The sequence below is a fragment of the Bufo bufo genome, chromosome 7, assembly GCF_905171765.1.
Source record: "Bufo bufo chromosome 7, aBufBuf1.1, whole genome shotgun sequence".
Classification (NCBI taxonomy): Eukaryota; Metazoa; Chordata; class Amphibia; order Anura; family Bufonidae; genus Bufo; species Bufo bufo.
Window position 1 is genome coordinate 186,929,934 of NC_053395.1, and position 288,358 is coordinate 187,218,291.

At 44.1% G+C, this 288,358-nt stretch overlaps 3 protein-coding genes and 1 long non-coding RNA gene across 9 annotated transcripts; 1 reads left to right on the plus strand and 3 right to left on the minus strand.

The window, feature by feature from the left end:
• Positions 1-647: 647 nt before the first annotated feature.
• DYNC1I2 (dynein cytoplasmic 1 intermediate chain 2) lies at positions 648-136,712 on the minus strand. Of its 4 annotated transcripts, XM_040441762.1 has the most exons (19): positions 136,558-136,712; positions 130,715-130,758; positions 126,735-126,852; positions 109,981-110,095; positions 101,271-101,361; positions 96,998-97,021; positions 89,948-90,007; positions 84,732-84,847; positions 42,011-42,100; positions 40,328-40,490; positions 40,126-40,225; positions 37,109-37,234; positions 33,505-33,651; positions 30,295-30,408; positions 21,803-21,936; positions 18,831-18,975; positions 13,190-13,330; positions 2,267-2,392; positions 648-1,241 (listed from the first exon to the last, which is right to left on the minus strand). In XM_040441762.1, exons 3-19 carry the CDS (start codon positions 126,840-126,842, stop codon positions 1,128-1,130), a joined length of 1,914 nt encoding a protein of 637 aa, XP_040297696.1. In that variant the 5' UTR covers positions 126,843-126,852; positions 130,715-130,758; positions 136,558-136,712; the 3' UTR covers positions 648-1,127. The 4 variants fall into 4 exon arrangements, with proteins under 4 accessions (XP_040297696.1, XP_040297695.1, XP_040297693.1 ...); XM_040441761.1 differs by lacking the exons at positions 89,948-90,007; positions 96,998-97,021; XM_040441759.1 differs by lacking the exons at positions 89,948-90,007; positions 96,998-97,021 and having other exon boundaries at positions 101,271-101,415.
• A 31,755-nt stretch (positions 136,713-168,467) lies between these two features.
• LOC121008157 (cytochrome b reductase 1) lies at positions 168,468-207,544 on the minus strand. Its single transcript, XM_040440530.1, has 4 exons — positions 207,264-207,544; positions 173,244-173,452; positions 171,472-171,626; positions 168,468-170,019 (listed from the first exon to the last, which is right to left on the minus strand). Exons 1-4 carry the CDS (start codon positions 207,448-207,450, stop codon positions 169,740-169,742), a joined length of 831 nt encoding a protein of 276 aa, XP_040296464.1. The 5' UTR covers positions 207,451-207,544; the 3' UTR covers positions 168,468-169,739.
• On the plus strand, positions 190,423-194,286 carry LOC121008158. Its single transcript, XR_005780522.1, has 3 exons — positions 190,423-190,437; positions 193,951-193,952; positions 194,160-194,286. It is a non-coding gene; the product is annotated as an uncharacterized LOC121008158 (long non-coding RNA).
• A 13,818-nt stretch (positions 207,545-221,362) lies between the features above and the next one.
• On the minus strand, positions 221,363-271,453 carry DCAF17 (DDB1 and CUL4 associated factor 17). 3 transcript variants are annotated; one of them, XM_040440733.1, is made up of 15 exons: positions 271,378-271,453; positions 269,754-270,043; positions 259,864-259,967; positions 256,639-256,729; positions 256,081-256,217; positions 243,052-243,127; positions 241,862-241,939; positions 233,105-233,212; positions 231,823-231,928; positions 231,210-231,352; positions 230,113-230,222; positions 227,810-227,900; positions 226,299-226,382; positions 226,015-226,170; positions 221,363-221,572 (listed from the first exon to the last, which is right to left on the minus strand). In XM_040440733.1, exons 2-15 carry the CDS (start codon positions 269,940-269,942, stop codon positions 221,456-221,458), a joined length of 1,590 nt encoding a protein of 529 aa, XP_040296667.1. In that variant the 5' UTR covers positions 269,943-270,043; positions 271,378-271,453; the 3' UTR covers positions 221,363-221,455. The 3 variants fall into 3 exon arrangements, with proteins under 3 accessions (XP_040296667.1, XP_040296668.1, XP_040296669.1); XM_040440734.1 differs by having other exon boundaries at positions 269,754-270,041; positions 271,351-271,435; XM_040440735.1 differs by lacking the exon at positions 271,378-271,453 and having other exon boundaries at positions 259,849-259,967; positions 269,754-269,770.
• Between the last annotated feature and the right edge of the window lie 16,905 nt (positions 271,454-288,358).

Sequence of the window (288,358 nt, forward strand, 5' to 3'; positions counted from 1 at the left end):
CTGAAGCGCTTTCGTGGGCGTTCAGGTCCGTGCCTCCGCTTCACAAAAGATAGGACATGTCCTATCTTTTGCCGTATTTTACAGACTGCGGACCCGTTCAAGTCAATGGGTCCTCATCCGCAGCACAAAGTGCACACAGCCAGTGTCCGTATATTGCGGACCACAGCACGGAGCCCTTATGTTCGTATGCATAAGCCCTAAAGGTGAGCTGGCTATAGATGTTTTATGTTATATAGGCCTCATGCATATAATTGTATCAGTTTTGTGGTCTTAAAAATGCCTATTTTTGTCCACAAAACAGACAGGAGTAGGACCTGTTCTATCCTTTTTAGCAGAGCGGACAGCACACAGTGTCTTTTGTGACCCCATTGAAATGAATGGGTCTGCATCCGATCTGCAAAAAATGTAGGTCAAATGCGGAAAAAAAAAAAAAACGGTTATGTGCATGAGGCCTGATGTCTTCCCTGTACAGTCCTGAATATATGGCTATTCTATGAATTATATCATTGTTTTATACCATGTGTTGTACAGTAAGACTATTGTTACTAAAGGATCACCAGTAAGAAAATACCAATCACATACTTTTACAGAAATCTATTGGTCTTTACTTAATTACCAGACAAAACATGAGACAGTCATTGGAAATATCAAGTTAGAAACATTTTCCTTTAATAAAATGGCAGACTAAGTAATGGTATTAACATAAAAGAGTCCACTGCATGCAGTAGTTTGCCGAGTGCTGGAACCATGGCACACACACAGCCCTAATAATAGTGATATCCTGAGGGGTTAGATTTGCAGTAACAGTTGCATTAGTAAGGTAAATGGATTTTTTTTTTTTTTTTAAAGTGGCGTTATTCTGAGCAGCTGGTCTGACAGTAAAGGTCCACCAGCCACTGGTCAGACAGAGGTGGACTATTACACACAGTGAAGGGACAACAAACGTGAAGGTACAAATAAAAAGGGACACTGCAATTGGTTGCAATGAAGTTTATAAAACATTGTAGTCCACAGATCCTATCCACATAGGGCTTCTTAAATTATCTTTTGAACAGACACATGCTAGAGCTCTGGAGGGTATATCAAGTCAGTGCGGCTCTCTTTACGTCACATGTCCTAAAAAGCATTTAGCCAGGAATGCGGTTAGCTGCCTCCTCTTCTGCGTCAGCCCTGTTGGCATTGATTTCTGCAAGTGTTCTTGCAAAGCGGGTCCATTCATCATTGCGAGGCACGGCAATCTGCTGTGAAGTTAAAGGAAGAATAAAATCAAAATCATAAAACATTCAGCGGGTCACTTAATTATATTATATAATTATATATCAGAGATCGGCACTTTATGCCGGTGTATGATGCCGCCTGCGCTGCTGAAAGATCTGCCTAATTGATGACGAGTCACATCTTCTGCTAGTCCATGCTCCTAGAGTGAAATCTACTCCAGCTTCAGACTTGAGTAGATTTCAATCATCATTTACACCTGGAAACAGGCATACATGTTTGTGAATTTAATGAGGACAACTGCCCCGCCAATGCAACACCCCAGAGGGGAGGACAACGTTAAAACACTGCGTGTGCCTAAATACAGGCACACAGACCTTTAAAAAAAAGAGTCACATAATGGCCCCAAAGCAACTTTTTTGCCAAATAACCCCCATGGTCCGCATTGTGGGTTATATATATAAACTAGCAAAATAGTTGCCACCAGATTCCTCATCAGGACTGAATAACACTCCAGCCACCACTTCTGAAGTAACATGAAATGCACAATGCAGAAGGATCTATGGAAAATGTCTCCAATTTTTATTTTATTTCGTTTAGCAAATCGGCCCAAAGTTCCATCCCTGAAAACTTTTTATCTAAATACACCAAAAAGTTAGCAGTTTCTCAACATAACTTTATAGCAGTTGGAGCTCAATGTTTCTGATCCAAATCCCCTGCCTAAACAGAGTTAAATAATAAAGTTTTGGCTGTCTTCTGCCACCACTAGGGGGAGCTTACTGTATACTGTTTGTAGATGAAAGGATTAATACAACAATATTACAGTTAGTTCCTCCCCAGTGGTGGCTGCAGAAATATTAAAATGAAACTCTGGACATGCAGGATATTTGGAGATCCACAAGAATGGAACATTGACCACTATAAAGAAACATAGTTTTAGATGTCAAGATTGACACAAAGGCTTAAAACTGAAGAATTTTACACAGATTTGTACCAGTACATTTCAAGTCACAGTTTACTCACACCAATAAGATGGAAGAATACAACATACCTCTCCCACATCATAGATGAAGATTTCTCCTTCAGAGTCTCCCACGGCAATCTCTCTACCAGAATGAGTCCACCTGACCCGATTGAGAGCTGGATTTCCCTCAACTGTAATGCTGGCTGTAGGGACCTGTTCACAAGACAGGGCACAAACACATATGAGAATACGGCATCTGAATATTCAGAGTTCCCTAATCTAGCAATATACTGTCAATCCACATTTAAATAATTACTCTGCTTTCTCTGTTTTTCAGATGCAGATAAATTGGAAAAGATCTATGAGATGGAGACTTCTAGGGTTAGAGAACTATTGACGTGTGATCACTACACAAATTCACAAAAAGGCAAATATACCAAATATACAACATAAGGCTCAGAGAACCCCTTCTATAAGGTTTATCCGATCACAGCGTGTTTGGCCACTGCAGCGTGTATTACATGGCGGCCCCTCCGCCGATCAGATGTTTGAGAAGGCACTGGCACTCGCAGCTCTCGGGTCACCAAGCCAGGGCTGTGGAGTCGGTAGATAAATGCTCCAACTCCTCAGTTTTTGGTACTTCCGACTCCGACTCCTCTGTATTTAATATGCAAATGTATTTTATACATTCCTTGAAGGAAAGAAAGGCAACATACAGCTGTTCCACCAAGTTCTTCTAAGCTCTTATAGCAGAGAGGTAGTTGGGCAGAAGCTGCTGCTTTCTCCTTTGTGTGCTGATCTCCTCCTGAAGATAGGGCAGTGGGAGGATCCAGGAAGGGGCATTTATTTTAAAACATGATTTTCCTAGTAGAATCCCATAGTCATGTTTAAAGTTTAAGCTAACAATCTGAGTTTACAAGTTTTTATAGCCTTAGCTGAATGACAGCAGTTTTTCAAATGGTTTACAGCTTCAGTCTTGAACTTTTGACTATCCATTCCCTTCACTTATACAAGTGTCTCTAGTCCTGCAAAAAACATATTTACTTAATCAGTTATCAGTGAGAGGCGAGGTTAACCATGGGCGTTGCGTTCCCGGTAACAGCGGAACACAATGGAAAGTATAAGTATTGCCGCTCCTTAACTGTGCGTTGCATGCCATATAGTGAAGCATATGAAAAGCATGCTTCTTCACGGTCACTTAACGTGTTCGTTTTGCGGTAACGTGACGCACTGCATGCATTGGCCTTTATTCTTACAGTAGAGAAGTAATTAAAGGGAATCTGTCACCTGCTTTTAGCATTTTAAGCTTTCAACATCGCCATGTTCAATAAAGTACCTTATTTCCTGCAGTGGTCTTCTTACTTTATTTCGTTTTGTCATTTTGATTAAAAAAAAGCTCTTTTTCTGATAGGCTAATGAAGCTCCAAGGTGCCCAGAGGTGCGTTTTTTTTCCTCTCTGGAGCCCAGTGACGCCCCCTGCAGTGCCCTGCCCGCCTTAATTTGAAGCCCAAGAACGCCTCCTGATCCTGAAATAACCTTCCACAGCCCCGGCAAACGGTTCCGCCCCCTCGCCACGTCATCTTCTACCTTCAAGAAATCCCCGTTCTTCTTCCTGTCGGCCACCAGAAATCTCGCGCAGGCGCAGTACCGCCTGTGCGATCATCAAGCTCCTGAGGGCAACAGCCTCATAAGTCTCACTGGGCATGCGCCGAGCCCAGTGATGTAATCTGAGCGCTGTTGCCCTCAGGAACTTGATGATCGCACAGGCGGTACTGCACCTCTGGGCACCTTGGAGCTTCATTAGCATATCAGAAAAATATATTTTTTATCAAAATGACAAAACGAAATAAAGTAAGAAGACCACTGCAGGAAATAAGGTACTTTATTGAACATGGCGATGTTGAAAGCTTAAAATGCTAAAAGCAGGTGACAGATTCCCTTTAATTATAACTTTTTGTGAATTGGGACATTTAAACTTGCTTTTTTTATTACAATTTAAATTTAGTAAGAGTCGGTTCATTTTTGCCGACTCAGACTCCAGGTACCCAAAATTGCCGACTCCTCCTCCACAGCCCTGCACCAAGCACAGCGCACTGTACAGCGGCTGTGCTTGGAATCACAGCTCAGCACCAATCACTTCAATGGTGCGCCTAGCCATGTGACCGATGAATGTGACTTTACATGGCCTAGGCTAAATTAGGAGAAGGCCGTGGCACTACTGCGTGCGCCAGTACCTTCTCAAGCAGCTGATCGATCAGCAGGGTACTGGACGCCTACGATCAGATACGGATAACTAGTGTTTTTTTTTTTGTTTTTTTAAGTCTTTATTTTAATTTTCAAAGACAAAAAAGAAAACAGACTAACAAAAGTCTCAAGACCAAAGTCACTGGTATCAGTACATAAACAATGTTAGTGTGCATCATGAAGGGACATGATCTCATACTGTTATTCAGTAATGTCAGTACATGCTGACTCATTCACTACAATCCAGCTCCATTGACTCAAGAAGTGAAACTACCATTCACTCCACATTCACACCCACCACAGCGCTACGGTCACCCTTTTCACCACTAAATAGTACGTTTGGTCATCGACTAGTGACTCTAAATTTCTCCATTCTCTCCGGCCTTTTTTCTTTGCTAATGAATTTAGTTTGTAGATCAGCAGGTAAGGCTACTTTCACACTAGCGTTTTCACTGGATCCGGCAGGGTCCAGTAAAAACGCTTCCGTTACTGATAATACAACCGTCTGCATCCGTTATGAACGGATCCGGTGGTATTATCTTTAAAGAGGACCTGTCACTAGAATAAAAAATCTAAACTAAGCATACAGACATGGAGAGCGGCGCCCAGGGATCTCCCTGCACTTACTATTATCCCTGGGCGCCGCTCTGTTCTCCCGGTATAGGGTCCAGTATCTTCATATGTTCGGCTCAACTGGGTGGAGCCTGTCGGCGTCTCCTTCTCCCAGGCTGGAGTGCTGGCCAATCACAGCGCTCAGCTCATAGCCTGAGAGAAAAAAAAAAACTCTCAGGCTATGAGCTGAGCGCAGTTGAGCCAAACATATGAAGATACCAGAGCCTATACCGGTAAAACGGAGCGGCACCCAGGGATAACAGTAAGTGCAGAGAGATCCCTGGGCGCCGCTCTCCATGTCTGTATGCTTAGTTTAGATTTTTTATTCTAGTGAAAGGTCCTCTTTAACATACCCAAGACAGATCCGTCATGAACTCCATTGAAAGTCAATGGAGGACGGATCCGTTTTCTATTGTGGCAGAGAAAACGGATCCGTCCACATTGACTTGCATTGGGGGTCATGCCGGATCCGTCTTGCTCCGCATCCCGGGACGGAAAGCAAACTACAACATGTTGCGGTTTGCTCTCCAGTATGGGAACACAACTAAACTAAATGGAATGCATTTTGGAGGATTCCGTTCTGTTCAGTTTTGTCCCTATTGACAACGAATGGGGACAAAACTGAAGCATTATTTTCCGGTATTGAGCCCCTATGAAGGATCTCAATACCAGAAAATTAAAAGTGTTGGATGTGTTTAGCTAACAATGACTCCCACACCTATACCCTTCACAGCATCTCATAACCTTTCCTGTTGTTAAATGACCAGTGACCTAGCCATCAGCCAGGGTCCCCAAATTTTCTCAAATCTCACAGGAGTACCCCTCGCCAAGAAAGTCAGTTTGTACATTGGCAGAGCCGCATCTATAATCAGAGTCCAATGTTGGACTGATGGGACTGACGGAGGTTTCCAATTTAATAGGATGGATTTTCTTGCATAAAACAGTCGATAGAGTATCCTAGAAAATGTATTTTAGATTAAATCATTTATCAACCCTAGAAATCTATTTTCTGGGAAGCAAACTGCCGGTAATCCCAGTTTCTCATTGAGAAAACCATGTTACTTTGAGTAGTATTCGGCTATAACTGGACAGGTCCAAATCATGTGAATCAGGGTTCTCCCATCTCTACCACATCTACTGATAACTAGTGTAGAACGAATTGATCTTCAGATCCTAGATCCAAAGTCAATTAGTTCAACATAGAAACATAGAAACATAGAATGTGTCGGCAGATAAGAACCATTTGGCCCATCTAGTCTGCCCAATATACTGAATACTATGGATAGCCCCCGGCCCTATCTTATATGAAGGATGGCCTTATGCCTATCCCATGCATGCTTAAACCCCTTCACTGTATTTGCAGCTACCACTTCTGCAGGAAGGCTATTCCATGCATCCACTACTCTCTCAGTAAAGTAATACTTCCTTATATTACTTTTAAACCTTTGCCCCTCTAATTTAAAACTGTGTCCTCTTGTGGTAGTTTTTCTTCTTTTAAATATGCTCTCTTCCTTTACCGAGTTGATTCCCTTTATGTATTTAAAAGTTTCTATCATATCCCCTCTGTCTCTTCTTTCTTCCAAGCTATACATATTAAGGTCCTTTAACCTTTCCTGGTAAGTTTTATCCTGCAATCCATGTACTAGTTTAGTAGCTCTTCTCTGAACTCTCTCTAGAGTATCTATATCCTTCTGGAGATATGGCCTCCAGTACTGCGCACAATACTCCAAGTGAGGTCTCACCAGTGTTCTGTACAGCGGCATAAGCACTTCACTCTTTCTACTGCTTATACCTCTCCCTATACATCCAAGCATTCTGCTGGCATTTCGTGCTGCTCTATTACATTGTCTTCCCACCTTTAAGTCTTCTGAAATAATTACTCCTAAATCCCTTTCCTCAGATACTGAGGTCAGGACTGTGTCAAATATTCTATATTCTGCCCTTGGGTTTTTACGCCCCAGGTGCATTATCTTGCACTTATCCACATTAAATTTCAGTTTCCAGAGTTCTGACCATTCTTCTAGTTTTCCTAAATCCTTTTCCATTTGGCGTTTCCCTCCAGGAACATCAACCCTGTTACATATCTTTGTGTCATCAGCAAAAAGACAAACCTTACCAGCGAGGCCTTTTGCAATATCACTTATGAAGATATTAAACAAAATCGGTCCCAGTACAGATCCCTGTGGAACCCCACTGGTAACATTACCTTGTTTTGAATGTTCTCCATTGACTACAACCCTCTGTTGTCTGTCACTCAGCCACTGCCTAATCCACTCAACAATATGGGAGTCCATGCTCAATGACTGCAGTTTATTGATAAGTCTTCTATGTGGGACAGTGTCAAAAGCCTTACTAAAATCTAGATATGCGATGTCTACTGCACCTCCACCGTCTATTATTTTATTCACCCAGTCAAAAAAATCTATAAGATTTGTTTGACATGATCTCCCTGAAGTAAACCCATGTTGTTTTTCATCTTGCAATCCATGGGATTTTAGATGTTCCACAATCCTATCCTTTAATAGGGTTTCCATTAATTTGCCTACTATTGATGTCAGACTCACTGGTCTATAGTTGCTCGATTCCTCCCTACTACCTTTCTTGTGAATGGGCACGACATTTGCCAATTTCCAATCTTCCGGGACGACTCCTGTTACTAATGATTGGTTAAATAAATCTGTTAACGGTTTTGCCAGCTCACCACTAAGCTCTTTTAATAATTTTGGGTGTATCTCATCAGGCCCCTGTGACTTATCTGTCTTCACCTTAGACAGCAAACTTAGAACATCTTCCTCTGTAAAGATACATGCATCAAACGATTTAATAGTCATTCTTTCTAGTGGAGGTCCTTCTCCTTTTTCTTTTGTAAAAACTGAACAGAAGTATTCATTAAGGCAGTCGGCTAGCCCTTTATTCTCTTCTACATACCTTCCGTCCTTTGTTTTTAATTTAGTTATTCCTTGTTTTAATTTCCTTTTTTCATTTATATATCTGAAGAATGTCTTATCCCCTTTTTTCATAGACTGAGCTAGTTTTTCTTCTGCCTGCGCTTTAGAAGTTCTTATAACTTGCTTGGCCTCTCTCTGCCTAATCTTGTAGATTTCCTTATCTTCATTGCTCTGGGTTTTTTTATAATTACAAAATGCTAGCTTTTTATTTTTAATGATTTGGGCCACTTCTTCTGAGTACCACATTGGTCTCCTCCTTTTTTTACTTTTACTGACAAGTCTAATGCAATTTTCTGTTGCCTTCAATAATGCACCTTTTAAGGCCTCTTTCACACTTGCGTTGTTGGGATCCGGCATGCACTTCCGTTGCCGGAGGTGCCTGCCGGATCCGTAACAACGCAAGTGTACTGAAAGCATTTGAAGACGGAACCGTCTTCCAAATGCTTTCAGTGTTACTATGGCACCCAGGACGCTATTAAAGTCCTGGTTGCCATAGTAGGAGCGGGGAGCGGGGGAGCGGTATACTTACAGTCCGTGCGGCTCCCCGGGCGCTCCAGAATGACGTCAGAGCGCCCCATGCGCATGGATGACGTGATCCATGTGATCACGTGATCCATGCGCTTGGGGCGCCCTGACGTCACTCTGGAGCGCCCGGGGAGCCGCACGGACGGTAAGTACACTGCTCCCCCGCTCCCCGCTACACTTACCATGGCTGTCAGGACTTTAGCGTCCCGGTAGCCATGGTAACTATTCAGAAAAAGCTAAACGTCGGGTCCGGCAATGCGCCGAAACGACGTTTAGCTTAAGGCCGGATCCGGATCAATGCCTTTCAATGGGCATTGATCCCGGATCCGGCCTTGCGGCAAGTCTTCAGGATTTTTGGCCGGAGCAAAAAGCGCAGCATGCTGCGGTATTTTCTCCGGCCAAAAAACGTTCCGTACCGGAACTGAAGACATCCTGATGCATCCTGAACGGATTGCTCTCCATTCAGAATGCATTAGGATAATCCTGATCAGTATTCTTCCGGCATAGAGTCCCGACGACGGAACTCTATGCCGGAAGACAATAACGCAAGTGTGAAAGAGCCCTAAGTAGTCCCATTTCTCCTGGACTCCATGTAATCCGTTCCAGTCTGATAAGGACTCATTTATGACTAATTTCATTTTTGAAAAGTCTGTTTTTCTAAAATCTAAAACTTTTGTTTTTGTGTGGTGGGACTCTTTCACAGTTCTTATATTAAACCACACTGACTGGTGATCACTAGATCCCAAGGTTTCGCCTACAATGACATCATATACCGAATCCCCGTTTGTGAATACCAAATCCAAAATGGCCTCCCTCCGGGTTGGCTCCTCAACCACTTGTTGTAGAGATAACCCCAGTAGGGAATTTAGAATATCTGTACTCCTGGTAGAACTTGCTATTTTGGTTTTCCAGTTTATATCTGGAAGATTGAAATCTCCCATAATGATAACTTCTCCTTTCATTGTCATTTTAGCTATTTCTTCAACTAGTAGATCATCTAGTTCTTTAACTTGACCAGGTGGTCTATATATCACACCTACACGAGTTACTGCATGGTTAGCAAACTGCAACGTAACCCAAACTGACTCTATGTTGGCCTCACCAACTTGTATTAGGTTAGATTTAATGCTATCTTTCACATACAGGGCCACTCCTCCTCCTTTCTTGCCTTCTCTGTCTCTTCTGTATAAAGAGTACCCTGGTATGGTTATGTCCCAGTCATTTCTTTCATTAAACTTCTTTTGAATTCTGTACGGAGATTCGTCTCCTTACAGCATCCAAATGTATGGGCTCTGGTGAGGCAAATTCGTTATTAGGGATCGACCGATATTGATTTTTTTTTAGGGGCGATACCGATAATTTGGGAACTTTCAGGCCGATAGCTGATAATTTATACCGATATTCTGTGAAATTTCATTTTTGAAAAAAAAAAAAATTCCTACACAAATCTGCTGAAAATGAATATTTTTATTGTTAATGTGTAGTTGTTTTTTTTTTTGTAAATCTTTCTTTTTAAGATATTTTGGTGTTTTTTTTTTTACTAACTTTTAGCCCCCTTAGGGACTAGAACCCTTGTCCTATTCACCCTGATAGATCTCTATCAGGGTGAATAGGAGCTCACACTGTCCCTGCTGCTCTGTGCTTTGTGCACACAGCAGCATGGAGCTTACCATGGCAGCCAGGGCTTCAATAGCGTCCTGGCTGCCATGGTAACTGATCGGAGCCCCAGGATTACACTGCTGGGGCTCCTATCGGAGAAGGAGGGGACCCTGTGGCCACTGCCACCAATGATTAAAACTGGGGGGGCGCACTTCGCCACCAATGATTAATACTGGGGGGCACACTGCGCCACCAATGAACATAAATCTCTAATTTATTCATATACAGCAGGCGGGAGCTGGTTGCAGAATTACATAGCCGGCTCCCGACCTCTATGAGCGGTAACTGTGATCCGCGGTAGTTAACCCCTCAGGTGCCGCGGATTGCAGCTACCACTCAGAGGTCGGGAGCCGGCTATGTGATTCTGCAGCTAGCTCCCGCCTCCTGTTAAATTTGAATGAATGAGTAAGTTAACATCATTGGTGGTGCAGTGGCCAAAGCCCCTCCCCTCCTCTTCCCATCTGTCTCTTCATTAGCGGCAGCAGCATCACAGGGGGAGGGAGACACTGCTTCCTTCTCCCCTGTGCTGCTGAGGGAACACAGAGAGCGCTGACAGCAGCGCGATCTGTGTTCCCCATACGCTATCGGAATATCGGCAAAATAGATACCGATACCGATAACGGTCAAAATCCTGAATATCGGCCGATAATATCGGTAAAACCGATAATCGGTCGATCCCTATTCGTTATTATCGTAGTCTTGCGCTGAATAACTTTGGGATTTGATTGTTCAACTTTAAAAACATTTTAAAACATGGATCCGAAGTTGAAAAATCACTGAAATAAAGTGGCCTAAATGGGAGGAAATGCTCAAGAACCCCAAACATTGTGGCGTGATTATAACTGGGGGAGCAATTCCTCCGCATGCGATCCGTTGCTAACAGCAATCCCCAGCAGAAATGCATACAATGGAGGCTGTCGGCAGCGGACCACATGCACCACAAGAGAATCCTACACAAGATGAAATAATGTGTGGATGAAAATATAAAAATACATAAATCACTGCGAAAGGTGCACCACAATGATATGCAACCGACAACACTGGCTAATCCTTCAAGCTAAAGTTAAAAACTGACACTTTAGCCAGTGTATTCTAGTCAGGAACACATCGGAGCCCTTTTGCACCACCGTCAAGGTAGCTCAGTGTGGCATGGGTTCCTACCACTAGACTACCTATGGTGTGTGAACACGGTCTGAGAGGTGCTAAGATCCAACACACGATAGGTAGTCTAGTGGTAGGAACCCATGCCACACTGAGCTACCTTGACGGTGGTGCAAAAGGGCTCCAATGTGTTCCTGACTGGAATACACTGGCTAAAGTCTCAGTTTTTAACTTTAGCTTGAGGGATTAGCCAGTGTTGTCGGTTGCATATCATTGTGGTGCACCTTTCGCAGTGATTTATGGATCCGAAGTCAGCTTCGGTACAGAGTTCGGATTCATGTTTAAAATAGTTTTAAAGTCTAAAAATTGATGGCCGAAGTCTTCCGGGACTTTGGTGATAACTCTGTTCACCTCGCTGGGGCCCATACATTTCCCATGTTGCACAGAGACCTGTTAAAATGAAATTTTGAGCGAATCTACTTTCAAAGCTCGATTCACTTAACACTACTGATGACCTATACAGACGATAGATAATCTGTATAAAAGTATCGTAAAACACCTTTAATGGCACTGAAAAGGGAAATACGACTAAGATTATATATATTTTTACGACAGTTAGTGTTTTATTCCCCAAGAGCCGCATTTATCCATATGTAATATATACGTTCTGTCACAGGATCGCTCATTCATTTATGACGGTTTTCTAATCTAAATGGACGAATATCAACGCCATGGCAAATGACATACTTTACACCAATATTAATTCTATAATTATTTTTGATTCCATTCATAGCTGTTATATCAGTCAAACACAATTACAAAATTATAAGTGTTAATGAGTCTTTAAGAGTCTCTTAGAAAACCGCTTGTTAACCACTTGAGGTGCAAAAATAAAAGCATGAACAGACCCATCTGCCTATGCAGGTTTAAATGGGCTAATTGCTTAATTTCCCAGCACACAAAGTGGGTTTTATACCAGTTTCTCCAATATAAAGTCTAATTTGGGCAAATACAAGAAATTGAATATACTTTTTACAATTCTCACTTAGCCATGATAATGTAATTTAATTAACATACTGAGGACACTCAATTATGTCAAAATACAGCATGGTCCCAATTATTATTTTTGGATTTGTGGGCTGGACCTCCTATCAATTAAAATGTATAGTATACTAATTCGACCAAAGCCTTTTAAAGAATGTGTTGCCTATATTTTGTTTTACGCATATACGCAGTGATACATATTCTGTTTTCTAATGTTTTTTAGGTTTGGATTATAGATTTTTGTATTCTATTTTCGGTACATTATTATGAGGACAGCCATCTCACCTGAGCAGCTTTTAACAGTATTCCCAGAAATGCTTCACAGCAGCCACAAGGACCAATTTGCACAACGGACAGGAGGTGGCCATTGACCTCTATGGGGGGTTTCCAGGCATGCTCTGTGCATAGGTCATTGTGCTGGGAGGGGGAGTAGACAAGCTGTGACTATCACCAATTGTGAATGGTGGATCTTGTGATAGCTGCTCAGAGGTGTTATCTGTCATTGTAATCCTGCCTATGATAATAAAGAGATGACAGCTGAGAAGTGATCTCTACAGAATAGGAAGTGTCAATCTATTATTAAGATCAGTGACTGATGTGTAAAGCTGCAAGATTTCATTAGTATAGACAATGACATGGAAATTTTATTTCAAGAAATGTAAAAAGTTAAGCTCAACATATAAACATAATTGAAACAGGTCATTAATGACACATACCCTGTAATCTGATTTGTAGATGTACTCGCACTTACATTAATTCTATATGCCCCCTCACAACAGGACGTTGTTGGAGGAGCTGTAAGGTAATTTAGGCAAATTCTTTTAAATTATAAAAGGACTGTCTTCGAGCAACGTTTTTTATGTAGACACCGACTTACCTCTGTATCGTTGTTGAGGTTCCACAAATCCAATTGTCCTACTCCATCCACACAAGCGAATAGGGCTGGATGAGTGGGAGACCACATGACATCATAAACGTAGTCAGAGTTGTCCTCGAATGAATACAAGGGCTTGTTATTCTAGGAGAGAAAAGCAGAATATAATGTGAGAAAGATTCAAAAGGCTGCCTTCAAAACTTTTCATGAAGGCAGTATCTAAAGCATCTTGGGGTGTGTTCACACTGCAGTACGTTAACTGTATCCATAGACCTGATGAAGAGCGTCTAAAGCGTGCTTATCAAATGCCTAAACAAAGGGACAATTATTTTCAAGCAGATTCTATAGGGGGTGAAAGAATTAAAGATCACACAGGGCACAGAGCAGACTTGGATGCATCATCAATAAAATTTAATTTTCTAACAGCTGTGATTAGACTGCTATGGGCTGCCCTTGTTTTCAGCTTTGAAAACTGTTTTTGTCACTTTTACTGGTTGACCAGAAGGTTGAGTTTTTTCATTTACGAACTCCAGAGATCTATATGGCGAGAGGTCTCCTAGCTAGCTCATATCGAAAAAACGGAAACCATTTTTGGGAAAGCTCTTTGTACACAACCTCCTTACACTGCTCCCAATCACTAGTACCAGACCAAAAAGTTGACTGGCAAATATAACTAATTAAGTCGTCCTCTTCTGTCAAGTTATTTGTAATTTTTTTTTTTTTGCCATTACTCGGCGTTCACATCATGCTTTTGGCCTCAGCTTGGTATGTATGCAAGGGAAGAGTTTCTGATGTTCACGCTAAGCAACCATTAAGCTGATTGGAGGCCAAAAGAGCATCCCTTTCACCTCTGTCAGGCTGGTTTACATTGGTATACCACAAAAAAATGGTATGGAATAATGTAAATGTAATTTTTTTTCACATGGTATTCTAAGGGTGGAGGAAGGCTTTATTTAGATCTGTTTTAAAGGGGTTATCCAGGTAAAGATAATGATGGCCTATCCTCAGGATAGATCATCATTATCACATCGGCAGAGGTCCGAGTGTGGACACCCCACCAATCAGCTATATCTGTGAGCACAGCTGACTCCCAGCGCCGTACACTGTATAGTCGCTGTGCTTGGTATTACAGCTCAGCCCTATTCACTTCAATGGGGCTAGGCTGCAAGTAGGTCATGTGACCAATGTATGGTGACTTCAGTTTCAAAGCTAATTGGCAGGGGTTCCAGGTGTCGGACCCCCGCCGATCTGATGTTGATAACCTTTCCTGAGGATAGGTCATCAATGTACAATTACTGGATAACCCCTTTAAGCAACATGACCAACAGCATTTATCCAGCTGTCCCAGAATCCAGAATTGGCAATGTATAATATATAATTAGGCAGGAGTCTGGGTCAACTGGAAATAGGCCTTAGACTGGTAAGAACTACCTCTGCCGGCATAGCTGGACAGGGCTGGAGCACCCCCAGACCCCACTGACTATAACAGGACCCGGCAGGGATCCCGCTTGTTTCCAGCATTAGGCCGGACAAAAACTGTTGCTTGAACTGGTTTTTGTCTGGCCAAAATCTGACACTCATGCCTAACACCAGCCTGATCCCCACCAGGTCCCATTATAGTCAATGGGCTCTAGCGGGAATATGCAGGGTGCAATGAACTCTGCCGGAACTGCCTGCCGGATAGTTTTAACGCTAATGTGAAACTACCCTTCTTATCGGGGCTCTAATGGTGGCCATATTAGATGCAACAAACACAATGGGAAAGGCAATAAGACAACTGAAATGCTTATACTTAACAGGTGTCAACGCTTGTTTTCATTTCAATCATATAATCGGACACAGGAGAACGTGGCAAACATTTGGTTTGTAATTTTGATGGTAATATCGTAAGAAACGCTAGACGCCGCAATGTAACTACCTGCTAATGTTATGATACGTAGAAATGATTCCCTTTTAAAAGTCTGGTAAGAGACCAGGCACAACTATCAGAGAGGTGTTTCATTTTGGTCGTAAAACCTTATTTTGGTGCGCAGGCAATATTTTCTCAAAGCATGATTATTGGTTTCCTATCCGCAGAGTACGGGAATGAGCGGTGTGAGTGCAATGTGTGTGCACTACATAGGTTATTTTACTATCTAAAGCAGCGCTAATACTTACATTTGAAGATTGCTACCTTCCTGTTTTTCTGCCTAATTACCTCCTTCACAAAGTAGTGATATTGCTACACTTACAAACAATTTATTGAAGGAATTGCCGCCATGAGTGACAGGTGAGCATCAGGAAAGCAAGCTGGTGGTATTATTCTGTCTAAAATGCACTTTTTTCATAATGATTGTAGATAAATATCTTTTATGCACACACTAAACATTTTTGAATGTCATCTTTCGGCAAAATTATTTTCTCATGCGCTTGACAGAAAAGCGAGAAGTACAATATGGGGGAAGGGAGTGGGGGGGTCACAATCAGATCCCAGTGAGGGAATATTCAGAGAGACTCATGCCTGCGAATACAACGAGCAATTTACAATTAACAACTCTTACATTTACAAAACCATAATTACGATCATTTGTATTAGCTTGCACTTCACGGATTCTTGCCATTTATTTATACGTTGCATTTAACAACATGAAATCTTTTCCTTCTCTGCCGAATTCTCTTTTTCTCTTCCCCCGGTAAATTGAATTATTTCATTTATAACCACCTACAGTATTCTTAATTAATGAATAAATGGGAACAGCAACCCCCGATGCTACCAACAATCCTGCATTAGGCAAGAACATTATTTTTTTTTTATTTGTGCTGAATAACTTATTCAGTGAAAAAGAAATTCCCTTTAATGAAAAGGAGGCGACCTGACTTCATAGCTTGCTTTTGTATTATGTAGATTTTAATTTATTAAATAGGACAGAAAATTACTGGGACCAAATGTATGGCTATCTGCAATATGTTACCTGCGGAGTCAAGTGGACTGCCATTTGTAAAGGAGATGGTTTCACCACCTACATAAGTACACTGCCTTTCTTAGCTCCTGCTGATCCCGAGGTACAGCTTGCATTACAGATAAAGACGGGGATTGTCAGAATCCATCAGTCCAATGAGCAGCACCAACCCCAGACACTCCCTGCTTTCATCCTCCAAATTTGTATGCTTCTACTGGCTCCTGGATAGGATCCTGGGACGGCGACACTTTGGCAGCAGCTTTTACTACAATGGATTACTTTCAAAGCGCAAGCATGGTTACACGTTGTGTCCGACGTATGTAGCCCTATTACTCAATACTACAGAGTGTATTAAGGACCCTTTACACTGCCCGATGTTCAGGCAGATTATTGCTAATGAGGGTTTGCACGGACGCTCGTTAGCAATAAGATGTCAGTGTAAAGGTACCGCCGATTATCCGATGAACGAGTGAAACGCTCGTTCATCATTGTTTACCAGCAGCAAATCATAGTGTCTAAACTGCACCCTGCTGCCAGCCGTGGGCGGATTGCCCATAGAACCTACAGGGAAATTTCCCGATGCCTCCTCCTGGCCGTCAGCAAGGTACATAAAGATCTGATGCATTAATTAATTAATGCAGGCGCATCAGGCAACTAAGCACTTGGCCAGTGGCCGCAGGGTCCCTCCTGAATTCAATGATATTGTCGTCCTCAGGAAGATGATACAGCTTCATACTGTGGGGTGGGCGGCAGTATTTTGTGCTGCACTGTGGTATCTGGTTCTGCTAGGACAGTATATTGTGCTGCACTGTGGTATCTGGTTCTGCTAGGACAGTATATTGTGCTGCACTGTGGTATCTGGTTCTGCTAGGGCAGTATATTGTGCTGCACTGTGGTATCTGGTTCTGCTAGGACAGTATATTGTGCTGCACTGTGGTATCTGGTTCTGCTAGGACAGTATATTGTGCTGCACTGTGGTATCTGGTTCTGCTAGGACAGTATATTGTGCTGCACTGTGGTATCTGGTCCTGCTAGGACAGTATATTGTGCTGCACTGTGGTATCTGGTTCTGCTAGGACAGTATATTGTGCTGCACTGTGGTATCTGGTTCTGCTAGGACAGTATATTGTGCTGCACTGTGGTATCTGGTTCTGCTAGGGCAGTATATTGTGCTGCACTGTGGTATCTGGTTCTGCTAGGACAGTATATTGTGCTGCACTGTGGTATCTGGTTCTGCTAGGACAGTATATTGTGCTGCACTGTGGTATCTGGTTCTGCTAGGACAGTATATTGTGCTGCACTGTGGTATCTGGTCCTGCTAGGACAGTATATTGTGCTGCACTGTGGTATCTGGTTCTGCTAGGGTGGTATTTTGTGCTGCACTGTGGTATCTGGTTCTGCTAGGACAGTATATTGTGCTGCACTGTGGTATCTGGTTCTGCTAGGACAGTATATTGTGCTGCACTGTGGTATCTGGTTCTGCTAGGACAGTATATTGTGCTGCACTGTGGTATCTGGTTCTGCTAGGACAGTATATTGTGCTGCACTGTGGTATCTGGTTCTGCTAGGACAGTATATTGTGCTGCACTGTGGTATCTGGTTCTGCTAGGACAGTATATTGTGCTGCACTGTGGTATCTGGTCCTGCTAGGGCGGTATTTTGTCCTGCACTGTGGTACTGCTGACCCCACTTACTTCTGCTGTCCCGCCTTCTGTTAATTTGAACCCTCCTACAACATGAGGCCACTTTTAGTTTTTTGTATCAGGGCCACTTTAAGTTCCCAGTCCGCACCCTGCTGCCGGCAAACAATAACTCTGTATGGCGACAAGAGATGGCATTAGCAATCTCTCCTCCTCATATGGTGGAGGAGATCGCTGCATGTAAACGCAGCTTTTTCCTCCACTGATGAGTAAGTGACTGCTACCTCGGGCCATGTAAAGGACCTTTATAGCTCAGAGCTGCTTTTACAATGATATTGGCTTTCGAGCTTATAACAGCAGCACCCCCTGCCTGATCAGTGTCTGTACAAAGCTAGCTTAGGTGAAATTTCAATTTTTTTAAATTGATTTCCTACATTCTGCAGTGCTGTACAGAGCCTGTCAGTCCCAGTCCGCAATGTGGAGCACAAATTTTCCTATCGCAGATACAAACCAATATCATAGATCAATAAACATGTGTGTATTTTTTGGGGTTGTAAGATAAAAGCAAAGTACCTAGAGAAAACCCATACATACAGAAGAACATACAAACCCTATGCAGATATGCATTCTGGAAAGGTTGGCTTCATACTAGGTCAGGGATGCTCCATCTGTGGCCCGCCAGCTGTTGTAAAACTACAACTCCCAGCATGCCCTAATAGCGGTAGGCTATCCAGGCATGCTGGGAGTTGTAGTTTTAAAACAGCTGGAGGGCCGCAGGTTGGGCATGCCTGTACTAGGTAACGTACAGTAGTCAGATATAGGGAATATTTCTTTCAGCACACATTTCATGCTACAGATCTGATAAACTGTTAATGGTGTAATCTGTCAACAATCTGTTCCAATGACAACTTGCAGATCTATGACTGCTGTTAACCAGAATACAGGCTGTAACTGCAGATCAGTACAGGACGAGCACGCTCTCACAACTGGTTCTTAGTGTATATTCATATATAACATGCAGATTTAAGGGGTTTATTCTTTCAAATGAGAGAAGTCCTACATTACCTTTGTTGTCCACAGTTTTACTGTCCAGTCGAAGGAGGAGGTGACAAAGAGGTGGGAGAAGTCCACAGCTCCCACAGCGGAGTGACAATGGATCCCTGTAATTGGTCCTTGATGTCCTTCAAACATTTCACTTATACCGGCTTTACTGCAATGACAACACAATGCACAAAGTATAAAAACTGTGCTAGAAGCTGTAAAGGGAAATGGCTCACTAAATAAAATCTGATGCTGATACAGAATCCTTTTTTTCTAATCTGTTTTTATTTTCGGACTATACATTTTTTAATTCTATTTCCTGAACAGGATTATGGGGTGGCCATCTTGCCTGATTTCCTGTTGACAGCATCTAGGAGGTATGCTTTATAGCAGCCACGTGGACCATACAAACTTATAGTCTGGAGACGACTCATTGACTTGGCATAGTGTTCTGGATGTGCTGTATGATCCGAGGTCATTTTAAAGAGAGGGGGAGGAGAGGAGCTGTGACTGGTGGATCCTGTGTTATATAAGCATAGAGGTGGCACCTGCCTGTGATGATAATGAGATGACTGCTGAAAAGTGATCTATAGACAACAGAATGTGTCAGCCTATTATGAATCTCAGTGGCCAGATTATATATTTTTGCAATACAGCTTAGGTAGGGTACTGGCCCTCCTTAAAGACACCAACCCTGTATAGACACCTATTGGAAGTTCTCCATGGTATACAGACTTAGTGGCAATGCTCCATGGGAAAACAGTATGCAAAGAGGCATCTCCCAATTAAAGAGAACCATTTAGCTAGCACCACTTTGTGAAAGCGTGAGTCAACATCGACTTTTTAACAAGACTTAGGGCATGACCAGGGAAAATAGCTAAACCAAATATGCATCCAAAGACAGTTGTTTTGGGGTGCTTGCCCCACATCAGAACAGAGTAGGATTCTAGCTGGCTGATACTTTGGGGGATGCCACTTTTGCATATTTTTCCCCATGGCATGGATCATTGCCAATAAGTCTACATTCCATGGAGCTCTTCCATTCACTTTGAGGGGCCCGGCATATAGGGGGGCATTTTTTTAGTCTTGGATAACCCTTTTAAGTCTCCACACAGGGCTGGTCTCTTTAAAAAGAGCCAGTACCCTACCTAAGCTGTACCCATGGATTTTGACTCATAGGGAGCACATTCCACAAGGTGGCGCTAGCGAGATGGTTCCTTGGAAGTTACCTCTTTGCATTTTTGCAATATACGTAGTAACATGGGCATTGAAACCACTGAAATTCTTTAAAAATGTTTATAAAAAAAAAACAAAAAAAAAAAAACAAACTTGATTTAAACAATCGGTCATTTTATTTGTGTTGCAGCAGTAAGAGTTTACAAATTTACAATTTAGATGTTCGGGATGCAGCAAATCGTTTCATTTGACCGCACATTCATATACAGCAGTGATGCCTACGGCCCACTGGCCAAATTCGGCCCGCTAAGCTGTGTCATGCGGCCCGTGTGACTCTGGAAAAAGTACTACGCCTTAGACTTTTCCCCCACATTTATCAGCGCAGCAAGCGCTGTGAACGGCACAGGCAGTGCAGCGAAGCTGCCTGTGCCTGAAATAATCAATAGCAAAGCTCCTTATAGCAAGGACCTTTGTTATTGGTTGGTATAGGTGCCGCAGCAATACAGGTCCTGCAGCAGGGGAAGCTGGCGAAGGCTGGAAGGAGGAGGGGCCGGCTCCAGGGGTGGCTGTTGTAAGGAGAGCGAGACGCGCTGCCCGAGGACCTTGGGAAACATGACAGGGCTGCTGGAGAGGTAAGGAGCCGTGGACTCATGTGACTGATCCCCGGTGACCCTGCTCCCCCCTCCCCCTATCACCCCACTAGTGACCCTGCTCCCCCTCCTCCTGTCACCCCACTAGTGACCCTGATCCTCCCCTCCTCCTGTCACCCCACTAGTGACCCTGCTCCCTCCTCCTCCTGTCACCCCACTAGTGACCCTGCTCGCCCTCTCCTCCTGTCACCCCACTAGTGACCCTGCTCCCTCCTCCTCCTGTCACCTCACTAGTGACCCTGCTCCCCCCTCCTCCTGTCACCCCACTAGTGACCCTGCTCCCCCCTCCTCCTGTCACCCCACTAGTGACCCTGCTCCCTCCTCCTCCTGTCACCCCACTAGTGACCCTGCTCCCTCCTCCTCCTGTCACCTCACTAGTGACCCTGCTCCCTCCTCCTCCTGTCACCTCACTAGTGACCCTGCTCCCTCCTCCTCCTGTCACCCCACTAGTGACCCTGCTCCCTCCTCCTCCTGTCACCCCACTAGTGACCCTGCTCCCTCCTCCTCCTGTCACCCCACTAGTGACCCTGCTCCCCCCTCCTCCTGTCACCCCACTAGTGACCCTGCTCCCCCCCCCTCCTCCTGTCACCCCACAGGGAAGAAGCTGAACAGACTCCACCGACTATGATGGGATCCGTTCAGTTTCTGTTCGGGATCCTGTCTTTTTACCGGACACAAGTGCTGCATACAAGACTTTATTGTCTGGTCTTTCGACAGAATCTGCAACAGAGGCTCCAAATGCAGCCTCCAACGCAGATGTATTTTAGTAATGCTCACACATGCCCCCTCACAGTGTTTGCATTTCTTTCTGGCAAAGCTACCTGGTTCTGGCCTGCAAAATTTATGCCATGTCTAGTGCGGCCTCAGACGAAAAATGGTTGGGCACCACTGAGATACAGTATAAAAATGCTTTGTGCTCATCAAGGCCTTTAAAATGATTTTCAAGGTTGGGGACTTTCCACAATATTTTTTTATGTTTGATTTTGACCACTTCTTGGGAAAAAAATAAAAAGCTATACAGAATGAAGCAGAGCTCTTCATGTGGTGCCTTTATTTAACCAGAAATTTCTTCCTGACGATGTGTGTCACTCAGGGAGGCATTATGGAGGCCTCTTCCTTGTCAGCTCTATGCACTGCATGAAAAAAGTGAATTAGAAGTTTTTATTCTACCTTCCATGACGGCATGCTGTGTAGACAGAACCTTCTTCACTTCCCACCACAAAGTTGTTGACATCTCCCACTGGGAAGGACATACAGGTGACAGCTACGGCCTTCGATTGCTTGTGAACTAACTCCATGCTGTCCTGGAAAGAAGTAGGGGGCAAAAAATATATTCTCAGGCTCTGTGTAATGTATTCTCCTTGCCACATGATGACGGCAGCCCACTTAAAGACTTACATTTGAGCTTTACAAACATTACATAAAAGTCATAAAGGCTGATGCTTTCATTGCACCAAAAACACGTCAATATCAAAAATAAATGTGGGGGGAGGGAGGGGAGGGGAATTGGTACTATTTGTATCTGTTTTTCTAATTAAAAAAAATGCCATTAATAAAAATTATCTGATTTAAAAAAAAAAAAATGTCAAAAGTATGAAACACGCAGTAAGGGCAGGAGATTAGAGGGGCATTCCGGTTGTTTGAAGTTATGCCCTATCCTGTGGGTAGGGCATAACTATTAGATCGCTGGAGGTCCTACCGCCGGGACCCTTACCAGTCATGAGAAGGGGGCCCTGGACCCCCTCTGCACCCCCCCTGAAATGAATGGAGCAACTGGTTGGGCAGCGTGCGGCGGCTCCATTCATTTCTATGTGAGTTCCGGAGAGGGCCAATCACTGTACTCAGTGTGGGGATAGGTGATAACTTCAAACAACCGGAAGGCCTTTAAGGCCTGAATTAGCATGAACATAAATCACGTCTCTGTACTACCTGGGTGCGTAACAGACCCATAAAATTAAATAGTGCAATTCACATGTCTGTTTTTCCGCATGGACTGAGGGTCCATGCAGAGAAACTCAGAGCATGCACCATTGTGGTCTGTGTCTCGCAGGACACGGACCTGGACACTATTAGAGACAATGGTCTCCAGGTCAGCAGCTACAATGGGCATTAAAAATTGTATGTTAGTTACAGCCAACATGGATGATCTTTAATACAGACTTGTGAGTCTGGCCTTAAAGGGGTTGTCCAGTATTTAATACTGATGACCTATTCTCAGTATAGGTGATCAGTATCTGATCAGTGGGGGTCCGACTCCCAGCACCCCCACTGATCAGCTGTGCCTCTCTTAGGCCTGTGATGTGATGTTTATTGGTAATATGACCTAGGCACAGTTCAGCCTCATTCAAGTAAATGGGCCTGGGCTGCAATACCAAGCACAGCCACTATCCGGTGCTGGGTACGCTGCCTCTTCAAACAGGTGATCAACAAGGGTGCTAGCCGTCAGATCTCTAGCGATCACATACTGATAACCTAGCCTTAGGACAGGTCATCAGTATTAAACACTCAGACCACCCATTTAAAGTGATTGTCCCTATAAATAACAAGACCCCCTACATTCCCGATATCCTCTAATACGGTATGGCTGCTAACAGAACCTTCCCAGTTATGTAGTAAGATCGTCCCTACTCCAGTACTGCTGGATAACTGGCAATTTTTGTCCATTCAAACATCAGGGGGAGGATATGGTTGGGGGTTGTAACAGAAGATGTACCGGCACACTACCGAACAGCTGATATATTCAAAGCTCTGCCACTTGTCCCCTTTTAAAGGGGACCTGTGACCTCCCTCTCCTGACATGTCTGTTTTAGTAGAGACTTGCATTCCCTGTGTAGTAACAGTCCTGGAGAATTGTTTCTTATGACTATCATGTTCTGTTCTTCTCTTACTCCTGCTAGGAGGTTGTGGATAAAGGTACAGATGGGTATTACCAGTTATAGGTATCCCTGCACAGTCTGCTACTGGCAGCACTGGTTGGACAGGGCTAGACTGTGCAGGGACACCCCACAACTGATAACTCCCATCTGTACCTTTATCCATAAACGTCTAGCAAGAACAGAAGAAGAAAAAGAATGGCAAAATATAGTCATACGAAGAAATATTTCAGAATTGCCATTTCATGTGGAATACAATTATTCACTAAAACAGACATGTCAGGAGAGGGAACAGGTCCTCTAACACATACAGTGGGATGCGAAAGTTTGGGCAACCTTGTTAATCGTCATGATTTTCCTGTATAAATCGTTGGTTGTTACGATAAAAAATGTCAGTGAAATATATCATATAGGAGACGCACACAGTGATATTTGAGAAGTGAAATGAAGTTTATTGGATTTACAGAAAGTGTGCTATAATTGTTTAAACAAAATTAGGCAGGTGCATAAATTTGGGCACCACAAAAAAGAAATGAAATCAATATTTAGTAGATCCTCCTTTTGCAGAAATTACAGCCTCTAAACGCTTCCTGTAGGTTCCAATGAGAGTCTGGATTCTGGTTGAAGGTATTTTGGACCATTCATCTTTACAAAACATCTTTAGTTCATTCAGGTTTGATGGCTTCCGAGCATGGACAGCTCTCTTTAAAGGGTTTCTACCACTTTGTTTTCACCTAATTAGCTTTCAGACACTAGCGATCCGCTAGTGTCTGCTCTACCTAACCATCCTAATATAACAGCTTATTGTCCTGCCGTTTCGCTAAAAAACGAACTTATATAGATATGCTAATGAGCCTCTAGGTGCTATGGGGTCGTCATTAGCACCTAGAGGCTCGGTCTACCTTCACAAACTGCCGCCGCCCAGCGCGTCCCTCCAGCCCGCCCATCTCCTCCGGAATGCGATCCTCCCCGTGTATTCGGCGCATGCGCAGTGAATGTCTGACCGCTTCCCTGCTCAGACATCTCCACTGCGCCTGCGCCGATGACGTCATAGTGCTCCGAGGAACAGGCGCAGTGGAGATTTCTGTGCAGAAAGCGGGCAGACATTCACTGCGCATACGCCGAATACATACGCGCACGGCGCATGCGCGAAATTCGTCCGCTGGCTCACAGGGAGGATCGCATTCCGGAGGAGATGGGCGGGCTGGAGGGACGCGCTGGGCGGCGGCAGTTTGTGAAGGTAGACTGAGCCTCTAGGTGCTAATGACGCCCCCATAGCACCTAGAGGCTCATTAGCATATCTATATAAGTTCTTTTTTTAGCGAAACGGCAGGACAATAAGCTGTTATATTAGGATGGTTTGGTAGAGCAGACACTAGCGGATCGCTAGCGTCTGACAGCTAATTAGGTGAAAACGAAGTGGTAGAAACCCTTTAACCCCTTAGGGACCGGGCTCATTTTCACCTTAAGGACCAGGCCATTTTTTGGAAATCTGACCAGTGTCACTTTAACTGCTAATAACTTTAAAACGCTTTGACTTATCCAGACCATTCTGAGATTGTTTTTTCGTCACATATTGTACTTCATGACACTGGTAAAATGAAGTCAAAAAAATTATTTTTTTTGCACAAAAAAAATACCTAATTTACCAAAAATTTGGAAAAATTTGCAAATTTCAAAGTTTCAGTTTCTCTACTTCCGTAATACATAGTAATACCCCAATAAATTGTGATGACTTTACATTCCCCATATGTCTACTTCATGTTTGAATTATTTTGGGAATGATATTTTATTTTTTAGGGATGTTATAAGGCTTAGAAGTTTAGAAGCAAATCTTGAAATTTTTCTGAAATTTACAAAAACTCCATTTTTAGGGACCAGTTCAGGTCTGAAGTCGATTTGCGAGGCTTACATAATAGAAACCACCCAAAAATGACCCCATCTAAGAAACTACACCCCTCAAGGTATTCAAAACTGATTTTGCATACATTGTTAACCCTTTAGGTGTTGCACAAGAGTTATTGGCAAATGGGGAGGAAATTTGAGAATTTCATTTTTTTGTCTAATTTTTTATTTAACCCATTTTTTCCACTAACAAAGCAAGGGTTAACAGCCAAACAAGACTGTATCTTTATTTCCCTGACTCTGCCGTTTACAGAAACACCCAATATGTGGCCGTAAACTACTGTACGGCCACACAGCGGGGCGTAGAGTGAAAGGTGCGCAGTTTGGTTTTTGGAGGGCTAATTTTGCTGGACTGTTTTTTTGACACAATGTCCCATTTGAAGCCCCCCTGGAGTAGAAACTCCATAAAAGTGACCCCATCTAAGAAACTACACCCTTCAAGGTATTCAAAACTGATTTTACAAACTTTGTTAACCCTTTAGGTGTTGCACAAGATTTAATGGAAAATAGAGACACAATTTAAAAATTTCACATTTTTGGCAGATTTTCCATTTTAATATTTTTTTTCCAGTTACAAAGCAAGGGTTAACAGCCAAACCAAACTCAATATTTATGGCCCTTATTCTGTAGTTTACAGAAACACCCCATATGTGGTTGTAAACTGCTGTACGGGCACACGGCAGGGCGCAGAAGGAAAGGAATGCCATACGGTTTTTGGAAGGCAGATTTTGCTGGACTGGTTTTTTGACACCATGTCCCATTTGAAGCCCCCCTGATGCACCCCTAGAGTAGAAACTCCATAAAAGTGACTCCATTTTAGAAACTATGGGATAGGGTGGCAGTTTTGTTGGTACTAGTTTAGGGTACATATGATTTTTGGTTGCTCTATATTACACTTTTTGTGCAGCAAGGTAACAAGAAATAGCTTTTTTGGCACGTTTTTTTTTTTTTGTTATTTACAACATTCATCTGACAGGTTAGATCATGTGGTAATTTCATAGAGCAGGTTGTCACGGACGCGGCGATACCTAATATGTATACAATTTTTTTTATTTATGTAAGTTTTATACAATAACTTCATTTTTAAAACCAAAAAAATGTTTTAGTGTCGCCATAGTCTAAGAGCCATAGTTTTTTCAGTTTTTGGGCGATTATCTTGAGTAGGGTCTTATTTTTTGCGGGATGAGATGACGGTTTGATTGGTACTATTTTGGGGTGCATATGACTTTTTGATCGCTTGCTATTACACTTTTTGTGACGTAAGATGGCAAAAAATGGCTTTTTTTACACTGTTTTTATTTTTTTATTTTTTACGGTGGTCACCTGAGGGGTTAGGTCATGTGATATTTTTATAGAGCCGGTCGATACGGACGCGGCGATACCTAATATGTATACTTTTTTTTATTTATGTAAGTTTTACACAATGATTTCATTTTTGAAACAAAAAAAAAAAATCATGTTTTAGTGTTTCCATAGTCTAAGAGCCATAGTTTTTTCAGTTTTTGGGCGATTATCTTGAGTAGGGTCTCATTTTTTGCGGGATGAGATGACGGTTTGATTGGTACTATTTTGGCGTACATGCGACTTTTTTGATCACTTTTATTACCTTTTTTGGGAAGTAAGGTGGGCAAAATTTCAATTTTCTCATAGTTTTTATTTTTTTATTTTTATGGCGTTCACTGTGCGGGGAAAGTAACATGACCGTTTTATAGATCAGGTCGTTACGGACGCGGCGATACCTAATATGTGTAGTGTATTTTATTTTTTTAATTTTCATTCAGTGATAAATGTTTTTTTTTTTATCTTAACTTTTTTCACTTTTTAAAAAAAAAAAAATTGACCCAGACCCACTTGGTTCTTGAAGATCCAGTGGGTCTGATGTCTGTATAATACAGTACAGTACAATATATATTGCACTGTACTGTATTTTACTTACACTGAACAGATCTATGCTTTTAGCATAGATCTGTTCAGCACCATGGACAGCAGGACGCCTGAGCAGGCGTCCTGTTGCCATGGGAACCTTCCCCGTCTGCCACAACTTCGCAGACGGGGAAGGGTAAGCACAGGGCTGAGGGGGGCTGTCGGGGGGCTCTCTCCCTCTCCATCGGGGGGCTGCAAAGGCACAGCAGCCCCCCGATGGAGAGGGAGGGAGCTCCCTGACCGATGACCGTTAACTTTTTCCATACAGCGGTCCGTACGGACCGCGGTATGGAAAGGGTTAAACGGCTGACATCTGCACAGATGTCAGCCGTTTATACCAGGGTGCCAGCAATGTGCTGGCACCCTGGTATACCCACTAGAAGCCAACGATCACTCATGGGGAGGCGGGCGGGGGATCGCGATCCCGCCTGCCGCACCGCCCGCCTCCCGCAACGCCCCCGACACCCCCCCCCCCCCCCGCAGGCATCAAATCGTGCAGGGGTGCAGGGGGTGAAAAATATTGATTTTAGCCACTCTAAAGTTTCTGATCCCCGCGGATCAGAAGCTGCAAAAAGCGCAGCAAACCGCAGGTCTGAATTGACCTGCGGTTTGCTGCGATCGCCGACACGGGGGGGTCACATGACCCCCCCTGGCGTTGTGACAGGATGCCGGCTGAATGATTTCAGCCGAAATCCCGTTCCGATTAACCCCTGGGGCGCCGGAATGCCTATTTAAAAGTTAGGACGTACCAGTACGTCCTTGGTCCTTAAGGACTCGGGAAATAGGGCGTACCGGTACGTCCTATGTCCTTAAGGGGTTAAGTCACACCACAGATTTTCAATTATATTCAGGTCTGGGGACTGAGATAGCCATTCCAGAACGCTGTATTTGTTCCTCTGCATAAATGCCTTAAGTGGATTCTGAGCAGTGTTTAGGGTCGTTGTCTTGTTGAAAGAGCCAGCCCCGGCGCAGCTTCAGCTTTGTCACTGATTACTGGACATTGGTCTCCAGAATCTGCTGATACTGAGTGGAATCCATGCGTCCCTCAACTTTGACAAGATTCCCAGTCCCTGCACTGGCCACACAGCCCCACAGCATGATGGAACCACCACTATATTTTACTGTAGGTAGCAGGTGTTTTTCCTGGAATGCTGTGTTCTTTTTCCTCCATGCATAACGCCCCTTATTATGGCCAAATAACTCAATTTTAGAATTATCAGTCCTCAGCACCTTATTCCAAAATGAAGCTGGCTTGTCCAAATGTGCTTTAGCCCACCTCAAGCGGCACTTTTTGTGCTGTGGGCGGAGAAAAGGCTTCCTCTGCATCACTGTCGCATACAGCATCTCCTTGTGTAAAGTGCGCCGAATGGTTGAACGATGCACAGTGACTCCATCTGCAGCAAGATGATGTAGGTCTTTGGTGCTGGTCTGTGGGTTGACTGACTGTTCTCACCATTCGTCGCTTCTGTCTATCCGAGATTTTTCTTGGTCTGCCACTTCGAGCCTTAACTTGAACTGAGCCTGTGGTCTTCCATTTCCTCAATATGTTCCTAACTGTGGAAACAGACGGCTGAAATCTCTGAGACAGCTTTCTGTATCCTTCCCCTAAACCATGATGGTGAACAATCTTTGTCTTCAGGTCATTTGAGAGTTGTTTTGAGACCCCCATGTTGCTACTCTTCAGAGAAAATTAAAAGAGGAGGGAAACTTGCAATTGACCCCCTTAAATACTCTTTCTCATAATTGGATTCACCTGTGTATGTAGGTCAGGGGTCACTGAGCTTACCAAGCCAATTTGAGTTCCAATAATTAGTTCTAAAGGTTTTGGAATCAATAAAATGACAACAGTGCCCAAATTTATGCACCTGCCTAATTTTGTTTAAACAATTATAGCACACTTTCTGTAAATTCAATAAACTTCATTTCACTTCTCAAATATCACTGTGTGTCTCCTATATGATATATTTAACTGACATTTTTTATCGTAACAACTAACGATTTATACAGGAAAATCATGACGATTAACAAGGTTGCCCAAACTTTCGCATCCCACTGTATCTGGACACGCACCTCTTTATGGTCAGACTGTCAGGACGTATGATACTGACTGGCTACCTGTTTTTGCAGCAATTTATTTTTATAAGAGAACGATTCTGTGATCAGTCTTGGACTGGTGAAGGTATGCGCAATAAGACTTGGGATAGTAAACCGATTTACCAGTAAAGAGACACAGATACTTCTAATGGGAAACTGGTCCATAGTACTGTTCTTAATAAAATCAACGGATCCTCCTATTGTGATCAAATAGCTCCAGTGTCCCTCACAAATGGTGCTGTGTTCATCCAAGCTTTAGCAGGAGCTTCATCATCCCAGTGATCTCACGATGAGCTCACGGAGGAGTATCAAGTGTATCAGTAACACGGGGCTGTTCAATCAGCAATCTGATCCCCGGAGGACTGACCGTTATTTATCACAGTAGGGAAAAGTTCACTATTATCTGCAGATGTTACACACAATACACCCTCATAAAACTGGAAAATGTTTTTAAGCTTTCTATCTAGAATGGAGAAATATCAGGGAACTGCCTAAAAGAGTCGGCACATGAAGATAACCCCTGTCCATTTGTGCGTTCCCCCTGCTCAGTCTATGAGCCAGAATGGAAAGAGAGGCATCCGATCTGGAGGACTAGGACTTTCCATACATTAGAAGTCAGGCCACTCTAAAAGCAACGACTCCAGGTAACATGGCCGGATGCAGTTACCTATGGGAATAGCAGGTAATTACTGGGTTAAGAAAAACTGGACCAGTGTCCATGAAGAGAACACCCTATAGAAATAAAAGTGTAAATTAGTCCTTTATTTTAAGTAATTTTTTAGCGAAGGTCGGTGGGGGTGGGGCTAAATTGTGTGATTTACTTGTTTCATTCACATAGTAAAAACATTTTTTTCACTTTTGACTTACCTGTGGCTGAGACAGCATATCGAGGCTCCACGAACAGATCTTGCCATCTGTGGATATACTGATCAGATTGTGGGCATTCTGTGTGCCAACCACATTAACACAGTACACGGGGTGCTAAGAGACGAAACATAGTTCATAGTTAACACTGTGCATATATTGAGTCACCAACCTAAAGGGTCTGTTCCATAGAAACAATTTATCCTGTATCCACAGGACAGGGCATAAGAGGCCCCCGCTGATTGCAAGAATGGAGGCCGGTATGGAGCAGCAGACATACCCGTGTGCCCGCTGCTCTAATCAACTCTATGGGACTGCTGGGGATAACCAACTATAAAGTGCTTGGACATATCTGGCAGCCCCAGAGAGGTGAACAGAGCAGCAACATGCACGTGGGACAGCTGCTCCATTTAAAAATGGGAGATGAAGGGCATGTTCTCGACATCCGTGTGGGCCCCAACGGTTGGGCGCCCGCTGATCAGACACTGATCACCTATCCTGTGGAAATTGTCTTAATTAACAACCCCTTTAACTTCAACTGAAATATATATAGTACTATATAAAAAAATATATCTATCTATCTATGCATCTCTCTCATATACATATGGTATCTATCAGTCTATCTAAGGGTACTTTCACACTAGTGGCAGGACAGATCCAACAGGCTGTTCACTCTGTCTGATCCATCCTGCCGCTATTTCACCGTGCCGCTGGACTGCCGCTCCGTCCCCATTGACTATAATGGGGGCGGAGCTCCGGCGCAGCACGGCAGTGAGAGGCCGCCGGACTAAAAACTTGGACATGCAGTACTTTTAGTCCGGTGGCCTCTCGCTCGTGTACTGCCAGAGCTCCGCCCGTGTCCCCCTTATAGTCAATGGGGACGGAGCGGCAGTCCGGTGTGGCACAGCGAAATAGCGGCAGGACGGACCTGACAGGGTGAACAGCCTGTCGGATCCGTCCTGCCGCTAGTGTGAAAGTAGCCTAATATATAGCGATGTTCGAACATTTGTGAACCCCTTTATTTATTGAGGAAAATGATACAATATCGCATGTCTGTAGGTGTTAAAAGTACGAGAACCTTTGCTTTTAGGATCTAGTGTGACCCCCTAGTGCAGCAATAACTGTAACTAAACGTATCCAGTAACTGTTGATTAGTCCTGCAGATCGGCTTAGAGGAATTTTAGTCCATTTCTCCACACAAAACAGCTTCAACTCTGTTACGTTGGTGGGTTTACTCCTATGAACTGCTCGCTTCAGGTCCTTCTACAACATTTGTAATGAGTAAGGTCAGGACTTTGACTTGGCCATTCCAAAACTTTAGTTTTATACTTCTTTAAACATTCTTTGGAAGAACGACTTGCGTGCTTGAAATTCACCTCATGGATAGTTGCCCTGACATTTTCCTTTAGGCCTGGTTCACACCTGAGCATATTTGATACGCGCGTTTTATGCGCGTTTTTGTCAGAAGTTTTCAGGGGGTATTACAGCACGTTTTTGGAAATAGGAAACGCCCCAAATTAACTCCTGTACTTCTTTGGGCATAGGGCGTTTTACAGCGCGTTCGTACGTGCTGTAAAACGCGCAGGTGAAAACCAGGCCTTAGAATTTGCTAGTATAATTCTGAATTCATTGTTTCAACAAATATGGCAAGCTGCCATGGCCCACGTGCAGCAGACAGCCTCAAACCATGATACTACCATCACCAGATGATATCAGGTTTTTAAGCTGAAATGCAGTGTTTTCCTTTCTCCAAAAATTACGCTTCTTATTTAACCCAAAAAGTTCTATTTTGGTCTCCATCCATAAAACATTTTTCCAGTAGCCATCAGGCTTGTCTGGGTGATCTTCAGCAAACTGAAGACGGGCAGCAATGTTCTTTTAGGAGAGCAGCGGTTTTGACCTTGGTTTTTCAGTGTCCTCCTTAGCCTTATGGTGAATTTATGAACATTAACATTAGCTAATGTGAGAAAAAACTTTAGTTGCTTACAGGTTACCTTGGGTTCCTTTATTACCTCATGGACTATTACACACCTTGCTCTTGGCGTAATTTTTGTTGATCAGCCACTCCTAGGGAGGCAATAACTGTCTTGAATTTCCTCCATTTGTATACAATCTGAATGTAAATTAGTGGTGTCTGAACCTTTTAGAGATGGTTTTGTAATGTGCATTAACAACTCTTCTTCTGAGGTCCTCAGAAATCTCATTTGTTCATGATACACTTCCACAAATGTGTTGTGAAGATCAGACTTTGATAGCTCCCTGTTCCTTACATAAAATGGGTTGCCCACTCACCCCTGTCATCCCATTGATTGAAAACACCCGACTAATTTCACCTTCAAATTATCTAATCCTAATGGTTCACATACTTGTGATATTAGATCATTTTCCACAATAAATCATCAAGCCTAACATTTTTGACTTGTTTGTTTGATCTGGTTATCTTTATCTACTTTTAGAAATTGTGAGAAAATCTGATTTAGTTCAAGTTCAAATTAATGCAGAAATATAAAGAATTCTGAAGTGATCACAAACTTTCAAGAACGACTGTATGTATGAATATCACAGATGCACATATACACCTATCTCTTTTCCAATACTCTTTTCCGTACCTTATGTACGGAAGCAATACAACAACCTACATGGCGGTCATTTTAGGGGTTGACATTTTAAAGGTGTTCTGCAGTTTGTTTAAACTGATGATCTATCCTCTGGATAGATCATCCGCATCTGATCGGCGGGGGTCCAACAGCCGGACAGGGCCGCGGCCTTCTCACCGTTTACCGCAGGCCCAGTGACGTCACGACTAGTATCAACTGGCCTGGGCGCGGCTAAGCTCCATTCAAGTGAACAGAGCTTAGCCGCGCCCAGGCCAGTTGATACTAGTCGTGACGTCACTGGGCCTGCAGTAAACAGTGAGAAGGGCGTGGTGCTCCTGGAGCGCCGCTGCCTTCTCAAATAGCTGATCAGCGGGGGTCCCGGGTGTCTGACCCCGCCGATCAGATGCTGATGATCTATCCAGAGGATAGATCATCAGTTTAAACAAACTGCAGAACCCCTTTAAAGCCCAAAGCAAGTTTGCGCTGTAAACTATTCAGATTCCTATTCATCCAAAGCACTCCATACAAAAGTGAATTAGAATAAAAGTGTTAATTTTATCTCAAATACAAGGCTTCAGCTAAAGGATGGGTGCACCCTTAACGATTTATCCCTCACCGTGTGAGCAGCTGCTGATAGCGGAGTCCTCTGGACTGGTGTCCTCTTGTTACTTCGATTGTCCCATAAGACAATTTGGCCTGAATACGTCCCACCGACTACCAGGTTTGGGTGAAACTTTGCAAAAGCAGCAGACATAACCGCAGACTAATAAAAGAAACACACAAATGCATTAAACACAACAGTAGCTAACGCTCACAGGTTCATATGTAGTACAACCAACATCAGAGGAACAATGGAAGTTGATATTGGCATTGACATCTCAATTATGGCTTTGTGAAGGCCAACGCATGTCTCAACTGTTTCTTATTCACAGGGTGTATAGGACTCCAGCATTTTTATTCAAGATAGGAGTTAGATCTGATGCATCCTGTACTCGATGTGGAGCGAGTCTCCTTGCTACACATGTTCCAGGAATGTGCAGAGCCTAAGAGATTCTGGACTGATGTGTTGGCAGCTATTAAAGATGCGTACAATATCGAGATCTCGGCTAACCCAAAGGACATGTGTACTGGGAATACTGGACATTAAAAACTGTCATTGTCTGGGAGTGCAGCGTCTGCTTTTCCAGGCTAGAAAATTGGTTGCTAAATACTGGCCTAGACCTCAGGCCCCATCGAGGCCAGAATTCATAAACAGAATGACCAATATCATTCGTCTAGAAAAGGGAATATATCTTAAGAGGCAGTGCCTGGAAAAGTTTAACAAAACCTGGGACAAATGGGTGGACTATAGGAATGGTGCAATCATGTAATTAGGCCTCTCAATGTGGAATTGCCTTTATACAAAGGCAGTATAGTGTTATGTGTACATGCCTACAAATGTAAGTCATACATGGAAGGGTTGATTTGATTGGTGATCTGGTATGGTACTCAAGGATTAATGGTTATCCCTATGGATTTCAACTGAACGGTTGATGTCGGGCCCGTCTCATCGCTGGGGGGGGGGGGGGAGGATTGGGGTTGAGGGTTTTAAGAGTGAATAGGTTATGATAGCTAACATTCTTCACTGATAAGAAATCACATTGATATCTTGCACTGTTGTTGGATAATATGCATAATGTGTGTTACTGCTGGGATAATATGTCAATTAACAGAGATTATGTATACCACATACTGCATTATGTACGTGCAATGATATTTTTATTTTATTTCTACCTCTGGAAAAACAAATACAAATTATCTGATTTAAAATAAGCGGCTCTGTCACTAGACTCAACGCTATCTAGCTGAGTAAAACTATACAAGTTTTTCTTTCTGGGTGTCGGCGTTGTGGAGAAATTAAGACTTTTATTCGTATGCAAATAAGTCATTGGAGCACCAAGTGGCGGGCTTATGCGGTTTGAGCACCACTCCAGCGACGCCCCTGGTGCCGAGTACAAACGTCTCCAGTGCTCCAAACATATCCCCCTCAACTTAGACTGACAGCTCTAGACTTCACCTCTAGCACAGAGTTCTCGCAACTCTGCACTTGTTCGTAATAACGGCGCGTGCACACCTGGTCTTCTGCTGCTTGCCAAGCAGCAAAGATGATTAGTGCGAGCGCGCCATTGATATCATTCCACTCCGAAGTGGAGGCAACTGCAGATGAAGCGGACGGCGCCTCCAGTTCCGGGTGGAATGACGTCAAAGGTGCGTGCGCACTAATCATCGCTGCTTGGATAGCAGAAGACGACCAGGTGTGCATACGCAGTGTTTGCAAACGAGTGTGTAGGCGTGAGAACTCAGCGCTAGACATTTTCTCATGGTCTGGAGAGTTTTGTGGTCAGGTACACCGACAATAATGACCATTTAGGCTCTAGGCCAGGGATCAGCAACCTTCGGCACTCCAGCTGTTCTGAAACTACAACTCCCAGAATGCTCCATTCACTTCTATAGGAGTTGCAAGAGCAGCTGAGCCTGTGTGAATGCTGGGAATTGTAGTTTCACAGCAGCTGTAGTGCCGGAGGTTGCTGACCCCTGTTCTAGGCAATGGGAAGATGTATCTTGTGTGGTTCTAAGTGCAATACCGTATGTCGGAGATATTCTCCCCAAAAAGCAGTGCTTCAGTGGAGAAAATACCTTCATAATAAGGCCTCATGCACACGGCCGTTGTTTTGGTCCGCATCCGAGCCGCCGTTTTTGCGGCTTCAGTGCAGACCTATTCACTTCAATGGGGCCGCAAATGATATGGACAGCCCTCCGTGTGCTGTCTGCATCGGTTGCTCCGTTCCGCGGCTCCGCAAAAAAAAAATATAGCATGTCCTATTCTTGTCCGTTTTGCAGACAAGAATAGGCATGTCTACAATGGGCATGTCTACAATGGGACCGCAAAAAACGGAACAGTCGTGTACATGTAGCCTAAGACATATGCCAGATGCATATGAAATCCCACAGAAAAAAAATCTATTTAGCTCTCAATAAAACTGGAGGCATATGGACGTAGAGCTCATCGAAGTCTATGGACCATGGCTCTGTAGAGAGCCGAGTTGCATGCTGATGTAGCAGTATACACTTCTTTGCAGCTATGGACAACAGTATGTGTGAACTCTAAGGCAAAAACGCGGTGCGAAAAGGATTTTGAAATGCAAAAGCAATGTTTCTAGCGTATGCTATGGGTATTTTTGACTGCAATAAGCCTGCTCTATGGCTTTTTTCCCCTCACAGATGCAAATCGAGAAAAAAAAAAAAAAAAAGGTCTGCAGCGCAACGTACAGTTCCGCAACGTCTTTCTCAATAGGAACATCTCTGTGAGCAAAAACTTGGGGGGACATTGGCCCTCTCCATTCTGGTGTTGTCACTCTTGGTTGTGTGGGGCCACGACTATTCAGCTGGGCTATAAGATATTCCTCACCCTCTACTGCTGCTGAGGAATGACTGGAAGATCACATCTTGTAGCAGTTCCTTAACGTTAACAAGTAATGACGCTGGAAGTTTTCAAAAGAGGCACGAAGAAAAAAAATAAAAAGTCACAGAACCCAAAATATAGTTACAAACTCAGACATGTGTAAAGGTTTTCTCATATCAGTTTCGGCAATATTAACATTTGTCAGTCATCTCCAGCGCGCTCTGACAGTAATCTGACAGCTCCGGATTACACGCTACATTTAATCCATCACAATAAACTCAGCAAATTTTGACATCCAGAAAATAGAAGCCGCTCACTTGTTGGCAAACACATTTAAGCTATTCTCTTTGCTTGAAATTTCGATCACATTCTGAGCATGTGTTTCCACTTAAACAAGTCTGTTTCCATCTCCTCAGGCCACGTTCTTCTCATCTAATGGCCCAAAACGTATTGTCTGGCATGAGAAAGCAGCTAGGATCTTTCTTTGGGACCGGGAAGGCTTGAATTAACATAAAATCAGAGGGGATGTAGAATGCAGGGTTTTTTTTGGGCATTCCTAAACCATGTGAATGATGTCAGCACATCCAGAATAAATTTTATTTTTTAAATATATAACGTATATATATATATTTTTTAACTGATGAAGAGTGAGCTCAATCACCACGTTTGCAAATGCATGCGGTTTAGATAGGGGCAATGAAATAATTATGCTAACTAGTACCTGGAGCATAGCAGAGCATGTATCCAAATGATTAGCATAAAATGTCTGGTTTCATACCTGGCAGTGAAACACATACTCCGGGGTTGTCTTCTTATATTTCATGTTCCACACAAGGGCCACGCCATCTGGTTCATGGGGGGCGTCCTCGTTGTTGTTGTATGATGCAACGAGCAGCTCTGGGTACTGTCAGAGAGATCATAACATGCAGTCATCCAGCGAGTTATATACACATACGATATAATTCTGCAGCAGATCTGTCCGTTTTAAGGCTAGGGCTACACGGCGACATGTGTCATTCAATGTCGCGCAACAGTTTTTGCAATGGTGTCAACTGCGACCGTCGCACAAAAGTCCAACTTGGATTTTTTTGTCGCGTCGCAGTATGTCACATGTCGTAGTGCGACACCATTGACTATCATTATAACAACCGTCGCCGTGTAGCCCTAGCCTAAAGGGGCACTCCCACACTGAGCATTTATAACATATCCACAAGATACAACACAAATGTCTGATCGATGTAGGTCACACCTCTGGGACCCGCAGAACAGGGGCAGCTGCTGCATTCACGCGAGGAATGAATGGAAAGGTGGCCTCACATTTACCCGTCTCCTTCTATTGAATTCAATGGGAATTACAGAAATAGTCAAGCATGGCTGCTGGGAAGTGAATGGAGCGAGCCACAGATATGCACGACTGCTTCTCCATTTTTTTCACATCTGGATGCAAGCGCATCTACTGGACATTGATGGACTATACTGTGGATAGATACTCCTTTAAAAGGGCATCTGTCATCAGATTTGTACCTATGACACTGGCTGACCTGTTACATGTGCGCCTGGCGGCTGAAGGCATCTGTGTTAGTCCCATGTTCATATGAGAAAAGTGATGCTTTAATATATGGAAATGAGCCTCTAGGAGCAACGGGGGCGTTGCCGTTACACCTAGCGGGCAGATGTCTCTGCACTTTGACAAGGCCAGGCAATGTACAAGTGATCACACCTGGCCTTGACTTGTAAAGTCTCGCTCCGCGTCGTGCGTTTCAGTATCTGGCACAGCCGCAGTACAGGAAGGATTGATACTGCATCAGATACTGAAGCGCATGGTCTTATCCTTTAGGTGTATTGGCGACGCCTCCATGGATCCTAGAGGCTCATTTCCATATATTAAAACATTTTTTCTCAGCAATTCGGGCACATATGAACATGGGACTAACACAGATGTCTTCAGCTGCCAAGCGGACATGTAACAGGTCAGCCAGTGTCATAGGGACAAATCTGCTGACAGATGCCCTTTAAACGCTCACCCCTCAGGTACATCTCTTGAAGCAAATCCTGTGTCATATAATCTTGTTTCTAACTGAACGACAGAGGCTAAACCATACAGCCGAGCTAAAGAAGAGCTACGTACATCACCTGAGGAGATGAAACAATGCCTAAATAAAACTTCCATAGAGTGCACAATGGTACAGCATGCTGGCATGTACAGATGAGCTCAGACCAAACTTATTGTGGCACACAATGCAATAGCAGGTTTGGTGAATAATAAAAAAATGAGGGACTGGCTACTTCTGGCAGAATTTTGGCCAGCAATTCGAAGCCTTTGATTCAATTTGCCTTTTCTTTTTACCCTTTTTCTAAAAGTTATTTTCACGGTAGAAATATTGGCAAGCTGCTAAGTCAAGTACAACTTTGCAGCAATTAGAAGATGCAGAACCGTTCAGTCACTACACGGCCTAAGGCGATTTCATTAGTAGCTTCGTCGACCTAAAACGCTGGTGTTCTCAGTTTACAAAAAAAAGGGAAAAAGCTCAATATTAATTTGTTGTGATCCATTATTAACTGTGACTGTGATGTAAGAACATGGAGCAATCAGTGTGATTCAAGATAATGGTAATGAAAGGAATCCCCATAACTTGACCCCATAATTGACCCTTAAAATGCTTCTACTACCTTCACAATAACTTAAAGTTACCTAGTAGGTGACTGGAGATGACAGCAGTAAATGGCGGATTACAAAACCAATCTACATGCATGGGCTAGCATTACATCTATGTCCATGTCAGTTACCGTAGACATCATTGGACAGCTGGTAGACAAACATTTCTGCTAATCCAGTATATAGCAAAAAACTTTGGGGAAACTATGTGGTCATAAAAAAGTTCTTTATCCATTGACATCGAATAAACTGCTGATTCGGACAGTGCAATAAAGAAGGCGATTAACAGGGATGGCATGGCTGTGGAAGTGCTGGTGACACTATCAATATCCAGCATGGAAATTCACTTTCATGCCTCATCCGATATGTCAAACTGGACTGTCTACAGATGTCACTGGTGATGCTAATTCTACGGCTTCACGCACATGACCATATTTATTTTGTGGTCTACAAATTGCGGATACGCGCAATACTTATGCCGTCCGTGTAGCATCCAGATTTTTTACATTTCCGGCAAAGTATAGGACATGTTCTATCTTTTTGCATAATGGACATATTGATACAGAAAGCACATGTATCATCCGTGTGCTTTTCGCATTCATATGTCCGTTCCGCAAAAAGGATAGATGTCCACAAAATGCAGACCACGGACCTATTGAAGTCAGTGGGTAAGTGAAAAAAAAATAATGTGGACAGCACACGGACTGCATCCATATTTTGCGAACCACAAAATGGACATGGCTGTGTGCATGAAGCCTAAAACTGTAAAAAAAAAGTAGCACCACTCATTGGAAAACTTGAATAAAAAGTTACTGCCAGGGGTATGTCCTGGACTTTGATGCTGATGGCCTATCCAGGGTGTCCAACTCCTGACACTCATAATCTGCTGACTGGAAGGGTCGTGGCGTGTCAGCGAGCAGTGCATTCCCTTCATTGTCTAGGAAGCAAGGCACTGTACATCTGATCATGGGGGATGTCTAAAGATAGCCCTTCAATATCTAAGTCCTGGAAAACTTTGTGATTTACAGAGCATCCTAGTGCCTAAAATGATCCTACTAAACTGGATATGTCTATACAATGTAAGACTATAAATTATGGTTGATCTTCCCTTTAAGAATACAGTAGCATCTTCTTAGTACCTGAGAAGACCAGTCCAAGCAGCTGACCACACGATGCTTTGACCAACGTTCATCAAAAAACTGTCTATTCAGAGATAACTTTGCGCCGGCTTGTATTTCCCTGTTATATGGGAAAAGCACCAACAACGATTAGGTCAAATTTAAAAAGTGCAGAAACTCTGCATGAGAAGATTATAAATGATGTTCTGTTTTCCATAATTACCCTTCTTTTTCTTCCAAGTCTCGGCCACTGTAATCAAAGAAAACGTTGACTTGCTCAGACAGGGCACGCTCAACAATTCTTGTGCTGTGGTCAAAGAAACATATAAATTCTTCGCTGTGGACAATCTGCTGTTTCTCCTCTTCAGTCAGCTCATGTGGCGGGGCTGTGGAAGTATTGTACAGGATTATTAGTCTCCATATAAAGATCACTTGGTGCCTTCCTTATACATACCAATCAGAGGTCATAATAATCATCATCTGCAATGAAAATAATCAGGAGAATCTGCTGCTTTTCAAAATGGCTATTACCCTGCCTGCTACATGTAGACTGAAGGCGGCCAAACCTACAGGTGAAACTCGAAAAACTTGAATATTGTGCAAAAGTCCATTTATTTCAGTAATGCAAATTAAAAGGAATTGCAGCTTAAAATTAGAATTTTGTGAAAAGGTTCAATATTCTAGGCTCAAAGTGTCACACTCTAGTCAGCTAGCTAATCCATACCCCCTGAGCAAAGGGGACCTCAACATTGAGACTTTGGGGTTTTCATAAGCTGTAAGCCATAATCATCCAAATTATCACAAATAAAGGCTTGAAATAACTCGCTTTGCATGTAATGAGTCTATCTCATATGTCAGTTTCACCTTTTAAGTTGCATTACTGAAATAAATGAACTTTGCACGATATTCTAATTTTTCGAGTGTCACCTGTATTAGATGAATGTCAGCTGAGCCTACCAATATTGGCAGGACTGGGCGACCAATGTGTAAGGGTGTCTCTAAGGGCAGATGTCAGAATTTCAGCATGGCCGATCACTTTGTTCTGCAGGAAGATGAGCGATGTCTGGCAGCAGCCTATTCCACCCTTCCTGCTGAGAAGACATTCACACTTGATTGAGTGTGGATGTGTATGGAGAACAGAAGTAATAGCTGTCGGCCAACAGGGGTTGTCCAACGAAAAACTAATTCTACAGTTTTCAAACCAACACCTGGATCTGAATACTTTTGTAATTGCATGTAATTAAAAATTTAGCATAGCCACTGAGACATTCAATAAAATGCATCTGTATAGCGCCACCTGCTGTGTTTTTTTGTTCCTATTTCTTTAACCAGCTCACTGAGAAGGTCGCACACGCTCAGTTTCATCCTTTAACTGCCTCCTGAGCTGTGATAGGGAGAAAGATGCTGCAGAATGGACACGCACCCTGAGCTGCAGCAGAAAAGATGTTCCCCGTGAACCGTTAGAGTGAAAAATGTAGTAGAGCAATGAATGTGAAGATCTCTGGATCCATGTGAGGTACAGGGCCGGTTCTAGCTTTGTTAGTAAGAGCTATGATGTCTGATTTTCATTCTTTACATTAGTCATGGGATAACCTCATTAAGGTGTATGGCCAACTTTAATGAGACCTGGATGTCCATGTCTGTCCAGGTGGTAGGAGTATTTCCTGAAGAACACATCTCACTGAAGCTCTGACCTGTGCCAATGGACAAGCATACCTAAGCCATAGGATTCTGTTGGAAAAAGTGCTTATCAGATAATCTTTTGGCATCACTCAAATCAATATGTCCCTATGGATATGTTCAGACCCTCCTAGTAGAAATATAATCTTATAAACAGTAAATTAAAGGTTTTAAGATAAAATCTGCCTTGGAAAGCCAAAGACGTACAAGCACAATTAACAATTACCTTCATTCCTCTCTTCTTTCTTTGCAGGCTTTTCCTCTTCAGGTGCAGCTGTTGGCTTTGGAGTTACCGTCTCCTCCTCTTCTTCATCTCCTAGAATGTAAGAAAACAGACATTTATGTTCTCCCCGTGTATCACAACATGGTATTCTTAATGAGAATCAAATGGCATGGCAAACATGGCCAGGTTGCCAAGCATTGTGGGTCTGTACTTAAAAGGGGCATTACAGTAACAAAAAGGTTCTCTCCTATCCACTGGATTGTAGATAGTTTTTAGATTGGTCAGGTTCTGAGTTCTTAGACCCCCACAGGTAGTGGTGTAGGGGTTTCAGGAGTTAGACCCAGCCAATCTAAAAGTTATGCCTTATCCCCTTTACTTTTTATAAGTGGAATATCCCAAAAATTTTCAGTCAAATATATATTTAAAAAACGTCTGTTTTTCAAACCCCCTTTTTGTTAGAAGGTTGTCCAGCTGTAATCAGTGGGGGGAACCCATGTTTATATCCCTTGCAGTGCCATCAAAGGAGAAATTGAAGAGGTTGACCCACTAAAAATAATTCTAAATTTTTCAAACCAGTACCTGGATCTGAATAATTTTGCAATTGCGTGTGATAAAAAATGTAGCATAGCCACTGAGTTGTTTAATAAATTGTATCCGTATAGCACCACCTGCTGTTTGTTGTTTTCCTTATTTCTACATCCACCTAAGGCTACTTTCACACTTGCGGCAGGACGGATCCGACAGGCTGTTCACCCTGTCGGATCCGTCCTTCCGCTATTTAGCCGTGCCGCCGCTCCGTCCCCATTGACTATAATGGGGACAGGCGGAGCTCAAGCGAAGTACGGCACTTCGCGGTGAGGGGCCGCCGGATTAAAAAGTCGGACATGCAGGACTTTTAGTCCGGCGGCCTTTCGCCGTGCACAGCTGTGCTGCGCCGGAGCTCCGCCCCCGTCCCCATTATAGCGGTCCGGCGGCAGGGGGAAATAGCGGAAGGATGGATCCGACAGGATGAACAGCCTGTCGGATCCGTCCTGCCGCAAGTGTGAAAGTAGCCTAAGGTGGTCGCACATGCTCCGTTGAAATCGTCAACTGTTACCAGCCATATTTTCTAGGTAGAAGCTATGACAGTTACAGCAAAGGAACTGCAGCCCCCTGAGAAAGGGCACACCCCGTTAGAAAGGACAGGCCCCCTGAGCTGCCAGCCTGAAATAAATCTAGCAAAACAACAGGAGCAATGGAGGTGGAGATTCCTGGATCCATGTTGGGTACAGGGCTGGGTCTAGCTTGGCTAGTTTCACACTAGCAATTTTAGATCCGGCACGCTGGTCCAGCCTCTCTGCGCATACCGGCATTGCCAGAATCTACCACGCTGCTGTCCGGCCCCTTATATTATATAATAGGCACCAGCAGAGATCCGGCCGCTACCCGGCAAATATGCTGAGAATCGGCCAGAAGGAAAGCGTTGCATGCATCATCATCAGATATGCGGGGGTCCGACTGAAGTGGATGACCTATGCTGAGGGTAGGTTATCAATATTAGAAAAATCGGACAACCCCTTTAACTCTGCAAGGTGAGAGCCGTCATTTGCTTGGTGTTTTACAAACAATTAACCATATGAATCAGTGCTGAAAACCTACGGTGATGTACACTTTTCTAGTTTTAACTTATTTTATGAAACACTTTAACAAGGCAGCAATGTAAACTGACATTTTACATTTAGGATGTCTTCACATGCGGGGGATTTTGTTGCAGAAAATTCTGTATCTGAAAATCCGTTCCATTCACTGGAATGGGGCTTGCAGAAATCCATGTGCTTGCCGTCTTGTTCAAACGAATGGAACTAATTTTCAGTCTCAGAAAACTCTGCAACAAAAACCGCAGCGTGTGAAGGCACCCTTAAGATGATATATTATGGCTGTAAAAGGATCCTTTAATTTTATTCTGCAGGCACGTTCTGTGATAGACGAGCTTCCTATAGATTCCTTAGGAATTAAATTTCACAGTCACGTCTGATTTTCTGTACTAAGGCTGAACTTTGATAACTGGAGCAGAAGGTCAGGATACAACATAAGGCGGCAGTAACACTGCATCTGTCATAAAATACCCCACAAGTGCTGTGATCTCTGCCCAGTCACACATGTATAGGCTTCACCCATTCTGATTCCAGTTTTTGTAGTTTCTTGCTATTCTACTATTAGAATTCTGCTGTTACAGACGAGAACCACGTCCTTCATGGCTCTCAAGAAGCACGGTCATCCCCCAAAATCATCAGATGGGTACGGATTCCAATGGGCCCCATCAAAATGCCAGTAGGTGAGCAATTCCAGTGCAGATTGGAAGGAGTCTCCCCCCAACCCCCCCCCCCAAACCGTGGCAGTTTTCTGTCCGGATGCGATGCGTGTAGATAACGGATAGGGTCCGGACTGAATCCCAATCCATTCTTCTCAATGGATCTGTGCACATGAGTTTTTCACCCATCATCTCTGCTTTCAGGAAAAATCGCAGCATGTTCTACATTGTGCGTTTTTCACACAGCTCTGGCTCCAAAGAAGTGAATGGGGTTTGCGTGAAAACTAGAAGCCATCTGGATCCAGTGCGTTTTTTTTCACTGATGGTTGCTAGAAGATGTAGATTGTTATTCAGTTTTTCTTCAGGCATGTGAAAAACGCATGCAATCCGAATGCAATCCAGATGGGAAAAAAGAACACACTGAACGCAATTGCAGAAAAAAACTGATTGAAATTGCATGCAAAACCATCAGTTTTTCCCTAAACCGATCCTGACCATTCGTATCGCATGTGTAAAAGATGCCTAAAGGGAAAATTGAAATGTTGTAGGATAGTTTCACACAGAGTAATACGCAAGGCTGTTTTCTGCCAGATTCGGCATTGCCGGATACTACAGTCTTCCCGCCGGACCACATGTCTTTAAAGGGGATCTCTCACTTCAGCAAATAACATTTTTTATGCAGAGGAGTTTAATACAAGGCACTTACTAATGTATTGTTATTGTCCATATTGCCTCCTTTGCTGGCTGGATTCATTTTTCCATTACATTAAACACTGCTCGTTTCCATGGTTACAACCATCCTGCAATCCATCAGAGGTGGTCGTGCTTTCACACTATAGGAAAAAGTACCAGCCTATGTGTGCTCCCACGGTCCAGCCCATCAGAAAGGACGACGCTTTTTCCTACAGTGTGCAAGCACGGCCACCGCTGATGGACTGCAAGGTGGTCGTACCTATGGAAACTAGCAGTGTGTAATGTGATGAAAATATGAATTTGATACTAATGCTAATTACCAACATAAGGCTTCCTACACGCATGAAATTTATCTGACTTTTCAACACTAAAAATAAGGCCAAATAAAGCCTTGTTTTGGGGAAATAAAAATAACCAGCAAGACAAAAAATAGCTACTAATTTAAGGGGGTTTTCGGGAGTATGATAGAGATGACTTATACTAAGGATAGGTGTTCAATATCTGATTTGTGGGGGTGGGGGGGCGCTACTCGAAACACTCCCACTGATCAGATGTTTGAAGAGGACGTGGGGCTCTGCTGAGTGCTGCAGCCTCCACCTGGGCCAGACACGTGACACTTATCAGTCACAGAGGCTGCAAAACCAAGCACAGCCGGTACACAATGTATGGTGCAGTGCTTGGTAAACTGTTAGGACGCTGCATCCTCTTCAAACTGATCCGTGGGGATACCAGAAGTTGGACCCCCATTGATTAGATATTGATGACCTATGCAGATTCTCAGAAAAAAAACTTTAGCAAAAGCACCAGAATAAAAAAATTAAAAAAAACTTGTGTGGCCTGAGTTTCTTATTTCCTATAGACCTTAGACCCTCAGCAAAGAAATGCTGCAAAAATAAATAAATAAATCAAACAGGCATAAAAAGAACAAAAAACTATGTGTGACGCCCCCTTACAAAAAGACAATCGGGGAACATTTATTAAAACCTGACGGTGGATCTGCTGGAGTTATGAAGAGGCGCAGGCCGCAGCTTCTACATGTAAGACCGCTTCCTTGCTGTCTTACATTTAGAAAATTTTCTATGCCTTCGGCTACTTTCACACCTGCGTTAGGTGCGGATCCGTCTGGTATCTGCACAGACGGATCCGCACCTATAAATGCAAACGCTGGTATCCGTTCAGAACGGATCCGTCTGCATTATTCTCTCCAAAAAAAAAATCTAAGTCTAAGGCCTCATGCACACGACCGTTGTTGTGTTCCGTTCCGCAAAATGGGGTTCCGTTGTTCCGTGATCCGTTTCAGTTTTTGTTTACGTGTGTCTTCCTTTATTTTTGGAGGATCACCAGAAATGAAGAAAAGTAAAAAAAAAGTCTAAGTCAAGTTTGCCATGCAAATGATAGGAAAAAAACGGACGCGGACGACATTCTTGTGTGCCTCCGCGTTTTTTCACGGTCCCATTGACTCGAATGGGTCCGCGAACAGTTTTCCGTGAAAAAAAATAGGACAGGTAATATTTTTTTGACGGACTGGAACCATGGATCACTGACGACAAACGGTGCATTAGCCGAGTTTTCAACGGACCCATTGAAAGTCAATGGGTTCGCAGAAAATCACGAAAAACGGAACAACGGAATAAAACAACGGTCGTGTGCATGAGGCCTAAGTGCAAGTCAAACGGATCCGTCCTGACTTACATTGAAAGTCAATGGGGGACGGATCCGTTTACAATTGCACCATATTGTGTCAATGTAAACGGATCCGTCCCCATTAAGGCTAGCCTCTAATAGGAAAAAACAAGCACTAGAAGAAATAAAGCGCATACACACACACACACACACACACACTCATTTTCAGGCTATGCAGACAATAACAAGGAACATATAAAAGCCAAAACACTTGATTTAAAGGTGACAACCATAGAGCCCAACCAGTGCAGCGGGCTGAAATATGTAAATACACATGATCGCTGCCAAGCATCCTCGTAACTCTGATGTAAATATATTCAGCAGATTGAAATATTATAAGGAAAAAAAGATGTTTTCCTGCCAGTTCTAATCAGTGAAAACAGCTGCACAAATGTTGCGGCAATCAAAAGACAATGGAGCTACTCAAGAAGTTTTAAATAAGAATGAAGGGCTCGGTAAGGAAACGAGCAGTCATGGGAGGGCCTCCTAATAAGTGTAGCGAATACTTGATCAAAGAAATGATCTCAGCGTTTTTGCACATATGGCATGAATATGAAACATTTGGGTTACAACGCTTGGTAAACACACTGAAATATTCATGACCGAGGAGCAGGGCCGAGCATCTCATAAATATCCACAAATAAAAGCTCAATTGTCGCCTTGGCTCCCAAATCATCTGCACTATGTTTTCCATGTCTGACTTTTCAATTCTTGTTTTATTAAGTAGAGGTTTGTAAAAATATGCAAGAACATAAAAAAATAAAACACGCACAAGCAAAATAATACCTCTATTATCTGCCAGGATAAATATTATTTTCAGTTAGGCAGATGTTATAGTCACGTAAAATAGTGGCAGAGTCTCAAGCATTGATGTGGCTGAGCGCTCGGGACTGTGGAGACTATTGCTTCAAAAGGTAAAGGGACTATCTTCAGAAGAAGTTCTTAATATATGGATATTTCAAAAGTACTTATGTTCACATGACGGATTTTAATAATCTGCCTACAAAATTTCAGGGTGGAATCCATGCGTGTTGTTTTTTCATGCGGTTTTTGATGGTTTTTTTACGCAGTTTTTTTACATGTTGCTTTTTTAAAATAATGGCTGTTTAATTTAGTACAAAACTGAATTTTCAGCTTGTCATTTTTGGACGGGGATCCACATAAAAAAAATATAAAAAAAATTGTGCAGAAAACTGCATGGCCACATACGGATAGTTTTTTTTTGCTTCCCATTCATTTCAATGGGAGATTCAGCACAGGTTCGGCCCCAAGATCGGGAGGGCATGCTGCTTGTTTTTTCCACATGGAAAAAAAAATAAAAATAAAGTGTGGTTTCCCATTGAAATGAATAGGAGGCTGTTTTAAGGCGGAAATGAAGTGTGAACTGGCCCTAACGCTGTATTTGATTTTTAGACATTAAAAAACGGATAGCTTCCGTGTGCATTAGTTTTTTTTTTCTCATTCCAGTTAATAAAAGAAAGATAGTTCTGATCTGCAAAAACGGGCAACAATAGGAACAGCAGTGAGACTCTGGGATTGGGCACCATGGCTCGGGGAAAAAAATAAATAAAAAATGTTTGAATATTCTCACTGACTTGTATATATGGTATGGGTCAGTGTGCTATTCTAAAAACGGAGAACACACTTCTGCGCATTAGGCAAAATGTCGAAGAATTCAGTTAGAGAGGCCAACTTTACTAACAGTTATGGTGCCATCTGCACAACAATGTACATATTCATAGTTACATAGTTGATACGGTTGAAAAAAGACATACGTCCATCAAGTTCAACCAAGGGATAGGTGGGGACGCGAATCGCAAAAATTGAGACTCAGATTTCTACATGTTTTCAAAGGCATTAATATTTTTTACTTTTAAGAATTCGTCTAAACTATATAAAACTGTCCACTGTTCCTGCTGTGACCATGTCCTGATGAAGTCTATTCCACAGATTCACAGTTCTTACATTAAAGAAGCCTTGATGCTTCTGGAGACTGAAATTTTTCTTCTCTAGTCGGAGGCAGTGCCCCCTTGTCTTTTGAGGGCATTTTACATGAAACAGCTTTTCGCCGTATTTTTTTGTATGGCCCATTTATATACAGGGTGGGCCATTTATATGGATACACCTTAATAAAATGGGAATGGTTGGTGATATTAACTTCCTGTTTGTGGCACATTAGTATATGTGAGGGGGGAAACTTCAAGATGGGTGGTGACCATGGCGGCCATTTTGAAGTCGGACATTTTGAATCCAACTTTTGTTTTTTTCAATAGGAAGAGGGTCATGTGACACATCAAACTTATTGGGAATTTCATAAGAAAAACAATGGTGTGCTTGTTTTTAACGGAACTTTATTCTTTCACGAGTTATTTTCAAGTTTCTCTTTGTTTACAGCCATTGACATGTCGCCGAGGTTAACACGTGAGGAGCGGATAGAAATTGTGTTGATGTCTGGTGAATGCAGTAACCGGGTCATTGCAGCAGATTTCAATGCAAGACGCCCTACGAGACCACCCATCTCCCATGCTACAGTTAGCAAACTGCTTGCTAAGTTTCGTGAAACTGGTTCAGTGTTGGATTTGCCAAAATGTGGACGCATTAAATCTGTCTCTAATGAAGAAACATCAGTGACTGTCCTAGCTTCATTCAGCAAGAGCCCACAGCGTAGCACTCGCCGCATGTCACTGGAGAGTGGCATTAGTCGAACATCCCTTCGGCAGAAATTAGCTACTCACAAATGGCACCCTTACAAACTCCAGCTACTGCAGCATCTCAACGAGGATGACCCAGATCGGCGCACTGAATTTGCAGAATGGGCAAAACCAAAATTGGACCCTCCGTTTACGCAGAAGATTTTGTTCAGGGATGAGGCAAACTTGTTTTATGTGAATGGTGAAGTTAACAAACAAAACCACCGCTATTAGTCTGACACTAACCCACATTGGATAGATCCCTCCAAGACTGTTGGAAAAAAAAATTTGATGGTGTGGTATATGGGGTACAAAGATAGTGGGGCCATTCTTCATCAATGGAAACCTCAAGGCCACTGGATATGCGAAATTGCTACATGATGATGTGTTTCCCTCTTTATGCACTGAAGTTGGCACGTTCCCTGAGTTTTTCCAGCAAGATGGTGCACCACCACATTATGGGTGTCAGGTCCGAGCATTCCTAGATGAACAGTTTCCTGGAAAGTGGATTGGTCGTCGTGGGCCAGTTGAATGGCCCCCAAGGTCTCCCGATCTGACCCCCTTAGACTTATCTTTGGGGTCATCTGAAGGCAATTGTCTATGCTGTGAAGATACGAGATGTGCAGCACCTGAAACTACGGATACTGGAAGCCTGTGCTAGCATTTCTCCTGCGGTGTTGCTATCAGTGTGTGAAGAGTGGGAGAAGAGGGTTGCATTGACAATCCAACACAATGGGCAGCACATTGAACACATTTTCAGTGACAGTAAATAACTCATGAAAGAATAAAGTTACGGTAAAACCAAGCACACCATTGTTTTTCGTGTGAAATTGCCAATAAGTTTGATGTGTCACATGACCCTCTTCCTATTGAAAAACAAAAGTTGGATTCAAAATGGCCGACTTCAAAATGGCCGCCATGGTCACCACCCATCTTGAAGTTTCCCCCCTCACATATACTAATGTGCCACAAACAGGAAGTTAATATCACCAACCAGTCCCACTTTATTAAGGTGTATCCATATAAATGGCCCACCCTGTATTTGTATGTAGGTTATTCATGTCCCTTCCTTAGAGGTCTCTTCTCAAGAATAAATAAATTCAATTCTTTTCATCTTTCTTCATAACTAAGACCCTCCATGCCCCTTATCAGTTTAGTCGCTCTCCTTTGTACTTTTTCCAGCTGCAGTGCGTCCTTTCTATGGACTGGTGCCCAGAACTGAACTGCATATTCCAGATGAGGCCGCACCAACGATTTGTAAAGTGGTAATATTACATCCCTGCCCCGCGAGTCCATGCCTCGTTTAATGCATGACAATATCCTGGTGGCCTTAGAAGCAGCTGATTGACATTGTATGCTGTAATTTAATCTACCATCCACAAGGACACCCAAATCCTTCTCTATAAGTGACTCTCCCAGTGCTAGGACATATGAAGCACAGACATTATTACTACCTAGATGCATAACGTTACATTTGTCCACATTAAACCTCATTTGCCAAGTGAGGTTTTTACTTCTCTATGGCAGTAAAGCCCCATGGAGTTCCTACAACCCTGTAGTACCTTGTGCTGTTGTATGGTAGCTCTATACACCACTGTGTAGTGTAGCAAGTCTTCATATGAAGACAGAAGAATAAAGAGGTACTGTATGGCACCTCCCAGAAGTCTACGGGCATAGTAGTATAGTGGTGTACAACAAGAAAGCTGTAGAGAGCTGTAATACACCTGTGTACAAGTGCGATAAGTCTAAACATACACCATTAGAGGTAAGTTTGTCCACTATCTTATGTGTATGAGGGTGTCCTGACGCTGTTCCAATGGTAGATGGAAAAATAAGTATTGGACGTGTTGGTTTTGATATGCCTGATCTTTTTGTTCCTACAGGTGATAAGCTGCCACCGGAGCCATCCTAACCTGGTCCCTGCTGGGACCTAGACTGTCTTTACTGCACTTTGGTCCCCACATGTAAATTTCTGACATAGATGGGGGTCACATACACTGCTGCAGCCAATAGCTGGGCTCAGTGGTGACATGTGCCCAGGTGGCACATAACTGCTGGGTCACATGCCACTTGGCCAGTGATGCACGTGACCCTGTTTGAGCCAGAACAGAAGCTAACATGTGGGGACCAAAGTGCAGTGAAGAGAGCCAAGGACCCACGGAGCCGAAACCAAGCATTGGGGAAATGGTAAGTATGCTTTCCTTCACAGATCTGGCACGGCGGGAATACATTTTACAGGAATGCGTCATTGAAAGTTTTTTCTTTCAGTTAAAACCAGATAGCAACACACATCTTTTTTTGTTTTCATTTTCTGATTGCAGATGTTCTCAATCTAAGTTTAGCACATACTGTAATTATGGGGGACGCCATCTTGCCTGAGCTCTTAACAGAATTTAGAGATCTGATTTACAGTAGCCACCATGGGCCATAGACACAATGGTCAGGAGGGGACCTCATTGACATCTATGGGAGAGTTTTCTAGGCATGCTCTGTGACCTGTGCAGAGATCAATCTACAAGGACAGAATAGATAAGCTTTGACAATCACCTACTGTGAATGGTGGATCCCGTGTTATCACCTAAATATAGATCTGTCATTCTAATTCTGCCTGTAAGGATAAGCAGATCACTGCAGTAAAGTCATCTGTACAGTCCAAGAAGTGGCGCCAATGATTAGGCTTAGTGGCTAGTAGGAAAACTGAAGGGATTTATTTTTAGGACCATAAAAATTGAAAATAACAAATAATTCTTAAACATAAAACAGGATTTAAACAACAGGACATTTTCTAATGACACATTACCTTAAAAAACAAAGTCAATACTGAAATAGCCCTTTAATTCTATAAAAAAATAAAGATTTTAGGGTTTCTGCTCGGTGAAAACAGGTGAGGTGCGATTTGCTGACAACATTTTTGTGAGCTGACCATACCTTAGCCAACCTCTGTAGACGAGGCAGAAATAGTATGTTAATGCATTATCTGATTTCTTTTGCAGAGCTGAGAGTGATCTTGTTTTGGCTTTTCACACATGGCAGAGCCATACACCTGAAGCCTGGTCAGAGGCAACGGATCCGGGGGCGGAGCCTGACCGCGCTAGATGGCGGCTGCTTAGGAAAAGCACTCCCACCACCAAGCTGACGAAAAGCCTTTAAAAGCAAGCTATCCCCTGCGAGATGGTGAAAATTCAGCCTAAAACTCACCCGGGGGAGTCGGCCGGTGCAGATAAACCAGCAAAGTCACACAAGAATATGGATAAATTCCTCTACAAGCAGTCGTCTCAGCAGGCTGCAAGCGCTCGCAAGATGGCGTTGAAAGACCAGGCAGCACTGACGCAGCGCGTGGAGGATCTCAGCGAGGATCCAGATTCAGATGCCGACACTGCCTCCATAGAGTGGTAAGTGAACCAACTCCACTCACTAGTGACTATCTAGACAGGTCCCTACAGAGCTCCCATAGCAGCTGAACTCTCTGCCATTAAAGCAGATGTCCGCCATACTAGTGACAGAGTGGAAGCTCTGGAGCAGTCTCAGGAAACTCTGTTCTCCTTCAACTCAGCAGTTAAAAGCACTTTGGGGTCCTATTACTCTGCCATAAACAACACCCTTATGATGGTAGAGGACCAAGAAAATAGAAGTCGCCGCAAAAACATAAGATTGCGTGGTCTCCCTAAAGCTGCTGACAAAGAGGACCTATTTGCGGCCATGCGAGACTTATTCTCTACTTTACTAGGCCCAGAGAGAGCGTCGTCCATTGTTGTGGAGCGTGTACACAGGGCCCTGCGCTCCAAACCCCCTCCCACGGAGAACCCACATGACATCATCTGTGGCTTGTTGAGCTCTGGAGAAATACTGATGGCGGATTCTAGAGTGCAAGTTTTTCAAGACATCGCGCCTTCTACTCTCCAAAAGAGAAGAATCCTGAGGCCTCTCACAGAGTCACTCCGTGCAGCAAAAATACCATACAGGTGGCTTTTCCCTTTTGGCCTTTTTATATCAGCTGGCAATAGACGTTATACCAGCCGTTCCCCGGAGGACTTACATCAGATATAGGAACCCCTGAACCTTACTCCGGTGGAGGTCCCCTCGTGGTTACCTTTCCCCCGTGGAGATGATTTACCCACCCTTAAAGCACCACCTGCTTGGTAGTCTATCAAAAAACAAAAGGCCTTAGGGAACAAGAGCCCCGAGAGTGGATGCCTTTGACTGACTGTGTCCCTCTTCTTGCGGGTAGTCACCCAGTTGCTTGTTACTTATAACTAACAGCTTGCAAAAACCTTCCCATATTAGGATAGCTTTTTGTTATTTTCACCTAACTTAGCTATAGGCTTATATGTCTAATGCTTGGGCAGATTGGGCCACATGTATGTCCATGTTTACCTACCCCCTATTTGCTCCTTATGGAGTCCTATTGCTCTGTGGCGCATCGCCCATACCTGTTTCATACGTTAGCTATCAGTTTATTGTTCTGTTTCAAAGTTGGATCATGTCATGGGCAATTGGCGCCAACCTCATTTCTCGACACCTGCAAAGATGACTTCCTTAAAACTAAATTTATCCTCCTTCAACGTTCAAGGGCATAATAACCCTGTGAAGAGGAGCCGTATCTTTCAGATGTTGAGAAAGGAAAAGGCAGAGGTGATAATGCTGCAAGAAACTCACTTTAAGCGAGGACACACACCAAATTTGTCGTACTGTGGTTATCATTCCTGGCACCACTCTTGTTATGACCGTCCATCCAGAGGTGTTAATATCTGGTTCCACAAAAATGTATCCTTCTCTATGTCTGAGTTAGCGGACCCCGAGGGGAGAAATGTTCTCTTGAGAGGAAAAATTGGAAATGTCGAGACCACTTTATGCAATCTTTACGCACCCAATGCCGGCACTGCGGAGTGGTTGAGGATAGTACTAGAAACTCTTCATTCGCTTCCGGCTTACTGATAATAGGGGGTGACCTCAATTTGGACTTAAACCCCTCCCTAGACTCTTCCACAGGAAAGTCTGCAGTCGCGCACAGGGCCTTGAAGGGAGTCCATAACAAATTAAGAGCTTAATCTGTTCGATGTGTGGAGGACAAGACATGGTGATAGTACCTTTTACTCTAATCCACATAGGTCTTACCAGAGGCTAGACTACTTCTTTATCCAGGACCGATACATTGACCAGGTGTGAAAAGCAGACATTCACAACATTACAATTTCAGATCACGCCCCCGTTTCTATATCCCTGATTTTTCCCGAGTTAACCGAAATGGAATGGACATGGCAACTCAATCCCACTCTCTTGGACACTTCCTCCCCTATTATTACACTTACTAAAAAAATCCAAAAACTATTTTGAGATTAGCAATACCTCCGAAGCATCTCCGGCCTCCATTTGGGAGGCCCACAAGTCCGTTATACGTGAAGAATTCATCTCCTTAGGTTCCCATCTGAAGAAAAAACGCCAATCACAAAATGACATCCCTTTTATCCCGGATAGCGTCCCTGGAGAGCACTCATAAGAGGTCCCTAGCTCTGAAGGGGCATGAAGCGCTGTTAGAGCTCAGAAATGAGCTTAAAACATTATTAAATGCGAAAGCCGCAAATGCCTCTCTCAAGATTAAACACAAACACTACGCACACGGAGATAAGGGCAATAAGGTCATGTCTGCACTTATTAAAAAACGTGCTGAACGTTCGCACATCAACCAAATGAGATCCCATAATGGCAAACTCCTGACCAATATACCCGACATAGCTAAGATTTTCACTTCCCATTACCAATCCATATATAATATCCGTCCCCAAGAACCTTCTGATGCCCTATCTGCTAGACTGGACAACATTCATACATTCTTGTCGGCCATTAACCTACCCACACTTTCTAAAGAAGAGGGAGAATTGCTATTGGCACTAATCACTGCAGATGAAATCCGTAGGATCCTCAATTCAATACCCAAAGGCAAGATCCCGGGACCTGATGGGTTTCCCATAGCTTACTACAAAAAGTATTTTCCTGTACTAGGCCCCTAACTAGTTACCTACTTTAACACTTTGCTCTCTGGTTCCCCACCGGCGAGGCAGGCGTTAGAAGCCCATATAGCTATACTCCCAAAGCCAGGCAAGGATCCTGAAACCCCATCCAGTTATAGACCCATTTCCCTCCTGAATACGGATATAAAACTCTGGGCAAAATTACTGGCCCATAGGGTTGCTCCCTTGCTCCAGAAATTGATATCCCCTGAACAGTCCAGGTTCGTGGGGGGGCAGAGAGTGCAGGGACAGTACATTCCGAGTTCAACAGGCGATTGAATATGCCTTATCAAACAATACTCAGCTCACTCTGATCAGTACGGACGCGGAGAAAGCTTTCGACAGAATGGACTGGAGTTTTATGAAGGCCACTCTCCATAGGTTCGGTTTTCCATCCCAATTCATAGAAGCTGTTCTGTCACTGTACTCCTCCCCCCATGCCAGGATTAGAGTGAATGGTATCCTATCCCCTTCTTTTCAAATCTCAAACGGCACTCTGCAGGGCTCCCTCACTTTTTATTTTATGCCTAGAGACGCTTATACAGGCAATTAGACAGAACAGAAACATTAAGGGTCTAGTTGTAGGGCCAGTGACCCACACGGTAGCAGCCTTCGCTGACGACATGCTACTGTTCTTGTCTGACCCGGTGGTAGCTTTCCAAGCTATTCTTCAATTGTTTGACGACTTTGGACACCTGCCCAATTTCAAGATAAGCCTGTCCAAATGCACAGCCCTAGGCATTAAGGTACCCACCAAAGTAATCTCCATCCTCTCTAAGAAATTTCCTTTCCAATGGGCCACCTCCCATATCAATTATCTTGGGGTAAAACATCCCCAGTGACCCTGCCATGTCTTTCAAATTAAACTACCCCGAGCTCCTTTCCAGCATCAGACTACAAGTTAAAGACCTCAACATCCCATATATGTCATGGATAGGCAGAAAGAATCTTGTAAAGAAGTATTTACTTCCCAAACTGCTCTACACAACGCAATCACTCCCCATATTCCTTCCAGATTCATATTTGCTGTCTATCCGCAGACTCTTTTCCTCCTTCGTGTGGAAACGGGCCAGACCTTGTCTGACCTACTCCATACTGTCATAGCCCAAACATAAAGATGGATTTGGGCTGCCTGATGTCAAGTCAATTCTAATGAGACTTCACACTGAACTCACAAAACCTCGCATCACAAAATTAGGCTGCCAAATTGCCCGGGTAGTGATTCCCCCTACAGACCTAGCCAACCTATGGAGGGTGCACACTGTGCCGTTGTCAGGCATTGGTTAACACCCCCCCCCCCCCCCCCCTACGCAGGGGCCTCCTCTCTACTTGGTCCAAATTATCCTACCTTTTAAATTTCCCTGAAGGTCCCTCACCATATATGCCCATGAGGCTTCTCCCCTTCTTTTTACAAAAGGGTTCTGTTGATAACTTGGGCATGTGGCCCGCTTTTGGGGATCACAAAGTAGGAGATATGCTAAAGGGCAATGTGATCCCTTCTCAGAGTACCCTTCAGCAATTGCTCAGTATCTCGAAATGGTCTATTCATTACTCTCACTTCTACTCATTTTGCCAGAAATATTTAGCCATTGATCAGAGAAATTTTACACCTTCTTGGTACAATGCTATTCTAGAGTCTCCAAAACCAAGGAAAAAGATTTTCTCGTTTATATACAGTCAGGCTCATAAATATTGGGACATCGACACAATTCTAAAATTTTTGGCTCTATACACCACCACAATGGATTTGAAATGAAACGAACAAGATGTGCTTTAACTGCAGACTGTCAGCTTTAATTTGAGGGTATTTACATCCAAAATCAGGTGAACGGTGTAGGAATTACAACAGCTTGTATATGTGCCTCCCACTTGTTAAGGAACCGAAAGTAATGGGACAATTGGCTTCTCAGCTGTTCCATGGCCAGGTGTGTGTTATTCCCTCATTAACCCAATTACAATGAGCAGATAAAAGGTCCAGAGTTCATTTCAAGTGTGCCATTTGCATTTGGAATCTGTTGCCGTCAACTCTCAAGATGAGATCCAAAGAGCTGTCACCATCAGTGAAGCAAGCCATCATTAGGCTGAAATAAACAAACAAACCCATCAGAGATAGCAAAAACATTAGGTGTGGCCAAAACAACTGTTTGGAACATTCTTAAAAAGAAGAAACGCACCGGTGAGCTCAGCAACACCAAAAGACCCAGAAGACCACGGAAAACAACTGTGGTGGATGACCGAAAAATTCTCTCCCTGGTGAAGAAAACACCCTTTACAACAGTTGGCCAGATCAAGAACACTCTCTAGGAGGTAGGTGTATGTGTGTCAAAGTCAACAATCAAGAGAAGACTTCACCAGAGTGAATACAGAGGGTTCACCACAAGATGTAAACCAATGGTGAGCCTCAAAAACGGGAAGGCCAAACGACATCTAAAAAAGCCTTCACAGTTCTGGAACAACATCCTATGGACAGATGAGACCAAGATCAACTTGTACCAGAGTGATGGGAAGAGAAGAGTATGGAGAAGGAAAGGAACTGCTCATGATCCTAAGCATACCACCTAATCAGTGAAGCATGGTGGTGGTGGTAGTGTCATGGCGTGGGCGTGTATGGCTGCCAATGGAACTGGTTCTCTTGTTTCTATTGATGATGTGACTGCTCTATTATCTGCTCATATTCAGCCAAATGCTTCAGAACTCATTGGACGGCGCTTCACAGTGCAGATGGACAATGACCCAAAGCATACTGCAAAAGCAACCAAAGAGTTTTTTTAAGGGAAAGAAGTGGAATGTTATGCAATGGCCAAGTCAATCACCTGACCTGAATCCGATTGAGCATGCATTTCACTTGCTGAAGACAAGACTGAAGGGAAAATGCCCCAAGAACAAGCAGGAACTGAAGACAGTTGCAGTAGAGGCCTGGCGGAGCATCACCAGGGATGAAACCCAGCGTCTGGTGATGTCTATGCGTTCCAGACTTCAGGCTGTAATTGACTGCAAAGGATTTGCAACCAAGTATTAAAAAGTGAAAGTTTAATGTAGGATTATTATTCTGTCCCATTACTTTTTGCCCCTTAACAAGTGGGAGGCACATATGCAAACTGTTGCAATTCCTACACCGTTCACCTGATTTGTATATAAATACTCTTAAAGCTGACAGTCTGCAGTTAAAGCACATCTTGTTTGTTTCATTTCAAATCCATTGTAATGGTGTACAGAGCCAAAAATGTTAGAATTGTGTTGATGTCCCAATATTTAAGGACCTGACTGTATAACAAAATATTAGAAACCAATGCTCCCACTAAACCGCATTTCATTCAAAAGTGAGAAAAGGAGTTGGGATTGTCATTGTATGAAAGTGACACTTCTAAGATTCTCAAAAATTTGCATGGAGCTCTGAGGTGTGTCCGGTTACAAGAAAATTCATTTAAGCTAATAACACAATGGTACCAAACCCCCTCTCTATTGCATAAGATGAACCCCTCTTTACCTTCAGTCTGCTGGAGATGCCACATCAATCCTGGTACAGCATTCCATATCTGGTGGGCATGCCCAAAAATAACTCAATACTGGGAGGAGGTGTCAAAGGCTGTACAGCATATATGCTCTATTACTACGCACCTATCGCCCTTACTAGTGCTTTTAAACTTACCCTCAGTACATTACCCATTGAGTAGGCACGCACTTCCCTAATAGCTGCAGCAAAACTTCTCATTCCTCTCCATTGGTTATCAGAACGGACCCCCTCTATATCAGACTGGACTTACAAAGTTCAGGAAATATATAGGTTAGAGGAATTGTCCAGTTGGGAAAATTTCTCACATGATAGCCATCTCGACCTCTGGTCCCCCTGGTGTAACAAGAATACCTGCCCTTCTTCCGCTCCTCACTCAATTCTTCTGTTTTGCTTGTCTCCAAGTTCTGTAAAACTCATTCTTTATTCAACCTACCCATTATACTGCCATTTGTAACCACTGACGTGATCCTAGGCTTGTGGCCTTTTGTGTTATGTTTATCAAAATATATCTGTAATCTACACATCATTGTACAATATATACCCCTTGTCTTTATGAAAACCAAAGATTTATTATTATTATTTTTTAACAAAAGAGGCAACGGATCCATACAGAATCCAACAGTAAAAAAAAACTCCATATGATATCAGGGGTGCAGTGTACAATGCCTCTTTATAAGGGCTCCTGCACGCAAACGTGTTTTTCTTACGTTTCCGTACTGTTTTTTTTACAGGTCCGTATAAGGAACCAATAATTTAAATGGGGCTTGAAAAAAAAATACGAAAATGACTCCATGTGCATTTCGTGTCCGTTCCGCCAAAAAATATCCATGTATACATGTCCTATTATTTTCCGTTTTGTGGACAAGGACTGGCATTGTTACAATGGATCCACAAAAAAACAAAAAAAAAAAAACAAATGCAACATGGATGTCACACAGATGTCATCCGTTTTTGTTTTTTTGGGCGGATCCATGTTTTGCAGACCACAAAATACAAATGGTTGTGTGCATGAGCCCTAACTCTGGGGCTGTGCAGAGTCGTAATATGCTTGTGTATACGAGCCCCTACAATGTAAAACAATAGCCAGGATTTCCAACTGGTTTGTGGCTCTTGTGGTATTTGTCTTTAATTACGAGGCCCTGGTAGAAAGCCAATATGGGCGCTCCCTTTGTGGGATATATAATCGTAACCATTATAGGATGCATTAAACATTTGCTTTAAATGAATAGATCTCTGTTGTCCGGGTGCATCCCATGCGATACTTGTGCAGATCACATAACAGTTCTTCATCGTTATTGTACGCTAGAATTTTTGTGCCTTTGTTTGCTTGGGGAGGGTGGAGACGCAGAACCAGAAGGAAAACCTCAAGCTTTTATTTTATCCTGATGTTCATCCCGAAACAGAGAAGCATTCCTGAGCTTTCATCTGCTCTGAGAGGCCCAAGGAAGATTCCTCTCCATTATCATGATTATCTTACAAATTCTAATAAGTCCCATTTAGCTGAATGACAACCAGCAACCTATTGAGTTTCAGGTTTGGTAAAATATCTATTTACAATAAATGACTGATGTACGGTTGTTGGAGGAGGTCTTTAGAGAAGGGGGTATGATAATTAGATGTTCCATCAATTTTTTGCCTCTTCAGCTCTTGTATAATGTACTATATTAAATTTAAGTCTCCATGAGTCATTCCTGTTCCTTCACAAGCCGATCTGTTGACTTACAAGCCACACAACATTTAAAAGATGGACTACACCTAAATCTGATACTGCAGTTTTGGGCAGTCAGTATTCATGACCTCATCCACCTTAATTTAATTTGTCTTGTGGAAATTGTCATTGGACCCACAACAGGCCCTGTTAGGGCCCGACCTCCATTCTACTCCATCCAATCTCAACTGTTGCTACCTTTTGTGGTTACCTTTCAAAATGACCACATTACAGATCATGTATGAAACTACAGATGGTCATGTAGTACATTGGGTCATCACAAACCAAGTTTGGTCTCCGATCAGAACAATAATCTGAATGGTTCCTGCAAACTGATCTGAAATCTGCCAGAATCGGTATTTGCCCTGCTTAAAGGTGTTATCTCATCTCATACATTGATGGCATATCACTATGTCAGAGGTGGGGAAAAAAAATAAAATAAAAATTGCAATAGATTTACTAATTATATAGATGGCATAAACTTAGACTTGCAGTCTCAACCTGCACCGAATTTATTACAGGGGCTCAGGCTGGGTAATAAATGTGGTGCAGGGATAGACACTTTAGTTTAACCGTACACCAACTATTGGTTGGTGTAGCAAGCGAGAGAATTTTACTATAGAATATGGCACAAAACATTCCAAATGCCCCTTTTTCAGAAAGCCACAATACTCTTAACCGAGAAGAGCCAAACGACACCACATTTTGGAGCAATTTACAGCAAAATCTAGGTGCACTCATATTGGCAAATATAGCAGAACATTTTTCACTTTTATATTTTACCCAAAGACCTCTAAAAAAATATATATTTTTTTAACTTTGCATTTTGGAAGTTTTTTTTTTTTTTTTAAATTGTTACATTTCATTATCTTGTTGCCTGCTGAGCGCAGCCGTCCTTGTTGGGTGTGTATACTTGGCCTCATGAATGCTGCATCCATAGTGATTGTGTTTGACTGTCAGACTCATATTAAAAAGGGCTGTCTACAAATGATGGTCAATTTAACAAAAGTTATACAGACAAGTAAAGTCGCAAATTATGGTGCATGCCATAATTGAGACTTTTTGAACTTTTGAAAAGTGAGAAGAAAAGAGTGTGAGGCCTAGCGGTAGGGGTGACGAATTGTGCGGCCTGCCGGATTTATGCCAGTTTCTGTCTGGCACAGACTTCAGTTTATGGCGTAGGGAGTTCCAGAGATGCCTCTAGACACAACTCACTCTGGCGCAGAGGAATCAAGACTGGCATACGTCCCTCAACGTGTCACTTTTGTTAAATCTATTTTAAAAGGCAATGTCTAGGATTAAAGAAACATGGTTGCTCTCTTCCAAAAACAGCACCGGTGTTGAGAGAGAGAGTGAATATGAGCGATGAATAGTTGGGGTTTCCTTTTGTTTATGTAAGCAAAAAGCTAAAGCTAAAAATTTACCTGATAAAAAAAAAAGTATGGGGGAGATTTATAAAGATCGAAACATTTCTGGAGCGAGGGAGATGATAAATCTCCCCGTACGTTTTCATAAGAAGTTATAATTTTAATTTACTTTCAAACATCCAGCAGCAATTAAGGCACTAACAGGGCATTTTAGGGGCCAGACTCTGAGCGTAGGTGTGCTTTATAAAGGCTATGCTGTGTCCATAGAGTTGCTGTAGCCGTTCGGGTGGCTGGTCTCAGACGATCATGGAGGTGAACATGCTGGATGTGGAGTTCCTGGGCTGGTGTGGTTACACGTCGTCTGCGGTTGTGAGGCCGGTTGGATGTACTGCCAAATTCTCTGAAACGCCTTTGGAGACGGCTTATGGTAGAGAAATGAACATTCATTGCACGGGCAACAGCTCTGGTAGACATTCCTGCGGTCAGCATGCCAATTGCACGCTCCCTCGAACATTGCAACATCTGTGGCATTGTGTGTGTGATCAAACTGCACATTTCAGAGTGTCCTTTTATTGTGGGCAGTCTAAGGCACACCTGTGCAATATTCATGCTGTCTAATCAGCACCTTGATATGCCACACCTGTGAGGTGGGATGGATTATCTCGGCAAAGGAGAAGTGCTCACTAACACAGAGTTAGACAGATTTGTGAACGATATTTGAGAGTAATGGGTCTTTTGTGTATGTAGAAAATGTTTTAGATTTTTGAGTTCCGCTAATGCAAAATGGGAACAAAACCGAAAGTGTTGCGTTTATATTTTTGTTCAGTGTATATCACCAAATTTTAAGGCGATCATACATTCTTGCTCAAAAAAGATAATTTATGGATGAAAGATCTTGCTTTAAAAGACGTTCCCAAAAAGATTTGTGTCCGCAGACCGTTTTCATTGAACAACCTTAACGGTCAATATGAACTAAAAGGTGTATGGCCTGCAAAATGATTGTTCACCAGATGATTGATTGTTCAACCATCAACCGATTTCTATCTAATGTGCATGGCCACCTTTAGGCATGAATCAGTTCTCTAGTTATTTAAAAAAAATATATTTGATTTCCTGCACAAAAAAGAAAAAGAAAAAAAACTCACTCTTCCCTGGTATATGCAAACTGAACACATCTGCAAATCATGGACCATTTCTATGACAGGTATTCATAAAATAATATAACACAACCAAAGAAGGAAACACACACAGGCAAATGTCCATCCCATTAGAAGGGTATGATGCATTGCTTCAGATTAAATACAAAAAGGAGAGATTTCATGATAAACAGTGTCATGGAGCCGCGACGAAAATTTATTGGAAACCTCAATGGAAATCGCTTGCAAATCAATGCATTTCAGAGGCAAAGTCAAACAAAACAATGCTTCCTGTATAGCTGTATGCAACACAGTGACATAATAATACCGGCGAATAAAGACCATCTTCCAAAGTGGAGCTTGTGATCATCGGCTTAATGGGCCCTGGGCCTGCTGGCATAAAGATGTCTTTCATTAGCTTTCAGATTGCTGCTGTAGACAAATTCTTACGAAAACATAATAGTCTCCGCTGCATTCCCTTCTCCTGTCATCCCGGATGCAAGACTCATTTGCCACACAGTATCATGTTTGACAATGAGAATTTGAAACCAAAATGTATTTTTCCTAATTTCCATGAATAATGCAGGAGCCTCGTGCGGCATGCGGAGAGGCACTGCCTGGCAGAACTGCTTTGCATAATCACTATATATCCTACTACTGGAAATGGGGGATCAGAAAATAACCTTAACGACTTGGTTAAAAGCAGACGAAGCAGGCATTTCCTATCTGGCGGTGTTTTTTTTGCTGCCTCCCACGATAAACACTACTGGTCAAACAACTATGTCATCTGTCTATGATGAAATGGCAGCAGGGGACTGGGACCTGCTTTATTTCTGGTAATGAGCAGCCATTCAACGGGAGCTCAAACTTGGCCGTCTGTGTAATGCCTCTGACCCATGTTCAAAGTTATCTAAAGCATTGCATAAAACAAAAAAATATATAAAAAATGGTAAAAGGACAGCGAACAGCTGCAGAGCCCAAGTCACAGCCAGCTTAGCCAGCTGACAAGATAGCAGCAACCAGATGGTACTGCCGGGAATTGTCTCTCGCTGCTACGGAGGTGGCGATGGGATGGCACAGCATTTTTCTGCTTGGCTGCTTCCAATCATGGCTTACCCCAATGGCAAGAATGTGCAATTACCAGCACTGCAGGCGGTCCCACAGGAGAGAATGCACCCGTGCAATGCAAAAATAATACAGCTTGCAGGATTCAATGACCAGCTGCCAAACCACACACATAGACGGGAGCTTGGACACAGCGCACAGGTCATTAGCTTTCTGTGGGTTACGCGGAGACGTATACTTACTCCGTTCAGGTGTGTAAACGCCAATGTAATATGGCTACTGACGCGATTAAGTATTTAGCTTTATTCTATAGGCGTCCTCTATTACAGACATGCATAAAAAGAATGAAAAACAAAGATAAGGACACAATACACAGCAATAAAACGTAAATGCATACACACTAATAATCTGTATGTATAGCACCCTACCTAGACGTCTATCCAACCATCCATAACTTATCCACTCTATATCCATTACAGGGAATGTGCCATCAGAAAATTACCTACTGTTTAAATCATATTTTTAGGTTTAACGTTTTGAAAGCATTTATGTTATTTTCCATATCAATACCCATTTTTAAACAAAAAACATAAAATCCTGCAGTTTTCGCACTTGCCACTAAGCCTAATAATAGTCGCAACTTCTTCTGACCAGGCTTCAGGTGTTTGGCTCGGCCATGTGTGAAAAGCTAAAACAAGATCACTCATCTGATTTCTGTTGCAGAGCCAACGCATTTTCATACTAACTTTGACCCTTTTTCAGGTTGGCTAAGGTATGGTCAGCTCGCAAAAATGTTAGATTGTCAGCAAATCGCACCTCACCTGCTTTACCCCGAGCAGAAACCCTAAAAAAAAAAAAAAATTTTTTTAATAGAATTAAAGGGCTATTTCAGGATTGACCTATTGTTTAAATCCGGTTTTATGTTTTTTATGTTTAAACTGTTTTTATGTTTTTTTTAGGATTTTTGATGTTATTTTAAATTTTTTTTATGTTCCTAAACATAGAATCAGTTTTCCCACTGAGCCTAATTTAATGGTGCCACTTCTTGGTCTGTACAGATCACTTTACTGCAGTTATCTGCTTATCTGTCATTTTAATCCTGCCTGTAGTGATATCACCTCTATGTACAGATAAGACAGGATCGACCATTCACAATAGGCGATTGTCAGAGCTTATCTATTCTTTCTTTGCCAATGACCTCTGCACAGGTCACAGAGCATGTCTAGAAAACTCAACAATAGAAGCAATGGCCGCCTCTTTTGACTAGATTACGCCTATAAAAAGAGGGGGAGGGGACAGGGATGTGGAATACATAGGACCGATCGACAAGGAATGGCAGTCATTTCAGTTTCCAGTACATACAAAAACTTTTATTTCTATTTTTTTTCCAATCTAGTATGCGCTTAGGAGTTTTTAAAAAAACTAACAGACCCTGAGGCCGAAAACCCCTAAAAAAAAAAAAAAATATATATATATATATATATATATATATATATATAAAAAAGTGTCAAGGAATAATCCAAAGCCATGACCAGCCTGTGCCAGGATTAATTTGTAAATTGAGAATGCATCATGTTGAAACCATAGCAGAATACATTTTAAAAGTTTTTGTACGATAAAAAAATAAAATAAAAATGCAATTCACAAAAAACAACAACAAAAGGAATGGAGCTATATAACCAAGATAGATTATGACGACACGACATGGCTGGCCAGAATAAGTTTCATCCTGAAAAAATGTCAATGCTGACAGATCCAGAAACACAAAGGTCAAGTTAAAAATCTGAATGCATAAAGCGCGTCAGCACATGCACAAGGGTAGCATTCAAATAAGAGCCCGAATCCATGTTTTAGGTTTAAAAAGATTTTATTTATTTATTTATTTATTTAAAGAAGGATGGGTGCTTTAATCCAAATGGTAATGACACACGCCGGTCCGACATTACTTGAAATTGAGTGATTTGCACGTTCTGACAAGTTTACAGAACTCGGATAAATGGCATGAATGATTTCAATATATGCTCATACTTTTGAACCAAATGGTGAAGGTTAAAATCTTTCCTTTCAAGGGCCTCAATCAGCCACAAAGGAAAACAGTAATCACTGTCTTTTCAGCCGGCCCAACCGCATTTGTCAGCCCTTTCTCCGTCAATGCAGCCCGAGCAATCAACCTGCCAAGCATTCAGAATGGAAAAACAATCTGAAAATACAGGGTATAATGCACCTGCCAGTGAAAATGGCCATTTCAAGAAAAGCTAGTGATCTCAGTGACCCTGCTGAGGAGGCGGTGGTGCAAAGGGGAAAGAGCGCTTCAAAGAAATCTTACTGATCTGCACTCACTAACACACTGACACTTTTTTTTTACAAAGCATGCCAGTTAGGGCTTTTTGTGCTTCTTGGAAAGGAGAGAGAGAGAAAGCTTTTTGGGGGCAAAATAATCACGGAATGGAAAGGAGATGGTGGCGGCGGGGAGGGGTTGGCTGAAATAAGCTGCTCATGAGGAGGTGAATGATAAGGACAAGGGCTAGAATAACCATGTGCAGGGGCCTGCGATGTAGTTAATAGATGCACACCTCTGTAGGCTGTGCAAAATTATATATATATATATATATATATATTTATTATCTCATTGCAGCAGTAGAGTCTCACTTAAATCCTATTAAAACACAACAAACAATTCCCAATATACACCCTATTATTCCCCTTTTGTTTGCCCTGCCTCATCACCTGCCTTAAAAAAAAGTGACCTCCTTTCTTATGGGTCAACCAGTATGTAGGTGTCCACAGAGGAGATATGGAAGGAGGGGGGGTGGTATAAGAAAAATACTGTGGAATTACCATCAACCAGATGACCGATAAGGTGCCAAAGCCACCCATGTTCACCAGAAAAAAAAAAGTAATCACCACATCCTCTAGGCAAGGAAGAACAACCCATCACTGTTAATGACTTTTTACCTGGCCCAAGGATCCTGCGAATTATCAGAAATGAATGTTTTTACAAAAAGCTTGTTTGTTGGGTGATCTGACATTTACGCTGCATATAAAAAAAAAAAAAAAAAATTGTTTATGAGCAGCAGATTACCCTCTGGAAGTCGGGATCTGCTACTGACAAGCACTGAATCTGTCACAGTAGCGATCATTCACTACAATAGAGTTCAGCTGCAATACCAGATACAACCCAAGGACAGGTGTGGCTCGGTTTATACAAGAACTCAGACATCATTTCCTAAGGCTAGTTGCACACTAGAGTCAGAGATCCAGCAGGCTGGACCTCTGCCCACGCAGCAGTTTTTTTCCGTCCGATTCTCAGCATATTTGCCGAATGTGGACGGATCTCTGCCGGTCCATATTCTAGTGAATGGGACAAGACGGATCCCTACAAACCTCTGGCAATGCCGAGTACACAGGCTGATCTCTGACGCTAGTGTGCAACTAGACTAAGGCCCCTTTCACACGAGCAAGTTTTCCGCACGGGTGCAAGGCGTAACGTGAACGCATTGCACCCGCACTGAATCCTGACCCATTGATTTCACATGAGCGTTGTTTTTCACGCATCACTTCTGCGTTGCGTGAAAATCGCAGCATGTTCTGTATTCTGCGTTTAGAAGTGAACGAGGCTGCGTGAAAAACGCATTGCATCCGAAAGCAAATCCGGGTGTGATGCGTTTTTCACTGATGGTTGCTAAGAGATGTTAATAGTAAATCTTCAGTTATTTATCACGCGCGTGAAAAACGCATCCAAATGCATTGCACCCGCGCGGAAAAAACTGAACTGAACGCAATCGCAGACAAAACTGACTTGCCTGCAAAATGGTGCAAGTTTCACTGAACGCACCCTGAACGCATCCGGAGAAAATTTGCCACGCCGTGTGAAAGAGGCCTAAGGCTTGACAACTTTAAAAGGGAATGTATCATAATTTTTTTTACTAGTGTTTAAATCATGTTTTCATGTTAAACTTATCTTTAAAGAATTGTTGGTGGTTATTTTTAATTTCCCATGTCAATATCTATTTTTACACAAAAACCATAATATTTAGCAGTTTTCGCACTGGCCACTAAGCCTAAAAATAGGCACCACTTTTTGCTTTGTACAGATCACATTACTGCAGTTATCTGCTTATCAATACAGACAGGACACCATTATGGCAGATACCACCTACAAAAGATAATACAGGATACATCAGAATCAGCTTTATTCGCCAAACACGACACAATCGATCGTGCCCGGAATTGGGTTAGGCACAAGTACAGGCATAGTACTAGTGGTTGACAAGAGGCGGTGGGGAACACGGGGGAAGGGGGGTAAGGCTCTGCGATGGGCACAGCAGGGGTGAGGGATTATGAGCGGATGATGGGGCATGGTGAGCAGTCTGACGGCCGTTGGGAAGAAAGTGTTCAGCCTCCTCGATGTCCTGATACCTGCGGCCGGACTTTAGACGTCTGAAGAGATGATGGCCCGGATGGGAGTGGTCATTGGATATTTTCAGAGCCCTGGAGCGCAGTCTGTCGGAGAAGATAGAGTCAATGGGTGGTAGTGGCAGTCGGGTAGTTCTCTCCGCCGAGCTGATGACCCTTTGTAGTTTGCGCTTGTCACTGGCTGATGAGACGGCATACCAAACCAGGAGAGACGAGCACAGGACCGACTCGATGGTGCAGGAGTAGAAGAACTTCAGTAGGTCCTGTGCCATGCCGAACTTCTTCAGTTGTCGAAAGAAGAGCCGCTGGCGAGCCTTCTTTATGATAGACGAGATGTTGGGACGCCAGGATAGGTCCTCAGAGATTGTCGTGCCTAGGAGGTGGGCGCTGGGTACCCTTGCGACTTCAGATCCGTCAATGTAGGTCGGAGGCGGATTTGCCTTTCTCTTCCTGAAGTCGATGACCAGCCCGACCGTCTTTGTGGTGTTTAGGACCAGATTGTGCGTGCCACACCAGTTGCTGACCCTGTCGATTTCCTTACGGTAGGCCTGCTTGTCGTTGTCGCTAATCAGGCCCACGAGTGTGGTGTCATCTGCGAACTTGTTGACTTTAACCGAGGCCTCAACCGATCTGCACTCGTTCGTGTACAGAGAGAACAGGAACGGCGATAGTACACATCCCTGAGGGGCGCCAGTGTTGGTGACCCTCGGTTTGGAGGACAGATTGCCTATTCTGAGGACCTGGGGCCTGTTAGTGAGGAAGCCCATGATTCAATGTCGTAGTGTTGGGTGGACATCAAGCGCCGTGGAGGTTCCTCTGCAGGATGCTGGGGGGGATGGTATTAAAAGCCGAGCTGAAGTCTAGAAGGAGGATTCTCGCGTATGTGTTGGGTTTGTCATTCACAATAGGTGATATCACCGTTTATCTATTCTTTCCTTGTACAATGACCTCTGCACAGGTCACAGAGCATGCCTAGAAAACTCTCCCATAGAAGTCAGTGAGGTCTCCTCCAGACCATTGTGGTCCACGGTGGCGTATCTCTAAATGCTGTTAACAGCTCAGGTAAGATGGCCGCCCCATAATCATGTTCAGAAAATAGAATAAAATATTTACAATCAGAAAATAAAAACAGATTAGAAAAAAAGGATGTGTGTTACTATCTGGTGTCAACTGGCAGAAAAGAATTTCGGTCACACAATTCCTTTAACTCCAGGATTTACATATTGATGACCTATCCTCAGGATAGGTCATCAATAAGAGATTTTTGGGGATCAGACTCCTGGCACCCCTGCTGATCAGCTGTTTGAGGAAGCAGAGGTGCTCACCAAAAAGTTTCAGTGAGCGCCACACATTTGATAGCAGATGTCCTTGGTATTGCAGCTCAGCCCCATTCACTTGAATAGGACTGCACCTAGTGACCGATGAACGTGATGTCACATGGTCTAGAAAAACTCCTTTAAAGGCTACTTTCAAACTCACATTTTGGCTTTCCGTTTACGAGATCCGTTCAGGGCTCTCACAAGCGGTCCAAAACGGATCAGTTTTGCCCTAATGCATTCTGAATGGAAAAGGATCCGCTCACAATGCATCAGTTTGCCTCCGTTCCGTCTCTATTTCGCTCTGGAGGCGGACACCAAAACGCTGCCTGCAGCGTTTTGCTGTCCGCCTGACGAAGCGGAGCCAAATGGCACATAATGTAAGTCAATGGGGACGGATCTGTTTTCTCTGACACAATCTGGCACAATCGAAAATGGATCCGTCTCCCATTGACTTCCAATGGTGTTCATGACGGATCCGTCTTGGCTATGTTACAGATAATACAGACAGATCCGCTCATGACGGATGCATGCAGTTGTATTATTGTAACGGATTCGTTTTTGCAGATCCACGACGGATCCGCCCAAAACGCGATTGTAAAAGTAGCCTAGAGCTGTTTGGAGAACACTGTTCCTAAAAGACAGCACTGGCTACTTTAAAAAAATAATAATAATAAACGACTATCTTGATTACAAGCTACAGCCTTTTGTGAGAATAAATGTCCCAGCATACAACCACAGTACATCTAAATGCTCGGGCGACAGCCATCTCTTCCAACCCTCTCATACACATACATGTTCAGCTCGGCTGAACATAAACAGGTATTCTACATAGAGCAAAAAAAGCAGCTTAAAGACACTTCTGGAGACGTCTTATGTGCTGTGAGAACAAAAGGATCTGCCAAACATTTTTTTAATCGCCCGACAGAGTTGGGAGCTCTCCACACACATTAGAGTGTCGGCCAAATCACTGTAAAGGAAAAAAACGTTCTATAACCAACTTTTGACCCTACAGAACTTGGAAGAAAATAAGACCAACAGATCTTCACGAAGACCTCCTCAAACAATTCTCCGTATTTCAGCACCCGGGTCCCTTGTGATGCTTTGGTGGACTAGGGTTAATTGTGGTTTTAAGTGGAATTAGACTAAACAAAGACATTAAATCAATTTGCCATCACAAAACAATACAACTATGACGTGTATTCCATAAGATACAGATAACAGAAACCATGAGAAGTAAATCAAGGTTCCCATTTATGGCTGATCTGGACAATGCATCCACTTAAAGATATTATAAAGTCGATGACCAGATACCTGTTGAAGGTGGTTTTCCTTTGACACTGTATGAGACAAATGCCAAAACACGTACCATATTTTTCACCCTATAAGAGGCACCTGCCCATAAGACATACCTAGGTTTTAGATGAGGGAAAAAATAAAAAAATATATATATCTTTCATTAGAACCCCAATGTTAATCAGACCTCAGCTTAGAGCACCGATAAGACCCCCAGTGTTAATCAGACCTCACCTCAGAGCCCCAATCAGACCTCAGATCACAACCCCAATGTTAATAAGAACCCCTCATTCAGAACCCCAATGTAAATGACCCCAAGCAGACCTCAGATCAAAACCCCAATGTAAATGACCCCCCCCCCCCCAAAGCAGCCCTCAGATCAGAGCCCGATGTGAATGACCCCCAAACAGACCTCAGATCAGACCCCCTAGACTCAGAGAAGACAGTAATAAACTATTAACAATTAACTTACCTGCTCTGGACACCGCAGCCGCTCCTCACATCCACAGCATGAAGTCACAGCACACTGACGTCCTCGCGCTGTACGCAGTCCAGCACAGCAATGGGCTGAGGACGACCAGGAAGCAGCGAGTACAGAGCCTCCTGTACTAAGGAGCGCTTCCATAATGACACACTGACATCCCCCCCCCCCCCCCCCCCCCCCCGCACACACACACAGACACACACACACTTTGGGGGGAAGAAAGTGCATCTTATAGGGTGAAAAATTGTATTTCTTTTCTAAGTCACTGGTATTCCACCAAAATGACCGGCGACCCAGTGGTCTGACGCATGGATGACCAGCCTCAAATCGGATGTTGACACGAGGAGACCTGCATCGCCCAAGGAGGAGCAATGGAGCCAGAAGCCAGCGGCAGGGATCAGGCAAGTAATATCCCCACTGCATGTCCTGCCATGCTGGCCAGTCTGCAGAAAAGCTCCCCTGAGGTGAACAACCCCCTTTAATTTGTAGACTTAATTTTGATGTAAGTTATACCTTCATATAATGCAGCTTGCAGTTCAAGCATTTATCCTAGCCTTGGACTCTAGATATGCAACACATACTGTCTATTATAAACCATCTCAGCCAATCAGGTGCATTGTGAGGGCTGCCTGGTTTATAGACTTATGTGACGTAGGGAATCAAATACATTTATGGGGTATACACAAAGCCCAATGAATGCTCCTGATCAGTAGTGAAGGCTAAGCGGGATGAGTGCATGGCACTGACATATACATTCCTCAACGTAGAATTTTCAACACCAAGAAGGAAAAGTCATGAAATTATGGAAATTCCAAGATCAATAGACATCATAATGATATGCAAATGATTTAAAAAAAATGGAAACAAAATATTCAATACATCGCAATTTATTCATCATCAAGTATGAGCGCCAGGACGGATGTGTAAAGGCCTTTTCACAGCGCTGCTGATGTGGTCTCCAGACCAATCTCCGGGTATCATTGCATCGGAGACAAAAGCGCGACTCCTCTCTGAAGAGGATAGACCTCCAATCCAACCTTGCTGTGCACCTTGATAGCCTTTAAGAGCAGCGGCGCGAGGTCAATAGAACACCCGAGACTGGATGTCTGGCTCATAGTGCAATGTCAAACACCTTCTGATGTTTTGTGCAGATGCCGTCTACTGCCCTAGGCTTGGGATGTGACGTTCAATTTCACATGCAGTACAGAATGGATCACTACACGTCATTCTTCAAATCAGACGATCCGTTCGCGCAGAAGTTTGCTTCTGTGCACCTCTTGCTGTCATTCCAGTTCGTTGTTGTTCTCCCAACCACAGGGACACACAGTGCTGACATCTCGGCCTAGGGATGAAGAGATTGGACTGATAAACCAAGGTCGCTAGGCTCAAGGATTCTGTCCATCTCAGTAGTGACAACTGGCACGTCGATACTTTGTACAATCATCCCACATGACTTGATCTGATTTTTGAGGTTTCATGTGGCTACAAAAAATGATCAATCTGGCTTTTATACTCCTGCCACATGTCACAGTTCGGAGCTAGGTGCTTGAAAATGTAATTATCTGCAGATCTTAGTGACACCTGCTACTTCCTCAATCTGCATAACTTTATCACTTGTCCTTCTTGGTGTTTCAATTTCAATATTGAGGTGTAGTTCTGAATATCACTTACCCTGTAACTTCTACTCTAGGTGGCAAATATACTCAAGCGACCATATCTGCGAGGCCAAGAGAAAGACATGTAATATAAACGTGGTATGCAAACTTAAACGGCTTTAATGGAGCATTTTGCAGTGACAGTTTACCAAATACGCTGGGAAAGCATCCAGTGTATATGTAAAACATATCCTTAGGCCAACACTCACCTGACTCCAGGCCCAAAGTCTCCTTTTGGGTTCCTTCATTATATCTTTTATTCTGGAACAGCACAGTCTAATGCACTATTCTGTACAGGTTATACCATGCAGTCCAGACATTAGTCGGGAGGATTACATGACTTATACCTCCGACAAACTATAAAAAGGCAGTGTGAAAACAGCCTTAGGAAGGCTACATTTTTTTGCCTTCTTTCGATAAACTTATAACCCCATTAAAGTGGTTCTCCGGGCTCAAGATGGGTCATCAATATCAGATGGGCGGGGGTCCGGCACGTGCTGTCTCTCTTCCTCTTCGCTGCTGCTTTGCCATAGACATCAGCGGTGAGCAGTTAGAGAGAAGGGAGAAGACACGTGCACACCGTGTGGAACGGCTCCTTATACAGCTGATCGGCAGGGGTCCCGGGTGTGGGTCTCCCGTCAATCTGATATTGATGATTTTCCAATAAAAAAAAAAAAAAAGTTCATTCTTGGAAAAGCACATTTCTAAATAACTAACTTAAAAGATAACAGCATGGCAACCTGCAGCCACCACTAGAGGGCGCTAACATATACTGTACTACTCAATAATAAGCTGCCCCTAGTGGTTGCTGCTGGCACCCCCTATGTCTGTGCAAGGTACTGTATCTGGACATCCCTATAAAACGGGGAAAAAAAACACAGCTGTGACTGCAAAGAGGTCGCTCAGCTAAAGTAATTTCTAAATATACCGGTATGTTCAGTGCAAGGTTCTCTGTGCCCCCACCCGAAAAAGGAAATCTGGTTGATATGCAAATTAGGTTGCTGTGGAGCCCCACTCCTCCACTTCTCTCCTCCTAGCTGCGGTGGCGTCACCATGCTGCTGTAAAATCTTGCGCATGCTCACCTTCGCTTTATGTGTTCACCTGCATGGTCTGTATTGATCTGACTAACTGAGCTGCGCCCTTTGTGGATACAATCAGACTTGTTTTTCGAATCCTGTGCAGCCCCTTGGGAGATGATTCAGTCTGCACCACCTGAACTATACCATGGCGATCTAGAACCTTATACACATCCATGCCAAATCCTCCGAAGCGCAGAAAAATCTTCTACAGCCAAGAACAAAAAAAAAAAAAAAACTACTCAAACTGGCAAAGTTAGTAATTATTCCATGATCTGTCTCTGATAGTACAAGAATGCATGTCACGGACTGGTAATGCATTTATGCATGACCATTTTGTCCTACCTTTAAAAAAAAAAAATCATGTATTCCCCCTCTAGTTATTTTTCATTCATTTACAGCTGTTAAAGTGCAGCGCCTAACGGAAAACAGAAAAACAAAAGGGAAAAAAAAAAAACAACTTTGCTTGAACTTCCAAAGCTGTTAAGACCATGGATGTCACGTCAACGGATCAATGAATATTCATTGCCGTCTCCTAAGTGGTTAACTCCATGCTTTTCCTGACAGGAGAGCTAAGGTTACGCACGGTATAGTAAAAATGGCAGAAAAGTAGCGGTTGCCTTAAGCGATGACAAACCTCTTGTCAATAGATGCTAAAGCCTGGTTTAATGAGCCGGTGAATTTTTACTTGGGAGGTAACATCAAAATTGTGATGTATTTTGGTGCGACGGAAAGAAAAACAGCTCTGCAAATTAGGCTGCAGCCGGCAATAACACTATAGAGTAAAAATTCCAGTTGTCTGAATAATCTTTTGCCGCGGAGCAGGTTAATCAAAGTTAAATCATCTGTGAAATGGGTGCCTTTTGTTAAGCTCAAGGTGTCTTCATCTCAAAAGATGTTCGAGCAGGATTTCATTTAAGATTTTGGGCATGCCCCGTGAAGGAGGGAAGCGGAAGAAACAGCAAGTGCGCACAAGCCGGGGCATTAAAATATGTATATTTACCTCGTGTCTTGCATGTCAAAAAAAAGAAATCTGCATGCAGGCATCCCCTGCCGTAATCTACTCTTTATGCGTGTCAAGCACCGCCGCTTCGCATGTTCGGAGTCGGAATTTAGATTAATTCCGTAAAACAAAAGCTAAATGGGAAAATTGAGCTCAATTAACAAGAGCCTTCTATTAAAATAAGGAATAAATGACAGGAAAAGGGGGAATACAAAGATAATGTCATTCAGGGGAGCTAATGGGTTATCGCTGGGGTGTCTGCGGCACACGGATCCTTGGGTTATTATCTCAGGAGGAGATAGAAGACTATACTACGAGACAGATCAATGACGACTTGCAAGGTTTCCATCTTAAACTATACATTAAGGGCAGCGTTTTGTAAATTCTTAAAGGGGTAACCTAAAATTGAAACCTAAATTTAAAATAAAAAAATAAAAATCATAAAGATGACGTTCACTTTAGCAATTCCGCACTGCTCCAATTCCAATGCTTTGCGGATCCCCCATTGCTCTCTGTATCTTGGCCTCCAGCATTCCCATCATGCGATGAGTATTGACAGCCCTCTCCTACAACCGGTGATTGTCTGCCGTGGTCATGTCTGTGCCAGGACTTCACTGCAGGATGCCCAGATACGGAGACTGGTGGGAGACCTGGGAAGTGCTGGAACCGGAGCGGCAGGGGAGTGGTAAGGCGAGTAATTACATCCGTTATTAGTTCATGGAATTCTAGTTTAGATGGTTGGACCACACCTTTTTGCTAAAAGTAGCAGGGATTTTAAAAAAAATGTATATATTTTTTTTACGAACCAAACGAACACAGCACAAATAACATTTTAACAGTGGGTTCAGTATGGTTTCAATTTGTCACATAGTGGCATCAATGAAGACCATACCTAAAAAGTAGATGTAGTTGGTCGCGGGTGCAAGTGTGGTCTGAGGGTACAGAAAAAAGCCAAGTTAAGTCTAAGAGCCAAGTTGGGTCTAATGCCACATATGGCTTTCAAAATTTTTACTATTATGAAGGTGGGGAGCAAAGGCCAATCACTTTCCATGAAGGTGAATAATCTGTTGAATGGGTGCAGCAGCAGGTTCTCGGCCTTTGACCAAAACTAGCTGGGCAAATACCGTGTAGCATTATGAGAGATTCAAATCTATTCAAGCATCTACGGTATTTTTACGGCTTTCAATCTTACATAATGTGACCATCTCAAAGCAGGCCTAACAGGTAAACTTCAGGATTGACAGGTATCCAAACTAATCTAAACCTAGTTAAAAGTAATATTTTAAAATAAAAAAAAAACATGAAGAAACTGCATTAGTCTCTCTCTTCACAGTTCACACTGGTATCAAGGTTTCCACTTGTTTCCATGTTTTATTAAGTGGTCACTGTTGTGTTACATAGTACTGGTGACTATAAGGAACTTTGTAATAGATCTTATCAATGAAAAATGCCTTTTTCTCCAGTTATCAGCAGTTCCCCTTTTCATAAACTTTCTCTCTGAATTCTATAATAAAGCTGCTTTGAGAGAACACAGAAGTCCTCTCCTGCGTAACGGAAACCGGACCGGTCCATTATGCTGGCCATAGACTTGTATTAAGACAGAGCAAAGCGAAATGCCTCTAAAAGGCATTACATTATGCATGCCATCCTTGAATTGTGTTATGGTCCGTGGTAACAGGAGCCGTAACGCAATTCTGCGGTAACTGCAACTAATAAACATAAGTTCACTCACCCAGGGATGGACTGGGACAATAAAGTGGCCCTGGACTTCAGCCAGACCGGCCCACTTTATTTTTCCCAAACACACTCAAAAAAGGGGTTATGTCTCTTCAGCAAGTGGCATTTATCTTGTAGAGAAAGTTAATACCAGGCACTTACTAATGTATTGTGATTGTCCATATTGCTTCCTTTGCTGGCGGGAGTCATTTTTCCATCACATTATGCACGGCTCGTTTCCATGGTTTTGACCACCCTGTAATCCAGCAGCGGTGGTCATGCTTGCACACTATAGGAGTAGCCGGGATTGTGGGAGTGCACATAGTTTGGTGCTTTTTTCGACCACCAATGCTGGATTACAGGGAGGTCGTAACCATGATGACGAGCCATGTATAATGTGCTGGGAGACATTTTGTCTCTATGGCACTATCTGCCCTAATAGTGATACAGTGCCCACATAGAGCACGATAGTGCCCTCCTATTCACAGAAAAATAGCGCATTTGTACCCATATAGTACCTACCTAGGTGCATAGAAAGTGCCATACTTTGGCTCTATGTCGGCACTGTATGACTGTGGCCAAAGTACTGTAGGTTTTCACTTTAGGTAGGTACTGTATGGCACCATAAGCAAGAAATACACCATTTATCTGTGCATAACATGGCGCTATCTGAGCACTGTATGACCGTGGGAAGACCTGGGCATACTATGCTCAGATAAGTTGTGTATTTAGTGTCTACAGTGCCCACAAAGTGCCATATCATACCTACCTAGAGCTAAAACGTGGGCAGAAAGTGCCATACTTTGCCTATAATTATACTCTGTCTACACAAGTATGGCGCTTTCCGAGTATGGGTTCTATATGGCACTATGTGGGCACGACAGGCACTAAATGCGCCATTTATCTGTGGATAGTATGGCACCATCTGCCCACAATCATACAGTGCCCACATAGAACCAAATATCGCCGTACCCACACTATTATATGGCAGTGCCCAGAGCGCCATATGTTGACTATGTGGGCAGATAGTGCCCTACTATGCCCAGATAAATAGTGCCCTTAGTGACTGCAGTGCCAAACTGTACCCACCTAGAGCCAATCTGTGCACAGAAAGTGCCATACTTTGTCCACAGTGACAAAGTGCCCTTTCTGTGCACAGTCTGGCTCCAGGTAGGTATTCTACTACACGTGGGGGCACAGCGCTCATCTCTTTAGTAAAGAGTCTTTACTACCTTACATTCAGCTCCCGCCTCCAGCCTCCAGTAACAAGTGCGGGCGGCAGCGCTCACTCACTGACGTCACGCGCCTGCGCCGCCTAGTGGGAGGAGCAGGCGTGTGACGTCAGTGAGTGAGCGCCGCCCCCACACTGCCTGCTGTTACTGGAGCTTTACCCCCCTGATGGCGGCCCTGGCCGGCCCATAATTCGATCGGCCCACCGGGATTCTCCCGGTACTCCCGATGGCCAGTCCATCGCTGCACTCACCCCTAATCAATGCCACTTCTCTGGTGAGATAGCTGTATTAGTTGCTAGTTAGCAGCTACTCTTGACTGTTATAGATAAAAACATCACTTTGTCTGATCTTGGATGACATTTTGGGGCCTTGGAATCGATTACTCAAGTTATAATGGTTTCAACATATAATGGTCGCTTTGGAACCAATTAATATTGTAACTTGAGGGACCACTGTAATACATACCATTTAAAGGGGTTGTCCAAATACAAAATATCTCTCTCTACCTCTCTCTGATATCTATCTAATATTTCTGTATCTCATATATAAATCCATTCTGTCTCATCTGTCATATCCATCTATCTGTCATATCTAGAGAAAAGAAAAAGTAAAACAGCAGCACTCTCCAGGTTGCCAGGTGCAAATCCCACTCAAATTCCCGGACCAGGAACAGCAGAACAAAATCGATGAAATGAGGGCAGCACTCCGGTCTTGTGGTGAAAAAAAGGTGAATTTTATGACACCCAACAGCTGTTGGGTGTAATAAAATTCACCTTTTTTCACCACAAGACCAGAGTGCTGCCCTCATTTCATCGATTTTATCTGTCATATCTATCTAGTAGCATTATACTATTACATGCCCGCTATAGCCAAATGAACAGAGCGGCTCTGAGGGACAGGGGTCCTCAGTATCATATTGGAACAGTATGGGACATGTACAATAATCTGATGGGAGCAGTTACTTTAACACTATCATCTCTGGACAGTTGAACAGTAGCGGTGGTAAAGCAATAGTTATTCTGAATAGGCAGGAGGCTGGCGCTTTCATGGGGTGCAGGTATTATACCGCGGGGTTTCTCTTACATTGCATTGGCTGTAACATACCCATCAGCAGTAGGAGCTAATGCAATGCATCTATTCAGGTGAACAGCAGAGCAAATCACTATCTCTACATGATGTTGTAGTTGCGGGGCCCATGCTGCGTCTCCTCAGGGGCGCTCTGTCAGCATCTATATGGTCACCATTCATTCAAGTTCTTCTCATCAGGTTTGAAAAAGATCAAATACAATAAGCAACTCTACCAAGTGAAGGCTACATAATAAATGTCGTATTTAGTACGGGTCACCTATATTATGTCCTTGCAGCCTTATACTGTACTGTGCCTTTCATTACTTCTTTTTACCGGCATTTAAACAAGGGCACATGATATTTCTACAAATTACAAGATGATCTGTTGGCTACAATAGTATCCTATGGAGCAAGTAAAATACAGATGTAGCTGAGATGAGTTGGTATTTTGGCACAATTCATCATAACATGCTTTCCCATATCAGTGTAAATCTAACTCAGAAGTAATAAGAGGGGTTGTCCAGTATTAGAAAAAAACATGTCTGCTTTCTTCCAAAAAACAGCATCACACCTATCCACAGGTTGTGTGTGGTACTGCTGCTCTGCCCCACTGATGCCAATGGAGCAGACCTGCAATACCAGACAACCCATGGGCAAGGTGGTTCTATTTATGGGAGAAAGCAGCCATGTTTTTCTAATCCTGGGCAACAACATTTGTCTTATCCCATGAATCATTCTCATGGTCCTGAAAGGCTGTCAATAGTTGCAGTGCAGTGTTCTCAGCATAAGGCTCCATTCACACGTCCGCAATTCTGATCCGCATTTTGCGGAACGGAATTGCGGACCCATTCATTTCTATGGGGCCGCACAATGTGCTGCCCGGATCCGGAATTGCGTATCCGCACTTCCGGGTCCGCAATTCCGTTCCCGAAAAAAATAGAACATATCCTATTCTTGTCCGCAATTACGGACAAGATTAGGAATTTTCTATTAAGTGCCGGCGATGTGTGGTCCGCAAAATGCAGAACGCACATTACTGGTGTCAGTGTTTTATGGATCCGCAAAACACACACGGACATGTGAATGGACCCTAAAACTATCATTTTTTGCTTCCATGTGTCCCCTGTGGATGAGGGCAGCCTCAGCGCAGAATCGGTCTCCTTCCCCTTCTGACAGCTAACAGTATAATCCCTTCTCACTTCCCCTGTGGAAGGAGTCTTCTCCACTATACTGCCATGCTACTGCAGAGGCTCTGCTCCTTCTCTGACAAGTAGGGCAGGAAGCCATTTCTACCGGCTGACTGCAGTGAACAGAGGATCGCTATGTGGGACAAGTGCCTGAGCATGAGTGTCCACCAGCCCTCGGCTAATTAGGTGTACATGCACATTGCTATACAATTTGACCACCAGGTGGAGACATACTGTTTAAGGAAAATCTTCACTGGATCATTTTTTAACAGCATGTAAAAGCAAATATGCTTCATTTCTACAATCTATATAATAAATATGATATTCGAGGGTGGAGCAACTCCTTTAATACAACTATTTCAGCTCCGCAACATCTTCCATGCTAAGATTTAGAGCGGTGTAGAAAAGCGTAGCTTTACCTCTGATCTACTACGTTATGGCTTTGCCGCAGGCTGCCCCCACCCTTCCTTCCCAGTCAGACATATCCATGAGTGCAAAAACCTCTCACCGGGTACGTTCACCTCTGGAGCATCCCGGGTTCGGCAGGCCGTTCCGGCAGTGAACAGCCTACGGGAGTTCTAGCGGTGGTGTAAGATAAGAAAAATAGAACCTGAAAACCTGAAGGTTCTCTAGCAACAAAGAAAAGATCAAGAGGGCAAAGCCCTGGACCATAATCGCACGAGTCGCCCCAGCCTGAAATGGCTGATAACAGGGAACTATGGCCTGCATTCTATGCAGAGAAGATGCAGCAGCCCTTCAGCTCCTTGAATGGTTGGCACGCTGAGACTATAATTTAGGTAGGGGGCATTTTTTCCGCCTCACTTCGACCTTTGAAGTTGTATGAAAACACTAACCTGAAACCTCGTAGATGATGAATTTCTTCCGGACGCCACGTGGTGTGCTTTTATCTTCTTGATATTGGCTGCGTTCTTTTTTACAGTACGAGGATTTTACTCAGAACTGTGAATCATTTTATCTTCCCACCGGGAGACGCGCATTATACAAATAAACATTACTATTATTGCGCTCAGACGGTGAATAAATGAGGGATTTTGTGACCGGCTCTATACCGTAGCTCACAGCGGCGGCGTAACCCGCGGCAGATTTACGCATGTAGCATGGAGGATACACATTTGTACAGTGCTTGGACTAATCTCAACATTGGAGCCAATTACGGTGAGGACAATTTCAGGTGTCTATCAATCTGTTATTTACAGATTCGTCCAAGAATAAAGGTACGTACATTTACTTCACCAGAGCCCCATTCCTTCAGCTCCGCTCCTTAAGAGCCATCCCTGAACCCTGGCATCTGATCATTTTATCTTAACAGCTTTTAAAAGCAAATGAATACATACATATATAATGTGTGAATCCTGTCACACGTGACGTTTTTACTTCACAGCCCGATTTCTTATATCCTGCAGAGCGGTGCATAGCTTCTTGAAGTACAGAGATTATGCCATGACTATTTCATGCCCCCCCCACCAATCAACAGCAATACACTTACCAGGAGTATTTCCAGGCATGAGGCTGGTGTATGAATCTTATTGCAAGGAACTCATGTACATATGAAGACTTTACATATACAGACAAATGGACCACACGCCACTATGGTGGTCTACATACAAAATGTCATTTTCCGAAGATACGAAGAATGGTACCCCAGGACTAAGACAGCAGGACTATGTAGCGTAAAAGAAATACATTACAATGTTTGCTAACATTTCTATTGCATTTGCTTAAAATGGTTCTGCAGTTTTTTTAAACTGATGATCTATCCTCTGGATAAATCCTCAGCATCTGATCGGCAGGGGTCCGACACCCGGGACCCCCGCCGATCAGCTGTTTGAGAAGGCAGCGGCCCTGGCAGTAGTGCTGCGGCCTTCTCGCTGTTTACCGCTGGCCCAGTGACGTCAGGACTAGTATCAATGGCCTGTGCGGGGCTAAGCTCCATTTAAATTAACAGAGCTTAGCCCCGCCCAGGCCATTGAAACTAGTCGTGACGTCACTGGGCCTGCGGTAAACAGCGAGAAGGCCGCAGCACTACTGCCAGGGCCGCTGCCTTCTCAAACAGCTGATCGGCGGGGGTCCCCGGGTGTCCGACTCCCGCCGATCAGATGCTGATGATCTATCCAGAGGAAAAAACTGCAGAACACCTTTAAGGGTTAGGCTACTTTCACACTTGCGTTCAGAGCGGATCCGTCTGGTGTCTGCACAGACGGATCCGCTCCTATAATGCAAACGTTTGGATCCGTTCAGAACGGATCCGTCTCCATTATAGTTCAGAAAAAATTCTAAGTGTGAAAGTTAGTCAGACGGATCCGTCCAGACTTTACATTGAAAGTCAATGGGGACGGATCAGTTTGAAAATTGCACCATATTGTGTCAACTTCAAACGGATCCGTCCCCATTGACTTACATTGTAAGTCTGGACGGATCCGTTCGCCTCCGCACGGCCAGGCGGACACCCGAACGCTGCAAGCTGCGTTCGGGTGTCCACCTGCTGAGCGGTACGGAGGCCAAGCGGAGCCAGACTGAGGCATTCTGAGCGGATCCGCATCCACTCAGAATGCATTGGGGCTGTACGGATCCGTTCGGGGCCGCTTGTGAGAGCCTTCAAACGGAGCTCACAAGCGGAACCCTTGCACGCAAGTGTAAAAGTAGCCTTAGAAAACCTTGTTAAGGTTAATTACTACATTTACCTGCAGTCCCATGTAAAACGACATAACACTGCAATATCAGAAGCTGTGCTAAATGACAACCAATGTCCTAAAGGAGGATGCCTGGCAAGTCTACGTGCACGTCTACATTCGTCAGTAGCCTCCATTATAGATTCAGCCATATCGGATGTGAAGAGCAGCGCAGCACACAGCACTATACTTTCTGTCTAAAAGGTAGACACCACCACACACCCCATTTTAAGTCAATAGGGTCTGATGACCACCAATGATGTGTGTGAGGTGACTGGTCTCTACAAAGCATGTGCGATCACAGCCTAATTGGTGAACAGCAGGCCATTTTAAAGGGGATTAAAACTAAGGTGTGGTCAAGTACTGCCATGATATGACCTTGAACCACGTCCTTTTCTTCCATGTCAGAATATAATACAAATGGAAAACCCCTTAAAAAGGGTTGAAACCAGCACCTGGATCTGAATACTTTTGTAATTGCATGTAATTAAACATTTTGAATAGCCACTGAGTTAATCACTAAAATGTATCAGTATAGCGCCACCTGCTCTTTGTCCTTTTTCTTATTTCTTTGTCCGTCTCACTGAGTAGGTCGCACATGCTCAGTTTCATCCTTCATCTGCCTCCTGAGCTGCAGCAGAAAGGACACTCCCCTTCAGCTCTCAGCTTGATATAAATCTAGCAGAGCAATGAATGTGGAGATCTCTGGATCCATGTGAGGTACAGGGCTGGTTCTAGCTTTATTAGCTGAGGTCTGATTTTCATTTTTTACATTAAAGTGTAACGGTCATGTTTTAATGAAAATATATAATATATATAGCATGTTATTTAGTTTCTTCACATATCACTGTATTACTTGAGTGTTTCTCCTTAGTTATGACTGTTTTAACCTCTACAATATGAGGACCAGTGGAAAGGGACATTAATAAAAGCTGTTATTATAAGGCAACTAAAAGATCTGTTGGCAATAATTGATAGACTGACTCAGGTATACGTGCCTAGCTCTAATAAACTAGCAAATAAAAAAATATGACAGTTACACTTTAATCATGTGATAACCCCTTTAAATGCAGCTTTAAGAGTGTTTACAAAATTAAAAGGCCATTTGTGACCAGACAAAGCCTTGCTTGTTATGGCATCTGAGACACCCAGTGTACCCATCATGCCACATCTGACAGTCCAAAGGGGTCCCATCCCCTTAATTAAAATACTGTATGGCAATCCAAACAGAGGTTTGAGAGGCTGTAAGGAGTGTTTAGTTAGTTTTCCATCCACAGTATTGGTAGAGAGGCAGGGTCTTTACTGGTAACAGCTAACACAATGCAACCCATATGATCAAAGGCAGAGCAATCAAAACTAAATAAATAGCATAAATACATCGAATCTACATATTAAATTGTGCATAGGAATATAAGTAAAAAGAGGTTTACCTTCATTTTCCTGGGTGACGGTTGGGGTCTGTGTCTCCTTTGTATACGTGACCGTTTCTTTTGGAGGAAAATCCACTTGGGTAATTTTGGCCATGCCCAACTTCAATGGACCACGTCTATAAAATATGTTCACAATTAGAATAATAAAGTTCAGCAACAGGTGGCGCACCAAGACGTGAGCGTGCCATGATGATATACAATTGTTTGCACAGCCAAAATTCACATTACTTAGGCACTGCAGTGAATGTTTGGTGCATAACGCACCAGAAAAACTCCCGACATATACTGTATGTGAGGACTGAAATGTTGCAATGTCTGGTACACATATATATGTATACACACACACACAAAAGGTTGGCCACTCCTGGTTAAAATTACTGTTACTGTGAATAGTTAAGCAAGTTGAAGATGAAATGACCTCCAAAAGTCATAAAGTTAAAGATTACACATTCCCTTTGTATTTTAAGCAAAAACTTTTTATCTTTTACATTTTCAAAATAACAAAACAGGAAAGCGTCCCGAAGCAAAACTCTGGGAACCCTGCATGGCTAGTACCTAGTATAACCCCCCTTTGGCAAGTATCACAGCTTGTGAACGCTTTTTGTAGCCAGCCAAGAGTCTTTCAATTCTTGTTTGGGGGATTTTTATCCATTCTTCCAGTTCTGTGAGATTCCTAGGCTGTCTTGCATGCACTGCCATTTTGAGGTCTATCCACATATTTTCTATGATGTTCAGATCAGGGGACTGTGAGGGCCATGGTAAAACCTTCAGCTTGCACCTTTTGAGGTAGTCTATTGTGGATGATTTTGAGGTGTTTTTAGGATCATTATCCATTTGTAGAAGCCATCCTCATTTCAACTTCAGCTTTTCTACAGTTTGTGGTATGTTTGCTTCGAGAATTTGTTGTAATTTCATTGAATCAATTCTTCCTTTCTACCCGTAAAATGTTCCCTGTCCTATTGGCTGCAACCCAACCCCAAGGCATGATCGATCCAACCCCATGCTTAATGGTTGGAGAGGTGTTCTTTTCATGAAATTCTGTGCCCTTTTTTTCCTCGAAACATACCTTTGCTCATTGTTATCAAAGAGTTCTATCTTAAAAGGGACACTGTCACCTGGATTTTACTTACTGAACTAATATCACCACGATTTACAAATATGCTAGTATTACTGCCCTGTGTCTTTTATTTGGTCTATAAAATCGGTTTTATTAATATGTAAAGTACCTCAATAAGGAGCCCAACGAGCGCGGCTGGGCTCCAACTGTCAGAGGGACGTCCCCTTGGGCTCCTTATTGAGGCCCTTTACATATTAATAAAACCGATTTTATAGACCAAATAAAAAAGACACAGGGCAGTAATACTAGTATATTTCAAAGTAAATTGTGGAGACTAATGTGGTGAGGTTATTAGCTCAGTAAAGTAAAATCCAGATGACAGTGTCCCTTTAACTTCATCGGTCCACAGGACTAGTTTCCAAAATGCATCAGGCTTGCTTAGATGTTCTATTGTTCTTTTGAAAATTTCTGACTCTGAATTTTGTGGTGAGGATGCAGGAAAGGTTATATTCTGATGACTCTTCCACAAGGGACAGATTTGTGCATGTCGCTGAACAGTATAACAATGTACCACACCTCCAGAGTCTGATAAACCTTCCTGAAGATCTTTTGCAGTCAAGCGGGATTTCCGATTTGCCTATGAGCAGCTGTCTCTGAAATTTTTCTTGGTCTTCCAGGCCTTCTCTTGACCTCCATTGTTCCTGTTAACTGCCATTTCTTAATTATATTTCAAACTCAGGAAATGGCAACCTAAAACGCTCTTTTACCTTCTTATAGCTTTCTCCTGCTTTGTGGGCTTAAACCACTTTCAGAGTGTTGAGCAGCTGCTTAGAAGAACCCATGGCTGCTGTTTTTTGGGAGAAGGTGAGAGACGTCTGGGTATATAAAGTTTTTGAAACTTGCATCACATGGCCTTTCCTAACGATTGCGTACAAGCTGAAACCCTAACAGGCTATTTAAGGTCTCAGACCTCGGTTAAAGTTACCTGAGCACTCAAATCTCTTTGGGTTCCCACACTTTTGCAAGGTACTCCTTTCCCTTTTTTTTTGTGTGCTCTTATCTTTAACTTTATGCCATTTGGAAATCATTATATTTTCAGCTTGCATAACCGTTCACAGTAAATTTTACCAGTTGTGTGTATGTATAAGGTATTCATATGACCCCCGCACACCTGACGGTTGCCAAAAGAGTGTCCTTATGGCCTCTGTTTATCTGGTATACATTTCTACAGAAGAGCATACTCAACTACGCTATCGTAGTATCCTGTAAAATATATATATATATATATATATATATATATATATATATATATATATATATATATACACACACACAAAGTGGGGCAAAAAAGTATTTAGTCAGCCACCAATTGTGTAAGTTTTCCAACTTAAAAAGAGGAGAGAGGCCTGTAATTTTCATCATAGGTATACTTCAACTATGAGAGACAGAATGGGGGGAAAGAATACAGGAAATCACATTGTAGGATTTCTAATGAATGAATTGGTAAATTCCTATGTAAAATAAGTATTTGGTCACCTCACAAACAAGCAAGATTTCTGGCTCTCACAGACCTGTAACTTCTTCTTTAAGAAGTTCCTTTTTCTTTGTCCTCCCCTTGTTACTTGTATTAATGCCACCTGTTTGAAATTGTTATCATTGTAAAAGATACCTGTCAACAACCTCAAACAGTCACACTCCAAACTCCACTATGGCCAAGACCAAAGAGCTGTCGAAGGACACCAGAAACAAAATTGTAGACCTGCACCAAGCTAGGAAGACTGAATCTGCAATAGGCAAGCAGCTTGGTGTGAAGAAAATCAACTGTGGGAGCAATTATTTGAAAATGGAAGACATACAAGACCAGTGATAATCTCCCTCGATCTGGGGCTCCACGCAAGATCTCACCCTGTGGGGTCAAAATGATCACAAGAACGGTGAGCAAAAATCCCAGAACCACACGTGGGGGACCTAGTGAATAACCTACGGAGAGCTGGGACCAAAGGAACAAAAGCTACCATCAGTAACACACTATCCCGCCAGGGACTCAAATCCTGCAGTGCCAGACGTGTCCCCCTGCTTAAGCCAGTACATGTCCGGGCCAGTCTGAAGTTTGCTAGAGAGCATTTTTAAATTATCCAGAAGAGGATTGGAAGAATTTTATATGGTCAGATGAAACCAAAGTAACTTTTTGGTAAAAACTCAACTCGTCGTGTTTGGAGGAGAAAGAATGCAGAGTTGCATCCAAAGAACACCATACCTACTCTGAAGCATGGGGGTGGAAACATCATGCTTTGGGGCTGTTTCTCTGCAAAGGGACCAGGACGACTGATCTGTGTAAAGGAAAGAATGAATGGGGCCATGTATCGTGAGATTGAAGGTGAAACATGGCTGGGTCTTTCAGCATGACAATGATCCCAAACACACCGCCTGGGCAACAAAGAAGTGGCTTCGTAACAAGCATTTCAAAGTCTCCAGATCTCAACCCCATAGAAAACCTTTGGAGGGAGTTGAAAGTCCGTGTTGCCCAGCGACAGCCCCAAAACATCACTGCTCTAGAGGAGATCGGCATGGAGGAATGGGCCAGAATACCAGCATCAGTGTGTGAAAACCTTGTGAAGACTTACAGAAAATCTTTGACCTCTGTCATTGTCAACAAAGGGTATATAAATAAGTTGAGATGAACTTTTGTTATTGACCAAATACTTATTTTCCATCATAATTTGCAAATAAATTTTAAAAAATAATAAAAAAAATCAGGCAATGTGATTTTCTGGATTTTTTTTTTTCTCATTATGTCTCTCATAGTTGAGGTATACCTATGATGAAAATTACAGGCCTCTCTAATCTTTTTAAGTGGGAGAACTTGCACAATTTGTGGCTAACTAAATACTTTTTTGCCCCATTGTATGCATGTGAGTATATATATATATATATATATATATATATATATATATATATATATATATATATAGTACAGACCAAAAGTTTGGACACACCTTCTCATTCAAAGAGTTTTCTTTATTTTCATGACTATGAAGGCATCAAAACTATGAATTAACACATGTGGAATTATATACATAACAAACAAGTGTGAAACAACTGAAAATTTGTCATATTCTAGGTTCTTCAAAGTAGCCACCTTTTGCTTTGATTACTGCTTTGCACACTCTTGGCATTCTCTTGATGAAGAGGTAGTCCCCTGAAATGGTCTTCTAACAGTCTTGAAGGAGTTCCCAGAGATGCTTAGCACTTGTTGGCCCTTTTGCCTTCACTCTGCGGTCCAGCTCACTCCAAACCATCTTAATTGGGTTCAGGTCCGGTGACTGTGGAGGCCAGGTCATCTGGCGCAGCACCCCATCACTCTCCTTCATGGTCAAATAGCCCTTACTTTCAAAGTTTTCCCAATTTTTCGGCTGACTGACTGACCTTCATTTTTTAAAGTAATGATGGCCACTCGTTTTTCTTTACTTAGAATTTGTATTATGGCAAGAAAAAAGCAGCTAACAGTCTATTCAGTAGGACTATTAGCTGTGTATCTACCTGACTTCTCCTCAACACCACTGATGGTCCCAACCCCATTTATAAGGCAAGAAATCCCGCTTATTAAACCTGACAGGGCACACCTGTGAAGTAAAAACCATTTCAGGGGACTACCTCTTGAAGCTCATCAAGAGAATGCCAAGAGTGTGCAAAGCAGTAATCAAAGCAAAAGGTGGCTACTTTGAAGAACCTAGAATATGACATATTTTCAGTTGTTTCACACTTGTTTGTTATGTATATAATTCCACATGTGTTAATTCATAGTTTTGATGCCTTCAGTGTGAATCTACAATTTTCATAGTCATGAAAATAAAGAAAACTCTTTGAATGAGAAGGTGTGTCCAAACTTTTGGTCTGTACTAATATATATATATATATATATATTTTTTTTTTCTTTTAACATATTGGAGACGGATTCCACTGTATGCCTATACAGGAGGTATATATAGGAGGCATCCATCGGATGTATATGTCATGTCGGGGAAAGTGCCCCATTTGCATCTAATGTACATGCACCCTTAAATAACTAGCATCTAATTAATAACCTTAGTAAAATACAGTAAGACTAGTATATAAAGTACACAACACGGCACAACGTAATAATAAATGGTTGCAGTACCCCAGATCAGAGTCAGAGTGGAGCTGAAGAACTGACGGATCTGTGTCCCAGTGCAGAGTCCTGATTGGTTGCCACACAACCACGCAGCGTTAGCAGAAGAGGTCATAGGTTAGTTAAGCAAACACAACAAAGTGGTTAAAAGTACTGAAGACTGGTATTACATAGCAGTTAGTGCAAGTAAGATGAGAACATTCGATCATGCAGCTCATCACGATAAAAATTCACTCTAATAAAAACTTCTAAAACGTATTAATACTAACCACATCCCAGATAAGTATGTACAAGAGTATGAATGCAATTTAACAAATACTACATAAACAACACATCTTGATGTAAGAGAATGTGATCGCTCAACATCCAACACGTCTACTGTGCATTTGTACTAGAAATACTCTTATTGGTTGTCCTGCTAAATGAAGCAGGACAACATTTGTACCAGATACAGGTCGATGAGGTCCTATACCTCCAATGGGGCTGGCTCACCCATGTCCATGTTGTGGTCCCCTGACTTTTTACATCTGGCGGAGTGTGGGCAGGGTCACATGCTCTGCTACTGCCAGTGACATGCCCACAAGTGGCACATTAGCACCGAAGCCAAGTAATGGCTGCAGTGGAGCAAGTGACCATGACTATGCACGACTGGATGTAAACAGTCTGTGGACTGGAACATAAACATGCAGGAGTCATTACAGAGAATCGGAACGGTGGAGAGCAGGTAAGCAAGAATCTTCGATTTACAGAGGCAGGCTGTGAGCATTTTTATAAAAAGTCTTTATTCCCAGAGAATCCCTTTAAGTCAAGTTGCCATGTACATCAGCACTACCATAATTTATTATTACGGCCTAGATTATTTTATTATTACATTTTTTTAATGCAACAGCTTATCCATTAATAGACACCGTGGGACAGGTTGATATACGGTGTCACCACAGAGCAGGGTCTTCTATCTGGTACCACATAGTAGTACCAGTGTCTCCTGAAGCAAAAATCACGGCATCTGTAAAATGTTCACCCTGTTTCAACCACTGATCACCTGCACTATTATTTCTTAAGAGTATTACATATTCTACTAGATCATGACCTTTTCTTTCACAGCCAATTCCCACCAGAGTATAATTAATACACCTCTCGTATAAGTTCAGCCATTTTCATAAAGTCCGAAATGGCATATCTGCTCAGTTATACAGTGATACGCAGGTGGCGGCTGTACACAGACATGCTATTCTGGAATCTGGCAAAGTCGTGTGGCAGCCCCTTGGAGAAGATGTAACGTAATAATGGCCAGCAAAGCTTCACTGAGAACTCATGGGTCGGTGTTTATGCAGTTTTCATTTTACAGGTGAACAGTATTCACAAGTAAATGTACATCTTCACACGTCTGCCGGGTATAAGAAACTACAGCTATATTATAAAGCATTCAGTTTGTTGGGAACATATCTACAGGGTGGGCCATTTATATGGATACACCTTAATAAAATGGGAATGGTTGGTGATATTAACTTCCTGTTTGTGGCACATTAGTATATGTGAGGGGGGAAACTTTTCAAGATGGGTGGTGACCATGGCGGCCATTTTGAAGTCGGACATTTTGAATCCAACTTTTGTTTTTTCAATAGGAAGAGGGTCATGTGACACATCAAACTTATTGGGAATTTCACAAGAAAAACAATGGTGTGCTTGGTTTTAACGTAACTTTATTCTTCCATGAGTTATTTACAAGTTTCTGACCACTTATAAAATGTGTTCAATGTGCTGCCCATTGTGTTGGATTGTCAATGCAACCCTCTTCTCCCGCTCTTCACACACTGATAGCAACACCGCAGGAGAAATGCTAGCACAGGCTTCCAGTATCCGTAGTTTCAGGTGCTGCACATCTTGTATCTTCACAGATAGTGAAGATACAAAGATAGTGGGGCCATTCTTCATCAATGGAAACCTCAAGGCCACTGGATATGCAAAATTGCTACATGATGTTTTTCCCTCTTTATGCACTGAAGCTGGCACGTTCCCTGAGTTTTTCCAGCAAGATGGTGCACCACCACATTATGGGTGTCAGGTCCGAGCATTCCTAGATGAACAGTTTCCTGGAAAGTGGATTGGTCGTCGTGGGCCAGTTGAATGGCCCCCAAGGTCTCCCGATCTGACCCCCTTAGGCTTTTATCTTTGGGGTCATCTGAAGGCAATTGTCTATGCTGTGAAGATACGAGATGTGCAGCACCTGAAACTACGGATACTGGAAGCCTGTGCTAGCATTTCTCCTGCGGTGTTGCTATCAGTGTGTGAAGAGTGGGAGAAGAGGGTTGCATTGACAATCCAACACAATGGGCAGCACATTGAACACATTTTATAAGTGGTCAGAAACTTGTAAATAACTCATGAAAGAATAAAGTTATGTTAAAACCAAGCACACCATTGTTTTTCTTGTGAAATTACCAATAAGTTTGATGTGTCACATGACCCTCTTCCTATTGAAAAAACAAAAGTTGGATTCAAAATGGCCACCATGGTCACCACCCATCTTGAAAAGTTTCCCCCCTCACATATACTAATGTGCCACAAACAGGAAGTTAATATCACCAACCATTCCCATTTTATTAAGGTGTATCCATATAAATGGCCCACCCTGTACAATAACTGCAATATAAGTGAAGGCCGGGATTTTTTTATATTTTTTTTTGTCATATGTTGTCGATTTATATTTCGAACGGACCAACCTTTACTGACGTGCACACAGCAGTTCATGCTAAATTGGATCAGAAGAAGTATAATGTGCGGAAAGGTCCTACAGGTGAAACTCAAAAAATTTGAATATCGTGCAAAAGTTAATTTATTTCAGTAATGCAACTTAAAATTTGAATATTGTGAAAAGGTTCAATATTCTAGGCTCAAAGTGTAACACTCAGTCAGCTAATTAATCCATACCCCCTGAGCATAGGGTACCTGAGATTGTGACTTTGGGGTTTCATAAGCTGTAAGCCATAATCATCCAAATTATAACAAATAAAGGCTTGAAATATCTCGATTTGCATGTAATGAGTCTCATATGTCAGTTTCACCTTTTAGGTTGCATTACTGAAATAAATGAACTTTGCACAATATTAAAATTTTTCGAGTTTCACCTGTATCTGGCAAAACTCTGGATAAACATACAATGGTGAGAGTTATTGAAGGGCATCTGTCAACAGATTTGTGCCTATGACACTGGCTGACCTGTTACATGTGCGCTTGGCAGCTGAAGGCATCTGTGTTGGTCCCATGTTCATATGTGCCCGCATTGCTGAGAAAAATGATACTTTAATATATAAAAATGAGCTTCTAGGAGCAACGGAGGCGTTGCCATTACACCTAGAGGCTCTGCTCTCTCTGCAACTGCTGCAGCCTCTGCACTTTGATTGATGGGGTCAGGCAAAGTGCAGAGGACACAGCAGTTGCAGAGAGAACTGAGCCTCTAAGGCCCCTTTCACACGGGCGAGAATTCCGCGCGGGTGCAATGCGTGAGGTGAACGCATTGCACCCGCACTGAATCCAAACCCATTCATTTCTATGGGGCTGTTCACATGAGCGGTGATTTTCACGCATCACTTGTGCGCTGCGTGAAAATCGCAGCAAGCTCTATTTTGTGCATTTTTCACGCAACGCATGCCCCATAGAAGTGAATGGGGCTGCGTGAAAATCGCAAGCATCCGCAAGCAAGTGTGGATGTGGTGCAATTTTCACGCACGGTTGCTAGGAGACGATCGGGATGGGGACCCGATCTTTATTATTTTCCCTTATAACATGGTTATAAGGGGAAATAATTGCATTCTGAATGCAGAATGCATAGTACAATAGCGCTGGAGGGGGTTAAAAAAAATAAAATAAATTATTTAACTCACCTTAATCCACTTGTTCGCGCAGCCGGCATCTCTTCTGTCTTCTTTGAGGAATAGGACCTTTGATGACGTCACTACGCTCATCACATGGTCCATCACATGATCCATCACCATGGTGATGGATGATGTAATGGACCATGTGATGAGCGCAGTGACGGTCACCACAGGTCCTTTACCCAGGTCCTGAAGAAAGAAGACAGAAGAGATGCCGGCTGCGCAAACAAGTGGATTAAGGCGAGTTAAATAATTTTATTTATTTTTTAACCCCCTCCAGCCCTATTGTACTATGCATTCTGTATTCAGAATGCTATTATTTTCCCTTATAACCATGTTATAAGTGGAAATAATACAATCTACACAACCTTGAACCCAAACCTGAACTTCTGTGAAGAAGTTCGGGTCTGGGTACCACATTCAGTTTTTTATCACGCGCGTGCAAAACACATTGCACCCGCGCGATAAAAACTGAACGGAAAGCAATCGCAGTCAAAACTGACTGCAATTTCGTACCTACTCGCGCGGGTTTGCCGCAACGCATCCGGACCTTATCCGGACACGCTCGTGTGAAAGAGGTGTTAAGGCAACTCCCCCATTGCTCCGAGAGGCTCATTTTCATATATTAAAACATAATTTTTCACAGCAATGTGGGCACATATGACCACAGGACTAGTCAATCAGTGGTCTCAGCAGAGATGACCTGTGCACGGAATGTCACTGCTGAAGTCAAGAAGATGTCATCAGCAGCGGGAGGACCAGAGCGCAGCACTCGAAGAAACAGGAAAGAAATCAGGAGAATATCCATTTGCTATTTTAGGCCAGGGATGCCTACAGCTATCAGAGCATGCTGGGAGTTGTAGGTTTTGCAACAGCTGGAGAGCCGCAGGTTGGGCATCCCTGTTTTAGGCCATTTACAGGGGTTGCTCGAGTTGTTATATAACTCGGACAACTCCGTTAAGGTGCCCATACACATTACATGAATGTCGTCCAAGCCCACTAATTTCGGCAGGACAAGCAGACAATTAAATGCGTATGGATTGTTCTGTGTCTCCAGATAACAACATGTCTGATCCTTTGTTCTCATGGTGTCTGGCAGCAGGTTACTCTCCTTTCCCTAATTAGAAGACTTGCACTCGCAGCACAGTTGTCCGCTATCTAATGTGCATAGGCATCTTTAGTTTTTCCTGCATCGAAATACTTTAGTGGCTGGCATGAAAGCATCATCTCCCAGTTTTCTAAATCACTGGGGGGGGGGGGGGGGAAAGCGCTCCTCAGACAGATTAGATTTCAGCTGTGAAGCCTGAAGAATTGTGAATGCAGCTCAGTTCGCACTATAAATACTCAACTCAGGATTAGTATAAAATAGTCCGCTTATCCCTACATCAAAACGTGTAAAATTTATAATTTTGCAGCCTTGAACAGGTACAAAAACTGCGCCTCATTACCCCTGAAACCATACGCAGTCGCTTGTGTGGTTGCTCCACTCCTCCGGAGTAGTCATGTCTGCCGCACACGGGATCCGTTAATCTGTTTCCCATCCACTTTGTGATGTGAACCCCTGACGGCACATGAGCCTGAGCAGAACTTGTACATGCTGGGTGTGAATGATGGGTATCTTGTAACATTGCCCACAGCAGAAAACATGTGCAGGAAGTGGTACTATTGCTACAGGAAGACGGCTAACACATCGGCTCTTTGGTAAGGAAACAATCTGCATTTCCACTGGGATGTGGGACTGATAGGGTTTCCAAGATGTGACATAGCTGTAATTATAGGTTAACCACAGCCCTGGGCTCAGATGTGTCAATCCATGTGAAAACCAGCATACGTCTAATATAAATTCAGTGGGCCCGCAGGACTGGGCAAAACTGCTTAACCCTCCTGATCTGTGGTGGAAGCTGGTGGTTGCTTCCTTTTAAGTCCTCCATGGGGTGAGGGGTGACATTAAACATAAGCCCTTTGAACCGAGGTGATACTCTATACGTGTTTCAATACCGATCACGGCGTTGCACAGAGAATTTAAGAATTCAACAAAACTCTACCTCCAGCTGGTCACTAGGCCATTACATATCACTGTGATAGCTAGGTTTACACCACGGCTTTAAAGTGTGCATTACCACATATTGCTCTCTGCTAGGGGGAAGGGTGGTGCTACAGTATATAAGCCCCCTGATACCTGGGATCCTGCAACTTCCCGATCCCTACGGAGTGATTGGCTGAATGGTCACATTTCCGAGTAAAGATGGACCAGGAAGAAACGACTGGTGAGGGACTCGGGAAGCCGTGTTAGTTTAGGGTGGGGATCAGATAGGTATTAATTTGTTTTAGCCTTTTCTGACTTGTTGTTTTTTTTTAAAATAAAATTATGGGTTGGACAAACTATTTAAAGGGGTTTTCCAAGACTTTATAACTGATAAACTATCCTCTGGATAGGTCATCAGTATATGATCGGTTGGGGTCCGACACCCGGGACCCCATCAACAAGTTGTTTGAGAAGGCAGAGGCTCTCGCAGTAGCGCTGCAGGCTTCTCCTGCTTTTCCTGGGCCAAGTGATGACATGTTTATCGGTTACATGGCCTAGCCCTAGGCACAGCTCAGCCCTATAGAAGTGAATGGGGCTGAGCTGTGATACCAAGCACAGCTGCTATACAATGTACAGCGCTGTGCTCGGGGAGCCGAGAGAAGGCCGCGGCGCTACTACAAGCACTGATGCCTTCACAAACCGCTGATCGGCAGGGGTCCCGGGTGTAGGATCCTCATTGATCAGATACTGATGACCTATTCAGAGGATAGGTCATCAGTATAAAACCCCCTTAAAGTCATGCAAATAAATATTCCTATGTAATTACTTAGGTTGCAAGACCTACACTAGATAGGCAACAGAAAACCTGCCTTCTTGGTGGGAACGAGGCATCACAGATCTTATTAAGTAGTAATCAAAACTTTGGTGGAGATTGATCAAACTGGTGTAAAGTAGAACTGGCTTAGTTGCCCATAGCAACCAATCAGATTCCACCTTTTATATTTTACAGCTCCTTTGGAAAATGAAAGGTGGAATCTAATTGGTTGCTATGGGCAACTAAGATCTCCCCCTTTGCGTCTATGGTAAAAATATTTACTAATATAAAAGCACAATAATATTTAAAATGTAAAAACATGGAAAAAAAGGAATATGCTTTACTTCTTGGTAACTGCAGGTCTGGAACTGAAAAGCAAGCACATGCAGGAGGTTAGTAGGCTTAAAAGGGTCTAAATGTAAGATTGAGATCCAACAGGCATCCTCCACCGATACATCCAGCAAGACTGACTCATCTAAGTGTTCAATGCAAAAAAATCTATAATAAATATATTATATTATATATTTACTAATATTATATAATAATATTAGTTCCGTCGGGTGAACAGCCTGTTGGATCCGTCCTGCCGCTAGTTACCGTGCCCCCCCGGACTGCCACTCCGTCCCCATTGACTATAATGGGGGTGGTGCGGAGTTCCGGCGAGGCACGGCAGTGCACGGCGAGAGGCTGCCGGAATAAATGTCGGACATGTCGTAGTTTTATTCCGGCAGCCTCTCGCCGCGCGCTGCCGTGTCTCCGCCGGAACCCCGCCCCCATTATAGTCAATAGGGACGAAGCAGCAGTCCGGGGGCACACGGTCACTAGCGGCAGGACGGATCCGGCAGGCTGTTCACTTGACGGAACAGCCTGCCGGAGGTCCGTGCCGCTAGTGTGAAAGTAGCCTAAGTGTTCAATGCAAAAAAACTATATATGGCACAGTACAGGTTTACTTTTACCAGACTATTAGCACAGGACCGCAATGAAAGGTAGCTTTATTTTCTATCATCAAAGGTCACCGTCATCACAGAATACGGCTGACAGAAAGAGAAATAGGCAGGAAGTATTCATACCCCTTGAACTACGGTATTCCACATTTTTCACATTACATTCACAAATTTAATGTATTTTATTAGGTTTTATGTAGACCAACACAAATTAGCAAGAATGTGTGGTAAAAAGAAAATCATACATGGTTTTCAAAATTTTCTAAAAATGTAAATCTGGGAAGTGTGCCGTGCATTTGTATTCAGCCGCTAAGTCAATACTTTGTAAGACCACCTTTTGCTACAATTAAAGCTGCAAGTCTTTTAGGGTAGGTCTCTACCAGCTTTGCACATCTAGAGGATGAACTTTTTGCCCATTCTTCTTTGCAAAATAGCTCAAGCTCAGTCAGATTGGATGGAGAACGTCTATAAACAGCAGTCTTCAAGTCTTTCCACAGATTCTCACTGGGATTTAGGTCTGGACTTTGGCTGGACCATTCTAACACATGAATATGCTTTGATCTAAACCATTACATTGTAGCTCTGGCTGTGTGTTTAGAGTCATTGTCCTGCTGAAAGGTGAACCTCTGCCCCAGTCTCAGCCTCTACCAGGTTTTCCTCCAGGATTGCCCTGTACTTAGCTCCATTCATCTAACCATCATCTCTGACCAGCTTCTATGTCCCTGCTGAAGAAAAGCATCCCCACAGCATGATGCTTCCACCACCATGTTGCACGGTGGTGATAGAGTTTTAAGGGTGATGTGCAGTGTTAATTTTCCATCACACAAAGCGTTTTGAAGTTAGGCCAAAAAGTTCAACTTTGGTTTTATCTGACCACAGCACCTTCTTCCACATGTTTGTTGTGTCCCCCTACATGGCTTGTGGCAAACAGCAAACAGGACCTCCTATGGCTTGCTTTCAAAAATAGCTTTCTTCTTGCCACTCTTCCATAGAGGACAGATTTGTGAAGTACACAAATAGTTCTCCTGTGGACAAAATCTCCCAACTGTTGATCTCTGCAGCTCCTGCAGACCATGGGCCTCTTGGCTGCTTCTCCAATTTGTGCTCTCCTTGCCTGGGCTGTCAGTTTAGGTGGACAGCCATGTCTGGGTAGGTTTGCAGTTGTGCCATACTCCTATTTTCAGATGATGGATTAAACAGTGCTTCATGATGTGTTTAGAGCTTGGGAAACTTTATTATAACCTAACCCAGATTTACACTTCTTCACAATTTTATCCCTGACCTGTCTGATGTGCTCCTTGGTTTTCATAATGCTGTTTGACCACTAATGATCTCTAACAAACCTCTGAGGCCTTCACAGAACATCTGTACTCTATTAATTAGGTGACTTCTGAAGGCAGTCACATTGGATATTATTTAGGGGTATCAGAGTCCAAGGGGATGAATACAAATGCACACCACACTTCCCAGATTATTATTTATTAAACATTTTCAAAACCAGGTATAATTTAATTTTCACTTTACACAAACTTACTATACATACTTGTGTTGGCTTATCACATTAAATCCCAATAAAATACATTTAAGTTTGTGGGTGTAAGGTGAAAAATGTGGAAAAGTTCAAGGGGTATGAATACTTATAGGCACTATATATAGTGTGGGGACTCGCTCTGGTAGACAGGATTAGTGGACGCAGTATAGAGGCAACAACAAGTTCTTTGAATCAAACAGTTCAGTGTTTTATTACACTTTAGGCAAGTGACAAAACAAGCAGTCATATTCATACAAAAAGTCACCTTGCGGTGTTAGTGGTAATTCACACCATGTGGCAATTCTACCTCAAAGAGTCCTTGACCATAGCAGCACCAACCTGTTTTCACGCCAAACAGGTAGCAAGTCTTCATCCAGACACAAGGCTCCCAGATCCCAACACAGAGACATGGCATCTGAGCCCAGCTGCCTATTTAAGGACACCCAAGTGCTGCCAAAACTCGGACCGACAATTAAAATCCGGTTCGGTATTTGACCTCACCTGTTTTCCCAGACCAAACCTCTCACTGTGTCACAATAGATGTCATGGGGACTGGTTAAAAGCTCCTGTTCAAGATACGGATATTGAGCTGGTTCAGGAATCCAGTTCTACTTCCAGAGTATATAACAAGGAACAGCAACCTTCGACACTCCAGCTGCTGTGAAAGTACAAACACTCGGCATGCAAACATGCTCGGCTGTTCTTCTGCCAGCCTCAGAAGTGCATGAAGCACTCTGGGAGTTGTAGTTTATGAACCGCTGGAGTGCCGGAGGCTGCTGATCCCAGATCTATAATATGTATTACCTCTTATACAATTTCTTCAAAACTGGTACCTTCCAAGATTTGCTTCAAAGGCATCTCACCCTCCAGACCAGAACCCTAGTCTGTACTTATGAGGAAGGCATCATATGGGTCTCTCTGGTTTTGATGATGTCTAGTTAGGTTTCAAGACGCTTTATTGGTTAGACATTGGTTTACAGGGTAGCAACCTATAAGCGGCAGTAGAGAGACAGTCTTTCTGGAGGAGAGCAAACTCTCATTCATTTTCCAAGGGGGCATTGCCTATAAGGTTCCCTTCACCAGCTGGATCTCTGCAAAGAGAACCAGTACCTTCCAAGAAACAGTTCATGACTTTGGTTATTTTCTTACATTGAAAGCATTTGCAAAGCTGACAACACAGAAAGGTGTCGACCATTTGCGCCATAGACCATACAAAAAGGTCCAAAGGTCAGAACCTCTGGTACAGGAGCCTAAGAGTACATGCACAAGAGTACTGCTTTCAAAAAAGAAATTCTGCATGTTTTTTGTGCGTTTCTTCACCAAAAACCACATGTACTAGTGTTTTTTCGTGTGGATTTCAAAATCCAGACAGCAGGTCAATAAGAAAAAAAAAGCAAAAAGAGTGCATGAGATTTGCCATAAATTTAGCTAGTACTGGATTACGCTATGTTTTTTTCTGCACAAGAATCCGCAAGGGGAAAAAAATGCATGGAATCCTCATAGTGTGCAGGCAGCCTAAGGTAATGTGGCTGATCTATGTTTAAAAGATGTACTGAAGGGCAATGTGCAAAATTACACATTGCCATATAGGAGGGGAGAAATTACATAAGTATATGTAGCAAATGGAATTGTAAGGAAGACAAAAAGGCAAAACCATACAATAGCCTTAAAGGGCATAGATTTATCACTATGACACTGGCTGACCTGTTACATGTGCACTTGGCAGCTGAAGGCATCTGTGTTGGTCCCATGTTCATATGTGCCCGCATTGCTGAGAAAAATGATGGTTTAATATATGCAAATGAGCCTCTAGGAGCAATGGGGGTGTTGCCGTTACACCTAGAGACTCTGCTCTCTCTGCAGCTGCCGCACCCTCTGCACTTTGATTAACAGGGCAGGTGGATCCTGTGTAAAGTTCATCAATATTTAGGTTTCAGAAAAACCCTTTAAGAGAGAGCAATAACCACACTGTTTCTGCAATTGGCATTCTAGAATCTGTAGGAATGCACCCTTAAAATGTAATAGTGCTAAAATAATTGATTATTTCAGTTTATGGATAAATCAGTTTTAGTCAATAAGCCAAAAAAAGGAAACGTAGTAAAACCACTATTAAAAAATGGGTAACACAGCGTGACAACTTACCGACCCCCAGTCGTCCCATCACCAGAGTCTTGACTTCCGGCTTCGCTTGGGGTGCTCACAGACTTAGAGGAAGGCGACGTTGGTGGAGGGACTAAATAGTGAAACAGACACGTATCCTCTGTTACTATTCGCAGGGGTTGGACCGCTTAAGATGTTTCCAAAGCAAGTTAACATGAAGAGTTGGTAAAGAAACAGAAACGGGTAACAAAACCAGAACGATGGCAAACCAAAACATACGTGGATGGAGATGGAGAATGGGGGAAAAAGAAGGGAAGAGAGAGAGAATTACCAATCACATGCTGGCTTATTCATGCATTTGTACATAACATGTTGGTGACAAAGAGGGGAGGAAAGAATGAGAAGTGATGAGGAAGGTTTCGGACATTCCTACGATGTATCATAGACATGTAGAGTTTTACACGGTGACCCATTCATTTGAAAGGATGACGTGTTATTCTACAATTTCCTCACATGATATTAGCTATTTACTAAGGGTCAGAGTCATTAGGAATATTTTATTCAGACAACCCCTTTATTGAATGCAACAATATTAAAATATGGAATTACTGTACAGACCCTTAAAGGGGTTTCCATAGATATTTGAACTGATGACCTAGCGTCTGGATAGTCATCAGTATCTGATCGTGGGGGTCTGACACCCAGGACCCCCGCTGATCAGCTGTTTGACAAGGCACCAGCAATCGCAGTCGCGCAGCCGCTTTCCCTCGGCCATGTGAGAATACGTTCATTGGGCACATGGCCTAGGTGCAGACCAACCCTATTGAAGTGAATGGGGCTGAGCTGCGATACCAAGCACAGCCGCTGTACAATGTACGATGCTGTGCTTGTCAAGCTAAGAGTAGTCTACGGCAAGCGCAGGTGCCTTCTTAAATAGCTGATCTGTGGGGGTCCGAAAGATCAGATACTGATGACCTATCCAGATGATAGGTCATCAGTAAAAATATCTTGGAAACCCTTTTAACCAATACGATGGGTAAAGGAGGCTCGAAGAAGCACTTCTGTTTAAAATGCTCAGAGAAGATTTCCACAAGATTCTGCTCCTGCAAGTGCCCTGAAAGTGGAGCTTCACAGTGAAGTGCTTTCTGCATTGGGGAGGGGTTGGGAAGCCCTTCACATGGAAGCTATACCTCCTCGGCACCTACAAGAGCAGAACCTGGCAGAACAAAACTTTATATTCACACTACTCCTGATAAAATCTTCACAAAAAGTGCTCTCCCTACCCGCTTACCTAGTGCTGTCAGCAGTTTTGCACGATCAAAACTGCTGACAGACTCCCATTAACAGTAAGCTGTACAGTACACCGCTTCTACCATTATGGAGAATTGAACAGGTGAGCAGAGCTGTCCGTCAGCAATCTTCCTCCATCAAAGAGAATAACTACTGTCGGCGACTCGGTCCTCTTTTCAGTATGTTTTGTCTGCTTGCCTAATTCAAGAGAATGGCAGAAGTGGTGTAGCGCACCGCGTGAAGTTTAACTGGAGGGGGGTGTAGAGGGTGCACTGCATCCCTGCTGGCTTCACCCTGTGAGGGCATCTAATAAATATCCATGCTGATAGCGTCTCATGGAGAATGACAACTTAGAGGGGAGCTCCACATTTACAGTTATTTTCAAAACCGGATATGGAATACATATTAGTAATCCCTAACCATTTTTACTATCGGTATCAGGACAATGACCCCATACAGCCATGCACTGCTATAAACCGAGACTTGATTCAGTGCAGCTTATTAATAAGGTACCTCTTCTAGATAGCCGCAGTCCATATTTCTCCCGGTGCTTTATTTCGATGGACTCATTAATGCAACTACTTCTGCCACCACAAAGCAAATGCTAATTCACAGACTGAAGATCTGAACAACGTCTGAAACGCGTTGCACATAACATAAAGAGGCTTGGTTAGAAAACTAAAGTGTAACCCAATGCCTAGGACTGTAAAACAGCGCCTCATAGACTGTAAGCTCTCACGAGCAGGACCCTCAGTCCTATGTCTATTCTCCTAGTACATGTTCCCTCTGAATTGTAAAGCGCTGCAGAATATGTTGGCACCATATAAAGATTATTATTATTATTATTATACACTTGCACTCTATGTATAGAAACAGTTGGAGATATCAGATGCTTTGGAATTTTTTGGAGATGTACACTTACAATTTTATTTTTGTGCACCATTTTCGGTCCAGGATTCATTTAAAGCCCCCAAATTCAGCGTGCTGGGAGGACAGTAATACACTGGTTTTGTACCATCTGTATGCTAATGGCTTTGAACGTTACGCTACTTAAAGAGCTCAGAGGAAATCTATTCCGCACTTTACCCTCCCCTCTAACTTACCGAAAAGTCACCCGTGGGAATAGATTATGTTTAATTACAGCATTATACTGCATGTTCAATATATAGATCTGAGTGCGACTGTGTACAGCTACCTTTGTACTTTCCATTGCTTACATCAGTCCCTGTGGCATCCCCAATATATTTTCCCTCTTCACCATGCACTGGAGGAAATTTTATAGAAAGTCATTTACCCTATTAGTGTAATATGCATTCCCCTCCCACTGGAATCAGATCTTGCTATTAAAATATAAGTTTAAGCTGTTAGAAAATAGATGTGAGCGTACTTTAATTTGAATGTTTGCAAACTATTTCCACCCCTTAATGATTTTTAGAGTTTGTGGATTAAGGATTATTTTTATTATCTTTTTTTTTTTTTTTTGAAGTGACTTTTGGCCAAATAGTCGCTCAATACATTTAGACTCATACTGCCATCTTGTGGTAAAATGAGCCCCTCGCATGACAAGAGGATCCGCGATACAAGAAAGCCATTTACATAAGGGGGTAAATGCTAGCAGCCACTGAATCTACAGATCTGTTGGATGACAGGAACCACGTGCTGTATAAAAACTAGATTCTCCCTCCTAATGCTTGGTTCATGCTGCAAATCTGTTCCATGCATCTGGATGGGGTTGATTCTGCAGAGTGTGCATGAATTTCTGCATTAAGATGAATGAGAGCTGCAGAAATTGCAGCATGTGAACATGCCCTGACTTTACAAAAGCCCAGGGAATGGCACATATAAAGGATTTTATATACCGTATGTACATTGTGTATAATAATACCTGTGACATAAAAAATCCCATGCGAGTCCCAGGTGACTTTTGCAGCCATGCAACTTTCCAAATAGTGGTCAATAAGGGTGAATTCAGACGTGGCAGAATTGCATACTCATCCAAAAGCAGCAGACAGTTTCCACGTGGAAGAAGGGGCACACAAATCTGTAGCATGGTAATCTTGTGTAGATTTGTCATAGATTTTCACATCAAATTTTAACAGTTACAGTGCAGCAGAGGTGAAGTCTGCCTTGATTTTACCGCACAATCTGCAGCAAAAATTTGTATGTAAAACATCTGCATTTTCAGCGACATCCATCCTAAGGGCTCATGCTGCCAATTGCAGTCCCCAATGCACGGGCACCGTCCATGTGGCCTGTCCTGACTGCAGACCCATTCAACTTGCATGGGTCCGCGATCTGTCCGCACTGCAAAAAAATAAATAAAAATAGAGCAAGTTCTATATAGTGCTTCCGTGGCCTTCCGCTCCAAGTGAATGGATTTGCACACGTAGATTGCGAACCCGCTGTTTGTGGGCCACAATATGGGCACGGCCGACACACGTGCATGAGCCCTAAAGGTATACTCGTGTAGCAGAAACCTGTTTCACCCCTTCACACAAATGGAACAAAATATTCTGCTGCTGTTGAATTGATCCATAGGGCAACAGCTACATCCGGCAGATTTTGATGCCACTCTGTGGCAAAATCCATGACACATCCAAAGCAAAATCTGCCTGCGTTACATGCAGATTTTTGCCAATGCTTTGAGTCAGACTCAGCAAAGGGTGAAACCCACGGTAGAAATCCGCAGTATAAACGGACATGCTGTGGATTTAAAATCTGTGTTTCTGATCAATTTCTGCTGTGGATTTTATCGGCACCTTGTGGATTAAATCTCATGCACATTGCTAGTACTGTAAATAGCTGCAGACTTTCCGCCCACAGTTCTGTGGCCCAATATCTTCTGCCACATGAGAACAAACGTAAAATTGTACAAAAAAATCCGGTAATTAGTAAAATCTGCTGCAAATCTGCAGGCAACTCTCGTAGATTTTGTTGAGCATTTTGCTGCCACTATTTACGTCCCTTGTGTACATACCCTAAAAGACTCGTGGCCCCAGAAGGGGCTTTGAGGATGAACGTGGTCCTAGAAGAGGCTCCTTTGTACAAGTGACTCTGTAGCCACAGCCCATGGCAGAGTACAGTGGCGCTTTACATTGGGAAGCTACCATTTCTGCAATTCCACAATTAAATCTTTTAAGTGGCTGCAAAGTTTGACCACGAGGGCGGTTTCTGTTCTGAAGAACAGTAGATGGCTGCAGGTCAAGGTGTTAAGACCACAACATATTATGACGCTTGCTACTCTGGAATAATAACCAATAAAATATAATCTACGAGTCATTTGGAGACAAATATATAAATGATGATCCCTTTAATAATGGGGCTTTTTTTTTTTCTAATAAACTATTTGTAGCTACTCCGTATGCAATTGAACTATCCGAAGCCTCTATAATTACAGGCGTCAGTCAATTAGAGCAATTCAACAATCAGATTTTTATGAAGCGAAATAAACATGGACTCCATTCAAGGCCTTGTCCCTAATAACCAAACTCGTGTCTAGCACAGTGTGTGGATACGGTTTACATGGAGGAATACAAAGAGGCAGAATCCCCTTTATTTTCAAGAATCCCCCCGCTGAAGGAAAGGAGGCGCTGCCTGCCCCAATAAGACTTTTCATATTCTTTCAGAAGTGCTGGCAGGTTACATCGGATTTACTAATCATTTACATTTCAATCCCCTTTCCTCCTCCCTTGTAATCTGAACAAGAGAAAACGCCCAGTGGAGGCATAATGAGGCATGAGAAGATTAGTTCCCCACTGCAGGTCTACATAATAATACAAGGCCGTGTCTCTGGAGATGTCACCTCCAAGTTCACCACCTCAGACTACGGGGGGGGGGGGGGGGGCACCCCTAAAAATTTATGTACCGAAAATATATTGTACATAAAAATGTGGCAAGGAACAATAAAAAAAATGTTCTTCTTCATGATAGATATAAATAGAAAAGTTTCTGTTTCTGTCGGAGCAGGATTATATATCTCTCTCTATATAACCTTATACTTGGTAATGACCGGGTTTTCTCTTCATATTTCACGTCAATGCAGCTAGGAAATTAGACTGCAAGCTCAAATAGTGCAGGAAATGTACCCCATGGATATCATTCAGATGTACGGTGCTAACAAAAACTGATAATTACTGTACATTTATATTTTAATAGGAAATGAAGGTATAAATTAAAGTGTACCTAATCTTTTGAAATAAAGTTTTGTAAAATACTTTTGATTTTATTCCCATTTTAGTTACAAAATGGGTACCCAAAGTTCAGGTGTCTTTAGCGCTTCGAAATCCATAAATCGCTGACTGCTTCCACTGTGGGACCGCAGTAAGCGATGTACAGGCAGGAGCACACTGCGCTGCTCCTGCCTGTGCCAGCTCTGCTCAAGCCTGGAATAGTACAATGATGTGCTATGTCCGTTTAGTGAAGCAGGCACAGGCAGGGGCAGCAATGTCCTATACAGAGCTCCTGCCCGTTATAACTCCGCTCTACTAAAAGTTCTGCATAGCACATCGGTATAGGTTCTCCTGCATAGATGTGCTATGCTAAGCTATTAACTGAGCGAGCTGGTGCTAGCGAGCGCTCTGCATCACACATCCGTGCTCCTGCCTGTGCCTGCTCCCCTGAGGCATGGGATAGCGCACGGATGTTCTATGCCAGGCTTTAGCAGAGCGGATTTGGTACAGGCAGGAGCAGCGATGTGTGCTCCTGCCTGTACAGCGCTCATTGTGGTCTCGGGGTACAACCTGTACCGATTCCAAAGTATAGGCAACTGCACTTCGGGTGCCTATTTTGTAAGTAAAATTAGAAAAAAAACTAAAGCATATTACAAAAATTAATTATATCACATTTAGAATAGTTTTTAATACCACTTCTTCAAAAGGTTCGGTACACTAAATTATGAAACAACTAATCCTGACTGTGTGAACTTGGCTGCCAAAAAATGGGGAGATATGAAAACATAAGAGCAGTTGCTGTGAGCGAGCACCATATATTACTGCACTTCCCAACTGTTCCATTGTTCGGAGAAGGCCCGGCCACATTGACTGTGTATTTAGGTCATCTGAAGAGGGGACAGATAAGCAGTGTGGGGAAATGAAGTGTGGCTGGTTCACAAGAGCTAGCCTGTTCCCAGTGACTTGCCTTTTAATCCCTAGTGGGCCACCTGCAGAGCTCCGTTCAGCCTCAATCCATTCACTAATAGGACACCACTAACAAACCAATTAATGGCGGTTAGGACGCAGACACCTGGCCAAAAGTGACTTATTCCTAAACCGATAGATCGCAGAAAGGATAAAACGAGATTTTATAATGCATTGTAAGGCATATTTAAATAAATAGGTGGTCAAACCTAACATCATCTAAGGAGGATTTTCACTAAACTAAGGTAAAAATAACCAGGATTTAGAAGTACCTAAGTAATCGATTGTTTAAAAAAAATTATTACAGTGAAGTCCATGTCCACAGCAAGTGCAACTTGAAAAACACTTCCAAATCAAGGCAGCGAAGTCATTTGCTGGAGCAATTTAATCAGTTAAGGATTAAGCAGCAATTTCATGCCGATTTTATTGCCAAGAGATTTTCATGTTACTCTATGGAGTAAAAAGTAGTTTGGAATTAAAAAAATAAAAATAAAAAAAAAAATCGCTAAAAAATGTCAGCCTGCAACGATTAAGAATTAGTAGTCTGCAGCCATTTAACGGCGATTTTATCTCTAGCCATTAAATCTCTCCAGTAATACTTAAGGTACTTTCACACTTGCGGCAGAGTGATCCGGCAAAACGTATGCCAACTGATGGCATTTGTAAGACTGATCAGGATCCTCATCAGTCTGAAAAATGCATTGAAATGCCGGATTCATCTTTCTGGTGTCATCCAGCAAAACGGATCCGGCATTTATTTTTTTCAAAGAAAAAAATAAGGGGTTGGGTCAGCACAACCTACCTGCAGGTGCACATCACTATGGCGAAATACATATACAAACGGAAAATGCAAATGTGATCGCACACCACATCCAGCACTCTGCCCTCCATGCCGGATGAGACATTGGTCTACACCTTGGCCAAAGCATAGCAAGCCACTCACCGCGTCAAGGCCGTCTCATGAGTGGTCTCATCCGGCATGGAGGGCAGAGTGCTGGATGTGGTGTGCGATCACATTTGCATTTATTTTTTTCAGTCTGCGCGGAAGGACGGATCCGGCATGCCGGTATTTTGAATGCCGGATCCGGCACTAATACATGCCTATGGGGAAAAAATGCCAGATTCGGCATGGAGTCAAGTGTTCAGTTTTTTGGGCCGGAGATAAAACCGTAGCATGCTGCGGTATTATCTCTGTCCTGATCAGTCAAAAAGACTGAACTGAAGACATCCTGATCGGATTACGCTCCATTCAGAATGCATGGGGATAAAACTGATCAGTTCTTTTCTGGTATAGAGCCCCTAGGACGGAACTCTATGCCGGAAAAGAAAAAAGTGTGAAAGTACCCTTACCTGACTGCAGTGGTTTGGAAGTAATATTGAAGCTACTCAATGTATTCCCTATGGACAGCAATTTCAGACCAAAAAGTCTAGATTCAGTCTAACGGTATAATAAGTCATTGAGTGATCAATGTGGGTCTGACCCCCCAAAAAACCCCAATCAGCAAAACAGAATGGGTAGCAGCAATCCATTTAGGAAAGCTAGTGCTTTTACTGTTGCAGGCTTGTTCTAGCGCCCCCCACTGAACAGCCACCTTGTGTGTTTGCTGCTGGTTTGTAGAAGCGCTCCTTGTGCTAGGATTCCTGTTGGCTGGCCCGTACAGTAGCAGTAATAGCAGTATTACAAAAAAATTATTCGAAGTGATAAACTATGTTTTGCCTGATACAACAGATTACATAACATTTATTTGTGGGACAGTCCTTTTAATATTTAGTAAAGCTATAACTGAAGCTTCTCCAATTATCATAAATCACACAGTTGTCACTTTGCATCCTTGCCTGACAAACAATAAGGACATCTTTTACCTTTAAAGGGGTTCTCTAAACTACACCCAGCAAGTAAATGGGAGCAGGGCTCCTATTCACCAGAAACACAGGATATGGGGCCTTCTGCTCCCGCTCCGTACACCGTTAGCTTCTGGCGCCACTGCAGAACAAAACAGCTTATCGTGTGGATGGCAGGAGTCAGACACCCGCCGACCTGATATTGATGATCTATCCGGAGGATAGCTCATCAATATCTGTAGCCCGGACAAGCCTCTTTAAATCCTAACTACAAGGAGTTATAAGCAATGTGCTTTACATTAAATCTTAGGGCACTATATATCAGCTGGGCTGTAGAAACACTGCACTGGAATGTTTTATAGAATTTTTTATCTATTAATCGAGGAGAACAGGGTGTTGTATGAAGATTGTGCAGGCAGCATTACCATGAAGCAAGCAAGCATGCAAGTCAGCATGCAATCAAACGTAAGCTTCAGGGTCCTTACCCAGCGGGGGCTCAGGGGTGATACCCATGCTCTGGAGTAAGGCTTCAGCTTCTCTCCTCTTCTTCTCCAAATCAGACTCTTCCTGCGGAGGGGCAGCATCCTTCTTCTGATCAGACTACCATGAAAAGAGGGAAAAGGTCAGACAAGGTAACAGGTTCTATACATAAAGCATTAGATTTCTTCTCCTGAAAGTAGGCTGGATCCCTAAAAATTGACCTACAGTGCCTTGCAAAAGTATTCGCCCCCTTGACTTTTTTCGTATTTTGTTACATTACAGCCTTAAGTTTAATGTTTTGTTAATCTGAATTTTATGTGATGGATCAGAACACAATAGTCTAAGTTGATGAAGTGAAATGAGAAAAATATATAAATAAAACTATTGTTTAGAAATAGGAAACAGAAAATTGGCATGTGCGTATGTATTCACCCCCTTTGTTAGAAAGCCCATAAAAAGCTCTGGTGCAACCAGTTACCTTCAGAAGTCACATAATTAGTGAAATGATGTCACCTGTGTGCAATCTAAGTGTCACATGATCTGTTATTACAAATACACACCTTTTTTGAAAGGCCCCAGAGGCTGCAACAACTAATCAAGAGGCATCACTAACCAAACACTGCCATGAAGACCAAGGAACTCTCCAAACAAGTAAGGGACAATGTTGTTGAGAAATACAAGTCAGGGTTAGGTTATAAAAAAAAATATCCAAATCTTTGATGATCCCCAGGAGCACCATCAAATCTATCATAACCAAATGGAAAGAACAAGGCACAACAGCAAACCTGCCAAGAGACGGCCGCCCACCAAAACTCACGGACCGGGCAAAGAGGGCATTAATCAGAAGGGCAGCACAGAAACCTAAGGTAACCCTGGAGGAGCTGCAGAGTTCCACAGCAGAGACTGAAGTATGGCAAGCTCATAGAGACGTATCCAAAGCGACTTGGAGCTGTGATTGCCACAAAAGGTGGCTCTACAAAGTATTGACTTTAGGGGGATGAATAGTTATGCACATTGACTTTTTCCTGTTATTTTGTCCTATTTGTTGTTTGCTTCACATAAAATTATACAAATCCTTAAAAGGGTTTCTGTCAATTTTTCGTGGAAAAAACATTAAAGGCATAAAACTTATTTTACTAGTGGGTGCTCTGTGCAGACCAAAAGTCGACTTACAGTGCCTTGCAAAAGAATTCACCCCGCTTGACTTTTTTTGTATTTTGGTGCCTCACAACCTGGATTCAACATGGATTGTTTAAAGGGTTTCTGTCATGGGAAAAATTGTAATGTAGCTGACTGACATTAGCGATGTGCTAATGTCAGCACTACATAACAGTATGTTTGCTAACTCTCTGCCTGCAAGGCACTGTAAGTCTACATTTGGTCTGCACAGAGCACCCACTAGTAAAAGAAGATTTATGCCTTTAATGTTTTTCCACAAAAAATTTGTGTTCTCAACGCATCCGTTTCTCATGGTCGCTCTTTAAAGAGGTTACTTCAGTGAGAAGGTATTGTCGCTTTTATGTCCTTTCATGATAGATATGAATAGTATGACAAACACCATTGTCAGGGCCATTATACAAACCTAAGAGCTTGGCACCCCCTGCTGGAGGCATCAATCATTACAACTAAGTAGTAGCAATGATGCAATTAGTGACTGGTAGTAATCCATTTAATACGTTTTGTTCCAGCCAATGACCCTCTATACCTCTTGCGAAAGGGCCTGCCAAACAATCCCACATTCCCAGGGTCTCCTCTCCTTCGTCTACTCTTCACTGAACAGCGAAGCCCATCATTCCATTCAGGATTATATTAACAAATGGGAAACGGATCTGGCGAGTACACTGGACACAGCATCCTGCACATAATGGCCCTCTGCTCTGGAAGTAACCGGAATAGTGGAGCCCGTCTACAAGGTCCTCATGCCTTGGTACATGATTACTACTGCTTTAGGGGCTTTGCGTCTAAGGGCCCATTAAGACGGCCGTATGCCATCCGCAAAAATGCGGATCCGTTTTTTTGTGGATTAGATGCTGACCCATTCACTTCTATGGGGCCCTTTTCTATCCCACGGTTACGCAAAACAAATGAAACATGTCCTATACTTGTCCGTAAAAATCAGGACATGGCCCCATTGATGTCTATGGGTCCGCAAAAATACTGAATGCTATCCGTTTTTTTGCGGATCCGCAAAAAAATACGGATAGCATTCAGTATTTTTGCGGACAGCATACGGCTGTCTGAATGAGCCCTAATAGAGATAGGATTTGTGTCCGGTTGTCCACATGTAGTACAGTTCTGGTCTCGTGTATATGGCTTCACCTGTACCATTATTAATACCTCTCTCTATAGAGACGCATGGATGGCCCCGCTACGTCACAAATCCTTTACTATACCTCAAACTTGGTATAAGATGTTCTTCTTTATCTTTTTAGGAGCCAAGCAAACGATTTCTCATGCCTGGAAGAAGTCATATATTCCATACCCAGAATTCCTGACACGATAACTTTAAAGGGGTTGTCCGGGACCAAATTTTTTATTTTTTTTAAAAAAACACGTTTACTCACAATGTACATCTAAATAAAGTTGCCTCCATATATTTTCAGCTATTTTCGCCACTTCTATGTGGCTCAAACGGTGCCCCACTCATTGTTTATATATCTGTTTATCTTTCCCCGACTTCCGGCTGTCCTGCCCTGTGGGTCCTGGGGCTGCGCGGCATCAGGTGGTTACAGCTGTCTCTCTGCTCCGCTGTAACTCTGCCCCCTCATCAATATTCACCTCCATTCATTCTAAAGCTCCTTGCGGTGACGTCACCGGACTGGAGGGGTGGGGCTTAGCGCGATGTCGGCCAGCCTAGTTACCGCCCCTCCATCCACTCTGCATAAATTACTTATGCTGCCAGTGACATCACCGGGCTCCCTGAGCAGCAGAAGAGGAAGCAAGGGACCAGGTACATTAAAACCGTAACTTCTGGCCATGAATTTCAAAGATGAAAACGGGGCTGCAGAAATCTGTGCCAAAGGTACTACATGCTTGTATGTAATGTGTATGCCACACTTGTACTATTAGAGCAACGTCCCCAATCCTGGACAACCCCCTTAAGATTAACAAATAGCTTAGTAGTACTCTCAGTTCTTCAAGGCCTGTGGCTCGTGGATCGCCTGTGCCCATCCACAACAGTCCACTACCTGCTTCTCATTTGGGTAACTATGTGAGCACAACCCGCGCTCTTCTGCCTTCCCAGCACGGCTCCTGATTAGATAAAAGAATATACGAACTCGGAAGGAAAAAAACACAAGACCCAGTCTAGATGTGGTCTCAAGCCGATTCCCACCTTTATCATCAAAGCATACAGACGTAAGCCTCATTCACACGTCAGTGTTCCACATATGCCTGCTGTTCATGTTCTCCAAAGACAGCACACGTTCCCATTCATGTCCGTTTTAATAGCTTCATGCATCTACCATGTAATAACAATTCTGGAACATCTATTCTTATGTCTCTATGTTGTGCCGTTCCTGTATTATTTCTACCAGAAGTTCTGAATGAATTGCTAGCAGTCTGCAGTAAGGGTACAGAGGGGAGGTAACCAGTCGGGGGGGTGTGTCCCTGCACAGTCTGACAATGGCAGCACTGATTGGATAGTCAGTCTGTGCAGTTACACGCCCCCGACTGGTTACCACCCTTCTGTACCCTAAGGCTAATAGCAAAATTATTCATAACTTCTGGTAGAAATAATACAGGAATGACGCAACATAGAGTCATAATAATAGATGCTCCAGAATTGTTATTACTCGGGGAATGCATGACTCTTTTAAAACAAGCGAAAGGTCCTCTTTAATATGTGTATTCAGACATCAGTGTTTTAGCACGGTCCGTGGGTCTGTGTTTTTAGCACGGATGCATGCTCTATTTTGTCCGTGTTCATGGATCCATTACGTCCATTATAGTCTATGGGTTCGTGAAAGCCACGGATGCCATCCGTGTTTCACGGATCATTAGGAAGAGATGCTTTGAAAATTATTTTTCAGCTGTGCATGGTCAGTGAAACACGGATGACACACGGACAGCAAAAAACAGACAGCATCACGGATGCATCACTGACCACCTTCCCATGGATTTGAGCACAGACGCGGATGTGTGAATGAGTATTTACTGGTAACAGAACAAAGACGGCCCACCGCCAAGGGGGTGGAAATCGAAACTAGTAATTTGATTCGCTCATCATATAAGGCAATGCTTCCTGACCATACTAACGGCCGTGATCAGGCATTGTAGTAGTAAAAAAGCTTCTGCAGCATCTTAGCTCAAGGTTAGAATTCTTTAGCAATGCATCATATGAAAGACAAAAAGAACAGAACCTGACCAAAGTTTACCACAGTTGAGACCATTTCCATCACACTCTATACCCATTGCAACCAGTGACATATCCCACTTCTCCTAGTCCCCCTCCTCCCTTTTCTCTCTCTCTCTCTCTTCTATATTTATCACCTCGTTTGTTTTTTTTTAACTGTCAATTATTAATATTAGTTATTGTCTTACGGCATTTATAGCCAGTTATTCTAAACATTATGTAATTCATACCGTTTTATCTGAATTGAACAATGTTTCTACCTATCAGGACATATTTCAGTTTCGTTTAGAGAAATCACAAAAATCAAATGTTTGAAAGTGCAGAGGTCAGAATAAAACAGCATACAACAAAAACTAGTTTCCCGGCTGCTTTCTTTGGTCTATACGCTTACAAGGGTAAAGATCACATTTCAGATATTTATTTCTGCTCCGACAGTTTTATACCCCTTTATCTATTAAACAACAGGATCCAAATCTAGCAGTTCAAACTACAGGGGAGATTTAAAACCTCACGTGCGGTATGCCGGTCTTGAGATCCCCTGCGCTGCTGGAGGATGCGCTTTATTCATGGAGTCACAAATTAGCCTCATCTTCCAGCAGTCCGTGCGCCTCAACTGAATTCTGCAGTAGATCTACCTTAGCTTTAAGTCTTCATTTAAGCCAGAAAACTAGCATAAAAGATGGCCCTACCCTGGCCATGCCCCCTATTCCAAAAGTGGCGAAGGTGGCATAGAATCGCCACTACATTTAGATGCAGCAATGTTTAAAAAGTTGCAAACATGATGTTTACAGTTTGTTTTTGTCTGAAAAATTACATAGAGAGACGATAAATCTCCGCCTATGAGAATAAATCTGGACATGAGATGTAAAGATGTAACCATATTGAAGATTTAAAGGTTTACTGCTGCGCCCTAAGTTGTTCCTGCGCAGCTACACGCCCGACTGTACGACTGCAGTGGTTCTCTGCACGGCGGGTACAGGGGGGGCACTGAGCAGAAGAAAACAGTGAAGTGAACAAAGTATTAAACCAGACCCTCCTCCCAATCATTCTTAGAATCAGTAGAGATCCCAGAGGTGGGACACCCATGGCACATACTAGAGATATGGAATCACTTTATAATATGCAAATATTCCTTTAAAAAATATATATATATATAAATTGCAAACGCTGTGCAATATAGAAGGCTGAAAGCTATACCCATGTGCATATATTTAACAGCACATGGGAGGTTGTCCTTATAGGCCTCTGTAGGGACAGGAAGCAAGAAAGTTTAAAAGGCCCCTCCCCATCCCCCTATCCAGTGTTCTTCCTGTCCCTCCAGGGTGAAGAAATGAAAATGGAAGTAGCCGCAGGCTACTAGGGCTGGAACTGGGTCGGGTGGTGTCCAGCTATTCCTCCCAGTTTCCTCAAAGCCCTGCTAGTACCTCTTTCCGAGGTTCCCTAGCCTTCCCAGCTTACCTCTCTCCCACATCGCCGCGGTATCTGGGAGCAGAAGCCGCTTCGGGGGCTCTGGGCTCGGCAACACGCACTCTTTCTCACGGTGCCCAGCGTTTCAATGCTGGAGGCCTGGATGGGGGCCTCGCATGAGGGGGGGGAGGGGGGGGGGGTCGACTCTCCCCTAGGGGATAGAGTCCCCAAGAAGGAAGGAGGAGCGCAGCGGCAGCAGGGGGTGGACCCTTAAGGTAAGGTTATATAAAAGGAACCAGCAAGCAGTCAGGCTTGTCTGCTGTATCAAATGTCCCAGATGTCTACCAAGCCTGAAATGGCTGGTGATACCCCTGCTCAGGGCTATGTAAGTTCTTTTTTTTACCAAGCCCTGCTTTATCCTGCGTTATTCCGTTATTGGTGTACACTAGTACTAAGGGAGAGTTCCTTTGTTTCTTTCTAGGAATTAAAGGATCCGGGACATAGATCCCAGACAGAACCTAAAAAGAAAACAAAGAAATGCATTTCCTGTGCTAGAAAGTTACATGAATCATACAAAAAAACAGCTGTGCCCTGATTGTATTGCAAAACTTCTGAAGGAGGAACAGCCGTCCTTCCTCCCCGATTGGAGGTCTTTGATAAGAGAAGAAGTACAGGCTCCAGTTTCTAGCTCGATTCCTCCTCCGCCAGTTTCAAAGAAACCTAGAATCAGATTCAGACGAACAAGGCGATAATACTTATTATTCGGAAGGGGAGTTAGAAGAAGAAGAAGAGTTAAATCTGTCCCTCTGGTTCTTCTGAAGACCAGAAAAAAAAATTCTCTTTTCTTTGGAAGATTTGGATTCGTTACTATCGGCGGCAAGGGAAACTATGAAGGTGGAGGAGGTTCAGTAACCCAGAACAACTCAAGACGAGATGTTTGGAGGATTAAGGGCAAAGAAAAGGAAACTGTTTCCGGTCAATTCCAATCTGAGAGAGATGATACTGGAGAAGTGGGAAGATGCAGATAAGAAACTTTACATTCCTTGAGAATTCAGAAGTCGCCTTCTATTTAATCCGGAGGACACTAAATTATGGGAAGAAGTTCCAAAAATAGATGTCCAGGTAGCAAAGGGTTAAAAAAAGACGACCATCCCATTTGAAGACTCATCCCAATTGAAAGATCCTAAGGACCGAAAATCTGATGGTCTCCTTAAAAAGAGTCTGGGAATGTTCAGCGGCAACAATCAATACTAATATTGCCGCCACATCTGTAGCCAGAGCTATGGGATTATGGCTCAATCAATTGGAAAACCATTTAAAGCTCAAGACACCTAGAGAAGTAATTCTGGATTCTCTGCCTTTGCTAAAAATGGCCACAGCTTTCATGGGTGACGCTTCTGCAGAATCTATCCGTTTTGCCGCATAAAGTGGAACACCATCAAATACCGCTAGAAGGGCCTTGTGGCTGATGACCTGGACAGGTGACATAGCTTCTAAAAATAAGTTATGTGCAATAACCATTTTCCTTTTTTTTTTTTATATATTCGGACCAGTATTGGATACCATTTTGGAAACAGCGGCTGACAAGAAAAAAGGATTTCCAGAAGAGAAGCCCAAGAAAAGTCAGCCCTTTCGGAGAACAAACAGACAGACCGTCTCGGTACTCATCGAGTAGAGGAAAGGGAAAATCTGGTAGATGGAGCTACCCGAAAGGAGGCAGAGGGTTCCTTCTCAACCCGAATATAAAAAAAAAATAAAAAAAAAAGGAGACTTTTGTATTACTTACCAGTAAAGTCTCTTTCTCGCTCTTCCTTGGGGGACACAGGAAACCATGGGTATAGCTCTGCTCCCTAGGAGGCGTGACACTAAGTGAAAGCTGTAAGCCCCTCCTCCATCAGCTATACCCTTCAGCCTGGAGAAGAGACTGCCAGTTGCGTGTCCAAGTAGTGAAAGATAACCACCAACCGGAAAAAGAACCGTCAAGCCCCAACGGGGGCAACCAAGCCGGAACCACAACTGTAAACCCAAATGAAGGGCGGGTGCTGTGTCCCCCAAGGAAGAGCGAGAAAGAGACTTTACTGGTAAGTAATACAAAAGTCTCCTTTTCTCGCCCATATTCCTTGGGGGACACAGGAAACCATGGGACGTTCCAGAGCAGTCCCAGAAGGGAGGGACCAGAACAAACTAGACCAACACCGGAGGCATCAATCAACTGCCGCCTGCAACACCAGACGGCCTAAAGCAGCGTCAGCCGACGCATGAGTATGCACCCTGTAGAACTTGGTGAAGGTGTGCAAGGAGGACCAAGTGGCCGCCTTGCAAATCTGCTCCGTAGAAGCCCGATTTCTCTGAGCCCAGGAAGCCCCGACCGCTCTAGTGGAATGAGCGGTAACACCGAGGGGCGGAACCTTGCCCTTGGCGAGATAAGCCTCAGTAACAGCCATCTTGACAAAACGGGCGATAGCAACTTTGGATGCCGCCAACCCTCTGCGCGACCCCTCCGGAACCACAAAGAGCGAGTCAGTACGCCTGAAAGAGCCGGTTACCTCCAGGTAAGCCTTGAGCGCCCTGACAACGTCCAGGCGATGAAGTTCCCTCTCCCTAGGGTGGGAAGGGGAAGGACACAAAGAGGGGAGAACGATGTCCTCGTTCAGATGAAAGGCGGAGACCACCTTAGGAAGGAAGGAAGGGACCGGACGAAGAACTACCTTGTCCTGGTGGAACACTAGGAAAGGTTCCAGACAGGAGAGTGCAGCCAATTCGGACACCCTCCGAAGAGAGGTGACTGCTACAAGGAAAATAACCTTGCAGGACAGAAGTCGCAAGGAAACCGTCCGCAGAGGCTCGAAAGGAGAAGCCTGGAGCGCTGAGAGAACCAGGTTCAGGTCCCAGGGCGGTACCGGAGGCCGGTACGGGGGAACCGCGTGAGCCACGCCCTGAAGGAAGGTCTTGACAGGACCAAGGGGGGCCAGTGGGCGCTGAAACAAAATGGACAGCGCAGACACCTGACCCTTCAAAGAACTAAGACCCAGACCTTGGGCAAGTCCGCTCTGCAGGAAGGACAAAACGGTGGGGAGAGAAAAGCGGAGCGGAGGAATCCCTAGATCGGCACAGAACCCCAAATAGGTCCTCCAGGTCCTATAATAGATCCTAGAAGAGGACGGCTTACGGGCGCGGATCATGGTGCGGACGACGTCCGCAGAAAAACCCCTACGTGTCAGGACGGTGGTCTCAACAACCACGCCGTCAAACGTAGGGACCTTAAACGCGGGTGGAAGATCGGTCCCTGAGAGAGAAGATCTTCCCTGGCGGGCAGCGGCCAGGGCGCGTCTGCCAGGAGCAGCATGAGGTCGGCATACCAAGACCGGCGGGGCCAGTCCGGAGCGACCAGAATCACCGAGACGCCTTCCGCCGCGATCTTCCGAAGGACCTTGGGCAGGAGTGGGATGGGAGGGAATATGTATGGACGCGCGAAGCCTCGCCAAGGAAGAACGAGGGCGTCGGCTCCGCAAGCTCCCGGATCCCTGGCCCTGGACAGATAGGCGGGGACCTTGTGATTGAACTTGGAGGCCATGAGGTCCACGTCCGGTATGCCCCAACGAAGGCAAATGGCCTCGAATACCTCCGGGTGAAGAGACCACTCGCCGGGGTCGACAGTGGTGCGACTGAGGAAGTCCGCCGCCCAATTGTCCACCCCTGGAATAAAAATTGCCGATAGGGCCGGGACGTGGGCTTCCGCCCAACGGAGAATGCTGGAGACCTCCCTCATTGCAGCAGCGCTGCGAGTGCCCCCCTGGTGGTTTATGTACGCCACAGCCGTGGCGTTGTCCGATTGTACACGAACTGGATGACCCTTCAACAGATGAGTCCAGTGTCGTAGAGACAAAAGGGCCGCTCTCAGCTCCAGGACATTGATCGAGAGTTTGGACTCCAATGGAGACCAAATGCCCTGGACGGATCGGGGAGGAAACACGCCTCCCCAGCCCAAGAGACTGGCATCGGTTGTAACCACCAACCAGTTGAGTGGCAGAAAAGACCTGCCCAGAAGAGGGGACTGTAACCACCAGCGGAGAGATGACCTCACCGGAGGCGATAGATGGAAGGGATGATCCAGAGACTGCGGCGATTTGTCCCAGGAGGAGAGGATCGCCCGTTGGAGAGGGCGGGAGTGAAACTGCGCAAACGGGATCGCCTCGAAGCAGGCAACCATCTGCCCCAAGACCCGCATGCAGAAGCGGAAGGACGGTCGACGGTGGAGAAGGAGACCCCGAACCGCCCCACGGAGGATCAGACGTTTTTCCGAGGGAAGACGTACTTCCGCCGCTCCCGTGTCTAAAAGCATTCCCAGGAAGACCAGTTGTCTGGAGGGGGGAAGGGAGGACTTGGGGAAGTTGATGACCCAACCGAACCTCGTCAGAGTCTCTAGAGTGAGATCCACGCTGGCAACCGCTTGAGAAAGGGACGGAGCCTTGATGAGGATATCGTCCAAGTACGGTAGCAGAAAAACACCCCTGGAACGGAGTAAGGCCAAAACCGGGGCCAGGACCTTGGTGAACACCCGGGGGGCTGTTGCCAGCCCAAAGGGAAGGGCGACAAACTGGAAGTGGAGGTCCCCCACGGCGAACCGGAGGAAGCGATGGTGACACCGGGCTACCGGAACATGGAGGTAGGCATCCTGTATATCGATGGAAGACATGAAATCTCCCTGCTCCAGGGAAGCCACCGCGGAACGGAGGGACTCCATCCGAAACCGTCGAAGGAGGAGAAAACGGTTGAGCTTTTTGAGGTCCAAAATGGGCCGCATGGAACCTCCCTTCTTGGGAACTACAAAGAGGTTCGAGTAGAACCCTTGGAACCTTTCCTCTAGAGGAACGGGGGTAATCACCCCCCTGTCCAGTAAGGCTTGAACGGCCGCGGAGAACGCAACCGCGCGTTTCGGGTCCCGTGGCAGGCGGGAGCGAAAGAACCGATCTGGAGGGAAGGATGCAAATTCGATTTTGTATCCGGAGCACACAATTTCGAGGGCCCAGGCGTCGGAGACGTGAGCCAACCAGACGTCCCTGAAAAGGAGGAGCCGGCCCCCCACCCGGGTGGGTGGGGGCGCGCCTTCAGGCAGAGGATTGCTTTGCTGCGGGTGTGCGGGCAGCCTGCGGCTTGCGCCAGGAGGGCTGCGCCCGAAAAAACGGCTTCCTATGCTTATCCTGGGGAGGAGCCGAAGCGGCAGCTGTGGTGGGAGCCCCAGAGGCCCTGCGGGAGGACCGAAAACGAGACGCACCAGGGCGTCCGCGGGGGGCGCCCCTGGCTTGGGGTTGAGGAAGATGGGTGCTTTTACCACCCGTGGCCTCCGAAATAAGTTCGTCTAGGCGGACCCCGAAAAGGCGGGAACCCGCAAACGGTAGCCCCGCCAAGGAACGTTTGGAGGCAGCGTCCGCTTTCCAAACCTTCAGCCAGAGCTCCCTCCTGACGGAAACTGCCAGGGCGGAGGAGCGTGCAATAAGGGCTCCCGCATCAAGGGAGGCCTCACAAACAAAATTCCCGGCCCGAACAATAAGCTGGGCCAAGGAACGCAGGTCCTGGATAGGGACGTCCGAGTCCAACTCCTGTTCCAGCTGCGCACCCCAAGCAGAGATTGCTTTCCCTGCCCAAGCAGAGGCAAAAACCGGTCTGAGAGCCGAACCGGAGGCAGCAAAAATGCCCTTAGAAAGGGTCTCCATGCGACGGTCCTCCGCTGACTGAAGAGAGGACCCGTCGGGAACAGGGATGGCCGTGTTCTTCGACAGCCGGGCCACAGGGGGGTCCACCTTGGGTGGGGAAGACCATGTGGCCACGACATCTGCTGGAAAAGGATAGCAAATGTCCAGCTTCTTGGGGTTGACAAAACGGGCGTCCGGTCGAGCCCAAGCCTTAGACACCACAGAGGAGAAATCAGAGTGGATTGGGAAGACTTTTGAGACCTGCCTGGGTCTGATAAATGAGACGCTAGCTGCGTCCGAGCTAGGGGGATCATCCTGCACCTTAAAGGTGTCACGAATATCAGAGATGAGTTGACCCATCGCTGAGGCTAGCTTGGACGGCAGGGCCGAGTCCATTTCCAAATCTGAAACCGCCAATTCACCTTCAGAGAGCGAATCCTTTGGGGAGGAGAGGCTCGTCTGGGTGCGCACGCGTGGCGGGGAGAGGGAGGCATCCGAGGAGGAGGCTCGCTCTACTCTAATACGCTTCTGAGAGTGCCTAGCTCGGGAGGGGTCACTAAAGGAGAGTGAACCCGCTGCAGCGGCAGAAGCGGTGGACCCGGAGGGCGCGACAGTAAGAGTGGCGTCCTGCGGGGTAGGCGGCCTGTCTATTAGGCGGCCCACGACATGAGTGAGGCTTTCCACGGCCTGGGACAGGGATCTAGCCCAGTCAGGCGGGTCAGAGGCAGCAGGGAGCGACACAGCGGGCGACTGAGGCTGCGGTGGAGCCCGACATGCAGTACAGTGCGGATCAGACTGCCCCCGGGGAAAGGGTTCCCTACAAGCAGTACAGGCATGGTACCAAGGCTTGGCGGCTGCAGAAGGGTCTGACATGGTGGAACAAAGATGTTGCACTTAAGTGGGAGACCCCAAGGAAAGAAACGGGGATAACACCCAAGCGACAGTACTGTGGCACGGAGGGGGTTAAAAGTCCTACCAGACCCGGATGATGCAAGCGGCAGCGGTAAGGGGGAACAGACTGAGGAGGCTGTGGAGGAGAGGCAGCAGCACCGGCTTCGGATCGCACTGCAGAGAGGATTCCACGCAGCACTGTGCGATGAACCCGGAAGTAGCGGAGCGCATGTAGGAAGCTCCGCCCCCTCCCTGCCGCTCTGAAGCAGAGCCGCGCGCGCGCGGCAAAATGAACTTAACCCCCAAGGATAATGAAGTGCCGGCCTGAAATGGCGCCGTTCACGCCAAGAAAGCGGCCCCCTCCGCGCCTGGATGTGGCAGAAGGCAGCGTCCCTGCCAAGGACTTGCCCAGATGAACTCCCCTGCCCGGTAACGGTCCGATATCGGGGGGGGGGGGGGGGGGGGGGAGGGGTGGGCGCACGATGTAGCAGTGGCCATGTAGTAACGGTGGCCATGGGAGCCCAGGAGGCCTGTAGCAGCGGTGGGAGGGAGGAAGGGGAGGCTGGAGCAGCCTGTCTCACCATACGCTGTCTTCACCCTCAATCCATCCAGCGGGGTCGCCCCTTCAGCTCCTGGCACCGCAGTGGCAGCAAGCCGGGGGAGGGACTTGGCGTGCGGGCGACCCTGAGCTGGCGGGACGCAGGGGAGCGAGGCTGCCCTGGTCCACCTTGTCTTCTGTGGGGGAGGCGGCAGTGCGGAATTACCGGCACTGGCGCAACTCAACCCCGGGAGAAACAGAGGGGTCTAATGCGCCTCTGTTGTCCCTGTAAGTAGAAAAAAACCGAATTAAAAACAACAAATAACGTAAAAATAAAAAATCATAGGAAAACAACCCTGCATAAGCAGGGGGTGTCTTGCCTCCTTGGACACTAAGCAAAAACTGGCAGTCTCTTCTCCAGGCTGAAGGGTATAGCTGATGGAGGAGGGGCTTACAGCTTTCACTTAGTGTCACGCCTCCTAGGGAGCAGAGCTATACCCATGGTTTCCTGTGTCCCCCAAGGAATATGGGCGAGAAAAATGGATCGTTCAGGACAATTATAAACCTCAAATTCCTTAACAGGGTGATCTCCTATCGAAAGTTCAAGATGGAATCTATTCGGTCAGCCATTCCACTCATCACCCCAGAAGCATTCATGTGCACAATAGACTTGAAGGATGCATATCATCATATCCCTATTCATCCTCATCATCAAAAATACCTGAGATTTGCAATAAAAGTGAACAGCCACATACATCATTTCCAATTTCAGTGTCTGCCATTCGGAATCTCATCAGCTCCGAGAGTTTTTACAAAACTGATGGTAGAAGTGATGGCTCACCTACGACAGGACAAAATAATTATAATCCCATACGATTTCTTATTAACAGCCCAATCTCAGGAGATATTGAAAAATCATATTCAATTAACACTGGAGGTGCTGACCAAATTGGGATGGATTATCAATTTCAACAAATCAGATCTGCGGTTGGAAACCAGGAAGAATTTCTTGGGTACACTTCTAGATTCAGTGAAAGAAAGATCCTTTCTACCTATAACCAAACAAAATACCATGGTACTAAAATTCCAACACTTCAAAAAGAAGAAAAGTTGCACGATCAGAGAGGCAATGAGGATTCTGGGCATCATGACATCTTGCATGATTCCCTGGGCCCATTTTCATTCAAGACCATTACAGAAACTGATACTATCTCAGGGGGACAAGAGTCAAAAATCTCTAGACAAAAGGATTTTCCTTACAACAGGGGTAAAGAACTCCCTGAACTGGTGGTTAACTTCAGACAACCTAGTGAAGGGAATTCCCTGGAAGCTGGATCCAATGGTGACGGTAACCACAAATGCCAGCAAGTTAGGCCGGGAAGACCAGGTGGAGGATCTATATTTTCAAGGAGAATGGTCACCTCTAGAGAGCCTGGGATCAAACTTAAAAGAGCTAACAGCGGTTCTAAAGACTCTGAAACAGGCCGAAAATATCGTAAAAGGGAAGCATCTAAGAATCTACTCAGGCAACATCACTACGGTGTGTTACCTCAAACACCAAGGAGGGACCAGGAACCCCTTGATGCAGAGGGTGTCAAATCAGATATTTCACTGGGCCCAAACATGTTATCAATCTCAGCCTTACATCTGAGGGGCAAATTAATCCTCCCAAGGAGACAGGATCTTCTGGTTCAGGACCCTCTAAAACATCAAGATCTGAAAACCTTGAATTTGACGGCCTGGATCCTGAAAGGGAAATGCTGAAAAGGCAAGGTCTTTTGGAAAAAGCAATTGCAACGTTATAAAATAGTCGCAAACAAGTTACTTCAGCCATATAAGGGAAAACCTGGAAAATATTTGGTTCCTGGTTGTCTTCAGAAAACCCAGACGGTTCCTCACCTACCATTTCACACATTACAGACTTTCTGCAGGGTTTGATTTAGGTTTGAGACAGAGTACCTTAAAAGTCCAGGTATCAGCTATTTCAGATTTCCTAAATTTCCCATTAGCTAAACATAGATGGGTAAAGAGGTTTTTTAAAGCAGTTTCCAGATTAAGACCCACAATAAGACAAAATGCCCCAACTTGGGACTTAACCTTAGTCTTAAACTCCCTTTGTGAACCTCTGTTTGAACCATTAGATGATATCTCATCAAAATATTTGACCATGAAAGCTGCCTTCCTAGTAGCCATTACCTCCGTCGGTAGGATAGGGGAAATTCAAGCTCTCTCTATGAAAGAACCTTATCTAAAGATTCTTGATGACAGAGTAATCTTAAAATTAGACCCAGCCTTTTTATCAAAAGTAGTCTCCTCCTTCCATGAAGAACAGGAAATAATTCTTCAGTCCTTTTGTGCTTCTCCTAGAAATGCCAAAGAGGGGAGTTTCCATTGCTTGGATGTGCGGAGGACGATAGTTAAATATCTCCAGTCAAGAGAATCTTGGAGACAGGATTCAAATTTAGTCATTCAGCACGGAGGAAAAAATAAAGGCCAGAAAATTACTAAACAAAGATGGATCAAAGATACAATTCGAGAGGTATACTCTTTACAAAAAAAGAACTGTCCAATCTCCATTAAAGCCCATTCTACCACGGCTATGGCAACATCGTGGGCAGAGAAAGCTAATGCCACGATAGATCAAATATGTAGAACAGCTACATGGACAAATTATAATACCTTTTGCATATATTATCGTTTGGACTTCCTCACCAATCAAAATTTTTGTCCAAGCACTAAGGTCCTTCAAGCAGTGCCCCCCCCCCCCCCCCTAAAAATTTAAAGTGATTGGGTATTTCTTCCATGTGCTGTCATGGGGGACATCCTGGAAATCCGTAATTAGTCTTACCGGTAATTGTTTTTCCAGGAGTCCAACATGACAGCACCAAGACCTGAAGGTCGAAACGTCGCTATGTATGCTGCCTAACTACTAAATAAAACACCATTGACTGAATTGGATGAGTGCTGTGGATTTCTCTATATTGCTCTATCCTGAGTATAGGTCATCAATATTAAAAAAGTGGACAACCCCTTTAGGCTACTTTCACACTAGCGTTTCTACTGGATCCGGCAGGGTTCAGCAAAAACGCTTCAGTTACTGATAATACAACCATCTACATCAGTTATGAAAGGATCCGGTTGTATTATCTGTAACATAGCCAAGACGGATCCGTCATGAACTCCCCTGAAAGTCAATGGAGGACGGATCAGTTTTCTTTTGTGTTAGAGAAAACAGATCCGTCCCCATTGACTTGCATTGGGGGTCATGCCGGATCCGTCTTGCTCCACGTCCCAGGAGGGAAAGCAACTACAACATGTTGTGGTTTGCTCTCGGGTATGGGAACGCAACTAAACGGAACGGAATGCATTTGAGCATTCCGTTCTGTTCAGTTTAGTTTTGTCCCCACTGACAATGAATGGGGACAAAACGGAAGCGTTTTTTTCCGGTATTGAGACCCTATGACGGATCTCAATACCGGAAAACTAAAACGCTAGTGTGAAAGTAGCCTTAAATATATATTTGTATCCGGTATGAAGATTTTTTTCTTTGAACTCATTGTGCTGTTTCTCTGTTATTACTCCTGTAAACGTATGAATAAACCACGTGCTACCCTTCCTCTTGACAATGGAGTAAGTCTTAACACATTAACAATCCACTCACTGTGGACAGTATGGAAACCCTATAAGGTTCCCATACTGTAATTTATTCATACTTCAAGTATTGTTATTTCATGGGAAATATAATTATTCACCATAACACGTCAGGAGTGTAGACGGGTCCTCTTTAACATAATCTAATAAGGACAAGTAATGTTTTTAAATTTTTTTTTTTTTTTTTTTAAGATTATTAGAAAACACGTTGTTTCAATCAGTTACCTCCTTCTTTTTCTTTTCTTCTTCTTTCCTTTTTTTCTCTTCTCTTATTTGAGCCAAACGCTGCTTCTTTCTCTCCAACTCCGCCTTCAGTTCACTTTTGTCAGACATGTTGAGGAATCTGGATGAATGATGACAGTGGGGAAAAAAAGATATTTGTTAGGTACATGTCTGGCAAATTAGTCTGTAGTGAGGTCCCCGACCTTTTCTGAGCCACAATAAATAAAATAGAAAAACGCTGTGTGCATTAGGCCTTAGTATAAGAATTCAGACAATATGTTGGATAATCTAATGGTATGCCCGGGCACAAACAGAATTATAGCACTTTTATCAGAAATGCATGCACAGGTACAGGGGATTGTGCTGCCTGTATCTGTGCAAGCGCTGGACACTTCCACTTCCAGTTAGTTCAATGCCTGCACCAAAGAGGAGGAAGCCAGGAGCAGTCAGAGGAAGACAAGTCATAAGACATGGAGCTTGCTGTGCTTACATCTCCAATACTGGGACAGCTCGAGTTCAGTACTAACACATGCTTGCATGTATGAATGATTACTGTCCATGGCCTATTTACTGATTTAAGTAAAAAGTAGGTAACCCCTTTAAGCATCTGCAAAAGAAACAGAAGTCACCGCAGCACAAGAAGAACAGACGCTCATGGATAAGGCTGGAAATATCACTGCACACACAGTCCACAGTGGAGCCCAAAAAATTTGCTGCCAGGTTCTTTGGCTAATTGAGATCACAGCAACACACAAGCCTATTAAACCACACAGCATCTCACTCCCAAGCTACCCTGGAACCTGTCAGGACACATCGGCTTTTCTACGTAGACACAGACAAGGCCACAAAGCACTTAATAGGAAAGGGAAGAGATTTCTAGAGAAACAAGCAACACGTGTTATTCCACAATTCTCTCCACAGTACACAATAAAGTGCAAGCAAAATAATATAAACTACATAATAAAGTGCAACAGAAATACATACTGCACCATAACATACAAAATAAAGTGGAAAAGAAATAATACACAAAGTGCAAGCAAAATATGCATTACACAAGAAAGTAAAAGGCATGTATGTTTTTAGGCAATCTGCAGTTATAATTTTGAGTATAAAAATGTCTGATTGACTTGGTGCACCAACCAAATGTTAGGAGATGCAGAGCAAAGACTGATGCATTGCCTATCTCTTTGTGGGAACATACATAGTGACGTTAGCCATGCTATAATGTAGAAGTAAAACTAGTGATGAAGGGAGCAGAACTATTATATGCCAAATGAGAAAAATCAGAAAAGCAATCATGGTTACTGGATCTCATGAGAATCGATGAAACTCAGTCTACAGCTTCTGTTAAAAGTGATTGTCCGACCATTTGTAAATGAGGACCCAACAGGCTTTCGTACCAATATGGCACTGTATGATGCCCATTCAAATTAATGCTGACCATGTAATACATGGCCACTTCGTGTACATAACATTGCTCCATGCGGGGGTCACAGACAGGAGGCCCTCCAGTACGACAGCAGATGCTGTAATACAGGCCAAATGGGTCACTACTTAAAGTATTATTTGAAGAATGTCATCTTTAAAGTGTTGAAGGTTGCTTTTATTAGGGAAGCACATTAAAATGATTCTCTGCTAATGGTTACTGCAGCTCTTCCCCTGGTTACTAGTGGCCATACCTGGTTACTGCAGCTCTTCCCCTGGTTACTAGTGGCCATACCTGGTTACTGCAGCTCTCCCCCTGGTTACTAGTGGCCATACCTGGTTACTGCAGCTCTCCCCCTGGTTACTAGTGGCCATACCTGGTTACTGCAGCTCTTCCCCTGGTTACTAGTGGCCATACCTGGTTACTGCAGCTCTTCCCCTGGTTACTAGTGGCCATACCTGGTTACTGCAGCTCTTCCCCTGGTTACTAGTGGCCATACCTGGTTACTGCAGCTCTTCCCCTGGTTACTAGTGGCCATACCTGGTTACTGCAGCTCTTCCCCTGGTTACTAGTAGCCATACCTGGTTACTGCAGTTCTTCTTCTGGATACTAGTGGCAGTACCTGGTTACTGCAGCCATTATTAACCAGGATCGGCCACTAGTAACAAGGTTGTACCTGGTTACTACAGCTCTTCTAGTTACTTGTGACGTGCCTTGTTACTGCATCTCTGCTTCCATTCACTTTAATGTGAGCAGCGCTGCAGTAACCAGGCCCTGCCTGCTATCAGTTGATTGGCAGGGTGCCAGGAGAGGGACCCCCACTGATCAGATATTCATCACCTATCCTAAAGACAGTCCAGGAGAACCCCGTTTAGGCATGTGATGTCAGCGCTAGTGTACTGGAGGAACACAATCTGCCCACAGACGGCACAGTCTTGGGGAGGAGCAAGCTTATGTAAAATGGTCTCTTATATCCAAACAGAACTGTGAAGAACGCGGAAAAGTTAGTAAAATTCTACCCTGAATTACCTTACATGGCACCCTGTATACATTACAGCTGTACGCCCCAAACACAAAGGAGAGCATTGAGCTCCTAACAAAGCCGCTCTTGTACACTACTGCAGACTTGTCATGAAATCTCATGATCACCCATGATGAGATAGAAAAAAAGATCAACACAAAATCAGACTTCATTGGAGAACCAGTTAGAGCAGCCGGTGAGCCATGGAAATTAAGTCCACTCTTACAATGAAATTAATGGACAAGAGGGGTGTACATTTTTGGCCGTTTTCTCCATGGATTTCACCCTTTGCAATGCATACGGTGAAACCTGCAAATATTATTTTTCGTCCCATGTGGATGCACCCCTAAGACTTTCTTTGTTTTTTTTTTTTGTTTTTTATGTTTGTAGCCCAAAAATTAAATACATACCCTGATTAATGTTAGGTAGTGTATCCCTGGATAACCACTTTAAAACCGCATCATATTATTCAAAGGGTTGTGCAGCCTGTTTAAGAATATTGCAGACAGACGGACAGTGCACTAGCAATGAGGCCGCTGGCTGGCTGCAGCGGTCTCATGACCAAGAACAGGTCTCTGTCATTTCTGGTCTGATGGCCACCACGGTGCTGAAACAGAGGGTGCTCTGAAAGGTGTTAAGTTTCAATTATGGTCATTGTTTTGTTTTTTTTAATTAGGGCAGAGGACCCCTTCAACAGTACATAATGACAAAGAGAAAAATTTCTGCATGGGGGGCCCAAGTATCCTAAGGCTCCATTCACACGTCAGCAAATAGGTCTGCATCCGTTCCGCAATTTTGCGGAACGGGTGCGGACCCATTCTTTCTCTATGGGGACAGAATGGATGCGGAGAGCACACTATGTGCTCTGCGCATTTCCGGAGCGCGCCCCCGTTCTTCCGGTCCGCAGCTTCGGAAAAAAATAGAACATGTCCTATTCTTAAATGAAGGAAGAAACCGGCACTCTTTGGTACTGCAATTATATCGGGTTTATTCGCCACTCATAGAAGAGGTGACGCGCGTTTCGACACATGCAAGTGCCTTTATCAAAGCAATGTGAGCATCCTGCTGATCACATTGCTTTGATAAAGTCACTTGCATGTGTCGAAACGCGCGTCACCTCTTCTATGAGTGGCGAATAAACCCGATATAATTGCAGTACCAAGGAGTGCCGGTTTCTTCCTTCATTTAAGCATCCGGAGTGACGTCCGCTAACCGCGCACCCATACCTTCACGCAGTGCCGCCCGACTATTCGTAACCAGCATGTCCTATTCTTGTCCGCAATTGCGGTGTCGGCCGGGTGCATTGCGGATCCGCAATGCAAGGGTCCATAATTTATTTGTAACAACGATGGATCCAATTAGAGGGCTTCCATAAGATAGTACCGCCCTTTCTTGCCAGGAGCAGGCCCTAAAAAACTACAATCTTTGCCCTACTGGTAGCAGATAGTCTCGAGATGTAAAAAAAATAAAAATAAAATAATAGACAAAGGCTGAAAGCAGGACTCATAGAAAACGTCATACGTAACAAACACTTACCTTTCAATCCTCCAGAAAGCAATAGAAGAACTTCAAGCTTTAATCTGAAAAGATAAACCTGGTCAGAAGGTGCAAGTGAAAAGTACAATCTCAATTATTCCTTTAAATTGGCATCACTCACATTATTACTGTAAAATCAGTGGATGTTTTATAGATTTTAATACTATTTTATTCAACTATATGTCACTGAAATATTCCACTGGTCCCAAATGGGGTTTACAATCTAGATTCCAAATTAAAATGATCTTCTGGTCCATTCAAGGCCTATCCCCGGAACCTGTGGCCAAATAACAAAAAAATAATAATAATCCTCACTGACCTGTCCGCAGTCCCAGGGTTCCCAAACACTACGGGTCCTCGCCAAACCCGAAGTGGCCTGGTCCTGGGACTGCTGTGGCTACTCAATATCCTCAGCGATGGGGTCTTTCTAGCACAGTGACCGCTGAGGCCAGTTACTGGCTGCAGCAGTCACGTGATGTTCCAGGGGGAACCTTTCATGGCTGGAAAAAGGGCAGAGGTATGGGAACTGCAGACAGGTAAGTATTTGTTTTTAACGGGGCACTGGTTCCAACGATTGGGGCGTCTGCTCCTAGGCCGGACAACTCCTTAGGCTACTTTCACACTAGCAGCAGAGTGATCCGGCAAGCAGTTCTGTCCGCCGGAACCGCCTGCCAGATCAGGCAATCTGTATGCAAACGGAAAGCATTTGTAGACGGGTCTGGATACGGATCCGTCGCACAAATGCATTGCAATAACGGATCCGTCTCTCCGTTTGTCATACGGATCTGTTTCTATTTTTCTTCACATTTTTACTGGTCTGCGCATGCGCAGACCAGAAGGACGGATCCGGCATTGCTGTATTTTTAATGCCGGGTCCGACACTAATACATTTCAATGTAAATTAATGCCGGATCTGGCATTCCGGCAACTGATCCGGAATTTTGGACGGAGATAACACCGCAGCAGGCTCCGTCCAAAACGCCGTTCAGTGACTGAACTGAAGACATCCTGAACGGATTTCTCTCCATTCAGAATGCATGGGGATAAAACTGATCAGTTATTTTACGGTATAGAGCCCCTGGGACGAAACTCAGTGCCGGAAAAGAAAAACGTGAGTGTGAAAGTAGCCTTACACCAGTCAGATAAATGAGACATTCCTGTATTAAGAAATCTGCCATGTGTGAACCTACCCCTGTGAAGGCTAACCCCTGGCACTCCAGCTGTGGTAAACCTACGACTCCCAAGATGTACACTTGCTTGGCTGTTCTCAGAACTCCATAGAAATGAATGGAGCATGCTGGGAGTCGTAGTTTCACCCCAGCTGGAGTGCCGGAGGTTAGCTATTACTGACCTACCCCATCACTAATGCTCCAATATTAATCCAACACACTTTAAAAAAAAAACTTCCACAAGGCTTTAGGGGACGTAAAATACATCAGAAAAGTCCACAGATACACGGCAAAATCCACGTGATTCACGCTACGGCCTTCATCCTCTCCATTGCAAAGAGTGAACTGTGCAGTAATAACTCACATGCTGCAGACCTCAGATACACACTAAGGATTTTTTATGCAGTGTGCGGATAAGATTTCTTAAACTCTCATCCACAATGCAGGTGCTGCACGAAAATCCACGGCAGGGACCACGTGTGAACGTACCCTTACACATGCCTATCCGCAGTAGAACTGGGCATGTTCCGAACATATCTTCTGGACCACACGTTGCCTTGTACTAGCAGCCTTGTGGTAGAAGGAGTGGAACGGGTTACATTTCCGAAACGTGGAGGTGATCATAGGAGAGTTCTTTTAAATAGAGAATCATACTGGATCTTTACTATGGGTACTTGTGTACCAACAGGTCTTAATCGTAGGCATGATCTCATATTGCATTACTGACCGTGGTACACTCTAGTTTCCCTTGAAGATTTTCCTCTCTTTTTCTATCTGTTTTTAGTGTAATGTTTTTTTATGTGTTAGAGGTGGAGCTATGTGTTGATTGTGTCCACCCTTATTTAAGGCCAGTGTCTCACACCATCATGTTGTCATGAGTAAGGATCGGAATTTGTTGATCTGAAACGCGTAGACCTGATGTACATGTCCGGATTTTAGCACGTTTTTTCATTAAAGCATTCATATGGTTGTTTGGAAGCTGGATCTCCTCTTTTACTTACACGTTGCGGTTGTACATGACAACGCACCACGGTTTTTTGGCATGCAGTTTTTAAGCCCCTTTCACACGGGCGAGATTTCCGCGCGGGTCTAATGCGTGAGGTGAACGCATTGCACCCGCACTGAATCCGGACCCATTCATTTCATGGGGCTGTGCACATGAGCCGCGATTTTCACGCATCACTTGTGCTTTGTGTGAAAATCGCAGCATGCTCCTCTTTGTGCGTTTTTCACGTAACGCAGGCCCCATTGAAATGAATGGGGTTGCGTGAAAATCGCAAGCAAGTGCGGATGCGGTGCGATTTTCACGCACGGTTGCTAGGTGACGATCGGGATGGGGACCCGATCATTATTATTTTCCCTTATAACATGGTTATAAGGGAAAATAATACAATCTACACAACCTTGAACCCAAACCTGAACTTCTGTGAAGAAGTTCGGGTCTGGGTACCACATTCAGTTTTTTATCACGCGCGTGCAAAACGCATTGCACCCGCGAGATAAAAACGGAACGCAATCGCAGTCAAAACTGACTGCAATTGTGTAACTACTCGCGCAGGTTTGCCGCAATGCACCGGGACGCATCCGGACCTAATCCGGACACGCTCGTCTGCAAGGGGCCTTACTGTTTTTCACAGGACATATTGCACAAATAAAAACCACTTGGCAAAAAACATTGCATTTTGTGGTAACACTACGTGAATGGAACTCGTCAACCACAGAGCCACAACTTACGGCACCTGCACACAGTGTGGATTTGTATGCAAAAAATTTCCATAAAAATCACAATTAAAAAAATGCACATTATGGCGTTTTTTAGGCGCTGATTTTCTGCGTATTTTAACAAGTCTATGAAGAGCCGACAATACATCAGCACCAGAGCTGCACAAACAAATGACACACTGCAGATTTTAAAAGCCGCACAAGAAAGTCTATTTCCATGCGTACAAGATGCGCACCGTGCACATGAGATCCAGCAAATCTCCGTCACCTCACTGGTACTGTACACAGGGTGGATATTCCTACCCTTAGGGCATGTTCAGACCTTTCTTTTTCCCAACATCTGCCATCAGGGGGGAGACTGGACACCACCATACACGTCAGAGGGGGGGGGGGGGGGGGGGGGGTCGGTCCTGACAACTTTCATGGGAAAGGCCAAAGCTACACGGCGACTTGTGGCCGCACGAGTCATCAAGATTACAAGTGCGGTCACCCAGACCTGTAACAGGTACGGATCTCCGCTGACCCCCGCGTCTTGGTCAAGTAGCTTGTGGGTCAACACATTCACCATCACTAGTCGCCATCTTATGTCATGTGACCCCACGTCGCCGAGTGGTCCCGGCCTCAGTTCTGATACACACGTCAGTGATTCACAGACGTGTGCTGTCCGTGTTCTCCACACAGCACATGTACCCGTTCATTTTAATGCGTATAGTCACAGGCCCATGTTCTAGCACGGAAGCATGCTGCATTTTGTCAGTGTTTTTACGGATCCGTTACGCCCATTATAGTCTATGGATCAGTGAAAAACACAAACCCAACCTGGATGCCGTCTGTGTTTCACAGACCATTTATAGGAGAAGCTCGGAAAATTAATTTTTAGCCGTGCCGTGTTGTGGAACACAGACGACACATGGAGAACAAATAACGGAGACACGGACAAACACGAATCCTTCACGGATAAATCACTGATCTTATCACGGACACGTGAATGAGGCCTTACAGAGAGTTCTCTTTGTCACTTTCTTAGTTGTATCTGTTTCCGGAGAAGCTGGGTTACAGGAGATATAGCCACTAACTAACCCGATACCTCCTGCAGAGCTCGTTACTCAGCTTTTCCGTACTCCTGAATATCTAACCTGCCTACTGATGCCAATTCAAGAGTGAGAAAGCTGTGTGACCTCTGCGGGGAGTGTAACAGTGACCATACTGGATTTGACACAGCTTTCCCCATACTCTTGCATATCAAACCTGCCTACTTCAAGGGTGAGAAAGCTGTATGACCTCTGCAGGCAAAACTGGAAATGACACAGCTTTCCCATACTCCTGAATATCAAACCTACCTACTGATGCAAATTCAAGGGTGAGAAAGCCATGTAGTAGTGTAAGGCCTCTTTCACACGGGCGTGTCCGGATTAGGTCCGGATGCGTCCCGATGCATTGCAGCAAACCCGCGCAAGTAGGAACGCAACTGCAGTCAGTTTTTATCGCGCAAAATGTGTTTTGCACGCGCGTGATATAAAACCGACTGTGGTACCCAGACCCGAACTTCTTCACAGAAGTTCAGGTTTGGGTTAGTTGTTGTGTAGATTGTATTATTTCCCCTTATAACATGGTTATAAGGGAAAATAATAGCATTCTGAATACAGAATGCATAGTACTATAGCACTGGAGGGGTTAAAAAATAATAATAATAATTTAACTCACCTTAATCCACTTGTTCGCGCAGTCGGCATCTCTTCTGTCTTCATCTGTGAGCAATAGGACCTTTGATGACATCACTGCGTTCATCACATGGTCCATCACCATGGTGATGGATCATGTGATGAACGCAGTGACGTCATCAAAGGTCCTATTGCTCACAGATGAAGACAGAAGAGATGCCGACTGCGCGAACAAGTGGATTAAGGTGAGTTAAAAAAATATATATTTTTTTTTAACCCCTCCAACGCTATTGTACTATGCATTCTGTATTCAGAATGCTATTATTTTCCCTTATAACCATGTTATAAGGGAAAATAATAATGATCGGGTCCCCATCCTGATCGTCACCTAGCAACTGTGCGTGAAAATCGCAACGCATCTGAACTTGCTTGCGATTTTCACGCAACCCCATTCATTTCTATGGGGGCTGCGTTACGTGAAAAATGCAGAATATAGAGCATGCTGCTATTTTCACGCAACACACAAGTGACGCGTGAAAATCACCGCTCGTGTGCGCAGCCCCATAGAAATGAATGGGTCCGGATTCAGTGCGGGTGCAATGCGTTCAACTCACGCATCGCACCCGCGCGGAATACTCTCCCGTGTGAAAGGGGCCTAACAGTGGCCATATTAGATCACACAGCTTTCCCATAATCATTAACATCAAACCAGCCTACTTCAAGATTGGGAAAGCTGTGTGACTTCTGCAGGTAGTGTAACAGCGACCATATTGGATCACACAGCTTTCCCATACTCCTATGAAACTTGCCTACTTCCAGATTGGGTAAGCTGCGTGACCTCTGCAGGAGGTGTAACAGCGGCGATACAGCATTATTCAGCTTTCCAGTATTCCGGAATATCCAGCGCAGCAGCAATACAAAGACCAGGGATGTATTACATAACTAGGCAGCTGTGGAAAGCTAGGTGACCACCCCTCAGGGAGCCACGGCTGCAGTCATACTGGTTGTCACCCAGCTTTCCCAGAAACATACTTGACACCAATATATATCAGCAAGGAAGGAGTAGAGGAAGGCCTCAGGCAATGTGGCACCTCTGCACTTACTACAGCTGCCAGGCTATGCTGGGACTTGTAGTGCAGGTAGAGATAACAGGCGTGGTCCACAGCACGGCTGCTACACCCGGCTCCCCTGCCTCCAGCAGCCCGCTCATTGGCTGGGACAATAGCAAGCACTAGGCCTCGCCGTTATCGGCCTGGAGCCCTCACGTTACCGACACCACAGCCATACCCACCGAATCGCCAACCTCACTTCTCCCCACTGGCTTCCAATCGCGTCACCGCCCTGTTTCCCTGCGCACCCCGCCCGACACCGGCCACATACACTGCCAATGACTGATGCTCTACGGAGAGCGACGGAGGCCAAAACACCAACTGCAATGACGTCACCCTCACGAGCTGACAGGAGAACGGGAACCTAAACACTAGAGGGCGGAAGAGAATGCTTCCTGTATGTCTCCAGTACAGGAGCCATTTTCCTGTGGACACGAGCGTAAGCCAAAAGGGGGCATTGGTCTCCGGGAAAGTCATTAAAGTATTATGCAGTTCGGGGACCGGTATAACAGACATAGTCAAAGCCACTTATTTTCCTGCCTATTTAACCCCTTGAGGACGCAGCCAGTTTTTTGTATTTTCGTTCTTATTCCCAGCTTTCCAAGAGCCACAACTTTTAAAAATTTCCCTTCACATATATTTAATTTACCACTGCTTGTATTGGAAAACAGGGGGGGGGGGGGGGGGGGGGGGTATTTTTGGGGGGTTTTGTTTTTACAGTATTCACTGTGCACTAAAAATGACCTAACAACCTTATTCTGGGGGTCGGTATGATTGCAGTGATACCAGATTTATATCGTTTCCATTATGTTTTACTACGTTAAAAAGATAACCTTTAATATATTTTCCTTGCATCGCCGTATTCTAAACACCAACAACACTTTTTAATTTTCCATCTACAGAGATGTGTGAAGACTCATTTTTCATGGGGTGAGCTGTAGTTTTGGGGTACATGCTTTTTTTCTTTTTTCACTCCCCGCCTTCCCATAGTCCTAACTTTTTTATTTTTCCATTCACATATCCTTATGAGGGCTTATTTTTTGCGGGACAAGTTGTACTTTCGAATGGCACCAATTACGGTTGCATACCATGTAGTAGGGAGCGGGGAAAAAATTCCAAATGGGGTAGAATCGGAAAAAAAAAACGCAATTCTGATAAAGATTTTTATTTTTTTACACTGTACACTATGCAGTAAAATTGATCTGTTATCTTCATTCTCCAGGTCAGTACAGTTCCAACGATACCACACTTGTATAATTTTTCTGGCGTTTTAATACTGAAATTTTTTTTTTAAACCTTTGAGGATTTTTTTTTTTTTTCATAACCATATTCTGACCCCTATAACTTTTTTGTGGTTATGTGTACAGGGCTGTGTGAAGGCTAATTTTTTTGCAGGAAGATCTGTTCTTGTCAATAGTACCAATTTTAAGTGTGTGCGACTTTTTGATCACTTTTTCTAAAAAAAATTATTGGGTAGTTGAAGTGACAAAAAATGGCAAATTGGCTGTTTTTATTTTTTTCTCGCTACGCCATTTGCCGTATGCCATTAATATTGATATATTTTAATAGTATGGGCATTTTCGCAAGCGGCTATGCCCATGATGTTTATTTTTTTTATTGGTTAAGTATTTTTATTTTAAGGAAAGGTGGGTGATTTGAACTTTTTTTTTTTTTTTTATATTTGTAAAAACTTTCTTTTTACTTTTTTTTTAAACTTTTTTACTTAACCTTGGGTGACAATGACTGGCAATCATTCGATTGCACTATATCAGTGATGGCAAACCTTTTAGAGACCAAGTGCCCAAACTGCAACCCAAAACCCACTTATTTACCACAAAGTGCCAACACGGCAATTTAACCTGAACACTAGTATATTCTCCATGTACTTTATCATGTAGTTATAATACCCTGCCTGCATTCAGTGTGCGGCCTGTGCCGTTCATAGTGCGCCCTGCGCTGATGAATGACAGGGAGAATCTAAGGCATATTGGTACACCATAGACTTTTTCCAGGGTGCTGGTGCCCACAGAGAGGGCTCTGAGTGCCGCCTCTGGCAACCGTGCCATAGGTTCGCCACCACTGCACTATATCAATACAAGGCTGCCACCTAGTGGCCTGTATTTATATATACATCTAATTGACTCTGAAGCCGGCTTGGGGCTTCGGTCAATTAGATCGAGATAACTTGTCCCCCGATCTCAGCCGGGGAACGCTGTTACCGGACCGGAAGCGCCCAACTTCTGGTTCCGGTCTGTGCAGATGCCGTGGTCACATTTGACCGCGGCATCTGAAAGGTAAGATGTATGCGATCAGCCTTATGGCTGATCGCATACATGTGCCGCGGATCTCTGCTATTTAAAATAGCAGAGACCCCGCGGCTAAAGCGCCCGCTGCACGCGCGAGCGGGCGCCATGTTTAGGGATGGGACCCATGACGTACGCTACGTCATAGGTCCTTAAGGGGTTAAAATATTTTATTAGTTCAGATATTTTCCAATGTAGCGATACCTATGATGTTTATTTCTATTATTGTTGTTATATTTTTATTATTGTTTTATTTTAGTGTTTTTTTTATTTTTAAAAACTTTTTTTTATTACTTTTTTTTCACTGCGCTTTTTAGTCCCCTTAGGCTGGGTTCACACGAGCGTGTCCGGATTAGTTCCGGATGCGTCCCGGTGTGTTGCGGCAAACCCGCGCGAGTAGGAATGCAATTGCAGTCAGTTTTGACTGCGATTGCGTTCCGATGTTCAGTTTTTATCGTGCGTGTGCAATGTGTTTTGCACGCGCGTGATAAAAAACCGACTGTGGTACCCAGACCCGAACTTCTTCACAGAAGTTCAGGTTTGGGTTCGGTGTTGTGTAGATGTTATTATTTTCCCTTATAACATGGTTATAAGGGAAAATAATAGCATTCTGAATACAGAATGCTTAGTAGGTGATCAATTGAGGGTTAAAAAATAAAAAAAATTAACTCACCTTGTCCTCTTGTTCGCGTAGTTCTCCCGGTCTTTAGTTCTTTAAAAAGATGAACTATGGGCTAAAGGACCTTTGGTGACGTCAGATCACATGCTCCAATCACAGGGTCCATCACCGCGGTGATGGACCCTGTGATTGGAGCATGTGATCTGACGTCACCAAAGGTCCTTTAGCCCATAGTTCATCTTTTTAAAGAACTAAAGACCGGGAGAACTACGCGAACAAGAGGACAAGGTGAGTTAATTTTTTTTATTTTTTAACCCTCAATTGATCACCTACTAAGCATTCTGTATTCAGAATGCTATTATTTTCCCTTATAACCATGTTATAAGGGAAAATATTACAGTGTATAGACAGTCACCTAGCAACCGTGCGTGAAAATCGCACCGCATCCGCACTTGCTTGCGGATGCATGCGATTTTCACGCAACCCCATTCACTTCTATGGGGCCTGCGTTGCGTGAAAAACGCAGAATATAGAGCATGCTGCGATTTTCACGCAACGCATAAGTGATGCGTGAAAATCATCGCTCATCTGAACAGCCCCATTGAAATGAATGGGTCCAGATTCAGTGCGGGTGCAATGCGTTCACCTACCGCATTGCACCCGCGCGGAAATCTCGCCCGTGTGAACGCAGCCTTAGAAGACTTGTACATGTGATCTTCTGTACCATAGACTGCAATAGAATACTGTTGCATTCTATAGCTTTTTCACTGGCTTCCTGTTAGGGCTCATGCACTCGACTGTGGTTTTTGTCCGAATCCCATGTGCATTTTTTGAGGATCGGATGCGGACCAATTCCCTTCAATGGGGCTGCAAAAGATGCGGACAGCGCACTGTTTGCCATGCGCATCCATATATCCGTTCCACTACCCTGCAAAAAAATTGAACATGTCCTATTCTTGTCTGTTTTGCAGACAAGAATAGGACATTTCTACAGAAGGAAGAATATTCCGCAATTTGCAGACCGCAAAAACGGCAACGAAATCGGTCCCATCAGTTGTTATGACAGCTTCAGGCCTTGTGAAGGTTCCCAGGCTTGTCAAAGTGAGCTGCCTGCAAAGCTGTGCCTTGGGCATGGCTTAAAGGGAACCTGTCACCAGTTGCATGGTGTCCTAACTAAGGGTAACATAAATAATAATGTTGGGTCACTTTCTTTAATTGACCCAATCAATCTGCCAACATCTTGTATTGAAAAGCTCCAGCTGATAATGATGAGTCCTGAATATTCATGAGCTCCTGACTCTCCCCGCCCACCTGCTGCTGAATGACAGTTATTTTCCATATGAATCAGCAGCAGGTGGGCAGGGAAGTGGCTATAGCTGTTAATTAAATAAACGCTGGACTCAATGACATCACGCTGGACTCAAATCAGCTTATTAGCATGCGGCATCTTTGTGTGATTATTATGAGGTAACCACCTGTCACACCAGTAAGTGAATACATCTAAGGTACTTTTAAGTAGTTAATGATTGTATATAATTAGTTAGATTATAATCAAATATCCACATGACAGGTTCCCTTTAAAGGGGTTGTACCATTTCAGACATTGGGGACATATCGCTAGGATATGCCCCCAATGTCTGATAGGTGCGGGTCCCACCTCTGGGACCTGCACCAATTCTTAGAACGGAGCTCGCAAAGTCCAGGAGGGCGCATGTGTGGCCTCCCTCCACTCATACCTACGGGAGTGCCGAAAATTGTTTCCGTCAGTCCCATAGGAGTGAATGGAGCGGCGGCCGTGCTTGTGTGGTGCATCTCCCATTAATTTCAATGGGACATCTAAAAATAGCCGAGCATGCCTCTCAGCTATTTTCGGCGCACCCGTAGTAATGATTGAAGAGCGGCTACGAATCCTTTGCAAGCTCCAATCTAAGTATAGGTGCTGGTCCCAGAGGTGGGACCCTTACCTATCAGACATTGGGGCCATATCCTAGCGATATGTCCCCAATGTCTGATATGGTACAACCCCTTTAAGCCATGCCCAAGGCACAGCTTTGCAGGCAGCTCACTTTGACAAGCCTGGGAACCTTTACAAGGCCCACAACTGTCATAAGAACTGATGGGAGCCCTGCAATTTTGTTTGGTGGGTTTCGATCAGAGGACAGAGGGAGCTCCCTCTGTCTAAACCCACATATGCTGTGGAAAAGGATTAAATGACCGGGATCAGAATCATCTCCAATCCCAGTCACTGCCAGCGGGTGTCTTCTGTATTATACAGCCGGCGACCGCTGTGTATGGTGTGAGCTCAGCATATGAGCTGACTCCATACAACCGTTTAATGCATATGATGTCCAGGTGCATCATATAGCATTAAGGGGTTAATCCTAACACACAAGAGACCACACAGAATACCTCAGCCCCCGAAAACAAAAGACTTACATAAATGCTACTTTCCCGCACCTATCTCAGAGTCAGATGACCTCTTCACGTGACCTACAACTCTCGGGACTTGCAATTTGGTGCATTTTTGGTGCATCTAGTGTGAGAAATCTTATGTGCCTGGATCGCAAAGTGGGTGTATCCTACTGAGAAAGGGGCGTGGCTTTGCAGAAAATGTCCATGGCCTGATATGCTACATTTAGCACCAAAATTGCACCCCAATTCTGGCCTTTACTTAGTCTCAAGCTAAGCCAACCAGTAGTTGGTGTAGCCAAAATTTTAATCCATGCACCAAATTTACCTTCCAAAATGAGGCCCTGTGATAAATCTGGTGCAGGTCTAGACAGTCTCTTCTTTGGCCAATGACGTCACATCCGTCGGTCACATGGCCTTCATGTAGCTCAGTCCCATTCTAGTGAGTGGAGCGCCCTGTACATACTGTATATATATATATTTGTATTTTTCCTATTGAAGTAAGTGGGAGCAATAGAAAAACATATACAGCAATCAGCTGCCTTTGCCAAAGACAAGACTTGGGAGATTCCAGGATAGCCTACAAGGCTAGAAGTATTTTCTTTAACCAGGTATATACAACCGAAGGCCTCATGCACATGACCGTATGTGTTTTTCAATCTGTAAAAAAGCGGATCTGCAAAGCACGGATCCCGGCGGTGTCCATTTTCCCCCCACAACTATAGAAATGTCCTATCCTTGCGAATTTTTGTCGCGAATATCGACACTTCGAGAATTCACGAAAATGTAGAATATAGTGCTATATATTCGTAATCACGAATATTCTAGATTTTTTTTTCCATCAGTAACCTCCCTTTTTGCTTGTGGGCCAATGAGAAGGCTGCAATATCTTTGTCAGAGCTTAGCAACATCCCTAGCAACCAATAGGAAAGTTTCCTACCCCTTACTATATAAGAACCTCCCCAGCAGCCATTTTCTGCAGGGTTTTTTTCAGTTCTGAGAGAGAGAGCGGTGACATTGCTGTGCTCTGGGCTTTGCTGAGTCAATTACATTAGATAGCTCATATATATAATACAGATAGTGGGAGCTAGTCAGTGTAGGTTAGATCGTGATATAGTGTAGCTGATAGGTTCCAGTGCAGGGTGTTAGGAATTACTGTGCTGTGATAGGAATTACTGTACTGTGCATTTTCTCAAGTCTCAGGAAACTTCTAGCAGCTTGAAAAACGCGTATATTACATTGGCGATTTTCGCAATCACATGCATAAGGCCTTAAACTGTTTAGATATACGTAGTCATGCAGTTTCTGAATAATAGCGACATAGTGCAGACAGTGGCAGAATAAAACCGCAATATAGCACATTATTTTGTTAAGATCAAGTTCCAATGTCTCCATAAATGCCAGTCAGATTTGCTCCATAAGGCCTCATTCACATTTCCGTTTTCTGCGGACAGCGCACACATCCATTGATTTAATGTGTCTGTTCACATTTCAGTATTTTTTTACTGACCGTGGGTCAGTATAAAAATCACGGGGACATGCACTACTTTGATCCGTGATGCAGACCAAGCACGCCCGCAAAAGTCTACGGGTCCGTGAAAATGACTGACACACATCCGTGTTGTGTCCGTGTTGCGTCAGTTTTTTACTGATGACTAATAGGAGATTCTTTGGAAATTAATTTTCACCTGAGCAATGTCAGTGAATTACAGATGACACACGGATGGTAAAAACGGACACATGGACCAACTACAGATCCTTCACGGACATCTTCATGGATGAAACGCGTACGCTTTTTTCATGGACGTGACACTGACATGGAAATGTGAACGAGACCTAAGCTTGGGAGTTTCCTGGACACCTGATGGAGCAGGCAGGTCTCCTACAAAGGTTGATGGCAGTTGCCACCAGGGGGAGCCTGTTACACATGTATTTCTATTGATCTCATTGAATCATCTTTACAAAGTCAATGAGCTTCTGAATTGCAGGTTGGTCGTAACCCCTGGATACGAGCCGTGTATAATGTGATGGAAAAATGAATCCAGCCAGCAAAGGAGGCAATATGGACAATCACAGTACATTAGTAAGTGCCTTGTATTAACTGTGTCTACATGATAAATGTCATTTGCTGAAGTGAGACGACCCCTTTAAGAACTGTATAACTATGTCCCTTTGGACAGCTCATCATGGAGGCATATGAAAGGGGATGCAACCGGACCACCCAGCACACAGCTGCATCTCTCCGCACCCAATGTCAATTAAGGAAATCTGTTGGGCACAATTTGCTAGAAATAGTAATGGGGTCATTCTGTCAGTGCTGTTAATGGAAGTGCTCTGGCTGCCATTTTGGGGGTATAGCTTGCACTTTGGGCATGAAAATATTTCTCCCATAAATTGATTCCTAAAATTGGGTAATTATGTGTAATTTTCAGCCACAGTGGCCCGTGCTACAGTATTGGAAAAAGGGCACTCCTCGGGATCAAGTCTTTAGATTCTGCATAACCTAGGAAGGAGTCTCCTGTTACTCACACTGAGACGCTCATCGCCTTATTATCTGTGTGTCTGATTCTGCATCCCGTATTTCCTGTTGTATTTCCAACGTAAAAAAAATCCCTACAAATGAGAAGAGTCAGCAGAAACGAGCGGCTGCTCCGCCTATGTGGTTATGTGCTTATCGTATGTCTAGAATTAGCGTGTCATCTAGTGGTGAACTCGGAGAATGGTAAATGTCAAGTTTGACGTTTCTCTTACCTTATTGCTGGCATTTTAGATAATATTTTTGATGATAGGGTTTAGGATAGTCGAGGTGGCAGCTCGCACCTAATTTCTATCCTTTAAAATGGTTGTGGATGGCTGGTACTTCACCCTAATGGCTAAGTGCCGTGCTAGACTTACAGGTTGGACGGCAAAGGCTTCATATTTTTTAAAGATGTTATAGCAAAGGACGAAGTGCTGCTCCGGAGAGGCAAAAAAAGTGAGCGACATTATTAGCCGTTTCTCGGAAGCAAAAATACTATGAGGGGCTGTCGACTTATTACTTCTGCCTGTAGCTCTAGGCCTCACAGTATAGGGTTACTTTATAATATCCATGTTTTTCATACAGTAAATACTTGCACCTATTATTTAAATTGAGTCTGACACCACGATCTTGAACTATTCTCTGCATTAATATTTAAAGGGCATCTGTCAGCATATTGGTACCTATGACACTGGCTGACCTGTTACATGTGCACTTGGCAGCTGAAGGCATCTGTGTTGGTCCCATGTTCATATGTGTCTGCATTGCTGAGAAAAATTATGTTTTAATATATGCAAATGAGCCTCTAGGAGCAACGGGGGCGTTACTGTTAGGCTGGGTTCACACGGGCGTTGCGGGAAAATGTGCGGGTGCGTTGCGGGAACACCCGCGATTTATCTGCGCGAGTGCAAAACATTGTAATGCGTTTTGCACTCGCGTGAGAAAAATCGCGCATGTTTGGTACCCAAACCGGCTTGGGATCGGTGTTCTGTAGATTGTATTATTTCCCCTTATAACATAGTTATAAGGGAAAATAATAGCATTCTGAATACAGAATGCATAGTAAAATAGCGCTGGAGGGGTTAAAAAAAAATAATAATAATTTAACTCACCTTAGTCCACTTGATCGCGTAGCCCGGCATCTCCTTCTGTCTCCTTTGCTGAACAGGACCTGTGGTGAGCATTAATTACAGGTAAAGGACCTTTGGTGACGTCTCTCCGGTCATCACATGATCCATCACCATGATAAAAGATCATGTGATGGATCATGTGATGACCGGAGTGACGTCACCAAAGGTCCTTTACCTGTAATTAATGTTCACCACAGGTCCTGTTCAGCAAAGGAGACAGAAGGAGATGCAGGGCCGCGATCAAGTGAACTAAGGTGAGTTAAATTATTATTATTTTTTTAACCCCTCCAGCGCTAGTTTACTATGCATTCTGTATTCAGAATGCTATTATTTTCCCTTATAACCATGTTATAAGGGAAAATAATAATGATCGGGTCTCCATCCCGATCGTCTCCTAGCAACCGTGCGTGAAAATCGCACCGCATCCGCACTTGCTTGCAGATGCTTGCGATTTTCACGCAACCCCATTCACTTCTAAGGCCCCTTTCACACGAGCGAGTATTCCGCGCGGATGCGATGCGGGAGGTGAACGCATTGCACCCGCACTGAATACCGACCCATTCATTTCTATGGGGCTGTGCACACGAGCGGTGATTTTCACGCATCACTTTTGCGTTGCGTGAAAATCGCAGCATGCTCCTCTTTGTGCGTTTTTCACGTAACGCAGGCCCCATAGATATGAATGGGGTTGCGTGAAAATCGCAAGCATCCGCAAGCAAGTGCGGATGCGGTGCGATTTTCACGCACGGTTGCTAGGAGACGATCGGGATGGAGACCCGAACCTTATTATTTTCCCTTATAACATGGTTATAAGGGAAAATAATAGTATTCGGGCTGGAGGGGTTAAAAAAAAAAATAATCATTTAACTCACCTTAATCCACTTGCTCGCGATGCCCGGCATCTCCGTCTGACTCTTTTACTGTATAGGACCTGTGGAGAGCATTAACTATAGTTTAAGGACCTGGGATGACGTCACTCCGGTCATCACATGGTACGTCACATGATCTTTTACCATGGTGATTCACCATGGTAAAAGATCATGTGACGTACCATGTGATGACCGGAGTGACGTCATCGAAGGTCCTTTAGCCAGGTCCTAAAGAAAAGAATACAGAAGCAGATGCCGGCTGCGCTATCAAGTGGATTAAGGTGAGTTAAATTATTTTTTATTTTTTTTAACCCCTCCAGTGCTATTTTACTTTTCATTCTGTATTCAGAATGCTATTATTTTCCCTTATAACCATGTTATAAGGGAAAATAATACAATCCACAGAACACCGATCCCAAGCCCGAACTTCTGTGAAGAAGTTCGGGTTTGGGTACCAAACACGCACGATTTTTCTCACGCGAGTGCAAAACGCATTACAATGTATTGCACTCGCGCGGAAAAATCGCGGGTGTTCCCGTAACGCACCCACGCATTTTTCAGCAACGCCCATGTGAAAGAGGCCTTAGGGGCATGCGTTGCGTGAAAAACGCTGAATATAGAGCATGCTGCGATTTTCACGCAACGCACAAGTGATGCGTGAAAATCACTGCTCATCTGAACAGCCCCATTGAAATGAATGGGTCGGGATTCAGTGCGGGTGCAATACGTTCACCTACCGCATTGCACCCGCGCGGAAATCTCGCCCGTGTGAACGCAGCCTTAGGCCCCTTTCACACGAGCGTGACGGATTAGGTCCGGATGCGTTCAGTGTGCGTTCAGTGAAACTCACACTATTTTGCAAGCAAGTTCAGTCAGTTTTGTCTGCGATTGCGTTCAGTTGTTCAGTTTTTTCCGCGCGGGTGCAATGCGTTTTGATGCGTTTTTCACGCGCGTGATAAAAAACTGAATGTTTACAAACAACATCTCTTAGCAACCATCAGTGAAAAATGCATCGCACCTGCACTTGCTTGCGGATGCAATGCGTCTTTCACGCAGCCCCATTCACTTCTATGGGGCCAGGGCTGCATGAAAAACTCAGAATATAGAACATGCTGCGATTTTCACGCAACGCAGAACTGATGCGTGAAAAACAACGCTCATGTACACAGACCCATTGAAATGAATGGGGCAGGATTCAGTGCGGGTGCTATGCGTTCACGTCACGCATTGCACCCGCGTGGAAAACTCGCTCGTGTAAAAGGGACCTTACACCTAGAGGCTCTGCACTCTCTGCAACTGCTGCGCCATCTGCACTTTGATTGACAGGACCAGGCAAGCATTATGACCTTTTTACTGCCTGGTTCTGCCAATCAAAGTGCTGAGGGCAACCAAACGTGTAAAACAGGAGGCACCCTGGGTCTGTGGCGCCCACTCAGCTCCTGAGCGGGAGCCATCTTTAAAGACCCAACATGCGTTGTATAGGTACACCAAAAATTAATAGTCCAGAATTGTCATTGTGGTGACAGATTCCCTTTAAAGGCAATGGAAACCTTTGTGTGCAATTTATTTGTATTATTGCATTCTACTCATTCTGGGCAAAAATCATTTTATTCTGTTGATTTTGTTTATTAAAAATTATCATTTTTTTCTTCTACAGTGGTCACTTTTAGTGCATTTGCGGACTAGCAGGCTTTCTGCTTCATACTGAATCTGTCAGGGAGCTGCTCTGACGACTTGATCTGCAGCCCTTATCTCTGAACTCCTGACATCTCATAAACACTCATTCAAGCCAAATACTTAGCAATCTGATAGGCTACAATGTGTGTTTATAAGCTGTTAGGAAAGTACAGATAAGGGCTACAGACCAAGCCAACACAGCAGTGCTCTGATGACTATTCACCTCCTGTTGCTTCCTGCGCCGTGCTCCTCCCCGCTATTGTTTGTTTTCCTGGCTGCAGTGGTGATGTCCTGTGCACCCCACGTCTTCGCTGCAGCCAATCGCTGCGATAACATGTGTAGCACCCCAGAGTGGTGTTACCACTACTGCACCCTGCTACTATCTCTAATGGGCTAATATAATGTCATCTTATGTATGTCTTTCCAGGTCCTCCACAATGTGCATTCATAATCTTGTTATGGTTTTCAGCGCATTTTGTGGACAAAAGCTATACCAGCTCCTGTGTGGTATAAAAAGTGGAGTAAAAGTCTGATAGCGTAAATCCCTATGGCACACTGCCTTAAAAATAGGTTTATTTGTGGCGCATTGTGTTGCATCTTCCTTTCACCACTTTCTAAAACCTGTAGTTCTGTAAAAATAGGAAAATCTCCAGCACTTTCCCCATTTATACAGAACCACAAGTCTGCCTGTGCCTGACCCAGGACTGTTGTTCCCTCCCTGCACTTTGTAAGTATGGTGACTATGCATCTTCGGGTCCATTCACACGACCATAATTGTTTTGAGGTCCGCAAATTGCGGATCCACAAAACATGGGTACCGCCCATTACTGTGTCCGCACCTGTTCTGCAAAATTGTGGAACGGACGTGGACCCAGAAATACAGTCTTGTGAAGGGACCCTTATTCTGCATTTACAGTGAGCATACCACATCTCTCTGTTCTTTTTACTTAAACATTTCTAAAACCACCTCACAGATATAGACACATTTAAAAATCCAAATTATAAAATTTGGCGCAAACTATAAATAACGCAAAATAAAACTTAATATATCTGCCACAAATGATAGCTGGGGTCTGGACTTCTATAACACTTTCTAGTTTACCACTTTCAAGTTAGGTCAGGGCCTTCTTAAACTTGAGGGGCTACTGTTCACCTATTTAACTCGGTTTTTGTTAAAGGGTCACTTCCAATTCCTCTGATTTGTTACTTAGAGGTGTTGTCCGGGCAGCAGCTGATAAAATAACAAAAGATGCCATACTCACCCCTTTTCTCCCTTCGCCGCTTCCAGCGCTGAGCTGCAGTCCTCCCCGTTCCATCGCCACAGGTCGCCGTACAATCAGTCACTGGCTTCAGCAGTATACATGTGCAACGGGCAGCCGCGCCCCAGGACCCTCTATATCGCGTCCCAGGTGTAGGAAATGCTGAGTGGTATAGTGTGGCCTAAAATGTCTCTTTATGTGTGTCACAGTGCTCCTACCTGGATATGGCTGGACCCCAGGCTTTGGCTCCGAAGCAATAAATAGGGGAAATAATTGAGGGATTTGAAGAAATAACTTGAGTCCAGACCTTGAGATGAAGTTCAATGGCAGCTTTACTTCACATAAATGTTCTCCAGAACGGTTTACAGGCTTTGTCTTGGTTCCAGCAGGCTTTAGCATGAAACTGGCAGGCAAACTCCACTCTGCTATATCTGTTTCTCTCTGACTCTGCTGTACTGACAAGCTAACTTGGTGTCTTTGTTTCCTCTTTATGCTGCACTTAACTCTTGTAGTCCGACTTATGTTCAGCCAAAAAGTAGGTTAGAATCCTGGCAGCTCCAACATGGAGTCTCAACCAGAACAAACCAGAACTGCCCCACCTTCTTCTGGTAGCAAGCAGGACTGGCCCACTTCCAAAAGGGGGAGAATTGAATGGTAAGTTCCATTCTCTCTAAGGATAGCTCTGCCATTTACACTACCACCTGCTGGTGAACCAGGCACATTACATGTAATAAACAGTTAAGACAGCACCAAAACAAGGCACAACATAGGTGCAGACATGTCATAAATGAAACAAAATTGTGGTGCCTACACTTCATATATTTAGTGCAAATCATACACAGTCCAGGTACAGTGAGATTGATGCATCAGGCCCATTGGGGTAGATTTATCAAAACTGGTGTAAAGTAGAACTGGCTTAGTTGCCCATAGCAACCAATCAGATTCCCCCTTTCATTTTTCACAGCTCCTTTGGAAAATGAAAGGTGGAATCTGATTGGTTGCTGTTGGCAACTAAGCCAGTTTTCCTTTACACCAATTTTGATAAATCTACCCCCCTCCCATTGTGTTTTTCTTGCATGTATTTGCATTTTTTTTGGGGGGGGGGAATATCTCAAGAACCGTACATCCTAGAGAGCTGAGACCTGATGTAAAACCTTTCTAAGCACCTGATTTACCTATGTGCCAGATTGGTCCAGTAGTTTGGCCGTGCATAAAGAAATTAATTTTTTGAGATGAGATATCATAGCAGTAAAAAAACTAAAAAAGTTTTTCTTTATATTCATTACATATAGTTTGATTAAGTAGTTGTTCTTTTTATATTGCACATTCACGAGAAAAGCAGCAACTTGTTCAGGTTATATAAGGTAATTCACCCCTATATCCTCATAGATCGTAAGCTCTTACGAGCAGGGCCCTCACTCCTAGTGGCCATAGACCTTACAGGGAAATTTCCTGGTGGGCTGATGCCCAGGGGGCCGTCTAAGTCCTCCTCACGGACGGCCGGTGGAAGTTTTTGGGGATGTATTTTGTGCTGCTGGCAGCTATATTTTGTGATGGACTGTGGTATTTGGCTCTGTTGGGGTGGTATAATGTGCCGCAATATGGTATTGCTGGCCCCGCCTACTTGTGCTGGCCCTGCCTTCCATCAATTTGCACCCGACTGCAAAACGGGGCCACTTTTAGTATTTTTTTCTAGGGCCACTTTAAGTTCCCAGTCCGGTCCTGTTGTGATGTCTTTTGTTTTGTACATGAATTTGTAAAGCGCTGTGGAATATGGTGGCGCTATATAAATATTATTATTATTGTAGTAATGTTAAATCACATCTAGAGAGGTGACATACTACCTGTAGATTCTCATACAAACTAAAGCCTGAATGTATTAAAAAGCATTTCCTAATTTGTCCAGCAGGGGGCGACTCATTCCCATTACTATTCGGGAGTTCGGGAAATGTTTTTTTACAGTAGAAATTGATTTCTGAAGTTATCATGCAAAGTCTCGCGAGACTTTGCGAAGTAATAACTTCGGCTCATAGGAGCCAATACATTCTGATACTGTACGGAGCGCTCGCTCCGTACAGTATTCTAACTACGTTTTATGCAAATCGACACTATCTGTGTCCTAGGCAAGTCTCCACCACATGAAGAGGCCAGTACACGAGGAGGGTTGGTTGCTTATATTAGTATTGTACAGTATGAAGTCTTTGTACGCCACAGCTGATGGCGGAGATTTCATAATTGCCCGCATGCCTACACCTGCAGATCCTTATTAAATATTAGAACCATAGTGGTAATAGGGCTCTGTTCACATTTGTGTTGGAGGTTCCGTCCAGATCTTCCATCACAGATTCTGTCACATTTGCTAACAATAAATAGGGCTGCATGCAGTATTATTTATTTTCTGCCAAAACAACAGACACGTCAGCGGAATCTGAAGGACCCCAATGTGAGTCAGTAGGGTTAACTGGGTGCGGTTTATGTCCATCGAGTGACAGATCCATTACAGCTTTAAAGGGCATCTGTCAGCAGACGAGGGCATTGCTGTTACACCTAGAAGCTCTGCTCTCACTGCAACTGCTGAGCCCTCTAAACTTTGATAGGGCCAGGTGTGATGACATTTACACTACCGGGCCCTGTCAATCAAACTGCAGCGGGTGCGGCGTTTGCAGAGAGAGCAGAGCCTCTAGGTGTAACGGCAACACCCCTGTTGCTCCTATAGGCTCATTTGCATATAGCATCATTTTTCTTAGTAATGCGTCCACACATGAACATGGGACCAACACAGATGCCTTCAGCTGCCAAGCGCACATGTAACAGGTCAGCCGGTGTCATAGGGACAGATCTGCTGACAGAAGCCCTTTAATTGTTTCCCTGCTCTGTTGTCAGAACACAAAAGTTCATGAAGATTTGCCGGTATGCTTTTGAAAGGGATCCGATATTGCTGTCCTGGCTGTGTTATAGTGTGAACAGAGCCTTCAAAGCATCGGTTTCTGTTGATGTTTTATACTTTACACCAGGGATGTTCAGCCTGCGGCCCTACAGCTGTTACAAAACTACAACTCCCAGCATGCCCTAATAGCTGTAGGCTGTATAGGCATGCAGGGAGTTGTAGTTTTACAATAGCTGGAGGGCCGCAGGTTGGGCATCCCTGGTTTACATGAAGGAGCCCCAAACAGCATGCTGCCCTTAGCAAATGCCCCATGTGTCTTCTTGTCAAGTGTCAGCGAGTCAGCCCCATTACATAATGTCTGCTGCGTAAACCATCCATGTATGTCAGCTATAAATTCTAAATATCTAAAATATATATAAAGGAAATATAAAGTCACCACAATGTAATGTCTTGTGTAACTGCTGCTACACAAGGTCATTAAATGAAAAATAAAAAAAATCACAGTTGTCACTGGTTGCATGCCCAGCTATTGTCCGAGCCAGATAGCTGTGTCTTTCTCCATAGTAGGGGCAGTGGGGTCAGAAAAACTTGAATCTCCTGCTTAAACCGTGTAGCTGTAAGGGGGGAATTTGCTTTACTCAAGGAGCAGAGGAATGTAAGACGTGCTGTGAATGTGACTCTTTGTTCCCCGGGTATGAAAGAACCATTGATGGGCAGGAAATAAGCTTTACCGCTGATGTCCATAAATTGAATATAGCTAGCCGCTAACTAAAATATTGATAGGAAAGCTAGCCAGTTTTTATTACTGCTTTATATTAAATTCAAAATTATTCATATTAAATTATGAATTATTATTTTGTATTATATTAAAATTTTATTTTGTTGACTTTTTTTAATAGCATGAAATTGTGTAGATTATTAGAATTCGTAGATGATCACAAAAATTTGTAAAGCATTCAGAATTAAAGGGGCAATTTTGTTTTAGGATTACATTTGACTTATTTTGGACTAAATTTTTTTTTTTAAATTGGTCTTTATTAAAAATATTGAGCCGTTCTTTCACAAAGAGTTAACTGTTTGTCTAGATGTGTGAAACTTATTTTTTACTTCCACTTTGTGCCGGTCATCTAATAAACCTTATCTCTAAATTACTAAAAGGTCATAAACACTTATTTAAGCCACATTTTTATCAGTAAGATAAGAACTGAGCTTTAATGAGTGTTTATAACGTCAGAGATAAGGAGCCGTCAGCTGAGCTGCCTGATGGAACAGAGTGAAAATTCAGATCCCGCTACTAGAGAAATTTAAAGTTGTGCAGAGAAAAGGGCTAAACATTTTTTATAAAGATCAACTGAAAAAAAAAAAGATTTTTAGCTCAAAATGAGTACAATACAATAATAATAATTTAAAAAAAATTGCCCCAAAGGTGTTCATGGCCTTTAAGGTGATTTCGCAGCAGAGTTTATTGGTCACTTTCTGCTGTGGATTTTTTTCTGCAGCATATGGATGGGATTTGGTGAATCTAATGTGCTAGTATTGTGATTTTCCGCCTACAAATCTGCTATGAGAAATCCACAGCATATACTCCATATAGGAAACAAACCCTTTATGTGATTCCCAAAAAAAAAAAATTATCCAAAAAGATCCAAAATTGTATGCTGATTAACCTTTCTAGCAGTCAGAGCTTTGTTTTTTTTCCTCTGCATAACAGACCAACATTTAAAATATAACATTTTTTTAAAGGGGTTTTCTGCGAGTTAAATATTCATGACCAATTCTCAGGATAGATCATCAATATCAGATTGGTGAGGGTCTGACTCCCACCAGTCCTGCCTGTTAGCTGTTGGCAGGGGGCGCTGTGCTTGAGCCAGCGACCTTCTTCTCAGCCTGTGATGTCAGTCGGTCACATGTCCTTCCTGCTGCTCAGTTCCTTTCAAATGAATGGGATTGAGCTGCAATACCAAGCACAGCCACTATACAGTGTATGGTGCTGTGCAAGGTATACTGTGATCAGGTGGTTGTGGTTGGGGGAGGGGCACCCACTATCCAGATGGAAGGTCACAAATATCCAACTCCTGGAAAAACGCTTTAAATCTAGGAGCTTACTGCATACTGTTATACACAGACATCTATCATAAAGACAGTCTGCAGTAAACACTCTGGCTCCCTCTAGTGGTGGCAATGTCCTCTTTCAAATCCTTGCCTTTGGAAAACTCTCTAACAGAAGAATGGACTATCAACTCCTAGAAAGATATATTAAGAAATTAATCAGCTCAATATTCTGGACCTAAAAGGACATGGTGATAAAGGGTGGAGATTCATTTTACGGATATATATATATATATATATATATATATATCATCTGCCACTAAGATGGAGGATATAGATAGCCTATTAGGGGGTTTTAAGTTTATAACAGGGAGCCCCTAAATTCAGGATTTCTATCAATAATCTGGAGCACAGAGTGGCTGTAGAGAGTGTTACTGATGATTAATACCACTTATTTGGCCACTGACAATGTGACACTGTTAATCTCACCACCTGCCAGGGTCCACGAAATGAAATGTGCATGCATTACACGGCCCCTCTGGTGGTGCTGCAGGGGGACTGAACACCTGCCGATAGGTTCCTCTGCAGATTATAGCTAGTTGTGAGGTATCTCACCAGTTGGACTCTTTATGATCAGCATATTTTCAGGGGACCTTTCTAGCAAAAAAAAGGGACCGTCAAACACAAACAACCCGTTTAACCACAACTCAGTAAATATTTATTGTGAGCTATTAAGTTTTACTACCAAACATATGAAAGAAAAGTGTCATTATGCAAAACAATAAAATGGCTTTAAGGATATGAAATATACTGTATACTGCTACCCACATCTCAAGGCTGTCCAGTAAGTCTAGAAGTACGTATTCTGTAAATTGCTTTCTCGTTGAACCAGACGTATGTTTTAGCATTCCAAGGCTATCAGTGTGTGCAGAGCTACCATTGTACACCGCTAATTAAGAGCAGATAACCTTGGCAGGTCACATCAGGCCATCTAATAGATTACAAAGTGTTAAGCTGCAGGTATGCAAGCATGATGACAGAGAAATGTAACTGAATAAAATGCCAGTGCACTGTACACGTAAAAAAAAGGGGTAATATATGCAATAATAGCAGTATAATCATACAGTGCATTCAGAAAGTCTTCAGATCCTTTCACTTTTTTGTTACATTGCGGCCTTGTGCTAAAATAAAAAGAATATACTGTGGTAATGTGAACAGTGCTGGAAGGTGTGTTGTCCCACTTCAGGTACCTCAGATGGGTGAGACAGATAAAATCCAGAGAGTGGCAGTGGTCTCAGTAAAGCATAGTTTGCTGAGACATTTCTGTATACATTTTCTGGGCTGGATTTTACTTGGACTGGTGGCTAGGCTTGGTAGAGGGAGTTCCCAGTCCACACCCTTCCAGTACGGGTTTTCCTTTCTACCTGAGGTGGTCGCAGGTGAGGCCTGCTGTAATCAGGCTGGCATAAAGCGCCTCAGAGTAGGTCAGTCTGAGGAGGGAGAAGTGTCTGTGATACTGGAGCAGAGGCTCTGTGTGTGGTCTCAGTCAGGAGGATTGAGGGGCCACAAGGCTTTGAATAGCCTGAGGTTTGGAGGACCTAGCGACACCTAGAGAACGAGGGTTGCACGCCCAGCGTCTGGAGGACTACTGGGCCACACTCCCCCAGAAGGTACTGGAGTTGCCACAGCCTTGAGGCTGCAGTATTGATGTTGTCTGAGGAAAGCCGCATATGTTGTCCATGTGTGAACTGTGCTCTATGAGTGAGGTAGGGACATATTGTGTTTAGGTAGCGCCTAGACGGGCAGGAGTTTATTTGTGTTTTAAGTATTGGCGGTGCGGGAACCTCACCCCACCCAGTGATGTATAACTGGACTATCCTTTATAAGAAGACTGTCAAAATAAATGCACAGTTTGGACATGAAAATCCGTTGTCTGGTGAGATATCTGTGAGTGTGACCCCCCCTGAAAAGAGACTATCCCTTACAATACGTTTCCCCCATCATTCAGCACTCAATACACCATAAAGTGAAAACAGAATGTTTAAAATCTTTGCTAATTTATTAAAAAGGAATAAACTAAAACCTTGCATTGAGTTAACTATTCAGACCCTTTACTCAGGACTTAGTTGAAGACCCTTTGGAAGTTTTACAGCCTTCATTCTTCGTGGGGATGATGCCACAAGGTTTGCACACCTGGATTTGGGGATTTACTGCCATTCTTATCTGCAGATCCTATCGAGCTCTGTCAGGCTTTTCTCCAGACGTGATGCTTAGAAGTAAAATATTGGTTTCTTCAGACCAGAGAATCTTCTTTCTCACAGTCTGAGAGTTCTTTAGGTGCTTTTTTGCTAACTCCATGTGTGTTTTACTGAAAAGAGGCTTCTTTCTGTTCTTTCCGGCTACTCTGCCATAAAGCCCAGATTGGTGGAGTGCTGCAGTCATGGTTGACTTGCTGGAAGTTTCTCCCATGCACAACCTTGGATCTTTGGAGCTCAGCCAGAGTGACCATTCGATTCTTGATCACCTCTCTTACCAAGGTCCTTCTCCCCTGATTACTTTGATGGGGAAAACAGTCCCAGGAGTCCTGGTTGTTCCAAACTTCTTCCATGTAAGAATTATGAAGGCCACTGTGCCCTTGGGAGCTTTCAGTGTTTTTGTATTTTTCTCTAGATCTGTGCATCCACACAGTCATGTGTCTGAAATCTACAGGCAGTTCTTTCCTCCTCTTGGCTTGGTTTTTGCTCCGATTATGTATTGTCAGTTGTGAGACCTTATATAGACAGGGCTGATTCCAAATCAAATCCAGTCAACTGAATTTACCACAGGTGACTTCAATCAAGGTGTAGAAATATCTCAAAGATGATCAAAAGGATCCTCTCTGTAGTGGGGGCTGATCAGTCAGGTTTTATTCCGGGGAAAACGACTGACATAAACCTGAGACACTTTTATACCAATCTCCATGTCCAACATGATAATAGAGGTATGAGGGTCTTAGCGTCCCTGGAAAATAAAAAAGATGCTGGCTTGTCTATCCGAAATTTTACAGCAGTGACTGGATAGGACCCCCACTCATGTGCTGTGTACCCTCCTTAACTTCAGGGGCCTCATTCTGGAGATAGGAGCAGGTGCCAGAGGTGTGACCCGCACCAATCTAACATTTGTGGCTTGTCCTAGTGATATGCCACACGTGTTGAGATGGGAAAACCTCTTTTCCCATGAAAAGTATTTGTCACCTATTCACAGTAGAAGGGCTCATGCACATGAACGTATTTTCTTTCCGTGTCCGTTCAGTTTTTATTGCGGACTGTATACGGAACCATTCATTTTAATGGGTCTGCAAAAAAAAGTGTGTATTCCGTTTCCGTATTTCTGTTCCACAAAAAATAGAACATGTCCTATTATTGTCCGCATTACGGACAAGGATAGGACTGTTCTATTAGGGGCCAGCTGTTCCGTTCTGCAAAATACGGAATGCACACGGACGTCATCCGTATTTTTGGCGGATCCGATTTTTGCAGACCGCAAAATACATACGGTCGTGTGCATGAGACCTAATACTGTGAAGGGAGAGGGTCCCTCTCTAAATAGAGTGGCAGTATGCATGTCCGTCCCCCATTACATTTCTATGGGACTGGCAGAGGACTGTCTACATTAGTCCCATAGAAGTGAATGGAGTGGCGGACCGAAATTCCCCAAAGCAGTTAAACAAAGTTAACTGGGCTTAAAGGGAACCGGTCACCTCAAAAACGCATATGAAACCGCCAGCATTACCTTATAGTAGCCCCCAGTCTGTTATTAACCCCTTCACGCAACATCACGTACATGTACATGGGGGAATGTGGTGCCTCACATCACGTGCATGTACGTGATCGGCTTTCTCTGTCAGTGCAGGGAGCGAAGCGCTGAAGGTTCAGTGAAGCCGGCGTGCTGGGGTTGCTAGGCAACCAGAGACGCCGGCGGGAATTGCATCGGAGCTCTGACCCGCCCGCGATCGCTGTGATTGGTCCAATACTGCAGAGGGACCAATCGCAGCGCATCGGGGCAGGTAAGGGGGGGGGGGTTAGGGAGGGACTATATGCTTCTCCTTCTCTGATCGTCCCAATTCCTGTCAGGGAAGCGATCAGAGAAGGAGCGAGTGTGAAAAGCTGCAGTACATTAATACTTACCAGATCGAATTAACCCCTTTTGTGCCGAAAAGCTGCTTCTGTGCCCCAGTCAGTGACACAGATCAGTTCTGTGCCTCATCAACAGCCGGTCATCTGTAGTCAGTTCTGTGCCTCATCCCCTGCCTCGTACATAATTAACCCCTAATTAACCCCTACAGTACCGATTTGACACTCTTCTGTGCCTGATTTGCCCCAGTCAGTGAGATTAGTCCTGTCATCATCACCTCATCCAGACACCTGTCACTACTGTCCGTCCGTCAAGACACCTGTCCGTCCGTCAAGACACCTGTCCGTCCGTCAAGACACCTGTCCGTCCGTCAAGACACCTGTCCGTCCATCAAGACACCTGTCCGTCCAGCCTATTCATCCGTCAAGACACCTGTCACTCCAGTCTGTCCATCCATCAAGACACCTGTCACTCCAGTTTGTCTGTTCAATAAAGACACCTGTGACTCCAGCCTATTCGTCCGTCAAGACACCTGTCAGTCCAGCCTGTCCGTCCATCAAGACACCTGTCACTCCAGCCTGTCCGCCCATCAAGACACCTGTCCGTCCATTAAGACACCTGTCACTCCAGCCTGTCCGTTCATCAAGACACCTGTCACTAAAGTTTGTCCATTCAATAAAGACACCTGTCACTCCAGCCTGTCTGTCCATCAAGACACCTGTGACTCCAGTTTGTCCGTCCATCAAGACACCTGTCAGTCCAGTTTGTCCGTTCAATAAAGACACCTGTCACACTAGCCTGTCTGTCCGTCAAGTCACCTGTCACACACTCCCAAGTTACATAAAAATTTAAAAAAAATAACCGTCAATAGGTGTGCCATCCTCCTGTGTGTATATACTCGTGTCCTGTGCTTGAGTGGCACCATTCTGTAAAATATAAGTCTCTTATGCCCAATGTGGCTTTGTGCCACCTAATACTGTAAAATAATACATTAATTAACCCCTTTTCTGCCCCAGTAAGGATATTGGCACTACTCTGTGCCCCATACTAGACCCCTGGCTCATCGCCAGCCATCTGTGCTACCTGTGACACCTGTCAATAATTTCCAAGTGACTCGGGGACTTTTTATCCTATCCTAATGGATATACAGTATTTGAGTCTGCTGTTCTATTTAAAAAAAAAAAAAAGACAAAAAAAATCTACATTAGTTTACAGTTTAAAATCACTAAACAGCTTTTCACTGCTGAAGAGGCATATGCCGTACTTTTTGAGGACACTGACTCCAACAGTGGAGATGAAGTGACATTTTTAGTTTCATCTTCCTCAGATGATTCATCTAATGATGAACCCCCTCGTAGGCGTCCTAGGGGTAGTGCGCAGTTGCAGCCCCGTACAAGTGACTCTTCATGGATCCCCGCAGATAACTATGTGCCACAGGTGCCTGAATTTACAGCCACTCCAGGCATCAATGTAGATACAACAGGTTTCAGTGAAATGAATTTTTTCCAATTATTCTTCACTGATGACCTAATTAACTTGATGGTGGAACAAACAAATATATATGCAGAGCAATTTATTGCCTCCCATCCAGACAGTTATCTCTCAAGGCCCCGCAAATGGACCCCTACTAACACGACTGAAATGCAAAGGTTTTGGGGACTTCTCCTAAGCATGGGCATTATAAAAAAACAACAACAATACGTTCGTATTGGAACAAAGATATTTTATATCACACCCCGTCTTGCCATACCCCGGGCCCGTTTCGAAGCTCTTCTAAGATTTCTACACTTCAGCAATAATAATGAATGCCCACCCCCAAGCGACCCCAGTTATGACAGACTCTTTAAAATTAGGCCAGTGGTTGACCACTACAATTCCAAATTTGGTCAAGTATATACCCCCCAAAAATGTCTCTCAGTGGATGAAACATTGGTCCACTTCAAAAGCCGATTACATTTCCGCCAGTACCTGCCCAATAAAAGGGCTAGGTATGGCGTGAAGTTGTATAAGGCCTGTGAAAGTGTATCCGTGTATACATTGCGCTTTCGTATTTAAAAGGGAAAAGATTCCAAAATTGAGCCACCCAATTGTCCCCCGGTTCTGGGTATAAGTGGGAAGATAGTATGGGATTTAGTCCACCCCCTGCTGGACCACGGATACCATCTGTATTTGGACAACTTTTACAATAGTGTCGCTCTCCTTAAGTGCCTTGCTGCCAGAGGCATAGGCACATGTGGCACAATTAGAAGAAATCAAAAAGGGCTCCCTAAATCCTTTATAGATCAGACGTGGGGAAAGCAGGGCTGTTTGAGCCGAAAATTTGATGCTGCTAAAATACAAGGACAAACGGGATGTTCTTGTGTTGACTACCATCCATGCAGATCAGTCCACCCCAGTCCCAGTCCAAGGAACCACAGAGCAGAACATCAAGCCTGTGTGTATCCAGGATTACAACAAGTTCATGGGTGGAGTGGATCTTTCAGACCAGGTACTACAGCCCTACAGTGCCTTAAGAAAATCTAAGGTGTGGTACAAAAAATTAGCTGTGTACCTAACCCAAGTGTCACTATATAATGCCTTTGTCATCCACAGAACAGCTGGTCATGGGGGGACCTTCTTGGAATTTCAGGAAAAAATAATAAAAAAATAGATTTTTGGCGTTCAGGAAGGAGAGGGCAGTTTTCCATCCAGCAGTGCTTCTGGGGTATCAAGAATAATACGAGGGCAGCATTTCCCTGGAATACTTCCCCCCCACAGAAAAAAAAAGGCGACCCCAAAAAAGGTGTCGAGTTTGCTCGGTTAAAGGGAAAGACACCACTCACTACTGTCAGACCTGCCCCTCTAAACCGGGCCTCTGCATTGGAGAGTGCTTTCAAGTTTATCACACCTCCACTGATATCCATTAAGTCCATTTCACAAATTTCTTAATTAATCCATGGCAAGACATTTTCAGTTGAGCATTTTTCCATTTGGCAATCCAATAATAGCTCCCCCCCCCCAAAAAAAAATTTTTTAAAAAAAAATTAAAAATTCCCATTATACCCCTAGATGAATACATTGAAAGGTGTCATTTTATTAAATGAGGCATTTCTTCAATTTCCTATTATGTTCTGGCACCCCTAGAGCCTTGTTTTGCGGTTTTCACTGTTGGGGTGCCTCAGAGTGTCTTCAAATGCGACATGGTGCCTGAAAATTATTCCAGTGAATTCTGCCTTTCAAAAGCCACACGGTGTTCCTCCCATTCTGAGCCCCGCTGTGTGCTCATACAGCACTTTACAACCACATATGGGGTGTTGACGTACTCAGAAGAAAATGGGTAACATATTATGGGGTGCATTTTCTCCTGATATCCCTTGTTAAAATGAAAAATTTGGGCCTAAAGCGAGATATTCTTGTAAAATATGAAATTGTTCATTTTCACTGCCAAGTCTTTCTAAATTCTATGAAACGGCTATTGGGCCAAAGTGCTCAGTGCACCTCTTGAAAAATTCCTTGGGGGGGTGTTTTTTTTCATAATGGGGTCACTTTGGGGGTTCTTTCACTGTTGGGGTGCCTCAGGGTGTCTTCAAATGCAACATGGTGCCTGAAAATTATTCCAGTGAAATCTGCCTTCCAAAAGCCACACAGTGTTCCTCTCATTCTGAGCCCCGCTGTGCCCCCATATAGCACTTTATGACCACATATGAATCAGGGTAACAAATATTGAGGTTTATTTTGTTGTTAACCCATGCTGGGTTGCAGGAGAAATGGATCTAAATGGAAAAATCTGCAAAAAAAGTGAAATTTTTAAAATTCACCTCCATTTTCCATTAATTCTGGTGGAACACTTAAAGGGTTAACAACGTTTGTAAAATCAGTTTTGAATAGCTTGATGGGTGTAGTTTCTAAAATGGGTGGTTTCTATTATATAAGCCTCACAAAGTGACTTCAGACATGAACTGGTCCTTAAAAAGTGGGTTTTGGAAATGTTCTAAAAAAATTTAAAATTTGCTTCTAAACTTCTAAGCCTTCCAACATCCCAAAAAAATAAAATAACATTTACAAAACGATGCAAACATGAAGTAGACATTTGGTAAATGTAAAGTAATAACTATTTTGTAAGTTACCACTGTCTGTCAGAGAACCAGAGAAATTCAAATTTAGAAAATTGCTAATTTTTCCAAATTCAGTAAATTTTAGATTTTTTTTATAAATAAAGGTGAAACATATTGACTCAAATTTACCACTAACATGAAGTACAATATGTCACGAGAAAACAATCTCAGAATCGCTTATATAAGTAAAAGCGTTCCAGAGTTATTACCACATAAAGTGAAACATGTCAGATTTGCAAAATGTGGCTTGGTCCTTATGGTGAAAACTAGCCTGGTCTTGAAGGGGTTAATCATGTGTTTGATCCGGTAATCGCATGCGCGGTGTGCTGATGAAATCCGGTAATCGCACGCGCGGTGTGCTGATGAAACCTGGCTAACTGCAGGAGCCGGAGCTGGGATCGTGCAGTAAAAAGGAGCGCACCATGCATGCGCGAGACTAACGCGATCCCAGGCCTCACTGCAGGATGTCAATCACACACAAGAGGGGCAGGGAAGGGGGCGTGCTTATCTTGACTTGAAGCAAGGAGGCCGCTGCCCCCTTGACTTCAGGCTGACCGGCAAGATAGCGCTCATGGCACTTAAAACATCGTTTTTGTCATGTATGGAACATCAGATTACCGGATCAAACACATGATTAATAACAGACTGGGGTCTACTATAAGGTAATGTTGGCTGTTTTATATGCGTTTTTGAGGTGACAGGTTCCCTTTAAGAGCTGGTGGGCATTAAGGTACTTTCACACTTGCGGCAGAGTGATCCAGCAGGCAGTTCTGTCGCCGGAACTGCCTGTCGGATTCGTCAAAACATATGCCAACTGATGGCACTTGTAAGACGGATCAGGATCCTGATCCATCTTACAAATGCATTGAAATGCTGAATCCGTCTTTCCGTGTCATCCGAAAAAACGGATCCAGCATTTATTTTTTTCACCTTTTTTTCGGTCTGCGGATCCGGCTTTCCGGTATTTTGAATGCCGGAGCCGGTACTTATACATTCCTATGAAAAAAAATGTATTCAGGCAAGTCTTCAGTTTTTTCGTCCAGAGATAAGGCCTCTTTCACACTTGCGTTGTTGGGATCCGGCGTGCACTTCCGTTGCCGGAGGTACCCGCCGGATCCGGAAAAACGCAAGTGTACTGAAAGCATTTGAAGACGGATCCGTCTTTAAAATGCGTTCAGTGTTACTATGGCACCCAGGACGCTATTAAAGTCCTGGTTGCCGTAGTAGTAGTGGGGAGCAGTATACTTACAGTCCGTGCGGCTCCCGGGGCGCTCCAGAATGACGTCAGAGCACCCCATGCGCATGGATGACGTGATCCATGCGATCATGTGATCCATGCGCTTGGGGCGCCCTGACGTCACTCTGGAGCGCCCGGGGAGCCGCACGGACGGTAAGTATGCTGCTCCCCTGCTCCCCGCTACACTTACCATGGCTGCCAGGACTTTAGCGTCCCGGCAGCCATGGTAACCACTCTGAAAAAGCTAAATGTCGGGTCCGGCAATGCGCCGAAACGACGTTTAGCTTAAGCCCGGATCCGGATTAATGCCTTTCAATGGGCATTAATTCCGGATCCGGCCTTGCGGCAAGTCTTCAGGATTTTTGGCCGGAGCAAAAAGCGCAGCATGCTGCAGTATTTTCTCCGGCCAAAAAACGTTCCGTTCCGGAACTGAAGACATCCTGATGCATCCTGAACGGATTACTCTCCATTCAGAATGCATTAGGATAATCCTGATCAGGATTCTCCCGGCATAGAGCCCCGACGACGGAACTCTATGCCGGAAGAAAAGAACGCAGGTGTGAAAGAGCCCTAAAACCGTAGCATCAGTCAAAAAGACTGAACTGAAGACATCCTGATGCATCCTGAATGGATTGCTCCCCATTCAGAATGGATGGGGATAAAACTGATCAGTTGTTTTCCCGTATAGAGCCCCTAGGACGGAACTCAGTGCCGGAAAATAATAAATGCTAGTGTGAAAGTACCCTTAGACATTTTCTGTTTGCAATGAGTGCAACCTTTCTCATGGCCTTGTACCAAATCATCTTTGACAGAATTATTAGTTAGGTCTTTCGATAAGACCGTATGGGGCTGGGCATGACATTGGAAGAATTCACTGCCTTATCTTTCACACTGCGAGAGTGACGACTATTACTGGCATCATCCCGAAATTATTTCACAATGTTTTTTCTTTTTCTGTGACCTTCACTATATGCTCTGAGTAAGGCCTCTTTCACACGGGCGAGTTTTCCGCGCGGGTGCAATGCGTGAGGTGAACGCATTCCACCTGCACTGAATCTGCGACCCATTCATTTCTATGGGGCTGTGTACATGAGCAATGATTTTCACGCATCACTTGTGCGTTGTGTGAAAATCACAGCATGCTCTATATTGTGCGTTTTTCACGCAACGCAGGCCCCATAGAAGTGAATGGGCTGTGTGAAAATGCGGTGCGATTTTCACGCATGGTTGCTAAGGAGACGATCAGGATGGGGACCCGATCTTTATTATTTTCCCTTATAACATGGTTATAAGGGAAAATAATAGCATTCTTAATACAGAATGCTAAGTAAATTAGGGATGGAGGGGTTAAAAAATAATAAACAAATTTAACTCACCCCATCCACTTGGTCGCGTAGCGGATCTTCTCTTCTTTTTTTCAGGACCTGGGTAAAGGACCTTTGATGATGTCACTGCGCTCGTCACATGGTTCATCACCATGGTGATGGACCATGTGATGAGCGCAGTGACGTCATCAAAAGTCCTTTACCCAGGTCCGGAAGAAAGAAGAGGAGATCCGCTATGCGACCAAGTGGATGGGGTGAGTTAAATTTGTTTCCTAATAAAGTTGGGGGTGTTTACCTGCACAGACTCTATCCAATCAGTGCAGGTACACCCCCCCAACTTGTTGCCTCCCCTCTGTACCCTTACTGCAGACTGCTAGATATTCAGTCATAACTTCTTGTAGAAATAATACAGGAATGGCACAATATAGAGCCATAAGAATAGATGCTCCAGACTTGTTATTACATGGGGAATGCATGAAGCTATTAAAACAAGCCTGTCAGGAGCGGTGACAGGTCCTCTTTAAAGGGGTGTTGTGCCAGTAATAACACTTATTCCCTATTCACAGGACAGAGGATAAGTGTTTGATCGCTGGAGGTCTGTCAGCTGGGTCCCCCTAGTTATCACGGGGATGAGGGTTTTCAAGTGCTGCCCCATGAGAGAGGAGCAATAGTGCTCATGCATCTCAATAACTTCATTCACCTCTATGAGACTGCTGTGAGCAATGTACTCAGCAGTCTCATATAAATGAATGGAGTGGTGAATACGCATGCACACTACTGCTCAATTCTCATGGGGTAGTTTGGCAGCACTTATGAACCCTCAATCTTGTGACCGCTGGGGGTCCCAGCAATCAAACATTTATGCCCTATACTGTGGATACGGAATAAGTAATATTGGTGGCACAACCCCTTTAATAATGTAAAAAATATTACATGCAAACTGCATAATATCAACAAGCCTCTATATTACTATGGCCACTAATATGTAGGAAAAATGACATTGCTGCCATCCTAAAATCTGTTTTGGGTATGGGATATAAGATTCAAAACATGTCAAACTAAACAGATCTGTAGCCCCACCAATCAACACAATGCACATTTATTTCTACAAAGCAAGCTTGCCATATGCCGGTTGCTCCTTCTTATCAACCATATATCTGTGGGGAAGGGGGCATCAGGATATGTGCTATAGGTGGTGTAATAAAAGTGCTGTGTTAGTTTGGCAAAAATCAATTTTTCTTTTGTTTCCAAATGACCTGTAATATTCACACACTGTAGCTTCACTACAGCCCATCCAGGACCTTTCACACACTGATATGTTTAGATGTGAACTCAAGAGGCTGGATCTGATCTGGTAATTTGTATAAATACAATATATGGCCCCTGCACAAAGACATGGGTGAATGCATAAATATCCTTGTGGACTCAATTTTACTTCTGTTTCCATAATAAATAAACTGGATGCTCTGTGTGTAGATAGGTGATGTTTCCAGCCGTAAGTCACTTCATTATTTAGGAAGTATTATATTTATACATATATATGCAGAAGACAGCAGTTATAAAATTAAGGGTACTTTCACACTAGCGTTTTTGTTTTCCGGTATTGAGTTCCGTCACAGGAGCTCAATACCGGAAAAGAACTGATCAGTTTTATCCTAATGCATTCTGAATGGAGAGTATTCCGTTCAGGATGCATCAGTTCAGTCCCTTTTACGTTTATTGGACGGAGAAAATACCGCAGCATGCTGCAGTTTTATCTCCGGCCAAAAATACTGATCACTTGCCAGAATTTACATTCAAGTGTATAAGTGTTCCGGCAAAACTGATCCGGCATTTCCGTCAGCGCATGTGCAGACCAAAAATGCAAAAAACAATTAATACTGGATCCGTTTTTTCCGGATGACACCGGAGAGACGGATCCGGTATTTCAATGCATTTGTCAGACGGATCCGCATCCGGAGCCGTCTGGCAAATGCCATTAGTTTGCGTCCGGATTGCCGGATCCTCTGCCGCAAGTGTGAAAGTACCCTAAACCATCTTATAACAGGTTCAGGAAATGGTCAAAAATACAAATGTAAATCCACATAATGGAAAAAAAAAAACAACAGATTCTTTGGATTGAAGTATCAATGTTCAAAGGACACTGTTAGATATGTGATTCTTCTTACTACCGAGGTGAATGCCAGGGCATTGGGGAGCTGGACTCACAATTGCTATTGGCTCCTGCAGGTGTAATGTAGTACTACTACTGAATAGTGCCCAAAATGAACGTCCAGCGTCCACGAAACCTGTGGTCAGCTGTGGTTCCTAGAGGAAGTCCCAAGTAGAGAACCTCCTTCCAAGAGGGTCACATGACCTAGGGCACCACTTTTAATAATGATATCATTCCTCATTGAATTTATGTACAATATAACTAATTTTCATGAGACCTCGCATTCCTGACCCTCCATGTTCATTAAAGTTAACAAAACATGGTATTTACAGATTCTCTCATAGTTGACGCAGCATGCAACGCTACTTTGAACATGTTGGCAGAACCTTACAGAAGACATTGTAATCCATTGGGATCATCCAAGAGTGCCGATGCCGGATTTACCATTGTGTCCCGGTATCTGTTATAAGCAGATTAACTGGACTAACGTTTTACTATCCTATAAAAATATAGCTCAGGTTTTTAGCAAGTTCCTGTACTTTTAACCTAAAGGATAAAAATTATCAGGAAAGACTTAAAAGGGATTTCCAGGACTTAAATACTGATGACCTTGCCTCAGGAGACGTCATCAATATCAGATTATTAGTGGGGGTTTGACTCCCGCCACCTCCACCAATCAGCTGTTTTTGGCAGCCATCAGTGACAGAAACTATACACAGTGGACAGAACCGGAGCTGAGCTACGGTATCCCAGCATGGACTGTACACAGTGGGTGGCGCCTTCTGCTTCCGGCTCAGTCCACTGCATAGTTTCTGCTACAAACAACTGATCGGTGGAGGTGCCGGGAGTCAGACCCCCATTAATCTGATATTAATGACTAGGGATGAGCGAATCGACTTCGGATGAAACATTCAAAGTCGATTCGCATAAAACTTTGTTCTAATACTGCACGGTGCAGGAGCGCCGTACAGTATTAGAATGTATTGCCTCCGATGAGCCGAAGTTATTGCTTCGTGAAGTCTCGCGAGACTTTGCGCAATAACTTCATAAATTAATTTGTACTGTAAAAAAACATTTCCCGAACTCTGGTTTGGCTCCAAGGTACCACTTGGAACCAAACCCAAGTTCGGGAAATGTTTTTTTTACAGTACAAATTATTTTATAAAGTTATTGCGCGAAGTCTCGCAAAACTTCACGAAGCAATAACTTCGGCTCATCGGAGCCAATACATTCTAATACTGTACGGAGCTCCTGCTCCGTACAGTATTAGAGCAAAGTTTTATGCAAATCGACTTCGGATGTTTCATCCGAAGTCAATTCGTTCACCCCTATTGATGACCTATTCTGAAGCTAGATCATCGATATTCTGAAACCCCTTTAGTAGAGTCCTCTTGTTTTATTAGCTCAATAATTATATATTTTTGACATACATGTACTCAAAATGGACATGCTGTAAGAAAGCTCACAAAAAATGACTTTATTAAAGAAAATAAAAAATAAAACTAACTCCAGCTATGTGTCCAGGTAGACTAGCAGCTAACATTTGGAATGGAAAATTTACTACAAAGGTTTTAATACATTAGGAATTTGATGTACCTGATTCACTATACATTTCACAGTCCATTCACCATTAAAGGAGCTGACTGCAATACCAGGCACAGCCCATGGACAAGGTTGGCACTGTTTCTAGGAAAAATTAGAACATTTTCTCTAATTTCATGCTACACCACTAATATAAATTTGCAAACGGATTTTCAGATTTGTGAAAGGTAAAAAAAAAAAAGAAAACTACAAATTAATGTTTACTCATGGTGAGTGGATTGCAAATCAATTTTTGCACATACAGTAGATTAATTGCTATTTTATACATGATCAAGATATATTTATAAAGTCATATATAGTATATATTTTATTCACAAAATACACTTAAAGAGGTTGCCCTTAGAATAGGCAATCACTATCTGATCATAGGAGTCCGACAACTTGCAGCCCCTCTGATCAGCTCCAGCACTGGAACTACTCAGCTCACTTCAACAGGAGCAGCGCTGCAGTGAGCGGCTCCATCCACTGTGTAGTGGATAGAGGTGGTTACTGCAGCGCTGCTCCCATTAAAGTGAGCTGTGTAGTTCCAGTGTTGGAGAAATCTATCCAAAATTGACATGGCACAGATACGTGTCAGAAGATAACATCAATGTATTCTATGAGCTTGGAACTACTACCAGAACCAAGGGACTGCACTGTTCCAAAAGCGTTCTTCACAACTTGGATTCCTGTGACCGACGCCACTGTATACGTGGCAAACTTATACTATGTTATGTTTTTTCTGTACACCTCTAGATGGAATAGTGTATCCTACTACATGATTCAATACAGCAAAAAAAAAAAAAAAAAAGTATGCCAGCCCGTTATATGCCACCCTTTTGGCACCAGGTAGATGGGGTCCTGTGGAGATTTTGAGCATATGCGTCATGATCTTTTAAAGGAATTTAATATCAACTTTAGTTTGCTTTTCAGTAATGTTCCATGCGGGGGTCTAGGTGCTCTCTACTTTTGGAAATCGACAGAGGTGAAAGCTTACCCCATGATGTGCTCCACTGACACATCTCTATGGTATGTCATAACTTAAATTTTGATTGATTTCCCCTCTGTAAAAATTTTATTTCTTATGGGATCCAGCTGAAGCTCTTCCAACAAAAGCGTTACATATTTCCTTTGGAATATCCTCACATGGTGGACCTCTGCCCAGCCTCATCTAATTTCAGATTCCTTTTTCTGGCTTCACTGTTTAATTCCACGTCTGACTTTTCTTTGCTGTAGTCAGTTGTAGCCTCATCGGCAGAACTACCAAATGGATGTTGGTCTTTCTCAACGTGCTCCGGTGGCCTCTTCCACCCTGGTCGTGTGGTTATCCATAAAATGAGTCCACCAAAAACAACAATTAGAAGCCCCAAAATGTTCACAAAGATTCCATGTGGTGGAAAGCTACTGTAGGGTGGGTTTTTCCTTTAAAAATAAAAAATAAAAGAGAGAACAGTAGATTTGATTAGTTAATGAGGACCTAACCACTCCTGACATGTCTGTAATTGTATTCTCCATAATGTAACAATTCATTTTTTTTTTTTCTTATAACTCAGTGATTCTCCTCTGTTAGGCTACTTTCACACTTGCGTTCGGGGTTCCGCTTGTAGGCTCTCACAAGTGGCCCCGAACCTGAAATGTATGAATAAACTAACATCTGGGTGTTACCAGCTGGGAGAGTGTCCCTACATATTCTGATACTGCTCAGTCATCAGACTATACAGGGACAAACTGCTTTGGCAATGGTAATATCTAGTTTCAATTTATTCATACATTTCAAAGAGGAATAATACAGGAATGGCACAATGAGAAAAAAAAAATCATCCAGGATTGTGGTTTCATGGTCAATGCAAGTATTTAGTAAAGATTGGCGGCTTTCTGCCTGTTTACACCGCGTCCGCCATTTTTTCTAAAAGTGCACAGGGAGGAGACATACTGCACTGTCTGACATAATTAACATTCTTTATGCCAGAAAACTGTTGTAAATTACAGCTGAAATCAACACCAGCTCCTAGATGGCACAGATTTAGTTTTTAGCACACAAGCCTCCTGAGATGCACCAAAATTAAGAATGGAGCATTACAAAAATAGTGCCGTACACTGTATAGCATCTGTGTATTGCAGCCCAGGTCCATGCACTTGAATGGGATTATGCTGCACATAGTCCATGTGACCGATGTAAGTGATGTCAATGGCCTAGGAAGAGGCCGCAGCACTCACAGGATCGCTGTAGCCTCTTCAAACAGTTAATCCGCAAGGGTGCCGAGAGTTGGATCCCCACCGATCAGATATTAATGACCTCTCCTGAGAATAGGTCATCAATATTCAACTCCTGAAAAACCTTAAAGGAAAATTGTTCCTCAGAACAAAAATAAGATGGAGTGAAAATCTAACACATAGAACCTTCTTATACTCTCCAACATGCCCTGAAGGAGCCAAGGTGATATTTTAAAAACCCGATTTCTGAATTTCTGAAAGACTGTTTTAGAAGCATGAAAAAAAAAAATCTACTGGAACGAAGTGAAGGCCATGGAGAATGCAATAATATCTGGTGTTGTTCCTAAAACTTTGAAGAAGATGGTGACTTAAGAGTTAAATGAAGAAGTCACAGTGTATTGTCTGAATTGGGTTACGCGTTTCAGGACTAAACCAGCCAAATGCACACTGCTACTTGCTTCATTCATCTGTTAAGTGGGCCAGGCCAGTACACTTTGTCTTTTTCAGTATCTATCGGACGTATACGTCAAGAGGGTTTCTTAATGTATACCTCCCTCCTTTGGTTGAATGGGGGAACCTATGGATACATGCAACGTATCATAGATAGATTCAAATATATAATCAGTGGAGTCATTTTTTTTTTGCTGTGATGATACTTACAATGAAAATATTAGTTTTTCTGTGATTCCCATAAGTGCTGTTGCAATCACACCTCCAAACAGAAGAAGACCAGAATAGACATGGATAGGCATGAGAGCTGCTCGGATGGAAACGGGGGTGAACGGAAGGAGATAGACAACAATACTGACAACAAGCTGGAAAATAAAATAAAGAGTTCAATGAGGACTTTGGGACATTGTTTGTATCCAAAAGTTGTTGTTTTTTTAAGACACATGTGTCCATATCAGAACAAAATAAGGATAATTTAGGGCTTTGAAAAGCCAGATGTACATTTAAGCGTACCTAACCTTTCAACAAACCTTGCAATAATCAATAGTACAGTGTGTGTACTGGAGGAATAACACTTTCTGGCCACTATATCACTTGTATCTGGTATTTTGTAGCAGTTTTCCTCTGTACATTCTGAAGATCTAGTTTGAAGGTCTCTCAGACATGGTGGGTGGAGACTAGCTTCCATCCACAGCACATAGAAAGTAGAGGAGAATCTGCTTCCTAACCTTCTCTTACTCACTCAGAAGCAGCCCCAGGATCATGGAGGACCAGTATGGTTGTGAATAAAACACTTGTCCGTATATAAGCTTCTTTTCTAGATGTGCAGTCTGCTTGTCTGTGTGTGTGTGTCTCCTCAGCTCCTGTTTACTCCTTCCCTCGCCCCTCTACATAGATTTGTATTGACATGTGTAATATGATCCTCCTATGGAGCTGATCCGATCTAGCCAGGTGTAAGACATTTTTCAAAGTGAAAAGCAATTAGCAAGGTGGAGGGGCAGCTCATGATATGAGAACCAAACATTTCTCATTGAAAACATATATTACAAAGTTTCTTGTGGTTCCATGTACTATTGATTTATGCAATGTTGTGTGAAAAGTTTATGACCATTTAAGGATTAAGATTATATCAGAATGAGTTGAAACCCCAATTCTTGTACCACCAAGTAATATTTAGTCAGTCAACCTCTTGTAATATTGGATTACTTGCCCTTTGGTGATGTGATTTACATTTTGCACAGATCTGGTTCATTTGTGGTCATGATGCTTTCATTACAAAATATCATATAATTTTTGGTTTATAATTAGCAATAAACATGGCATTTTTTAGTTGACTTTTTCATTGGATTCAAGAAGGTATGCATCTAGCAAACAGGCAGATATCCGGTGTCCATGTTGTAAACTACTGTATTAAAGCCCAGACCCGGCATTCACTCTAATCACATAGAGTTTAAAGTGCGACCTATGCGTGCTTCCATGGTCCCGGCCACCAAAGAGGCCAGTGCTTTGTCCCATACTGTGCAAGCACGACCACTGCTAGTATCTAATGTGATGGAAAAATGAATCCAGCCAGCAAAGGAGGCAATATGGACAATCACAATACATTAGTAAATGCCTTGTATTAACTGTGTCTACATGATAAATGCATTTACTGAAGTGAGACAACCCCTTTAAGTTCCCTCTAGTGATGGCTGCATTCACTCAGGATGGTATCTTTTAAATCTATGACTACAAGCAGATGACTTCAACTCTATCGAGATATATGAACAAATGAATCAGCATAAATTGTGGACATAAAAATTACACAATATAGTATTCACTCAAAATTATTGGTGCTCCGTATTGAAGAAGCAGATTGCCACACCAAGAGAAATTGTGTAGAATTAAGCCTATGATAACTACCTGCAAAATGTAGATGCAAAGAGAGGGATCACCTAAAAAGAATGTTATTTCTTACTTTACGTTACATTTACCCATCTCACCTGCAAGAAGAAAAGTATGACCACAGTGAGCCCAACCCAGCTGTGCAGACTGTACATGTTAGGAATGTTTCTGGCATTGTGGAAATCCCATACAGCCACCAGAGCCACCACCACGAGAACGGATGCTGTAAGGTGCAGGCCAGCGTGGATGCATTTCATCAGCAGCTTGCTACATTTCCAGGTCCATGGTAATCTGTACACTATAATGGCTGGAAAGAAAAAAAAAAAAACAGTCATTCAGGCCGTCCACAGTTCACGGTCATATCCATGGATCTAAGATACTTCTATGTTCCTCAAAACAAGCAAAAGATGTGGGTTCCCATTTTAAAACACTGCCATGTTTGGAAGAATTTCATGACTACCATATGCTTAAATTACAAAGCAAAAATTTGCAATACTACAATATCTGCAGAGCTTTGTGCACAGGATATGTGTAGCAACACCAGGCGTTCACATGGCTTGTACTGCTGTAGGCATTGCACTACTGTACGGGGCCTCCGTATGGCACAGTATTATGGAGATATAGAAACATAGAATGTGTCGGCAGATAAGAACCATTTGGCCCATCTAGTCTGCCCAATATACTGAATACTATGGATAGCCCCCGGCCCTATCTTATATGAAGGATGGCCTTATGCCTATCCCATGCATGCTTAAACCCCTTCACTGTATTTGCAGCTACCACTTCTGCAGGAAGACTATTACATGCATCCACTACTCTCTCAGTAAAGTAATACTTCCTTATATTACTTTTAAACCTTTGCCCCTCTAATTTAAAACTGTGTCCTCTTGTGGTAGTTTTTCTTCTTTTAAATATGCTCTCTTCCTTTACCGAGTTGATTCCCTTTATGTATTTAAAAGTTTCTATCATATCCCCTCTGTCTCTTCTTTCTTCCAAGCTATACATATTAAGGTCCTTTAACCTTTCCTGGTAAGTTTTATCCTGCAATCCATGTACTAGTTTAGTAGCTCTTCTCTGAACTCTCTCTAGAGTATCTATATCCTTCTGGAGATATGGCCTCCAGTACTGCGCACAATACTCCAAGTGAGGTCTCACCAGTGTTCTGTACAGCGGCATAAGCACTTCACTCTTTCTACTGCTTATACCTCTCCCTATACATCCAAGCATTCTGCTGGCATTTCGTGCTGCTCTATTACATTGTCTTCCCACCTTTAAGTCTTCTGAAATAATTACTCCTAAATCCCTTTCCTCAGATACTGAGGTCAGGACTGTGTCAAATATTCTATATTCTGCCCTTGGGTTTTTACGCCCCAGGTGCATTATCTTGCACTTATCCACATTAAATTTCAGTTTCCAGAGTTCTGACCATTCTTCTAGTTTTTCTAAATCCTTTTCCATTTGGCGTTTCCCTCCAGGAACATCAACCCTGTTACATATCTTTGTGTCATCAGCAAAAAGACAAACCTTACCAGCGAGGCCTTTTGCAATATCACTTATGAAGATATTAAACAAAATCGGTCCCAGTACATATTTTGCATGTATCAGCCACATGGGAACTCGGTCATTCCAAAGCCGATTACAGCGCTTGGCTATCTTCAGCAGTCCCACCGAGCTTGGATGAAGCACCAGTGTGCATGTTCAGCCGCCGCTCTAGTCAAATAAGGCCTCTTGCACACGGCCGTTGTGCTCCCCTGGCCATTGCGCGGGCCACATACGGCGGTTCCGCAATACACGGGGCACTGACCGTGTGCATTCAGCATCTCGGATCCGGACCCATTCACTTGAATGGGTCTGAAAATCCAGAGATGCGGTGCGTAACGGAAGCACGGAACGGAACCCCAAGGAAGCACCATGGAGTTGTACTATCTTTTTGCGGAACGGACAAATCATTGACCTATTCAAGTTGATTGGGTCTGGATCCGTCCCGGCCACCGCATGGACGTTCCCCGTGCATTGGGGACCGCAAATTACGGTCCCCAATGCACGGAACAGAACCACAACGGCCGTGTGCGAGAGGCCTAAGGGAGACAGAACACCTTTTCTTGGGATTGGTGGAGGTCCTGGCAGTTGGACACAAAGATCTATAGGATGGGGATAACTTGTAACTGGAAAATCCTTTTAAGAAACTGATACACACAGAAGGTTGGACTTACTGAGAGTAATTAAAAATAAAATGGTTTACATTCACTTTAAAGGCAAAGTACACCTTTGGTGGCAATTGTTTTTATTATTGCATTGTACTAATTTTGAGCTAGAAATATATATTTTTAAATTGTTTTTTATTAAAAATATAGCGTCCTTTTTTCTGTACAGAGCTGAGATGCTCTAGTAGCACCCTTTGGATTTTTTGTCTTTTCCATCAGACCAGGAGCTGACGGGCTCCTTATCTCTGCTCTCTGACATTATAAACACTCATTATAGCTCAGTTCTTATCTTACTGATAAGAATGTGGCTTAAAACCAGCACAAAGTGAAAGTACTAGTCACACAGCTAGAAAAACAGTTAACCCTTTGTGGCAGAATGGCTCAACATTTGTAATAAAAGGCTAATTGAAAAGAAGTTATTTTTTTTGTTTGTTTGTTTTTTAGCAAGGCTATGTACACCTTTGGAGGCAATTGTTTTTTTTAAATTATTATTGCACTTACTCATTTTGAGCTAAAAAAACTTTTTTTCAGTTCGTCTTTATTGAACATTTTGAGCCCCTTTCTCTGCACAGCCTTGAGATTCTTTGGTAGCAGGATCTGTATCATCACTCTGTTCCATCAAGCAGTTCAGTTGACGTCTACTTATCTCTGACCTTATAAACACTCATTATAGCTCAGTTCTGATCTTACCAATAAGAATATGGCTTAAATAAGTGTTTATGACCTTTTAGTGAAAGCACAATTCACACAGCTGGACAAACTATTAACCCTTTGTGACAGAACGGCTGAATATTTTTAATAAAGACCAATTTAAAAAAAGATTTTTAGCCCAAAGTGGGCAAAATGCTATCATAAAAAAAATTGACCCCTGAAGGTCTACATAGCCCTTTAAAAGAGGTTGTGCGACCAGTATATACTAATGACCTAACCTCAGGATAGGTCATCAATATCTGATCAGTGGGGGGTCCAACTCCTGGCCGAATCAGCTGAAGGATAGGTCATCAATATGTACTTCCTGCACAGCCCCTTTAAACATAACAAATATATAGGCAACCAATTTTCAAGGACAGAGCTGTGCATGTGATTAAGCTTTTTTTTTTCTTCTGAGAATTCTCCCATTAATTGAGAATAGGAAATGTTTTTCAAAAATGCATAATAGCAAACACAATGGCAATCCTATCTAAACCATATGTGACTTCCTGGGATGGAAGATCTTCTGGCTCTCTGTATCCCTCAACCCCTTTTAACAAATAAAACTCGACCATGTGACTTGGTGTAAAAAGGCCGTAGCTTAAGTTTATTAACAATATTAATCAAAACATGAATCCAACATGTAACTTTTTAAAATGTGAAGGGATCCTAGAAGGCTATCCAAGTGAACCATGTTTGCCCCTCGCGAACCTCCTCTTACGATCCAGGTTTAATCCAACTTTACCCTCGGCCGCACTCACCGACCCAAGGGCACCAACTCCTGGAAATTAAACCCCTGTCAGGCTATTAGCCCAAACAGGATCCCCCAGCTTTCCATTCACCACAACATCCTAGATGCACGCCGCAGGAGATGGAGCCATGCATCCAAGTTTTGCCTCCCAGGATCCTTCTTCTACCTGCCACCAGACAAACATAGGGGATACCTCACATACATTCGTCCCTCCAAATCTTGAACGCCATTTCCAAACCCTCCTGCAAGCCCAAGGTCCACATATCAATCCCAATCTCATTCAAATGAACCCCATCCTGCCGTAAAAACATAGGGGACGCCCCCTCCAAATCCTTATGACGCACCACAAAACCACCCTGACACCTCACAAAACGGCCCACTTCCTTGTTAACTTTTGCCCGTGCCCTGTTCAACTTATCAACCGACCTCGCCATCCTCCATGCTCGCTGCCCAACAATGTCCGACCATACTACTAACAAACTTGGAAAATCTGCCAACAATCTCAACACATCCAGCTTGATGTCCCTAATAACATCCCTGGAACGGCGGACGGCCAAATCATTTCCACCTACATGTAAAACCACTATATCCGGGGGACGATCCAACGATGCGTAAAAACAAAATTCCGGGAGCACTCGTCCCCACAACAAACCTCATAAACCGATCCAACGCACCTGCAACTCTCCCACATCAAAACCCAACTGCCTACCGTTCCTGTGCACATCCGCTCTCTGGGCCCCCCAATACACGTAAGAGTGACCAAAAATCCAGGCTAAACACGGTGCAGGCCCTGAAAGAAATAAAACAGAAAAGCAAGTCAGCGATACAACACCCTAACCAATACCTTGAGCTCCCACAAATACCACCAACTACTAACAGCCGCTCTCCAACTTCTCGCTATTAAACAACAAATGTGGGCGAATGTATGAACGAAAGCTTGCAGACTTCCATCTGCCTATCCGCTGAATCACATCCTCCCCCAGGCCCCACCTGGATGCTTCCGTGGCCGCCCCAATCCTGAATAAAAGAGATGCAAATTTATTCGCCGCCAATACCTCGGCTGCCAAGCATTTCCGAAATATCGCAACAAACTGAAAGCGAGACAAGGCTGTCCCATTCTGATGTATCAACAAAGGCCAAGAGATATCTGGCCGCACAGCCAAGAAATCATCAACACATCGAACAGGACAAACAACTGATCCCCCCATCGACCTCAATACAAAGTGCTTCCGCTTACCCTCCAGGTCTGTTTTTGATTGCCGCAAAAAACACCGTAACCCATCTTTACACCGCACCATGTTACCGAGCTGCAAACCACCTAACCTAAATTTACACCGCGAAACCAACTCAGACACTCTAAACACGCCAAAAAATGGCAACGAAAAACGCAGCCCGAAACAAGCACACTTCATAACCTGACACACATATCAAGCCACCTGACTCCATAAACGTTGCCACAATTCGTAAGATACCGGGGGTGACGCCTATCCCTATCCCTCCGCCGGTAACCCTTTAACGCTTGTCGCACCAGGAAGCATTTTGATACATCCATAAAACCCTGCATGCATAGTCAAAACGCAACCGCTGAAACCTTCTTAGCCACTACCGAATAAGACAAACCCTCACTAAATGCCAAACCCACCCAATAAATCAGTAACATTCAGTAGTCATCTTCTGTAATGCCACCCCCAACCTGCTCTATCAATCGCTCCCATAAAGACCACACAGATGCGTAAGCTGGCCACGTACCCGTACTCACGGATTGCCTAATCAACGATGCGGAGACCCCAAGGCCACGCTCCAGAGCCACTGAGAACAAGGACGCCCCCGCTCGACCGCCTCCGGCACCAATCGGCGAAAGAAATCCCACTGAAAACGAGAGAGAGCTCCAGCTACTGAATTCTCCACACCCGGCAAATGGACAGCCACAAAGAACGCATTCAAAAACAAACCTTGCAAAACCAAATGCCGCAGCAAGCGAATCACCGGCGGTGAACTGGCTGATTGCGAGTTAATAGCTTGAACAACCCCCATGTTGTCACAGCAAAATCGCACTCGCTTATTCCGACAAAAAAAACAGCCCCATAGGCAAAATCCTACATGCGAAGTTCAGCTTACCCAATACAGACTGGATCTTACACAACTGTGCCTTCTTAACCCTCCGCAAACCCACAACCTCCGCTACCAGGTCACTCAATTTCTCCTCAGGCAAACGACATTCCATCCTCATCGTATCAATGACAACGCCCAAGAATTTCACAGAAGTCGTCGGGCCTTCGGTCTTCTCCAGCGCCAACGGGACCCCAAACATCGCTGCTACCCGTTCCATCGTGTGTAGCAGAATAGAACAGGTATGATTGCCAGCTGGCCCCAAAAACAAAAAATCATGTAAGTAGTGAAGCACAGATTCCCTACCTGACTCCTGTCTGACCACCCATTTCAGAAAATAACTAAAAGTTTCAAATAACGAACAGGAAATTGCGCAATCCATAGGTAAACAACAAACAACATAAACTTGCCCTCCCCATTAAAAACCCAACAGGGGGCGCATGCGCGAGGCTTACGGAGCAGACATGTCTCCGACCGCTGGAATTTACCCTATATTAGCGCCATTCATTTGGCTCCACAAGCCCTGAGAAACCATGCAGAGGTCACAGAAGAATACCCGAGGCAAGAGAGGATCGAAAATCCCGGGAACGCCTGTTACATCGCAGACCATACCGGAGATCTTCCGGACCACGAGACATTCCATCATGGCCGACAATGCGGCTTCTCCTGCGAGCCCGGCCTCTTCAATCGAGAACGAACCTCACGTGGACGCAGGTTCCTCACAAGCAGGTCAGGCAGAACTTTATGCTAACATCGCAGCTCTCTTTAAAACCGAACTGGCCCAGGCGGTTGCAGAATTCTCCCGCCAGATTAATGAGCTGGGAAACAGAGTCTCTGACCTGGAGTCCAGAACGGACGAGCTAGCTGATGCCGTGGACGCTGACAGAGAGGATATTGATGCGCACTCACTCCAGCTACAAGCCCTTGAGACAAAGATTGAAGATCTGGAGAACAGGTCAAGGAGAGGGAACTTACGTATAAGGGGCTTACCTGAATTCTTTCAGGACTTATCAAGCACGGTAGGTGCATTGTTCATAGCCTTACTCCCCCAGGCCCAGCCGAGTCAGCTACGAATGGATAGGATACATAGGGCCCTGGGGAAGCCGCGCACCCCCGAACACTCCTAGGGATGTGGTCTTGAAGTTACACTATCCGGAGATAAGAGATATGATCCTGAATGCGGCACGAAATATGGCGGCCTTACCAGATCTCCCGCCAACAGTGCACATCTATGCCGACCTAGCTCCCACAACGCTTCGTAAGCGTAGAGAGATGAAACCGGTCACGCAGGCGCTACAGCAAGCTCAAGTGCGCTATAGATGGGGGTTCCCTTTCGCCCTATCCTTTCAGCTTAATTCTCGCTCTTACACGATACATACCCCTGATGAGGAGATCGAGAAGCTGCGTCAAGCCGGATTGGAGGTGGATCATCTGGATAAATCAGTGGTGCCTCCAAGGCCTCAGCGCCCGGCCAGAGTCTGGACTCAGGTACCCACCAACGCTAAATCACCGATGTTTTTTTGTTTCCAAGGAGTGACTGCTTATTCTAGTCTCCGTACATCCTGATATTGGGTCCCATTACCCATGGATGCCTGCAGGGACATGACTCAGGACATTCGCCAGGGTTCCAGCGATTCGGACGTTCTTGTTGTCCTCCTTCTTTGGGCCTTATCGTGTAGATTCAGGGATTGATATTGCTCCCCTGATATCTGCAGTAGGTACACTTGTTATTGCAGGCCACATTAGGCCTTGCCATTCTTGCTGTTCAACAGCATTGTTTATGTTGTTTTTGATTATGTTTTCTAGTTTTAATGTCCATATGGAGATCCTAACTGCCATAACTAGCTGCTTTTTAAGAATTAGGCGATTAGTCATGCTAAGCTACACTATATATTGCTGGGATAATGTGTAAGTTATTATCACATAATGTACGGGGCCTGAATTCCCCAGGTAAACGCAAAACGGCATTTACAACTTATCATAGACACAACCCAGATATCATTTGTATACAGGAGTCACACTTCACTCCTTCTTCTCATCCTAAATATTTTCACCCCCGATACTCTAGATTTTTTTCCTCTACCTTCCGTACTAAAAGTAGGGGAGTAATTACCTTGATACGGAACTCATTTCCGATCCAGATTAATGATCACATTATAGATCAGGAAGGTCGCTATGTTATCCTATTGGGAGAATATAAAGGGAAAGTTATGTGCGTAGTTAACACATATGCTCCAACTGAGGATCCGATTACCTTTTTCACCCATATGTTTCATCTAATAGAGGCATTACGGTATGACGAGATTATATGGGCAGGGGACTTCAATTTTGTGATGAACCCTTTGATTGATCGCTCTTTCCAGCTTAACACTCCACGCTCAGCTGCCTTGGGGTTCCAGATTATGAATGTTATGAGGTCCCTCTCCTTGGCGGACTCCTGGAGGGAGTATAATGGTGTCCAGAGAGGATATACATACTACTCTCCCGCCCATCATCTCTATACGAGCATTGACCTGATTTTAATTTCTTCATCCCTTCTGCCGCACCTAGCGTACTGTCGACACCAAGTGATGTCTTGGTCAGACCATGACATGGTTGTTGCGGATCTCACCCCGTCTACCCCAACTAGTAGGTTGTATACATGGAGGCTTAATGAGTCACTACTGACCAGGCCTGCTATACGTGATCGGATTCGGGATGAGTTAAAGCAGTTCTTTTTAGACAACTCTGACCAAGATGTAGACCCTACAATAGTTTGGCTTGCTCACAAGGCCTATATGAGGGGTCAAATTATCAAGGAGGGCTCACGTTTAAAAAAAGAAAAACAAGGGGCGTGGCCTGCGCGTTGATGGCGGCGGCTGCTTGAGACTGTAGCTCCGCTTCCCGCATATCCATAGCGGCTCAAATATTACTCTTGAGGGGCCCTGACACACACTACGGTTACTTACCTGGTTCCAAGAATGGGCAAGATTAGAAAGAGACAGGCGCCGAAGAAAATGACAGAGTTCTTCCCCAGAACGCCACCGTCAAGCGCCGGAGCTGAGGGATCTCCCGCTTCTTCTCCCCGGCTCTCTGCGACTCCTGCTCCCTCCCCTGCAGCATGTGGAGGCCCACCGCTTCTCCTTTCTGCTGAAGCTGGGGCTCTCCCGATTACAGAGGAGATACTGAGCACACTGCTGGACTCCCTAAGATCCTCGCTCAAAGCGGACATCTCCAGCATGATCAAAGATCTGCAGCGCGATATACAGGGAGTAGGAGATCGAGTCACCCACGTGGAAAGCAAAATGGCTGAATATGCTGCGTCACACAACTCTCTGATCGATGCGCATGAAGCGCTGGAGGAGGATGTGGCGGCCATAAAAGAAAAGATCCAGGATCTGGAAGATCGCCATAGGCGTAACAATGTGCGCATTAGAGGAATTCCGGAGACGGTAGGCCCAGCAGAGCTGGAGTTTTACTTGCAAACTCTGCTTAAAGAAGCCGTGCCTGAGTTATCTGAGCGAGACTTACTGATTGACAGGATTCATCGTATCCCTAAGCCAAAGGGACTAGATCCTTCTCTCACGCGTGACGTCATAGCGCGAATTCACTTTTACCATGCCAAAGATCACTTTCTTCGAAACCTGCGGCAAAATCCGACACCAACTGAAACCTTTAAGGACATTAAAGTATTCGCAGACCTGTCCGCAGCCACACTAGCAAAGAGGAAGGAATTTGCGCAATTTACACGTACCCTCCGTGACAAGAATATCCGTTATCGCTGGGGCTTCCCTATAAAGCTACTGATCTCGGTGAAGGGGCAGATGACCGCTTGCAACACCCCACAAGATGCCTCTGTCCTTCTACATAAGATGGGCCTGCTTTCAATCGGAGATAATGCCAATCCTGTAGAAGGCCATGGAAACAAGTCGGCGAGAATTGCGCCAGAATGGGAACAAACATGATTTCCAGGACTCCCTCACCTACTTTATTCTTCTGGATGTGCGGGATGGGAGATACGTAAGAACTTATCTCTTTCTTCCCCCCCACTAGGTCTGCTCTTCTGGTGCTAGGGTGGTGGTCACCCTCTAAGCAGACCCCCCTTTTTAGACTCTAGAATCCTGCTCATTGCAGTTTTAGGATGTCTAATCACCTTTTCCTTTTCGTTTTTATTTTTGCTAATGTTATGTTGTTTTTTGTTGTCCTAATTTGCTCGTGCTCTGATATGTGGCCCACATATTTTGATCTCTACCTCAGCCTCAATAATGCCCCTTATGTTCACACCTAGTACGTTATGCATCTTCTTATGGTGGGGCTGAAATTTTATTCTAATAATGTTCGTGGTCTGAACTCCCCATTTCGTCGCTCTCAGATGTGGCGGGATCTGCTCCGCAGCAAATGCGATGTGGCTTTCATTCAGGAGACGCATTTGGTGGGAGCAGACCAGCACAGATGCACTCATCGATTGTATCCGCATATTTTTCACTCCCCTGCTGCCCAAAGGCGTAAGGCTGGCACCCTCATATGTATAAGGGGCTCTGTTGCTTTCACATTACATCAATGCATCACAGACAAGGAAGGTAGATATGTTATCCTGATATGTTCACTTGAAGGTAAATTGTGCACGATAGTTTCGGTTTATGCACCAAATGTTAGGCAGATCTCCTTTTTCAACAGACTGCACAAGAAAATCTTAAAGGTGGCGAAGGGTGCTATCATAATGGGTGGGGATTTTAAAGTCCCAATTGATGTGGGGATGGATTGTCTCACCCATGCTGAGCCCCGCCGGAAGGGCCTAAAAGAAGCTCTAAAAAACACTTCCTTGCATGACATCTGGCGGTACCAGCATGGGGGAGAGAGAGAGATTATACACATATTTCTTCCGCACATCACACACAGTCCCTGATCGATTACTTCCTGGTCTCTAGGGATATTTTGCAAGGGGTACTTAGAACGGATATTCTGCTAGCCACTTGGTCGGATCATGCCCCTATAGTGATGGAACTCAATATGGGCTTACCCTCTTAATCACCCCCGAATTGGAGACTAAACCAGTACTTGCTCAAAAGTTCTAAGAGACTGGAAGAATTTTGCGCTAGTCTGAAGGAGTTCTTCCTTCTGAATAGCACCCCTGATATTTCGTCATCTACCCTGTGGTTGGCTCACAAGGCCTATATGAGAGGTATATTCTTGCAGGCAGCCTCTCGTTTGAAAAAAGCTAGAGATCGGCAGCTTAATGAGGCGTTATCAGAGCTGGAGTTAGCACACCAACGATACAGGGATAATCCCTCTTCAGCTCACCTTTTGGAATTGCAGAATGTCCGTTCTAAGTTGAGGTCGCATCTTTTATATGAACATGAACGAGTAATTAGCAGATTTAAGATGTCTCACTATCATATGGGGGATAGGGCAGGCTCCTTGTTAGCTAACAGACTTAAGAAAAGGGCGGCTAACTCCAGAATAGAGAAAATGCATTATAATGGGTCTGTTCTCACGCATCCGCAAGAAATCACTAATGCCATAGCTTCATATTATGCGAATCTTTATAATCTGAAGGAAGATGTTGCAACCCCTCAAACAACAGAAACGTCCATTGCAGATTTTCTAGAGCACCTGAAACTTCCCACGCTGTCAGATGCCCAATTAACTACTCTCAACTTGCCAATTGCGGAAGCAGAGGTACGAGCAGCTCTAAAAACTACCCCCACGGGGAAAGCGCCAGGGCCGGACGGCTTTATTGTGGCATATTACAAAGAGTTTCTGCCCCAGCTCCTCCCCAATCTGTGCTCGATATATAATACATTTTTCCAAACAGGGTTTATTCCAACGGAGATGCTTTCGGCCATGGTAGTAACCATCCCGAAGCCGGGCAAGACCCCAGATGCGCCTGCCAATTTCCGCCCCATATCCCTGCTTAATGCGGATCTAAAATTGTACGCAAAAATATTGGCCACTAGGATTAATCAGTTTTTGAAAGAGCTAGTAGACCCAGATCAGGTTGTGTTTGTGCCTGGAAGGCAGTGTAGGGACGGCACTAGACGCATGCTTGACCTCATCCAGATTGCAGAAAAGTCCAGGTCCCCACAATATTTATTTCCCTAGATGCTGAAAAAGCATTTGATAGGGTGCATTGGGGGTACCTGGACCGGGTGCTTCAGACCTTTGGTTTCCATGGTAATATTAGGGCTGGTGTAATGGGGCTATATACGACCCCCTCGGCCACTGTTCTCGCCTCGGGTTATATGTCTAGACCTTTTAAGATAACCAATGGGACCAGGCAGGGGTGTCCATTGTCACCGTTGATTTTTGCGTTGGTAATGGAACCTCTGGCTGCTACGATTCGGGCATGTCACAGCATACAGGGAATTAAAGCGGGAGATGTTTCTCACGTGATTGGATTATATGCTGATGACGTTATATTAACAATATCGAACCCTGAAAGCTCTTTAATAGCGCTACATCAAATACTGCAGCAATTTTCAAATAGTTCTTATTATAAACTAAATGAGAGCAAAACCAAGGTTTTAGATTTCCACTTACCTGTAACCACAATGGATAGGTTAAAGCAAATATACCCCTTTCAATGGTCAGATCAGTCCATTCCATATTTAGGGATAGAGTTAGCACGAAGCTCGGCTGAGACAGTTTCCATTAATTTTAATTGCCTAAGAAAGGACCTACAAGGTGATTATTCCCGTATGGCGCAGGTCCAGTTATCCTGGGTGGCGAGAATCAATGCTGCAAAAATGTTATCCCTACCAAAAGCACTTTACTGTTTTAGATGTCTCCCACTGCTAGTTCCTAAAAAATTGATAATCATGCTCCAAAAAGACCTCTTGGCGTTTATTTGGCAGAATAAGCACCCTAGAATCCCGAAGGCCTCTTTGTATCCTTCGATTAGAGCTGGGGGACTTGGGGTACCAGATTTGTATAAGTATTATTTTGGCCTCCTTGGCGGAGCAGGCGCTGGAGTGGTGGTCTCCATCCGCTCCCCACAAGTGGCTTGAGATAGAAAGGGCGTTTGTTAAAAAGCATTCACTCCCAGCTATCCTAGCAGCTCATGAACTGGGGAGACTTTGCTATGAGGTTCCTCTCCCTACAATGCAAGCGTCTCTTTTCATATGGTCGTATTTGAGAAATGTAAAGAAGTGGTTTACGGTGCCAAAAGACAGCATTCCTCTCATAGCACTTGAATACCATATTTCTGATATGAACCTAAAATCGTGGGTGGATAAAGGATTGGATAAGCTGGGGGGTCTTTATACAACCTCTGGCCTAAAAGATTTCCAGTCACTGCATGACACCTACTCCATCCCTAACGCCCTTTTTTACCAGTTTCTACAGATACGTCACTTGTTAAATAACTCCCCATTAACTCAACCTCACTCTTGTAAGAGTCCTTTGCAGCCCTATGTCGCATCACCCCTGCAATTTAGAGTGAAAATATTTCTGGTATATACTTAAACTTATTATTAGACCAAGATAGTGGGAAACAATCTTTTATGTTAAGATGGGAACAAGAGCTGGGTGCCGTGTTTTCCATGAGCCAGTGGAGGGAGGCAATGTCATGGTCCTTCAGGTGTACTAAATGTCTAAATCATATAGAGCAGGCCAGGAAAATACAACTCAGATGGTACTTGACCCCAAATAGACTAGCCCACTGTTCACCTGGCTACTCCCCGTTATGTTGGAGGAAGTGTGGGTTAGTTGGTACTCCCTTACATATGTGGTGGGAATGCCCTTACACCCGAAAATTCTGGCACGCGATGGAAGCTTTAGTCCGGCAGGTCACAGATTCAACAATCAATTTGACCCCTGCTCTTTCCATTCTGGGAATAGGCTTAGAAGTCATTCCTTTCAAGATAAGATGGGTAATGGCCCATCTGATAAGCGCAGCGCGGAATATAATAGCGCGGAGATGGAAGTTACCTTGTACTCCGTCAACATCGGAAGTGGTTGAGTCCGTTAATCATCACATGCATTGCGAACTGATGTTTGCTTCCTCTTCTTTCGTACGCATACGATGTCTTAATAACTGGATGCCTTGGTTATCCAGTCCCTATGCTAAGCCTTTGCCGGAATGTCTTTGGTGACTTGGGTACATTTGGAGGGTTCGGGGTAGGTTTGGGGAGGGCGGGTTTGGGTCAAAGGTGGGGATTTATATATAATGTTACAACATTTACCTCAGCATGGGCAATATTAACGTGAGCTTTGATGGGACCTCATTTGTTTTTTGTTATGTACTTTATGTATGTTTTCTTTCTGAAAAATGTACTTTGATATGCTTCACATTGTGATATGCCGTGTTGGGCATGTATTTACTATATTATGCAAAGTATTCAATAAAAAATTATTGAAGATAAAAAAAGAAAAACAAACAACTTTACTAAACCTTGAATCCAAGCTTAGCAGATTAGTAAATGCACACCAAAGAACACCATCGTTATACCTCATTAGAGAGATTAAGAACACCAAACTCCAAATTAATATGATCCTCACGGACCAAACGGAAAAAGCTCTACGGTGGACCGAATCTTACTATTATAAGTATGCTAATAAGCCCGATAAAATGTTAGCCCGTCAACTTAAAGCTAAGCAGACCATTAACCAGGTATTTCAGATTAGATCTAAAACAGGACAAATTTCTTCCAATCCTGAAATTATTTATCAGACCTTTCACACATTTTACCAGAAATTGTATGCCAAACCGAGTGATAAACAGGGGCAGAACCTTAACAACTTCCTAACTTCTATTAGATTACCACAGGTCTCCCCTGAGGCAGTGTATGATCTGGGCAAAGCAGTAGCGAATGAAGAGGTAGAATTATCAATTAAGTCCCTGAAATTAGGTAAAGCACCTGGCCCGGATGGACTGTCAGCCCTTTATTATAAAAAATTTGCCCCTCTCCTAACCTCACATATCACATACCCCGCACCCTGACTTTCTGGCAGCTAACATAACAGTCATTCCAAAACCCAAAAAAGACCACCTATCTCCCTCCAACTTTAGACCAATTTCCTTATTGAACTTGGACACAAAAATTCTCACGTCCATACTTGCACGTCGACTTAATAGCCTGCTGCCTAATCTTATTGGGAAAGACCAGGTTGGGTTTATTCCAGGTAGGGAAGCCCCTGATAACATACGTAAAACCCTCAACCTGATCAGAGTAGCAAATAAAGGGAAAACACCGCTGGCTGTCCTGGCCCTTGATATAGAAAAAGCATTTGACTAAGTCACTTGGGATTACCTGTATTCAGTCCTCCAGTCTATAGGTATTAAAGGTCCATTTGTACAGGCTATTAGGGCTCTTTAATCAACCCCAGTTGCATACCTTAAACTCCCGTCCCTGAATCCTTCCCCTATTCAAATACTTAGAGGCACACGACAGGGATGTCCTCTATCTCCGGCACTTTTCGCCTTGGCGATGGAACCTCTGGCCATCTCTATTAGAAATGACCAGAATGTGATGGGGGTCAAAGTTGGTGACATGGATCACAAATTGAGTTTGTTTGCAGACGACCTCCTCCTTTCCCTTACCAACCCTCTTGTCTCACTGCCAAACCTCTTACGACTTTTAGAAAACTTTTCAGAGGCCTCTGGACTACGAATTAACCATCAAAAATCCGAGCTTATGTTATGTAATACCCCACCTTCCCTGAAGTCTCTCCTTCTAAAAAACTTCCAATTTCACTACTTGCCCAATCACATTCCATATCTAGGCACAATAGTACCAATTTTTCCTCACATGATGTATAAGTTGAACTACATCCCTTTGTACCGAACTATTAGAGAAGACCTTAAAGCCTGGAACACGTTACCGATATCTTGGATAGGTAGAATACATGTAATCAGGATGGTTGTCTTGCCTAAGCTCCTTTACTTATTCAGGACTATACCAATCCCGGTCCCGAGTGGAGACCTCCAAGGCTTACAAAGGGAGGTAATGAAGTTTATATGGGGCAATAAACGGGCCCGTATTGCTCGGGCTACCATGTGCCGACACACAACACAAGGTGGTCTATCAGTCCCTGATTTTATAAAATATTACAAAGCGGCTAGATTGGCCCAGCTTTTCTTGACACATACTAAACCCGAGACTCATCCCCTATGGGTTTCGATGGAACAGTCCCTTTTGTCTCCTTGGTCATGGAGAGCTTTACTCTGGTCTACTCTACCCATTCCAAAAAGAATTTGCTCTGACTCACCACTGTCATACCAGGCCCTGCTGTTATGGAGATCAGTTAGGTTTAAGTTTTCATTACAGTCAAAACTCTCTCCGCTCCTCCACTTAATAGGCAATCCTGCCTTCCCACCGGGATTGAAATCCTCCAATTTTAAGTGGTGGATTGACAACAAATGTACAACTTTGCACAGATTCCTGGTCAGGGGGAAGTTGATTGCCCTGAAGGGTTTTAGAGATAAATTTGACCTTCCTAGAGGTGAATCATTCAGGGCTAATCAAGTTTTCTCATTCCTCCATTCCTTGAAGATTGATAATCAGACCTTAGACTTTACTCCTTTCGAACGATTTGTCAATTTCTCTTTGTGTAGATAGGGATTATTGTCTAGACTGTATGGTATGCTGGATCCCACACCTGAGGGGGTTCGTCTTCTGTACATGGTGGAGTGGGAGAGGGATACACAGGAAGAATGTCCACTATCTGAGTGGTTGCTTCGTTCCCAGACTTTGACCAGGACTTCTTGGCAGACCACACTAGCAGAGACCTCTGTGAAGGTTCTTCATAGAACACACTTAGTGCCATTTCGGTTACACCGTATATATCCAGATGTATCACCCTTATGCTTTAGAGGATGTAATGAAAATGGTACAGTATACCATATCTGGTGGACTTGTCCTCACATTCAACTGTTCTGGTCTAAAATTGCAAGTTGCTTACTACAATATTAGGATGTCCTTACCAAATTACGCCTGCTTTATGCCTCTTGGGGGATAAGCCTCCTGGACTAACTTTTGCCAAATTCAAACTGTCACAACACATTTTAATGGCAGCCAGAATTCATATAGCGTTTAAGTGGAAAACAAGTATCTTAAGCTACCAAGCAGTTTTGGACAGAGTTAATAGGATACTTCTCTATGAAAAGCTTTCGGCAATTCGTGCGGACGCTTTTGAAGCGTTTGAAAAGTTATGGGAACCCTGGGTCTCTTCAACCTACTCCGCCAATGTACAACGTAGTCTATCACTGTAATGTGCATTATCCTGCATGATGTTTTCTCAAATTAGAAATGCATAGCCCATTCATTTATATAATGCTATCTAATATTACTTAATATTTTCTACCTAATGATCGCTAAAGGACCTCCATTTGACGAATGTTATTGTTCTTTTTATATTATTTCTTAATTATTATTTCCTTTTACGTCTATACTTAATGTATGATCAAAATGTATTTGTTTTTACATTTGTTCTTTGCTACACCAAGATGCTTTTATGATGATGAAAATAATTTTCAATAAAGCATTTGAAACATAAAAACCCAACAGGTGAAAACAATCCAGATGTATAGGGAGCAAACGAAAAGCAGCTTCTATATCCGTTTTTGCTAACGTTCCCTGCCCCAAACACCGAACCCACGCGACCGCCGTGTCAAAAGACGTGTAGGAAACGGAACAAAGCTCCTGATCTATGCCGCCATTCACCGAACTCCCTGGCAGATAAGACATATGGTGAATGAGCCGAAACGTATTCGGCTCCTTCTTAGGTACCAACCCCAATGGCTATAAGCACCACCCCAGCAGAGGAACGTCCGAAAAAAGTCCCGTGACTCTGCCTGCCCGAACTTCCTTATCAATCTTGTCTTGTACGACTCCCGGCCTAGCAAGCGTCGAAACTAAATTTCGAACATTACCCCCAGCCCCAACTGACATGCAAGGTATCCTGAAACCCCTCAACAAATCCCTTCCGCAACAACTCCGCTGCTGCCCTCCTAGGATACCTATTTACAAATCGAAGCATCTCTTCCACCCTCACAAGCGTCGGCCTTCTTCTGAGCAGCCTCCTGTCCTTTCCCTCTTCCCCTCTTGAAACACCGACTAAAACTATGTGCTCTCCCGCATCCGGAACATTTGTGCTTAAAGCGGCAGTCGGAAAGGAACTTACAGTGCCCTTCGTTAAACTGCCAACAGCAACCTTTTCTTCCACCAGAAGGTGACTCTGCTGTTGAAGTACCTCCTACCGACCCACGAAAGGGCTGAGCACCACCCTTAGGGGCCGCCATAGGCCGCATCCACAGACTAATATCCTTGTGGTCCCACCTTAAACTAGGCCGTACAGCCTTGCACTGACGGAACTGCTAGTCATACCTCAACCACGCCAATCCGCCATATACTCTATACGCCTCGCCAATTGAGTCCATATAACCAAAAAGCGCGGAGCAATGCTCCGGTGCTTTTTCGCCAACTACACTCGCCAATATAGCAAAAGCCTGTAACCAATTTGCAAATGTGCGCAGAATCAAAAGATACCGATGCCTCTCCACCTCCTCCCGCTTGCTCTTGTCTCGCTTCATACAGGGTGCCCGGCTGCAGCCATCTCAGTCTGGTGCCCAGCGCCGCCTTCCCACTAGAAATCGCCGCCCTCCCTTTCTATAGAGCCGCCTTCCTCACCTCAGCGCCGCCTCCCTCAGCCAGATCCCAAGCGTGCGCACTAGGTATAACTTGATGCGCCCGTGCGGATTCCTGGCAGCGGCCTCGTTGAGCGAAGTGTGCATGCGCCGGCCGGCGCACTTCGCTCAAACCTGCCTTGACCGCCCTATTGCAGCCATCCTCTCACAGCCGTACGGGATCTGGCTGAGGGAGCGGACGATTTCGGAGGCAGTGCTGAGGTGAGGGAGGCGGCGCTGAGGTGAGGAAGGCGACTCTATAGAAAGGGAGGGTAGCGATTTCTAGTGGGAAGGCAGCGCTGGGCACTAGACGGAGATAGCGGCAGCCGGGCACCCTGTATGAAGCGACGTCCCCTTGGGCACCTTAGGTAGGTGAATGACAGGTTATAAAAACCTGTTTTATGTGCTAATAGAGCCACAGGCACATTTAATAAGGACAGTTTTGGATTCAGGTTATTAGTAGGGACCTGGCCATATGTTTAGGTTATAGGCCTCAAATGTCATGACAGAATCCCTTTAAGCTGGAAAGGGTTATAAAAGTATCTCCAAAAGCCTTGGTGTTCATCAGTCCATGGTAAGACAAATTTTCTATAAATGGAGAAAGTTCAGCACTGCTGCCACTCTCCCTAGGAGTGGCCGTCCTGTAAAGATGACTGCAAGAGCACAGCGCAGACTGCTCAATGAGGTGAAGAAGAATCCTAGAGTGTCAGCTAAAGACTTACAAAAGTCTCTGGCATATGCTAACATCCCTGTTAGTGAATCTACAATACGTAAAACACTAAACAAGAATGGATTTCATGGGAGGATACCACAGAGGAAGCCACTGCTGTCCAAAAAAAACATTGCTGCACATTTACAGTTTGCCCAAGAGCACCTGGATGTTCCACAGCAGTACTGGCAAAATATTCTGTGGACAGATGAAACCAAAGTTGAGTTGTTTGGAAGAAACACACAACACTATGTGTGGAGAAAAAGAGGCACAGCGCACCAACATCAAAACCGCATCCCAACTGTGAAGTATGGTGGTGGGGGCATCATGGTTTGGGGCTGCTTTGCTGCGTCAGGGCCTGGACAGATTGCTATCATCAAAGGAAAAATGAATTCCCAAGTTTATCAAGACATTTTGCAGGAGAACTTAAGGCCATCTGTCCACCAGCTGAAGCTCAACAGAAGATGGGTGTTGCAATAGGACAACGACCCAAAGCATAGAAGTAAATCAACAACAGAATGTCTTAAACAGAAGAAAATACGCCTTCTGGAGTGGCCCAGTCAGAGTCCTGACCTCAACCCGATTGAGATGTTGTGGCATGACCTCAAGAAAGCGATTCACACTAGACATCCCAAGAATATTGCTGAACTGAAATAGTTCTGTAAAGAGGAATGGTCAAGAATTACTCCTGACCGTTGTGCACGTCTGATCTGCAACTACAGGAAACGTTTGGTTGAAGTTATTGCTGCCAAAGGAGGTTCAACCAGTTATTAAATCCAAGGGTTCACATACTTTTTCCACCTGCACTGTGAATGTTTACATGGTGTGTTCAATAAAAACACGGTAACATTTAATTCTTTGTGTGTTATTAGTTTAAGCAGACTGTGATTGTCTATTGTTGTGACTTAGATGAAGATCAGATCACATTTTATGACTAATTTGTGCAGAAATCCATATTATTCTAAAGGGGTCACATATTTTTTCTTGCAACTGTATATACATAGGATTGGACCATTCAGTACAAGGGAATACTGCACCTGGCCGCCAACCTGCAGCTTTGTTATTTGTCGGTGGCTTTAGTTTACGTATGTGTTATCTTTTTAATCAGCAAATAATTAAAATTTAACCACTTCAGGACCAGCCTATCTTGGGCCTTTAGGACAAACCAATTTATTCTGCTTTTCCATCACTGCATTTTATATAGAGCTACAAAACTTTATTTATGAGCCACCATAACTGTAGAAGGGGTTGTTTTTTTGGGGAATGAGTTATATTTTCAGTGGCTCAGTTTTGGGGTACTTATAACTTATTGATTTGCTTTTATTAAAGCTAGGTCATCAGGATCTGAGCCGCTGGTCAAAGTAATACCCCAGCCTTCTCCAGCTTCGCCCAGACCACTGACGACACATTCATTGGTCACATGGCCTAGGTGCAGCACAGCCCTATTGAAGTGAATACGGCTGAGCTGCATTACCAAGCACAACCACTATACAATGTACGGCGCTGTGCTTGGTGAGCTGCGAGGAGGCCACGGCGCTCACAGGAGCGCCAATGCCTTCTCAAACAGCTGATTGGTGGAGGTCTTAGGTGTTGGCTGTCCAGAGGATAGGTAATCAGTATTTAAGTCTCGGAAAATCCTTTAAATTAATGCTAGGAGCATCAGGAACTTATAAACGTGGCCAGGGGCCTGTATGTAAATAATGAATACTCTTCCTGCACTGCTTGGCTGCTGTCCCAGCTGTAGTGACACCCCAGAAAAAAAATTAAAATCAGACATCATATAATACATGATAATCTCTTTTTAACAAAGCTAGAACCAGCCCTGTACCTCACATGGAGCCAGAGATCTTCCCAATTAATGCTCTGCTAGATTTATTTCAAGCTGGCAGCTCAGGGGGTGTGTCCTCTCATGGGGCATGCCCTTTTTGCTTCAGCTCCCTCCCTTAGGTAACTGTCACGGCTTCAAACAGTAGATAGGGCTAGTGGCAGTTGAAGGATGGAACTGAGCATGTGCGACCACTTCAGCAAGGTGGATAAAGAAATAAGGAAATGAACGAACAGCAGGTGGCGCTATAAAGATAGATTTCAGTGAATGCCTCAGTAGGTATACTATATTTTTAATTACATGCAATTACAAAAAGTATTCAGATCCATTTGCTGGTTTGAAAAATGTAGAATATTTTTGTGGGACAACACTTTAGCCGTTTCTGGAGGGAATGGAAAAACAGCAACTTCGCAGTTTGAGTTATTAAATTGTACGCTGTTCACCATGAGGCAAAAATAACACGTTCATTCTGGATTAAAGTGGTACTATACCTACTATACATGAAAAATGGAAGCTTGTAGTACACAAAAAAAAAGTAATTTGTTTTTGTATCGTCATATTTTAATCTTCAGAACTGTGTGAGGGCTTGTATATAATGGGACAATCTGTCGTTTTTCGTAGCATTTTGGGGGACTTAACTCTTTTTGATCACTTTTTATATCCCTTATTGGGAGTCAGAAAGTGGGTAGTGAGGATTAGAATTAGCTGACTCATGTCTGCTCTACAACTTGGGTAACGCAACCACATCGCCCCGTCATAAATGTCTTATCTCTCCAATTCATATGAGCTAGAAAAATATTTGCTCACACTGACGAACTTGAAGCATTTCCAGGAATAACGTAAAAACAAACGAAAAAAATGATCTTTTCTATTCCTCAGTGGAAATAATAGCTTTATGCTCTGCATGCATGTAAGTAATGATGTTGAAGGGGTGCTGGAGCTCTCTGGACCCAGCATAGCCAGATAATGGCGCATGCCCCCTGGAGCCCATTGATTATAATGGGATGAGACGGGGATTCGGCCGCTCCCCGGCATATCAGCTGTAACAGTTTTTCTCCGGCCGCATCCCGGCATTTATCCAATGGAGTGGCCAGATCCCCGACGCATTCCATTATAGTCAATAGGGTACGGGCATAGAGCACTATCTGGCTATGCCAGATCCAAAGAGATTTGGCAGGCTCTTCTCTGCCGGAACAGCCTGCCGGATTTCTTTGACGCATGCGTGAAACTTGCCTTAGGGCTCATGAACATGAATGTATTTTTTTGGTCCGCATCTGATCTTCATTTGTTGGATGCAGACCCATTCACTTCAATGGGGCCACAAAAGATGCGGACAACACACGGATGTCAGTTCCGTGGCATCAACAAAAATATAGAACATGTCCTATTTTTGTCCGCATTATGGACAAGGATAAGACTGTTCTATTAGGGGCCAGACGTTCCGTCATGTGCATGAGCCCATAATTATATAAATTACAACCTTAAAGACTCATCCTGTTTGTTTAGACCTTGCTGCCCTCATCTATTTCAGACATTGAGGGAGATTTATTAACAATGTCTTCAATTTAGACAGCAATAAAGTAGAAAACGCCCCCAAACCGACCACAAACTGTAACTGAGCCAGAATTCTGTCACACATGCCTTACACCACATTTATTAAGGGTTTAGGGTACTTTCACACTAGCGTTATTTTCTGGTATTGAGTTCCGGAAAAAAACGCTTCAGTTTTATCCTGAATGGAAAGCATTCCGTTTAGTTTGCATCAGGATGTCTTCAGTTCAGTCCCTCTGACGGTATTTGGCCGTAGAAAATACTGCAGCATGCTGCGGTATTTTCTCCGGCCAAAATTCCGGAACACTTGCCGGAATGCTGGATCCGGCATTAATTTCCATTGAAATGTATTAATGCCGTATCCGGTACCAAGTGTTCCGGAAAACAGGATCCGGTTTCCCGGTCTGCACGTACCTTTAAATCTGAGAAAAAAAAAAAATTGATACCGGATGACACCGGAGAGATGGATCCTGGTATTTCAATGCATTTGTCAGACGGATCCGCATCCGGAAACAAATGCTATGCGTTTGCATACGGATTTCCGGATACGGCAGGCAGTTCCGGCGAAGGAACTGCCTGCCAGAATCTTCTAACGCAAGTGTGAAAGTACCCTTAGACATTTTCAGCCACGGACGACAAGTAGGTTCCACTTAGCGGAATATGGGGTATGACTTAAAGGGGTTATCCCATCTTAGACAATGGGGGCATATGCTAGGATATGCCCCCATTGTCTGATCGGTGCAGGTCCCACCTCTGGGACCCGCACCTACAAGGAGAATGGAGCCGGGGAGAGTTGTGGCCAGGGTCCGTCCACCACCAGGTGCAGCTCCCCGCCTCTCCCATTGAAGTGAATAGGAGCGCACCGCGCATGCGCGGCCACCGCTCCCATTCATTTCTATGGGGCCAACGGAAATAGCGGCCATAGCTGGGCAGAAGATCATGCCGTCTAAACAGCGATCTGTTGCCCAGAAACAGTGCAGCTACTGCGATCCCTCGTTCTCATTACTGTGAAGGGGATTGCTGCATGTAAATGCAGCTCTTCACCTCCACTGAACGAGCAGCCGACTGTTGGGAAGGAACACTTTATTCCCAACAATCCGCTGCACCTCAGCTATGTAAATCCACTTTTAAATGGGGCCCACTGGACTCATCCCCAGTGGCGAGGGTGGCGTAGAAAAGCCATGTGTAACATTTTGTCACAGTGACGTTTAAAAAGTCGCAAACATGGGGTTTAAATTTTTTAAGCAATTTAGACTTTTTTTAAAAATTTTTATTCCCAGTCGAACCACCTTTTTAATGCTACCATTTGTATGGAGTAAAAAAGCAGACAGGTCAGCTGCTGCCTTCGTGTTCTTCATCTGCAGCTAACATCTTAAAGGGGTTGTCCTCTCATATATATTGATGACCTATCGTCAGGTTAGGTCATGAATATCTGATCGGCGGGGGTGCATTACACTGTCTGTCGTCTCCTGTGGAGCGGCGTCGTAGTGTAATTACAAGTACTCAATTAAAGTGAATGAAGTGAGTACTTGTCAGTACACTGCACTTCCGAGACGACGTGCAGTGTAATGAACAGAAAGTAGCGCTCACATGGAGCGCCGCCTCCTCTTCAAAGAGCTGATCGGCATGGATGCCAGTTGTCAGACCCCCGACGATCAGATATTGATGACCTATCCTGACGATAGGTCATCAATATACACTCACCTAAAGAATTATTAGGAACACCATACTAATACGTGTTGGACCCCCTTTTGCCTTCAGAACTGCCTTAATTCTACGTGGCATTGATTCAACAAGGTGCTGATAGCATTCTTTAGAAATGTTGGCCCATATTGATAGGATAGCATCTTGCAGTTGATGGAGATTTGAGGGATGCACATACAGCGCACGAAGCTCCCGTTCCACCACACCCCAAAGATGCTCTATTGGGTTGAGATCTGGTGACTGTGGGGGCCATTTTAGTACAGTGAACTCATTGTCATGTTCAAGAAACCAATTTGAAATGATTCGAGCTTTGTGACATGGTGCATTATCCTGCTGGAAGTAGCCATCAGAGGATGGGTACATGGTGGTCATTCTGTTTACGCCAAATTCAATAGAAATTGAGACTCATCAGACCAGGCAACATTTTTCCAGTCTTCAACAGTCCAAATTTTGTGAGCTCGTGCAAATTGTAGCCTCTTTTTCCTATTTGTAGTGGAGATGAGTGGTACCCGGTGGGGTCTTCTGCTGTTGTAGCCCATCCGCCTCAAGGTTGTGCGTGTTGTGGCTTCACAAATGCTTTGCTGCACACCTCGGTTGTAACGAGTGGTTATTTCAGTCAACGTTGCTCTTCTATCAGCTTGAATCAGTCGGCCCATTCTCCTCTGACCTCTAGCATCCACAAGGCATTTTTGCCCACAGGACTGCCGCATACTGGATGTTTTTCCCTTTTCACACCATTCTTTGTAAACCCTAGAAATGGTTGTGCGTGAAAATCCCAGTAACTGAGCAGATTGTGAAATACTCAGACCGGCCCGTCTGGCACCAACAACCATGCCACGCTCAAAATTGCTTAAATCACCTTTCTTTCCCATTCTGACATTCAGTTTGGAGTTCAGGAGATTGTCTTGACCAGGACCACCCCCCTAAATGCATTGAAGCAACTGCCATGTGATTGGTTGACTAGATAATTGCATTAATGAGAAATAGAACAGGTGTTCCTAATAATTCTTTAGGTGAGTGTATATGGCAGGACAACCCCTTTAAGACTACCTGCCCATGGGTGCGTTTCCACACCTAAATCCACATGTGTTACATGTGGTTTTTGGTGCAGATTTGAAGCGGTTTTGCCGCTTTTGAAAAGGGTGAAATCCGCACCAAAAATCACAAACATAATGGACATGCTGCGGATTTCTAGATCCACACGGCAGAAATAAGCCATGAGATTTGTGCAATCTCATACACTTGTCTGGTACTGTAATGCGCTGCATTTTTTCTGCATGGGAATCTGCACGGAAAACTGCCCCCATGTGCAGGCGGCCTAAACCTGTCAGACAGTCGTGAAAAATACCAAACAGCGAATTCACTTGTATTCCCCGTGTGCACAATCCTTCCACTAGAGACGCTCGCTCTGGTTTTTCTGCTAAAACTTTTAAGGGCGAAGTAAAGAATTTTGTTATTCCACGTGTTTTTCCACATCCTGTTTTCCAGATCTGCAGCAATAAAGACCCAAATGACTTCTTAGCAAAACAAGAGGGAGGCAGATTTATCACCGATGTCACTGGCTTGGGTCCAGCGTTATGTAATCACTATTGCAGCAAGCCCTACATTATATGCTTTGTATCGTTTCACAACTCATGATGATTTTACAGAACGTTATAATACAGACACGAAGCAAACCTAAATTATTGGACTCTTTGGAGTAGTGGCCCCTCCAAGCTGTTCGGAAACTATAACCCCCAGCTGGGGTGTAGTTAAAGGCTCGTGAACCATAGGGCAAAAGTTCAGATTGGTGCCCTTTGTATGGCAGCATAGTAATAAAATGGTGTCACCGGTTGTCAGATATAAGCGAGTACACTGCAGTTACATCACAGGTGGTGTTTTTAATTCCAGTCATCCACTTTCCCTTTTCTTCTCTATACATGCCCAGACCACCATGAACACTTCTTCCAGCCATGGTTCATCTCTGCCCACAAAAACTCCCGTCCCTGCTGCTTCCCCAATACTACTTTCGTTGCCCCACACAGTAATAGTGGCACCTTTGTGGCCCCCAAAATAATAGAGCCCAATACAGTATTAAAACCTCCTTTCTGCTCCCACAAAGTTATAGTTGACCCCATTTTGCTGTTAGAGTAACAATTTCCTTTTATCCACTCACAAAGTAATGAGCCCCATTATGCTCCACAGTAGTACTTCCTTTTCTGGGTCCCTGGACAGTTATAGTACCCACTTTACACCTCCAATAGTAAGAATTCCCCATTGTGCCCCAAATTACTAAGCACCTTTGTTCCCCCCACAAGATAATAGTGCCCCCAAGTATTATACCCCCTGCATTTTCTAACTGCAAAAGGGTTTTCCAAGGTCTTCCATAGACCTCACAGGGAAATTTCCCGGTGGGCCGATGCCCAGGGGGCCGTCTGGGTCCTCCTCACGGCCAGCCAGTAGAGTTTTCTGCGGATGTATTTTGTGCTGCTGGCAGAATTTTGTGATGGACTGTGGTATTTGGCTCCGTTAGGGGGGTATAATGTGCCACAATATGGTATTGTTGGCCCTACCTTCTATCAATTTGGACCCAACTACAAAATGGGGCCCGATTTTCGTATTTTTTTCTCCAGGGCCACTAAGTTCCCAGTCCGCCCCTGGTCACAGCAATGAGTGAGCTGCAACGTGATCCCATCCACTTTCATTATGTTGTGATGTGCAGTGCAGTCGTATTGCGGTGCTATGTCCTTTTGACGTGGATTATGTAGCCCCAACTTTATTAACCACTTGCAGTGGAATTTTCAACCATTTGCACCAAACACATCAGATTGTAAGAAGAGCATGGCTTACTACTTGGCCAGGATTAAGACATCTTTTTGCACTGTGGCTTTCTTAAAGGGGTTGTGTCACGAAGTATTTTCTACATCTTTTAAACCAGCTCCTGGATCTGAATACTTTTTTAATTGCATGTAATTAAAAATTTTGTATAACCAGTGAGCTATTCAATAAAATTTATTTGTTTGTTCTCCTCCTTATTTTTTGTCCATCTCACCAAGGTGGTCGCACACGCTCAGTTTAAATCATCAACTGCCACCAGCCATATGTTCTGTTAGAAGCTGTAGTAGTTGGGGCCCATTCACACTACCGTATGTACGGATCTGTACCCGTTCTGCAATTTTGCGTAAGGTCTGCGGATCCATTCATTTCTATGGGCCCTCAAAAGATGTGGACAGTACACAGTGTGCTGTCTGCATCCGTTATTCCGTACCGCGGCTCCGCAAAAATAAACTTTAAAGGGTTTCTGTCACCCCATTAAACCGTTTTTTTTTTTTCTTTACTAATAATCCCTACACTGCGATCTCAGCATACATAAGCTAATTAATGATTTTCGTTCAGTAGAATTTGCTAAAAATCGATTTTTATAATATGTAAATTACCTTGCTACCAGCAAGTAGGGCGGCTACTTGCTGGTAGCAGCCGCATCCTCCGATAGTAATGACGCCCCCTCCGCATTGTGATTGACAGGGCCAGGGAACGGAATCGTTCTGTGCTGGCCCTGGCTGTTTTCATTCAATATCTGGCGCCTGCGCCGCGGCCGTACCTCTCTTCAATCTGCGCAGGCGCACTGAGAGGCGGCCACTCACTCGGCGCTCCATCCTCAATGCGCCGATGACGTCACATCTGCACCCGGCGCAGGCGCATTGAGGATGGAGCGGCCGAGTGAGTGGCCGCCTCTCAGTGCGCCTGCGCAGATTGAAGATAGGTACGGCCGCGGCGCAGGCGCCAGATATTGAATGAAAACAGCCAGGGCCAGCACAGAACGATTCAGTTCCCTGGCCCTGTCAATCAACAAGCGGAGGGGGCGTCATTACCATCGGAGGATGCGGCTGCTACCAGCAAGTAGCCGCCCTACTTGCTGGTAGCAAGGTAATTTACATATTATAAAAATCGATTTTTAGCAAATTCTACTGAACGAAAATCATTAATTAGCTTATGTATGCTGAGATCGCAGTGTAGGGATTATTAGTAAAGAAAAAAAAAAAATGTAGCAGAGTAATTCTAGCAAATGTGGGGTACAGGGCTGGTTCTAGCTTTGTTAGAAAAGTATTGTGATGTACTGTATGATGTCTGATTTTCATTTTTTACATCAATCATGGGATAACCCCTTTAAATAGTCAAAAGGAAAAGTAAAGTAACAATCTCTGTTCGCTACAGACCCTGGCATAGAAAAGGTTCCGGTGTGAAAGTTAATGGCAGTTGTGTGTGTTACAAGTATAAATCTGAAATAATGTAAATCAATAACGCTGCGTTCAGACCTGAGCGTACGGGATGGAGCGCTCTGTATGCGCGTTTACAGACGCGGCTCCGGAACAAGCGAACGCCCATTGTCGCGCGTTCCCGCTGAAGTCTATGTACGGGAACGCGCGACAAGGCGCCCCAAAGAAGCTCCTGTACTTCTTGGGGCGTCGGGCGTTTTACAGCGCGATCGTACGCGCTGTAAAACGCTCAGGTGAGAACCCAGCCTAAACTACCTGAGTTTTAGCAAAGGCTATAAATCCCTCATCTTTCTCAAGATCTCTGTTTGCTGTCAGTTAGTGGGAATATTTCTGTTACACTGAGACTCTGAAAACATGTAAAGATATAATACTTCTCACAGCTGAGAATTTGGTACATTGTAGGCAGTCTTGGCGGAACTTTGCTTGCTGTCGGTGAATGGAATCCTTATTTATTTCAAAGGATTAAATCTGTGCAAACCTAATTATTTCTAGCAGTCACAAGTACATATCAAATTAGGCAATCCTCTGCGAGACAAATACAACAGCGGCACAAAGTAGCCGTAGTGGCGGAAGGAGCTCACGTGCCACAAGCTCAGCTACATCTTGGCTCTGAAAACTACTTTCATTGTTTCACAACTATACCAAATTAACCCTTTCAGGGTGTGATTCTTGAAGCAAGTATTTGATCAGTATTCAGTATTTGTAAGCCAAAACCAGGAGTGGGTCCAAAAATACAGAAGATGCACAGATCTTTCCGTTATACTTTATCTCTGCAAGTCTCTCTCCTGGTTTTGACTTAGGCCTTGTTCGCTTCTCCGTTTGTGGATCCGTTAGGCTGTTCAGGCACAGAGCAGCCTGTCGGATCCTCTACTTCACTGCCGGAACCCCATTGACTTCAGTGGGGTCCAGCAGTGATCCGGCGAAAATTGACTTCCGGCGAAAATGTGTGTTTTGGTTGGACAAAAACCCAGCATTTTTGCCGGAAATCTGTTGGATCACTGGTGGTGAAGTAGAGGATCCATCAATGCCGGATCCGTAACTTCCAGAAGCAGAGATGTGAAAGAGGTCTTATAAGTTCTGAATGTGAAAGTAGCCTTAAGCTAGATTCACATGACAGTTGTTTTGGTCCGCATCTGAGCCGTGTTTTTTGCGGCTCCGATGTGGAATCATTCATTTCTATGGGGCCGCAAAAGATATAGACATCTGTTGCTCCGTTCCGTGAATTTCTATAATAGGCTGCCTGTTCCGTTCCGCAAATTGAGGAACGCACACGGGCGGCATCCGTGTTTTGCGGATGCACAATTTGCGGACCGAAAACCATGGCACGGTTGTGTGAAACTAGCCTTAGGGCTCAGGCACACAACTGTTTTTGTCCGTCTCCGATCCGCATTTTTTAGCAGATCGAATGTGGACCCATTCACTTCAATGGGGTCGGTAAAGATCGGATAGCCCACACCGTGCGCTGTCTGCATCTATATGTCCATTCCGTGGCACCCGCAAAAAAATAGAACATGCCCTATTCTTGTCCGTATTACAGACAAGGATAGGACAGTTCTATAGAGGGCAGGACGTTCTGTTATGCAAAATGGGAATGCACACGGCCAGTGTCTGTTTTGCGGTTCTGCAATTTGCGGACCGCAAAACATCCAATGGCCGTCGGCATGTGCCCGTAAGGAACAGAACTTTATTCCGACTGGAGCACAAAGCATAGTAGTTACAAACACTGGCACTAAGTTTGGCGGTACCAGTGAAAATAGGGCACAGCTTGCAGGTGATGAGCAAGGGTTGGAGATTACAACTAATGATACACAGCTTGGCTTTCAAGTCAAATTTCGTTTTACATAGAAACATAGAATGTGTCGGCAGATAAGAACCATTTGGCCCATCTAGTCTGCCCAATATACTGAATACTATGGATAGCCCCTGGCCCTATCTTATATGAAGGATGGCCTTATGCCTATCCCATGCATGCTTAAACTCCTTCACTGTATTTGCAGCTACCACTTCTGCAGGAAGGCTATTCCATGCATCCACTACTCTCTCAGTAAAGTAATACTTCCTGATATTGTTCCTGATAGTTTTGGCCAAAGTCGCGCGAGACTTCGGTTAATTCCCACTGTATGCATCTCTGCGTATTGAAGAACTATTTAAAATAGCAATCCGAACTGGGCATTGGTACTGACTGGTACTGCGGTACCAAAGCCCAGTTCAGATTGCTATTTTAAATTGTTTTTCAATATACGCAGATATGCATACAGTAGGAATTCACCGAAGTCTCACGCCTCATGACTTCGGGCGAGAAGAACTTTGGCTCCACGAAGCCAATACATTTTAATGCTATACGGAAATCTAAGTATTTGAACGAATCGACTTGGGATCTATGATCCGAAGGTTGATTCGCTCAAGCCTAGTCATCAGTATCCGATCAGCTCCAGGCGCTCCAGCCACCTCTTCAAACAGCTGATCCGCGGGGGTGCCAGTTGTCAGACCCCCACCGATCAAACATTGATGACCCACCGTGAGGATAGATCATCGATATAAAATCCCTACACAATCCCTAGGCCAGTCCCTGGAAAACAACCTCATAGCATTATTCCCTTTAATTCACGTGAAGGGAAATGTTAAGGCCTCTTTCACACGGGCGTTGCTGAAAAATGCGCGGGTGCGTTGCGGGAACACCCGCGATTTTTCCGCGCGAGTGCAATACATTGTAATGCGTTTTGCACTCGCGTGAGAAAAATCGTGCGTGTTTGGTACCCAAACCCGAACTTCCTCACAGAAGTTCGGGCTTGGGATCGGTGTTCTGTAAATAGTATTATTTTCCCTTATAACATGGTTATAAGGGAAAATAATAGCATTCTGAATACAGAATGCTAAGTAAAACAGGGCTGGAGGGGGTTAAAAAAAATAAAAAATCATTTAACTCACCTTAATCCACTTGCTCGCGATGCCGGGCATCTCCGTCTGACTCTTTTACTGTCTAGGACCTGTGGAGAGCATTAACTATAGTTTAAGGACCTGGGATGACGTCACTCTGGTCATCACATGGTACGTCACATGATCTTTTACCATGGTGAATCACCATGGTAAAAGATCATGTGACGTACCATGTGATGACCGGAGTGACGTCATCCCAGGTCCTTAAACTATAGTTAATGCTCTCCACAGGTCCTAGACAGTAAAGGGGACAGAAGCAGATGCCGGCTACGCGAGCAAGTGGATAAAGGTGAGTTAAATGACTTTTTATTTTTTGTTAACCCCTCCAGCGCTGTTTTACTTAGCATTCTGTATTCAGAATGCTATTATTTTCCCTTATAACCATGTTATAAGGGAAAATAATAAGGTTCGGGTCTCCATCCCGATCGTCTCCTAGCAACCGTGCGTGAAAATCGCACCGCATCCGCACTTGCTTGCGGATGCTTGCGATTTTCACGCAACCCCATTCATTTCTATGGGGCCTGCGTTACGTGAAAAACGCACAAAGAGGAGCATGCTGCGATTTTCACGCAACGCAAAAGTGATGCGTGAAAATCACCGCTCGTGTGCACAGCCCCATAGAAATGAATGGGTCAGTATTCAGTGCGGGTGCAATGCGTTCACCTCCCGCATCGCATCCGCGCGGAATACTCGCTCGTGTGAAAGGGGCCTAATACTTCAGCATACCAAGTTATTAACCCTTACAGTTCTGGAATGCAGTGGATAACACTGACAGCATTATTTCAGCGTCATCTAATACATTCCAGAACTGTAAGGCCTCTTTCACACGGGCGTGTCCGGATTAGGTCCGGATGTGTCCCGGTGCATTGCGGCAAACCCGCGCGAGTAGGAACGCAATTGCAGTCAGTTTTGACTGCGATTGCGTTCCGATGTTCAGTTTTTATCACGCGGGTGCAATGTGGTTTGAGTTAGTTGTAATGTAGATTGTATTATTTTCCCTTATAACATGGTTATAAGGGAAAATAATAGCATTCTGAATACAGAATGCATAGTACAATAGGGCTGGAGGGGTTAAAAAAAAATATATATATAATTTAACTCACCTTAATCCACTTGTTCGCGCAGCCGGCATCTCTTCTGTCTTCATCTGTGAGCGATAGGACCTTTGATGACGTCACTGCGTTCATCACATGATCCATCACCATGGTGATGGATCATGTGATGAGTGTAGTGACATCAAAGGTCCTATCGCTCACAGATGAAGACAGAAGAGAAGTCCGGCTGCGCGAACAAGTGGATTAAGGTGAGTTAAATGATTTTTATTTATTTTTTATTAACCCCTCCAGCCCTATTGTACTATGCATTCTGTATTCAGAATGCCATTATTTTCCCTTATAACCATGTTATAATGGGAAATAATAATGATCGGGTCTCTATCCCGATCATCACCTAGCAATCGTGCGTGAAAATCGCACCGCATCCGTACTTGCTTGCGGATGCTTGCGATTTTCACGCAACCCCATTCACTTCTATCAGGCCTGCGTTATGTGAAAAACGCACAAAGAGGAGCATGCTTCGATTTTCACGCGACGCACAAGTGATGCGTGAAAATCACCGCTCGTGTGCACAGCCCCATAGAAATGAATGGGTCCGGATTCAGTGCGGGTGCAATGCGTTCAACTCACACATTGCACCCACGCTGAATACTCGCCCATGTGAAAGGGGCCTAAGGGTTACATAGCATCATAAATCAATATAATGCTATGTGACCCCGGCAGTGCTGGGAGTTCAGGCTGGGTGTCTCGCTGCGAGTCCGCAGCGAGACACTTGCTCATCTGCAAGGGGCCATATATCCAACTTTGTGGGAACAGTTTGGTGAGAGCCCTATTGTGTTCCAGCGTAACTGTTCCCAGGGCAGCATGCAAGCTCCATAAAGGCATAGTTGAGATTGGTTTGGAACAGGGATGCTCAACCTGCAGCCCTCCAGCTGTTGTAAAACTACAACTCCCACCATGCCCTTCTGTAGGCTGATAGTTGTAGGATGTCCGGGAGTTATGGGAGTTGTAGTTTTACAACAGCTGGAGGGCCGCAGGTTGAGCATGCCTGGTGTGGAAGAACCTGCCTGGCCGCACAGAGCCCTGACCTCAACCCCATCCAAAACCTTTGGGATGAACTGGAATAGAGATTGGGAGCCGGGCCCTCTCCTCCAGCATCAATGTCTGACCATCAAATGCTCTTCTAGATGAATGGGGCAAAAATTCCCACAGACACATCTCCAAAATCATGTAGAAAGTCTTCCCAGAAGAGTGGAAGCTGCTTTAGCTACAAGGGGGTGACAAACTCCATCTTAATACTACGGATTTAGAATGGGATGTGTAAAAGCTTCTGTAGGTGTCCTGATACTTTTTCTCAGCAGACACTGTTGTAATGATACTTGATGATGCAGGACGCCCTGGAGCGCCGGTTTCCTGCCAGATGGTGCCTGTAGAGAGTGGTTATGAAACGGGCATTTGTTTACTATGACTGACTTCTTCCTTTTCTAGCATTCAACATCACGTGCCACCATCCCTTTTTAAGACCCACAAGTTCCAGCATACACCGAGTCACTTTGTAACATGCCACCGACGTAGAAGAATGTAAGACTGTAGCAGGGCGCTGCAACTGCGCGAGACAACAAGTTACCAACTGACAAACTCAGCCCAGCTACATCTGTACCCACCATGACATTTCTGATCTGGGATATCATCAGGTTAGTAACAATGGGGACGAAGCACATACCGATCCCTTCGATGAAGATGAAGCCTGTGATGATTAATACGGGATGCCAATTAAATTCTGCGTTGCCTCCGTCCCATGCCAGCCCGTCGCTGTAGTGTAAAACCCAGACCAAAGCGAAAATGACCAGCGTGAATCCTAAGACCAGGGAAGAAACAAGGAAAAACAGAAAACTTTTGTAACCTTCCATCTTCAGCAGCACATACCCTGCTACTAAACTGGGCTGTATGTTTGCAGTCAGCCAGCAAAAAGGGCCCACACCTCCTCCCCACCCCACAAATGATGGAAGGAAGGAGGAGAGAGGATGGAGGAGGGTCACTCCCCGGGAGGGTGCGCTCAGTAGGTCTGTGGTGAAGTAGCAGAGCTCTAAGATTGTGTTTTGCAACTTTGTTCTGGCTGGAATCCCAATGCACATCTATGTTTCAGCGTGAGGGCCGATTACCATGTTGTAAGCAGTGCACACAAGGAAAGAACCAGGTATGGAGCCCTTCATTATACAATCAGCAGAGAACTGAGCTCCTACCGGAAAACGTAGGCCTCTGTCACACAAAGATACTGATTGTGTCAGGATCTGTTCAAGGAAAAAACTGTTTGAAGGTTTTGCAATCAAAATTTTTATGTGTTTTTCACGCGTGTGAAGAAAAACGTAGGAATAACAATCTGCATCTCATAGCAAACATCAGCGAAAAACAACGTAAACGGATGCAATAATTTTTTCACGCAAGCTCCATTTACTTCTATGAAAAAAAAAAAAACACTCAATATATTTTTCCTGAACGCAGAGATGATGAGTAAAAAAAAAACGTGCACAGGCCCATTGAAATATATGGGTCAGGATTCAGTCCGTAGGCTGTGCGTTCACTGCACGCATCGCATCCGGACAGAAAACTCGCTAAAGGCCGGGGTCACACGTGACTGAATAGCTGCGGATTTTCTACATGTGACGGTTGTACTGTATCAGTAAAGTGAATGAGAATTTCAGAATTTTCATCCACATGTTGCATTAAAAAAAATGCAGAAGAAAAGCTGCGTGCGGTATTGCGTGCGGTCTGCGACTTCTCTTGCGGATTTCACCATTTCCAATGGAGACGGTGAAATCGGTTGGCTTTTCCGCAACAAAAAAGCATGTAATATATGCTGTTACTGCAGCGGATTTTTTTCTGCAGGATTTTCTGTCATCTTTGAACTTACCCTAAGGGTTCATGCACACAAATGTGTGCCACCCGTTCCGTGCATTGGGGACCACAAAATGCAGTCCCCATTGCGCGGGCACCGCCCGTGTGGCTGGCGCAGACCCATTCAACTTGAATGGGTCTGTGATCTGTCCGCACCACAAAAAAATGTAAATGAATGGGTCCATATCCGTGATGCTGTGCACACACGGCGTATATCGCGGATCTGCTGTTTGCGGGCTGCAAAATGGGCATCAGCCAACGGCCGTGTGGATGAGCCCTAAGGGTGCACATGCACATACTGCATATTACGCATGGATGGAAAATCTGCAGCATGAGACTGCATTCACATGACGGTGAAAAACAGACGTGGGACGGAACTTTTTTTTTAATGGGCACCACACATCCGTTTTAAAAACAATGGCAGTCTATGGGGTTATACACATGGCAGTGAATAACGGAGGCCAAAAAAGAGAACATGTTCTATCTCTTCCGTATTCACTGACCGAACGACCCCCCCATACAATTGAATAAAATTCTCAGAAAGGCATCAGTGAATAAAGTCTGTTAAAGGCCTCATGCACACGACCGTTGTGTGTTTTGCAGTCTGCAAATTGCGGATCCACAAAACACGGATGGCGCCCGTGTGCGTTCCGCAATTTGCGGAACGGCACGGACAGCCATTGATATAACTGCCTATTCTTGTCCACAAAACGGACAAGAATAGGACATGTTATATTTTTTTTGCAGACCACGGAACGGAGCAATGGATTCAGACAGCACACGGAGTGCTGTCCGCACCTTTTGCGGCCCTATTGAAGTGAATGGGTCCGCATCCAAGCCGCAAAAACTGCGGCTCGGGTGCGGACCAAAACAACGGTCGTGTGCATGAGGCCAAAGGCTACATGCACACAACCGTATGTGTTTTGCGGTCCGCAAAAAAAATAAAACAGATGACATCCGTATGCCATCCGTTTTGTTTTTTTTTCGGATCCATTGCAACAATGCCTAAAACGAATAGGACATACGGAACGGACATACTGATGTGGACACTGTGTGCTGTCCACATTTTTTTGCTGACCCATTGAAATGAATGGGTCCGCATCCTATTCGCAAAAAAAATAATTAACAAACACGGAAACAAAATACATTCGTGTGCATGTAGCCAAATACTGTATGGACCGCTTTGCCATTTTTAGGGGTGAGTTTACATCAACGTTGTTCTGTTCTGCATCCAATACTTTTTTCTGTCTAAAATAACGGATCTCTCACAGAAAAGGCAAAAACAGATGCCAAATGTGCATAACTGATTTTTTTTCCCTGTATTTTCCTGTTGTTATGCTGGACACAGCACCACCTGAGTAGATGAGATTTTGAAAATGGTGCAGGAATTGACCTGTGGTGCAGACTTTGATCCTCGGCATGGCAAATGCTCGTGTGGATTTTCAGCACAGGCTTCACCTTTTGCAACGCGATCTGGGGCAAAACCGCATCAAAATCCACTACAAACTTCCCAAGTAACACAAGAGGATTTCGGTGCGGAAGCTGCATGGAAATAGCCATATATTACACTGCCATGTGCATGTACTCTAAGGCCCCTTTCACACGAGCGAGAATTCCGTGCGGGTGCAATGCGTGACGTGAACGCATTGCACCCGCACTGAATCCGGACCCATTCATTTCAATAGGGCTGTGTACATGAGTGATGTTTTTCACGCATCACTTGTGCGTTGCGTGAAAATCGCAGCATGCCCTATATTCTGCGTTTTTCACGCAACGCAGGCCCCATAGAAGTGAATGGAGCTGCGTGAAAATCGCATACCATCCGCAAGCAAGTGCGGATGCAGTGATATTTTTCACGGATGGTTGCTAAGGAGATGATGTGGAGGTCCGTTCACTTTATTATTATTTTCCATTATAACATGGTTATAATGGAAAATAGTAGCATTCTTTACTACAGAATGATAAGTAAAATGTCCCTTGAGGGTTAAAAAATAATAAAAAAGAATAGGACAAGAATAGGACATGTTCTATATTCTTTGTGGTGCCAGGGAATGGACATACGGACGCGGACAGCAGACTGTGTGCGGTTCACATGTTTTGTGGCTCGATTAAAATGAATGGGTCCACAATAAATGTGGATCGGATGCAGACAGAATATACGGTCAGGTTTCCTGATGCAGTTTTGGAAGTTATCTATACTTTCTCGTCTTTTACGATTCTCTCCTGATTTTGGTTTCCAAAACTGCATCAGGAACCCTGACCGTGTGGCCGTACCCTTGAGAATGTTCCCGCATGGCGAGTTAACTGCGGAAAATCTGCGGCAGATATGTTTGCAATCTGCAGTGCAAACTTCTTACTAAGGCCTCAAGCACACGGCTGTGTCCGTGTTGCGGCCCGCAAACAGTGGGTTCGCAAAATATATGGGCACTGGCCGTGTGTGCACTGTAATCGGGGAGGAGTAAATGGGTCCGCAATCCAGAAGATGCAGTGCGGCGCAGAATGGAGGCACGGATCAGAATCCTGAACTGCTGCATGCACTACTTTTGCGGTGCGTATCGTGGACCCCACAAGTCCGCAGACGACTGCTACACAGTTGGTGCTTGTGCATTGCGGACCGCATCACAGGCATGGTTGGCACACGACAAAAACACAGAAATGAAGTGGCAATTCTGGAGGAGCTGCTCAGCCCCTGACACTGTGGCGTGTCTTTTTATTGGAGGAGCAGCCCGACCGCACGTGGACCGCAATAATCGACTAACCCAGCAAAATATGCATACAATGGAGGATGTCGACGCGGTCCACATGCACCACAAGAAGCAAACTACACAGAATGTAGCAAATAAACATATGAAACACAGAGAGGAAATGCACCAACAAGAAATGCTACTGACTATACTATAAATGCAGGTATTAAAAGCTGAGACTTTCGCCAATATGTTCCAGTCAGGAGAATATCGAAGCCCATCACTGCACCACGTCACGGTCACTCAGCATGGCAGAGGGTCCTAGCCGCTGCTCTAACTATGGTGTGAACACGGTCTGGGGGTGATATAATTCAGCTCACAGCCCAGCTTCCACACAAAGGCCCAGCATGAATACTGTGGTAGTACAATGTGAATGAGGCCAGGCTGTGAGCTGAATTATATCACCCCCAGACCGTGTTCACACCATAGTTAGAGCAGCGGCTAGGACCCTCTGCCATGCTGAGTGACCGTGACGTGGTGCAGTGATGGGCTCCGATATTCTCCTGACTGGAATATATTGGCGAAAGTCTCAGCTTTTAATACCTGCATTTATGACTTCCCAGTATAGTCAGTAGCATTTCTTGTTGGTGCATTTCCTCTCTGTGTTTCATATGGTTGGCACACGGTTGTGTGCATGAGGCCTTAGGGAGTGTTCACACGACCATATCGTTTTTGCCGTCTGCAAATTGCGGATCTGCAAAACACGGATACCTGCCGAGTGCGTTACGCATTTTGCAGATCAGCAGGTTCTGTTCTTTCTTAGACAGATGCCTATTCTTATCCAGAAAACGGTCAAAAATAGGACATGTTCTATCTTTTTTCGGGGCCGCGGAACGGACTTACGGCATGGACTGTCCACATCTTTATGGCTGCATTGAAATGAATGGGTATGCATCCAATCCGCAAAAATGTGAACGGGTGTGAATGCCCCGTAATGTGGATTTTGCTGCAGATTTTAATGTGGAAAGCTGAGGATTTGGCCCAGACTCCAACCTCTGCATTGCAAAGGGTGAAATCTGTGGCAGAAATCCGCCATGTAAATTAACATGCCGCAGATTTAAAATCCGCACATGTCATATGATGTGCAGATACACAGTGCGAACGCACTCTGCAGCCTGTGGGTGAGAATTTTTAAAAATCTCATCCACTTTGTTTCTACTGTACAAAGCTGCAGATCCACAGCATTTGGTCTGCAGGACTTTTTTTTCCCATTTTGCCAGAGGTTAGCCATCACTGTCCTAAGGTGTTGGCCATTAACGCAGTGGTTAGATAGAAAAAACACTATGTGCCGACCCAGTTTCCCTGCATACTGCCTTGGGGGGCTTTGTTCCCCACCCCTGTTTTTTCTTTTAATATATACAAACAATACAACTTTTTGTTTTTTGCTTTTAATGTTTCCCAATCAGGCAGTGAATTCTATCCAGTACCTGCAGCTGGTTCTATCCTGGTTCCTGCTGGACCGGAAGTATATGATGTTCCATCAATACATGTCGCCACTGTGGACCAATCAATGTCCTGGGTTATTTGCCCCACAATTTAGGATTCTAATTTTGGGAGATATGATATATTGTTCTGGCTATTATCTGATTACAGAAGTATCCGCTTCCAGAAGTGCCCGCGCTGCTGTCAGATATCTATTTTGTACGCATATGTAAATGCAATTTTTTTTGTGTAAATTTCCAAGAAGTTGACAAAGGTACATATTTCAGTGGGGCCCACGAGCTGTAGGTTTCTCCAGGAATGTAAAGCCTGATTCATCACAGATTTCTTTGTAATTGATAATTTTACGCAGGGAGGCACAGCGGGCCAAAGTTTCTCTTAACGTTTATGTCGGTGCTATATCTATCTGCAACATGTTACCCACAGATCAGATCATTGCACTTTTGTAGCAGAGGGGTCATCAGAAACAGATTCCGTCCTGCATTCCTTGTCCACATCTTGCAGGTTATGAAAGAAGGCAATAACTCCAGAATATAAACATCTGGATGACACAGGGCATCAGTGCAGAGCAACTTATGAAAAATATTGAAAAACCTGCCTGGTTTAAGACTCCTTATGCCGTTTCAGGCGCTCTCCTTAAGGAGAAACTGTATTCCCCAAAATTCTGGTTTGGGAGTGAAACGAGTTGTTACTTAGAGGGCATCTGTCAGCAGGTTTGTACCTATGAAACTGTCTGACCTGTTACATGTGCGCTTGGCAGCTGAAGGCATCTGTGTTGGTTCTATGTTGATATGTGCCTGCATTGCTGAGAAAAATGAAATTTTTATATATGCAAATGAGCCTATAGGAGCAACGGGGGCGTTACCATTACACCTAGAGGGTCTGCTCTCTCCAACTGCCGCACCCTCTGCACTTTCATTGACAGTGTCAAGCAAACGTTATCACACCAGGCCCTGTCAATGACCTAGGAGAGGGCGCAGGAGTTGCAGACAGCAGAAACCTCTAGGTGTAACGGCAACGCCCCCGTTGCTCTTAGAGGCTTATTTGCATTTATTAAAACATAATTTTAATTATTTTTCTATATATAGTTTTTAAAACTTTAACACTTATAACAAGGTCCCTATAGGGGACTTGAACACGCAGTTGTTAGATTGCTTCTCTCATAGACTGCAATTAATTACCATTGCAGTCTATGGAAGATACAGTATGTTCCTATAGAGCCCTGCCACAGGCAGGGCTCCATAGGTACTCTTGCTGTGGAAGCCTTGGAGGCTTTAGAAGGCTTGAGACTACCACAAGAAACTAATGGCTCCCCCGATCTCGATGCTGGGGAGCCGTTCGTGCCCTGGGAGTGCAGTGCTCTCAGGAAAAAGCCTCTAGGATGCAGTGGTTACAACTGACCAACATTAGTTCTGGATGTCTCCTGTTTAAAACAGCAGAATCCTGGCAGCTATGGCGCCTGCTCAGCTTCTGAGCGGTCACCGTGTTTTAAGACCCAAATTCCGCTGTACATGTACATCTGAGGTTGGGAAGGGGTTAGACAATATCTGTCCAATCAGTGCTAACAATGCGGTCCGCTGTGATCGGATGCCGTCACAGCCAGGGAGAAAGAGACTCTCCCCGAGAAACGAGTCTGTCTCTTCCTCCGTGTACCGATTCTCTTGATTAGCATACAGGGTGCCAAAACAGAACTGCAATAGAGCAGCATATCTGAAAAAGAATTGGCGATATGACATCTGGTAAACATTCCCTACAGTGCCAGGTATTAATATACAAAAATATTATCTAACAGTTCAGAAATGTATAATCCAGCATTTATTCTCCTCAGGGTCAACTGGAATCTCAAGAAACCACAGGCAGCAAATCGAGTTACAAATTAAGAGATTTCACCGCCTAAAGGGGTTGTCCGGGCTCTCCAGTATTGATGACCTAACCTCAGGATAGGTCATCAATATCAGATCGGCGGGGTCTGACACCTGGCACCACCACCGATCAGCTGTATGAGGAGACGGCGCGCGCAGAGACAGGAGACGGCAAATGCACACTGTCTCCCCGTACAGCTCATCGGTGGGGGTTCCGGGTGTTGTACCCACTCCGATCTGATATTGGATAGGTCAGGGATCAGCAACCTTCGACACTTTAGCTGTGCTGAAACTACAACTCCCCAAATCCTCCTTTAAATTCTATGGGAGTTTCAAGAGCAGTCAGGAAAGTGTGCATGCTGGGAGTCGTAGTTTCACAGCAGCCTGGAGTGCCGAAGGTTGCTGATCCCTGGGATATGTCATCAATATTAACATCCCGTTTAGTATTTAGTCAGTGATGGACTGGCCATAGACCCTATAGGGAAATTTCCTGGTGGGCCGATGCCTCAGGGGGCTGCCAAGGTCCTCCTCATGGCTGCCAGCTGGATACATAATGATCTCATTTTCTCAGTGTGATACAGTTGAATACTGCAGTGCGGAGGCAGTATTTTGTGCTGCACTGTGGTATTTGGTTCTGCTGGGCGGTATTTTGTGCTGCACTGTGGTATTTGGTTCTGCTGGGCAGTATATTGTGCTGCACTGTGGTATTTGGTTCTGCTGGGCAGTATTTTGTGCTGCACTATGGTATTTGGTTATGCTGGGGCAGTATATTGTGCTGCACTGTGGTATTTGGTTCTGCTGGGCAGTATTTTGTGCTGCACTGTGGTATTTGATTCTGCTAGGGCAGTATATTGTGCTGCACTGTGGTATTTGATTCTGCTGGGGCAGTATTTTGTGCTGCACTGTGGTATCTGGTTCTGCTGGGCAGTATTTTGTGCTGCACTGTGGTATCTGGTTCTGCTGGGCAGTATTTTGTGCTGCACTGTGGTATTTGATTCTGCTGGGGCAGTATATTGTGCTGCACTGTGGTATTTGATTCTGCTGGGGCAGTATTTTGTGCTGCACTGTGGTATCTGGTTCTGCTGGGCAGTATTTTGTGCTGCACTGTGGTATTTGGTTCTGCTGGGCAGTATATTGTGCTGCACTGTGGTATTTGGTTCTGCTGGGCAGTATATTGTGCTGCACTGTGGTATTTGGTTCTGCTGGGCAGTATTTTGTGCTGCACTGTGGTATTTGGTTCTGCTGGGCAGTATTTTGTGCTGCACTGTGGTATTTGGTTCTGCTGGGCAGTATTTTGTGCTGCACTGTGGTATTTGGTTCTGCTGGGCAGTATTTTGTGCTGCACTGTGGTATTTGGTTCTGCTGGGGCAGTATATTGTGCTGCATTGTGGTATTTGATTCTGCTGGGGCAGTATTTTGTGCTGCACTGTGGTATCTGGTTCTGCTGGGCAGTATTTTGTGCTGTACTGTGGTATTTGGTTCTGCTGGGGCAGTATTTCGTGTTGCACTGTGGTATTTGGTTCTGCTGGGACAGTATATTGTGCTGCACTGTGGTATTTGGTTCTGCTGGGCAGTATATTGTGCTGCACTGTGGTATTTGGTTCTGCTGGGCAGTATATTGTGCTGCACTGTAGTATTTGGTTCTGCTGGGCAGTATTTTGTGCTGCACTATGGTATTTGGCTCTGCTGGGGCAGTATATTGTGCTGCACTGTGGTATTTGGTTCTGCTGGGACAGTATATTGTGCTGCACTGTAGTATTTGGTTCTGCTGGACGGTATTTTGTGCTGCACTGTGGTATTTGGTTCTGCTGGGGCAGTATATTGTGCTGCACTGTGGTATTTGGCTCTGCTGGGGCAGTATATTGTGCTGCACTGTGGTATTTGGTTCTGCTGGGACAGTATATTGTGCTGCACTGTAGTATTTGGTTCTGCTGGACGGTATTTTGTGCTGCACTGTGGTATTTGGTTCTGCTGGGGCAGTATATTGTGCTGCACTGTGGTATTTGGCTCTGCTGGGACAGTATATTGTGCTGCACTGTAGTATTTGGTTCTGCTGGACGGTATTTTGTGCTGCACTGTGGTATTTGGTTCTGCTGGGGCAGTATATTGTGCTGCACTGTGGTATTTTGTTCTGCTGGGGCAGTATTTTGTGCTGCACTGTAGTATTTGGTTCTGCTGGGACAGTATATTGTGCTGCACTGTAGTATTTGGTTCTGCTGGGACAGTATATTGTGCTGCACTATGGTATTTGGCTCTGCTGGGGCAGTATTTTGTGCTGCACTATGGTATTTGGCTCTGCTGGGGCGGTATTTTGTGCTGCACTATGGTATTTGGTTCTGCTGGCAATTTGGACCCGCCTACAACATGGGCCTTCCTATAGGTATTTGTCCAGGGCCCCTTTAAGTTCCCAGTCCATCCCTGCATTTAGTGCCGCCTTTCTGGATTATCCTGCCACGGATAGACTGGTTAATAGGAATTTTACCATATATGCCGGATTGCCATACTAGTACAACTGAAAACTATGTACAGAAAAATAGAGGCTGGCAGCTCTGGCATTGAAAACCAGGCAGGAAGTCCAGCGCAGCGTGTGCACACTGAACTCACAGACCGCCTCTGCCAACTTGGACAATCAATGCATTTACTACTACATTCCAAGTCAAACTGACAGCACAAGACTCGGATTAGCCGCAAAAGAATAAACATCTGATTTGGCTATGCACATGTATAGCTGTATTACAAACAGTATGGCTCCCGAGGAAGTGCTTTTATTGCACAATTTTCTATAATCATACAAAGAAAAAAAAGACATTTTAAGAATCCAGAGATATATGAGATGTCTGCTCAAAGATCTGGGCTGAGGGCCTAGATCAGGGCATATGATTTTTTTTTTTTTTTTAACCCTATCATTGCTTGGAGCTGCTGATTCCTCTGCTTTGTATTCTCTTTTCACACTTGTTGAATGGGTGGGTTTTTGTTGTGTTATATGCTGTGCACCAACCAGATGTGGTTCCCTTGTGCTCCCACTCCACTGACACCCAGGTTGAGGAAGAAAGGCTAGGGAGAGCGTGATAGATTGAGTTGCGATAGGGACAGCATGGACACGCCCCCTGAGCTGCAGCATCAAGGACACTCCCCATGAGCCGCTAGCTTCACATAAATCTAGCAGAGCAGTGAATGTGGAGATCTCTGGGCCCATGTGAGGTACAGGGCTGGTTCTAGCTTTGTTAGAGATTGCCACATACTATATGATGTCTTTTTTTTTATTTTTTACATTTGTCATAGGATAACCCCTTTAATGAGGAGCTCTGAAACCTGAGACAAGGGTCCAGATTTACTAATCTGTCTGCAGCAAAAATCTGTCTAGAAGGTGGTGCAAATTGGCGTATAGGCTTTGTACACTTTTTTTTGCCAACATGCTCGACAATGGGTGGGGTTTAAGATGCGCCAAAATTCTGGCATAAAAAATTATCTCAAAGTAACTACCATAACCAACAGACGCAACAGAGTCAGAGAAAAGTGTCTATCCTTGCACCAAATTCATCATCCACCTGAGCCACTGTGATAAATCTGGGGCAGGTCTTGACAGCCGCTCTAAATTTACACCATCTACAGGATTAGTAAATCTGAGCCAAAGAGTGAAACTATGAAACGGGGGTCACAGTTGGGGGTCAGCCACTATCCTCTTGCTCAGGGAAGCCGAGGAGACTACAGCTGATGTTACGTGTTCTGGTGATTCCCATTTTTTTTACTCTTAACAGAAAAGAAAACATCGACATCATACATTTCTGTTACATGTCATAATACAAACAGATATAAAGAATCTTTTTTTTTTTTGTCCAATTACTTCAATCACCCACTGTCCTGTTGCGATTTCCTTATCTCTTTGGCAGACTTAACATTGTATAATACATTCAGGTGGCCCCATTAAACCGACTGAGCCATGGATAAAGCTTGCCGCAGTCTCGAGGTTTATTGCGGTGTTTAAACACCAACACTATATATATATATATATATATATATATATTAGTAGAATCTGATTTATCTTTAATTTCCACATGGACAAGTTCGGTGTATTGGGGTTGTACCATCTCAAAGCAAAACATTTACGTGCCATAAATAGCAACTCCCTCAAAAATGTTGTCATGTAATGATCGCAGTTGTTCTCGTTCAATATTCCCAGGAGGCAAACCTCGGGAGTGCAAGCCACCTGGACCGGCAGCAAGATGGAGAGAAAAGCAGTCGCTTCTCCCCAGAACGTGGCAATCGGGCTGCATCTCCACATCATGTGCCAGAAGTCCACCTCCAATTCCCCACACCGTGGACAAGCTGTGGATGATACTCTACCCATTCTATATAACCTAGTTGGTGTGAGATATGTTGGATGTATAGTTGGATTAATATTATTATTGACTGCTGGTGATACTTGTAAATGTGATTCTAATAAAACTGTTATGGATTCTTCTGTAAGTGTGGGTGTCAGGTTCGAATCCGACTAAGGACAACATCTGCATGGAGTTTGTATGTTCTCCACGTGTTTGTGTGGGTTTCCTCCGGTTTCCTCCCACACTCCAAAGACAGACTGATAGGGACCTTAGATTGTGAGCCCCATTGGGGACAGTTGGTTGCTAATGTCTGTAAAGCGCTGCGGAATATAGTAGCGCTATATAAGTGCATAAAAATAAATAAAATATCAGTCTTTTCCATTTTATTACTGTGAGGGGATTAGCACTGACCTTTGCTTGTACTAAATGTGAGTAGATAACTGATACTAGTCCTCCTTGTCCCTGGGTTTTGACGACTCCTATGAGCGAGTACTTAGAAATCGCAGTGTTGGTGCTCTCGAATTTACTCTGTATGTAAGATCTAAGTTGCAAGTATGAAAAGAAGTGGGTACGGGGGATGTTGTATTTCTGAGATGGTGCCTCGAAGGTCATTAACACTCCCTGATCATAGATATCTCTAAGGGTTTTGACCTCTGCCGACTGCCATCTGTCTGCCCCCATAACCACGGCGGCAATATGCGGCAACGATTGATTAGCCCACAGAGGTATATCGGAGACAACCTCCGTAAATTGGGTCAATGATTTAGCCTCTTTCCAGACCGTTTGTGCCAACTTGTGCAGCAGCGGTTTCTGGAATTTAGGGGGCATTTCCAAGACTGGCCATAGTGTGTGGCAGTTTAGGTAGCGTTTTAAAAAGTACTCTGAGGTAGGTCTTCAGATGTATACGAGGTATTAATGGGCCTCAGCAGCCCTGCCAGGTAATAAATATAATAGTCCGGTAGAGCCCTACCCTCCCTCTGTTTTTGGGCGTTTTAGTGTATCTAGGCTTAGTTTAGCGTGGGATCTGCCTCAAATAAAAACTCTAGTCAAGGATTCTATTTCTCTGAACACCGAATTGCGTATGTGCACCTCTGAGTGTTGAAGGCCATACAGAGCTTTGGGAAGTATAATCATTTTAATTAAGTTAATGCGTCCTGCTACTGAAATAGGCAATGTCTTCCAGCTTTGGAGCTTGCTCCGTATATGATCAGTTAAGGGATAAATGTTAAATTCGTCTATCAAAGCCCCACTAAGGGATAGGCGATGATAAATATAAAATCGTATCATCAGCATATAATCCCTATACGGACGACTTCTCTCCCTCCCATGGTCACTCCAGTTATGTTGTAGGGCAAACAAGAGCGGCGACAGGGGGCAGCCCTGTCTCGTTCCTCTGTGAAGAGGGAAGCTTTCTGATAATTCCCCATTTCTCAATAGCCTGCTTACCGGGCTGCTGTACAAGATAGCAATCCATCTGAGGAACTGTGGACCAAACCCAAATCCTCTCAGGCAGTTATCAAATAAGCCCATTCTCTAGAATCAAATGCCTTGGCTGTGTCTAATCAGGCTAGGGCCCAATCCGCATTCAGGGAATATCCCATCTGAGTACCTGAACCAGTCTAATATTCTCCGTAGTGGACTTCCCTGGCATAAACCCTGTCTGGTCCTGGTGAACCAATCACAGAATTACCCGATTTAGGAGAGTGCCTAGAATTGTGGTCAGGATTTTGTGGTCTATAAGAACTACATTCTAGAGAATCTTTATCAGGTTTGAGTAAAAGCATAATAGTGGCTTCCATAAAGGATTCCGGCAGGCGTCCCATTTCCAAGGCCGAGTGGAGGGTGATAACAATTGAGGGGCCAGCACCTCGGCATACCTGGCATATACTTCTTTAGGGAGCCCGCCTGGGCCTGGAGATCTCCAGTTATTAAGGTCTGATATTGCTTGTGTTATTTCTTCCAAGCTAATTGGTAGATCCAATTGGGCACTTTGTGGTGTTTCCCCTTCTTATAACAGTTTTCTTGTTTCTGTTCTGTATCATCTGTCAGCAGATTTGTCCCTAGGTTACTGGCTGACCTGTTACATGTGCGCTTGGCAGCTGAAGACATCTGTGTTAATCCTGTGTTCATATGTGCCCGCATTGCTGAGAAAAATGAAGTTATAATATATGCAAATGAGCCTCTAGGAGCAACAGGGGCGTTACCATTGCACCTAGAGGCTCTATTTTTTTCTGCAACTGCTGCACTCTCTAATTTGATTGATAGGGCAGGCTGTGTAACAGTCATCCCACCCTCATTTGCATATTTTAACACATGATTTTTCTCAGCAATGCGGACACATATGAACCTTTGGACCAACACAGATGTCTTCAGCTGCCAAGCGCACATGTAACAGCTCAGCCAGTGTCATAGGTACAAATCTGCTGATAGATGCCCTTTTAAACTTTAATCTGTGTATTCCTTGTATGCTCTAAAAGAGTCCACTATGAAGAATAACTGAAATTCTGGCGGTTAGCATTAACATATTCACCTTAAATTGAAATAAACAGACACAGCTTCAAAAAAAACATATTTATTGCCTTTTAAAACAAGGATTCAGAGCAGATTTTACAAAACAAAAACTTTCTCACTGAGTATAGAAACTTATATTCACTAGGACTCCTCAGGACCGCAGTGCATTTTATACACGTAACAGAAGAAGTTGCGGTTGGGTCTCTCTTCTATATGGATCAAGGTGTCCCGATCAAACACTAAGGCATGGCTGTAAGTCTGGAAAAAAAATGGCTGCATATTAGTCCTATGCACAAGTCAACTGATCCTCTGTAGGTATTAGGCTACTTTCACACTTGCAGCAGAGGATCTCAATACCGGAATTTTTTTTTTTTAGTTTAGACCTCATGCATTGTAAATGGAAAGAGATCCGTACAGGATGTCTTCCGTTCCATAGCATTCCATTCCAAGCTGCGGTTTTGTGTCTGGTCACAAAAATGGAAAAAAACGGATCCGGCACTGAAAACAATGTAAGTCAATGCTGACGGATCTGTTTTTTTAGGAGCCTAAAAAAACGGATCAGTCACCCAGTGACTTTCAATGTATTTAATGACGGATCAGTGTTTTTCGTTTTGATTTCACACACCCGCATCCTAACGGAACAGATGTGCTGGTACAGAGATCCTGATGTGCAAAGCCAAAACGGATCCGTTTAATTCCGGTATTCAGATCCTCTGCCAGATCTCAATACCGGAATTAACAACGCAGTTGTGAAAGTAGCCTTAAATGGAACAGATTTGTCGTCATATAGACGTGAATATGAGTCGCTCAGATTCCTGCCTCTGCTTGACTGCCTAATAGAAGTATGATGAATGTGAAGGGCAGGGTTCCCATGTGTCTCCTACTGGTATAGTTAAAGGGGTTTATGACGTTAACAAAAAGGATCTTATTTTTTTTTTTCAGAAACGGCACCCCCTTATATACAGGCCACATCTGGTACTGCAGCTCAATTCCACTAAAAATGAATCTTTTGATGCATGTGTCTTTACAGAGGAAGAGGTTCTAAGTCAGCTGTCTAAAATTAATACAAATAAATCACAGGGGCCTGATGGGATACACCCAAAGCTATTAAAAGAGCTCAGCGGTGAACTAGCAAAACCATTAACAGATTTATTTAACCAATCACTGGCAACAGGAGTCGTCCCAGAAGATTGGAAATTAGCAAATGTTGTGCCGATTCACAAGAAAGGTAGTAGGGAGGAATCGGGCAACTATAGGCCAGTAAGCCTGACATCAATAGTGGGGAAATTAATGGAAACCATACTTAAGGAGAGGATTGTGGAACATCTAAAATCCCATGGATTGGAAGATGAAAAACAGCATGGGTTTACTTCAGGGAGATCATGTCAAACTAATCTTATTGATTTTTTTGATTGGGTGACTAAAATAATAGATGGCGGAGGGGCAGTAGACATCGCTTATCTAGACTTTAGTAAGGCTTTTGATACTGTCCCACACAGAAGGCTTATCAATAAACTGCAGTCTTTGGGCTTGGACTCCCATATTGTTGAATGGATTAGGCAGTGGCTGAGGGACAGGCAACAGAGGGTTGTAGTCAATGGAGTATATTCAGACCATGGTCTTGTTACCAGTGGGGTACCTCAGGGATCTGTTCTGGGACCCATATTGTTTAATATCTTTATCAGCGAAATTGCAGAAGGCCTCGATGGTAAGGTGTGTCTTTTTGCTGATGACACAAAGATTTGTAACAGGGTTCATGTTCCTGGAGGGATACACCAAATGGAAAAGGATTTAGGAAAACTAGAGGAATGGTCAAAAATCTGGCAACTAAAATTTAATGTGGATAAGTGCAAAATAATGCACCTGGGCGTAAAAACCCAAGAGCAGAATATAAAATCAGTGAGACAGTCCTAACCTCAGTATCTGAGGAAAGGGATTTAGGGGTCATTATTTCAGAAGACTTAAAGGTAGGCAGACAATGTCATAGAGCAGCAGGAAATGCTAGCAGAATGCTTGGGTGTATAGGGAGAGGAATTACCAGTAGAAAGAGGGAGGCGCTCATGCCGCTCTACAGAGCACTAGTGAGACCTCATTTGGAGTATTGTGCGCAGTACTGGAGGCCATATCTCCAGAAGGATATAGATACCTTGGAGAGAGTTCAGAGAAGAGCTACTAAACTGGTACATGGATTGCAGGATAAAACTTACCAGGAAAGATTAAAGGACCTTAACATGTATAGCTTGGAAGAAAGACGAGACAGAGGGGATATGAAAGAAACTGCTAAATACATAAAGGGAATCAACAAGGTAAAAGAGTAGAGAATATTTAAAAGAAGGAAAACTGCTACAAGAGGACATGGTTTTAAATTAGGGGGGCAAAGGTTTAAAAGTAATATCAGGAAGTATTACTTTACTGAGAGAGTAGTGGATGCATGGAATAGCCTTCCTGCAGAAGTGGCAGCTGCAAATACAGTGGAGGAGTTTAAGCATGCATGGGATAGGCATAAGGCTATCCTTCATATAAGATAGGGCCAGGGACTATCCATAGTATTCAGTATATTGGGCAGACTAGATGGGCCAAATGGTTCTTATCTATAAAATGATGTATGAACAGATTGGCAGTCTATATATTTCCAAACACAGACTGTCAGTTGGTGACAAAAAGCACGACAGTGTCATTGGGAGTAAGCAGGGTATTCTGCTGACATCCAGTGAACGGTAATGGCAAGGAACTGAAAAGTTTCTACAGCCTGAGGAGAAGAATTACAGCCCCGCAGTCTGTTTTGTGCTAGGGCACAGCCCTCCACCAATGACATCTAATGATGTCTAAAGGCTAATCTTCATTTTAAGGGTGGATTTATACACAGTTCTTTTTCTGTCATTTTTGCTAACTTTTGTAACCATTTTTTCTACTTGTCTTCAGGTGTTTTTAAACAAAAAACAAGATGTTAGGCCTGGCACACACGAGTGAGTTCAATGCGAGGAACTTGCAGCATGTGATCCCGCTCTGACCTCTGCTCCACTGACGGGATCGCATAGCATTATAATGATTTATAATTCTGTGTGATCCTGAGGGTCCTAGAACCTATCGTGTGACACTGACAGCATTACGTCAGTGTAATTCAGTAGATTCCAGGACTCTATGCTGTGTGATTCTGTCACAGCAGGACCTCACACTGATGGGAGGCACGGGGAGGTGAGGGCAGTGCTGCGCTGGTTGCCCTCACTCTCCATGGTGGTCGTCTTCAGCGTCCCGCTGTGCACTGTGTCCTGATCGCGCATAGCGCCAGGACGTAGCGCACGTAGGTGCACACTACGATGACCTTACACTGTGTGACGTCAGGTCACAGTGCAGCACGGGCTGGAAGCGATGGAGCGGTGAGTCTTGGTTCTGCACCGCCATCCGGAGCAAGCAAGGTAAGTTTGTTTATTTTTTTTAGCGTCTGATCTGAGGTCTGATAAGGGCTGGAGGGTCTGCTGGGGAAGTGATCTGAGGATGCTGGAGATTGGGGGTCTGATCTGAGGCTTATGGAGCCTAGGGGTCTGATCTGAGATCTGATGGAAGCAGTCATTAGTATTCGGACTATAACACACACTGCCATTCCCCCTTTTGTGGGAAAAAAGTGCATCTTCTATGGTAAATGTTTTGGTATAGCGCCACCTGCTGTTTGTTCTTTTTCTAATTTCTCTATGGACACACAAGCTCAGTTCTATCCTTCAACAGCACCAGAAGCAGCAGACAGGACACACCCTGTGAGAAAGGGCAGACCCTGTGCTGCTAGCTTGAAATAAATCTAATAAAGCAATTAATGGGGAGATCTGTGGATGCATGTGAGGTACAGGTCTGGTTTATTTATTTATTCTACTCACTTACATAGCGCTGACATATTCTGCAGCGCTTTACAGACATTAGCATCACCCTGTCCCCAATGGGGCTCACAATCTAAGTTCCCTATCTCTATGTCTTTGGAGTGTGGGAAGAAATCTGTTTCTGCCGCCCACCGCGTCCCTCCAGCCCGCCCCGCTCCTCTTGATTGACAGCCAACCTCGCTCCATCTCGAATTCCAGCACCTGCGCCGCGCGCTTCTGTATTCGGCGCAGGCGCAGTGACTGTCGGACCGCTCCCTGCGGCGGCATCTTTACTGCGGTCCGACAGTCACTGCGCCTGCGCCGAATACAGAAGCGCACGGCGCAGGTGCTGGAATTCGAGATGGAGCGAGGTTGGCTGTCAATCAAGAGGAGCGGGGCGGGCTGGAGGGATGCAGTGAGTAGACGGAGCCTCTAGGTGCTGAAAAGACGCCCCCATAGCACCTAGAGGCTCATTTGCATATCAATAAAAGTATGTTTTTAAGCTTAACCGCTCCAGACAAAGGTGATACAAGAGCCCTGTTAGGTAGTGCAGACACTGGCAGATCGCTAGTGTCAGTCAGCGAAAAATCTCAAAATCTGGTGGTAGAAACCCTTTAAGACTATTAAAGTCCCCATCAGAGGAGAGGCAGCAAGATGAGGCACAAGGTTTGGGTGCTGGGTGCCAGTGGAGTAGAGGCACCAATAAGTTATTCTGCTTTGACCAGGGTAGGGAATATAGACACAGTGCAAGGGCAGAAAACCTTTGCCCCGGGCGAATAAGCCTAGCGATGACAGAGTAGAGTACTGTTATAGGAAACGAACTAGTACAAGACACACGTGTATATTCCCTACCACATCCCAAGATTCCTGCAGTGGGATCTTCTTTAGAATCTTCCCTGTTTCGTTGCAGTGTAGAGCTACGTGTGCTCTGCCCTCTTCGTCCGTCTGCGTCACGGCCACCACGGTCAGCAGGTCCAGCTCATCTTCATACACCACAGCCGTGAACGTCTGAACGGGACAAACACAAGTTCACAAAACATCAGACCTGAAAGTCAACTCTCTACATTATAATTATGTATTTATTGCAAAAAAAAAAACATATTTTTCTGTTAGGAAAGGATATTTAACCCACTTACCTCTAGATCTGGATCATCATCTAGTCTGGCATAGCGTTTTTGTACCAACCTCCCAGATGTCGTAAACGTCACCAGTTTATTAACCTAAAAAAGGTAAAAACAAGTAAAGGAGTTTCCCCTTCATAGCAAGCGATGGCATATAGAAGATTTGGGAAACGATTGCAACATAACTTTTTACTAGTTTTTATAGAGTATCTCTAGCATGTAATGGCTGTTAGCCACTTTACAGTCCACTTTACTGTCCACACATGATCCCTTTAAAAGTGTTTTCCAGGATTTTATAACTGATGACCTGTCCTCAGGATAGGCCATCAGTATCTGATCGGTGGGGGTCCGACACCCAAGACCCCCTGCCAATCAGCTGTTTGAGAAGGCACCGACACTCCTGTTAGTACCGTGGTCTTCTGGCAGCTTACCAAGCATGGCGCCGTACATTGCATAGCGGCTGTGCCTAGGCCATGTGACCCACGCTGTGAGCGCCGCTGCCTTCTCAAACAGCTGATTGGCAGGGGTCCCGGGTGTTGGACCCCTACAGATCAGATATTGATGACCTATCCTGGAGATAGGTTATCAGTTATAATGTCTTCGAAAACCCCTTTAACCTCCTTCCAAGGTATCTCACATACAAGGTATCTTTGCTGTAATTATTCAGCATATTAAAGTCAAATATAACTTATAACAGGACTAATAGGCGGAGGTACCGCATCAGCGGTGAACTTTATTACGGATGAATAACACTATGCATTATTAGCAATTTAGAACAAGACGTCAAATAGATTGGCGACCGGACAGTAAAAGGAACACGTGCCATCATTAACTGCGATATTTGTTTTATCACAAGAAAAATAAGTTCCGTAATTTTAATCACATGACTTTTATTCAGCAGTAGTGTTGAGCGAACTTGTGTTTTAAGTTCTGCGTCCAAAGTTCGGGTTATCGAAGAATCCCGTTATGGATTCCGCTACCACGGACCATAACTGAATTTGGAATCCATAACGGAATTCTTAGATAACCCGAACTTTGGACGCAAAACTTAAAACACAAGTTCGCTCAACACTATTCAGCAGCACGCATAGGCCTGCATTGTATGAGCCATTAGCCTCCTGGACCCCAAGTATCCTAGCGCCTCCATTATTTACCATCACTTGTGCAGCAGTTTTTAATGATTTTTTTTATTATTTATATTTTAGATATTTATTATTTTATAAATTTTATTTTAGGTAGTTGTGGGATATACTAGCCGTTTTAGATTTGCCATTGGCAAATTTTTAGCACATGTACACTTCCAGCGCATCAACAGTCGCTGTTCCCGAAGCCGAATTTGACTGTGCCTGCACTGCTACTCGAAGCAGTGGCGCAGGGTCGGACTGGATGTCCAGCCCTGTCAATCAACAGGCAGACGGGTGCTTCTTCATCTGTGTGAACAGTCCCTCCCAGGGGAAGAGCTCCTGCTAATAGATGAATCGATTCGTTCATCGCTGCTATAATCTACATAAATACAATATTCTACATACCGTAGGGTCTCTGAACGCAAAAATCACAAAATCCTTAATGACCTCGTATTTATATTCGTCATCTTCTAGTTCCTTTAGCTTTAAAACCCTAAAACAGCAAAACAGTAAAGTAGTAACAGTAACTACATAAGAAAAAAGTCCCCCTTATTACAGCCGGAGAACATACACAATTATTAGTTACGCATTTGACTTGTGACCTTGCAGTAATGTTACCCAACATGAATTGCACAATAATGTAAAGACATATCCGGAAAAATCGAATTATGTTTCCTGCAGCCGGTATGAATTATACATGCAGCAGACCCACTCTGCTCGTCATTTGCAGCTTTTTAAACCAAATCAGATGGCAAACAAGCAACACCATGTGTACTATCATTGGCTAAAAAAGTTTAAAGAGAACCTGTGAGCAGCTCATGTGTAAAACTAAGTACTTGCTTTAAAGGGGGACTCCGGGAGTACAATTTTGGTGACCTATAGAGGTCAAGATCTGATCGGTGGGGGATCCAACACCCGGCACAGATCGGCTGTTTGAAGAGGCCGCGGCGCTCTGGTGAGTACTGCGGCTCCCTCAAAGCTTACCAAGCACAGCACCACACATTGTATAGTGGCTGTGCTTGGTATTGCAACCCCAGTCAATTCACTTGAATGGGGTTGAGCTGCACATAGGCCATGTGAACGATGGCCTAGGAAAAGTCCTCAGCGCTCACTGGTGCTCCCAGGAAACTCCTTTAATTACTGCTGCTCCTCAGTATTATTATTTTTTCCTGGGACAAATAGGTAATAGGTCCCAAGGTACTGGGCCAGTAAGTTCTGGCATCCAATCAGGGGTGGACTGGCTATAGACCCTACAGGGAAATTTCCTGGTGGGCTGATTCACTAGGGGGCCGCCATACAGCTGCTGTCTGGGTGCATTATGATCTGATGCTCTCAGCATTAATAATTCTAGAAGCATCAGGTACTTATGCACCAGGATAGTGGCCATAGGTCCCCTTCTGAATTCAACCATATCTCCATCCTCAGGACAGTGATGCAGTTGAATACTGTGTTGGGGGAAGCAGCATTGTGTGCTGCACTGTGGTATTTTGTTCTGTCGGGTGGTATTTTGTGCTGCACTAAGGTATTGCTGGCACTACCTACTTCTGTCAATTTGGACCTCCCTACAACATGGGGTCACTTTTTTGAGTCTGTCCTTATGTCCGATATGTGAATGGTCTGGCGTTTGTCAGTGGGGCAGCTGTCCAGTCTCTTCTATGAAGATGGAGTAAGTTTCATCGCTCTTGTGGTGTCGTCTAGTCAGTGCAGACGGCATCAGAGTGTCCACTTCAGTGTGACCTTTCATGAGACTATGCTGTGCACTCACATCAGCCGGGTTCACGGGCACCTGCTGGACTGGCTGCTATGATGCGGACCACGTTGACTGGAAAGCATCAGAGCAATGAAGATGACTCCACCTTTGGAGAAAAAAAATGGCTAGCCCCTCCCCTTTGGCAAACCACCGGATCATTTACATATAGGAAACAGAACTTGCAAAGCCTGTATCTTAGGAATGGTGGCAGGCCCAGAAAAAAAAAAAAGATCAAGATCAGAATACTCAGGGTAGCAGCGAAAATTAAAGGGGTTGTCCCACCAAGAACTTAACCCTATCCACAGCATAGGGGATACAAATCTGATCCATGGGGGTCCGACCAATCACAAGAATGAGGCACAGGAATCCCCAGAATGAATGGAGCATCAGTCATGCAGGTGCGCTGCTGCTGCTGTGGATAGGGGATAGCGTATTTTTCGCCCCATAAGACTGACTTTTTTCCTACCAAAGTTGGAGAAAGATGTCACTGCTTCTTATGGGGCGAATACTAATAAGGGCTTTCATTATGGAAGTGCTAATTAGTACCGGAAAACTGGGAAGCGGTGAATGCAATCTGCGGCATGGGGGACTGATCTGAGGCAGGGGGTCTAATTTATAATGGGGCTCTTGTCTGAGGTCTGATGGGGGAGGTGTCATTCACATTAGGGTTTGAGCTGAGGTCTGATTTGGGGTCTGACTGAGGGTCTTATTACACATATTAACATTGGGGGTTTGATTGGGGCTGTGAGCTGAGGTCTGATTGACATTGGGGTCTGATTGGTGGTCTGATCTGAGGTCTAATGAAACATTTTTTTTTCTTATTGTCCGCCTCTAAAACCTAGGTGCGTCCTATGGTCAGGTGCAGCTTATAGGGTGAAAAATACGGCAAGTTTTACACAGGTACTTAGCCTCACACATCAGAACTGGTCACAGGACTATTCAAAATTCCACTCACCAGATCTGATCAGGTCCAACATGGATGATTCTTTCGGAAGAATCAGGGTGAAAGTGAATCCATTCTGGTTCTAAAGCGCGGTATTTCATGTCACGCATTCCATTCTTCGCCTGAAACAATTAAATGTAATCCAGGGAGATCAAGGGCAGAGCCACAGACGTACGTGACCACAACACAGAGCTGTGTACAGAAAGTAGTACCGTGCCAGTGTCCTCCTACAGTCATGTGAGTAACTATGAGCAATATAACTGCTTTTATTAAAAGGATTCCCCTAAAGTAAGCTTCCTGCTTAGAGGGGCTCTCATTGCCGGGACCCCCACCCACACCCAGTTCATTAGACAGGAGCTGTGTTGCAGTTCCATGTATAGCAGGTGGAAGAGTGTGCCAATGTGCAAGGAAAAGGGTGTAACTATAATTCATAGGGCCCCATAGCAAAATAAGATGGGGTCTCCACCACCTAGTGTAAGAAGTATAAGTAGCAATACTTAAAGGTATGTATAACAGCACAAGATCTTGAAAAAGCACATTATAACAAGAAGCCATCATATTGTTATTCCCCGCAAAAAGGTTCAATGTTCTTGCACTTGATAAGCCCCCCAACTTCTGGCCCCATAGCAAGTGCTATGGTTATAGTTACATCCATGGAAAAAACTATCCAGCTTTGCCCAATAAGATTTATCAAGACCGGCACTGCTGGAGCATGCGCTTAATTTATGATGAGGTGTGCCCTTCCTCGGTCAGACCGTTGCGCCCAAACAGAAATTTACGGCAGCTCCGAGCTCTAGCTTCATTTGTGCCAGAAAACTGGCGTGTATGAAAATAAATTTGTTGCGGCTGATGTCCATGCCCCCTTCCCATGCTTCCTATAGGAAAAGTGCAGAGGGCGGTGTAAAAATGAAGAGATGCGACTATTTTTTAAAAACGTTGCAAATCCATAGTTTGCGACTTTTCAACGCCACTTTTCAGGCACAAGAGAGATAATAAATCTCCCCCACTGTTCCAGCAATAAACCCCTAAACACACAATAAAACATGCATAATATCTAGGACAAACACTGGCATGGATTACATTGCTCTCAAACGTGCAGATTATTTTACCAGGCGGTGGTCGTCCATGCAGCGGATCTGATAGGTTCCTCTCTCTTTTCTCTTATTGGGTGTAATGATATAATGCCAGGGATGTCCGCCAACTTGAAATGCATTTTCAAGACAAGGCACTTCAAACAAAATGGGGGGTCTTTCTAAAAACCAAAAATGTCACCAGGCAAATTACTGTGACGTTTACGAGAATAATTTATAATATTCAGTAGCTCATTGGTCTTGAAGGGTCACTGAGCTTTAACAGAAGTTTTCCATAACGGTTTCCACAACTTTGCCTACCCCTGGCAGCGGCACTCGAGGATCATTTCGATCTCATTTGGCTGAGATCGGAATGACCCGTTAGTACAACTTTAGACGCCCCAGAGGAGGTCACCTGTGGGCTTGGTTTTTGCATAAGAAAAGTCTTAAATAATCATCATTCCTGAATACTTCCACCACTTGATATCTCAGTTACTAAGTTTGCAAACTCCCTATCACTTGATTTAGGAATCGTTAGGGGTCCTAGGTGGAATCTCCGGTCAGGTCTATGGGACGTATCAGAAGACGTAAGGTGATCTCCATTAGCACACTATAACAAAAAGATGCAAAGAAAATAAAAACAGTTCAGTACCTGTCAAGGCGATGTTGCAGGGGATTCCAAATGGAAAGTCTCCTACTCGCCCCGTTTCACCTCTCCAGTTGACGGTCTCCCCTATGACACACTCCTGCTGCATACACTGAAAAGATAATTTGCTGGGAGGACAGTGCACCTTGGCATGGCAAGACGTAAAGGTAGAACTGATCATTTATATGACTGGGACGCTGGACAAATGACTGGCTGAAGTGGAATAGTGAATGGAGAGACTTGTTTCTGAATACTGGAGCTCGTGCACATGGAAATATTTATCCAAAAACACAAACTACATAAGGCATTTGTGTGCATTTATTTCTTATGGAATATAATCCCGTTCCTTGTCCCAGGGACAAACATGTTAGAGAAAGTAATAAAGACTGATTATTTCAAACGCTTTTGGGTAAAAACTTGGTAAAATCTGGTGCAAAGGAAAAAGTGAAGCAGATGCTCCTTTTGATTGGTGCTCTGTTTTCCTTTGGACCAGTTATGATAAAATCTCCCAAAAGTCTCTAAAACATTATCTCTGCCTAGCTAGCCATTACCACTCTATGTGATTAGACCCTTATAGGCTATATACACCTTTGCATTATTATTTTTTTAATTGTTCCTATGAAAGCCTAGGCGTCTCCATGGTAACAGACTACAAACAACCCCTATGTAGTCTGATCCTGCAATATGTTAACCGCTCATTCTTTCGATTGGGTGCTAGGGGGTCGGACCCACACTAATCAAACCGTTATCACCTATAGCGTGGATTTTCAATCTTGCCACAACCGTCCCTCTTTAACTTTAAGCTTGTCAAACTCTAACCGGAGAAGAATAATAAAACATCTGACCACATTAAAGAGAAGCATTTTGCAAGGAAGTCACACATTGGTGTGATCAGTCTGCACAGTCAGACGCTATAAAATCATGTGCTGCCAGTGTCAGACCGACACTTCCAACTGGTAACACCCATCTGGACCTTTCACTGCCACCTGGAAGCCATTCATACATAACTTCTAGTAGGAATAATAAAGGAATGGAACTTCATAAAGTCATAAGGATAGATGCTTCACAATAATTAATACATGGGGAATGCAAGTAGTTACTAAAACAGACATGTCAGGAGAGGGGACTGGTCATCGTTAAAGGGCCTTTAAGACCATAGTAGGGTATAGGGGTGATACAAGTTTGGTTCAGTAGGGGAAGGGGCGGTGTTTGAGATATGACATGGAAGCTACAATACAGCCATACGCCACCTCATATGTCATAATTAAGCACTTATTTTTTCACATACCTCTTTAGCAATGTTCTCAAAACTGTAGAGACGAACGAGACCAGGACTGTGCATTACAATTAACATGCCATCAGAAATCATGGCGTCACTCACATTAGATCCGAAAACCTGTTTAAGACCAGAGAAAGCAATAAGGATGGATTTAGGGTTACTAAATTGTCTTTACTTGGCTTAAGGGTGTATTACATGGGCAGATTTTCTGCCCGATGATCGCTCAGTGTAATACTGCCGCCGATTGCCCGATGAACAAGTAAGCGCTCGTTTATCAGGCAATTGTGATTTTTATGCACGCTTAAAAATCATTGTTTGCCGGCGGCGGACCGCACTGTCTGATTACAATCTGCAGCAAGCAAACCACTCGACAGCAGGAGGATGAGCGATGGCATAACGGTCGCTCCTTCCCGTGCTGTGGAGGAGATCTCTGCATGTAAGAGCAGCGGTCTCCTCTGCTAGCGAGCAGGAGATTGTCGGGAAGGAACGCTTCCCTCCCCATAATCGTCTGCCTGATCGGGGTGTCTACACCCTTTACTCTGCACTTTAATTACCAATTGCTGTAACTCAGACTGCATTGGAAGAAAACAATGTCATGGCTCCCTGCACTCCCGGTCTGTCCGGAGTCGGAATGCAGAGATTACTGGACACAATTTTATAACTTACCTCCATGGTTTATACTTTATATTTTAGAATCGGGTTTTCCCACCAACATCCATCATCTGCACACAGGTCAACCCGATCCCTCCTCAATGGCCGCACTGAGGACCTGGCACGTAGTGGTGGCTGAGAATGCACACAGCGGTGATAGAAATTAATGGGATGGGGGGGGGGGGGGGATTCTTTAAGTAACTGGCACAAGGTGTAGTTTACTAATACACAGTGCCGTCCCTCCAATTCTGCTTACAGCTCTAATCAGGGGGCGTGAAAGGAGATCCTCAGTGCAGTTGTACACTCTTCTATAGCTCCACTGCTGCTTTTTACAAAATTGCACCCCTTCCAGGAGCCCTAATTTATTTATTGTAGGGTAGGCCCCTTTACTATACAAATAAGCACAGTGCATCTGTATAAACTGGTGGAAAAGAATGAGCAATGGCTCGTGTACTACTATGGCTGGGCCTGAATTCTGGCGTCATTTGTGCCAAATCTGGTGCATTTTTTACGCATCTAATTTTAGACATATTTAAGATAAATCGGATAAGCAAAAAAGAATAATGCACTGTGCCTGGTCCTCCAAGGGGGCATAGCTTCACGGTCAGGGAGGTGTGGTCTCACAGGGAACGGGATGAGATGCTAAATTTTGTGCCAAAATTCTGGTGCAAAGTAAGCCAACCAATAGGAAGTGTAAGGCTAGACAAAGAGGGAGATTTATTAAAACAGGCTTATTTGCCCACAGCAACCAATCACGTTCCACCTTTCATTTTTTGTTTGGTTGCTATGGGCAACTAAGCCAGTTTTCCTGTACACCATCTTTGATAAATCTCCCCATAAGTGTCTAGCCGGAGTCGTAGTCATAAATCTGGTGCATCCTTAGGCTGCCTGTCTAATGGTAGATTTACATGGGCTGACAGTCAGGCAGTTAATCGGGGACGAACATTACTGCGACTGTTCGTTCCCAACAATCTGCCCATCTAAGGCCTCTTTCACACGGGCGAGTTTTCCGCGCGGGTGCAATGCGTGAGGTGAACGCATTGCACCCGCACTGAATCCGGACCCATTCATTTCTATAGGGCTGTGTACATGAGCGGTTGTTTTTTCACGCATCATTTATGCGTTGCGTGAAAAATCGAAGCAGGGTCTATTTTGTGCGTTTTTCACGCAACGCAGGCCCCATAGAAGTGAATGGGGCTGCGTGAAAATCGCAAGCAAGTGCAGATGCGGTGCGATTTTCACGCACGGTTGCAAGGAGACGATCGGGGTGGGGACCCGATCTTTATTATTTTACCTTATAACATGGTTATAAGGGAAAATAACAGCATTCTTAATACAGAATACTTAGTAAAATAGGGATAGAGGGGTTAAAAAAAAAAATGTAAAAAATTTTTACTCACCTCATCCACTTGTTCGCGCAGCCCATCTTTTCTTCTGTCTTCTTCTTTAAGGAAAAGGACCTTTGGTGACGTTACTGCACTCATCACATGGTCCGTCACATGATCCATCATCATGGTGATGGACCATGTGATGTGCGCAGTGACGTCACCACAGCTCCTTTTCCTCAAAGAAGAAGACAGAAGAAAAGCCGGGCTGCGCGAACAAGTGGATTAAGGTGAGTTTAATTTTTTTTTTTTTTAAATGTTAACCCCTCCATCCCTATTTTACTAAGCATTCTGTATTAAGAATGCTGTTATTTTCCCTTATAACCATGTTATAAGGGAAAATAATAAAATCTACACAACATCGATCCCAAGTCCGAACTTCTGTGAAGAAGTCCGGGTTCGGGTTTGGGTACCAAACATGCCGATTTTTCTCACGCGCGTGCAAAACGCATTAAAATGCTTTGCACTCGCGGGGAAAAATCGTGCATTTTCCCGCAACACACCCGCATCTTTCCCAGCATGTCTCCCGCAACGCCCGTGTGAACCCAGCCTAAAGGTGCAGCCGATCATTCGATGAAGGGTGAAACTGTTGCTTATGCAGGCAAGTAAATGATCGTTTCTGGGCAGCAAATTGTGCTGTTTAAACAGCGATCTTTGGCGCAGAAACAATTCAGCTGTATGCGGACGAGCGATCGTAATAGCGACCACTCATCATACTGTGGAGGTGATCGCATCATGCAAATTTCATCCCACACTGAACAAGCTGCCAGTTGTGGGGAAGGGACGCTTCCTTGCCGATAATCGTTTGCCCCTCAGAACATGTAAATCCACCTTACGTTTGTCTACATTTTAGACAGGATTCGTGAATCTTCCCCATTGTATGCATTCTCCCTTGTATAGATGCCAGAAATAGTTTGGAACTAGAGCCTGTATTAGACAAGCAGATCAGCAAATGATTGTCAGGAAGGAAGCGTTCCCTCCCGGCAATCGCTTGCTAGTTAGCGGAGGAGACTGCTGCTATTACATGCAGGGATTGCCTCCGCAGCATGTGGAGGAGTGATCGCTATGCCATCGCTTGTCCCCATGCTGTCTAGTGGTTTGCCGGCGGCAGATCTCTATTAGACAGAATGATCTGCTGGCAGCAAGCGCTGAGCATGCTTAAAAATCAGAATTGCCCGATGAAGGAGTGTTTGCTCATTCATAGGGTAATCGGCGACAGTATTACACTGCAAGATGAGCGCTAACTAGTGTTCATGCAAAGGCTTGTTAGTAATTATCGGCCAAAATATAGGCCAGTGTAAAACAGCATTAAATGAGGACCTCCCGATCTAATTAGATCATGAGGTCTTGCGATACATAACGGACAGCAGGAGTGTTAGCGACCACGATTTTGAAAAACTAGATGTAGGTTTTGGAACTTAATATTCACAAAATTCCTTCATAAGATTCTAATAACTATGTAATCATCGGCAGGAAGTATACAGTGCCAGACACGCCATCTTGTGGTCAACCACTGATTCAACACGGAACCCGGAAGACACTGAGTCACCTACTGATTAAAGGGAACCTGTCACCTCCAAAAACCATCCCAAGCCGCCAGCAGTACCTGACAGTAGCCAGCAGCGTGTTTCTGACGATCCTTTTCTTCCTGAGGGCAGATGAAGCAAAAGCTCAGAAAATGTTCCTTTATCCCCTGCCGGCGCGCTTCTCTAGTCATGCTTGAAGTCAAGGGAGCAGCGGCCTCCTTGCTTCAAGTCAAGATAACCGCCCCCCCCCCCTTCCCTGCCCCTTCACTGTGACTGACAGCCGGCTGTTCAGCAAAGGCAGCCGAACTCTCCTGCATAAGCGCTGTCAGTCACAGCGAAGGGGCCGGGAAGGGGGCGTGGTTACTGTGACTTGAAGCAAGGAGGCCGCTGCCCCCTTGACTTCAAGCCTGACTAGAAAATCACGCGGGCAGGGAATAAAATAAAGTTTTCTGAGCTTCTGCTTCATCTGCCCTCAGGAAGAAAACGATCGTCGGAAACACGCTGCTGGCTACTGTCAGGTACTGCTGGCGGCTTGGGATGGTTTTTGGAGGTGACAGGTTCCCTTTAACCCCTTAAGGACCGGGCTCATTTTCACCTTAAGGACCAGGCCATTTTTTGGAAATCTGACCAGTGTCACTTTAAGTGCTAATAACTTTAAAACGCTTTGACTTATCCAGGCCATTCTGAGATTGTTTTTTCGTCACATATTGTACTTCATGACACTGGTAAAATGAAGTCAAAAAAATTATTTTTTTTGCACAAAAAAAATACTTAATTTACCAAAAATTTTGAAAAATTTGCAAATTTCAAAGTTTCAGTTTCTCTACTTCTGTAATACATAGTAATACCCCAAAAAATTGTGATGACTTTACATTCCCCATATGTCTACTTCATGTGTGAATTGTTTTGGGAATGATATTTTATTTTTTGGGGATGTTATAAGGCTTAGAAGTTTAGAAGCAAATCTTGAAATTTTTCAGAAATTTACAAAAACTAAATTTTTAGGGACCAGTTCAAGTCTGAAGTCGATTTGCGAGGCTTACATAATAGAAACCACCCAAAAATGACCCCATCTAAGAAACTACACCCCTCAAGGTATTCAAAACTGATTTTGCATACATTATTAACCCTTTAGGTGTTGCACAAGAGTTATTGGCAAATGGGGAGGAAATTTGAGAATTTAATTTTTTTGTCTAATTTTTCATTTTAACCTATTTTTTCCACTAACAAAGCAAGGGTTAACAGCCAAACAAGATTGTATCTTTATTGCCCTGACTCTGCCGTTTACAGAAACACCCAATATGTGGCCGTAAACTACTGTACGGGCACACAGTAGGGCGTAGAGTGAAAGGTGCGCCGTATGGTTTTTGGAAGGCTGATTTTTATGGACTGGTTTTTTGACACCATGTCCCATTTGAAGCCCCCTGATGCACCCCTAGAGGAGAAACTCCCTAAAAGTGACCCCATCTAAGAAACTACACCCCTCAAGGTATTCAAAACTGATTTTACATACGTCGTTAACCCTTTAGGTGTTGCACAAGAGTTATTGGCAAATGGGGATGAAATTTGAGAATTTCATTTTTTTGCCTAATTTTCAATTTTAACCCATTTTTTCCACTAACAAAGCAAGGGTTAACAGCCAAACAAGACTGTATCTTTATTGCCCTGACTCTGCTGTTTACAGAAACACCCCATATGTGGCCGTAAACTACTGTACGGGCACACAGTAGGGCGTAGAGTGAAAGGTGCGCCGTTTGGTTTTTGGAAGGCTGATTTTGCTGGACTGTTTTTTTGACACCATGTCCCATTTGAAGCCCCCCTGATGCACCCCTAGAGTAGAAACTCCATAAAAGAAACTACACCCTTCAAGGTATTCAAAACTGATTTTACAAACGTTGTTAACCCTTTAGGTGTTGCACAAGATTTAATGGAAAATAGAGACACAATTTCAAAATTTCTAATTTTTGGCAGATTTTCCATTTTAATATTTTTTTTCCAGTTACAAAGCAAGGGTTAACAGCCAAACAAAACTCATTATTTATGGCCCTGATTCTGTAGTTTACAGAAACACCCCATATGTGGTCGTAAACAGCTGTACAGGCACACGGCAGGGTGCAGAAGGAAAGGAATGCCATACGGTTTTTGGAAGGCAGATTTTGCTGGACTGGTTTTTTTGACACCATGTCCCATTTGAAGCCCCCCTGATGCACCCCTAGAGTGGAAACTCCAAAAAAGTGACTCCATTTTAGAAACTACAGGATAGGGTGGCAGTTTTGTTGGTACTAGTTTAGGGTACATATGATTTTTGGTTGCTCTATATTACACTTTTTGTGCAGCAAGGTAACAAGAAATAGCTTTTTTGGCACGTTTTTTTTTTTTTGTTATTTACAACATTCATCTGACAGGTTAGATCATGGGGTAATTTTATAGAGCAGGTTGTCACGGACGCGGCGATACCTAATATGTATACATTTTTTTTATTTATGTAAGTTTTATACAATAACTTCATTTTTAAAACCAAAAAAATGTTTTAGTGTCTCCATAGTCTAAGAGCCATAGTTTTTTCAGTTTTTGGGCGATTATCTTGAGTAGGGTCTCATTTTTTGCAGGATGAGATGACGGTTTGATTGGCACTATTTTGGGGTGCATATGACTTTTTGATCGCTTGCTATTACACTTTTTGTGACGTAAAATGGCAAAAAATGGCTTTTTTTACACTGTTTTTATTTTTATTTTTTTTACGGTGGTCATCTGAGGGGTTAGGTCATGTGATATTTTTATAGAGCCGGTCGATACGGACGCGGCGATACCTAATATGTATACTTTTTTTTTATTTATGTAAGTTTTACACAATGATTTCATTTTTGAAACAAAAAAAAATCATGTTTTAGTGTTTCCATAGTCTAAGAGCCATAGTTTTTTCAGCTTTTGGGCGATTATCTTGAGTAGGGTCTCATTTTTTGCGGGATGAGATGACGGTTTGATTGGTACTATTTTGGTGTACATGCGACTTTTTTGATCACTTTTATTACCTTTTTTGGGAAGTAAGGTGGGCAAAATTTCAATTTTCTCATAGTTTTTATTTTTTTATTTTTATGGCGTTCACCGTGCGGGGAAAGTAACATGACCATTTTATAGATCAGGTCGTTACAGACGCGGCGATACCTAATATGTGTAGTTTATTTTATTTTTTAATTTTTATTCAGTGATAAATGTGTTTTTTTTTATCTTAACTTTTTTCACTTTTTTTTTACATTTTTTTGACCCAGACCCACTTGGTTCTTGAAGATCCAGTGGGTCTGATGTCTGTATAATACAGTACAGTACAATATATATTGTTCTGTACTGTATTTTACTTACACTGAACAGATCTATGCTTTCAGCACAGATCTGTTCAGCACCATGGACAGCAGGACGCCTGAGCAGGCGTCCTGTTGCCATGGGAACCCTCCCCGTCTGCTCAGAACTTCGCAGACGGGGAAGGGTAAGCACGGGGCTGAGGGGGGCTCTCTGGGGGCTCTCTCCCTCTCCATCGGGGGGCTGCAAAGGCACAGCAGCCCCCCGATGGAGAGGGAGTGAGCTCCCTTACCGATGACAGTTAACTTTTTCCATACAGCGGTCCGTACGGACCGCGGTATGGAAAGGGTTAAACGGCTGACATCTGCACAGATGTCAGCCGTTTATACCAGGGTGCCAGCAATGTGCTGGCACCCTGGTATAACCACTAGAAGCCAACGATCATTCATGGGAGGCGGGCGGGGGATCGCGATCCCGCCTGCCGCACCGCCCGCCTCCCGCAACGCCCCCACCGCATGCGACACCCCCCCCCGCACCACCCGCCGGCATCAAATCATGCAGGGGTGCAGGGGGGGGTAAAAAATATAGATTTTAGCCACTCTAAAGTTTCTGATCCCCGCGGTCAGGGACCGCGGGCATCAGAAACTGCAAAAAGCGCAGCAAACCGCAGGTCTGAATTGACCTGCGGTTTGCTGCGATCGCCGACACGGGGGGGTCACATCACCCCCCCTGGCGTTGTCACCCGTTTAACCCCTCGGGCGCCGGAATCCCGATTTAAAAGTTAGGACGTACCGGTACGTCCTTGGTCCTTAAGGACTCGGGAAATAGGGCGTACCGGTACGTCCTATGTCCTTAAGGGGTTAAAGGAGTTTTCCCGAGACTTTTTAACTAATGACCTATACTCTGGATAGGTCACTAGTATCTGATCGGTGGGAGTCCGACACCCGGGACCCCCGCCAATCAGCTGTTTGAGAAGGCACCGCTTCCTTCGCTCTGCTTTTCCTAGGCCAGTGACGTCATGTTACATGGCCTAGGAGCAGCTCAGCCCCATTCAAAACAATGGGGCTGAGCTGCAATACTAAGCATGTACAGCGCTGTTCTAGGTAAGCTGCAAGAAGGCCAGTGCCTACTGAAACAGCTGACACCTCGAACCCCCCACTGATCAAATGCTGAGGATAGTCTCAGAAAAAAACTTAAATTATATTAGAAAACTGCACAAATAGCAATTCCACAACTGTTCCTTTCACAAGCAGGAGTGATCAAACAAACATATTTTTAAAGAAAGTCTTTAAGCAGTTGTGTAGAATAAAAACTGCTGATAGATTCAGGCAGAAGGAGGGGGCAGGAGGTAACACATACCTCTGTCACTGCTTTTAATGCAAGGAGTGATGTCAAAATTAACTTTGCCATGGGCACCGCTCCCGTAAGTGCACCTTCACGTTTAGTATATGAGCCTCTCCACAGCCCCTTGCCTCTGCTGTGAGTGATGGCTGTAGCATCCAACCACTACAGCCTTCACTCAGCAGAGGAGGGGGCTTTATAGACTGAGCATGCTGTCCGCCCCCAGTGCACTTGCCCATGGCAATCAAAGTTACTTTTTACATCATTCCTTGGATTAAAAGCAGTCACTGAGGTATGTATTACCTCCTGTCCTCTGCCCCTACATTTAGATGTCAGCAGTTTTGTTTTGAGAAAACTGCTGACAGATTCCCTGCAATCCCTGATGACCTCTGTTGGTTTGTAACTTGTCTGATCTATTGGTATCCTTGGAGATAGGTGGCTGCCATAAACCTCTGGCACCACTTACCTCCTTTGTTCTAATGAAATAACATGCAAGCATGGTTCAGCTGCTGAGTAGTTGGGTCAATCAATCATTCACTACTGCATGAAACTGGGGAAATCTTTACCTTTTTATCAATTTCCAGAACTCCAACTAGTGAGAACGGGAACACGTTGAATACTGCAAAGTAGAACATCACATTCCGCTAAAAGAGAAATTAAACAGGAATTAGTAAATTCTGAAAAAAAAATCTGATGCATTTACTGTGAAATGAAGCAACTTTTCATTTTGTTTTAATTTAAAAATATACGTATCTCCATGGTTACAGACAGTCATATTCCTTTCTATCTGTTCCCTCCTCTCTCCCCTATCAGAAGTGACTTATTGGCTGAGACTATACATACAGATACACTGGTGTGAAGGGCTGGAGGAAGCTAAAGGAGCACTCCGTTCATCAACACAACAGACAAGCGTCCGACCGCTTGGGCGCCTGCCAATCACAAGAACGTGGGCCCTTGTTCTTCTGTTTGAATGCAGTGGAGGACACACATGCCTGCTGCCGCTCCATTCAGCTCTAAGGGTCTGCCGGAGATAGTCGAGCGTTTGTACTCAGCTATCTCTGGCAGAGGTGAACAGCGCGGCAGCAGGAATGCATGCCTGCCACCCCATTCAAACAGGGAGCACGGGCTCCTGCGCTCACAATCAGCGGGGCCCTGGCAGACCCCTGACGATCAGACACTTGTCGTCTATCCTGTGGATGATTTGTCTTAAAAGGGGTAGTGCAGACAGTAATATTGATGACTTATCCACAGGATAGGTTCATCAACATCTGATTGGCTGTGGTTCTGGGGTTTAAAGAGGATACAGGCATTAGTACGATCGATCCTTCCTCTTCCAGATTACACTGCATGTCATTTTTCTTGCAGCAGCAGCGGAGTATAATTACAAGTGCTTGTTCCATTCAAATTAATGCAACAAGCACCCGTAATTACTCGGCACAGCCGAGACAACATGCAGCGTAATGTTGAAGAGGAAGTAGCGCTGGTATGAATGCCGCCTCCTCTTCCAACCCCGGACCCCCAACCAATCAGATATTGATGACCCATCCTGAGGATAAGTCATCAATATTACTGGCTGCACAACCCCTTTAATGTGACAACCTCTTTCAACATACTGCTCAGTCGCACTATGCCAACATGTAGTGTACCCTAATAGGGTAAAATTGCAATAAAACATGTAGGTGAGAAAAGCACAACTCAGGCAGCAACATGACATAGGATGCAATAAAAGATGCACGTGCTTACAAATATCACATACCTCATTTTCAGAAACACTATTCTTCTGAATCGACTTTACCACTAATGTCTCTTGGTGGACGTTCCATGTAATATACCTGTTGTTAAAAAAAAAAAAATCCATAGAATAATATTGTTTCCCTGTGAATGAAGTCAAAGTCCTACAGCACAAGACATAAACCGCACATATGAGTAAAATCAAAAACGATTACTGACACCTGGGGGTAATGAGGCAACTTTGAAGTCAAAATATAGCTCAGCCCTCCAAAACTCATTGACATTTAACCACTTAAGGACCACAGGTTTATACCCCCCTAAAGACCAGGCCCTTTTTTACAAATCGGCACTACACTACTTTCACCGTTTATTGCTCGGTCATGCAACTTACCACCCAAATGAATTTTACCTCCTTTTCTTCTCACTAATAGAGCTTTCATTTGGTGGTATTTCATTGCTGCTGACATTTTTACTTTTTTTGTTATTAATCGAAATTTAACGATTTTTTTGCAAAAAAATGACATTTTTCACTTTCAGTTGTAAAATTTTGCAAAAAAAAACAACATCCATATAGAAATTTTGCTCTAAATTTATAGTTCTACATGTCTTTGATAAAAAAAAATGTTTGGGTAAAAAAAAAATGGTTTGGGTAAAAGTTATAGCGTTTACAAACTATGGTACAAAAATGTGAATTTCCGCTTTTTGAAGCAGCTCTGACTTTCTGAGCGCCTGTCATGTTTCCTGAGGTTCTACAATGGCCAGACAGTACAAACACCCCACAAATGACCCCATTTCGGAAAGTAGACACCCTAAGGTATTCGCTGATGGGCATAGTGAGTTCATAGAACTTTTTATTTTTTGTCACAAGTTAGCGGAAAATGATGATTTTTTTTTTTTTTTCTTACAAAGTCTCATATTCCACTAACTTGTGACAAAAAATAAAAACTTCTATGAACTCACTATGCCCATCACGAAATACCTTGGGGTCTCTTCTTTCCAAAATGGGGTCACTTGTGGGGTAGTTATACTGCCCTGGCATTCTAGGGGCCCAAATGTGTGGTAAGGAGTTTGAAAATCAAATTCTGTAAAAAATGACCTGTGAAATCCGAAAGGTGCTCTTTGGAATATGGGCCCCTTTGCCCAACTAGGCTGCAAAAAAGTGTCACACATCTGGTATCTCTGTATTCAGGAGAAGTTGAGGAATGTGTTTTGGGGTGTCATTTTACATATACCCATGCTGGGTGAGATAAATATCTTGGTCAAATGCCAACTTTGTATAAAAAAATGGGAAAAGTTGTCTTTTGCCAAGATATTTCTCTCACCCAGCATGGGTATATGTAAAATGATACCCCAAAACACATTCCCCACCTTCTCCTGAGTACGGCAATACCAGATGTGTGACACTTTTTTGCAGCCTAGGTGGGCAAAGGGGCCCATATTCCAAAGAGCACCTTTCGGATTTCACAGGTCATTTTTTACAGAATTTGATTTCAAACTCCTTACCACACATTCGGGCCCCTAGAATGCCAGGGCAGTATAACTACCCCACAAGTGACCCCATTTTGGAAAGAAGACACCCCAAGGTATTCCGTGAGGGGCATGGCAAGTTCCTAGAATTTTTTATTTTTTGTCACAAGTTAGTGGAAAATGATGATTTTTTTTTTGATTTTTTTTTCATACAAAGTCTCATATTCCACTAACTTGTGACAAAAAATAAAAACTTCCATGAACTCACTATGCCCATCAACGAATACCTTGGGGTCTCTTCTTTCCAAAATGGGGTCACTTGTGGGGTAGTTATACTGCCCTGGCATTCTAGGGGCCCGAATGTGTGGTAAGGAGTTTGAAATCAAATTCTGTAAAAAATGACCTGTGAAATCCGAAAGGTGCTCTTTGGAATATGGGCCCCTTTGCCCACCTAGGCTGCAAAAAAGTGTCACACATCTGGTATCTCTGTATTCAGGAGAAGTTGAGGAATGTGTTTTGGGGTGTCATTTTACATATACCCATGCTGGGTGAGATAAATATCTTGGTCAAATGCCAACTTTGTATAAAAAAATGGGAAAAGTTGTCTTTTGCCAAGATATTTCTCTCACCCAGCAGGGGTATATGTAAAATGACACCCCAAAACACATTCCCCACCTTCTCCTGAGTACGGAGATACCAGATGTGTGACACTTTTTTGCAGCCTAGGTGGGCAAAGGGGCCCATATTCCAAAGAGCACCTTTCGGATTTCACAGGTCATTTTTTACAGAATTTGATTTCAAACTCCTTACCACACATTTGGGCCCCTAGAATGCCAGGGCAGTATAACTACCCCACAAGTGACCCCATTTTGGAAAGAAGAGACCCCAAGGGTATTCGCTGATGGGCATAGTGAGTTCATGGAAGTTTTTATTTTTTGTCACAAGTTAGTGGAATATGAGACTTTGTATGAAAAAAAAAAAAAAAAAAAAAAAATCAGCATTTTCCACTAACTTGTGACAAAAAATAAAAAATTCTAGGAAGTCACCATGCCCCTCACGGAATACCTTGGGGTGTCTTCTTTCCAAAATGGGGTCACTTGTGGGGTAGTTATACTGCCCTGGCATTTTCCAGGGGCCCTAATGTGTGGTAAGTAGGTAAATGACCTGTGAAATCCTAAAGGAGCTCTTTGGAATATGGGCCCCTTTGCCCACCTAGGCCTGCAAAAAAGTGTCACACATGTGGTATCGCCGTATTCTGGAGAAGTTGGGGAATGTGTTTTGGGGTGTCATTTTACATATACCCTTGCTGGGTGAGAGAAATATCTTGGCAAAAGACAACTTTTCCCCATTTTTTATATACAAAGTTGGCATTTGACCAAGATATTTCTCTCACCCAGCATGGGTATAATGTAAAATGACACCCCAAAACACATTCCCCAACTTCTCCTGAGTACGGCGATACCAGATGTGTGACACTTTTTTGCAGCCTAGATGCGCAAAGGTGCCCAAATTCCTTTTAGGAGGGCATTTTTAGACATTTGGATACCAGACTTCTTCTCACGCTTTGGGGCCCCTAGAATGCCAGGGCAGTATAATACCCCACATGTGACCCCATTTTGGAAAGAAGACACCCCAAGGTATTCAATGAGGGCATGGCGAGTTCATAGAAATTTTTTTTTATTTTTTGGCACAAGTTAGCGGAAATTGATATTTATAATTTTTTTCTCACAAAGTCTCTGTTCCGCTAACTTGGGACAAAAATTTCAATCTTTCATGGACTCAATATGCCCCCTCACGGAATACCTGGGGGTGTCTTCTTTCCAAAATGGGGTCACATGTGGGGTATTTATACTGCCCTGGCATTCTAGGGGCCCTAAAGCGTGAGAAGAAGTCTGGAATATAATTGTCTAAAAAAATTTTACGCATTTGGATTCCGTGAGGGGTATGGGGAGTTCATGTGAGATTTTATTTTTTGACACAAGTTAGTGGAATATGAGACTTTGTAAGAAAAAAATAATAATAATTCCGCTAACTTGGGCAAAAAAATGTCTGAATGGAGCCTTACAGAGGGTGATCAATGACAGGGGGGGGTGTTCAATGACAGGAGGGGTGATCAATGACCAGGGGGGGTGATCAATGACAGGGGGGTGATCAATGACAGGGGGTGGTGATCAATAACAGGGGGGGTGTCAATGACAGGGGGGTGATCAATGACAGGGGGGGTGATCAATGACAGGGGGGGTGATCAATGACAGGGGGGTGATCAATGACAGGGGGGTGATCAATGACAGGGGTTGGTGATCACTGACAGGGGGGGTGATCAGGGAGTCTATATGGGGTGATCAATGACAGGGGGGTGATCAATGACAGGGGGGTGATCAATGACAGGGGGTGATCAATGACAGGGGGGGGTGATCAATGACAGGAGGGGTGATCAATGACAGGAGGGGTGATCAATGACAGAGGGGTGATCAATGACAGGGGGGTGATCAATGACAGGAGGGTGATCAATGACAGGGGGGTAATCAACGACAGGGGGGTAATCAGGGAGTCTATATGGGGTGATCACCACAGTCATTGATCATGCCCCTGATCAGGCTTCATTCAGACGTCCGGATGCGTTTTGCGGATCGATCCATCTATCAGTGGATCCGTAAAAAATCATGCGGAGTCTGAATGGAGCTTTACAGGGGAGGGTAACATGACAGGGGGGGTAATCAATTGACAGGGGGGTGATCAGGGAGTCTATATGGGGTGATCACCACAGTCATTGATCACGCCTTTGTAAGGCTTCATTCAGACGGTCCGGATGCGTTTTGCGGATCCGATCCATCTATCAGTGGATCCGTTAAAAAATCATGCGGACGTCTGAATGGAGCTTTACAGGGGGGTAATCAATGACAGGGGGGTAATCAATGGACAGGGGGGTGATCAGGGAAGTCTATATGGGGTGATCACCACAGTCATTGATCACGCCCTGTAAGGCTTCATTCAGAGTCGGATGCGTTTTGCGGATCCGATCCATCTATTAGTGGATCCGTAAAAATCATGCGGACGTCTGAATGGAGCTTTACAGGGGGGTAATCAATGACTAGGGGGGTGATCAGGGAGTCTATATGGGGTGATCACCACAGTCATTGATCACGCCCCTGTAAGGCTTCATTCAGACGGTCCGGATGCGTTTTGCGGATCGATCCATCTATCAGTGCATCCGTAAAAATCATGCGGATATCTGAATGAGCTTTACAGGGGGTGATCAGGAAGTCTATATGGGGTGATCACCACAGTCATTGATCTTGCCCTGTAAGGCTTCATTCAGACGTCCGGATGCGTTTTGCGGATCCGATCCATCTATCAGTGCATCCGTAAAAATCATGCGGACGTCTGAATGGAGCTTTACAGGGGGGGTAATCAATGACAGGGGGGTGATCAGGGAGTCTATATGGGGTGATCTACCACCGTCATCTGATCACGCCCCCCTGTACGGCTTCATTCAGACGTCCGGATGCGTTTTGCGGATCCGATCCATCTATCAGTGGATCCGTAAAAATCATGCGGACGTATGAATGGAGCTTTACAGGGGGGGTAATCAATGACAGGGGGTTAATCAATGACAGGGGTGGTAATCAGGGAGTCTATATGGGGTGATCAGGGCCTAATAAGGGGTTAATAAGTGACGGGGGGGGGGGGGGTGTAGTGTAGGTGTAGTGGTGCTTGGTGCTACTTTACTGCGCTATCTGTGTCCTCTGGTGGTCGATCCAAACAAAGGGGACCACCAGAGGACAGGTAGCAGGTATATTAGCGCTGTTATCAAAACCAGCGTCTAATATACCTGTTAGGGGTTAAAAAAAAAACATCTCCAAGCCTGCCAGCGAACGATCGCCGCTGGCAGGCTGGAGATCAACTCTCTTACCTTCCGTTCCTGTGAGCGAGCGCGCCTGTGTGCGCGGTTCACAGGAAAATCTCGGCTCACGCGAGATGACGCCTATTGGCGTTAGCGTAGCCTGGGGGAGCCGCCGCAATGACGCCTTTCGGCGTTACAGTTGCGGTAAGTGGTTTAAAGGCTACGTTCAGATTCTGTTACTGAACTTACATGTATTTGGGATTACTAACTTTTTTGCATAAGTTTTTATTTAAATATTGCACTGTTTGGCTTTTACAGCTGCTATTTTCACACTATATAGCAGATGCAGTAAGCTGTTCTGTGAGAAATCCACCAATTTGGCACCAATCGGACCTGGCAAAATTTTTAACTAAGCCGATTTTTGCACAAATCAAGGCTTACTGATTTATCACAGAACATCTTTCCGCAGCTGCTAAATAGTGTGAAATGTAGCAGCTGCAGAAGCCAAACCGTGCAAAAACTTATAATAAAAAACTATTCCAAAAGATATATTAATCTGAAATACAATAATAATAATAATAATAATAATAATAATTATAATACAATAATAAATAAATAAATCAATAATAAAAACAATTGGCTCGCTAGTTGCCCATAGCCTTTAAACTAGTTTTATGCGTCCTTACACACATGAATTTTGCGTTTTTTATGTCCACCTGTGTTTTTGAACTTTCTTTCTGCCATTTTTTTGCACTCAGTGTGGCTCTACAGTCGTTTTTTGTTTATTCCCCACGAGGAGGTCTTTTCAAAAAGCCCAACGCTCCAGCATGCCACAGTTTTCAAAACAAGCAAGAAATACAAAAACGCCACCTAAGTAACAAAAACGGCTGAGCTGAGATTGCGGCAGTCCGCACGGATATTAAACACGTAGTGGACCGGGTGGACTCTCTGGAAAATGCTCATGATGACACCAGGCAGTACATATCCACTCTTCATGAATCCATTACTGCCCAAACGGCTGTACTCAGGGGCATGGGGCGGCACTTAGAGGACTTGGATAACCGAGGCCGCCGGAATAATATCCGGGTACGGGGTCTTCCAGAGGCCACCGGAGATGAGGACCTCTTTGCCACACTGGAAGCCATATAAATATGATCTTGGACAGCCATCTTCGCATAAGATCAAGCTAGACAGAGCTCACAGAGCACCTCGAGCCCAAGGGTCTCTGCTGCACGTCCTAGGTACGTAATTTGTGTGTGCACGACTTCACCCTTAAAGAAGCATCATGGCTAAATCGAGATCTCTATGCAACTTGACTTTGATGTCGCTCCTGTGCAATTGTTTCCTGACCTATCCTGGTTCACACATAGAGAAAAGGAGACACTCTTCAACCTCTCCTCACATCACTCAGGGACCGCCAGATTGCCTATCGCTGGGGATTCCCCTTTATCTTAGTGGTCAGTCATCACGGAAGAACAGAGACTCTCCGTTCCTTCTCGGATCTCCACCCTTTTTGCGAAACGCCTCGGAATTCTATACCAGACCACGTCTGATTGGGAGTTTGAGTCCCCAGCGCTCCCGCCACCACGCATATGTGTCCCCTAGTAAACAGGAAAAGAAGACCTGGCCCAAGTGCAATCCTCTTCTCCGTGGTCACCTCCGTCATCGGGGGCAACGTCCACCTGCCTGACCGCCACTGGCCTGGAGGACTTGGTCGTCCTGAACTCTGCCCTTAATCCTTCACACTCCCTGGGGCGTTGGACTCTGATGGACCCCCATATTGGTCGTTTATTATTACTGTTTAGCCAGTTGTTGATACCATGTTGCTACATTACGGTGCGGGGTATCTGAAGGGTCCACCCGTTGTTAATTGTTTTTGCAGATACCAGCGGTTCGCTCTTTGGCCGACCTTAACTTGTTGGTCTCCGACACGTACACCTCCAGTGGGCTTCTTATTTGCCCTAGCACGGGATTGCATCCTGGGAATAGTTATTTACTGCTGCCTGTTAGTCTGACTTTGTGTTGTCTCGTCCTGTCTCCCCCCCCCCCCCTCTCTTTTAGGTGCCTGAACTTCCTTGCCTGGGGGGATCGTGTACCCTCAGTCTTGCATTTGGTCCGTTGTTCCACTAGTGTAAAGCCACCGACACGTACGGATTCCCTTGGTGAGCTCTGCCCTGCACATATTATATATCACATACCCTCATGGTGTGGTGCATAACCTTCAATGTCAAAGGGCTTCAACCTCCATCGCCAAGAGGAAACTCTTGCTTTTGGAACTGAAATCCCTTAAAGCGCGACATGTGTTCTTACAAGAGACACTTTTGATGCAGCTCTTCCTTCCGTTTTGCCTCTCATCTGTACCCTATTGCTTATTCGGCTACTCATAGCAGTCGGAGGGCGGGGTTGCCCATCTTGGTGTCTGCACAGTGTCCCTTAAAATTGAATACTCAATTCTAGACCCGCAGGGGCGTTATATTGTTCTCCGTGGCCCACTTAGCAGATAAACCCATTACCTTATGTAACCTCTATGCCCCAGATACCTCACAAATCCGCTTCTTGGCGGAATCTTCCGCAAGGTTTTTGTTGAGGGAGTGGACTCTTTGGAGCCCCTGTTCCTTTTGGGTGGGACCTTAATTGCGCTGTTTTCTGAATCGATGGACCGCCTGGCGCTACCCGGGCAGACCGGTACATTCAACACAGCAGTGCTTAGATAGGGACTTTAGTAAACTTGGCACGGAACTACCTCCCTCTACTACCTCTGGCGCCTCACTTAACCCCACTGATAGGTCCTTCTCCTTTTACTCTGCCCCACACGGTTCCCACACCGTATGATTCACTCTATGGTACCATTCGACCCTCAGTTATTGGAGGTCCAGTACTGGTTGACAATAGTCGCGGTTCGGGCCATGTTCGCCAAAGCCACTGGAGACTTAATGACTCCCTACCTGAAGCAGCCCAATTACTAGGGAGGAACTCCGCGAGCACCTGAAAACATACTTTGAACTGAATGAGGGATCGGTAGGGGATGTCCGTCCTTTGTGGGAAGCACATAAGGCGGTCATGAGGAAACATTGTTTGCAATACGCTCAAAACTAAATAAGGACTCGACTGCCATGGTCAAGACTCTTACCTCTCGTTTTGCGAATCCTAGAAAACAAGATGGCTGCTCACACCCTCACACTGCGACGAATTGTTGACACTAGGGCCCGATTGAAGAGTCTAGCTTTCGGTCGTGTCAATAAGTTACTACTTTACACACAACAGCGTTACTACGCCTGGGGGAACAAACCTCATACTTTGCTGGACAGACAACTCAGGAACCCGCAATTCCCAACGGAGCCGAGTGCTATTAGGGGGAATGACGGAACGATCCACTATGACCCCAGAGTGATAGCAGCGAGGTTCTCGTCCTACTACTCTTCCCTGTACAATCTACCCTCCGATCTCCCCTCGGATGAGAGGCTTAGAGATAGTACACTCCAGTCATATTTGGCCTCCTGTCACCTCCCTACCATATCGGCTTCTGATCTTGCCGCCCTTAATAGTCCGATTACACCAGAAGAGATAGGGGAAGTGGTGGACCACCTACCTGAGGGTAAATCCCCAGGACCTGATGGGTTCTCTTATAAATATTATAAGACTTTCAAGACTGAACTAATCCCTGTCACGGCTGAGGATGGGGAAAACCCTCAGCCGTGCGATGCCAGAAGATGTAAGTGGCTGCTCGGCCAGGACGACAGAATTAGGGAGCAGGTCACCTCCTATCGCGTCCCTAATCTGACCCTGACTCCTAACCATATGAGCCAACCCTGATGGTGGGAGGGCTCATACACCGGAACCTAATAATCCCTGCTAGCCCTCAGGATTGCCCTGGAACAAGGAGCAGGGTAAGACGACCTGTTCCTCCTAGGCACGGAGGAAGAGGAGTCTTACTGGCCAAGCTGCAAGGAAAAGGGGTACCAAAAACAGACCTATGGATATGGCAGGTGAACTGCACTAGTTCCACCTACCTGCCACAGCCTTGCTGACTGGATCCCTGTGATGACACGCTGATGTCCACACCATACTTAAATGGACACCGCCAACACACATACACAGGAACCCAGATCCATAGCTGCATTAAATAACAAAAGGAATACAACATAAACTTAACGTATAAACATCTTCATAACACCATGTAACGTAATTTATGACCACAAGGGTGGCCCTCACTGACAGATGGTATTAGCCAGGAGGATGACTTCAGCTAACCATGGCTGAAGTACCCCTCAGAGTCTGGCATCAAGCAGGAGCTAAATAGCCCCAAGTGGCCACACCCAAACAGACACACCCAGTGCTCACAGTCTAGGAAGGGAATTAACCCTTCTCACACCATGGAAGGGAAGACCGCAACTTAAAGGGAAATACGCACACAATTACACTGCAGCTGTTACCGCAGGCAACGACATGCGTGGCAACCGTGTCCTGGGAGTCAGCCAGAAGGCCGAGACACTGCCACCACATGTACACAATAACACGTTGCCTCAGGCCGCCACAAGTGAAGGGAAAATGTCAGTGCACACACACAAATCTCGTGCACAACAAACAGACAAAGTGCATACACAAAACTACACGTTGCCAAAGACAACCGCATGCATGGACAGCGAGCCGCCCAGCAACCAGCTCAGGCTGCTCCACTGCCCAACAACCACAAGTTGCCAGTGGCAACCACACGTGAGGCAAGATACTAGCCCTCACCTGTGGTTGACAACAATACCAGACCGTGGGCAAATGCATGCGGCTCCCAAGGAGTCACGACCATGACCATGGTCGTGACAATCCCTCACTTAGTAACCCTTTTTAATCATTTTCTATCTGGAAACGTAGTACCTGCCCCAATGTCTCACTCCTATCTCACAATGATTCCGAAACCTGGGAAAGACCCCCACGAGTGCCAAAATTACAGGCCCATTGCCCTGCTTAACTCAGACCTTTAGATTTACACCAAGGCCCTGGCCTCCCGACTAAACGTTTTTCTCCCCTCCCTGATCCACAAAGATCAGGTGGGATTTGTCCCAGGCCGTCAGGGGGCCGATAACACACGAAGAAGCATTGGCTTGATAGATGTCATATGTTGCTCGGGTGAGGAGGCGCTACTTCTTAGTTTAGATGCAGAAAAGGCGTTCGACCGTTTAGGTTGGCCTTTCCTTTTTGCTACCTTGCAGGCTTATGGCCTTTCTGGTCCCTTCGTTAGGGCCATTTGTAGCCTATACTCCTCCCCCACAGCGACAATCAAACAACCTCATGCTCAATCTCGACCCATACGCATTGCTAATGGGATGAGACAAGGGTGCCCTCTATCTCCTCTATTATTTGCCATCTGTATCGAACCCCTGGCAGCCAAAGTCAGGGCATGTCCAGACATCAGAGGTGTTATGGTCAAGGACAGGGAGTTTAAGCTATTGCTATATGCAGACGACATCCTTCTTACCCTCACTAAACTTCATATTTCCCTACCAAACCTCCACTCTATCCTGCAGGAATTTGGTCAGCTATTGGGGTATAGGGTCAACACTCATAAAACTGAGGCCCTCCCTCTTAATATTTCTCAGGCGGCCCTGAGCTTTCTTAGGGTTAACTTCCCTTTCCACTGGAAGATGGATTCCCTGCGATATTTGGGTGTTGACCTTACGCCCCGATATGGGGACCTTTACAAAGCTAACTTCCCACGCATATATGCAGAAATCAGGGGTCTCCTGGACAAGTGGCACGCTCTCCCACTCTCTCTCATGGGACGTATTGCGGCGACTAAAATGACGATCTTGCCCAAGCTTCTGTATCTTTTTGAGACCTTACCGATTGTAGTTGCCCTCAGGGATCTGAGGTCCATTCAATCTCACCTCCTTAGATTCATATGGGCGGGGAGACGTCATAGAATCCCAAGGTCAGTCCTTCTATCCAGTAAGCGTCAGGGTGGACTGGGGGTACCAGATCTGTCCAAATATTACTGGGCAGTCCAACTACGTTCTGTCACGGCTTGGGCTTCCTTGCACCCGTACTCTGTCTGGATGCAGATAGAAAGACTCTGGCTAGCTCCTACACATCCTAATTCTATGCTATGGTCCGGTTCTCACAAGACCCTACCAGTAAGGGACCTCTTAGGGCCCATGGCTTGCACTAGACTCATATGGCAACTGTGTAGTGGTAGGTTCCCTCTGGTTTCTAGCCAATCCGCTATGACCTCTTTTTTGTATCACCCTATGCTACCTACTAGTCTTACCACGTCCGCGTCGAGACCATGGTTTCAGCGGGGAGTGTTTCGGTTCGCAGATATTGTGGACCCCTTCACTAGGGACCTCATGCAGTTTTCTACCCTCCAGACCAAATATGATCTCCCCTCCTCCTCCAATTACTTTTATATCCAGATCAGTCACTTTGCACACTCCATTTTTTCAGGGGTCACAGTCTCCCTCCGACTCCCTTTGAACGCCTTTGCAGGGAAGGAGTACACGCGAAGGGTCTAATTTCTGAGAATCATATGCTTATTGCTGACTCCCTTCCCTGATCGGGTTTCAAAGGCACACCTACATGGTGGGGTGGGAGGAGTACCTAGGGAAGGCCTTACCGGACGCCACTCTGGCACCTTATATGGAGGACGGCAGCTAAATCCTCTGTCGGTACTTCATCAGGAGAACCAATATAAAATCTTTATGTACCTGGTACCACACTCCTGACCTCCCGAGTCCCGAGAGATTGCTCGAGTGTGGGTATGCATAGGGGTACATTGCCTCATATATCTGGGACTGCCCCAAAATACGCCCCTATTGGACTGAAGTAGGCACCCTCCTGATGATATTTTTCGCACTGGAAATCCGACCTGACCCCATGTCCTTCCTGCTTAATGTGGTCCCCATTCAAGTGTAAAAACACTCACTTAAGTTATTACTATTAATACTAACAGCAGCTCGTTGTTTCATCTCCCAATCTTGGAAAAGCCCTGATCCACCACGGGTTTCTGATTTGTATGCTAGGGTGACAGAGGTCCGAACAATGGAATACTCAACGGCCATGTTTCAGGACAAAATTGTACTCTTTAACGCCATATGGGACCTGTGGGATAACTACTGGGCCACGAGGCAACCTTAATGACCTTGTGAGAAAGATGTGTCCCCCCCCCCCCCCCCACCTATTGTGTCATTGTCTATGTTATTTGTCTTGTTTTTTGGATATTAGTTTGATGAAGCATTACTTATTGAGAAGCTCTGGGCTCTCGGGCCTCTAAGACACCTTTCACTACTACTTGATGTCTTATTGGTTCTAGGATTTGCTGCTCAATAGTCCTATCTTGGACTGATTAAAGATAGACACAGTTTCTCTTAGTTCAATTTATTGTTATATTACTGCTCGCTTTTTCATTTTCCATCATCGCATATTATCGAGTGTTATACATGCTTAATCAACATGAATGGGATGCTTTACATGTTTCATCTTTTACCTTGTACTATTGTGCATGAATATATTGTAGATGTGCATTGTCATTTATATATTCTTTAATAAATATACAATTATAAAAAAAAAAAACGGCAGTAGCAAAAAAAAAAAAAAGCATACGCGTTTTATATTTCCCAGACTTTCTGGAGCTGCCATTTTTACAGTAAATAAGGCACCATAAAAATTCCTGTGCAAAAAATGCGAGTGTGCAGAAAAACGCCACTAAAAACCTGTGTGTGAATGCTGCCTGTTATAGATATTTTGCTTGGTTACCTGAATTTTCGGTACGATCCAAGGTAGACCTTCTGTAGATTTTCCCCAGTATCAGCAGCAATACGAAGCAACCAGTTGTGGCCAGTCACAGCAATGAGTGAAGGAGTATAGTCGGAAGCCTTAGCAAGAGGTTGTCCCTGAAGAGCAAGATCAAATTGGAAATCCCACCTTCAATATTAAAGAGGTTGTCTCATCTAAGACACTGAATATCGTTGGGATATGCCATGAATGTCAGATAGGTGCAGGTAAGGTAAGAGCGCCGCCCTCCATTCACCGCTATGGGAGTTCCAACAATATATTTCTACTACGACATTTGGCTATTTCCGGCAGTCCCATAGAGATGAATGGAGAGGTGGCCGTGCATGTGCGGTGTGCTCTCCATTCACCACTATGGGAATTCCGAAAATAGCAGAGCATGCTCGCTCAGCTACTTTTGGAACTCCTATAGTGGTGGATGGTGAGCGTCCACGTATGCGCAATGTGCTCTCCTTCACTTTCGGGACCCTGCCCTGGAGAAAGGAGCAGGACATCAAAAGGGCCTGTTAGAGACGTACTCACCAATGGGCACTCACACAGCATCGCATCTTCAATTTTCTCTGACGTTACACATCTGGGCATTTCATAAAGCATTTGTGGTTTTGTAACAATACTGTAATAAAAGTGATTAATAATAATCATTTTCTATAACTTAATACACACTTTATTTAACACAGACAAGTTTTGACATGTGCATCTGAACTTTTAACATTCTGAGAGACTAAAAACAAAATCTGCTATCATGATGACTATTGTATCTCAATCTTCCAGAAACATAGGGGGTCATTTATGAAACAGGAATACGCCTAGATTAGGCGTATATCTGGCGCAGACTGCGGCGCAAAAGGTCCCTTGCACCGCAATCTGCGACTTCTCACACCAGGTTTAAAAAACTGAGTGTGGCGGGGAAGGGATATGAGACCCGTCTCATTTACTGTTTTCTACGCTTGTTTTAGGCTACTTTCACATTAGCGTTTTCAATTCTGAGAAAACGCTTCAGTTTTGTCCCCATTGTCAATGGGGACAAAACTGAACTGAACGAAACTGAATGCACCAAAATGCATTCCGTTCCGTATGGTTGCGTCTGCAAGCAGCGTTTTTCTGTCCGCAAGACGGATCCGTCCTGACACACAATGTAAGTCAATGGGACGGGATCAGTTTCTCTGGCCACAATAGAAAAAAGATCCGTCTCTATTGACTTTCAATGGTGTTCTAGACGGATCTGTCATGGCTATAGAAGACATAATACAACCGTATCTGTTCATGACGGAATGCATGCGGTTGTATAATTGTAACGGAAGCGTTTTTGCAGATCCATGACGGATCCACAAAAAGCGCTAATGTGAAAGTAGCCTTAGACATAGAAAAATGGTCTAAATGTCAGACATCAAGAATGCTGTCTTATATTTAGAAGCGGAGGCCTGCCGCCTTCTTCATAACTCCGCCAGCTATAGTGGATATTAAGACCAACATCTAAAACACCGGTCTTGAAAAACATGCCTCATAATTTGCTAAAAATAAAAACAGCCATATTTGCTGACGCAAAGGCTGTTAAAGAGGTTGTCCCCTGATTTAAAGGGGATTTGTCACTTCTTCTGACATGTCAGTTTTAGTAACTACTTGCATCCCTCATGTAATAATGTCACACCTGTGACAGGTGTTAGAAGGTCTGAAAGATTATCTACACATTAGTGATCTGACAGCCTCTTTTGGTTTCACTTTGTCTGTGTGTTGCTTGTATGTCCACACTTCCTGTGCAGGTGTGGATCATGTGACCTTTACCTCTCCCTATTTAGTCTGACTTTACCCATCACTCCTTGCTCTGGTTTGGCTCATTTGGTTTTGGAAGAGCTAGAGCGTGGTTCTTGTTGAAGTCCTGTTCATCCATCATCAGAAGTTAAGTGTTCCGCTTGTTGTGTTTTGTATTTCCCCCCCCTCCCCCTGGTTGTTTACTAGGCCTCAGCAAGACGCTGGTTCCTTCACCAGGGAAGGAACGGGTTGTCTCTGCCCTGTCATTACCTTTAGGGCATCCAAGGGTCACCAGGGTTTTCCAGGTTCCTGTGTATGGGCATCTCTACCATCGAGAGGTGCCCATATGGATAGGAGTTAGGGCCAGGAGCAGGGTTTTATAGGTGGTGACCCTTGTTCCTTTCCTAGCGGTGAGGCCTAGTGTCTTTCCCCTTCCTTCTTGTTATCTTTTGGTGTTCTCCCCTACTACATCCGTGACAAGTAACAATTCTGGAGCATCTATTTTTATGACTATGTTGTGCTATTCATCTTTTATTTCTACCACGACATTTATGATTGAATTGCCAGAAGTCTGCAATAAAGGACCATCTGGGAGTCACCACTTGGGGGGAGGGGTGTCCATGCACAGACTGAGACTGGCAGCACTGACTGGAAAGTCTTGACTGTGCAGAGACACCCCCCCCCCCCCAAACTGGTAACACCCAGCTGGACCTTCACTGACGACTGCTGCCAATTCATCCAGCATAGAGTTATATGAATAGATGCTCCAGAATTGTTATTAAGGGGTAATGCAAGTAGTTACCAAAATAGACATGTCATGAGAGATGTCCTCTTTAAATTTAGGCCGCATCCAGAGGATAGGGGATAACTGTCAGTTTGGTGGGGGGCAGTCTGCTGAGAAAAGGACCCATGGGGTACGTGGCTCTCCTGAGGTGGACATTACTGTTTTATGGGTATGTTTGTTTCTTCATGGTGTGAGGTCTTTTCTTGCATAAGTGAAGTAGTTGGTGCCTGCATATGCCATCTTTGGTACACTTGGCCATTCTCTATATGTTATAGGGAGATCGCTCTTTGTATTTACTTGTTGAGATCTCTCTTCTTCATAGATTTTGTGTTCACTGACCGTGGGCACGGCCATTTAAGTGACCGATCTATATACATATATACATCTTTACTTACGGCCCCATTCTTAGGGTATCGATAGTCATTCCCTGTGCACTTATAGAGATAGGCACTTGCACTTTGATATGATCTGGATACTCGTGATACTTGTGTGATTTTTGTGTATATCAGTGTACTTCGTGTATATTCCAGCCAATTATGGTTGCTTTATTGCCCTCTACCTACTGGTTTATTGTGTTATGTCCCCTCAGGTGTAGTCCACTTTTTTCTCTGATGTATTACATCATATATATATTTTTATGAGAATTATTGAATAAAGTATATTTATACTTTGCTACAAAAGCCGTTTAGTCTCAGTTTATCCTTTGTTTGTGTATGTTGATGTACACTGAGTGGGTACGTTACTGTAGGGTACTCTTTTCATAGGATCACTATATGTGAACCCAAATCTGTGTATTTTGTGACCGATATTATTTAATCACTGAGAAAAGGACCCTATACACGCCTAATCCTCCGCAGTTCCCAGCACTAGGCTCGGGTCCTCCCTGCTGCGATTTGTTCACATGACTGAGATGTGCCGTATACCCACCACTGCAGCCAATCACTGGCCTCAACAGTACAGGGCACGAGACTGCTTATACTAGTGATTGGCTGCAGCAGTTACTAGGGGTATACGGCTATGCCACTACTGCAGCTATGCAAACATGGACTGGAGATGAGAACTGGAGCTTTGAAAATGGTGGGGCGATTTTCTGGCGAGTACATGATCAATGAAAACAGAAGGGAGATTACCTGACAGCAGACAGACACACAAGTGTGAACAGAGCCGAAGATACGTGAAGATATATAGTATATACTTACGCTTACGTTAATTACCTGCTGTAACAACAGCCAAAGTTAGCAAAATAAATTCTTCCGTTTACGTAGTTGATAGAGGACTTGGACTGCTTAGACCAGACTTTCTTAAAAGTCGTTTTTTTCTGAAAGATAAGAATTTTGATTTTTATATTTTTTTTTTTTTTGCCACCATAAAACATTTTATTGGTTGTAGATGTCAATATTTGTTTGTTTCCATTTGTTTTCCTCTGTTTGAGTATTACCATAAATCCATTACTGACACTTGTTTCCATGAATGCTCGAAAAAAAAAAAAAAAAGCTCTGAAACATTTCTAGATGACAGAATCCATAGGGAAACCTCCGCTTGTGAATGCAAGATGGGAAGCTTTTGTCTAAACTGTAAAGAGGACCTGACGCCTCTCCTGACATGTCTGTTTTAGTAACTACTTGCATTCACCATGTAATAAAAATTCTGGAGCATCTATTCCTACTACTCAATGTTGTGCCATGCCATTATTATTTCTGCTAGAAGTTATGTACAAATTCCTGGCAGGTCCAGATGGGTGGTACTAGGTGGGGGGGGGGGGGGGGGGGTCCCTGCACAGTCTTACATTATCCATTTAGTGCTGCCAGAGTCACACTGTGCAGGGACACCCCCCAACTAGTAACTTCCATCCGGACCTTCATTGCAAACTGCTAGTAATTAATTCAGAACTTCTAGCAGGAAAAATAAAAGGTATGGCATAAGAATAGAGGCTCCAGAATTGTTATATGAGGAATACAAGTGGTTTCTAAAACAGACATGTAAGGAGAGGCGACAGGTCTTCTATTACCTAAGGCTACTTTCACATCAGCGTTTTTCCTTTCCGGTAATGAGATTCATCATAGGATCTCAAAACCGGAGGAAAACGCTTCAGTTTTGTCCCCATTCATTGTCAACGGGGAGAAAACTGAACTTAACCGAGTGCACCAGAATGCATTCCGTTCCGTTGCGTTCCCATGACGCACACAAAAACACTGCAAACTGCGTTTTTGAATGCATCAAGGGTTACTGAGCTAGACGGATCCATCATGAAAATAGGATTTTTTGTGCTTACCTGTAAAATCCTTTTCTCACCGAGTTCATTGGGGGTACACAGAAGACCATGGGTATAGCTGTTGCCAGTAGGAGGCGACACTAAGGGAAAAAAAAAGTGTTAGCTCCTCCTGTCAGCTGTATCCCTCCTGCAGACACTGAGCCAATCAGTTTGTACAAAAGCAGTAGGAGCAGCCAGGAGAAAAACAATAAAAAGGAAGAAAAACGGAGATGGGTCATCATCAAGAACCAGAAGGACCCATCTAGGAGAACCAGCAATGTACATACAGGGTGGGAGCTGTGTCCCCCAATGAACTCAGCGAGAAAAGGATTTTACAGGTAAGCACAAAAATCCTATTTTTACCCTTGTATCATTGGGGGACACAGAAGACCATGGGACGTTAAAGAGCAGTACAATGGAGAGGGAACAAGAACAGAACGAATCCAAGGCCTGTCATAAGGACCTGCACAGAAATGCGGGGGAAAGACACACCAGGAACCCTGAAAAGGGACAGGAAGACCCATTCCCCGGAAGACCAGCCAGAGAGCAGCTAAATACGCAGAGGTTCAGGCTGGGCAGAAGAAAGAACAGCCCAGGGAATATAAAAGTCACGGCTTTAGAGACTTCAGAAGAAGTGGAGAGCACACAGAACATCCACAATATGGACAAGAATGAAGACAAGTCAGTCAACAGAAGCAACGGAGCGATTGCGGAAGATACAGGAGAGAAATACATAGAGGACTGCTAAGAAGTGATGCCCATGGATCAAAACCCCAGGGGAAAAAAAAAAAAAACTCAGTGGAATACTGATTGGAAGAAGACGAGCTAAAAATGGCATCTGGATATCAAGGGCCAAAGAACTGCAGATGTGACAAAACTTGCCCCCCATGGGGTAAGAAGTAGGGATGCCCAAAGGCAAAGGCCCCACACACCATATCTGACTGCCAGAAGAGAAGAACACCCCAGCGGGATCATGACGAACAAATCAGGGCTAGAGAACCTGGAAGTCAGACATGAGAATGGCCCACAAGAAAAAAATTCTTGAGGGAGTGGAGAAACCCAAAGGGAACAAGGCAGTGGAACAGACCCAAAACTGCCCAAAAAAATTGGGGAGTAACCTGACAGGGAAAGAGTGTCCTCCGGGATCAAAAACGTCCCCTTCAGATTACGGCCAAGGGGGTTTCTTCATAAGAATGTTCCCCCAGGAAAACGCCAATGTGGTAAATTCCAAAACAAGAGAGGAGAGAAGCCGTCTGATACACCATGGAAGGCAGCCTGAACTGGCAGACCTAATCGGAAGATGCAGAAAGGAACCAAAGATAGGAAAAATACTGCGTCAGGAAGAGAGTGTGGACCCCGAACGCCACAAAGCCCCAGAAAAAAAAACTTTTAACAGAACAAACACCACCCGGGCAGATACCCCACTGCAGAAAGGGGGCATACGAGAACCAAATGGTTATAAACAGTGGCTGAGCAGGCAGTAACAGTATGTGGGGAGCGCAACTACTCACACTGCGGAAGGGGAGAAGTAGAAGCAGCCGATGCGGCTTAGTAGAAAACCAGCACTTAGGGGTGACAACAAGGGCAGTAGGACCGCGCGACACGTGAGGGGAGCCATGAAGACAACTCACATATGCAAACTGAATAAGTGCATACCCAAACTCCACATTGCTGATGCTGTCACCGTAGTAGATTGTAGAGGCAATGCGGTACATGTAAAGGGAACAAGGCGCTAAGCCAGCGCTATAGAAATGTTATTCCAGGTACAGGTACAGAAAACGTACTAATGCCCAGTAGAAGTGAGCAAACCCCTCAGCCGCAGCGTGTCATGGCAGAACATAAGCAAAGTGCCCCCTGTGGAAGAAGGAAATGTAGACACTATCACAACTACAACTAGCGAGAAGGCACCATGCCTAGGAGGAATGCTGTGTAGATACCGCCGGAATGCCAGGGCCGACACTCCACATGGAGGAAGGGGATGTGGAGAAAACCATAACTGTAGTGTCTCCCGCCCATGCATCGGGTAAGCCGCAGTTGAAGGATGAACGCAAAAATTCCTCCTGGGAAGGGTATACGCAGTAGTAGCCACAGAACCGGAGTAGCCAGAATATCTATGGGCAGCGCAAAGACTGCCTCACAGGGGGGAGGCGATAGCAACAACTATGGCCTTTAGGGTCAGAGGAGAGACAACAGCAATAGCCACCAAGAATTGGTGCTAGCGCAACACTCCACCTGAGAAGGAAGAAAATTGGCAATCAGAGCAGACGTTACACCTACAGAAAGAAGTGTGGACGCTGGGCGTGCCAATGACAATCAAACAAATGAGATTGCCCCTCACAGGGAATCAAGGCACAAGGAAAGGTATGAGGTATGCCAACGGTCTGTTAGAGCTACAGGCCGACCTGGAAGACAGAGGCTGCCATGTAGGCGCCAGACACCAATCCAAACTAAGACTACCTGAGGAAGGGGGTAGTGTGAAGCAGTCACAGCAGTAAATAACACCTATGACGGGGGGATAAAGGCGATTGTAGGTACCGTGTCTAGCCAATAGGCCAGGGCTGGCCAACCTGAGGCTCTCCAGCTGTTTCAAAACTACAACTCCCAGCATGCCCAGACAGCCTACAGCTATCAGTCTACAGCATGGCATGGTGGGAATTGTAGTTTTACAACAGCTGGAGAGCCGCAGGTTGGCCAGCCCTGCAATAGGCCACCCATGGAACGGGATGCCATGCAACAAGGAACAAATGAGAGTAGTCACAGTAGACGATGTTGAAGCAATTACTCCACCAAAGAAAGACGGATATTGTAATAGGAGGAACAGTTCCCAGTGGTAGTGGAATTACTCTGCTGATGGAAAGAGGGGAACCGAAAAGATGGACAGGGTCTACTGGTAGTGCAACTACTCCATCAATGGGGAGGAAGGTAATGCTACAGGATCTCTAGGACGCAATTGTGGTGCAACTAATCTCCCAATAGAAGGGGGGAAAGCCGACAGGACAGATGATATCCAGTATGAGAGTAATTACTCTGCCTGTGGAGGGGTTAATGCAACAGGACGTATGGTATCCGGTGGAAGTGCAATACCCCGTCTAAGGAAGGAGGGTAATGCGACAGTCTGTCCAGGATCCAGTGATAGTGCAATTACTCTATAGGAGGATAATACTACAGGAACTACAGTATGCGACTGCGGTGCAACTAAACCTGTATAAAGGGAAAAACCGACAGGACAGATGCTATCCAGCATTAGTGCAATCACTCCGCCTGCGTAGGGAGCAATGCAACAAGGCCAATAGTATCCGGTGGAAGTGCAATTACTCCGTCTAAGGAAGAAGGGTAATGCGATAGTCTGTACTGGATCCAGTGTTAGTGCAATTACTTTATAGAAGGAGGGTAATGCTATAGAATGTACAGTACCCAGAGTAAGTGCAAATACTCCCACTACGGAAGGAGGGTAATGCTACCAGAAGCATAAGATCCAGTGGTAGTGCAACTATGCCGCCTCTGGAAGGAGGGTAACGCTACTGGATGTACGGTATCCAGTGGTGGTATAAATATTCCGCCCATGGAAAGAGGGCAATGCTACCGGACGTATAGGAACCAACGGGATGTAAACACTCCGCCGATAGAGGATTACTCTGCCCATGGAAAGAGGACAAGGCTACAGGCCGTACAGAACCCAGTGGGGGTGCAATTACTCCTCCTACGGAAGGAGGGTAATGGCACTGGCTGTAAAGTATCCAGCAGTAGTGCTATTACGCTGCCTATGGAAGGAAGATAATGCAATGGGCTGTACAGTATCCAGTGGTAGAGCAAGTACACTGCCTAGGAAGGAGGGTAATGCTACAGGATGCACGGTATCCAGTGCAAGGGCAATTACTCCGCCTATGCTACAGGTAGTACAGCAGCCAGTGGTAGTGCAAGTACTCCGCCTATGGAAGGAGGGTAATGCTACAGAATGTACAGGGTCCACTGGTGAGCGCACATATTCTGCCTAAGGAGGGAAGGGAATGTGACTGGACTCACGAAGGTATGGGTTCGAAGTTTTTACGCTCTGAAAATCCCACCCCCGAAACACGCTGGGAGATGCGGCCTAGTAGACCGCAAAGCCGGGGTCTCGAGTACAGGCGGTGCCGACTGGAAGAAGTTCCGGTTGGGGAGGCGATGTAGGGAGGGAGCGGAGTGCACTGGGAAACAAGGAGGCCAGGAGCGGGCATACCGATGCCCTGAGTAGAAAAGCGGCGGCCGCTGAAGGAGACATGCGACCGCCTGAAATGGCTTGCAGGGCGTGGATGGGGTCGGGGACTGGAGGTCGGAACAAGGCAGTGAGTCACCAGATACAAGGGGCCAAGGTCTAGGAGAAACGACATATATTCCTGTGTTCACTTAGAGAACACAGGAGAAGGGGGGGCTCAGGCACAGGCGGGCAGCAGGGGAGGTAGGCAATATACTTACCCAGACGGTTTCTGCCCACCCTGATTCCAGCAGTGTCACCTTCCTCAGTGTGCTGTCCCTTGGGAAGGGCGGCTACACCGGTAACAGGGGAGAATTACAGAAGTAGTAGCCAAGGTAACACTGTAGCTGGCGGGTAACAGCGGATTTGAGATCCACTGTTCCTCCTTGTCTTCCAAAGGTGGGGAACGAGCAGCAGGCTTGAGGACCCGCTGGTCTCCCCCCTCAAGTGTGGGAAAAATAGGTGGCGAGAGCCCACCGCAGCCCGAACCTGAAAAATAAAACAAGAAGGAAAAAAACTTTGGCAGACCTGCAGAAAAAATGTCATCCTTCTATGGATACTAAGCTAAAACCGATTAGCTCGGTTAGCAGGAGAGGTATAGCTGGGAGGAGGAGCTAACACTTTTTTTGCTCAGTGTCGCCTCCTAGTGGCAGCAGCTATACCCATGGTCTTGTTTTGACTTAAACACAATTTAAGTCAATTGTGACGGATCCGGTGTTTTTTTTGGACACGAATAAAAATGGATCTGGCGCCCACTGACTTACAATGGATTTAGTGCCGGATCCGTTCTGAACAGATGCAGACGGTTGTACAGTCGTGGCCAAAAGTTTTGAGAATGACACAAATATTAGTTTTCACAAAGTTTGCTGCTAAACTGCTTTTAGATCTTTGTTTCAGTTGTTTCTGTGATGTAGTGAAATATAATTACACGCACTTCATACGTTTCAAAGGCTTTTATCGACAATTACATGACATTTATGCAAAGAGTCAGTATTTGCAGTGTTGGCCCTTCTTTTTCAGGACCTCTGCAATTCGACTGGGAATGCTCTCAATCAACTTCTGGGCCAATTCCTGACTGATAGCAACCCATTCTTTCATAATCACTTCTTGGAGTTTGTCAAAATTAGTGGGTTTTTGTTTGTCCACCCACCTCTTGAGGATTGATCACAAGTTCTCAATGGGATTAAGATCTGGGGAGTTTCCAGGCCATGGACCCAAAATGTCAACGTTTTGGTCCCCGAGCCACTTAGTTATCACTTTTGCCTTCTGGCGCGGTTCTCCATCGTGCTGGAAAATGCATTGTTCTTCACCAAACTGTTGTTGGATTGTTGGAAGAAGTTGCTGTTGGAGGGTGTTTTGGTACCATTCTTTATTCATGGCTGTGTTTTTGGGCAAAATTGTGAGTGAGCCCACTCCCTTGGATGAGAAGCAACCCCACACATGAATGGTCTCAGGATGCTTTACTGTTGGCATGACACAGGACTGATGGTAGCGCTCACCTTTACTTCTCCGGACAAGCCTTTTTCCAGATGCCCCAAACAATCGGAAAGAGGCTTCATCGGAGAATATGACTTTGCCCCAGTCCTCAGCAGTCCATTCACCATACTTTCTGCAGAAGATCAATCTGTCCCTGATGTTTTTTTTGGAGAGAAGTGGCTTCTTTGCTGCCCTTCTTGACACCAGGCCATCTTCCAAAAGTCTTCGCCTCACTGTGCGTGCAGATGCGCTCACACCTGCCTGCAGCCATTCCTGAGCAAGCTCTGCACTGGTGGCACTCCGATCCCGCAGCTGAATCCTCTTTAGGAGACGATCCTGGCGCTTGCTGGACTTTCTTGGACGCCCTGAAGCCTTCTTAACAAGAATTGAACCTCTTTCCTTGAAGTTCTTGATGATCCTATAAATTGTTGATTGAGGTGCAATCTTAGTAGCCACAATATCCTTACCCGTGAAGCCATTTTTATGCAACGCAATGATGGCTGCACGCGTTTCTTTGCAGGTCACCATGGTTAACAATGGAAGAACAATGATTTCAAGCATCACCCTCCTTTTAACCCCTTAGTGACCACCCATACGTGTTTTTACGGCGGTCACTAAGGGGCCTTAGGCTGGGCCGTTTTTACGGCGGCCCAGTTTAAGTGCTGCACGGCTCCCCCGTACAGCGCGGACCCGGCTCTCACATGAGAGCCGGGTCCCTGCTCTAACAGCCCGGACCGGCAGGAGTGCCGATCCGGGCTGTTTAACCCTTTACATGCCGGGCGCAATGGCGCCCGCTGCATGTAAAGTGGTGACAGAGGGAGCGGACTCCCTCTGTCTCCCATCAGCACCCCAAAAATGCGATCGCGGGGTGCTGATGTGCTGGGAAGCTTACCTTGCTTCTGATCAGGGCCCCGAGCCTGTCTTCCGTTACCCCCAGCAGGCTGTGCCTCTCTGGCGCAGCCTGCTGGTCAATGTTTGAATAGCATTGCTATTGAAATGCAATGCATTATAGAGATAATGCATTACATTTTAAAAGCAATCAAAATACTGTATATTATAGTCCCCTTGTGGGACTATTAAGTAGTAAAAAAAATAGGAAAAAAATACACATTTATTAAATAAAAAAAATTCCATAAAATAAAAAAAATATGCTTTTTTTTCCATTGAAAATACGCTTTTCAATGAAAAAAATTGCAAAAAGAAAATATCCCCCATATGTTTGGTATTGCTGCGTCCGTAACGACCGGGACTACATAAATATTACATAAATTATCCCCTATGGTGAACGCCGTAAAAAAAAAATAATAAAAAAAGACAGAATTTCGAATTTATTCTTAGTTTCCACCGAAAAAAAAACGTAAAAACAAGCGATCAAAAAGCGGCATTTACTCCAAAATCATACCAATGAAAAATACAAGTAGGTCTTTCAAAAATCAAGCCCTCACACAATTCCATATAAAAAAAAAGTGGCAATGCAAAATCATTTTTTTGGTTAATAAAAGGTGTTTTATTGCAAAAAAAAGTTGTAAAACGTAAACAAAATTATAAGTATTTAGTATCACTGTAATCGTACTGACCCAGAGAATAAAGATATTATGTTATTTGTACCGAAAAATTAACGCCAAAAATGTATAATGTAAAAACGCAGTGGCAGTATTGCTATTTTTCCCCATCTCCCTCCCAGAAAGAGTTAATAAAAGTTAATCAGAAAGTTATGTGTACCCCAAAATGGCGCCATTAAAAACTACAACTTGTCCCGTAAAAAACAAGCCCTAATAAAGCTATATAGATGAAAAAATAAAAAAGTTATAGCTCTTGGAACGAGACCATAAAAAAAGGAAGAAAAACGCTTGGTCATAAAGGCCCAAACAGGCTTGGTCACTAAGGGGTTAACATGTCAATTCTGCCATTTTAACCCAATCAGCCTGACATAATGATCTCCAGCCTTGTGCTCGTCAACATTCTCACCTGAGTTAACAAGACGATTACTGAAATGATCTCAGCAGGTCCTTTAATGACAGCAATAAAATGCAGTGGAAAGGGTTTTTTTTTGGGATTAAGTTAATTTTCATGGCAAAGAAGGACTATGCAATTCATCTGATCACTCTTCATAACATTCTGGAGTATATGCAAATTGCTATTATAAAAACTTAAGCAGCAACTTTTCCAATTTCCAATATTTATGTAATTCTCAAAACTTTTGGCCACGACTGTATTATATACCGGATGCGTTTTTTTCTGATCCCCTGATGGACCCAGCAAAAATGCAGATGTGAAAGTAGCCTTAGAGACATGTTGTATTCAAGAACATGCATTGTCCATTCAGGGTGGGTTTAAGCTAGGATGACCCCCCAGTTTTGGATGTGTTTACAGAAAAGACAATAGTCTTGATATCATCTGGACTTCTCTCTATACCGAGGGTCTATTCCCATCTCAATATGTGAAACCCATCCCAGTATACAGACCAAACACACAAACACAGCCATAGTTCCCATTGACCCAATGAAGGGCAACAGTTTTTTTTTACTGTAGATGGTGCTTTCTATACAGGAGGCTGCCCCAAAGAAAACATATGCTAAACGGTGCAAATACTTATCTTTACCATTGAGGTCAATATCCCCTGTATATAATACAGTATCAAATGTCAGAGCTTCATAACATGGGGAATACTCCCAACCTACACTACGCATGAGATCTGAGCAGGTAAAAAAGGATCCTAAGGGCTCATACACGATCTTATTTTCTTTCTGTGTTAGTTCCTTTTTTTTGCGGACCGTATACGGAACCATTGATTTCAATGGGTCTGCAAAAAAAAAACTCTGTGCATTCTGTATCTGTATGTCCATTACGCAAAAAAATAGAACATGTCCTATTATTGTCCGCATTATGGACAAGGATAGGACTGTTCTATTACGGGCCAGCTGTTCCGTTCCGCAAAATATAGAATGCACACGGACGTCATCTGTATTTTTTGTGGATCTGTGTTTTGCGGACAGCAACATACATACGGTTGTGTGCAGGAGCCCTAAGGCACATGTTCATGAAGAAGCCCATCATGATCAGGACATTGGAGCGCCAGCCCCCGGACTATCTTGTGTAATACATTCCAGTAAAGAGCGAACGCTGCAGCAGTCACATTACTGTACCTTGCAGACAATTTTCCTTAAAATATCCATGTTGATCCTGTAATGATTGTAGGAGACTCTTGGGAAGGACCCCAGGGACCTCCTGCTGGTGAGGAGACAGAGATTCTTCACAGTCCCAGCCCTTAAATAGAGTCTCCTGCGTGTCGTTAGCGGCGCTGCGCTGGGGTGCGGCCTGACGTCAGTGCTCATGGCGGCTCAGGGAGTAACAGTAATGAGGCTTAAATTCTGTAACTGGAATGCGGCTCCGTGATCGCAGGTCTTTATCACCAGGCAGAGGGTTTAGGAGGCCTCTATAGAGGTAAAACGTCTGGTTATCAACAGTATGGCAAAGGATTACATAAAAAATACATAGATAGTCCAGCTAAAAAACAAAACAAATCACAGTAAATATCTGTCTGGGAGTTTTCCACTTATGGTTAGTGGTTAATTCTTCTATTCAGCCCTATCCTATAAGAACACATGTGACCGTGCTCCAATCGCCTCCATTGCTAGGGCGTTCCTACATTCAGCTACACTGTGTGGTCCTATTCTGCTAGTTTCTGGCAAAGCTGGATGACAACCTGCAGCAAATTTATTGCAGATATGTTTGTGAATGAAAACAGATTTATTAAAGGACATCTGTCAGCAGATCTGTAACTAGGACACGGGCTGACCGGTTACATGTGGGCTTGGCAGCTGAAGGTATCTGTGTTGGCCCCATGTTCATATGTGCCCGCATTCCTGAGAAAAATGATGTTTTACTATATGCAAATGAGCCTCTAGGAGCAACGGGGGCGTTACCATTACACCTAAAGGCTCTGCTCTTTCTGCAGCTGCTGCACCCTCTGCACTTTGATTGACAGGACCAGGCGTGTTGATGTTTATACTGCATGGCTTTGTCAATCAAAGTGCAGAGGGCACAGCAGTTGCAGAGAGAGCTGAGCCTTTAGGTGTAATGTCAATGCCCCCGTTGCTCCTAGAGGCTCACTTGCATATAGTAAAACTTCATTTTTCTCAGTAATGCGGGCACATATGAACATGGGACCAACACAGATGTCTTCAGCTGCCAAGTGCACATGTAACAGGTCAGCCAGTGTCATGGGTACAAATGCTGACAGATGCCCTTTAAAATCTCTCTGTAATAGGCTACAGATTTTCAGCTTGGAAATCTGGGCGATAAATTTGCAACATTTCTGAATGTGACGCAGGGCAATTTAATATATACATATAGCCATATAATAGCACCCATAGCATTCTATGGAGCCTAGCGTACCTCCATATGCCCCAGATACAGCAGCGCAGATTTTCTAAGAAATCTATGAAAAAAAGCATGTCCTATCAGATATCTCCCTGGAAGCTTTGGTTCTGGGAGAGAAAGAACCGCTTATATGGCGCCATATGGCGGCACGGTGTCTACAGCTGCATCATACAGGAGGCAGGTTCATGCCATTTGTATGAAGCCTTATTATGTAGACTCTAAAGGTTGCCAATACTATTTATTGAAGTATTTTTTTTTCTTTGCTATTTCCCTTTATACATGTATGCTATCTACAATAAAGCTGAATTTTCCAGACTTGCACATCCTTCTATTATGCACACGGGCAGTCACATAACATACATGTAAAGTAGCATTATTACTCACTCCTTCTTCCCATCGCACACACATTTGAATGGTTGCTGGTGAGGTGCACTGAGCACTTGGCCACACAGGTTGTTTTTCCTGGTTTCTCAGTCGCTGATGGGATTTGTAGTCCTTTACCGCCGTGCGGACCGTTGGACGAGCGAGGTAGCAGACTACATTGCCCAGCATGCATTGCGGCCGCGGGGAGGATTTTAGCGGTTGCACAGTTCCGTTGAGAGCGCAGTGCAGGACGAGGACACAGGTTGCAGCCCTGGCTGTTGTCTGTCAGCCTCCGTGTCCCGCTGTTCTTGTGAATTTAGAGCTGTACAAGAAATTTATATTAAACTGAAATGTATTTTGTACGTGATAAACCTAGTAGCCTGCATTTACAAACACACACCTATGGCTGTGGTCAATATCTGTGCCTCTATTATAGCTCTAGATTAGACAATTGCTTAATTGCCTAATGTTTTCATATATGCGTAATGTGCAAATTTTAGATTTAGGGTAGCGGAATCCATAACGAAATTCTTAGGCTGAGTTCACACGAGCGTGTCCGGATGCTTTGCGGCAAACCCGCGCGAGTAGGTACCCAATTGCAGTCAGTTTTGACCGCGATTGTGTTCGGTTGTTCCGTTTTTATCGCACGGGTGAAATGCCTTCACCTCCCGCATTGCACCCGCGCGCAAATCTCGCAAATCAGCCTTAGAGAGCCCAAACCTTGTACGCCAAACTTGAAAACACAAATTCGCTCAACACTAATAAACTTGTTACTTCTTTTTTTCCACAGTATGGGTGAGTGGAAAAAAAAAAACGTCAGCTGTTTGAGAAGGCGCACCTGTGAGCTCCATGGCCTTCTATGTGCTCACCAAGCACAGCGCCGTACATTGTATAGCGGCTCAGCCCCTTTGACGTGAGTGGGGCTGAGCTGCGGTACCAAGCACAGCCACTATACAATGTACGGCGCTGTGCTTGGTGAGCAGGGAGAAGGCTGTGGAGCTCACAGGTGCGCCTTCTCAAACAGCTGATCGGTGGGGGTCCTGGGTGTCAGATACTGATGACAAATCCTGAACATACCCGGTTGATGCTTACGGACAACCACATTCATTAAAATGTCTGGTGGGTCCACATTTAACTCTACAGGGACATTTCTGAATGTCGTTACAGAGTCATGCAGGAGAGTTTATTACTGATTCTACCTTTCTGCTCACTGAACACACGGGGCTAAGCGAGCGCCATGTATACAGAATGGGAAGCGGCAGTGTATCTCAGAAGCCTGGAAAATGCCTCCTCCGTAGGTCTTATATGACATTATGGTGGCACAGTGTGGGAAATAAACACATACATAAGTAAGGCCTCATGCACATGACCGTTGTGCGGCCGTTCCGTGCATTGGGGACTGCAATTGCGATCCCCAATGCACGGGCAACATCCGTGCAGCGGGCCAGACCCATTTAACTTAAATGGGTCCGTGGTAGGTCTGCACCGCAAAAAAATATGACATGTCATTTTTTTTTTGCGGTGCAGAACCACGGAAAGAAACAACACGGAAGCACTACGTAGTGTTTCAAGTGAATGGGTCCGCATGCGGGGTACACACGGCCGGCGGCCGTGGATTGCCAACCCGCCGTTTGCGGGCCCAACGACTGTGTGCATGAGGCCTAAATGAATGAGCAAAATAATAAACCTGTAGGATACCAGCGCCGTACATGTACGGTGCTGGAAGCTGGGACACAAATCCCAGTGCCGTACAGCTACGGTGCTCTGATCGGGCGGGTGCTGGAGCTGCGCCCGCCCGAAAAGCTGCAGGGGTCTGGCAGTCACTGATAGCCGGACCCCAGCTGTATGCGCCTGCATAGGTGAAAACACAAATGCCGGCGCATTAACCCTTGCACGGCCGCGTTCAGCGCTGTCCGCGGCACATGTAAGTGCATTACTTAGTGTAATACACTTACAGCCAATGCATGACCATCCAGAAGTATTGTGATGCATTCTAAAGGGGATCAGACCCCCAAAATAAAGTTTAAAAAAACATTGAAAAAAATAGAGGAAAAAAGTAGACATATTAGGAATTGCTGTGTCCGTATCGACCGACTCTATAAAATTATCACATGACCTAACCCCTCAGATGAACACCATCAAAAAATAAACTAAAAACTGTGCTAAAAAAAAACATTTTTTTGTCACCTTACATCACTGAAAGTGCAACACCAAGCGATCAAAAAGGTGTATGACCTCCAAAATAGTACAAATCTAACCATAACCTCATCCCTCAAAAAATGAGCCCCTACCTAAGACCAATCGCCCTAAAAATAAAAAAAACTATGGCTCTCAGATATTATTGTGTAAAACTTAAATAAATAAAAGAAAGTATACATATTAGGTATTGCCACGTCCGTAACGACCTGCTATATAAAAATATCACATGAACTAACCCCTCAGGTGAACACCGTAAAAAAAAAACTGTGTCAAAAAAGCAATTTTTTTGTCACCTTACATCACAACCAGTGTAATACCAAGCAGTCAAAAAGTCATATACACCCTTTCATAGTACCAATCAAATCTTCATTTCATACTGAAAAAAATGAGCCCCTACATAAGACAGTCGCCAAAAAAAATATATATATATATGTGGCTTTAAGAATATGGAGACATAAAAAAAAATCTTTTTTTTGAAAAATACTTTATTATGTAAAACTGAAACAAACAACTAAAAAAAGTAGTCATATTTGGTATTGTCGTATCCGTAACAACCAACTCTATAAAATTACCACATGAACTAACCTGTCAGATGAACATTGTAAATAACAAAAAAATATAAGTGGTGCCAAAACAGCTATTTTTTGTTACCTTGCCTCACAAAAAGTGTAATATAAAGCAACCAAAAATCATATGTACCCTACAATAGTACCAACCAAATTGCCACCTTATCCCGTAGTTTCCAAAATGTGGTAATTTTTGGGGAGTTTCTACTCTAGGGGTGCATCAGGGGGTCTTCAAATGTGACATGGCAACTTAAAATTATCCCAGTGAAGGATGGCGGAGCCTAACCGCTGAACAAGACTGAGCTCTGAGTGAGAGCTCCTGCCTCTCAGACCAGTGCCTCCCAGCAATACACGCCGGAGACATTGACAAAATGGTCAAAATAGGGAAAGAGAGACCCAGGGAAGCTCCTGGAACCCCAAACAAAAGAAAAATCAAGCCGAAATGGATCGAAATGGCGACATCTCTGGTGCTCTCAGGCAAGACATATGGGCGGGACTCCGAAGGAGAAGAGGAGGAAGACGGAGAATGCATGCAGAGCCTGGGAGAAGCTGCACAAGCGGAAGACAGTGGTGCACTTACCAAAGCTTTTTTCAAAGCCACCCTGTCCCAAGCTATGGCCCAGTTGATCCAAGAAATAAGAGACATGAGGGCTCTGGGACATCAGGCGGCGTTAGCGCAATCATTTGAAGCCCAGATTACCTCGCTAAACACTACCTCATGATTGAGGACCATGAAAACAGAAGCCGCAGGAAGAATGTCAGGATGAAGGGGCTGTCCGAATCGGTGCAACCAGAGGACCTGGAATCTGCCGCCATGAAGCTATTCACGGAACTCCTAGGCGAAAACAGAGCAGAAACCATTATAATAGAGAGAATCCACCGCTCTCTCCGTCCCACCGCGACAAGGAGAACCACCTAGAGACGTTATATGTGGGTTGCTGAGCTTCAGAGACACCCCGGCCATTTTACAAGCTTCCCGCGAAAAGATAGAGCTAAGCTACGTTGACTCGTTAGTTCTCCTCTATTAAGATGTGGCTCCTTCAACATTAGCTCAGCGCCGCGCCCTCAAACCGCTTACTGACCACCTGCGGAACCAAAAGTTGTTATAGAGGTGGCTATTTCCCTTAGGGCTTACTTTTACTAAAAATGGCTCCTGCTGTGTCATCCGCATGCCCCAAGATCTGGACGCTGTTTGGAGTGTATTAGACATTCCACCACTACCTATGAAGCCCTGGCTCCCAGTAGACATCAGTCTGTCTAAACTACCGCTGCTACCCACCGTGGAGCGCTGGGAGGTAATTGCCAAACACAAGATCCCCAATAGCAAGAGGCGACTAGATTGAACTGCAACCACTTTCTATCCTCACCATAGTTCTGGAGACAATAGAATTTGGCAGCATTCATGGGGCTCAATTGTACACTCCAGACCCTCTTTAATTTATGCTATCTTTACAGAATCCCCAAGTGCCTTTGGACATTCCTGGGTCTACCAGCTTTGCCACCTATTACCACAGTGGACTGTCCAACGGATATTCCGAAAATCAGGGGTTGCAAGTATTCCACAGAAGCCTACATAAGGAACTTTATCTATCATTGCAACTGTCTGGCATCTGGATAACTGCCCCAACATTTCTATATAGTCTCCTCTATGTACCACATGTGGAATCTTACATAGCATCTCAACTACTGGTAAAAGAGGTGTTATCACCGGTATCTGTGAACTGAACTGAGATTTCACCACGTACGTTTCCGGCATTATCTCTTCATCTTGCTATTAATACCTGATAATACTGTATATCTGTGGGATGGGGAGATGGGGGAATATGCTTTAGGGTTGATTTTGGTATGCCTGTTCTTCTTATTCCCCTCCTCCTCCACAGGTATATTTATTTTAAAGGCACGGGAGTGAGGAGCCGGGTTAGGATGATTCACCACCTCTACCGGCCCCCACACACCCTTATACAGTGGTCTGCCTTTGAGACCACCCAGGTATTATTGCTTTTGCCGCTGTGGTATCTGCTGCATGACGCGGAACATGGCGCCACTAGCAAATTAAAACTATCAATGTACATGTTGCAGAATGTTCACACATGTTCTGGTGTTTCTATTATGTTTTATGTCCTTTCCTTTATGTTGCCTTGGATGACCTTCATTAAGCCCACACTGACTGCTATTATGGGTTCAAAATGGCGTCCATAAATGTAACCTCCTTAATACCCCACAGAAACGGTCACAGATTCTCACTCTATTGAGAAGAAATAGGACTGACATCTGTTTCTTACAGGAAATTCCTATTAAAGCAGGTAAAATGCCCAAAATTTCTCACACATTTCTCACAATGGTTCCATTGTACATACCAAAAAGCCGCTAGAGGTGTCAGTATCGCAATTGGAAAACATGTACCTTTCACCCCAATAGTAGCACAACGAGACCCAGAGGGCCGATTCCTCTTTATCAAGGGGAAGATTGGACAAACTCTGGTATTCATGGCAGGTCTTTATGCTCCCAACACTCATCAATACAAATGGATTAAATCCACACTATCTAAGTTTGGTGATTTTGCTGGGGGTATTCAAATAATAGGAGGGGATGTGAGATTGTGGATAAACTCTGCCTGTATAATGTTTATGTTTAAATTGTATTGGAGCTGTCATTTGGCATTCCGGGCACTAGAGGCCACTGTTTTGCAGCACACTCTGGGATCTGCATATGCAAAGCAGATGATGACTCTTGCAAGCTGCTTCTGAAAAACCAGGAAGTCTGAGCTGATATGACTTGGTGGAAGGATTGTGCTGTGAGGGACTGAATCCGATTCCATTCTGGCTTGCGGATGTCCGACAGTGAATGGACACTCAAAGGAAGGAGAGTATCTGTTGTCCCCTTTCTGGATCCAGCTCTTTGAAAGAGAGGTTGTCCCAGGAAGATCAGTTCCAGTGTGTGGACAGAAAGCCTTATCACCAAGCAAGGCCGCACGGTTGCTGAGAGCTTGGTGGCCATCCCTGGTAGGCTACATCCTCGGGCCTAGAAAGGACGCAGGTCAGTACACCTAATTACCAATTGTACTATACTGTTGGCGCCTAAAGTAACAGAGACTAGCCTAGGCCTTGTATTAGCTAGTTAGTTAGGGTTATAGCTTTGTTAGGCCTTATAGTACTGGACTGCAGCGCAGTAATTGACCTGCAGGCTCTGCTGCGTCTGCCACCGGTTAGGTGTGTCCTCTATAGCGGCACAGCACCACTTGTAGGCTCTGCTGTGTGCGCCAACGGGCTAGGCCTGTCCCTCGGACAGGGACGGTGACTGTGAGCCTGGGTTATTATTGATTCTGTTTATACTTGTGTCATTACTGTTTCCAAAGAAAAGTTTCTGTTCTTGCATATAAAGCTGGTGTCAGTGTCGCTTTCCTTGTCTGTGACTTCGCTGTATCCTGGAGAGCCCACCCCGGTACACGGCCTACAGGGACCTTAATGTCTCGCTTAACCCTTTACTAGATTCCTCATCCAACACTTCGAATAAATCCCAGAAAACCTTAGCAGGTATCCAAAAGATATTGCGAGATAACCGCTTACTTGATTCCTGGAAAATACTTTACTGTCAGGGACTACACGTTCTTTTCAGCAGTCCATCGTACATACCAGAGGATAGATTACATAATACTACCAGAGACACACATACTGTAAATATGTTGCGCTGTTCCAACATTGGTCCTATTACTGTCTCAGACCATGCCCCAGTGACAACTTCACTTTCCTTCACTACTCTACCAACTCAAGAATGGATATGGCGTTTAAACGAGACCCTTTTTGATACAGATAAACATCTGTCAGATATCTCCTGCAAATTAACTCACTACTTCTAGGACAACAAACCCTCAGACACCTACTATAGTCTGGGAAGCCCACAAGGCATTCATACGTGGGGAGTTTATAGACAGAAAAAGCTTAACTCCCTGTTGTGTCAAATTGCAGCTATAGAATCTATTTTTATCACAGAGTTCCACTTATTATAAAACGTAGCCTTTATTATATTTCGTATAAAACCAACCCCACGGAAAACACAAAAAAAAGAACAAGTGCACTTAGAAAAATAGCATTAGATACGGTATGGACCAGGTGTTCCTGAGTCCTCCAAGATAATGGAGGAGACTGTTCTTTAGGTAGGGTTATGGCATTCAATTTGGGACCTGTCCCTAATGCTCACCCTTTTCTTGATAATCCCTGCCCAAAGAACGGAATGGCCCCCCCGATAGGGGAGATCCCATATTCAGGAACCTCCTGTATGCCCTGGGAAGGCCCTAAAGACAGTTGACACAGGGAGAACCATATGGTATGCCCAATATTATTATATTGTGGCCTAATCTAGGTACAAAAAAATTATAAATGCTGAGTACACATAGTTGTTATAGTAGATATTAAATAAATGCTGAGTACACAATGTCGTTCTTCTAGATACAAAAATAATGATGCTCAGTACACACGGTTATCATTATAGATATCAAATAAATGCTGAGTACATAGTATCATTCTACTCAAGTATGCGATAGAAAATATAACTATTATCCAGTGGATGCCAAGTACACTGTTCGCCAGTTCGCCAGTACCTAAGCCATTATAGTTGGCAACACCACGCTTTAGGCCACTAAATTCCAACGCGTTTCGCCCACAACAATAATCTGGGCTCTTCAGGGGACACCTAATCCAGTGTCCCAATAGGCATCATATAAAGATAATATAGCTATAGAATCTATTCAGAAAAAAATCCAAGCTGATACTAGCCCAAGAAGAACTCCTTTCTTTAAGACAACAACTGAAAGAACTCCTCAACATAAAATGCGCAAAAGCCTATCAATATGCCAAATTTAAACAATACATGCATGGAGACAAAGGAAACAAACTAATGACTCACCTTATCAAAAAAACGCAATGAAACACAATACATTCCTGCCATTAAAACTAGAACAGGTTCCATTGTCTCATCCAAAAAAGATATAGCAGAGGAATTTTGTGTTTACTACACAAAACTGTACAATCTTGACCCCACTCACGCCACAGAACAAACCATATAGACACGTTCCTTAACACCCTTAATCTTCCTACACTAAATGCAGATGAATGCTCATCCTTACTGGACCCAATTACAGAGGAAGAGGTTAAAAAGATTATCAAGACCATACCCATAGGAAAAGCCCCAGGACCAGATGGTCTTCCAGCAGAGTACTATAAAAAGCTACTTCCCACATTAGCTCCACATTTAACCAGTTGGTGTCAAGCTCTTGCCAATCTAGACCCCACAGCAAGTATTACATTTAGTGATCCTTCAGTCGATTGTCAAGAAGGAAGCGTTCCTTCCCGGAAACCGCCTGCACGTTACTGGAGGAGACCGCTGCTATTACATGCAGCGATCTCCTCCACAGCATGGGAAGGAGCAATCGTTAGGCCATCGCTCATCTCCATGCTGTGTACTGACTTGCCATCAGCAGATTGTGATTACACAGCACGATCTGCCGCCAGCAAATCGTAAATTTTTAAGCATGCTAAATGTCACGATTGCCCGATGAACATGCATTTGCTCATTCATCAGGTAATCAACGGCAGTAATTAGCGATCATCTGGTAGAAAATCTGCCAGTGTAATAAATCCCTAAGGCCTCTTTCACACGGGCGTCACGGATTTCGTCCAGATGCGTTGCGGGTGCATTGTGGCAAACCCGCGCAAGTAGGCACGCAATTTCATTCAGTTTTGTCTGCGATTGCGTTCTGTTGTTCAGTATTTTTTCGCACGAGTGCAATGCGTTTTGCACGCGCGTGATAAAAAACTGAATTTGGTACCCAGACCCGAACTTGGACTTCTTCACTGAAGTCCGGGTTAGGTGTTTAGTTACAGAATGCTAACTAAAATGTCCATTGAGGACTTAAAAAAGAAAAAAAAAGAAACTCGCCTCATCCACTTGATCGTGCAGCTGGTATCGTCTTCTTTCTTTTTCCTGCAGGACCTGCAAAAGGACCTTTTGAGCAACCCCGGACCCCATTAAAGTCAATCCTGCAGGAAGAAGAAAGAAGACGATACCAGCTGCGCGATCAAGTGGATGAGGTGAGTTTATTTTTTTTTATTTTTTAACCCCTCAATGGACATTTTAGTTAGCATTCTGTATTAAAACCATGTTAGAAGGGAAAATAATACAGTGAGTTGACTTTAATGGGGTCTGGGGTTGCTCATCCCTATTTACTAACATAATCTCCTAGCAACCATGCGTGAAAATCGCACCGCATCTGCACTTGCTTACGGATGCTATGCGATTTTCACGCAGCCCCATTCATTTTGCTGAATATAGAACCTGCTGCGATTTTCATGCAACGCACAAGTGCTGCGTGAAAAACATCGCTCATGTACACAGCCCCATTGAAATGATTGGTTGAGGATTCGGTGCGGGTGCAATGCGTTCACATCACGCATTGCACCCGCGCGGAATACATGCCCATGTGAAAGGGGCCTAAAATTTGCCTTCGTTTTTGGCTACGGGGCTTGTACAGGTGAGGCACATCTAGGGTATGTTCACACAGAGTAGTTATGTTGCAGATTTGATCGCAGATTCCACACGTAAAATCTGTGCTACGAACGCTTGCAGAACTTCCCTATTGATTTCAATGGGGAATCCGTATGTTAAAGCCTACCGTGCTTTTTTCTTTTGCTTGCGGTTTTTTTAAAAAACGGATTGTCGAAAAAAGAAGTGCCCTGTCCATTCTTAACTCAGAATCTGCATCCTGAATTTCCATTGAAAATGGGCAGGAATGAAAATCCTAGCTGAAACAGTAAGCCATGTTAAAAAAAACGCATGCAAAAAGACCTGATGCAGATTCTGCATCAGGTTTTTTTAAGCACTTAAAATACTCCGTGTGAACACACCCCTAGGGTCAGCCACATGTGGCATATGTGCGGCAGATTTTCTGCAGTGGAATTGTGTGGCGAAAATCCACAGCAATTGCAGTAGCAGTAAAGTGGATGAGTTTTAAAAAAAATCTCATCTATACACTACAGGAATTTCTGCAACACAATCTACTCATATGGTAACTTGACATGCAGATTTCTGTAGCAGATTTCATCCTTTGCAATGCACAAGATGAAATATACCGCAAACCCTCAGAATTTCCATAGTGAATTTTGCAATAAAATCTGCTCCATGCAGTGCAGATGTTGCTGCTGTGGAATTCTGGCAGATACAGTTGCAAGAAAAAGTATGTGAACCCTTTGGAATTATATGGATTTCTGCACAAATTGCTCATAGAATGTTATCTGATCTTCATCTAAGTCACAGCAATAGACAATCACAGTCTGCTTAAACTAACAACTTACAAATAATTAAATGTTACCATGTTTTTATTGAACACACCATGTAAACATTCACAGTGCAGGTGGAAAAAGTATGTGAACCCTTGGATTTAATAACTGGTTGAACCTCCTTTGGCAGCAATAACATCAACCAAACGTTTCCTGTAGTTGCAGATCAGACGTGCACAATGGTCAGGAGTAATTCTTGACCATTCCTCTTTACGGTTTCGGTTCAGCAATATTCTTGGGATGTCTGGAGTGAATCGCTTTCTTGAGGTCATTCTGTTGCTGATTTACTTCTATTCTTTGGGTCGTTGTCCTGTTGCAACACCCATCTTCTGTTGAGCTTCAGCTGGTGGACAGATGGCCTTAAGTTCTCCTGCAAAATGTCTTGATAAACTTGGGAGTTCTTCATTTTTCCTTTAAATATAGCAATCCGTCCAGGCGCTGACTCAGCAAAGCAGCCCCAAACCATGATGCCCCCACCACCATACTTCACAGTTGAGATGAGGTGTTGATGTTGGTGTGCTGTGCCTCTTTTTCTCCACACATAGTGTTGGGTGTTTCTTCCAAACAACTCAACTTTAGTTTCATCTGTCCAGAGAATATTTTGCCAGTATTGCTGTGGAACATCCAGGTGCTCTTGTGCTGTAAACGTGCAGCAATGTTTTTTTGGACAGCAGTGGCTTCTTCTGTGGTATCCTCCCATGAAATCCATTCTTGTTTAGTGCTTTTTTACGTATCGTAGATTCGCTAACAGGGATGTTAGCATGTGCCAGAGACTTTTGTAAGTCTTTAGCTGACACTCTAGGATTCTTCTTCACCTCATTGAGCAGTCCTTGCTGTGCTCTTGAAGTCATCTTTACAGGACGGACACTCCTAGGGAGAGTAGCAGCAGTGCTGAACTTTCTCCTTATTTAGACAATTTGTCTTACCGTGGACTGATGAACGGCAAGGCTTTTGAAGATACTTTTATAAGCCTTTCCAGCTTTATGCAAGTCAACAATTCTTAATCGTAGGTCTTCTAAGAGCTCTTTTGTGTGAGGCATCATTCACGTCAGGCAATGCTTCTTGTGGTGCAGGGCAGCTGTAACCAACACCTCCAATCTCATATCATTGATTGGACTCCAGTTGGCTGACACCTCACTCCAATTAGCTCTTGGAGATGTCATTAGTCTAGGGGTTCACAAATTTTTTCCTCCTGCACTGTGAATGTTTACATGGTGTGTTCAATAAAAACATGGTAACATTTAATTCTTTGTGTGTTATTAGTTTAAGCAGACTGTGATTGTCTATTGTTGTGACTTAGATTGTGCAGAAATCCATATCATTCCAAAGGGTTCACATACTTTTTCTTGCAACTGTATGCTGCAGATTTTACATTGCAGAAAGTCCGCAGCAGACCCACCATGTGTGGCCGCACGCTAAAACCACAGCTTCCTGGTCACCCAGCACAAACTGCTTCATGTCCTGGAATTCTAAGATCTGTGGATGAAAACGGAACTAGGCGAGATTTCAGACTGACAGAAGTATTTTCATACATTGCCAGAACAGCTTTGAAAACTGAGTTAGGCCTCTTTTACACGACCGTGACGGATCGGCTCCGGATGCGTTCAGGGTGTGTTCAGTGAAACGCGCCCCATTTTGCAAGCAAGTTCATTCAGTTTTGTCTGCGATTGCGTTCAGTTTTTTTCCGCGCGGGTGCAATGCGTTTTGATGCATTTTTCACGCGTGTGATAAAAAACTGCAGGTTTACAAACATCTCCTAGCAACCATCAGTGAAAAACGCATTGCATCCGCACTTGCGATGCGTTTTTCACTGAAGCCCCATTCACTTCTATGGGGCCAGGGCTGCGTGAAAAACGCAGAATATGGCCTCATGCACACGACCGTTGTTTGGGTCCGCATCCGAGCCGCCGTTTTCAATGGGGCCGCAAAAGATGCGGACAGCACTCCGTGGGCTGTCCGCATCCGTTGCACCGTTCCGTGGCCCCGCTAACAAAATATAAAATGTCCTATTCTTGTCCGCGCTTTGCGGACAAGAATATGCATTTATATTGCCGGCACCCGATCCGTTCCGCAAATTGCGGAAGGCAACACGGGCGCCTTCCATTTTTTGCGGACCGCAAAAAACGGCACGGTCGTGTGCATGAAGCCTATAGAACATGCTGCGTTTTTCACGCAACGCAGAACTGATGCGTGAAAAAAAACCCACTCATGTACACAGACCTATTGAAATGAATGCGTCAGGATTCAGTGCTCGTGTGAAAGGGGCCTTAGGCTTTACATTTTTTTATTTACTTTTTATTCAGTAATTTTATCTGATAATTATATTTTGCAGGGTCGGTTTTTACTGGTTGGTGGGGATTTTAGAATATTTTGATCGTGGATTTATTGGGTGTCTGTATATGTTGTCACTAGAGGGCGCATTATCTATGTCAGTTTAGTCTGCATTGTGACTGAACTCTGTGACACCAGTGAATCACATGCAGACAGGGAGAGCAGAAATATATTGTGAACATAGGGGTTAAAAATACAACACTATAGGATGAAAACAAAAATCAGATTGTGTTTTTTTTTTTTTTTTTTGCATTTATATGTGCCTTATGCACAATTGTAGACTTTAATGTGGGCCCTTATGGCGGCAGCTGTTTTTTCTCTGGGTAGACTAGGGTGCGGAGTCTAAGGGATCCCCAAATGAAAGTTGTCCCTAGCTATGCAGTAAGGACAAATGTATTTTAGTCCCAGGAGAGTTTTGGTATGCTGTGGTCACATGAGTCATAGAGGCGCCCCTGATATTACACTGTACCCCATAACGTCCCCCTCCTGTACACTGGAGAGCCCCCTAACTCCATATTCTGTGTTCATCCCCTACACCTGCCCTCCATTGTATGGAGCTTCCAGTAAACAGGGGAATCTCTAACTACTAGCAATTCCCTTATTAGTCGGGGGGCACACATCCACTGCCACACACCAGCATGTGTTTGGTTAGTACTTGTACTTTAGCAAAACTTTTGATATGTCAGAGTGACATCAAAGGGTTTGGGGGTCGAAGTGCTGAGACCTCCACCGATCTCTAGAACAAGGAGATACCAGCCCTGTGTCAGTGATTCTAAGTCACACATAGACTAAGTGGAAAGGTGACCTCACATATGACGACAGCTTTCTCATTTGAAGTCTATAAGATTTATGAAAACAACTTAGGAAGAACCAACATGTAAGGGTTCTTTTACATGGCCCATTTGGCCAGAACCATAACTGGCCTTTTCTTCACTTGCCGCAAAGGTTCACTTCCTCATTCCCCACCCTGTATCTAAATACTATAAAACTAGTAAATCCGTGTTTGTTAAAAGGGCATCTGTCAGCAGATTTGTACCTATGACACTGGCTGACCTGTTACATGTGCACTTGGCAGCTGAAGGCAACTGTGTTGGTCCCATGTTTATATGTGTCCGCATTACTGAGAAAAATGATGTCTTAATATATGCAAATGAGCCTCTAGGAGCAACGGGGGCGTTGCCGTTACACTTAGAGGTTCTGCTCTCTCTTCAACTGCTGTGTTCTCTGCACTTTGTTGTCAGAACCAGGCAGTGTAAACATCATCACACCAGGCCCTATCAATCAAAGTGCAGAGGGCGCGGAACATGCAAAGAAAGCTAAGGCTCTAGGAGTAAAGGTAACGCCCCCATTGCTCCTTGAGGCTTATTTGCATATATTAAAACATTATTTTCCTCAGCAATGCGGGCACATATGATCATGGGACCAACACAGATGTCATCAGCTGCCAAGTGCACATGTAACAGGTCAGCCAGTGTCATAGGTACAAATCTGCTGACGGATGTCCTTTAACCCCTTACGGACACATGACGTACCGATACGGCATGTTTCCCGAGTCCTTAAGGACACATGACGTACCGGTCAAATCATTGAGCAGGCACCTCGGCTAAATGCGCGGGGGGGTCCCGTGACCCCCCTTGTCGGTGATCGCCGCAAACCGCAGGTCAATTCAGACTTGCAGTTTGCGGCTTTTACCTAGTGCGGCGGTGGGGCCATCAGGTCCCCATGGGGCTGTAGGGGGGACCCGATGGCATGGAAGGCAGCGAGATGCCTTCCTGAGGCATCTGTGCTGCCTTCCAATGAAGAGCCTGTGAGATCCAGCCCCCTGGATCTCACAGGCCGGAAGCTGTATGAGTAATACACACAGTATTACTCATACAACCAATGCATTCCAATACAGAAGTATTGGAATGCATTGTAAAGGAACATACCCCCAAAAGTTCAAGTCCCAAAGTGGGACAAAAATAAAGTGAAAAAAAAAAGTTTAAAAAATAAAGTTTTCCCCCCAAAAAATTAAAAAGTTTCATGAAAATAAACAAAAACGTCATTTTCCCCAATTAAAGTTAAAAAATGGTAAAAATTAGGGGAAAAAAAAAGGTATACATTTTAGTATCGCCGCTCCGTAGTCGACTGGCTCTATAACAATTCACATGGCCTAACCCCTCAGATAAACACCGTAAAAATAAAAATAAAACTGTGCTAAATAAACAATTTTTTTGTCACCTTACATCACAAAAAGTACAACAGCAAGCGATCAAAAAGGCGTTTGCCCCTCCAAAAATAATACCAATCTAACCGACCCCTCATCCCGCAAAAAATGAGACCCTACCTGAGACAATCGCCAAAAAATAACAACAAACTATGGCTCAGAATATGGAGACACTAAAACATTTTTTTTGTTTGAAAAAAGCTGTTATTGTGTAAAACTTACATAAATAAAAAAAAAGTATACATATTTGGTATCGCCGCGTTCGTATCGACCGGCTCTATAAAAATATCACAAGACCTAACCTCTCAGATAAACACCGTAAAAAATAAAAAATGTGCTAAATAAACAATTTTTTGTCACCTTACATCACAAAAAGTGTAATAGCAAGCGATCAAAAAGCCAATCAAACCATCATCTCATCCCGCAAAAAATGAGACCCTACCTAAGAGAATCGCCCAAAAACTGAAAAAACTATGGTTCTCAGAATATGGAGACACTAAAACATGATTTTTTTTTTGTTTCGAAAATTATATTATTGTGTAAAATTTACATAAATGAAAAAAAGTATACATATTAGGTATCGCCGCGTCCGTATCGACCGGCTCTATAAAAATATCACATGACCTAACCCCTCAGATGAACACCGTAAAAAATTTAAAATAAAAACTGTGCTAAATAAACAATTTTTTGTCACCTTACATCACAAAAAGTGTAATAGTAAGCGATCAAAAGGTCACACGCACCCAAAATAGTGCCAATAAAACCGTCATCTCATCCAGCAAAAATCATACCCTACCCAAGGCAATCGCCCAAAAACGGAAAAAATTATGTCTCTCAGACTAGGGAAACACTAAAACATGATTTTTTTTGCTTCAAAAATGAAATCATTGTGTAAAACTTACATAAATAAAAAAAAAGTATACATATTAGGTATCGCCGCGTCCGTATCGACCGGCTTTATAATAATATCACATGATCTAACCCCTCAGATGAACAACGTAAAAATCTTTAAATAAAAACTGTGCTAAATAAACAATTTTTTGTCACCTTATATCACAAAAAGTGTAATAGCAAGCGATCAAAAAGTCACACGCACCCCAAAATAGTGCCAATAAAACCGTCATCTCATCCCACAAAAATCATACCCTACCCAAGGTAATCGCCCAAAAACTGAAAAAATTATGGCTCTTAGACTATGGAAACACTAAAACATGATTTTTTTTGCTTCAAAAATGAAATCATTGTGTAAAACTTACATAAATAAAAAAAAGTATACATATTAGGTATCGCCGCATCCGTGACAACCTGGTCTATAAAAATATCACATGATCTAACCTGTCAGATGAATGTTGTAAATAACAAAAAATAAAAATTGTGCCAAAACAGCTATTTCTTGTTATCTTGCCTCACAAAAAGTGTAATATAGAGCAACCAAAAATCATATGTACCCTAAACTAGTACCAACAATACTGCCACCCTATCCCGTTGTTTCTAAAATGGGGCCACTTTTTTTGAGTTTCTACTCTAGGGGTGCATCAGGGGGGCTTTGAATGGGACATGGTGTCAAAAAAACCAGTCCAGCAAAATCTGCCTTCCAAAAACCGTATGGCATTCCTTTCCTTCTGCGCCCTGCCGTGTGCCCGTACAGCTGTTTACGACCACATATGGGGTGTTTCTGTAAACTACAGAATCAGGGCCATAAATATTTAGTTTTGTTTGGCTGTTAACCCTTGCTTTGTTACTGGGAAAAATGGATTTAAAATGGAAAATTTGCCCAAAAATTGAAATTCAGAATTTCATCTCATTTGCCATAACTCTTGTGGAACACCTAAAGGGTTAACAATGTTTGTAAATCTGTTTGAATACCTTGAGGGGTGTAGTTTCTTAGATGGTGTCACTTTTATGGAGTTTCTACTCATGGGGTGCATCAGGGGGCTTTAAATGGGACATGGTGTAAAAGAAAAACAGTCCAGCAAAACCTGCCTTCCAAAAACCGTATGGCATTCCTTTTCATCTGCGCCCTGCCGTGTGCCCGTACAGCGGTTTACGACCACATATGGGGTGTTTCTGTAAACTACAGAATCAGGGCCATAAATATTGAGTTTGGTTTGGCTGTTAACCCTTGCTTTGTAACTGGAAAAAAATTATTAAAATGGAAAATCTGCCAAAAAAGTGAAATTTTGAAATTGTATCTCTATTTTCCATTAATTTTTGTGGAACACCTAAAGGGTTAGCAAAGTTTGTAAAATCAGTTTTGAATACCTTGAGGGGTGTAGTTTATAGAATGGGGTAATTTTTGGGTGGTTTATATTATGTAAGCCTCGCAAAGTGACTTCAGACCTGAACTGGTCCCTAAAAATTGGATTTTTTAA

Excerpts from the sequence above, each read along its gene's own strand:
- DYNC1I2 (XM_040441762.1), bottom strand. The coding sequence starts at position 126,842 with ATGTCTGACAAAAGTGAACTGAAGGCGGAGTTGGAGAGAAAGAAGCAG. Across the intron at positions 110,096-126,734 it reads AAGAAAAGAAAAAGAAGGAG|TCTGATCAGAAGAAGGATGC; the intron begins GTAACTGATTGA and ends TTTTCATGGTAG. Across the intron at positions 84,848-89,947 it reads CACTCTGACTCTGATCTGGG|ACGTGGTCCATTGAAGTTGG; the intron begins GTACTGCAACCA and ends CATATTTTATAG.
- LOC121008157 (XM_040440530.1), bottom strand. The coding sequence starts at position 207,450 with ATGGAAGGTTACAAAAGTTTTCTGTTTTTCCTTGTTTCTTCCCTGGTC. Across the intron at positions 173,453-207,263 it reads CATCTTCATCGAAGGGATCG|CCATTATAGTGTACAGATTA; the intron begins GTATGTGCTTCG and ends TTTTCTTTCCAG. Across the intron at positions 171,627-173,243 it reads TCATACTTTTCTTCTTGCAG|CTTGTTGTCAGTATTGTTGT; the intron begins GTGAGATGGGTA and ends TTTATTTTCCAG.
- DCAF17 (XM_040440733.1), bottom strand. The coding sequence starts at position 269,942 with ATGAGCACTGACGTCAGGCCGCACCCCAGCGCAGCGCCGCTAACGACA. Across the intron at positions 231,353-231,822 it reads CTGCAACATCGCCTTGACAG|AAAGACCCCCCATTTTGTTT; the intron begins GTACTGAACTGT and ends TTTGGTTTTTAG. Across the intron at positions 226,171-226,298 it reads ATGATGATCCAGATCTAGAG|ACGTTCACGGCTGTGGTGTA; the intron begins GTAAGTGGGTTA and ends TGTCCCGTTCAG.